This window comes from Acanthochromis polyacanthus, chromosome 12, assembly GCF_021347895.1.
Source record: "Acanthochromis polyacanthus isolate Apoly-LR-REF ecotype Palm Island chromosome 12, KAUST_Apoly_ChrSc, whole genome shotgun sequence".
Taxonomy (NCBI): Eukaryota; Metazoa; Chordata; class Actinopteri; family Pomacentridae; genus Acanthochromis; species Acanthochromis polyacanthus.
The window spans coordinates 18,004,470-18,292,827 of record NC_067124.1 but is presented as its reverse complement, the minus strand read 5'-3'; the positions used below and the strand labels follow the sequence as shown (position 1 = coordinate 18,292,827).

General features: G+C 40.7%; 14 protein-coding genes and 1 long non-coding RNA gene across 22 annotated transcripts in view; 8 read left to right on the top strand and 7 right to left on the bottom strand.

Annotated features, from left to right (window-relative positions):
* Positions 1 to 11,200, top strand: part of LOC110968427 (gamma-glutamylcyclotransferase-like) — a 22,276-nt gene extending 11,076 nt beyond the window's left edge. For 2 of the 5 annotated variants that reach the window (XM_051957113.1, XM_051957112.1), the window contains exon 6: positions 1 to 1,688. This exon is cut by the window's left edge and continues 7,832 nt beyond it. In XM_051957113.1, the coding sequence (XP_051813073.1) occupies positions 367 to 1,281 (915 nt within the window). In that variant the 5' untranslated portion in view covers positions 1 to 366 and the 3' untranslated portion in view covers positions 1,282 to 1,688. Of the gene's footprint in view, positions 1,695 to 3,231; positions 4,062 to 4,145; positions 4,292 to 4,398; positions 4,532 to 7,997 lie in introns of those variants that run through there. The other 3 variants (XM_051957114.1, XM_022218314.2, XR_007945530.1) reach the window with 3 other exon arrangements.
* Positions 11,201 to 20,197: 8,997 nt separating this feature from the next.
* Positions 20,198 to 39,085, top strand: LOC110968428 (sodium- and chloride-dependent transporter XTRP3). The gene is made up of 11 exons (XM_022218315.2): positions 20,198 to 20,575; positions 21,986 to 22,126; positions 23,114 to 23,205; positions 23,344 to 23,571; positions 24,816 to 24,926; positions 25,053 to 25,294; positions 25,443 to 25,605; positions 30,177 to 30,378; positions 31,505 to 31,664; positions 31,821 to 31,986; positions 34,080 to 39,085. The coding sequence occupies exons 1-11, from the start codon at positions 20,452 to 20,454 to the stop codon at positions 34,248 to 34,250; spliced, it is 1,800 nt and encodes a 599-aa protein (XP_022074007.1). The 5' UTR covers positions 20,198 to 20,451; the 3' UTR covers positions 34,251 to 39,085.
* A 12,293-nt stretch (positions 39,086 to 51,378) lies between these two features.
* LOC110968422 (phosphatidylinositol-3-phosphatase SAC1-B) lies at positions 51,379 to 75,465 on the bottom strand. The gene is made up of 20 exons (XM_022218305.2): positions 75,353 to 75,465; positions 74,934 to 75,031; positions 70,215 to 70,289; positions 69,954 to 70,081; positions 64,668 to 64,817; positions 64,072 to 64,131; positions 62,646 to 62,679; positions 62,066 to 62,167; positions 61,264 to 61,349; positions 60,664 to 60,750; positions 60,512 to 60,580; positions 60,323 to 60,402; positions 60,107 to 60,205; positions 59,890 to 60,028; positions 58,705 to 58,774; positions 58,221 to 58,293; positions 55,084 to 55,177; positions 54,242 to 54,334; positions 54,094 to 54,151; positions 51,379 to 53,930 (listed from the first exon to the last, which is right to left on the bottom strand). The coding sequence occupies exons 1-20, from the start codon at positions 75,379 to 75,381 to the stop codon at positions 53,794 to 53,796; spliced, it is 1,761 nt and encodes a 586-aa protein (XP_022073997.1). The 5' UTR covers positions 75,382 to 75,465; the 3' UTR covers positions 51,379 to 53,793.
* A 1,432-nt stretch (positions 75,466 to 76,897) lies between these two features.
* LOC110963947 (uncharacterized) lies at positions 76,898 to 79,266 on the top strand. The gene is made up of 2 exons (XM_022212481.2): positions 76,898 to 78,884; positions 78,969 to 79,266. Exons 1-2 carry the CDS (start codon positions 76,942 to 76,944, stop codon positions 79,021 to 79,023), a joined length of 1,998 nt encoding a protein of 665 aa, XP_022068173.2. The 5' UTR covers positions 76,898 to 76,941; the 3' UTR covers positions 79,024 to 79,266.
* Positions 79,267 to 80,356: 1,090 nt separating this feature from the next.
* Positions 80,357 to 89,881, bottom strand: LOC127536537 (uncharacterized). Its single transcript, XR_007945560.1, has 7 exons — positions 89,789 to 89,881; positions 84,353 to 86,524; positions 84,129 to 84,199; positions 83,912 to 84,018; positions 83,740 to 83,816; positions 83,489 to 83,615; positions 80,357 to 83,008 (listed from the first exon to the last, which is right to left on the bottom strand). It is a non-coding gene; the product is annotated as an uncharacterized LOC127536537 (long non-coding RNA).
* A 4,907-nt stretch (positions 89,882 to 94,788) lies between these two features.
* On the bottom strand, positions 94,789 to 164,782 carry dyrk1b (dual-specificity tyrosine-(Y)-phosphorylation regulated kinase 1B). The gene is made up of 13 exons (XM_022212324.2): positions 163,936 to 164,782; positions 115,143 to 115,309; positions 113,478 to 113,597; positions 111,976 to 112,164; positions 109,135 to 109,282; positions 107,880 to 108,029; positions 106,221 to 106,357; positions 104,056 to 104,202; positions 102,613 to 102,753; positions 101,892 to 102,012; positions 100,943 to 101,125; positions 98,554 to 98,657; positions 94,789 to 96,694 (listed from the first exon to the last, which is right to left on the bottom strand). Exons 2-13 carry the CDS (start codon positions 115,209 to 115,211, stop codon positions 96,179 to 96,181), a joined length of 2,025 nt encoding a protein of 674 aa, XP_022068016.1. The 5' UTR covers positions 115,212 to 115,309; positions 163,936 to 164,782; the 3' UTR covers positions 94,789 to 96,178.
* Positions 164,783 to 165,266: 484 nt separating this feature from the next.
* On the bottom strand, positions 165,267 to 179,622 carry fbl (fibrillarin). Its single transcript, XM_022212317.2, has 9 exons — positions 179,458 to 179,622; positions 175,699 to 175,824; positions 173,560 to 173,715; positions 173,289 to 173,383; positions 171,769 to 171,939; positions 171,353 to 171,485; positions 170,079 to 170,191; positions 167,081 to 167,226; positions 165,267 to 166,211 (listed from the first exon to the last, which is right to left on the bottom strand). Exons 1-9 carry the CDS (start codon positions 179,465 to 179,467, stop codon positions 166,187 to 166,189), a joined length of 975 nt encoding a protein of 324 aa, XP_022068009.1. The 5' UTR covers positions 179,468 to 179,622; the 3' UTR covers positions 165,267 to 166,186.
* A 3,270-nt stretch (positions 179,623 to 182,892) lies between these two features.
* Positions 182,893 to 196,024, top strand: ppox (protoporphyrinogen oxidase). Its single transcript, XM_022212313.2, has 14 exons — positions 182,893 to 183,026; positions 184,369 to 184,459; positions 187,130 to 187,264; positions 189,137 to 189,252; positions 190,038 to 190,170; positions 191,110 to 191,254; positions 191,472 to 191,665; positions 192,593 to 192,653; positions 192,783 to 192,901; positions 193,192 to 193,305; positions 193,728 to 193,877; positions 195,180 to 195,222; positions 195,312 to 195,479; positions 195,581 to 196,024. The coding sequence occupies exons 1-13, from the start codon at positions 183,004 to 183,006 to the stop codon at positions 195,446 to 195,448; spliced, it is 1,461 nt and encodes a 486-aa protein (XP_022068005.2). The 5' UTR covers positions 182,893 to 183,003; the 3' UTR covers positions 195,449 to 195,479; positions 195,581 to 196,024.
* A 424-nt stretch (positions 196,025 to 196,448) lies between these two features.
* On the bottom strand, positions 196,449 to 211,766 carry rbm42 (RNA binding motif protein 42). The gene is made up of 12 exons (XM_022212314.2): positions 211,560 to 211,766; positions 210,045 to 210,101; positions 208,982 to 209,117; positions 208,800 to 208,869; positions 208,235 to 208,306; positions 207,072 to 207,226; positions 205,806 to 205,976; positions 203,319 to 203,453; positions 201,288 to 201,405; positions 198,615 to 198,712; positions 196,932 to 197,028; positions 196,449 to 196,710 (listed from the first exon to the last, which is right to left on the bottom strand). The coding sequence occupies exons 2-12, from the start codon at positions 210,098 to 210,100 to the stop codon at positions 196,598 to 196,600; spliced, it is 1,221 nt and encodes a 406-aa protein (XP_022068006.1). The 5' UTR covers position 210,101; positions 211,560 to 211,766; the 3' UTR covers positions 196,449 to 196,597.
* Positions 211,767 to 211,882: 116 nt separating this feature from the next.
* On the top strand, positions 211,883 to 229,481 carry LOC110963813 (GON-4-like protein). The gene is made up of 30 exons (XM_051957349.1): positions 211,883 to 212,026; positions 212,842 to 213,016; positions 213,148 to 213,275; positions 213,381 to 213,455; positions 213,641 to 213,691; positions 213,787 to 213,825; positions 213,991 to 214,086; positions 214,280 to 214,381; positions 214,535 to 214,684; positions 214,782 to 215,025; positions 215,778 to 215,879; positions 215,963 to 216,003; positions 216,294 to 216,394; positions 217,594 to 217,834; positions 218,220 to 218,306; positions 221,059 to 221,254; positions 221,350 to 221,500; positions 221,873 to 222,023; positions 223,431 to 223,547; positions 224,010 to 225,101; positions 225,185 to 225,428; positions 225,500 to 225,657; positions 226,368 to 226,565; positions 226,770 to 226,913; positions 227,066 to 227,374; positions 227,573 to 227,671; positions 228,159 to 228,285; positions 228,369 to 228,882; positions 228,969 to 229,071; positions 229,145 to 229,481. The coding sequence occupies exons 1-30, from the start codon at positions 212,003 to 212,005 to the stop codon at positions 229,259 to 229,261; spliced, it is 5,376 nt and encodes a 1,791-aa protein (XP_051813309.1). The 5' UTR covers positions 211,883 to 212,002; the 3' UTR covers positions 229,262 to 229,481.
* Positions 229,482 to 234,785: 5,304 nt separating this feature from the next.
* tmem79b (transmembrane protein 79b) lies at positions 234,786 to 238,796 on the bottom strand. The gene is made up of 5 exons (XM_022212315.2): positions 238,616 to 238,796; positions 236,420 to 236,913; positions 235,975 to 236,169; positions 235,651 to 235,882; positions 234,786 to 235,556 (listed from the first exon to the last, which is right to left on the bottom strand). Exons 2-5 carry the CDS (start codon positions 236,901 to 236,903, stop codon positions 235,358 to 235,360), a joined length of 1,110 nt encoding a protein of 369 aa, XP_022068007.1. The 5' UTR covers positions 236,904 to 236,913; positions 238,616 to 238,796; the 3' UTR covers positions 234,786 to 235,357.
* A 1,296-nt stretch (positions 238,797 to 240,092) lies between these two features.
* Positions 240,093 to 265,730, top strand: arhgef2 (rho/rac guanine nucleotide exchange factor (GEF) 2). 3 transcript variants are annotated; one of them, XM_022212312.2, is made up of 22 exons: positions 240,093 to 240,300; positions 251,138 to 251,300; positions 252,935 to 253,002; positions 253,089 to 253,152; positions 253,368 to 253,500; positions 254,893 to 254,996; positions 255,127 to 255,270; positions 255,471 to 255,718; positions 257,607 to 257,732; positions 258,168 to 258,285; positions 258,407 to 258,655; positions 258,741 to 258,817; positions 259,054 to 259,223; positions 259,500 to 259,567; positions 259,724 to 259,933; positions 260,010 to 260,087; positions 260,547 to 260,602; positions 261,246 to 261,287; positions 261,676 to 261,726; positions 261,952 to 262,239; positions 263,262 to 263,421; positions 263,578 to 265,730. In XM_022212312.2, exons 1-22 carry the CDS (start codon positions 240,244 to 240,246, stop codon positions 263,610 to 263,612), a joined length of 2,709 nt encoding a protein of 902 aa, XP_022068004.2. In that variant the 5' UTR covers positions 240,093 to 240,243; the 3' UTR covers positions 263,613 to 265,730. The 3 variants fall into 3 exon arrangements, with proteins under 3 accessions (XP_022068004.2, XP_022068002.2, XP_022068003.2); XM_022212310.2 differs by having other exon boundaries at positions 253,365 to 253,500; XM_022212311.2 differs by having other exon boundaries at positions 240,094 to 240,300; positions 253,365 to 253,500; positions 263,265 to 263,421.
* A 1,703-nt stretch (positions 265,731 to 267,433) lies between these two features.
* On the top strand, positions 267,434 to 275,724 carry LOC110963815 (tropomyosin alpha-4 chain-like). Of its 2 annotated transcripts, none has more exons than XM_022212309.2 (9): positions 267,434 to 267,746; positions 269,988 to 270,140; positions 272,000 to 272,133; positions 272,366 to 272,483; positions 272,667 to 272,737; positions 273,486 to 273,561; positions 274,532 to 274,594; positions 274,683 to 274,752; positions 274,949 to 275,724. In XM_022212309.2, exons 2-9 carry the CDS (start codon positions 270,006 to 270,008, stop codon positions 275,029 to 275,031), a joined length of 750 nt encoding a protein of 249 aa, XP_022068001.1. In that variant the 5' UTR covers positions 267,434 to 267,746; positions 269,988 to 270,005; the 3' UTR covers positions 275,032 to 275,724. The 2 variants fall into 2 exon arrangements, with proteins under 2 accessions (XP_022068001.1, XP_022068000.1); XM_022212308.2 differs by lacking the exon at positions 273,486 to 273,561 and adding an exon at positions 273,173 to 273,248.
* Positions 275,719 to 280,132, bottom strand: pmvk (phosphomevalonate kinase). The gene is made up of 5 exons (XM_022212322.2): positions 279,947 to 280,132; positions 279,772 to 279,835; positions 278,347 to 278,499; positions 278,055 to 278,184; positions 275,719 to 277,950 (listed from the first exon to the last, which is right to left on the bottom strand). Exons 1-5 carry the CDS (start codon positions 280,045 to 280,047, stop codon positions 277,796 to 277,798), a joined length of 603 nt encoding a protein of 200 aa, XP_022068014.1. The 5' UTR covers positions 280,048 to 280,132; the 3' UTR covers positions 275,719 to 277,795.
* Positions 280,133 to 280,618: 486 nt separating this feature from the next.
* On the top strand, positions 280,619 to 284,816 carry decr1 (2,4-dienoyl CoA reductase 1, mitochondrial). Its single transcript, XM_022212321.2, has 10 exons — positions 280,619 to 280,743; positions 282,262 to 282,461; positions 282,835 to 282,892; positions 282,967 to 283,053; positions 283,297 to 283,444; positions 283,575 to 283,674; positions 283,770 to 283,842; positions 283,928 to 284,074; positions 284,163 to 284,225; positions 284,375 to 284,816. Exons 1-10 carry the CDS (start codon positions 280,678 to 280,680, stop codon positions 284,432 to 284,434), a joined length of 1,002 nt encoding a protein of 333 aa, XP_022068013.1. The 5' UTR covers positions 280,619 to 280,677; the 3' UTR covers positions 284,435 to 284,816.
* Positions 284,817 to 288,358: the final 3,542 nt, after the last annotated feature.

Below are 288,358 nucleotides of genomic sequence, written 5' to 3'. Positions count from 1 at the left end.
ATTCAAGAATGAAAGACTCAACTTACCAGATAATAAGATATGTGCCATCCATCGTCTCAAGTGCCTAGAAAAAAGCTGAAAAGAAACGAGCAATACTTCAAAGACTACAAGGCTTTCATGGAGGAGACCATAAGTCGTGGGGATGCAGAAAGAGTCCCAGATGAAGTCCTCAGGAAAACTCCAGTGTGGTACATCCCACATCATGGGGTGTATCATCCACAAAAGCCGGGCAAGATCTGAGTCGTGTTCGATTGCTCTGCAAAGTTTCAAGGGACATCCTTGAATGGTCATCTCCTAACTGGCCCGGAGCTGACGAACACCTTGGTTGGCGTCTTGTGTCGTTTCCGCAGAGGTCCGGTGACAATTATGTGTGATATAGAACGCATGTTCCACCAATTTCATGTATGTGTGGATGACCAAGACTACCTACGTTTCCTTTGGTGGGAGAATGGAAACCTTGAAGCCCAGCCTTCCATCTATCGTATGAAGGTCCATTTGTTCGGCGCAGCTTCCTCACCTGGTTGCGCCAACTATGGACTAAAGCACCTTGCTGCTGAAGGACAAGGACGCTTCAGTGAAGACACTATCAAGTTCATTCAGACCAACTTCTATGTTGATGATGGCTTGTCAAGTGTGGCAACCCAAAGCCAAGCAATACAGCTGGTCAAGGAGGCAAGAGAGCTTTGTGGTATGGGCAAACTTCGACTTCACAAGTTCATTTCCAACAGCAAGGAAGTTCTTGCCACTATTCCCAATGAAGAATGTGCTGTAGCTCCCAAAGACCTAGATATGGCACTCAGTGAGCTACACATAGAGAGAGCACTTGGCGTGCAGTGGTGTGTGGCATCAGGTAAGTTCCAGTTCAGAGTGGTCATTAAGAAGGGTCCACTCACCCGAAGAGGAGTATTGTCTACAGTAGCTTCAGTGTTCGATCCACTGGGATTTGTGGCACCCTTCATCCTGTTGGGAAAGCAGATACTACAACAAATGTGTCGTGACAAGCTCAGTTGGGATGATACCTTACCTGATGACCTTCGACCTCTGTGGGAGTCTTGGCTTCATGACTTGCCAAACTTGGCTGATATAGGGATCCAGAGATGCTACATACCATTAAACTTCAAGATACAACACTATGAGCTCCATCATTTCTCTGATGCCAGTGTGAAGGATCCCCATGATGAAGGAGCAGTGGACTTCACCGGATGTGCTGACAGCCCTGAGGTAGGAGCACTCTCCATAGCTGGTCTCACCATCAAAGTTTGTAAACTATTTATCTCTTAATATTTTTGTAACTTAAGGAGACATTTTGCTCAATTTTAAGCAAATTTTATTCATTTAATCTGGAGAACCGATTCAGAACCAGCTTTTATTTTTCTTAATTTTGACAGTTTTTCATCAAACATCCGTTTTTCTTGGTTAAGACTGAGAGCCATCTTTTTTTTTTTAAATCAAGCAGCATTAAACCCGGCGCCATTCAGCTGTGACCTCCGTAGACCTGTTGGACCAGGTCCATTTGGGCGGAACCGATCTCTTTATGCAGGACGACTACCACATTGCCCTCGGGACACACAGCAGCTGAGAAGTCAGGCCTTCCCAAATCGTTGTGAGATCTACCAAGGCATCCTCTGGGTCCCAGCATCAGACGGTTCCACTTCAGTGACTCCAGCTGAGCTTGCTCTGATTCCATTCTATGGGTGATGTACTAACCACTTGGTCAATTAATTCATTTAATCAATTTATTCTTTTACAAATCATTGATTTTAATCCAAATTACCGGTTACCTCGTCAGGTTAGCTCTGGCTAATCCTCACCATATTTCCTTCTCTCTCTCACACACTTCCACATCTCTCACACACGCACACACACCCACATCTCTCACACACACGCACGCACAGACACACACACATAGACGAACACACACACTATATCTACATTGTATATAGTTCACTTGTCATTATTTTCATAGAATAGTTAATAAATACATTCATTTTAGACCAAACTACCGCTTTGAGTGTTTCTTGTGTAAGAATGTGGTCCTTTTAATGAGAATTCTCGACTTTTTGATATGAGATTGATTAAAATTTTTATTAATATTAATAATTTATTAATGTTAATTAATAAATGTCCTAGCAATTAGAACGCTAGGTGGTGCCCCAATTATTGATAACGAGAGCTATAAATCATAACGTAGTATCCCCTACATATTGGTGCCCCGTGTGAGGCGTTAAAAACAACATTTTTTGCACAAGAAACACTATTATTTAATCACCGGGAGCTGAAGCCTCCCTCTGCCATTCATTCACATACACTGGTTCTTTACTGCTTGAAATGCCGTTTTGTTTTTATATCATGTCGGATTGATAACATTTGTGGACGCACTTGTGTTTTATTAATCTGTTTGCCGTAAGCGCTGTTTGATCCGTTATGTCAGCTGAAGCTGCAGTCAGTCCGTGTGTGGCTAACTAGCCTAGCCTGAGCTCTTTGAACTGTTTCGAAAGGTTTTGTCCATCTTGATACCGTTTATTTGTCGACTAAAACAATTAAAAATAAGGCCTGAAATTCATGAACAGTGCTATGCCTTACCGATGAAGCGTCCGGAACGCATAGAATGTTCAAAAGCCTCCCAGTTAGCATTTTGAGTAGCTAACCGAACTTGCTAACTCTGCTTCGGCAGCTTGAGGTAATTTAGCATTTGTGTGTCTCGTGCCAAACACACATTCATTGCTTGGTTAAATATAACCTTCGTGTGCTGTTTGCTAAGATCCACAGCGACCTAATTTTATTAGATAAGGCACAATTAGCCGCCGAGCTAACTAATGTTAGCAGCTAAAGCTAACTAGCATTAGCCATCCTGGCCCTAAGCCTGCCACATTAACAACAAGGCAAGTGGCACCATCGTGTGGCTGTTTCGAAGTATTACACTTAAAGCAAAATATCTCTGCAAAACATGCATGCATGTAATTCCAGTCTTTGAAACGCCTCTTGATCGGAAAGCATGACTTATTTTTGAATGTAAAACTGAACTATTGTAGTTAACACCTGTTATTAAACATTTAATGCACTTATTCAATTGATTTTAACCCACTATTGAATTTTTTTAAATTCACTTTTTGATTTTCAGTTCAGATTCTGAACCTAAACAATTTTCACAGATTCTGACTTATCACTTAAACACAAGTTAAGTGAGTTGTTTTTCTGCATCAAGGGAAGATGCACACAAAACAATTATAGCCAAATCTTTAATTAGATGGCAAAAGATTAACTTAAACTAACAATGTAATGAGTCTTCAGTAAAATCAGTAGTGTAGGTGAGTGCATGAGTGGAAAGATGGTGTATGCAGTGTTGAACGGTGCAAGAAAGCAAATCATACCAATGCAAAGCAAGTGGCCATCTCAGGAGAGAACCAGAATGATCACCAGGCAGGCTTTATAAAGGCCCTGACACACACCGGGCCCAGGTGTGGCCAATGGCTGATTATCAGGCACACCTACACCTCCACTACCTGCAGGGAGAGGACCACACACACAACTACAGGCAGGATAGGGGAAGGGTCGTCACAGTCATCCATTCAGGATTATCTCTTCTGAAAGGTTGTGTATCTTAGGTTTCATTTGTGTTTATGCAGGTGTGTGTGTTACAATCTACATCTATGGCTCTGTGCTGTTGGCTCAACACACGGGGCAAACTGTGTATTGTGAGTGTGAATAGGGCTCAGTGGCGGTGTAAGGGGATTAACATGAGAATGGTGTGTGGGTGCTGGAAGGCCAGTTCTTCATTTCTGTCACTCTGCAGCTCATGCTCTCTCCCCTCCGCCCTCTGCTCCTCCAAACACTCAGCTGGGGCTCAACTCAGCTCTCCACCTTTTCATCGTTGCCTTACTCCGCTCACAATCTGTCTCACATCAGCCTTTGTTGTTCTCCTCTTCCTCCAGACAGGGACTGATGACAACATGGAGAACAACCACACCTTCCTGTACTTTGCTTATGGTAGTAACCTGCTGAAGGAGCGGCTCCAGCTCAAGAATCCCTCTGCCACAGTTCACTGTGTGGCCAGGCTCAAGGTACAGCCTGAAATTAACCAATCAATCTGTGCTATATAAACTATACACTCTTTAAAAAGTAATATTTCTTTTCCTCTGTTTCAGGACTATAAACTAGTTTTTGGGAACCATAAAGGCCTTTCCAGTGACCGGTGGCATGGAGGTGTGGCGACCATAGAGCACAGCCCAGGAGACGAGGTCTGGGGTGTGGTGTGGAGGATGAACATGTCTGATCTGGAGTCTCTAGACAGGTATCGGTTCCTTTTACCAGTTTTTTTAATGGCTTCTCATGGATTTCTTCTAATGTTTTCCTGTGAAGCTGACATCTACTTTGTGTGTGTGTTTTTTGTGCGCACAGTCAAGAGAATGTGACGTTAGGTGCGTACAGCCCTGTGGAGCTGTCAGTGAAGACAAAAGGTCAGGAGCTCAACTGTCGTACTTACATAATGAACAGCTGTGTGTATGCCCCACCATCGCCTCAGTACCTACAGGTAAGACTGATTCAGCTACATGCCTGGTTGTGAGCGCTTTAACGTAACGCTAGAGGAGGGATTCCCTGTAGGCACTTGAGAGTGGCAAAAAAAATGTTTAAGTCACAGTAAATAATTAGTTTTGGCTGTAATTTTACATAAAAATATATGCAATCAAGCCTGAAATTATTCATACCCCTAGCAAATCTTACCTTAAAGTTACTTTTAAATGCAAATAAAAGCTGAGAAATGTTTTTTTTCCCACATCATGCCTCTTGTCTTGTACATCATCTTATTATCTTCTGGGAAAACCCTGCGTCATTTCCAATAAAAAAAAACTTGCTGGTTGAATAAAAGCAACTTTAAGTCCAAATTTGCTAAGGGTATGAATAATTTCGGGCTTAACTGTGTGAAATAACTGTGTACTAGTGGATCTGTCAAACAAATGGATCAGGATAAATATTATTGTCTTTCCTTCATCAATAGAGAGGAAGAGTGCTGCTCCTATACTGCTGTTAGACTGTATTGTCTTATTATATCACTAGAAGGCTGAACAGAAAGACTTTGCTGCATAATGTCATACAGCACGTTCAATCAACATGTCTCTAAAATGTTTCATGATAAACTGTACAGATTTATTGGTATTAGAATACATTAGTCAGACACACATACTTAATAAACTAGCAGCACATCACTAGATTTATACTTTAAATATTTCTATGAATAACGTAGTGAAGAAGTCATCGGAAAATATTGGGGAAAACCTATAATGTCAAATTCTTTCTTGGATGGATTATTTTAGTTTGCTAGGAGCTCTAACAGCCTGTCAACCAACTAGCCAGCCAGTTTGTAATAAATAAAACTCAGCAGGTACAAACAAAAATTAACTCTATAACACTTTAATAATAAGGTAAACTTCTAGTCCACAAAGGTACTGCAGGAACTAGTATCCAATAAACAAGAAATTTTAATCTCAATTAGTGATGACAGGAGAGGCTGAGCATTAAAGGCATTATGGAGGATGTTTTTTTGTTTGTTTAATTTGTCTGATTCAAATGAAATGAATATACTGACCTTTAGTGGACTTGTATGTATGGTCTCTAAAAGAATAAAAAAAATAAATAAATAACTGTGGACATGGCAGGACCTGAAAAACATCAGCCAATCAAAGCGCTCGGACCGAGGCGTTTGCTTTGCTCCCTTTCCTGTCAATCAAAAATCTTCCGGCTCAGGCCCAGTTACGTAGATTACGTACGCCTTGGACTTACGTGTTTTCTGTATGTGTTGCTTTGGTATAGCTTCGTAGTTAGCTGGAGACTTGTTTTGCTCATCTTTTTTTACATAATGGCAGATAAAGATCCAGGGGGACCCAGCCGTAAAAGACAACTTCACGTGTGCTACGCAAGTTTCTGGAGGGGGGCGTTTCTTTGTAAATGTTAAGAGGGGGGAGGTTAGAGGGGGGTGAAGGAGAGGTTGTATGTGCGCATGCGCATGCTACGTTCAAAGTCGTAGGAAATTAAATCTCCTCTAATGCCTTTAAGGAATTTGAAAAAGAATTTCAGATTTCGTTCCAATCAATGTTAAATCTGCTCAGTAACTATGGGGTAAGGTTTAGTTTGAGATCATAACAATGAAGCACTGATTTCAAATTCTAAATGGCATCTTGTACAACGACAAACAGACTGTAATAAGCTGATATCAATGGGTTACATCGGTGTAGTTTCATTTATTTTTCTACAATATCTGGTCTTGACAGCTAAGACACAGTTAATGTCTTAATGCTGTTCAAGCAATGCAGAACTGTCTGTTAACCTAAGGGAAATGTTGTCTAAATATTAAAGTAGTAAACACTGATTTTAAGGACAAAATAGTGTTCAGATTTCAGACTTGTGGCATTTAATCAAAAATTAAAGATGAACCAAAGTGTTTTAAAAACTTGAAACTAGCCGTATGAGAAACTTTCATATTTTACTGGCAATCATTTGCAGACCTCCAAAATGTTTGTAGAACATAAAGTTAATTTTTAAAAGACTGACTTAACTAAAGTAGGTTCTGAACAAGACAGCTACATTCTACAGTAGGGTACACTGAGAAATATAACTGACAAGAACATATAACACTATATATATGTTGTTTTCTATACAGACATAATTTATAAACTGGACATTAAAACTAATTACCCTTAAAAATTAAAGGTACTTAGTAATTCTTGAAAATGGTAATTTGGTATTGACAGTAAAAATAGCATTTCTTAATTACGTGCTAAAGGATAGTAATGCAGTTGTTGTTTGACTCAACAAGCCACTAATGGACAACACAATAAATTCTGTTTTTAATGTGATGTCACACATGGTTGTTAAATGTTGTTGTTTTGATTGAGAATGACAATAAAATGAGCTCATGAATCAGGTCAGGTACATCATTATCTGTTCACTCCTGTCCGTTTCTCTGTGTGAAGCATCTAGAAAAGGGATTAGTCTGCTCACACCCCTAGTCACCTGACTGTGTGGTAAACAGGTCAAAACAGTCAGGATGCCACGCTACGTTTTACAGTTCTCACAGCGCACGAGCTTGAATACCAGATTGTTCTTTTGCTCATGTGTGAGCTCCAAACATACCTAGTGCTGTGCCTTTGTGCTAACACCTTTGTCATCTATAGTGTGTCAACTATACTGTTCCCAGTGTTGTGCTGCTTTGTGTGTGAGCTGCTGGGTGTTCTCAATTTAACTGTGATCTTGGGATTCTGACGCACTGGAAATCACATGACTGTAACACTACGAAGCAAGAAAAGCACTCAGAGAGCAGTACTCCTCCAAGGCTGCTCAGTCATTGTATGGTTTCTGACAGATGAAATCCTTAAATTTGTGGTCCGCAGCGGTCAATGTGGAGTAGAATCACAATCATGTGATCGTCAGCAGGCAGCTGATGTAGCGTTCACTTGCTGTCATAGTTACAGTCACACCATGCTGCTATCTGGCAATGATACAAAAATCTATGACAAATCTGTGGATCCAGACTGCAAGTCGCATCACTGCCAAAATCTATTTAATTAATCCGTGTTTCATTTCTGACCTTCCCTGAAAATTTCATTGAAATCTGTCAGTCATTTTTTGAGTAATGTTTCTAACAGACAAACCAACGCAGATCGTCACATAACCCATTGCGTTTCTTGGCAGAGAAACAATACAGTATCCAGTAAAGTGCAAGTCCCCACAACAGTGTAAGGTACAGAAGTCAGTTAAATTTAATAGCACTTGAAATTGTCTCAAGGAGGTTTACATGGCCCAGAGCTGTGGTTTCATGTTTGTGAACGTGTAGAAATGTAATGTAAAAAGATCTATAAAGACCACAGATACCTTGCAGCTGTCCTAGACATTAATTGACAGGGTTACAGACATATGATTTGTGCAACAGTGAAATATGTGGATTTGTATTTGCTGTTATGAGAGAAAAAGAGACAATCATATATTGTTATCAATGAATGCAGGTGATTGTGATGGGAGCAGAACAGAACGGCTTGCCGAAGGACTACCAGGAGAAACTGCGAGCAGTCAAGACCAACATGTATGAAGGTCCCCTACCCATGATGGCCGAACTGGAGCGAATCAGAAGAAGAGCCAAAGAGAGGGCCAAGCATCGTTCTGATGCCTAACCATCCAGCAGAGTCCTGGTCCACTATTTACTACAGGAACATCTTTGTGACACTGTATCGACCCTCATGCCGTAGCTTAACAACTTCACCTTAGCTAGCTGGTTTGTCTTAGAGACAATCTCACTTTCAGCTGCAGGGTCTATGAGTAAAAATGTGACCCATGTCAATGATAGAACACAGCAGTGATGGGTCTGTGGTCCAACTTCAGTTGCCTATAGAGGTGAACATAATAGATGCCTTTAGACAGAGATGTGACAGGGACAAATTAAAGGAAAAACCACTTTGCATCAATTCAGCTCCTCTCTGGAACTCTACTGGAGGGCTGAAACACAATTCTTCCAAAATTAATTTCCAGTTTTTGTTTTAATGGCAATAGTGGTTCATCGTCAAACATGTCGGTCCAAAACCTCACATATGTGTTCAGTTGGATTAAAGGAAGAAAAAAAAAAGTGTTTTTTCATACAGTAGGTGAACAATCAGAACAGCTTTGTATTGATGGTCACCTTTCCCTCTAAGTGGACAAGTGAATGGTTTTTCTTTGAATTTGTCACTGTTTATATTTCAGTGCTTCCAGTAACAGTCAAACCAGAGCAATTCTGAGAACATCAAAACAATGAAGTAATAGATGTGGAATTATGTAGTGGGTAAAAAGAGGTAAACGGAATAATTTCTTTGTCTTTTATATTCTTTAAAGTAGCCATCCTTTGCATTGATAACAGCTTTGCACACTGTTCATTCTCTAAACCATGTCCATGAGTTTGTCACCTGGAGCTTTTGCAGTTCCCACATACTGTACAGAGAGCACTTAAGGGCTGCTTTTCTATGTCTCTACAGTCCAGCTCATCCCAAAGTATTTCAGCTGACTCACTGAGGAGGAACGGTTATCTGATGTTCTACTTTCTGACCTTTTAACAAAGCCTGGCATTGGTGAAGAACAAATGAGGACAACTAGATGGTTGCTGCAGAATATTGTGGTAGCTAGGGTGGTTAAAGCTTTTAGGTGTTATCACATTGAACCAATCTGAAGGTGTGAAGGGATCATTCTCAAGGAGAAAAACTTCTAAATAAGTCATTTGATGAACAAAGATGAGTTTGCAGGGACTTAACCCTCATGGTGTCCTGCGGGTCAAAATTGACCCGTTTTAAAGTTTGAAAATGTGGGGAAAAAAATATTTTCACAGTGAAACTTCTGATGTCCACATTTTCAACATTTTTGGGAAATCTTTGAACATTTTTTGGTGGAAAAAAGAAATGTTAAAAATGTTTCTTAAGAACATTCACAAAAAAATCAACCAAAGTCCAGCAAATTTTGTTGGACTTTGGTTCTGGTTCTGATAAGTCTGGTTCTGATAAGTCTCAGACTTGGACTTATCAGACTAAAGTCCAGATTTCCAATGATCTATTGTCCAGTTATTGTGTTTCTCAGTCCACTAGTTCTCTTTCTGTTCTTGGTCTTTGTAGGTGGCACAAGGCACGCCACAGAAGAATCTGTTTGTATTCGTGATTCATTCAACATTGACACTGCTCATCCAGTCACTTCCTGTGTCCTGATCACATGGACTGCTCCCTCACAACAGGTCAACAAAACTGCTGCTCAGTTTTTGTCTCTAATCTTATGCTCCTATAACTAGGACCTCCTGCTCTCTTCATTTGCGCTTTGACTTCTGGGCAGACGTCTCCCCCTCCTGCAGATGCACCAAAATCTTCTCCGTGGCAGTAATGCAAGAGTCTGTCTGAAGATACCTTGTTAGTCAGGTATGCACCACTAACTCAGTGTAAAGTAGTTTAATTCAAGCTAGTAGCTACAAAAGTCTGCAAGCTAACTCTGTAAGCAACAGGAGCAACAAAACAAACCAGTGTCAGTCTGATTACTCTGTACGGAGTAACCACATTGAACAGAGCTGCACGTGTTCGATTCATGGACTGTATTAACTGCCCATGTCAATGACGGGCATACCAAGCTAGCACTGAAACAGTGTACATGGCTTAGCACAGGAGAGCTTAATGTTGTTAATGCACCTTTACAGATTAGATTAAATTTAAGGAGTTTACTGTTGTGATCTCTTTTTGTGGTGAGGTTATTGGGTAGTTGCTCTACTCTCTGCCACCCTGTCAAATTTATTTATTCATTTATTCACACATATGTAGCGCCTTGATGCAAACTAACTTTCTTTTTTCTACACAGATTGCCTACATATACTATAATCTGACTGTAAACATTGACACATAAACAGAGGACACATTTAAAAGTCCTGATTTACATACTGCATGTGGTACATAAGAAAGCAAAGAATTATTTCTGCCGTGCACACGACAAGCACACTGACACACACCACACACGCTCTTTTTAGTTCTGTAATAAGAACAAATAGTTACTAATAGATCACATTGTATATAATGTTTTGTTTTTGCTTTTTAAATAAACCTGTGTAAATATACATGCTGCTCTATTTAATGTTGCATCATTGTGAATGCTGCCAACAAAACTTTAAAATCCATCTATTTAGCCATTCATACTGAAAATTTGGTTGTAGTTAATAATTCAAACATTATTTATCTTCCACATTTATCTAAACTTATGATTTGCTTTCTATTCCTTTAACTGAAGGTGGTGTCCTGATTTTAGATTAGACTGAATTGTGGAGACTGGTTTAATAACCCAGTTGCACCTTTATTCTCCCTCATTACTGGTTTCTTTCCAGCAACTGGAACATGAAGGCCTGATTCATAAATGATCATCTCAGATTATGCTTTAAGAAAGGAAGTTCTACCACTTAACCTTTGACAAAGCTCAGCTGTTCATTTAAAAACATTCCAGGTGACCTCATGAAGCTGGTTTAACATCGTGTGCAAAACAGTTTTTGAGGAGAGGCTGCTGTGAGGAATCTAAAAGATGATCGACATTTTTCTTGGTTTACACCTTTTTGGCTTAATGCCTGGCTCCCTATATGTTATTTCATAGTTCTGATGTCTTCAGTGTTGTTCAGCAATGTAATATAATTACAAAAATACAAAAAATAAAATAAAAACTTGAAAGACCGAGAAAGTTTTTGTGTGTTTTACTTACTTTGTCCGTATGTACACGAGAAAATGTCTTGACTGCGGGAACCGTTCCCACTCTCTGTACTTGCTTGGAAATGTTCTTCCTCAAAATACAATTACACTATGAAAAATGGGAGATAATAATACATAACCTTACTCCCTGCAAAACTGCAGTCCAAAGTCAAATACAGACACGTCTAAAGCTTTGCAATTTTATAAGCTATAATTAATGACATACAAATGTCTCTCTTTGTTTGCCAAGTAATGAGTTCTTTGCTGAACAATGGTGGAGAGATTCCTTCTATATACAGCGGTGTAAAAAAAAGTATTTGCACCCTGACAGATATCTTTTATTTTTGTATATTTGTCAAATGTAAATGTTTTAGATCAATCATTAACGTGATATTAATATAAGACAAACATAACCCAAGAAAATGCAGTTTTCAAATGAAGATTTCATTCATTAAAGGAAAAATTTGTCCATTTTGCCCTGTGCAAAAATGTATTTTCCCTGAAGGGGCAATTACTTTTCACCAGTCTACCAAAGGACCAAATTCATGTGGGGGTTGGGTTCAGCTTCACCATCCACACCCTCATATGATCACTGCCAGGCTTGTGAAGGAGCTAAAGGGTCTCAAAAAGCAGCATTTGATGCCATGTTCTAAAGAGATTCAAGGACAGATGAGAAACAAAATCACTCACATTTATCAGTCTGGATCGAGTTACAAAGCCATTGACTCAGACTTAGGGACTACAGTGAACCACAGTTAGAGCCATTATCCACAAATGGATAAAATATGAAACAGTGGTGAGCTGGCCAGGAGTGGACACTTTGCCCTTAAGTTTCTCCAAGGTAGCTTGAACTTGGCACACACAGAGCAGAGCTGGAGGAGGTTTTCAGGAAAAAAACCTGCCACGTTTTGTGAGTGCGTAACTTATTGACATGACTGCAAGTTCCAACTATTTCTTGAGGTTTCTGGGATGTTCAATAAAAAAAAAATCTGCCAAGTCCTATGAAAAATTAAGTAGAGCTGAAGTTATAAAAATTCAACACTGAAGGCCTATTTTCAAGTATTTGCAGTAGAACTGTGGGATTTTGTAAGATTCCATGGTTTAGGTAGACATTTTTGCATGATTTTTTCAAGAAAATCCATGACTTCAACTGGTTGACCTTAGGTGAGTTGGCATGGAATAATTCAATATCTACTCTAACAAATGCCAGGGGACAACTTGCTCTCTGCTTCCAGCAGCACGGTCCAATGTCCTGTCAGTTACACACAAAGGAAAAATAGGAGATTTAACATGCTAAACCTGACTGCAAAAACACGATCTCTGTGCATATATCTGAAATCAGACTCCAAACCAAATCAAACTTGGTTTTAAAAGAGCTGCACAGGGTAAGAGGCATGGGCCATGGGAGCTGATCACTCTTGGATAGGAATCTCTAGGCAGCATTCTGCAGAGTCTCCAACCTCTCTGTCATGTGTGCCAGAAGAAGCATGTTATAGTTCTAAAATTTAAAAAGAAACGACATTAACTTTCCTTTTCAATATAACAAAACAAGCAGCATACCATTGTCGTATCTGTACAGCAGCTGTTGCTCTCAACTTACAGCAGAACCGAAGCTTCCAAACAAATACTTCTTCCAAATATTATCTACATTTTATGATGTCTATACACTGTAAAAGCGAAGCTGTTCCATGTCATTGCGGTGTTACACTGGCTCCAGCTGTCCCTCCTCTTTGGGATTCATTGTTTGAGAGGCCAGTGAGGAACTGCTCTGGTTTATGGAAACACGGCATAGTGCTGGCCTAACCAAGACTCTTGTAAAATTCCATGTCTGTTGACAAAACATGTCCCCTCAGCCCCCCTCTGTCAGCCTGGCCGCTCTACAGCATCCCTACCCACAAAACATCTCTATACTTCACATATTTAGTTTTTCAGGCCTCTCAACCACCCAAGCAGAGTTGTGACAAAATCCCAAGTAAACACAGCGTCTGAGACAGAGGGCTGTATCTAGGACAGAAAGCTGTTCGGTCCGTGGGGTACAGGCAAAACAGATTCTTCTCTGCTGTGCAGCTGCAGCTTGTGTTCATAGAATCACATGGTTTCCAACAGAGCAGAGAAGAGTCTCCACACAGACGAGCATCTCGTGTGCAGTCAGGTGCTTGTTTAAAGAGAGGAAAATAAGTTTGCTGTCATTTGATTACACTTACTCAAGTCATTTGAGTACGTGCATAAATAATCATGTTTATACTGTACAAGATCATTAGTTCTTAAGTATAGTATTGTCACTCAGTTCAATTAAATTTTGTTTATGTAGCGCCAATTACAGGTCAAATTGTCTCAAGACGCTTTACAGAACCCATGTGCTCATATTGGCCATTCACTGCAGCAGTAAATATGCTGACAAATATACACCAATCTGCCACAGGATTCAAACCACCAGCCTGATATTATGTTGGTCCACTGTGCTAAGAAGACTGCTCTGACCTTCACGGTATGGTAACAGTACCACTGAGGGTCTCGTGTGGTGCTTGGCTCTGGGATGTCGGCAGCCAATCGTGGGTTGTGGGGTTGTTTCTCTGTGGATCATTCTGTAGATGCTAATTCAGATTGGGTAAAAAAAAAAAAGACTTCCAAAATTCTGGTAAATGATTTGTGGAAACACATATAATCACGTAACTCACTCTAATGTTAAAGTGTTTTAAATATAAGTGAACTAGCTGAATACATAAACCAACACCCTCATACAGGGTGGGGAAGCAAAAATGTCCTGTCAGGTAAAAACAACTATAAATGGGTATAACTTTTTTATTCTTTGGAATTTTGAACTGATTTCTTGAAGAACACAAATTTAAAGCTTTCAGAACATGTTTATTCAATATGTCCTCCATCAGCCATGATGAAGGCCTCGATACAGCCTCTGAAAGAGGCACAGGCCCTCCTGATATCCTCCTTGGGGTAGGCCTCCCATTCCCTGGAGAATGCAGCCTTAAGTAAATCCATATTGGCATGAGGGGTGGCATTAGTCCTCAACTCAATGGTGCCCCATCAGAAGAAATCCAGGGGGTTTAGATCAGGTGAGCTCGGGGTCCAAATGCCTTTGGGCCAGAAGTTTGACACATTCTACTCAAAGAACTTTTGGACCTTGATTGATGTGTGAGCAGGAGCCCCATCTTGCTGCCACACATAGTTGTTGTCAGGGTAGGTGGCCTTCAGCCGGGGCAAAACGGTGTATCTCAGAACTTTGTAGTACACATCAGCCCCGATTTTCTGATCTGGCTTGAAAAAGTAGGGAGGCATCTTATTGCCATCTGAGCTCAAGACTCCCAGGACCATCTGGAGCTCTCTTGGTGCCCAAACTGGATTGTCTGGCATGCTGGATGCGGCGAATGGTCCTCTCACTGATGCCAGCAATCTTGGCAATGTCCTTCTGAGGGATTTGGGCATCCAGGAGATCACAAACCCTATTCCATTTTGCTTGTTGCTTGCTCACTTCACAATGCACCAAGGTCTGACAAATATTAAAAAGATTGGTTAAAGGTAAGGAACTTTGATTTTAATTATTGTTTTATTACCCTTACCGTTTGGGCAGGACATTCAGATTTGTCAATAGGACATTTTTGTCTCCCCACCCTACAGCATTTACCATGTGCAGACCTGTTGGTGTGTTTCTGTAAAAGTTCCTGCCAAATCTCTGCTTACAGTTATGAGTACTTCCTCCATCCAGTCGTAATTAGACAGCGTTTGAATGTCAAGACATGTTTGTCCTATGTGGAATCACACAGCAGGAGCAGCCGTTATTCTGCATGATGTCTGTCAAGAGAGATTACTGGAACCCAGACTAATTGGATTCTTTTAGGGCTAGCGTCTTGCTAGAATTCAGGGACACAATGCAGAGTTTAACCTCTTAAACCCAGATTCCAATGTTTATCATAGCTATAGTTATGTAATACATAGTGTTCTTATTCACTGAGGTCGTTCCTCTTCAAGAAACAAGTGATCTGTCATGTTTCACAGCACTTAATGTTTAGCATATTTGCCGCCCACAGGCCCTGACAAACACAATGTCTCATGTGGGGCGGACTCAGCAACAGCTAAGTGGGACACAGCAAGAAACCACACATGGGCCAAAACACAATCGGCTGCATCACCATCTACCACAACAGAGGTTTTAATCGAGAGAACTTTCAAAGAAAGCAGTTCAAAGAAGTCTTTGGATTGTCACAAGCAAACTGGACGCAGTTTCCAGAAAGACAGGTTGCAGCCGTAGTGGAGGGAGTGTTTATTGATCCATCCATTATCTATGCAGAACTAGTGCTAATTCTACACTGTAAAAATATTTAATTACAAGGGAAAGCTCTGCACTAAAATGTTACTAAAGTAAATGTAAGGAAGTATAACCTGCAATCTGTCTGATAAGTATTAAAGGTACTCAGTGAGATATTATCATTGTCATAGTTTATGCCAGGACTCCTCCATTTTCAGCCCTGGGTATTTGTTTTCCCCTTTTCCTTCATGTCATGGGTATGACACCTCCTCTAGATAGTGAGCTGTTGGTAAAATAGCATAACAGTATTAGCTTTGGTTACTCGTGCATTAAAGTGAAAGAATGGTTGAACTGTTGCAGTTGGTTAAGCTTTTTTCTTTTTAACTATTTCAGGTGGTTGCAACTAATGCTCATACAGCTAATCTGTTGATGGACGGATGGATGGACGGATGGACGGATGGATGGACGGATGGACGGACGCATGGACGGACGGAAGGACGGATGGATGGACGGATGGATGGACGGATGAATAGATGGACGGATGGATGGACGGATGGATGGACGGACGGATGGACGGACGGATGGACGGATGGATGGATGAATGGATGGATGGCTGGACGGAGGGATGGATGGATGGATAGACTATTCCACACAGGAAGGGTACTTTTCTCTTTCATAGATTGTATCCATTTGTACCTCTGGAAGGAAAGATCACCTCAGTGGTCTTTAGTCACAAACAGACAACAGATTTTACCCCAATATAGAGTCTGATACTTATGTTTACATACTAGCAAAAAAAAATGCAATGTTTATTAAATGTGTACCTAGAACATAAAAATAACTACGACTAAGCTGCTGCTGTAGCCTTGACTCCTTGAACTAATTCTAGCTGTTCCTAGCCTTGTAGTACTTGGATTTCCTCTTAGATTGCTCTGAGCATAAAGCCGGTACTCGATTAGTAGAGTTTGTATGGCTTTGTTTTCCGTAGCTTTTACTTCATTCCAGGATTTAGTTCTTGGCTAGTTATTTTTCTGCTAATCCCCAGAGGTCGCTAGTGCTTCCCTTATGCCCCTAACGTTACTTTGTTTGTTTTCCCCTGTCAGTTTCCCTGTTCGCTTTCCTATTTTCTCAAAACCTTCCTGGGCTGTTGTGTTTTCTCTCTGCACTTGGTTCTTTGACTCCCAGTGACAAATTCAGATTCTGTCACTTTGTGCAACACATCAGTGTTATTAAGAAAAAACACTTAAGTGCTGAATCCATCACGCTGCTGCTGTTTTTAAAAATAAGACATTACATTCACCTGCTACATTCACACACTGGGTATATCAATTTACCAGCGCAGTGATATGTTAAATACATTTCCTTTTCACATCTTTATTTTGCTTGCTGCAATCAGTTAAAACCGCTGTAGTTTTTCCTAACCCAATGATGCTCAACTGAAGTGAAACATAAAAGCAGCAAATCTTTGCATTTCCAAATTCAAACCGATTTATGTGTCGAATGCGAATTTTATGAATGAGTTCAGATTTATGCTTGTCAATTTTCAGTTTATTGAATAATTATTTCGTGAAGTTTTTTTGCTAAGTATTCTTTTATTCTTTCTTTTTTACACAATTGCATATACAGTAGAGAAAAAGCTTATATACACTTTTAAAGACCATGTATATCATGGTAGTCTTGAGTTTCCAGTGATTCCTAGAACTCTCAGATTACTATGATGGAATAATCAAAGCACAAGCACATTTGTCACAAACACTGCATTCTAGTTCTCTCAAAAATTTATGATAGGTTTTCTAGAAATATGACAAAAATTGATAGGTCAAAATATACATACAGCAATGCTAAAATTTGCTAAATGTGCCTTATCTCTTTTCATCTCAGTTTTTGTTCACCATTCATAAGCTTCTGGTGTGTCTTCACAGAGATGGTACAGTTCAACTAAATTTGGCTTGAAAAGAGCCTTGTTTCATCAGCTCAGTCCACATGTTCTCAACTGGGCTTAAGCCAGGACTAAAATCTGAATTCTAAATAGCTTAATTTTTGTTTCCTCTAACCATAGAACCTTCCTCCAGAACGCCTTTTCTTTTCCAAGTAGAAAGCTTTCATCGAGCTCTAAGGAGCTGTTTCTAGGGGCAGGTCTTCCTTCTTGCAGAGCAGCCTCTCAGCCCATGACGATGTAAAAATATTTGACCATGGACACTGACGTCTGTGCTCCAGCAGCTTCTAATTCGTTGCAGAGTTGCTCTGTGGTGAGTCATAATAGACCCCTGACCTTCCTGACCAACTGTCTCTTCGCTCCAGGTGATGTCTTGTGTTTCCTTTGCTGATCACTGCAGTGACACAACTGTGGCAGTCATTTTAGACTTACAGTGGTGTGCACGGTTGATTTGGGGGTCTGTAGCTGTTTAAAGTGGTTCGAAGTGACTTTCCAGACTTGTTGAAGGAATTAATTTGCTGCTTCAGATGTGTGTAAAGCCCCCTAAACTTTTCTGCTGCAGCATTTGTGTATAAAACAGATCTTATTTACAATGGCTCAGAGAAATCAGCAGCTGTCACTGCTCGTATTCTTTCAAAACAAGTTAAGAGGTCAAAACAATAACTAAGTTTGATTAACACAGCTTTCTCCATTAACAAAAATGATAAATCAAGTTATGTATGTATATTTTTTAACCAGCTCATATTTCTTGAAGACCTAAAATAAATCTATGAAAGAACCAAAATGCATGATAGTTCTTTTGTTTATTTTTTTGTGACAACGACGCATCTGCTTCATTCCTTCCATTATAGAGAACTGAGTTGTAGGAATCACTGGAAAAAGTATTTGGCTCACATGGTCTTCACAAGTGTCTACAAACTGTTGTTCATAACTATGTGAGACTGTGCATAGCCCACATCATGCGAGAGAAGATAAGTATGAATGTAAGGACCTCTCAACCCTGATAAGATGTCAACATAATACTTTGTTTACATCTGCTGTCACACAAGTGTTGTAAGTTTTAAAAGTTAAGCCTTATCAACCTATGATTAATTGATTATGTAAATGAATGACAGTGATCATTTGTCCTGTGCTGATATTGCTATCAAAAGACATATGATATGGGACACGAAAGTGTTTCAGTTACATATGCCACTGGGATACAGAAATGTTATCCTACCGGAGTCCAGATTGACACACACATGCACATTGGCCAGTCAGTTCACATCACAGAAGAACTGTGTTGGTATGCTTCACTAGCTAAACCCTCATTGTTCTCCTGCCTCCTCTGGTTGCTACTGTCAGAATACCCTCTCCCTCCTTTCCTTTTCCCTTTCCTGTGGGTGTGTGTGGATGTATGTGCACTGATCCAACAGTGCAATCAGCTGAGTGAGGACACCTGCAGCAGAGTGTGACTTACCTGTTGCCAATCAGCGCCCATGCTGCATAAAACACTGGCTCAGCTCCCATTTAACCTCTGCTCTTGTCTGCAAAGTGCTCAGACCTGCTGCCTGCCTGGTGTCTCATGCTGAACCTGAGACACATGCCACAAATCTGGACTCTGTTCCACCTCTGGACCCCCTTCCCTGGATCTCCTGCCTGCTGCTGTTACAGACCTGTGTCAAAACCCACCACAGATTACAATCCTGCATTCCTCTCTGGTTTGAGCTTTGCCACAGTCATTTCCTGGTTCCTTGTAGTTAACATGTCAGTCAGACTGTTCCTAATGGGTGCAAAAATGTGTGCATGTCTCCATGCTGTGAAATTGATGTGGGTTAAAGCTTGCATGAGTACTCATGGTTTTCTGTGTTGTGATGGCAGGTAGGTAAAGAGTGATTGCTGCTGCAGGCAGGCAGGCCTTAAACTTACTACTCAGTGATAACTTACACAGTCTGATGAATGATAAATCAGTTCCTGAGTCAGTTAGTGGAGCAGGTCAGAGACAGCAGCCTGGAGGAACAAGATCTGCTTGTAACTGTGGTTTCTGAACAGGGTCAAGTACTCTGTGTTAAAAGCAGAGGAGGTAACAAATGGCCAGCTTGTTCTCAATATTTGGCACACTTTAGCTATAATCACTGAAGTGGCACTAGAGGCCAATCTGTTGGCATAACCAGCTGGAATATAATGAATTGTGCTTCACAATTTCATCCAGACATGCTGGAGTAGGTCCACAAAATTCACCACTGTAAGTTAGTCAATCCTTGTTTAAATGCAGGATAGTCAAATATAATTATTGTCACACAGTTATTACTTCACATGTTTTATGAAACTCGAATACAACTCTGCAATCTAGAATTCCTTTCACAGTGACTATAATTAACTGCTTGATTATAATTTTATATTGTAAAGGTTTGGCCTAATTGTTCCAGTGGTAGACTCAGACATAACTATTGTGTTGCATCAAAGCTGCAGAGATAACGGTTAGTTAATGAAAACGATCCTTTTCTGTCAGATCAGGTTCTTTTAGACAAGCCGAGGCTCGGACTTTCCTCAGAAGACAGAGGTTAAAGAGCCTGTATGATCAAACATTCACCTGCTTATCTTCCATGTCCCGCCCACCTCATGCTTAGTTTACCTGAAGGCTGACACCTAATGTAGATCATTTGTGAGGTTAATTACATAAATATAAAACTGCTGACTCTGGGTTTACTGAAGTTCCTCACTGGTGTACTTGTAATAAACACTGGGATGAGTGCTGCATGTGTGAACAGAACGGTCATAGAAACAGCTACAAATACTTAGTCCCTCCAGAACTACACATCCGTAGACGCTCCAGCAGCACCCTTTTGCCAGAGGTGCGTGGTAAATGTAGTCATTTCATAATAAAAACACCATCATTTTCCCGCAAGAAGACCCTCCTCCTGAGAGTAACCACAGAATAATCACAGGGAGCCTATAAACCGCTGGCAGCCCTTAAGGTGACACACAGCCCCATTCACATAAACCGCTGCTGTCTGGATCCTCGAGGACAAACCTAGAGACGTTCACAGGACGCAGACATGGAGAAAGATGCGAGACCCAACTGGGACAACCCCATGCAGTTTGTGCTGGCGTGTGTGTCTTATGCAGTCGGACTTGGAAACGTATGGCGATTTCCTTACCTTTGTCAAATGCACGGTGGAGGTAAGTTACTGATTCCAAACTAGGAACCACTTGTTGACCACAAAAACAAGTGCCTCAAATGGCATAGGTATGAAATGTTCATGCGTAAAAAGTCTTATAGAGGCTCTCTATCACATTAAACAGCAGATTGTTGTTTCTGACTTACCGTTTTGTATTTTTTTAAATACTTTTATACTTATTTTTAATCGCATTCATTGATGTTATCCAGCAAGCACTCCGACGGTCTGCATGCAAATATGTCTGGATATATTACTTAATTATTTAGAAATACGTATTTACTATAGCTTGTACTGCATGTAAACACATGTATAAGGTGTAGTCTGCTTCTTGATTCCAAATACATTTATTTCACTGCAACTGAGATTAAATTGTTGCTTTTTTTGTTTTTCCCAATTCTTCCCAGTGGATCTGTAAAGATAAATCAGTTCAGAATCGGTAGAAAAAATGAACAAGGCAGGCTCAGAAACTGTTTGGTAACATGTCCTTAAAGTGTCCAGAGTAGCATAATGTAGTTAGAAGAGGGAATTGTTATGCCTTTATAACTCCAGTAGGGTTCATTAAATAATGAGTAATCTACTGTAATTGCCCTCCTGATGTAAAACTTCAAAGCAGTAAACCGGTGGACATGTGCTAAATGTTGGAAGGAAATCAAATGTAATCTTGGTTCAGTTAATTAACTGACTGTGAACAGAAGTGGCAAGTAAAAGATATACTGCAATATTTAGTAATTCTGATGGGTCCAATGAGGCTTTCATAGTGTGCCACTGGTCCACATTCTAGCCGAAGTCTTTGTATTTTAATTAAAAATGTAAGAATATATGGTATGATAAAATACACAGGTTAAACATACAGATCTGGCAGCAGATTACCAAGACACTAGCTGGAAAGCCTTTATCTACCCTGTAAGCGTTGGATGCAGGGGTTTCATAAGGGTAGCAGTAGTTTAGCTGCTCCATGCGGTGCTGGGATGATGGAGGGAAACTTCACAGGCCACTGCTGATCTAATATTAAGCTTAATCAGTCTCAGCGTCATTTATTTATAATTTTTTGCTTGTTATCATTTCATGCTAATGACATGAGCACTTTTTGTCTTATAATGCAAGTAAAATAAATAAATGTGGAGTATTATAATTTACTTTGCTTCAGGTTACAGGTATCTGTGGTGTACGTACAATTCTAGACACAATATTCAACTATTTGTAAGTCAGTTCACATCACTCTGTGTGGTACTGACATTTGGATCGTAATCTGCTCCATATTTGCCCCCTAAAAGAACCTGCGTCACACATTCATTACTTTGTACTACGTCTTTCAAAAAATGAGTGACTACAGTAACAAAGAAAAAATGTGTTAAAATTTATTTCTTTGTTTTTCAGCAGTGGTTAAGTAAAACTATCTTTCCTGTTTCAGGGGGCTTCTTGATTCCATATTTTATCATGCTGCTTGTGGAGGGAGTGCCCTTGTTCTACTTGGAGCTTGCCATTGGTCAGAAGATGCGTTTAGGTAGCATTGGGGCATGGACTGCCATCAGCCCTTATTTAGGAGGAGTGGGTAAGTGCTGACTTAACTGGTAATATTAACATTACTGTATAGCTACGGACTCCTCGCTGCATTCAGATGAGTAATAATTAAGCAACACGTATGCTTTTCTTTTGGAAAACAACAGAACAACATGTCGGGCTGTATGAGGTTGAAGAATAGTGTGTGTTTTCTGTTGTTACCCAGAACAACAGAAAACGTGGTGGAAAGATACTACCACTGTACTGGTGCTTTGTCTGACTCACCAGATGTAAATTGTGGGTATAAACCTGCTATTTCCGCAGCACTTTTCTTTTGTGTTTGTCTTCCCCTTATCTGTGTGATAAGGTTGTCAAAGTACCTTTTGCTACAGGAAATAGCAACAACCTCCAAGTCAGCCTACTACATGCTAAAAATTGCCAATTTGCAGAAGATTTGGTCTGACTGCAACGAGGCTGGCTTGTTTTTTCCAATGTTTTTAATGAGAGTGCTAACCTCCCTGCATGAAAATGCTCCACCAAAACAACTCCCCCGTCATTGTTTTGAAGAAACATTTTTGCTGCATCCTGGACTTGGCACAGCCCAAGAGAACTGCAATTAGTTTGGAGAAATATACACACAACAGAAGGTTTTTTCCTCTGTAGCAGAACGATGGCGACATGCAGTCAGACCTGTATTCAGTGATGAAACAGTATTTCTGAGATAGATCTGGCTATTTGAGACTACAGTACTGTCAGTGGTTTTGCGTGGTCGTGGGTTCTGCCTGAACACCATTTCTGTGGAATACAAAGTTAGCTAGAATTTTTCAACATTGAGATATGACCCACAACTCTTGCACTACTTTTTGGGGGCTAGCTTGTGTGGCTTGGCTTCTGCAGCTCAGAGCTTTGATCCACATACATATTGTGAATAAATCCAGAGGCACTATGGGTTAAAAAGTGGCTGAAGAATATGTAAAATCAGATACAATTTGTCATTTGTTTGGGATTTTTAAAATTTATTTAAATTTTCTCATTTTAGGTCTTGCTAGTGTTGTGACGTCCCTGTATCTGTGTCTCTATTACAACGTCATCAATGCATGGAGTTTCTGGTATCTCTTTAATTCATTTCAAGTGAGTTGCTAATCAACAAGCTGCTGTATTTTTTCAGTAGCAGAAACTGCTGCTGTATACACTCAGTATTTGTATATGTTGAATATTTGAACTGTACGGTAACATGTCCATACTGCTCTGCCTTCATTCCCACCCTAGTCCGTCCTGCCCTGGGCAGTTTGCCCCATAAACGCCAACCGTACAGCACCTATAGAAGAATGTGAGGTGGCCTCACCCACCCAGTACTTCTTCTACAGGGAAACACTGAACATCTCTTCCACTATTGAAGAGAATGGAGGCATTCATACAGGCCAGGCTTTGTGCTTCCTCCTGACTTGGGTGATTACCTACCTGTGCATCGTCCGAGGAGTACAGTCTACTGGAAAGGTATGTCAGATATGTGGTGCTTGCACCCTTACAGATCTTTGTCATCATACATGGGTGGGTGTAGTCTGGCAGTTTCAACTCTTATGAGATATTTTATGAAACAAGGTCTTGTAATATAAAAACAATATGTGTATTCTTTTTAAAAAGAGCATATTCATTTTGTGTATCAAATTAAACCAAACTCATGCATTCACATTTGGCAATAAAGAGACAGCAAACCCATCATCCTGATATGATGAGTGATTAATTTATCAATCAGTCAATCAAAGTTTATTTCTATAGCCCTTTACAGCAGCCCAAAGGGTGACTAAAGGGCTTCACAGTGAAAAATGAGAAAAACTTACAAACAATACATTAACTTGAAACAGGAAAAACAATCACACTCACATTCACACCTACAGTCAAATTTAGAATAATCAATTAACCTCAGCATGTTTTTGGACTGTGGGAGAAAACTGGAGTACCCGGAGGAAACTCACACATGCGCAGGGAGAACATGCTAACTCCATGAAAGATCCCTGGAAGGAAAAGATGCGAACCAGTGATCTTCTAGCTACAAAGCGACAGTGCTAACCGCCACTCCACTGTGCAGCCCGTAAAATAAACACAATAAAATAAAGAGCAATAAAACGCACTAAAATATACATATAAATAAAAAATAAAATGTCACCATGCTGCCAGGCATTAAAAGCCATTTTAAACAGGAAGGTTTTGATTTAAACAGACTCAGGTCAGTGGTGTGTATGTCGGGGGGAGCTGGGTGCAGCGACAGAGAACACATGGTCACCCCAGTGTTTATATTTAGACCCCTAGTTTACTTGCTCTCAAGTATTTGTCATGAAATTGAATTTATAGTAGGATATGCATGATAAGGTTTATTCATGTTAGTAGAATCAGTGCGGTGAACCACAGTCAACAATTAGTTTAGTCCACAGCACCAGTGTGGCCATAACTGTGGCTGCCTCAGCATTAACACACAGAAATGTGTAACTTGAAAGACGAAGACTTTGAAATCCACATGCAATCACAAGAAGTTATATTTTACAAATTTTGTGGAGAACTTCTCCCAACCGACTCGGCTTCATTGTTCATCAAAAACTGTGCAGCCTGCATGTATTTTTATTTTAGCTAGACTAGAGGCATGATTGTAGGGATATGATGAAGTCGTCGGCATCCCACCCCTCCATACAAACTTACTTCTACATCTGAACTCTGACTTTTATTATGCTGTTTGGCTTTTGTAGGTGGTGTACTTCACAGCCACGTTTCCATATGTGGTCCTCTTTATCTACCTGATCCGGGGCTTCACTCTTCATGGCGCCGTCAATGGTGTCAAATACATGTTCACGCCCAAGGCAAGGTTGCACTGTGAATTTGGCAACACTCATGTAGACAAGCGCTTGTTGAGGTTCTCAGTTGGCTTGTGGTGTTCATACAGCGGGGCTCGTTGACATTGCTATGTGCATGTTTTCTGCTTTCAGATGGATCAACTTGCGAACCCGGCTACGTGGATCAATGCAGCCACTCAGATCTTTTTCTCTCTGGGTTTGGGTTTTGGGTCCCTCATAGCTTTTTCCAGCTACAACCAGTACAACAACAACTTTGAGCGCCAGGCCATCACCGTCTCTCTCATCAATAGTGGGACCTCCATCTTTGCCAGCATTGTCACTTTTGCCATCTACGGGTTCAAGGCCACTGTCAACTATGAGAACTGCTTGGAGAGGTGTGTGTTTCATCATTTATACGTCCAATTCAAAAGGACACATTATTTGTAAATATTAGAACTGCCATGGTTAAATATTCTGGGAGAATGTCATGGTTAAGGTATTGTATTTCTTCATGTAATACTCTTTTTTTTCTTTCTTTTCCAGGACACGGATTCTGCTATTGAATACATTTAATCTAGCAGAAGACACCATCACTTTGGATAATGTCTTGGAGTGGATTAAGAAGCTGAATGCAACATACCCAGAGCAGTTTAACGAAATTGCTAACGACACTGGAAACTGCAGCCTGGAGCAAGAACTCGCGACCGTACGTTCCTCATCATTTCACCTCTCTTACAGTGATACACACATGAAGATGAAACTAGTATTTTCAATAAAGTTTGGCACAGGCTGTGAAAGGAAAACATTCAAATTATATCAGTACTGACAGAGCAAAAACACCACCTGTTGCAGAGATAGCCTCACACTTATGTGAAGAAATTTTTAGGTTATGGTATTAAAGAGAGTTGCAAACACATATGATCCCTCTGATAAATCTAGAGAAACTAGAGAGAATGGAAATAAACAAGGACTGAGGTAGACAAGACTGCCTTCTCCCATTTTTGCCATAACCCTCAAGTCACTATTTATACATTTTTGTAATAATCTGCCAAAAAGAAACAATTAGAGGTGATAGAGTTTCATTTTTGACTTGTTTATGCTGGAGTCTAAATGTACAGTGGGTATGGAAAGTATTCAGACCCCTTGAAATTTTTCACTCTCTGTGTCATTGCAGCCATTTGCCAAAATCAAAAAAGTTCATTTTATTTCTCATTAATGTACACTCAGCACCCCATCTTGACAGAAAAAACAGAAATGTAGAAATTTTTGCAAATTTATTAAAAGAGAAAAACTGAAATATCACATGGTCATAAGTATTCAGACCCTTTGCAGCGACATTCATATTTAACTCACATGCTGTCCATTTCTTCTGATCCTCCTCGAGATGGTTCCGCTTCTTTATTGGAGTCCAGCTGTGTTTAATTAAACCGATTGGACTTGATTAGGAAAGGCACACACCTGTCCAGACCATGTGATATTTCAGTTTTTCTCTCTTAATAAATTTGCAAAAATTTCTACATTTCTGGTTTTTTTCTGTCAAGATGGGGTGCTGAGTGTACATTAATGAGAAACAAAATGAACTTTTTTGATTTTGGCAAATGGCTGCAATGACACGGAGAGTGAAAAATTTCAAGGGGGTCTGAATACTTTCCGTACCCACTGTATACCCCAGTTCCTTTTTAAGCAGGATTTCTCCTTGGTACATAAAAACGACAACCACTGTTAATTTACAGTTTCACTGATTTTTGTAAAATCATTGAAAGTATCTATAAAGTGTACACTGACACATTTGCACTTTTAGTGCTCCAGTTGTCATCGGATGGAATAAAGGGAGAGAAATGAGGCAAAACATTCAGCAAAAGATCCAGCTGACTCAGAAACACCTTACTTTGTGGCCATTGCAGGCCACCAGGGCACTCTATGCAACTAGCACTAATGAAACTACAGATTAGAGTAATTAGTCCAATTAAGCTTTGATCAAACACTCAGGACACGGTGAGCAACAAAGAGCTAAGTCAGTTGTGAAAACAAACAGTGGTTCCAGCAGGCATCCCTGTTGTACACGTTAAGCTTTTTAGATACAAGACATTGTACAGCAGCAAGAACCTCCTTAAGACTACTTATCTTTCGAACATGTGACTATAATGCTGTTTCCATAACAAACACACAATCTAAATTATTATGATTTATTCAATGAGTGATAAGTCTTATCATAGAAACAGAACAAATGGCCTTCACTGTGTAATAACAGCAGTATTTCACGCATTACTTCCCGAAGTTGAATCTACTCCGACCTTTGCTTTAAGCTCAGATAACACAGACAGTGACTCTACAGTTCTTGAATGTTCATTTTATTTTATGGTTGCCATATTGCTAGGACTTTTCAACTCATCTGTCCCCTGATTCATAAAGACTGTGCCTCCACATACTTTTATGAATGAGAGAACAAACACCTGCTGAGTTCCTCGTTGTTTTTGTCTGGGGACTTCTCTTGTATGATCATTTCAACTCAGATTTATTTCCAAATGCTTACATAACTATTTATCTAGAAAACACTTTGTGGGTCAATGCCAGTTACAAATGGCCTCTTTGGCATTTAGGCATGAGAGTGAGTCACTAAATCCCACTTCTCGTCATTTTGAATGTGCTTATTTAAGATGGAGTGCATGCGGCCGACAGTTGCAGCAGCTTTGAGCTGTTTTAAGGCTCAGTTTTTAACTTCTCATTGGCATTTGTTTGTTTTCCTCCAGTGATGGACAAGTATGGACTTTCTACAGTCTTTCTGGTCCATACACTTGTGTGTGGACTTTGTTGTGAGTGCATCAGGAGACACACAGCCACATAGTAGCTGCTCCATCGTTGCTCCATTGTTTACATGCTGGAGAAGGCATTGGCACAATGAAGCACTGGGCTAATTCAAAGGAGATGTGTGTATTATTATTATTATTATTATTATTATGAGTTTATTTAAGAAGGGACAGTGTACAATATTAAAAATAAATGTTTCCATTTGATGCATTGTACCAGAGATAGCTTTAAGCTAATTTTCATCTGCAGTCCCCCAGCAAGTCACAATAAAAACATCACAACATTACGTTATAAAAAAGTACATGACCAGTGAAACAAAATATTACACACACACACACACACACACACACACACACACACACTTAAAAGCACAGACACTCACACAAAAATGCCAATTAAAAGAACATTGCTAGACTAAAATACATGACAGTGAATCAAAACATTATACACACACACACTCTTAAAAGTCGACATGTACACACAGTCACACATAAATGACAATTAAAAAGACATTAATGGTTGCAGTTCTGAGTGCTCTTAAGCAGGTTTATCAGTTTGTTTTTAAAACTGCTGATAGAACTACAGGTCTTAAGGTCATCAGGCAGGGCATTCCACTGAGCCGTAGCTTTTACAGAAAAAGCTGACTGTCCAAAGGTGGTGCGTCGAAAAGGTATTGCACAGTCAGTAGTGGAAGATATCCTTGTGGATTTAATAGATTGTGCCGAGCGATACTGAACGAGCTGTTGCAGCGGAGGAGGGGCCAAACCATTTAAAATTTTAAAAACAAGACACATATTTGAAAATAACTTAAAATTTTAAAAACTCAGTGTATCATTATCCCTGCTCCTCCTGCCTTCCCCATCTCCATCTGGTCAGTCAGTCCTTCCTCTCCCACCTGTCCCTATCAGTAGCATAGGTGAGGAGAGACCTGCAGAGGATCAGGGGAGGAAGGCACCTTTATCTGGTGGCCCAGTTAGTCCTCAGCCTAATCCTGAGTCTTGAGAAAGTACAGATTCTGTGAAAGACATCCTGTATTGCACCAGTTGCAAAGACTGCACACAGTAGAGGATCTCATGACTGCACACCGTGGCTTTAACACCCCATCCAGTGTTGAGACTTATTCCTACCCATTTATGTAGCGTCAATTATTGATCCGCTGCAGTTTGCCAATTAGCCACACAATTGAGTGCTCCAACAAAGATTGCTCCCTTGAGAGGGATCTATTGTCTCCAGAAAGCTGGAAGACATTTTTTCCCAATATTCTCAGCAATGCATAATTGGCACAGCTCAGGAATAAAGAACAAGCAAGAAAGGACTGTAGTCTATTGTCCTGGACTACTGACTAGCTCAACAACATGTCAAACATTGGCGTCTGTAGTAAAGAGGCTCTGCAGGGGCTGTTCTCGCTCCATCTGTTTTCATATATCAGACTTAATATGGTCTTCTGGGACAGAAGTGTCACAACTGGACACACTGCTGAACAAAGCAAAAATCTGTTTTAAATGTTAGATTATTCAAAGTAGACACTTTTCTGATAAAAATCAACTGTTGCTTTGTGGAGTTTCTTGCCTTTTTAATATGTTTGAGAGTGTCAGTGTTTTGTAGAGGTGCTGCTGGTATACAGCAAATCGACCTAAATCGGTCTTGGAGGAGGCTGTGTTAAGAAGGCCATCATAGTTGAATTGCTATAAAGAAACCACTATTGAGGGAGACCACAGAGTAGAGAAATGTTTGTGCCAAGAAATGCAAAGCCTGGACCGAAGATCAGACAGAATATTAACTTTGGTCTGATGAAATTTGAGACTTCTTGTTCCAACTGTTGTGTCTTTGAGACTCAAATGAAGGTGAATATATGTGTACGCATGTCTGGTTTCTAAGTAGAAGTATGGAGAATTAAGTGTGCTTTGTTAGCGACACACTTGTTTTATGTAGGATTTAAAGAACTCTTAATCACAAAAATTTGCAGTAACAGACCATCTCAGGACAATACGTCAAACGTACGTCCAGGCTCTGTAAGAGCTGTTTGAGGAAGCAGAGTAACGTAATGCTGCATCCGATGATCTAGCTTTTACAGTCAGCAAACCTGAACCAAAAATGAGATTGTTTGGGATGAGTTAGACATCAGAGTGAAGGAAAAACAGCCAACAAGGGCTCAGCTTATGTGAGAACTCCTTTAAGACTTTTGGAAAAGTCCTCATGAAGTTGTAAAAGAAGCTGTCATCAAAGCAGATAGAGGCTACTTTATGTCTAAAATAGAAATCCTACACATTTTTACCACATAATGTCATACATGTTATTCCACATTTTGATATTTTTGTTACATTTAAAGTGTGCTTACTTTCTTTCACTAATATTTCATGGAACAAAGGCCACCTGAAACCAGTAAATCCTTCCTTTTTTGCAGTTCAAGTCAAAATTGGTCAAAGCCCAGTGCAGTTTGCCTTAAATTCTCTCTTCGATCTCTTTCAGGCTGTAGAGGGACCAGGTCTGGCGTTCATCGTGTACAGTGAAGCCATTACGAACATGCCATTGTCTCAGCTGTGGTCAGTGTTGTACTTCATCATGCTCCTGCTGTTAGGAGTTGGCAGCATGCTGGGTAACATCACAGCCATCATCACCCCACTACGAGACTTCAGGGTCGTGTCCCGCATAAGCAGCGAGTTATTTAACGGTAAGATCCAGCCTGAGGTTAACAGTAAGTGCTTAGCATCCCTGTGGGCATCAGACTGGGATGGAGGTTCATCTAGTCTTAGTAAACTACTGCCAGGCAAATGGGCTTGGATTACAAACAAAGTCAAACTATGCTGTCTACACATTTAGTAAGTAACATAATACGTAAATAACGTTTTTGAAATAAAAAAGGTAAACATCTTATTTTTATTGGTATAAAAATGAATTAAGAAACAAGATTGCGCTAAGAAATTGATAAGGTTCTAAAGGAAATCAGTTGTTTGTGCGCATTGTAATAAACTGGTTAGTGTAAAGGTTTTTGGTATCAGAGGGTTTACAGCTCTTACAAGCTGCAGCTTTTCCTACCAGTGCAAATGTATGAAGGTGAATTTGTTTCTTTATTCTTCAATCGAAAAAAAAGTTGCTCCAATCGCAAAACATGTTCTCAATCAGAAAAGCTTTCCTTCAATCAAAAAAAAACGTTTTCAATCAAAGAAAAAACTTGTTCAAACGCAAAAAAAATATTTGAGACCCAAAAAATTGCAAATAAACACGTTTTTTCTTTGATAGAAATTTTTTTTGTTGTTGAAAATACATTTTTTGATTGAAGTCATATTTTTGGATTTGAGCCATATTATGGGTAGGACATTTGTTTCTTTATTACTCAATGAAAACAAAAGCAGCCCCAAAGAAAAAATGTGTTTATATACAATTTTTTGGGTCTCAAATATTTTTTTTGCATTTGAACAAGTTTTTTCTTTGATTGAAAACGTTTTTTTTGATTGAAGTGAAGTTTTTTTCTGATTGAGAACATGTTTTGCGATTGGAGCAACTTTTTTTTCGATTGAAGAATAAAGAAAAAAATTTACCTTCATACAAATGCATCTGATTTTAAAATGCTGCAATGGAGAAGCGACTACACACACAGTTGTATGTTTCCTTTTCAAATATGCTTATTTACACACACACATATATATGACTGTGTTTTTGTTTGTTTTCTATGACAAAGATGTATGTTTCAGTGATTCCATCTTAGTTATAGAAGTCATTGTATGGTACTATGCAGTGAATGATAAAAGTATTTTCAGTGATGCCATCAGTGACTGAGGGCTGAGTTTTTCTTGCAGGTTTAGTGTGTTTGTTCTGTCTGCTGCTTGGCCTTGGCTTCACCACCACATCAGGGAATTACTGGTTCACCATGTTCAATGACTACGGAGCCACTTTCTCCCTGCTGTTCATCGTCCTCATCGAGGTCATAACTGTCAGTTACATCTATGGAATTAAAAGGTTTGTGCTGTTCCCACATCTGTTGGTTTTCACCTCTGCTTTTGTTTTGGCTCAACTTATCAGTAGTGCCACATATGTGCAATAAAATCATACAGAGTGCTATCAAACTGTAGAGTGCCGTATTTCATTTGAATTATATGCATCTACTCATTTTAGGTTTGAAAAAGACATAGAAGACATGCTTGGTCATCGCCCTAACTGGTACTGGAAGATCATGTGGGTAGTAATCAGTCCCCTTCTCCTTATCGTCCTCTTTGTCTTCTACATTGTCAACTACATCATGGGAGGAACGCCTACATACCAAGCATGGGACAAAGAGCAGGTCAGTTTTAGTTTCTTTTCTTAAAATACTGCGTGTTGTGTGCTTTTCAATTTCCAAGCTGGTGAAAACATGCATGTGTCGTAGCTAACCTGTGTCACAACAAGTCAGATCTGAGTTCGGGCTCCTGAATTTTGTCTTCCTTACATGTCATATTAGGAGTTCCCACCTGTGTCACCCTAAGTATGAGTATGAGGCTTCTATTTCATGTCATGTATTCCAAATAAAATAAAGCCACTACAAAACCATTTACAAGACAAAATAATCAAACTACATGATGATAAAATAGGTAAACAAGAAAAGCACTCACAGAGCGCAGTACTCCACTAAAGCTCCTCAGTTGTATGATTTCTTATGAATGAGTTCCATAAAGTCCGCGGCGGTGGATTTGTAGTGGGATCACAATCATGTGATCATCAGCAGGCAGCTGATGTAGCGTTCACTTGTTGTCATAGTTACATTGGCGCTGTATCTCGCAATGCTACAGAGATCTTTAACAAATCCATGAATCCAGACTATAAGCTGCATCACTGCTAAAATCTAATCACTTGGTCCTTGTTTCATTTCTGACCTTCCCTGAAAATTTCATCCAAATTCGTTTGTCCGTTTTTGAGTAATGTTGCTAATAGACGGACAAATGTATGGCAATTGTCACATAACTCCACCGTGTTCCTTGGCAGAGTGAAAATAGAAATAGAATAAAAATGATCCAGGTTTCTGTATATGAAAGCAGTACAAAAGTGACTCTGGTAGCGTGCATGTAAATTTACTAACTGACATGATATAACCATTATAAAATATAATCAAAAGGTCAATACGCTCAGACCACAACAAGGTCACCAAAATTTAACTAAACTGTCCTACGTACATCTGACTATTGGTTTACAACAATTCCACAAAAAAAACTAAATAATAGTATACTATTTATTCTGGCATTTCCAAATAGCAAGACATAATTACAGAGAAAAGTAAAACAGAAGCTGTTTTAATCTTAATATATGCTACTGGAATAGTGATAATATGTTACCTGTTTGGAATTTGTGGTGAATGTAGACCCACTCTTCTGTTTTGGAAGTACAGTGTAAAGAAACTTACTTCTCTATTTATTATACAGCTTTGAATCTGCTTTATATAAAATTGTGTCCAACGCTATCGCTCTGTATTAATCATTGCTGGAGTGGAAGCTGATTATCTGAAGCCAAAATTATATCATGAAACATTGTACCTTGGAGCAGAAGTAGAAAGATAGCCAGAGGCAGCTTAGTATAGAGAAGACTTCAGTGAGCTTTATGCCAGTCATGGGCATGTCCTGCCCTTTTTAGAACCACGTGGATCAGAGGTGACCCTTGAACTATCATTACATCCTGACTGACCCTCTTGCTGTCACGAGACTTTATTAAATTACACATTTACTGCTGCTGTATCATCCATGTGGACAATTAGTTTAATCACAACTCGTCTCTCAAACCAAAGATACCATAATAATTAACTTACGGCCACCTGGCACATCCACCTGTTGATTAAGACTGGGGATGTTTTTGTTTGTTTATAGGATAAATGTCCAATAATATCAATTAACTGCTACTTAATTTTAACAATAATTACAAAGAAAAATTAATTATGGACTTTTTATTGTGTAATTATTTCATCTGATGAATATTAACATTTATTTATTGAATGGTTCCTGGGCAAAGCAAGTCTGCCCCTCTGTAGATGAAACTGGCATTTAATTCATGGTGCTGTGTAATGACTAAACATGTTTCATATGCTGTGTTGTGGGAATTTCATCAAACAGTACATCAGTGCTGACTCTTCTTGGTGTTGTGCTTCTGTTGATGATTTAATTGGATAAAACAGAAATTGCATTTTGAGGCATGCACAGTCAGGTCCATAAATTTTTGAACGTTGATACGGCCAACTGAAAAAGGAAAAACTTAAAAAAAAACTAGATCAAAGGAGTTGTGGACGTCTATGAGTGATCTGAGCAGAACTCAAACATGCTTCTATAGCGTCAGCGTTTGATCTTCTGCTAAAATGACCGACTGATGAACCAATAGGTACCAACAGGTGTTAACTGTATGTCTCGTTTCCCTCAGGGTAAATCAGTGCTGACAGAGTATCCTGCCTTTGGTCAAGTCTTCATTGTGCTGCTGCTGGTGTCTTCAGTCAGCTGTGTTCCCCTCACAGCTCTGTACGTCTTCTGCAGAAAGAGAAAACATGGAAAACCTCTCAAGCAGCAGCATGCTCTGAGTACAGTATCTGCTTAGTGACCAGACTGTGACACGGACCTCCATCAAGAGACTGTCATCCATCGCCTCTTACAAGGAAGGACGGTGACATGTGATAATCAATTTTTAATTTCATCACATTTTATACGAGCAAGAGCATTTTTGAGCTGCTCTGCCCTCAAGAAAAGGTATTTAAATCCTCCTTCTTCTTTCGCTTTTGTAAACGGCACAGTCTTGAAAGAGAAGCTCAATTGGAGACATGGGCAGATAAAACCCAGATTTAATTTGTATTGCTTTTAAAAATCTATTTTTGTACAATTTCTCTCAGGATTAAAGTCGGACTTCTGAGCCAGATTCCAACCAATAATCAATGCACTCAAAGAGCTTTACCTTCATCTCATACCACACTGGAGCAGAAAATAATCTTCACTTGGTTTCAGGTGATAATTTCCACCACTTAACTATGTAATATGTTATTAGTCATATTGTTAGTGCAGATATAGTTTGTGTAATTGTCAGACATCTAATCATATATGTTTGAAATTCAGAATTTCAAATGACTTTAGTTTACTGAATGGTAGTATGGTAACATGATGACTATAAGTAGCACTGCAGTTTACTCAATGGATCCTAAAATTTAGTGTCTGAATATGTCACCCTTCATCTCTCATATGCTGGCAGATGTTTAAGTATGCTAGTTCATATTTAGCCTTAGGTTTTAATTCCTCTTAGTAAGGGCTGAACCAATTCAGGCTCAAGTTAAGTCAACTTTATTTGTAGAAATACAAAAACCCCCAATGGAACTATAGTTTAGCACTGATCATAGAGAGGGGCTGCACAGTGGTTAGAACTGTGGCCTTGCAGCTAGAAGACCCCTGGTTCGCATCCTGGCCTTCCTGGGATCTTCCTGCATGGAGTTTGCATGTTCTCCCTGTGCATGGTGTTTTTTTTCCAGGTTCTCCAGCTTCCTCCCACAGTCCAAAAATATGCTGAGGTTAACTGGAAATTCTGAAATGTCCATAAGCGTGAGTGTGATTATTTGTGTCTATATGTAGTCTTGTGATAGACCGGTGTCCTGTCCAGAGTGTCCCCTGCCTTCACCATAATGGTGCTTTTCCGTTAGCACCTACTTGGCTCAACTGTACTCAACTTGACTGAGTTTACATCGTTTTTCATTACAATGGGGTACCACCCATAGACTGTGGTACCACCTCATCAGGGTGCAGTCGTCATAGCACGGCGGCCTGGCCACAGAGTTAGCGTTGATGGCTAACTAGCTAGCTTATTGTCTGCATACAAACGACAATAACGTTACTTTCAAAATACACTTGTTTGCTTACAGTGAGCTTGCCACTAATAGGATATGTAATGGAAAAGTTTCTTGAAGTCACAAAACACACCAGTTTTCTGTGAAGGAGTCGCTCTCGTGTGTCGTCTCTCCCTGTCCAATCAGTGGCCAGCACTCTGTAGACATCACATTATCGGCTCGACTCAGTTCACTTGGAACCCCGGCGGAGTAGGTACTAAAATGGTAACAGGTAACAGGTACTAGTCCTAATGGAAAACCTCACAAACCGAGTAGAGTTGAGCCGAGAAGGTGCTAATGGAAAAGCGCCGTAAGTCAGCTGGGATAGACTCCAGCCCAACTGACCCTAATGAGGATAAAGTGTTGTATAGATGATGGATTGATGGTTATAGAGGGTCTGATGTGTCACACCAGCTGCTGCCGTTTTTATTGATTCTATAATTGAGTGTTAGTATTTAAAACATGAGCAAAGGGGACATTTAACAAAAATATGCTGGATTGTAGGAAATTTACATCACAACTATTGTAGCTTCTGATTTAGTCCTGGAAATTGCTGACTAAACATAAGACATAACATTGACTGATTTGAGTTGTGGTCTGATAAGGGTGTTGATTATTCAGTAGTATAAGTGTACCTGCTTACCAGATACCTTCATTGTATTGGGGCACCTGGTAAGCAGATTAGTTTACGTGCTCTTGGTAAGAAGGTGTATAAATGTTCCATTTCTCCAAGGTATAAAGTATTTTCTGACAACAAGTGTAGTATCTGTTTTAAATGGCTGGCTTCTGCTATCATGCCATCATTTGCTTTGTACACCCAAAAATATGTAAAATGTGTATATATTGTAGATATGTGTCATACAGTGGTCTAATAATTGGAATGCTCAAAAAATGGAATGTCTTTACTTTGATGTGTCAGTAACCAAATAAGATTTTAGTAAATAGTGAATGAATTTCCATTAAAACAAGCTTAATTTCCATTCATATTAACCTGTAATATCTCATGAGTTTGTAAACTTTCACATTTATGGGGACCAGCTTTTTATTAAACAAATGTGATGTGATGTTGGTAAAAAAATAAGTGTTTGTGTGTTAAATATTTCTCTGTCTGTCTCTGAGATGTCTGCAAAATACAACCTTTATCACTTCATTACATTTTCTGTGAACATGAACACCTTTTTGGAGGAATGAATCCAGCAGGATATCTACAACTTTGACTTCAAAAAGAGCAACCTGACCAAAGTAATTCACAACCCGGGGCTTAACAGACTTGTTGCTGCCAAAGGGATCAAGCACACCTCATGTCATTAGTCATCATGGAGATGGATACTTGCTGTAAACTGTAGTCAGATGATGAAAAATGGTTGTATGTAGAGGGAGGTGGTAGCCTGTCTTTGTTTAGAGGTGGCATTAGAGTTGGTCTCTGTGATCTTGTCTACCAAATGTAGTAGTAAAAGGAAGTGGGTCTAAAGTTGCACTGAACACTGCTTTAGGAGTTGAATATTGCTGGTTAACATGGTGTAGAGCCAGATGTGTCCTAAGCATATGCTTTAAAGTAGATGACAAACATTTGCACTGGTGGTTTAACTTTGCTAGCATCGATTTAGTGGGCAGTGTTAAACTGTGTAAGCCCATACCTGCTGCTTGAAGTGGAACAGTATACTTGTTCTAAAAGTGCATCCTACACATAATTAGGGAGAACAGTAACAACAGAGGAAATGCCGGGTTGGTGATATATAAATGAATGTCATCAGCAAAAAAATGACATTTCGTATATCCTATCACCTATGGACCTCTCCTCTAAGGACCAGCACTTCCTTCAGGACACAGCGAATGGTTCAGTTGACATATTAAAAAGGAATGGGGACTGGACACCCAGGCCTCCCTTCCATGTACAGAGGAAAATTATCTGCTTGTACCCCCAACTGTTTGAAAAGATGACAAGGAGGGCTTTATAATAATTACACCGAGGAAAAACAGATGCCTCCAAATCTAATTGTGATTATCAATGTTTATGACTACCAACAACTTGAGGCAGATTTTACAGGGTTATGTGATAAATCAAGACGTCAGTGGGTGGTAGAGTAGGAGTGCTTTCCTTCAACAAATTCTATTTGATCAGGTGATATTATGACTGAACAAAATTGTCAACCAATTGGCTCACAGTTTCATACATTTTTTATTTGCCTCAGTGTTTCTCATCCAAGAAATCCGTCCAAGAAAGGAATCATTACATATTTTCAGGCACATTCATTTCAGGATTTCTTAGCTGTTACTACATTTGGGACCATCTTCTCTGGAGTCTCTCAGCAGCACCAGTGGAGGTGGTGGTGGTGAAATCACAGCCCACTGAACAAAAATATAAACACACCACAGATTTTCTTATCTAACTTCTCACTGCATTTCTATAGTTGGTTCTCCTTGGAAAAGGGTTCAATTTAGGCTACTGTGCTCATAATGTACTGAGCTGTTCAGCTGGTGGCAATTTCTTGGCATTGAGTTAATCCATACCCTAGTCAGGTGCAGCTTTTAGAACAATGATCAGACAGCGTGACCAGTATACAGACCTTTGATCAGTGACGATAAAAGTCCGCCTTTAAAATTCAGCTTGCCAAGAGAAACACAAGAACAGGCTGGCACGCTGAATGCTGCAAGCTTTTGTGGTCTAAAAAAATCATTCCTGACAGCATCTACCACGTGCTGCTGTGGATAGGCGTGGTTAAATGTGACATTTGATAGAAGGTTAATCAATTTTGCTAAGGGTGGGATAATATTCCATGAACCAGTATCAACAAAACAAAAAATAGTTGTAGGTCTTTTCTTTGATTTTTAAATACCTGCACCACCTGAACTGTTATCAGATCGGATTTTCAATGCCCAACCTGTAAAATATATACTAAACAACCACCTGATCCTGACTGGCAACATCTGTTGGACAGTACTTTATCATTAACAGCAACTGTTTTTCCCTCTTTATCATCAGTAAGAAATTTGCTAAACCGAGAATGTGAAAGCTGTCATGTAATTAATGGAATGATTATCTTGTTGCCTTGTTTCTAAAAACTTGTTCATTTCTAAAAATCACCAAAGCTGTATTTTTTTTGTTTTGTTTTGTTTCTGGTGCTTCATTAAGCTTTGGAATTGAGATACGACTGAAACTTGGAGTGCAAAGTCTGTTGGTATTACTGTAAAGTGAATATGATTTGCAGTAGAAGAGGTCAGAGAGATATACATTGATTCAAGGAATGATTCATAATGTGTGCAGAAAGAGATGGAACACCATTAAACTTTATGACTCCAATGTTTCCACACAAATAAACTGATACTATTGTGACAGTGATAGCAAAATCTATAGTGAGACGCCCAAAGGTGGTATTTACAACTAGACTGCCAGAAACACACTGCAGTGTCACCTAAGTGTTTCCGAATGAGAGGAACATAAGAATGAAATGTGTCTAGCCTGGAATTATTTCTCTATTTGTTTCCACAGCTGTCCAAGATAATGTACAATTATTTAAAATATGTCTTCACCTCTTTGTAAAATGAAATAAATTCTGCTCCAGTTATATTTTCCAGTGAGTCATTGTTGATGTCTATTTCAGGTTTGCTTTATCAGCTTTGATTAGATATACACACGTGGACAAAACTGTTGGTACCCCTCAGTTAAAGAAGGAAAAACCCACAATTCTCACTGAAATCACTTGAAACTCACAAAAGTAACAATAAATAAAAATTTATTGAAAATTAAATAATCAAAATCAGCCATCACTTTTGAATTGTTGATTAACATAATTATTTAAAAAAACAAACTAATGAAATAGGGCTGGACAAAAATGATGGTACCCATAACTTAATATTTTGTTGCACAACCTTTTGAGGCAATCACTGCAATTAAACGATTTCTGTATTTGTCAATGAGCGTTCTGCAGCTGTCAACAGGTATTTTGGCCCACTCCTCATGAGCAAACAGCTCCAGTTGTCTCAGGTTTGATGGGTGTCTTCTCCAAATGGCATGTTTCAGCTCCTTCCACATATGTTCAATGGGATTCAGATCTGGGCTCATAGAAGGCCACTTTAGAATAGTCCAACGCTTTTCTCTCAGCCATTCTTGGGTGTTTTTGGCTGTGCGTTTTGGATCGTTGTCCTGTTGGAAGACCCATGACCTGCGACTGAGACCAAGCTTTCTGACACTAGGCAGCACATTTCTCTCCAGAATGCCTTGATAGTCTTCAGATTTCATCGTACCTTGCACACTTTCAAGACACCCTGTGCCAGATGCAGCAAAGCAGCCCCAAAACATTACTGAGCCTCCTCCATGTTTCACCGTAGGGACAGTGTTCTTTTCTTCGTATGCTTGGTTTTTGAGTCTATGAACATAGAGTTGATGTGCCTTACCAAAAAGCTCCAGTTTGGTCTCATCTGTCCAAAGGACATTCTCCCAGAAGCTTTGTGGCTTGTCAACATGCATTTTTGCAAATTCCAGTCTCGCTTTTTTATGAGTTTTTTTTCAGCAGTGGTGTCCTCCTTGGTCGTCTCCCATGAAGTCCACTTTGGCTCAAACAACGACGAATGGTGCGATCTGACACTGATGTACCTTGGCCTTGGAGTTCACCTTTAATTTCTTTGGATGTTGCTCTGGGCTCTTTGGATACAATTCCAACGATCCGTCTCTTCAATTTGTCATCAATTTTCCTCTTGCGGCCACGTCCAGGGAGGTTGGCTACTGTCCCGTGGGTCTTGAACTTCTGAATAATATGAGCCACTGTTGTCACAGGAACTTCAAGCTGTTTAGAGATGGTCTTATAGCCTTTACCTTTAAGATGTTTGTCTATCATTTTTTTTCGGATGTCCTGGGACAATTCTCTCCTTCGCTTTCTGTTGTCCATGTTCAGTGTGGTACACACCTTTTCACCAAACAGCAGGGTGACTACTTGTCTCCTTTTAAATAGGCAGACTGACTGATTATGAGTTTGGAAACACCTGTGATGTCAATTAAATGACACACCTGAGTTAATCATGTCACTCTGGTCAAATAGTTTTCAATCTTTTATAGAGGTACCATCATTTTTGTCCAGGCCTGTTTCATTAGTTTGTTTTTTTAAATAATTATGTGAATCAACAATTCAAAAGTAATGGCTGTTTTTGATTATTTAATTTTCAATAAATTTTTATTTATTGTTACTTTTGTGAGTTTCAAGTGATTTCAGTGAGAATTGTGGGTTTTTCCTTCTTTAACTGAGGGGTACCAACAATTTTGTCCACGTGTGCATGATGCTTATAATTATGGTATTTATCAGAGCGGGTACAGTAATGACAGTAGTACTTTGAACAGCCTTGATCCTTCAGTATAGTTTTGTTTCCACATTTATTGTTTTATTGTATGCTTGTTGCTTGTCTGTTTTTACTACTGTAATACGACTGGGTGTTTTATTGACTGTTTTTATGAGCTCTTGCAATTAAATTTTCTTTGTATTTTGTGATAATGCTAAGAAGATATTCACCGAACCAGAAAGACACAGAGACTGTAACTTTTACTTGCAAGGGTAACACAGCACAGTGTAACAAGACACATTAGTGCGAGCTACAAAGACTGCTCCCATACAAGGTTTATTTTATACACGAGCAGAAATGAAGACATGGCATAAGATAAGAAATAGCTCGAGTTACACAAGGGGGTGTGCTAAGCTGAAAGAGTGGAAATATACTGGGATGTGGAGACTAGGGAGAGAGAGAGAGAGAGAGAGAGATATGTGCAGGTAGAAGTGAGTGAGTGGTATTCTATAAAAATAGTCATGTAAAACACTATGCACACACAGTTAATGCTCTAAGGCTCGATTATGATAAATGTATTTACAAATTCAACTCTAACATTCCCTCCTGTTTATCATGATCAAAAAGTGTGAAGATCAGTTAACAACATCTTGTAAAACATTTTCTGCTGTCACGTCATTAAACTACACTTCAACATCACCATTCTCATCATTAGAGTCATATTGTGGTTCTTCCATTTCGAGTGCAGCATAAGCAACAACAGAAGTAGTTATTATTTTAGAAATCATGGATCTCAAACATGGTAAAATGCAGGTAGCAAAAATGCAAAATAGTAACAAAATACATACACTTATAATTACAAATTTCTTAATAGTCTGAAAAATACCACCAGATGTAAACCAAGAGGTAAAATCCCAGCCTGAAAGAATACCTTTGTCTTGGTTGCTTAAAATGTCTATTTTAATCTCATCCAATTTCTCTCTGATTAAGGTGTAATTGCCTTTGTGATCAGGGATGTATGTATAACAATGGTCATTAACAACTTCACAAACTCCTCCTTGTGCCGCTAAAAGAAGGTCTAAAGCTATTCTGTTCTGGAGTGTCATTTGCTTGATAGCCTCAAGTTCAGGATCATTTTCCAGTTATGTCAATTAGTGAGTTAGTAACTTTATACTGTCGTGCTGTAAAATTCATAGCTTTATACCAGAGGTTCTGTTCCCAAGTCGCTGCCATGGAGTGTTCATTGGTTCTTTTAGTCCTGTGAGTTCCTGTAGAGGAGCGAGAGATGAAGAGGAGCCACAGAAGTGACAAAGTCACCCCTGTGACTAGCAGAAGTCGCCAGAGAGCCATTCTAGAGTTGGGCGCGGATCAGTAGGGTTCTTCACCGGGTTGAGACGTCAGCACCCTATTGTGCAAATTCAACTCTAACAAATTGAGTCTTCAATTGTCTCTTAAAAGTAGAATGAACCCGAAGCAATACGCTTCGGGTTCATAAGCCCTCACACTAGGTGGGATCCCTGCTGAGCACAGACTTCCTGGTCAGCTAAGCAGCAGGTGAGGGACCTTTCCTCCACCTGTGTCGGCATCTCTCTGCTGATGCCCAATTGCCCCTGAAGCAGACTTACCACTGAGAGCTAACACTCAGTAATGGTAGTCTGTGTTTAGCGCAGATTTTCGTCAGCAGCAGTAAGTATACTTTGCAAATCCACCCTCAAACTAAAGAGAGGCATTCACTGTCATGTCACTGTCGCACATGGTATGCTTGGTGGGATCCCTGCTGAGCTAAGAAGCATATTTTCATCTGACCATGTTGGCATCTATGAAAGAGTGAGCTGTTGCTGCTGTATGCCAACATACTGGTCCATGAGCAATACGCTGGCTATGAAAAACTATCATTGAAAAATAATACACACAGCAGCAGCCGGTAAAGTTGAGCGAGAAGAGTGTCTTTGAGCTGTCAGTATCACCCCTTACTACTCTCCGGATCTGCCCTCCTTTCCAAATATGGCCTCCTCTGGTTCCAAAAAATCTGAGGGTGCAACAGGAAGTAGCAAACTCTTTCACTTTTCAATCCAGAAAGCAACAGGTGATGCCACGGTAGGTATGTCCATCTTTCTTATAGCTATGTGTGCAACCTAATTACAGGAGTAAAGATAGCTGCACAGGAGTCTGGACCACATGACACTGATTAGGGCCTCCTGCAATTAAAGACCCAATTCAAGCCCACACTCTCCACCAGAATGTAGCTTCACCAACCAGTCAGTGATTCAGGTTCATTTAAACATTTTGCCAGCTCATCTTTGACCTGCTTCTGATTATTGTTTGTTCCAATGCCAGTTCCATGACATGCCTCCTCATCTTACTTCTACCTCCATGTCAACCAACAGAAGCTAACCTTAGTTCCCACAGCCTTGGACTCTACTATCCTGATCTGTTTTTCATCCACCAGCCTCCTGCCAGATTCAGATTGTTCCGTCAGTTTATTCTGTGAGCAGCTCCTACCTACTGTAAGTTGTGAAGCTAAGGTAATTCTCTGATTCTGTTTTGTTGCAAAGGTTTCCGATATTTACGTTCTTCCTAGGACAGTCCTTGGTCTTAACCCTGTGAGACCTATTCCAGTTTGGTCTGTCCTTGTTTTCTGTTCCACTTAGTTTTTAGTCTGTGGTTTTATGCCAGATTTTGTTTCATAGGGAAGGCCAAGAAAGGTTAGAGCCTCCAGCAGACTACTACAGAAGAGGTTGGACTTTGGCCTCCTCCCTGTGCTGCACTGATCCTGGGCTTAGCTTACAGTATTGTTTCCAGTACTTTATGTATTGCTAATTAAGCCTGTTTTGCTTGTCACTCTGCCTACTTCATATCTGCTTTTCAGCTCTTTTGCAGTAAAGTCATGTATGATTTTCAGCATATTTGGTATCCATTGTCTGTATGAGGACATCATGTGCAAAAACAACTAAATAAATTGCCTTTTTTCTAAATTTCAGTTTGTGAAATCATATGAATTGCTTCCATTCTGTATAATGTGAAATCCTATCTTTAATAAATTCATCTCATTATTATATTTAATCAAATAAATATCATAACACCTCTAAAAATCTGTTACTTTTTTTGCCCCAATTCCTGAACATTTTGGATGGTGGCTAAGCTTTGTGGGGATAAGGAATTTCCTTTACCATCATTTCATACCACAAAGACTTCACTTCCTATTTGACAAATGTGATACAATAAGATTTTTAAAAGTCTAGCGGAACGAGAGGCAGAACCTAATGTTGGCCAGATTGTACCATTTTCTCACATAGGGGGCTGACATACAGGGCTCTGTATGAATACTGACAAGAACTAGAAAATGAGATCATTCTCTCCCATTCAACCTAAATGACATGTTCTATATTGGCATCCATTAAGATTCAGAATACAATTTAAAATCCCTCTAACTCTTCATACTGGTGACCCTGAACCATCCTTTACTTATGCAGCTACAAGCCCAGGCTACTAGGAAACCTCTCATGATGTACTGAGCATTTATCTACTCCTTTCTGTCATGCCTCACATTTATATTCCACCAATGGATGTCATTAAGTTTGTGTCTTCTCTTTCCAGTAGTTTGTGCGTTATCCTCTCTGTTTTTTCTCTCCATGGACCCGACTGCAGGTATTTTGAATCCAGAGCTATATGTTTCTATTCTATGGTTACTGGCCCCGCTGACATGATGAGTGTTTTGTGTTGTCGGTTCAGTTGTCATTGTTATTATTACTCCGCCAAGGAACACGTCGGAGTTACGTGACGATTGGCGTACTTTTGTCTGTATATATTACTTAAAAACAGGCGAATGGATTATAATGGAAATTTCAGGGAAGGTCAGAAATGACACAAGGACCAAGTGATTCGATTTTGGCAGTGATGCGGCTTTTAGTCCGGATCCATGGGTTTGTTAAAGATTTACATATCAGATAGATAGCAGCACAGCGTCACTGTAACTATGACAACAAGGGAATGCTACAGCCACCTGCTGAAGATCACATGATTGCGATCCTACTACAAATCCACCTCTGCAAATTTATCAGGACTTATCCATTGGAAGTGATACAAGAATCAATTGATTAAATTGTGGGGGTGTTTTTGAGTCCCATCAATTCCTGCCACCTGCTACATATTTAGGTCACATGATTCAGTATCCATACATAATGTACACATGCATAAAACGTGCTTGTGCATTTGTTGTCATTGCTTGTGTCATTTGTTTGTGGGTACATCTGTATTAAATGGCAATATTCTATGTTGCAGTGATTTCTGATCATCAATAACTAATAAAATATGGGGAATGAACAGCCTTGGAGGAGTACTGACTCTCAGAGTTTTTCTTGACCTCCGCCAAGGAGGTCATGCGATCGGGTCCGTTTATTTATTTGTCTGTCTCTGTGTGTGTCTGTGGACAGGATTTCTCGGAAACTACTTGTCAGATCTTCATGAAATTTTCACTAGAGGTGGATCTTGGCCCAGGGAAGACTCCATTCAAATTTTGTGTTGATCCGGATAAGGATCTGGATTCTGGATCCGGATTTTATCTTTTCCCTTGTTGCAAAAAAAGATCTTGCTTTACCATCCACATCTTCCCTTGGCGGAGGTCAGAAATCTCGGATTGCTCTTGTTTGTAATTGTTGTGATAACAACAACCAGTTTGCTGAGAGCTGAAAACAACATTAAAGTCTGAGTCTGGTTCTGTCAGGGGATTCATACTGTTAAAAGAGTTTCCCCCTCAAATGCTCATATAAGTAATAGATTTAGTTGGTTTTTCACTACTATATACAGAGCCCTCCATAACTATTGGCACCCCTGGTTAAGATGTTGTCACGGCCCCTCCCTCTCCTGTGATCTGTCTCACCTGATTACGAGCGGCTGTGGAGGAGCCCAGCTGCTCGTAATCAGTAATCAGCAGCACATAAAGCCCGACTCTCCCCCCAGCTCTCTGCTGGGTCATTGCCTGCAGTTCTCTGTTGGAAGCACATTGATCTGCTCAAGCTCAGTCTCCCCACCGGTCCTCGATTCCCTCGTCTGCCCCAGTCTCCCCACCGGTCCTGGATTCCCTCGTCTGCCCCAGTCTCCCCACCTGCCTTGGACTCCCCCGTCTGCTCTGGTTCTCCCTACCCCACTGTCCCTGCCACAACCCCACCACCAGTTCCTATCAGCTCCGTCCCTGCCTCGTCTCCTGTCCCCCGGACTAAACGCGAGTCACCTCCCTCTTGGTTTTAGTTAGTCCCCCACCACGGCCGTCTGGTCCATCGCCCTTGATTTAGTTGTACCCCGTTCTGTTATTTCCCTGTGCCTCCCATGTGGAGTGATTTTGTGTTTGTTAGTAAATCCCTGTTAATTTACCCGCCTGCCAGAGTGCCTGCTTTTTGGATTCAAACGCCGCCCACACGTAACAGATGTGTTGAAAACCTTAAAATAAATTCAACTTTTATTGCAGAAGCATACTCACACACTGAAAATTGTTGAAAAATGTATTGTAGGAGAAGACTGGGTGCTGTTTTGTTGGCAAAACTGGGTTGTACAAAGTATTAATATCAGTTGTGCTAATAATGGTGCCCCCCCACTGAATAAATGCACTTGAATTAAAGGTTGGATTTTCCTCTTTTTTTTTTTCATTGGTCCTATATTATTTAGAAAAAAACTGAATTTATTAGAAGCTAAAGAACACATCTTAACCAGGGGTACCAATAATTATGGAGGGCGCTGTGCATTATACATTATAGTCTTGATCTTGTTTTGTGAATTTTCATTAGATGACATTAAGTTGATGCTTTAATATTAATAATGGATTTAATTGAATGGAATGCTACTTTGTTTATCATGGAAAGGATCGCTCCATTGCACATTTGGCCTATGACTGTTAACCATTCCTCAAAACTGGTACTTTGACCAATGACGTGGTACATTTCACTGTATAAATACTCCCACAGAGATCCATTTACATAAAGGTTTGAGGTTATTTACATAAAGGTTAATTCTTCTGCTTGTGGAAAGGATTTTAGTACGTGTTTTACTACTGGCAATGTCAAAATGTTTTAGGGGCTTACTTTCCGGGATGGGGGCCAGATGACGAAGAAACAAGCTTAAAATGCCAATTCAGATTAGTGTTGGTGAGCAGGAGGAGAGAGACTGGCTGAGTGAGCTGCCACAGATCAAACCTGCAAGATACCAAGTAATTAAACACTTTTCAATAAAATACAGCATCAAAACGATAAAATAATTATGTTTTCATTTTATCTATTTATGTTTGGGTTTTTTTGCCAGTTGGGAAATTTTAAAAGGTAACCGTAACATTAATTTTATTTGTAAGGCTTTTTCGTAGGAGCACAAAGGGCATTCCACTGAGGGCAGAAAGTAGAAAAGCACTGAGAGGGCGCAGTACTCCACCAGGGCTGTTCATTCCCCCATACAGCATTGTCATAAATGCTGCATTTTTTTTTTAAATGCAGCATTTGTTTATTAGTTATTGATGATCAGAAATCACAGCAACATCGAATGTGACCATTTAATATAGATGTCCCAAATGTAGATGTAACAAAATGACCTTGGCCTGAGCACAGGCGTGTGTTATGCATGTGCACGTTATGTACAGATACTGAATCACATGACCTAAATATGTAGTGGGCCAGCGGGAATTGATGGGACTCAAACACCCCCACAATTTAATTAATTGTTCCTTGTATCATTTCCGATGGATAGGTCCAGATAAGTCTGCAGCGGTCGAATGAATACCACAAGCCTGTTCAGAGACAAGGGGAAGCCCTGATGGAGCTCCACTGCAGCTGTTTTAGTACTCTTGTTTGATATTTTGCTGGTGGAGGCTGTTGTACTTAGAATCCTTGTATATTACTCAGTATTGTGCATACATCTCACTTCTTTGGGCCTGTGCAGCCCATACTGTGTTTTGTTGATGGTTGTGCCATAGTGCATATTCTGTCTATGTCACTGTGGGCACATATTAATTATCTTGTTAACTCTCCATCCCTGACCTCTTTACTTGTGAGCTGTGTCTGTCTGTCTGCACTGTGGTCTGTATTTACTGTGACTTTAAAATCATCATGAAAGAACACAGAACCCAATAAAATAGTAAAAAAAAAAGTACCCTTGAAAAATTATTAAAAGCTGCAGTTGCTTTTCAATGATGCAGCAAGTTCTTTGGAGTCAAACTCAAATTTGCATCTAACCAGTAATGGATGTGTTCATCCCAAGTAGTGATTTTGAGCTTCACTGTTCATGAGATGTCAGAAACTGAAGAGCTTAATTTGAATTCATTTCTTAAACTTAAAAATCCAACTGTTTAACATTTGCAAGGATCATAGATCTAAACCCCAACATGAACATGTGATTAAAATATTTTTTAACATGATATGTTTAGTGTAAACATGCACACAATTTGTGGTACTTCAGGATACATCACTCTAAACGTCAGATTTAACTAATACAAGCATATACATTTAACAGTAAGAGAATAAGACTTAGAAGATTTTGCCCCCCCCCCCAAAAAAAAATTTTTCGTTGGAAATTTCCATTACTGAAATTCCAATTTCCGACGCTCCTGAACTCAACTTCGTTGTCCGACTGCACCTGAATGCACCAATGACGTTAGTTTGATCTTTTGATTGTGTTATGTTTGAATTTGAAGAAACTTTGAAGACGTTTCCTGGTGCCGGAGGAATAGACGAGCAGCTTTGTACCTTTACGGTAAGAAGACTATGGCCGTTTCTCAGTACGGAACTGTCTGTACTTGGTTCTCACATACTCGTGTTACGTCATAATCGAGACTGCATCGGACCAGACTAGTGTGCATAGATATGAATCAGTAGATATATATATATATATCTGTGGATGCAGCTTCCATATGAGAGGAAGTCAGACACAGTCACAGAGAGAAACATTAGACCTCACACTGAAACGAAGCTACAGCTCAGTGTCTTGGACAGGATTTATTTTAAGAGCTACATGTGTGACAGTAATAATCCGAGCCAGAGCAGACCTCATTAGCACTTCCGCTAGGTCGGCTAACTTCCGGTCACTCCATGGACACTGTTGTCGATAATGTAGCTAGAAGATGAATTAATTTTTAGCTTGACAAAGACGAGAACAAAAATATTCAGAGCAAGTGGAGCAGCTAGCTAACACTTATTTCAGTTTGATTTACATTTTAAAGTCAGGTTTTTGAAATCGTAATTTTTCCTTAAAACAAATCACGGCTTTTATTTTGTCATTTTATATTAATGGTCATTCTGTAGTAAACAACATTTTTTTTTGGATGTGCTGTCTTTGTAGATGATCTCCTACATATCTCCTACCATTTCTGCATGTTGTTTTGGAACGCAGCCAGCAATAAACCTTTGTTCTGCTCCTCAGTGCACTTCAAGTCTTCTTCCAGATACGTAGCTTGCTCTGCCACAGTCATGAAAAGTGAACATGCAGTGAGAAATGCTGACATTTTTTACCCCTTGGTCTCCTCTAATTTGGGATCTATTATGTCTATAAGACAGAGCAAAACATTCGAAAACACAGGAAATGACAGCTCAACTGTTTTTTCAGAGGAAGAACCTCTTCCTTTCTTGTAACTGGTTTGAATTACTGTAGGTGTGGTTGGATATTTTTTAGGTAGTAAGTGTTTCTACCCAATTTTCTGATAGACAGCAGAATTTACGGCTCCATCAATTATGACAAGTCATCCAGGTCCTCAAACATCACACTCCCACCACCATGTTTCACTGTTGGCATCATGTTCTTCATGTGGAATCTGGTGTTAGCAGTAAGTTCATCTGGTGTTAGCAGTAAGTTCAACCTTTGACTCACCAGTACACAGGATTTTATCCCAAAAGTCATGGGCCTCATCCAGATATTTATGTTCTTTTGGGTTAGGAGTGGGTTACGCCTTGCAAATCTCCCATGGATTCCGTTTTTGCCCAGTATCTTGTTTAATATGGAATCATGTAGACTGACCTTAACTGAGTGAACTGTGGTCTGCATTTCTTTTGATGTTTGTCTATGTTCTTTTGTGACTTCCTGGATGAGATGTCGAGGTGCTCCTGGAAACTTTTGGTCGGCTGGTCACTCCTGGGAAGGTTCACCACTGTTCATATTGTCTCCATTTGTAGATAATTTATACTGTGGTTCACTGGAGTGCCAGAGCCTCAGCAATGGCTTTGTGACCCTTTCCAGACAGATAAATGTAAATTATTTCGTTTAACGTGTTCTTGAACACTGTGGAACGTGGCATCAAGTGATTCTTTTTGAGACTCTTTGGTCTGCTTAACAACAGCAGGAAGGGTCTGTTTAGGTGATGTTCAGATTTAACAAGCCTGGCAGTAATCAGATGTGACTGTGGCTGGTGAAACTGGAAAAATTGAAATTGAAAAACCAAACTGCCAAATGAATTTGATCATTTGGTAAGTTGGTAGTGTAATGGAAAGATTTCTTTGTGTTGTTGGTGTAACCTCTGTCCCAGTTAACCCCAGTATAACCTCTCAGTGTCACCTTTGCTCCAGTTAACTTTTGAACTTACAAGTCTTACTTCAAGCCATATAGCTTCTGCTTTCTGTCAGGTGAAGATAGGGTCATCATGCCCCCAGATGTAACAGTTCCACATCGACCGCCACGAAAGCAGGAACTTCACCAAACATGTAAAACCACAAATTCAGACTTGATACCAAGAACTGACAAAACAACAATATATTAAGTGTAACCTGCCCAGCAACAGCAGCAGTTAGACATCAGTCACATTTTAGTAGAAGAGAACTTCTGTATTCTGTGAGAACCTCACCAGCAGCCTGCTTGGGCCCTTTGACACACTGATTGGACTCTGCCTCAAATGCTACAATGGGAGAGTTGAAGGAACCTACCACAGATCTGGAAAAGCAAATCATTGACTTCAACAAGTCAGAAAAGTCACTTGAAACGGCTACAGAAAAAAAAAATCATTTGTGCAAACAAGTGGAAGTATAAAGTGCATGGCACACCTGAGTCTCTGCCCTGATCAATAAGAAAATGCAAACTTTCACCTGCTGCTGAGAGACGATTGGGCAGGAAGTTCAAGAGTCAATGAAGAAGAACAAAAAACAGGTCTGCAAAGACTTACAAACTGCTGGAACACAGGTGTCAGTGTCCAGTCAAGCATGTTTTGCAGTGCAATGGGCTGAGAGTCTGCCTTATATGAGGGAAGTTTTTACTCCAGCAGCAACTTAAGGCTAGACTGAAGTTTGCTGCTGATCACATGGACAAAGAAAAGGCCTTCTGGAGGAAAGTTCTGTGGTTAGATGAAGCAAAAATGCAGCTATTTGGCCACTATGACCAAAAACATATTTTGGAGGAGAGAAGGTAAACACTTTAACCCCCAGAAAACCATACCTACCATCCAGCATGATGATTTTCATTTTCTGCTCTGAGGCTGACAATGGAACTGGTGCTTTTCACAAGTAACTGAAGTAAAGAAGAGGGCCAGCAAAAGTGGTAAAGAAATAACTTAATCAGTTTAAAATATAGCTTTAGACTGGCCTTCCCAAAGTCCTGACTTAAACTCAATCAAGAAATGGTGGAATGAGAAACAAGTCTGTCAGAAAGCCAACAAATTTAATTGAAATGCATCAATTCTGTCAAGAGGAGTGTCAAAAATACAACCAGCAGCTTGTGGAAGACTCCCAAAAGCACTTAGCTGAGGTGAAAATGGCCAAGCGGCATTTAACCAAATATTAGCCATGCTAAAGTCAATTCCATTTGGTCTGCTGTGGTAAAAAGCTATGTCTTCCATCCAGACCACAGTTTTATAATTATTGTGATCTAGTTTACAGTTTGAATTATGATGTAATGATGAAGTTGCTGCAGCAGCCACACATGTAGAATCAAGATGTTTCAGGCCTATTTCACCTTTCACTAAGTTTAATCAGGAAGAGAATTGCATAACACGATATATACAAACATTTCTGATGACTGTAAAACATACATCAGGAATCCACACAAATGCTGCAGCACTCAAACAATAAAAGCCTGGACCCACCTGTCTGTCTGTAACCACATATTAGCATTGTAGCTTGTATATTTCTGATCCAGCAGATTTGGTAATATTTCCTGAAAACTCATAATAAATCTAAGAACCTAAATGTATGACTGTTTATTGTGACAAAGAGGCATGTATCTAGATAATCCCATCACAGAAAATCACCGGAAACTCAAGACGTCCATGATATACAGCGCTGCTTGAAAGTTTGTGAACCCCTTGAGTAGTTTAGATTTTTCTGTTATTTCACCATGATGTTCTTATTACAGCATCACCAGTTTTTACACATGAAACATCAGGTTTCTGTTTATCAAATCCATGTACTTGTTTTGAGGGAACTGTGTCAATAACCAGCAGATTACATGAAACATGGAATCAGACTTTGTGCAAACGTAAGTGATCGCTAGCTGCACTGGTAAAGTTGAGCCGGTAACAGATTCACTTGAAACACGTGTGGGTGCTCAAGAGATCAATTAAACAGGACAATCAAATGAGACATCCTGAGGAAAGGTTTTCAGCAGGACTGATCAAAAAAGAGAGGAAACTAACCAAAGCACTGTCAGCTGCATCCATCCACTGTAAGACAAATCATTTACAAACAAGTTCACTAACCATGACCGCAACTCTGCTGAATAGTGGACAGTTATTAAAACTTTCCCCAAAAGGCACCATAAAAATAATACAGCAGGTAAAGCAGTAGTTACAGATCTTGTTGGCAGCATCTGGGGTAAATGTATATGCATCTACAATCAGGCCAAAATGTACAGACAAGGCATTTATGGGAGAGCTGCAAGAAGGAAGAACAAAGTTACCAGTTCAAACTTTGAAAGACAGAACTTGGACAAACCAGAGGCCTTCTAGAAGTCCATTCTCTAGACATATGAGCCAAAGTTGATATTTTTGGCTACAATCACAGGATCAGTGTGTTTGGAGAAAAGTCAATACTGTATATCAAGAAAAGAACCTCCTACCGACAGTGAAGCATGATGGTTTAAATGTGAAGGTCTGAGCCTGCTTCTCTGTGTCCAGACCTGGATGACTTTATACTATCCATGAATTCTCAGGCCTACCAACAAATTCTTGACCAGAATCTCCCACCATCATTCAAAGAGCTGAAGCTGGGACAGAAATGGATTATGCATCAAGACAATAACCCAAAGTATTCCAGCAAAGTTACCAAGGAATGGCTTAAGAGAAAGAAGATTTGCTCTCTGGACTGGCCCAGTCCAAGTCCAGACCTCTTTTCAAACTGGGATTTGGATGTTCATTAGATAAGGGTATTTACTTTTTTTTTTTCTTTTTACCAAAAACAATGACCATATTTGGCGGGTTCATAGACTTTCAAGCAGCACTGTACATGGTCCTTGCAAGTGTATGTACATTTATATTCACAACTGTAGTTTCAGACCATAAGAAGTGATGATTTCTTTCAAGCATTGGAACAGGACAGCCTTATCTACCTATTATTGCCCTTGAAGTGCAGACAGCATTTAACCTAAGACAGAACTCATGTAAATGGATACATATTTTAACTGCAAAAATGAAAAGGCAAATGATGGGTACATATAATAATGCATTTACAGCTGTGACATCACTCCAGCTGTTTGGAATCTGATCCCAAAGCATCCATTAGGGAATTATGTGGGTAAAACATGAAATTTTACATAGCATTCCTCTAAAACCAGGAAAAATGAAATATAGCCGGAACAAACTCCAAAGGTTTGGTGTCCAGTAAAACCTGTAGAGATACAGTCATGTCTACTTCACTGGCTGCAGTGTGGACAGCAGCAGGCCCGTGCATTAACAGTCTCTGTCTTTCGACCGCTGTCTACACCAGACCAGCCCTGCGGCTCACCACCCTCGTCCAGCCTGTGTCAGTAAAGACTCCAGGCCTGCTGATGCTGGGGGTACAGTGATGATGAGGAGGTGATGAGTTCGCTTGGGCCCAGCTGCTTTCCACACACACACATTCAGTCCAGTTTTTCCTTCTGGACCAGCTTGGGAGCATCTACAAAGTCCCGTCCATTAAAGAGGATAAGGCCACCCGTCACAACACTGGCTGTCCCCCAGAACAGGACATAAGCCAGAGTCTCCGTCCACACGTCACCTGACAGGAGACAACAGGACAAACTGAGTGGAGGAAACATTTCAATATAATGAGGACACTTGAATTAAGGAAAACATTTTTAAACCTAACATAAATTCATTTTTAAATAAACCTTTAATGTCATCTTTGTCTGTTAGTTGGGGTTTAGTGCTGTTTGTCTTACCAGCCATCACCAGGCAGATGATACACATGGAGAATGCTACAACCATGATGATAGGCAGCTGGAAAAGCAAATGAAGACTTTAGTCAAATTAACAACATCAAAAACCCCCAAAACAACTTATCAGTACATCTCCTGGGGTCTTTCTTACCGTCAGAAACTTCCAGTCTTTGGTGTCACAGAGTGGGGTGGTCCAATCAGCTTCATCCACAGCATAGTTCCCCAGGAATAAATCGATTGAGTCCTGCGGTAAAACAGACCCTCTGAGTCGTTACACTTTGCTGCATTGTCCTGTAATTACTCACACTGCTGATCATCATACTAACTTGCTTGCATTGAGGCTCTTCTTTTGTGAAAAGCTTCATATGTAAGAATAACATTTCACCGATATCATTAAGCAGCAACGCTTCAATACACAAATTCTAGACCATAAGTATGTGGACAGCATATCTTGTATTTCAGGCTCTATGCATGATAATGGAGATTAGGCTGAAGCTTGAGGTCTCAGTTTTAGTTTGAGCAGGTTTACATCAGAGGAGAAAGAACCATGTGGGAGATCGAATTCATTTAACACATACTGTCCAAACCTTAGTGGTTCAAAAATAACTGTATTTAAGTAATTACAGCTTAAACAAATCCTTTCTATGTTTCAGTCATAAGGTCTTCTCTTGATCGTTCACAAAAAACTGATTTATTTACATCAGGGTCAGGGCTGTTTGGGCAGCAAAATCGACCAACACAATATTAAGCAGGGGGTCATAATGTTATACCTGATCGGTGTATGTCAGATGAAAAGTCTACTGTGTGGGAATATACATATACATAGTTTACAAACGTATTTAAACTTTCATTCACAATTGTGGTTCCAGACCATAAGGAGTAAACAGGACTGCTCAAATGCATCATTCAATATCACTTGGCAATAGATCATTTAATAAAGACGAAGAAAGTTAAACCTTCAGCAAAAAAAGACGCTGGAAAGACAGAACCCACCTGTCTAAACCCATCAGAGAAGTTGTTCTTGTAGTATCGGATCATGGAGTTCCAGCCATCCATCAGCAGTCCCCACTGAGTTCTTTTCCCTGTCCTGGAAGATCAATCAACAACTTAAGTCTACTGCCTTTTTTGGTGAAATGTGTTGTTACGATATGTTCTTTGGATTCAAATATTAAGTTTATACAATGTTCAGCATAAATTGTGAATAGTGTACTATGGTAGGCTAATGTTTCTATCTTTGTATCTTTCTACTTATGCAAGATAAATAGAGAACGCAATGTGGTTTTAGAACACACTTATTGTTGACATGGAATGAATCTGAACCATTTCAGCATTCATTTCAACATTTTAAAGATTGTTAAACTATACAACTGTAAAGTGTGTTCATCAAATACACTGAGAAGATTCATGTTCCCGGTGTTTCCATCCATCTCTAGTTTTCCTTTTGCATGTAAACTTTATCCTCTAAATATGGTGGCGTGCTAAAGTTAAAATCTTTGTAATTCTGAACAGCAAAGTGAGCAGGGAACGATGACCTGCATCAAGAACAACAAAAAACATCAAGTTAGAAAATGTCTTTACTCTTCCTTTTTATTTCCATCTTGTACAGTGTCAAAATAACCAAAAAGAAAAAGTGTCTAAAGCAAAGGTTTGGTCACAACTTAGTACTGCCCCCCTTTAGCAGTGATCAAAGCTTGGAAATGCTTTCTGCAGCCAGATAAAGGTCAGTTTGTGGTTTTGCAACCCATGCATGGACTGATTCACACTTTGAACATGGACAGCGATGCACACACACTTCCGTTTGTTCTACAACATACATACTATAAGCAGCGCATGTCCCTCACATCAAACACAGAAGAAAAAAAAAAAACACAGGACACTCTGAATGTTTGTGAAGGAGCTGCTGTGAATTGGCTCTTATTACAGGGTTAGGACAGACTGGCCAACAGCTCCCTGTCAATAATTATTCCTGAGGTGTGTTGAGCACAATAACAGCCTGCTGATGGAGTTTGTTTCCTTCCGTTCCAAGAAGAACATATCACAGGATGTCTTACAGCATGTTTGGCCACCATTGATGGAAAGCATCTACAAATCAAAGTACTTCCAACATCTGGCAGCAACTACTTCAAACACAACTATTTTACAGATGAAGGTGTGGATAATGGAGAATCTCCATCGATTTCTATGAATTTCCTGATGTTTGTCCACAGACATTTAGCTCAGTGAACTGTGAGGACAAAACCTTCAGCTTGTGCATCTTCAGATAGTCCATCATTCACAGAGTATTGTGCAAGTTATAAAGTTATAAAGCTTTGAAATTAGCCTCACCTGGCCTTTGCTGACAATAATTGTGATAAATCCACAGTCATAACAAACTAATTAAGGTAACAGGTATCTGAGAGCTGAAATCTCTTAGTGTGCCCAAACTTTTGCAGGCTCCCCCTTTCCTATATTGTTATTTTCACAAAAGATAACACACTAATCTTGCTAAGATGTCAAAAAAGAATGTTTCATCTTTACTTTCATGCCATTTGAATATCAGGTCATGTAACTATTCAATCACAAATTCTGCCTAACCTTTTGCATGTCACTGTAAAAATATAATCATGTGATACTTTTCCCAGAACCCCAAAACCCACTGAGTGGTTTGAAAGGCTTTTTTTTCCCCAGTGGACAAAATAACATCATCTATCATGGCAAGAAATTGAATAAACAGAAAATACATCCAATTATCAACTTTCCAATGATCTTTGAACTCATCATGTGTGTATCTTTAGTAACCAAATCTTGCCTAAAAATTTGGATATTTCATCAAAATCACTATTTTCTACATGTGTCAATTACCAAATTCTTTAACAAAAACTGCACTCCTCAGAACAAACAAAAAGCCTTTAGTGAAGCTGTGAGCAAAATTCAGTTTGAGCTGAGCTGGGCTAAAGAGTAGGCTGCGCTTACACACATAGGACAATAATGGAAACTAATTAAAAATGTAGGTATTAAACATTTACGGTGTGTACAACCATCATTCTGTGTGCTGTTAACACTGGTGGCCATGTGACAAAATATTTTTTAGTTTTATTAATTTTTTATAAATAGAATTTTCAAAGAAATTCAATGTTTGCTTTGTCATATTTTTTTATCATTTATGGGATTATAACCTTGTTATGTTGTACACAAGAGATTATTACACCGTCTCGACTTCAGATCATGGATGTGCTGTTTCCATTAAAGGCATTAGAGGAGAGTTAATTTCCTACGACTTTGAACGTAGCGTGCGCATGCGCACATACAACCTCTCCCTCACCCCCCTCTAACCTCCCCCCTCTTAACATTTACGAAGAAACGCCCCCCTCCAGAAACTTGCGTAGCACTCGTGAAGTTGTCTTTTACGGCTGGGTCCCCCTGGATCTTTAGCTGCCATTATGTAAAAAAAGATGAGCAAAACAAGTCGCCAGCTAACTACGAAGCTATACCAAAGCAACACATACAGAAAACACGTAAGTCCAAGGCGTACGTAATCTACGTAACTAGGCCGGAGCCGGAAGGTTTTTGATTGACAGGAAAGGGAGCAAACCAAACGCCTCGGTCTGAGCGCGTTGACTGGCTGATGTTTTTCAGGTCCTGCCGTGTCCACAGTTTTTTTTTTTTTTAATTCCTTTAGAAACCATACATACAAGTCGACTAAAGGTCAGTATATTCATTTTATGTGAATCAGACAAATTAAACAAAAAAAAACATCCTCCATAATGCCTTTAATGTGCAGGGCTGAATATTGCAGTAAAAAAAAAAAGAAAAACAGGCCACAGTGAGGAAAAATGCGACAAAAGACAAAAAACTGCTTAGGATTCCTCTGAGTTTAACATGCCTATATTACTATGGGTCCAAGTGACTGGAGAGATAAGTCCATAGTTATGGGGAATAAATAGCTGACAAGATGGCAGCAAAACTGTCAGGCAGGAAAGTGGATTTCTAACAAAACAACTGGGATGGAATAAATTTCCATTAGATTTTAGAATTTCTTTAGCATTTTCTCTTGGCAGGTCAGGATAACCAGAAAAAGTGGTTGAAAGACTAGACAGACTAGCTAGCATGTGTTTAGCTGGATATTAGCTGTTCGCTGTGTGAAAACTGACCTGGTGAAGTCAGTCTTCAGTGCACCAGTACCAGCATACTGCTTGGCACAAGCATCAGCATTGTCTGCCCAGGCTGCATGGAAACAGAACACAAAACAAAATACAAAAGGAGGAAACAGAAAATATTGAACAACACTGAAGAGATTTAATATCATGACCTCTGACAGATGACGTTGCATGCAGGACTGAGTAAATCATAAAGCAGAGCTGAGTAAATGTAAATTCTTATGGAAATATAACTAGGTTGGATTAACTGGACAGAGTGCTGGATGATTTGCTGGAACAAGCCTGATTCAACTCCTCCTCACAACTTGGACTGCTAAAATGTTGGTACGAGACACCACAGCATCCCAGACACCTTGTAAAATACAGGTTGTAACTGTTTGAACAGATAGTGAAGGATCAGCAGCATATGAGGCAGATGTGCAAGCTGATTAGTTTGAAGGAAATTGCTGAAGCCACTGTTATGTGAGGGAAGGCCTACCATTCTTGTAAGTCTTCTCAAAGTCTGTCTGCTCCTCAATCTCCTGCCCCACGTGGAGGACTCCCATTTTCTGCAGGCATACACACAAACATTCAAGTGGAAAATTAATTTCAGAACTTTAATAAAGTCATTTTTTAAAGTCAGATAAGGCAGAAAGCTATACTTATGACAGACAGACAGACAGAACTGGACTTTTTGGAAGGAGGGGCTTGAAGAGATAGGTGTTAAAATGGAGCATTTCAGACAGAGGGTGAGAAGAGGTGCTGTAAAACAAGAAAAATAACGTGTTTTTTTAATATTATACTGTGTAAATATTCTAGCAGACTCCTCTAGATGAGCCGAATATGAGTCCTTTGATTCAAGTTCACACAGCGTTGTTAATTTATTATTTACAAAACACTGACAATTCTGTCCATGTGGGACAATATTGGAACTACTGCTTAGCTAACTGAAACAGTGTGTAGATACTGATCAATCCTGTCCCCATCAACATAAGTGGGTGCAATTCAGACTTGTGCTATGCTGAAAATGATTCAGAAATGTCACTAGGTCCAACCTAGCAAGATCTTTACTGGAACTTTTTGTAAAAGTGAACAGGAGTGCCTTAACCCTCCTGTTGTCTTCATTTATGGGCACCAAAAATACTATTTCTTTGTCTGAAACACATCCAAAATTCAGCAAAAAATATTCCCCAAAATTTTTAAAAATTTGCAAAACATTCAGGAAGAAAATTCCAATAATTCCTTAAAATTTTCCCTTAAAGTTTTTTTTTGTTTATTTTTAAATCCCCCAAATGTGGCAAGAAAAGTCTTGGAAATATTTTTCAAAAAATGAGCAAAAATGTTCCCAAAAAAATTCTAAAACTATCTGAAGAGATTACATATATATCAGTAAAACTTCAAATATTTTCTTTAAGAACACTTTTAGCATTTTTTTTTTATTTCCACCAAAAAATGTTGAAAGATTTCCCAAAAATGTTGAAAATGTGGACATCAGAACTTTCACTGTGAAAATATATTTTTTCCCACATTTTCAAACTTTAAAACGGGTCAATTTTGACCCGCAGGACCACACGAGGGTTAAGACATGAAGCTGACATGTTCAGTTACCATCAGAATAAGGAAAGGTTTACATGTGTGAAAGGGATTTATTGTGTCCATCGCCTGTATGACCATTTGGTCCCACCTGCAGCTGTGAATGAAGTGAGCGTCGAGCCAGCAGGTTCTGGATGACGTTGGTACGGTCCAGACAGTCCATGCAGTTGCTCCGAAAAGTCCCTTCCTGGGTCAACAGCACCTTCCCTTCTGCATCCACTAGGAAATACCTGAATCCACATGCACACCGTTACTCGCTACAGAACGTCATGGCGTCTGCGTGGAGAGTTTGTGAAAACCAAACTCACCCAAAGTCATCCTGCATGTCAGTGACCATGTCCAGTAAGATCTGCAGACGGTGCCACCTCATCCGACTGCACTCCTTATGGAAATCAAACGCTATGTACCTGCAGAAAAGCAGGCATTTACCAAACATTACACTACCTTACGTAGTGTCAAAGTTGAGCGTATACTAGGCACTAAAACAAATCCTGCCGCACATAAAGGCTGAAGGGTAATCTTACTTGATCATGCCGTTACCCAAACTGGCCACCAGCTTGTCAAATGCCTGCTCCAGTGGCTCTTCTGAGCCCTTCTGGTTGATCTGTGAAAGTAGACCAGAAATCAATATCTAGTGAACACACTGATCACACAAATTGTCAGTACTTCACCTGACAGAATCAACAGATATTAGTTGTATTATTTTATCTTACCAAGTTCAAAACGACTTGTCTTCCATAGAGAATAATCTGGGAGTCAAAGTGTCTCTGGAGTCCGTCCAACTGCACGACAAAATGAACTTGAATAAAATTACAAATGCAAAGAAGGTCTTCCTCATTGTGATGTGAATGTAATGAAAACTTACATGATTGACTGTTTTGCTGATTTGTGGCTTTGGCTTGTACTTGAGATTGGGCCTCTGGGACCAGTAGAAGGGGATAGACCCTCGTGTCTACAAAGACAATGACCATATTGCATAGAAACACCATGATGCACAGTAATCCACTCATTCCTCCTTCAGTCACAGTCAGTTTGAGGCATTTAGCAAAGTTACATTGCAGCTGTCCACTTCTTAATATGGATCTTAAGACAGAGACAACAACAGGCTGGTGTCTAATCTATGCAGCACTGTGGTGGGTTATAAATCACAAAATAAACCAAATTCAGGTGGAATATAGAAGCACAAAAACTAGAACAAACTGAACACACACTAAGACTGCTTGTATTTTGATGTATGGTTTTGATTTTGTTGATGCCTGGTGGTGCTCCTCATGACAAATTTTGACATCTTTCATCCCTCGTCATGTCAGCTACAATATTTACTGACAAAATTTCAACATCCAAAACTTTGGATTTCTGTTACTTTCGCTCAATTCTGACTTGAGAAGCCACATTTCTTTCCTACTGACAGTTTAAATGGCAGACTTTATTTAATCTCTTCTGAAGCTTTGTGTCTTTGGCTCACCTGAACAAAGGAAGCCTTGGCACTGTTGTACTGCACTATCTGCTCTGTTTCCACATAGTTTGCTGCGTGTCCTTCTGAATCAATGCCTGCAGATAAAAACAAAAACAACTTTGAGAGAAGTCTGACATCTAATTCCTTCAGTATCAGTATACAGACAATTAGCTAGTCAGTCACTTTATATCTGGTCAATTGTCCCAATACAGTATATTTTTGTAAAATTCACTTAAATATAAATTACTGCTCATATTTATCGACAACTGATAAAATTACAGATATCTGAAAAATAAATAAAAGGTGAAATGATTACAGTGCCAGCACAATGTTGAGTTCTGAATGACTTGTGAATAATAAACCTGTGATAAATGTACGTGTTTTCTGTCTTGCTAATCCACATGGGTATCAGTATTTCCTACCAGCACCAATGAACTGAATGTCTTGTTTTTTCATTTGGTTGACTTGATTTATTCAGTTTCACTCCAACAGTGAACTTGGCCGCTAGAAGCCAAACAGTAGCGTGCCGGCTATTTGTGGTCATCAGACGCCTCTATCGGTTTCATTTCATGCCACTAAATGAGTTTAGAATCTAAAACACACAAATGATGTAGTAGTTATTTGTGGCCTTTGCATAAGTTTAACTTTACTGCTGGAAAGTCGTGTTTTCAATGTGTAAAAACATTTGGTAAACTAAAGAACAATGGGACTGTAACTGCAGGGGGCATTTCACCTAGAAAATATGTAAGAGCACAACCACAACGTATTGTAACAATGGAAATAAGAGGACAGCAGAGTGGACAGCACTGACCTCGGACATAGTAGCGGACACCAGCTCTGAAGCAGCTCCTCCGTGAGATAATACTCCACTCAAACACTTTTCCATTGATGCAGCTTGACTTTATCGTGATGACTAGTGGACAGCTGTGTTAAGAAACCAACAGCACTGGCATGGAACAGTAAGAACTCAGTGCTACATTATAGCAAAAATAACATTATATATAGAAAGATATCTGATGCCTACTGGCTTAAAGTGGACAAAACCTTTTTCTTGTTGGATCACTAACAAAACATTGTTACTCGAGCACATTTTTAATCACTGCACTTTTGCTATTCAACATCTGATAGGCACAAGTTCTTCTGGTTCAAGCTTAAAAACCCCAAAACAAAACACTATTAACACAATCAACGGAATAAAGCCCTTTGAACGTATTCCATTCCAGTAGTCTTAAATCCAGAAGTAAAAGTTTATACACTCCAATAAAGTGGATACACATTATTTAATACTTCACTCCGATAATATGCTACCTGACATGACAGGACCCATTCACTCAGTCTCTAAATTAATTTAAGGAGAGAAAATGAAGTCAGACAACAACTGAAAAGGATACAGCCATGGATGACCAGATAGACAAAGTTGTGTAACTGTAAAAATGCAGCAGAGTTACAGAAGGAAATTTTATTATTACAAGTCTTTTGAAATGAAACTTTATGTTACCTACAGTCCTATAGAGTACTTTCATGAACATCACTGACTGTCCAAACAAAGAGCTTATGTCCAATCAGGACAACCTGGCAGTAGGAATAGCTATATGTTGTCCTGTGTCCACCAGGTGGCGCCAAAACCACACTATAAACATCAATAATGGGAAAGCACACTCAACAAAAATATAAACACAACACTTTTGTTTTTGCTCCCATTTTTTATGAGATGAACTCAAAGATCTAAAACTTTTTCCACATACACAATATCACCATTTCTCTCAAATATTGTTCACAAATCTGTCTAAATCTGTGATAGTGAGCACTTCTCCTTTGCTGAGATAATCCATCCCACCTCACAGGTGTGCCATATCAAGATGCTGATTAGACACCATGATTAGTGCACAGGTGTGCCTTAGACTGCCCACAATAAAAGGACACTCTGAAAGGTGCAGTTTTGTTTTATTGGGGGGGTCCACTCCTCTTCAATGGCTGTGTGAAGTTGCTGGATATAGGCGGGAACTGGTACACGCTGTCGTATACGCCGACACGTGGTCTGCGGCTGTGAGGCTGGTTCGATGTACTGCCAAATTCTCTGAAACGCCTTTGGAGACGGCTTATGGTAGAGAAATGAACATTCAATACACCAGCAACAGCTCTGGTTGACATTCCTGCTGTCAGCATGACAATTGCACACTCCCTCAAATCTTGCCACATCTGTGGCATTGTGCTGTGTGATAAAACTGCACCTTTCAGAGTGGCCTTTTATTGTGTCAGTCTAAGGCACACCTGTGCACTAATCATGGTGTCTAATCAGCATCTTGATATGGCACACCTGTGAGGTGGGATGGATTATCTCAGCAAAGGAGAAGTGCTCACTATCACAGATTTAGACAGATTTGTGAACAATATTGGAGAGAAATGGTGATATCGTGTATGTGGAAAAAGTTTTAGATCTTTGAGTTCATCTCATAAAAAATGGGAGCAAAAACAAAAGTGTTGTGTTTATATTTTTGTTGAGTGTATATTTTGTGGAGAACACATACTGGAATTCAACTTAAAAGACCAAGACCCATAAAAATGTCCATTTTCACCACTCTTGACACGTGCACAGTTTCGTGAGTCTCCATGCACATTTAGCCCTTTAATTGTGTGATTCAGTGTGGGGCAACAATAATAAAAATGATGATAAACGGAGCAGGTTTAAGAACACTTTGTGGTTCACAGGCTTCAATAAAAACACGACTTGATGTGCAGGTCAAAATAATAAACAGAGCTGGAGTTCTCACACCAGTTGGTGCTCAGGCCTAAACAAAAACAATAGTTTGCTCTTACCTCTGGCTGTGTCATGAATTCCCTCAACAGGTGGCTATTCCAAACAAAACGCTGATCTGCCTGTAATGAGGACAGGTACCACATGATAAGACACAGCTACATAAATTAGCAGACATGAGTGTAAGATGCCTGAAAAAAATACTTTAAAAATGTTTCCAAACATAAATGTCCATTAAGACACAAGATAATTTACTAATAAAAACAAAACTACTCTGATGTTTGGTTCCAACTGGCTACCGCTAACCAACCAATCCACAGAAAGACTGACTATTTGTTACACTGTCCAGTCCCAGCATTAGAGCCACTGACGAGTGAAGTGAATAGCATTGATCATCTCGTTACAAAATGATGTTCTGCTGGTAAAACTGAGGTCTTGCATTCTATTCTGATACACACCACTCACCTAAACTTTGCTGCATACTATGCTAAGAAACTACCTCACCCTACAATCCTGCCTGCAAATGTCTTAGTCCCAGACACCACATGGACGGTCCCCCATCCATGTCAATGTGGATCAGAGCTGTTTTGGCAGCACAAGACAGATCCAATATTACATAGATGGTTTTAACGTTGTGGCTGAAGCCTGTAGATCTCACCCTCTCTACAAGGCTCATCTCCTGAAACTCAGGGCTGGTGTTTGCCAGACGCTGCAGAGTGTGGGTCAGGTCATAGTCTGTTGCAAAGTAGAGGCCGTCTGTTTGAAGAACACTGTTGATCATAGACAGGAAGGTCTTGTTGTCTTGCATCTGAAACAAAACACAGTACCAGAGGGGAGAGAGAAAAATAGTGGATAAAATGATCTACATGTGTTCATTTTTCACATTTAACTCATATGTTTAATTATACATAGTTTCATTCACAATTTCCATATTTTGTTTGCATTCACTTTCCATAAAAGTTAAGAGTCAGAGCAGTTACGGTAGAGATATTAATTTCTGCTGTTTTAGTTGTAATGTGTCTTCTCACTGATTCTGAACTCTCATCTCGTTACCAGATTAAATGTTCCAGTCGTACAAAACAAACTCTAGTTAGACTATTGCCAGAAAATAAAGTCTCCTTTCTTTTCACTGCTCTCACCACAGGCTGACCTCACAACATTCCATCTTTTGCAGTGGTAAACAACATCTGGTTTCTAACAGAAAACCTCTTATCTCTAACACAAATACTAGTAGATACTTCATCATCTACTATTAATAATCCCAGATAGAGGATTCTAACTGGTAGAAAGAGATCGAGGGAAAGGATGCTGGAGACAGAAGTGAGACTGTCAGTCTGTCAGAAATGTAGTTAGTTTTTTTTCTGCAGATATGACTAACTGAACTTTTTTCATGAAGCAAAAGATCTTAATAATGTCCTATCTGTCAATATGAGTATTCTATATGTTGAGTTTTTATACTTTTGCGACATGCAGCTCCATCTAGTTTACTTCTGCATTATCAATTTTTTAATAATGTGCACTCAAAGACAGAATTTCTTAGGAACAGTCATAACGATTGCTGAACACAAAATGGAAGCCAAAGCATTAAAGCCTCCATTTAAAAATACCTCCAGAATCATGGACTGTGTCGGCTGCAAACGTAGACTGTAGGGGAAACTACCAAGAGTCTGGGTACAGCTTTGAAGGTCCTATTCTCTGAGGTGATCAAGAACCTTCCTGAGCACAGCCCATCAAAAAAAAGGCTTCCAGCTAACTCAACAGGAGGTTGTGTAACTACTGAAAGGCTCTGGCAGGTCGTCTGCCAGTGTACATCAGCAGATTCAGAATTAAAGGTCTTAAGAGAAGTAACAGTGAAAAATAGGTTATTTTTTCTTTATAAGTTCCTGAGATATTGTCAATCAAACAAACCCACAAATTTTACTGTGCAAATAAAACCGTGCTCAAAGTGGGTTGAAGACAGTTTTAGTAAAAAAACGATCTCACGAAAGAAATGATGTACTAACTTGAAATTTCACGGAAAACATTTTAAATGCAAATAATTTCTGATTTTTAAAAAAAAGTTTCCAGCAAATCAGAGATGATTGAGCATAAAACATTCTGAGCTGTGTATAGCCCTAAAAATTGTCAACTAAAATAATTTTTAAGTGTGAAAACATCTGCTGAACAAAAATGTGTGTGTTGTCCCAATATTTGGTAGAGTACATCGACCAAAAATGTATCAAAGAAAGCAAGAGAACACGATAGACGTAAGAGCTCAAATAGGAACATCGTGAGTTTTTTGAACAGTGAAAAAAGAATCAGGTAACATTTAAAGTGTAATATAATGTAAAGGTTGAAAAAGTTGCAAAATTTACTATTCCAGCTGTTGAGACACTTCATCCTGGCTAGGGTTGTGGGGACTGGAGCCTCGCCCAGCTGATTTACAGCAAAAGAAAAGCACAGTCTTATATTTACTCTATTTATTTGCTGTTAGTAAAACTGCAGAGGTGTTGTATTTTTCTGTTTGTAATGTAGTAACTAGATTATCACCTCAACTGGACAGGATTTACAGTGTTTAGGAAATCATAAATGAACTTTAGTTATCTGAATAGTTCAATAAGACGGCTATTAGTTCAGATTTAGTCTTTTACTTGCTGGTGAATTGTTACATATTATATTTTTATATGTACTGTTCTGTCTTGTATGTAGCACAAATACCTACACAATGGTTCTCTCCAGCATTGTTGTGAATTTGTCTGAACAAAGAGGAACATTAATGTAAAGTGATTCTGTCTAATGGACAGAATGTTGTCACTCTAATAGATTGATTGATGAAGGCAGCAATGTTATGCATCCCAGGGTTTACAATAGTTATATGATCTATTTTTTATTTGTTTGCCGTGGCTAAACTGTGCTAGTGGGCTCACAGACAAGAAGACGAAACCCCCGTAGGTCACAGCAGTTGTGAGAAAATACAAAAAAAAAAGATGAAGAGGGCCACGCCAGTTAACTGGGATGGCATCAAATCAACAGGAATGTGCAAAAACAAATTAGATACAAAAACCAAGAACAGGCTGGCGGTGCTGATCCAGTTACTGGAAGGACGATGAACTCAAACCCTTAAAGATTCTTCATGAGGTGGAGAAATCTGCCGTTTCCTTTATGCTGCTCCTTCTTCAAATCATTCAGAACAATACCCGTATACAGAAACTGTACACCCTGAGGAAACCTTTCGGAGGAAGCACTCAAAGAAGCAACCGTTCAAACGGAATGGTCCAAGCTTGTATTAGAGTTCAACCAGACAGCAAACAGTACAGCTCTGATGCCACCTAGAGGGAAATACAGGCACAAACAGCGCAAACAACTGCATCTCTTATGATTAGAATAAAGTGAGTAAAAAATAATAAATATTTTTGATGTTATATGTTGTCAAGAGGAAAATGAGACGAACCAGACCAAACAATAAAGAGCTGAAGGCCGCCGTGAAGCCAACCTGAGCATCCATTACAACTCAGCAGTGCTGCAGGCTGATGGCCTCCATACCACTGCTGCAGAAATTTGAGCAAAAGAAGCCTTTACCAATTAATAACAGAAAATACATGAAAGTATTGTTTGTTTTGTTTGTTTTACGTTTGGATATGTCTCCATTATAAGTACTTGTTTTAGGCAGTCTTATATTTTGAGACAGATTTTGGGAGGGTTCATGAGCTGTAAGCTTTTAGCATGATAGTTAAAACAAATTAAGGCTAGAAATATTTCAGTTTATCTGTACCGAGTCCAGAATACATAAATTTTGCTTTGCGCAATGTCTGATTTATTTATTTTTTTTAACCTTTTCTGCCATATTCTAATTATATGAGATGCCCTTGTACAAAATCTCAGTTGCACAAATGAAAGCCCATATGCAAATTATTGAGAGAATTCTGAAAAAAAAGTCATCAGCAGCGGTCAAGGCTCTTCACAGAAACTGGATTGGGACACTACGATACATACAATGTGAAGTGAATAGGTACTACTAAAACGTTTCCTGCAGCAACATGTTCAGTTTTCTTAGAAATAAATCAATAATCTATGCAGGACTGACGAGACCCAGATCAGTTACACTGATCAAGCATAACAGTGTGACCACTGACAGGTGAAGTGAATAACACTGATTATCTGGGTTGGATATAAGACAGGAAGTGAACATTTTGTCCTCAAAGTTTATGTGGTCAAAGCAGGAAAAATGGGCAAGGTTAAGGATTTGAGCGTGGTGACAAGGGTAAATGACTCGGTCTGAGCATCTCCAAAATTGCGGCTCTTTTGAGGTCTTCCTGGTCTGCAGTGGTCAGTATCTATCAAAAATGATCCAAGGAAGGAACAGTGGTGAACCAGCAACAGGGTCATGGGGAGCCAAGACTCACTGATGCATGTGGGGAGTGAAGGCTGATCCGTGTGGTCCGATCCAACAGACTGGCTGATGTTGCTCAAATGACTGAAGAAGTTAATGCTGGTTCTGATAGAAAGGTGTCAGAACACACAGAGCATCACAGTTTATTGTGTATGGAGCTGAATAGCTGCAGGATAGTCAGGGTACCAATGTTGACCCCTGTGCACCATCAAAAGAACCAACAATGCAAGCATCAGAACCAGACCACGGATCAATGAAAGAAGGTGTCCTGGTCTAATGAAACACATTTTCTTTTACATGCCCAAATGTGCCGCTTACTTGGGGAACACATGGAACCAGGATGCACTATGGGAAGAAGGCAAGCTGGTGAAGGCAGTATGATGCTCTGGGCAATGTTCTGCTGAGAAACTTTGGGTCCTGCCATCCATGTAGATATTACTTTGACATGTACCTCCTATCTAAGGATTGTTGCAGAACATTTACACCCTTTCACGAAAACAGTATTCCCTGATGGCTGTGGATTCATTCAGCACCACAATGCACTGTGCCACAAAGCAAAAATGGTTCAGGAATGGTTTGATGATCACAACGAGTTTGAGGTGTTGACTTGACCTCCAAATTTCCCAGATGTCAATCCAAACAAGTATCTGTGGGATGTGTTTTCTGATAGACAGCAAAATTCATGGCTTCATCAATTATGACAAGTCATCCAGGTCCTGCAGAAGCAAGGCAGCCCCAAACATCAGACTACCACCACCATGTTTTAATGATGGTATCATGTTCTTCTTGTGGAATGCAGTATTACAGCAATAGTAGTACGTTATTGTACACCAGATGTAATGGATTCATGTCTTCCAAAAAGTTCCATCTTTGACTCATCAGTCCACGGGATGTTATTCCAAAGTCTGGGAGCTCATTCAGATGATTTTTTTTTTAAATGCCAGATGAGCCTTTGTGTTCTTTTTGGTCAGTAGTGGTTTGCGCCTTGCAACTCTCCATGGATGCAAGTTTTGCAGAGGGTCTTCCTTAATGTCGTAACTGAGGCGAATGAGGTCTGTAGTTCTTCAGTGCTGCTCGTCTGGGTTCTTTTGTGACCTCCTGGATGTGATGCCAATGCACTTTGGGGGAAATGTCGGTCGGCCACTCCTGGAAAAGTTCACCACTGTTCCATGTTTCTACATGTGTGGATTATGGCTCTCACTGAGGTTGACTGGAGTCCCAGAGCCTTAGCAATGGCTTTGTGACCCTCCAGACTGATAAATGTCAATGATTTTATTTTGCATCTGTTGTTAAATCTCTTCAGAACTTCAGCCTACTGCACAATACCAGACAGGCTCTATTTAAGTAATGTTTAGATTCAAGAAGCCTGGAAGTAATCACACTTGGGTGTGGCTGGTGAAATTCAACCCAACTGCTAAATGAATTTCGTCATTTGGTAGATCGGTAACTATCTGTAGGGAAACAAACATTTTTTCACAGCACTATATGTGATCTTCAACAACATCTAAAAGGAAGATCTAAAACAGCAAAATGCAAAAAGTTGAAGCCATGCCATTAAAGGATGCAAGATCCTACCTGACTATCTGTCAGGTGTAGTATTGTCTTCTTATAGGAGATGATGTCAAAGTCCACAGCCTTCCATACCGCATGACCCAGCAAATCTCCGACCTTCTTTTTCTTCGTGATGACAACTAGGTACATGCCTAAAACAGCCAGGTGGTTACACAGCAGAGCACAACAAACTGTTGGAATTGCTCACTTCTTTGGTAGATTATGGTTGCTATATTTCCTAATGTTCGCAGTAACATGATTTCCTGCATTATAAACGGTACTTACCTGCCACCAAATGTATAGTTCCCATGAGTCCACAGATTGGCCTGAACTCAGCTGATGCAGGGATGTCCCTTTTCACTAAGGACAACAACAGGAACACAACAAAGGTGAGTAACTCTTCAGTAGACCTCCATGATATGAGGACGTCTGTGATGTGACACAACATTGTTCAACAATTCAATAACAACATGACATGAAATAAAAAATAAATATTGAATAGAATTCATTTTATTGTCATTGTATCATCTTCAATGAAATGAAGCAGCAATCCTGTCAGTGGATTCACAAAATCAGACATTTTTAAAAAAAATACAATGAGAAATGTGCAAACATAAAATACAACATCTAGTAGGAAAAAAATATATACTATATGCAAGTTTAGATATGAAAATAGCTTATTCTTTTAGAGAAAGCTGATTTGGTTTTTAGAAATGATAAAAACAGTGCCGCAATTGATGTTGCATTTCTTGATATTACTGAACATGTCCAAAAAGTATGGCTTAAGTAGTGCAAAAATTACAAACATTTGAATTAAAAAAACAAACAAACATATATTTAACATTACACGATGCTGAAACTGATAAGTGCAAAACTATTAACAAAAGTAAGATTTGGAAATGTGTCTCAGTGGTCCTTCTGTAGAATTGCGGGGCGGAAACAGTTTTTATTTATATATTTTTCCATAATGTTGATCCCACAAGAGGTCATAGCGTAGGGTCAGCCACACTAAGGCACCCCTGGTTCAGTGCCTTGGTCAGGAGCCGAGCAGTGTCAGTTTGGTCCTTTCAAATTAAAACAGAAGTGTCTAGAGTAGCTTCACTAATCATAGGAAATTTAACTGCCAGTACAGTAAGGCAATTTATTTGATATTCTAAAATAAGACTGTCTGTCATTTTAGTTCATAAAATCTTGAAATAAGGTCAAACAGACTCATTTAAAGCAATCCAGTAAAGCCAAGTTTATGCAATCACATTTTTTGTAGATTAACATGTTCCTTGTATGAATGTAAAAAATAACATAAACTAAGTTGCCTATCAAGACAGGGTAAGTGACAATAACTTGAATTAAGTCAAAGCCTTAAAAATCATTAGATAATCCATTTATACTAGGAACACAATCAAACCATAAGAATATAACAGTGGATAAATACGCAGCATTTGAAATGTGTAACATAAACTGCTTAATCCTCTGTAGGGCTGTGGGGGGCTGGAGTCGATCCCAGCTGACTTCGGAAGGAAAGCAATAATTAAAATTATTTATTATTTGAACTTTGTGCTTGAGTTATCATTATTCTGGATATAAGTCAGCAAGAGAAACCAAGCAAAATGTGTGTGAACAGCACTGGCTCTTAATTTTCTTTCTACCAAGACCAAAAATACACGTCATACACTGGTGCATCTCAAAAAATTAGAACATCATGATGAAGTTATTTTTGGAATTTTAATTTTTAAAAGTAAATATTCATAAATTCTATATTAATTTCACATGCAGTGAAATGTTTTAAGCCATTTTTGTTTTTATTTTTGATGATTGTGTTTTACAGCTCAAGATCTTTGTTACAACGTTTCCTCAGATCGATCCAGAAAGCATTTACAATACAGAAATGCCAAACTTCTGAAAAGTATGCTCATTTGAACAGTCAATACTGAGTTTGGGTTTTGCACCACATTTTCTGCAACAATGCAGTGTGGTAGGGAGGCAATCATCGTCTGTGGCGCTGCTGAGATGTCATTGAAGGACAGGTTGCTTTGATAGTGCCTCGTCCTTCTGCTCGTCTGTATTTTTAGGTCATGTGTTTCTCATCTTCCTCTTGACAACATCCTATGTGGGAGTTTTTGTATTGGGTTCAGGTCTGGCGAGTTGGCTGGGAAATTAAACAGTAATATCATTGTTAGCAAACCATTTGGCATTAGTTTAATGCAGGCAGGTGCAAAGTCCTACTAGAAAAGGAGGTCGGCATCTCCATAAAGCTTGTCAGGAGATGAAAGCATGAAGTGCTCTTCACTCTCCACATAGATAGCTGCTTGACTTTGGACCTGATAAAATACAATAGAACATTGGCAGCAGATAACACTGCATCCCAAATCATCACAGACTGCAGAAACTTTCCCTTGGAGTATAAACAATGAGACTCCACTTAGCCCAAGTAGGACATTTCTGACATTGTCTCTGGTTCAGGAGAAGCTTGACTGGGACAGTTGAAACCCGTTTCCCGAAGACGTCTGTGTTTAGTGGCTCTTGATGCACGGACACCATCCTCAATCCACTACTTCTGAAGCTCCCTCAAGTTCTTGAATCTACTTTTCTTGACAACCCTCTCATGACTGCAGTCGTCCCTGTTGCTTGTGCACCTTCTTCTACCACCCGTTTCTCTTCCAGTCAACTTTCCATTAATAGGCTTCAACAGAGCACTCCCACTCCATGACCTTTAGTGGCCTACGCTGCTCATGGAGGGTGACAACGACCGTCTTCTGGGCAGCTTTCAAGTCAGCAGTCTTTCTTGTGGTTGAGTGTACGGAATCAGACCAACGTACTAAAAGTCTAAATGAAATATTCTGCTATTTATATATTTATTTGAGATACTTAATGAATATTTGAATCAGAAAATGCAGTAATTGTATCGCCAGTTCTTTCCCTGAGGTTGTCTGATGTCACTTCTTTAAACTCAGCACAGGTTCAGCACTTGCTTTACTTGCTGAACATCTGTGTATAGTTATATTTTATTCACTTAACACCACACATTGTAGGATGCGGTAGATCCTGCAGCTCACTTAGACAGGTGTGTAACCACAAATTACTCTCAAAACAATGAAATGGGGAGTTTTAATGTCAGATTTACGCTATGTGAAAACAAGTTATTTTATCTGCAGTGGGCTGTTATGTTACAGGCAGATTATTCTATGAGCAAAGCGCATTTTAAATGTTAATACCGTAGTTGATCATGTTCACATAATAGTAGGATGTCAAAATAATGAAGTAATAATAATAATAATAATGGATGAGATTTATATAGCACTTTTCCATTAAGGCATACTCAAAGCGTGTACAATGAATCCATTATTCATTCACTCACACAGCAGACCAATGGAAGCGTGGCAGCCAATCAGCACCTACAGCCCCTCCGACCACCACCAACATTCACACACATTCATACTCCAGTGTGAGAGCAGCACCGGAGGCAAGGCGGGTAAAGTGTCTTGCCCAAGGACACAACAGCACATGAACCAAACCGCCGACCCGCTCTACCACCTGAGCCACAGCCGGCCGGTGATAAATATTTATTTCGTTTTGCAGACCTACTGCTGCATTAGGCTACCTCTACCTCTTCACCGACCCTTTCCTTTCTCTCCTAATTTTGTTTAAGAAAAATCAGACACACGCTGCTTTATCTTTCGAATGCGCCACACAACAGCTTGTTTCACATCAGGTGGAGACAAACTGACAGAGCAAGTCATGAAGAAAAAGTATGAATTTGTTTGAATGTGACAGCGTGAAACTATGACACACACACTTTTAAAAAATTGTCGCAGCCTGAAACCCTGACAAAAAAATAAAATAAATACACCTTTTTGTTTTTTTTTTTTAGCGGGTATTGTATTTTAAATGAAGGAATCTCAAACATTTTTGCAGACCCCCACTTAAAAATGGGGGTACAGAAATGGGAAGTGGTTCAGAAAGTCAGTGGGAGGGGCTGAAAAGTCATTAAATCTAGCAAGAAAGTCAACAGCGGCAACACTGTGTGTGAGTGAGCTGGGTTATTAATTTACCACGAATGAGTCAAGGGTTGTATGCACTTGTAATTTATATCCAAGGTATTTCCTGAAGTAGAACAAAAAACAAATACCCATAGAAATAGACTTCCACTTGAAACCCTGTTGCAGAGATGTTATTTTTGAAGTCTTACACAGAAGTTAGCTTCCCAGTTAAACTATTTTATTTTTAGTTAAAGAATCTCAGCGGTGAAACTATTAGAATACATTTTATGTCACAGCTATTAAATACACACACACACACACACACACACACACACACACACATATATATATATATATATAGATAGATAGATAGATAGATAGATAGATAGATAGATAGATAGATAGATAGATAGATATATTTAACCAGACATATTTGCATTATTGAAACAATATATAAAGGTGTAATTTTTTTAAAACTTTTTTTTAGTGCACGAACAAAGAAAAAATGAAAAATCGGAATACTCAGTAATTCTTCATTTTTGTGTCAGATTTCAATGATGCAACAACCAAAATTTGAACAATAAAAAGTCAAGTGGGAGACAATTATCTGTTTGTGAAACAACTTCAGCAAAAAAATTATCATATTAGTTTCAAGTCCAATTGTCATTTGATACATTTTAATGGTGCAAACTTGTAAAAAATTGCTAAGATAAAGATAAAGAAACTTTATTGTCATTGTGCAGAAGTACAACAAAATTTGTTAGGAAGAACATGACAATTAGCAGGAGTGCAAATAAGAATAAAAACAGACAAAAATACTCTTAAAAAAAAAGAAAAAGAATCAAACAAAGTACTACATACAAAGTAAAGTGGTCAAGTGTTGCAAGATTGAGAATATAAAATAGTGTAATTAGTGGAAGTACAGTACTATGGAAAGATAAGCTCGGTCTTACTGCTACAGCCTAAGTTATTTGCATACCAGTCTCTTCATACCACTGTGCTCTCATCCATCTCTGTGTTTTCTTACCTGTGAGAGTCATCTCAGTGGACACCCTGTCAATAGCCAAGACATCCAGGCAGCCATCATCAGCAGCCTCTATGTAAAACTTCTCTGGTGTGGTGCGTCTGGAGCAACACAGGCAAGAACGGGTTTCAGCACTCACAACAACAAACATCTAACAACTGTCAGCTGTCGACAGGCTGATAGAAACACAAGCACTTACGGACTAACGCCACTGCAACAAAATAATGCGGACATGAACAACTGTAAGGCAACGTTAATGCAAGAACATTAACACGAACATAGTGCTTTATAAGTAAAACTGACATGTTTGCGGTTAGCTATGTCAGTAAGTCAAATCCTCACAGAGACTCGCACGCCTCTTCATTCACCGTGAACATAAAATAAGGTTATGAGATGTTAAAATGTTATACTACAGCACTTACAAAATAAAACTCTCATAGGGCCCCGCCATCTTTCCTCGTTCACAACTGTGACGTGTCTTCTTCTTCTTCTTCTTCTCTGACGTTTATTGGCGGTTGACAAACAGAAAGCTGGTGGACCGCCACCAACTGGTCAGAAATGTGGTTTTTAAAATCTTGTTTTTACAGCTTTCACCAAAGGAATTTTAAAAACTCAGACTACGGTTTCATTGACCGTGTTCAACCCTCATTTAGAGTACGTACCGTGGTGAAACTCAACTGCAGATTTTGTTGTTTAATGTTAGGATATTTTTTAAAGGCACTGCTTGACACGGAAGTTGATACCATATATATAAGTAGTGTAACACTGAGGATAATAATATCATTTATTGTGTAATTAATGCATGAGTTATGTTGACCTGAACAGAGGACGAGCATCAGTCCCAGGCTGTGAAGGACTGAATACATGAGGGACACAACCAGGACAGGTCAAGCTGGAAAGTTGTCACACATACACACTCCCAAAAGATAGGAGATTTGGCTTTGCTTCACAGTATATTCTTATTTCTTCATAAGATAACAACTAATTGGACTGAAACTGCTAACTCAAGGTTTTTTAAGGGTGGAAATTTTAATAATCCTCCCTGTGAGATACTACCAGTAGCTGCATCACAGCTAACAAAGGAATAGATTGACAGGTACACTGCAAAAACTCAAAATCTTACCAAGTCTGTTTGTCTTATTTGTAGTCAAAATGTCTCATACCACTCGATTTAAGATAAATTCACTAAACAAGTGACATTTCAGCAAGATGGAGGGACTTGTTTTAAGACAATGCATCTTAAATATCTTATTAAGTCAAACAATCTTGAAATTAGCTTGTTTTGAGTTAAATTTTACAAGAAAATTCAAAATCCGTTTAACCCTCCTGTCGTCCTGCAGGTTAAATTGACCCGTTTTAAAGTTTAAAAATGTGGGAAAAAATATATATATATTCACAGTGAAACTTCAGATGTCCACATTTTCAACATTTTTGGTAAATCTTCTAACATTTTTTGGTGGAAAAAAGAAATGTTAAAAACGTTTCTTAAGAACTTTCACAACATTCACAATAGTTATTGTGAATGTTGTGAAAGAAAATATTAGAAATTTTACTGTTACATACATAATCACTTTAGATATTTTTAGGATGATTTTGAATCCATCCATCCATTCTCTACACACTGTTTTATCCTCACTAGGGTCGCGGGGGGTGCTGGAGCCTGGACTGTGGGAGGAAGCTGGGGTACCCGGAGAAAACCCACGCATGCACAGGGAGAACATGTGAACTTAGGGTGACCAGACGTCCCTGAAAATCCGGGACAGTCCCTAAATTCAGCCGCTTGTCCCGGATCCCGAATTTTGCTCTAATTGTCCCGAAATTAGCCATACACCTGTTATCACGGTCCAAAAACATGACTGCCGGGCCGCTGCCTGGCCGTCTCGTCTCAGGCCTTCATGTCTCAGGCCTTCTGCAGCCTGCGCAGTGGTCACTCGCGCATGAATTATGACGTTTGTATTATATTTTTATAGGCGCGAAATGTATGCTATGCTAACACACATTCATTGTTAAAATGGAGGTGAACAATGCTCCGGAAAAATCTGATGAACCCCCAGCAAAGAAAAAACGTCTGTGCAAATACCGAGAGGAATGGACGAGGAAATATACATGGGTAACGGCTGCATTTGGGGATGTAAATAAGGCGTTCTGTAAAGTGTGCCGAAAAGACTTTAGTATTTCTCACGGGGGAGAGTCAGACCTCAAGTCTCACGCTAGCGGCAAGCAGCATGTAAATAACACTAACGCTGTACAGACCAACACTTTGCTATCATCATTCTTCAAGCCACAGGATGACTCAGTGTACAGTAAGGTTGCTGCTGCAGAGTTAACTTCTGTATTTCACTGCGTTTCTCATCAGCAGTCATACCGGTCCCTTGACTGCGCAATGAAACTGACACCAAAACTGTACCAAGATTCAGCCATTGCCAAACTCATAAGCTGTGGTCGCACCAAAGCAGAGGCCCTTGTCACCAATGTACTGGCTCCTCTTGCATCTGACTTCACCCATAGCCTTGGCACAGAGCAGCTCTTTTTTTCTATCGCTACTGATGCTTCAAATAAAGGCAATGTGAAAACATTTCCTCTCTCAGTGAGATTTTGGACCCCAGAGCAAGGCATTCAGAACAGAGTGCTGGATTTCTATGAACAGGCAGAGGAAAGTGCGGATGCAATCACTGACATGTTGTTAAAAAAGTTAAAGGAAAACAACCTCCTCATCCACAACGTATCAGCTTTCTCCGCTGATAATGCGCCAGTAAATTATGGCAAGCGACACTCAGTTTACCAAAATCTAAAGCAGAAAAACAGCAAGATCATCCCAGCAAACTGCCCAGCTCACATCATCCACAATGCAGTTAAAAGGGCCTGCAATGTGCTACAAGTCGATGTTGAAAACATAGTTCTTAAATCATTCAACCATTTCAGCTGCTCCGCAAAAAGAGTTGCCAGTTTAAAAGAAATGTTTGAATTTGTTGATATGGAGTATCTTACCTTGTTACGCCACGTCCCCACACGCTGGTTGAGCTTGCTCCCTGCAATAAATCGACTGGTGAGCATCTGGCCTGCTGTGAAAAGTTATTTTTTGTCGCTGGGCCAGGAGGAATGCCCCCGTGCCATTTGGGATGCGCTCAAGGGGCACGAGCATGGCGAACAAGATGATCCAAATGAGCTTGAAATCACGTTCTTCTTCCTTCAGAATGTTCTCAAAATATTCTCCACAGCTGTCCTCAGTCTTGAAAGCAACAGTCTCACTTCAGTTGAGGTATATGGAGTGATGAACGACCTCCGAGTCAAACTGCAGCAGCGCAAAAACGACGCTTTCTTTGGCACAAAAGTGGATGATATTATGGCTTCCTCTCCCAGCAATAAAGTTGACCGGCTACGCCAAGAGTTTAGCTCTTTCTTACAAGTTGCTGTGGATTACTTGGAGAAGTGGTTCGACTTTTCACAAACTGGATATCTCTACAATGTACAGTGTTTAAATATCAAGGAACAAAGAGAGATCAGATACAGTAAACTTAAAGACGCAGTGTGCGCTCTTAACATGGAAGAGCATCTGGACTTGGATGAGCTCTATAACGAAAACTGCGCTCTGAAGAATGTATTGGCCCATCTGGACACGAGCAGCAACTCAGTTGGCGATCTTTGGGCCCAAGTACTGAAGACCCCGTCCACGTTTCCGCAGTTTACAAAATTATTGTCCTTCGTCCTCAGCGTTCCTGTGAGCAATGCTTACTCAGAGCGGGTCTTCTCCATCATGAAAGGCGCTTGGACTGACGTGCGAAACAGGTGTTCAATGGAGCTTGTCCGTGCAGAGATAAAAATTAAAATGAATCTGGCTATGACCTGTGCAGAGTTCTACAAATTCATCCTGGAGAACAAGAAGGCCCTCTTTGCTGTGAAATCATCCGCGAAATACAGCAACAGCACCGAGTCGTCACAAAAGCCTCCTTCGAGGTAGAAGCCAGACTATGAAAGATGCGTTTTACCCTTTACCTTGTTATAATAACAGTCACTGATTCCCGTTTTTTTGTCTCATAGGCAAACAAATGAAGACAACACCCGTGGCAGCAGAGATATGGGAGAAACGTCATAATCTAATAAAAACCGTTGCCAAGAGATTTTAGTTTATGAATTAATTAGGCCTATGCTAAGAGTTTAAATGAATTAAAATTACCTTTTTTTTGTTCTGTTTTTAAGCAGGCCTACAATGAACTGTTTTCAGTTGGGCAACTTGTCAAAATACAATGCTTGTTGTTAAATAAAACTATAACTTCTAAAGAAATAAATGTGTAAATGTCTTCGAAATTAATAATAATAATAATAATAATAAAATTAAAAAAAAGAAAAACAGTGTACCCCCCCCCGGCACAGCGTCCCGGATTTTAGTCATTGCCATCTGGTCACCCTATGTGAACTCCATGCAGAAAGATCCCAGGCCCAGGCCGGGATTTGAACCAGGGATCTTTTTGCTGCAAGGCGAAAGTACTAACCAGTACGCCACTGTGCAGCCCAGATTTTGAATCATCTTTTGAAAATATTTGCAAGAAGTTTCTTGCCAAATTTGGGGGATTTTTTTTAAATAAAACTTTGATGCAAAACTTTTAAGGAATTATTGGAATTTTCTTCCTGAAGGTTTTGCAAATTTTCCAAAATTTGGGGAATTTTTTTGCTGATTTTTGGATGTTTTTCGGATACGGAAACAATATTTTTGGTGCCCATAAATGTGGACAACAGCAGGGTTGAAACATCTCAAATTAGGAGGTTACATGACAGCGGAAATCTATTTTTGAGTGAAAAATTGCTATTATTTTAAGACACCTAAGTTTGACAATCCTGATAAAATATAGATTAAAACAAGTTTTCCCAGACAATTGTGAGATCTCAATATTCTAAGCATCATATCTTATTTCAAGAAATCTTACCAAACCATTTTTCGCTTGTTCTATTGCCAGATTTTTTCACTTATTTCAAGGTAAAAATTCCTTGAAATAAGTTTTTTTTTCTTGTTCTGAGAGGAGCATTTTTTTTCCCCAATTCAACAGCCACCTCTTGTTTGGGCCTATAGTATTTGTACTATATGTTACTATCAGCTACCTGCCACAGAAAAATAATGTTGAAGCCATTGCACTCTTGTTTTGGTATATTCATTCTGATGTATAGAACACTGAACATTAAAAATGATTACCAGTAAAACTCAAAAACCTTCACAGCTGCCAGTGTTTCTGCGCCACCTTTAAAATGATTCACTTCAATATCAGATTTGTTCCATCAGTGACATTTTTCAGTTACTGTAGTCAAGATCTTCAAACAAAATACTGCATGAATTGAAAACAGAGCTTGTTTTTCTGGTGCAAACTCCATTTTTAAATGTTTGTAAATACATATTTGCTCATGAGCAAGGTGGAGGTTGTATAAAGGCGGCGTAATTATTAATCAAATCAACTTTATTTATATGGCATTTTTCATACAGTACAGTAACACAAAGTGCCTCACAGAGGATAAAAACAAGAACAACACAATATAAAACACTATGAAAAACCCGAAACCTCCCACCCCCACAAATATACACACAGATACACAATCACATATACATTCACACACATACGTAGACATACGAACAGACATACATACCCACACACACAAACATACCAACATACACACACCCACATAGACCATCTGTTGGTAAGGAGATATAAAGGCGATATGGCTGGGCACCGAAATCCGAGGTGAGGAAGAAGCTATCTTTGGGGGCCACGCACACCGAGAGGAGTCATGGACCATGACTACAGGGGCGCGAACACAAGGACCACCCCAGCACAGGCAGACAAGAGACTTCACACGAAGGTGTAAAGCTCTCCAGCCACCCGGGCCAGGGCCATCCACGGGCCAGCACCCCCATCAGTGGACCAGAATCAACTCCAGGTGTGGAAGGCCCCCAGGAGGAAACACTGGAAAATCGAGGGACTAAAACAGTAAAACAAAATAAAAGGTAAGGAAGCTAAAACTGAGGATAAAAGAATAGAATGTATAAAGTAAAAATTTATATATAAAAGAGTAATAAAAACTATAAGAATAGAGGTCAGCTTAAGAAATTATAGAGTTAAAATGAGTCAGTTAAAAGCCTGATTAAAAAGATGGGTCTTGAGCCTCTTTTTAAAAACATCAACATTCCCTGCGGCCCTGAGGTTCTCTGGGAGGGTGTTCCACAATCGAGGGCCATAATAACTGAATGCCGCCTCCCCGTGTGTTCTAGTTCTAACTTGTGGTATCGTTAAAAAGCCAGCACCAGAGGACCTCAGGGTCCACGAGGGTTGATAAAATAAAAGTAGTGCAGACAAATAAGAAGGCCCAAGACCTTTAAGACACTTATCAACTAATAAAAGAACCTTAAAATCGATCCTGAAGTGCACGGGGAGCCAATGCAGCGATTTTAAAATAGGTGTAATATGCTCCCGCCCTCTGGTCCTCAACAGCACTCGTGCGGCTGAATTTTGTAATAATTGTAAGTTATGCATTCTCTTTTAAGGAAGACCAGAGAGCAGGGCATTACAGTAATCTAAACGACAGGAAATAAAAGCATGCATCAGCACCTCCGTACTGGCCTGAGAGAGGAACGGGCGGACTCTAGCTATATTCTTGAGTTGGTAAAAACCTATCTTTGTTATGTTTTTGATGTGTGGAATAAAAGTGAGCTCAGAGTCAAAAATCACGCCCAGATTTTTTACTGATCTTGAGGGTTTAAAATCCTGTAACTTTGGTAAAATTTTCTCTCTCTGGCCTTCAGGACCAATAACTAAAACCTCTGTTTTATCTCGGTTGAGCTGCAGGAAGTTTGCTGCCATCCATGAGTTGATGTCTAAAATACAGTGAAAAAGGGCATCAATTGGCCCTGTGTCATCAGGAGACACGGCGATGTACAGTTGGGTATCATCAGCATAACTGTGGAAGCTGACGCCGTGCCTCCTGATAACGTCCCCAAGGGGCAGCATGTAAAGATTAAAAAGAGCTGGACCTAAAATTGACGCTTGGGGAACCCCACACTTTATCTTATGGGTTCCTGAGGAACATGTATCCATACTTACAAAGAAACTTCGGTCAGTGAGGTAGGACGTGAACCAGTTAAAAACAGTACCAGAGGGTACTATTATTAGGCTAATTTCAGTCAGTTACTTCAATTTAAATTTAGTTTTCCATCAATTAAAGCATGAATCTGACTTTAAATTAGACACAGAATCAAACTGGTGGATACACAATTCTGTCAGTCCAGTCTATTGAAATATCAACATGTCAGCCACATAAACGGTTATCTAATTATTGTTCATTAATTATTATTTCAGACAAAAAATTCACCTGAATAAATATCCCTCAGACTTGTTTTAAGTTGTGAAGGCCATTGTGAGAAATATGTAAAAGTACTCTAATAGAAACCCTACAGAATTTGTAGTGTAGTTTTAAATTAGTACAATCTGTTAATACCACTGTAAGCAGCATTTGTGCATTTAGCAAATTTACTACCTCGTGTATTAACCCCAAGTAATCACACAACCAGCAGTATGTTCCAATGCTGTGCAGTTTTAAGATGGAGTCCAGGCGTTTTTGAGAAACCAGTGGCTTGAAACCACGTTTTTCAGACTTTTACTGTCTGTTGTTGCCAGGCACCGAGTCAAATTCCCTGTGTGGACTCACTTGGCAATAAAGGCTTTCTGATTCAGACTAACATTGTTTTGTAGCCATAAAATATGTTCTCCAAAAACAAATATTAAATGAAGGGTCCGTCATGTTACACTTTTAAACAGATGCAGTTCTGTTGTGTTGTTTTGTTTTTTATTTGAGGCTCTCTCTTTTTGTAGTGTGATCAAATCAAGCCCATCTGGAGGAAAAAAACTTCCTGTTGCCAGAAAGTTGAAAAAAACCTCCAGTTGGGGTAAGGAAAAAAAACTTCCCTCTGGGAAAAAAAATAAAAGCAAAACTCTGGTTGGTTTGAGGGTAAAGAGGAGGGAGAGAAGTTGAAGGCTTTGGAGGTCACTGAGGCCATAAACAGCGGATCAGACACATGGAGCTCCAAGATTCAGAGAAACCTGCAGAAGACAAAACCTAGTCAATGACATAGAAAGGTGTGGAGAGGTGCTCAGAGCATCTTGGGAAATCCTCCAATGGTCTAACAGTCAACTAAATACAGTCGAAGCTGTCATTCACATAATCTACATGGATGTTTAAGTCTCCTGTTATAATGACTCTGTCTGTACTGAGACTAGATCAGTGAAGAACTCTGAAAATTCAGACAGAACCTCTAAGAAAGAGGCAGGTGGGAGACAAACAACTAACAGAACTTAGAGACACTACAAAGGTTAACTGCACCAACAGACTCAGAAATGGTGCGTTTTAGTGTTCAAAGTCACCTTTTCATTTGGAGTAATAAGAAAAATGTCATTTTATCATAGAGTTTGCCTGAAATTAGAGCTGTGCTGCTTGACACACATTATCTGGAGCCCTCACTGCAACATGACAACGTCTCCTCAATGACTGGATCTGTAGAGGCAATGAATTTGGGTGTTTACCTTTGGTGATATCTGGAGGAGTTCATCTTCTTTGTTTGGACTGGTCTTTATCTTCTTCATCTTCCCGTCCTGGTTCTTCTGTCGCTGATCCGTCATCTTGGGGCTCCTCCAACTCTTTCTTTGTCTTCTTCAGTTTTGAAGTCACAGTGATGGAAGAAAAGAATCACAGGCGTGTGTGTGAGGTTCACATTCAGCAGTAGCACGGAACGATTCACTACCTCAAAGCACATTGAATTTACATCGGTACCAACCTGCTGCTCAGTTCATTCTTTCTGTTCATGATCTCTCTGGGACTGCATGGTTTTTCTCTGGGTGTTCTGACTTCCTCCTGCAATCCAAACACAGGGACGGTTAACCAGTGATTCCAAACTCACTACACACAAAATAAAAACACAATAAAATTAGATTTAGTCTTTGTCTCACCTTCTGTGTCACTATAATAATCATCCCCTCTTCCACATCATGGGCTGGTCCTGGTCTTGTTTCTTGATTTGATCTTTTATTAGTCTGGTGGTCTTGGAGAGAGAGCTCTAAAGACAGCAAAAAGAGAGAAAACCTTTATTTACATTTGAGCTAAATAACTGCATATGCTCATATTAACATAAAGTATCTAATTAGCCATTTTATTTCATGAGCTTACCTTGTGTTAATTGAATGGTGTCATGAGTCATGCACTGGTCCTGGATCTGCCTCCCATCATCTCTGAAGCACCTATTTAAAAAAACAACATATACAGATGCATTTTTCAATTGATTCTGACATAAATAACTACACTTTGTCACACTGTGACATGCTACATGCTAAATCCCCGTGTAAACATGCAGTGTCTGTAGGGTCACTCTTTCTCAAACACATCTAAATTACCAGCGCATCCAGTAAAGTCTCAGTAAAGTCGTTGTTCCTTCTCCTCACTGGCCGGTCGTCGTCTCTGGCTTCTTCTCTGTCGGGGTTCGGTCGCTCGTCTTCACTGGTCTTCGCTGTCTCGTCTTTTGTCGTCTCCTGGGGTCGTCCTCGTCTCTGCCTTGGGTCCCGGGGTCGTCCGCCTGAAAGAAACCAAAAAGAAAAACGCGGCAGAATCTCGTCGAGGCGTTGTCATTGTTGAGATGTCAAAATATGAGATGCATGGATGAAAAATACAAATCCCAAACTCACCTTCTCATGCAGCAGCATTCACAGGATCCTGACTGACTTCTTACCTTTTTTTCTGGAGACTTCCCTCAGGCGGCGAGACCTTCACCCTGATTTTAAATAACACATTTAACCCCCCACCCCTTATATCCCAGTGTGACTCCCTGAACTCTGATCTTTGTGTATCAGGACCTCTGTCTCCACCTGATCCTTTCTCTCTCCCACTCGCTCTCCCTCTCCGTGTTGCTCACAGGACCGCCCTCACCAGCTGCAACTAATTACCAATCTCCCTCCCACTGAATCATGAGCAGCCGAAAGACATCTGAACTGATTACACCTCCACCATAAAAGACCAGTCCTCTCACTCTTTCTCTGCCAGACCGTAGACTCTGCTCTGGCAGCTAGTTGACTTCTTGCCACTGTTGTATTTGTAGAGACTGATTCTAATCAATATTCTCCTGTGCCTAGTTCGACGCTGTTGCTGCCCAGATCTCTCCTGCTCTGCCTCCTTTTTGGTCCTCGTGGAACCCCCTCTGCTGTGGAGATCTCCGTGTGTACACTGGCCCCCTGGAACGATTGGCAAACCCACCCGCCAAAGGATCTAACCCTTCTGCCCACTCTCTGCCGCCTCACCGCCCCACTCCACCTGTCTGCTCAGCCGCTGGTCTCCAGTCTCCGTCTCTCCCTTCCCAGTTTCCCTCCATTTCCTCCATCAACAGATCCCTGCCTTTGACACATTAAAACTCTCAATTTAGCTTCAGTCTTGTCTTCCCGTGTGCTCTTTGCTCGGGTTCATCCAGCCGCACTAACATTGTGGCTGTAGACTCCAGTGAGGGTCCAGGGTGGGATACAGACACATGTTCCTCCTCCGTGACATGATGTCTGCATCCTGTTCACCTTTCAGTGGAGCTTCACTGTAAGGGGGGGACCGCTGGATGTTTCACACCATCCCCCTCAGATCCACTCACACCTCCTACAGGCACCCTGACCAGAGTCCCACTGACAAGAACCGAGCTCAAAGAATCACACAAAACCCACTCTAAGACAATTAATTCAAATAAATCTGGAGTAGATCTGATCAGACATAATCACAACAGACTCATTTCAATAAAATCTGATCGATCACATCCAGGAAATCACACATTGCTAAAAGGTTTCAAATTAAACTAGTATTAAATTTAACTAAAATGAAAGTTAATGAGACTACCTGGGGGTTGGCTGGCAGAAGGTCCAGCAGGGCTCTTACCTTGGGGGGCGGCGTTGCCCGTTCCTCAACTTTAGGAGGGCCCGAAGGTTCCTGACCCACTTTGGAACCGGACCCACTGCCTTTGCACGAGGCTTGGCAGCCGGCTGCTGGGGCTGCGGAGGTAGGGCAGAGGGGTTATTAACATTCACTGGAGCGGCTCCTGCCGGTTGGTCAGGAGCCCACTCCACAGAAAAAGTGTTGGAGGGAGAGAGTGGAGGAAGCCTCCGAAGGACGAAGAGTTTGTCCTCGTGCTCTGAAATCCGGAGACTCCAGCGGCCGGTCAGTGGGGAGGAGGAGAAGGAGGAAGAGGAGAGACAGGGGGAGGGAGGGGAGAAAAAGATGAGCGAGAGGACGAAGAGGAGGGGGAGAAGAGAGGAAAGAGCGAGGGAGGAATGGGAGATAAAGGAGAGTGAGAGGGGGAGTAGGAGCGTAAGGAGATAGGAGAGAATGGAGGAAGAGGAGAAACAGGAGGAGGAGAGGGAGGGAAAGAAGGGTTCAGCAAGGGGGGGAGAGGAAGAGGAGGAGAAGGAGGAGGAGAGGGAGGGAAAGAAGGGAGAGCGAGTGGGAGAGGTAGAGGAGAGAGGAGAGAGGGGGGAGGAGCAGCGAGGAAGCTTGGAGGGTGGAGGTGTGGAGGTGCTGTACCTGATGCAGTCCGATGTCCTCTGGAAACAGAAACAAAAACAACATTTCAAAATTACAGCCATAATACTAGTTATTGTTCTGTGTTTTATATTTTCTGTAAAACTACAACTACTCCTCCTAGATCACAAATAACAATTATTATTATTATTATTATATTTCTAATTATTTTTACAACATAAATACAGATATTTGCTGTTATTTTTCACTTGGACAATACAGTATTCCGCTGTTTTTAACAATAATAATAATACAGTAAACCACTGTGAATACAGGTTAAAAATGGTGGAAATAACAAGTAATATCTGAAATATTTAAATTAAAATAATATTAAAATATAGCCATAATAATTATTACTGTACTATGTTTTATATTTTCTGTAATACTACTACTACTCGATAACAAATAACAATTGTTATTGTTATTATAATTGTTATTAGTATTATTACTGTGGCAGCCTTTAACCCAGTTTAAAGGCCGCTGTGGAGCGGACGGGATATTACTTCTGGACAAACAAATCCAACAAAAATGTCCTCTACACAATTCTTCTTTGGGTATATCAATTCGTTTAACCATTATCCATTAGGTAAACCATTTCCTTTAACTTTGTAAAACGAACAAACAAACCAATTATCTATCACGCTGGCACGGTCAAAAACTATTTGCTCTCCATCCGACACACCTGGCCTAATTACCTGGAGCTTTTAAAACCCAGGACCCTAGCGCCCCCTACAGATCAATACAAAACTTAATAGATGGCCAGTCCATAGTACAAATAAAGAAACAAAATAAACATAAATAATGGCTCCAACTATGACTATTATTATTATTATTATTATTACTACTGTATTTCTAATTAAGTTTAAAAATAGAAAAACAGATATTTGCTGTTATTTTTACTTGAACAATGCAATGTTCCACTATTTTTAACAATAACAAAACAGTCAAATACTGAAATAACAAGAAAAATACAGTCTACTGATTTAGGCATCAGTTAGTTTTTTTTTCTTTTCTTTTACAGTCAATATGTACATGAATATTATTTCACTAGATGCTTTCTGTAATTGAAGAAAACAGGAGAAATCTGTAAAATAACCTTTTTGAAATAAGTTACCATTTGATTTCAATCTCAGTGCATGCATTTTTTTCTTGTAGATAACAGCAAATATTTGTAAATGAACTACATTTTGCTGGTTTAAATACAGTGAAAATAGCATACATTTAGTGTCAGTTGTTGTAAAATAACAATAATAATAATTACTGTTTGTAAAAATAAAAATATTTTGATGTCGACATGATTTACAGTTTTTTAAGACAAGCTGCTCCCTTTACACCTGCACGTTCTGACGTCATCACGCTCCTGCTAATGCTTCCATCGTCTCCATGGTTACCAAAGATACATATTTGGAGCATTTTATGAAAACGGCCCGTCCCCGTATTGTTTTTTTAAACTTTTGATGCCAAATTATACAGAAATTATTTATAATTTCTCACTCAATATACACTACAAAAGTTTATTTTTTAAAAAAAAAGAAAAAGTCTAATTTTACAGTCAAACATTGTAAAAGAACAAATAACCATTAACAAAATAGAGATCTTTGACGTTCTCTCGGTTAGCTAACACACAGATAATTCATTTTACTGCTCTCAGCACATTTAAATAAATATCCACAATAAAATAAACAGAATTTTGCTTCAGAAAGTTTAAAAAGAGGCTCTGATGCAGCATTATTTTTTGTATGTCTGCATAAGGAAGAAAATAAAGAAAATGAGATTTTTGCATAACATCCTACTGTTGGGGATTTTCTTTAATCTTTATTTCGTATCATGAGTATTTCGTATTTCCTATCATTTCGTGAGTTGACCATTTCGTTACACCCCAAGTAAAAATGTTTCTGAAAATTTGCAAAACCTGAGGAAGAAAATTCCAATAATTCCTTAAAAGTTTTCCTTCAAAGTTTTATTTTAAAAAGTCACTCAAATTTGGCTAGAAAATTCTTGTAAATATTTTTTTTAAAAATGAGTTAAAATCTTCCAAAAAATATCCAAAAAGTAATAATAATTTTCTTTAAGAACATTTACATAAAAATCAAACAAAATCCAGTAAAATTTGCTGGCTTTTGGTTGATTTTTATGTGAATGTTCTTAAAGGCATTAGAGGAGAGTTAATTTCCTACGACGTTGAACGTAGCATGCGCATGCGCACATACAACCTCTCCCTCACCCCCCTCTAACCTCCCCGTCTTAACATGTACGAAGAAACGCCCCCCTCCAGAAACTTGTGTAGGACTTGTCAAGTTTTACCTGTCCAGAAGGAATTTAGCAACCAAGGCATCTGTCTTTTGGTCCATTTGTTGCTTGAGCTGACGCCATCGCCCAAGTGACTCGCCAATAATCACTTTTGTTTTTGCATTCTCGCGATCCAGTTATCTTTTATTTTCTCTGACATCAAAAAATGCCTTTCTTTTACGGCTGGATCCCCCTGGATCTTTATCTGCCATCATGTAAAAAAAGATGAGCAAAACAAGTTGCCAGCTAACTACATAGGGAGACGCCAGTGTTTACAAACAGTGACGTCACGAAGTCACGTGATTACCGCGCTGGTTGGCAAAAGGAACCAGAGGAACAATGGCTGATGCGAACTATCCTTCCGTGAAATTGTCCGATTATGCTCAATCCTTATCACCTGAGGCCCAACAAAGATACGCGAGTAAGCTGAGATATCAGGGAAACAGTAAAACCTTGCCAGATCCCTACAATTTGAAGACTGGGTGGGTTGATGATCCTTCATTCTGGCCGGACATTTCCTTCACCGACATTTATTTTTACTTGATTGACACTGCTGGGCAGTTCACCCACCCAAAAATATATAATTATGAATTAAAAATAATATATCTTCTGTTAATCCTCAACAAGATGTCAAAGAAACGTCAAGAAGTTGCTGTATTTTTTGTCTGCAGTATGGCTTCTATGTAACAGTAACAGACCCACAGCATTGGTGATCGAAAATAGGACAATTCTAAAAAAAGGATCGCAAGACGCATACAGAAACACATATGGTTACAAATAGGAGGCTGCTGGCTTAAGGAGATGTTATTGAATATACTTCATTCGACTTTAGTATACTTTCATCGCCTAAAAAGCGATCGGTAACACATGATAACACTGAACCAAACCGAAAGTGTAGAGATCGCTTCACGCGAAGGATGCGACACTAAATCAATATGTTTTGGTAAATAAGCTCAAAGTTGGACATACTAAACATGTTAAACTGTTGAATAGTTTACCTGAAGAAAAGTGGGAGCCACAAACACGATCTCTGCTGCTTACTGGGTACAATTTTTCCTGTTGATGGCTGAAGCCACTGCCATCTTCTCTCTCCTGAAATCGGTATTTGGTGAAATTCCAAGCTTGATCCCTTCTCAAAACGCTTCGTACAACCAACAACTACACATGCTATTACCATTGTGGTAAATACATGTGCAATTTCATTCATGAAAAGCGATAACTTTACGTATTTGTTTCAAACCCGATACCGCTCTCGTAGCAAGCCGTTATGTTACTGCTGGTTCTTGCCAACCAGTAGCAGTCTTGTACCACGTGACCATAACAAATGACGACACGCTGGCAACACATACACAAAACACGTAAGTCCAAGGCGTACGTAATCTACGTAACTGGGCCTGAGCATAGACTGTATATGGGCCTGAGCCGGAAGATTTTTGATTGACAGGAAAGGGAGCAAACCAAACGCCTCGGACCGAGCGCAATGATTGGCTGATGTTTTTCAGGTCCTGCCATGTCCACAGTTATTTTTTTTAATTTTAATTTTTTTTAGAAACCATACATACAAGTCCAGTAAAGGTCAGTATATTCATTTTATGTGAATCAGACAAATTAAACAAAAAAAATAAAACATCCTCCATAATGCCTTTAAGAAACATTTTTAACTTTTCTTTTTTCCACCAAGAAATGTTCAGAGATTTTCCAAAATTGTTGAAAATGTGGACATCAAAAGCTTCACTGTGAAAATATTTTGTTTTTTTCCACATTTTTAAACGGTCAGTTTTGACCCACAGGACGGCACGAGGGTTACATTTATTTTGAGTTTTCTTGTTCTTGTTCTTTGATGTTAATCGCCCATTAGCCCAGCCGGCTATGAATGGTGGAGCTAGCAGGTCTGTTCCAGTCTTGGACGCTGCCGTTGCACAGGAGCGCCAGCAGATTTCTCACCCACTCCCCAAGTGGTTAGCTTTTTGGTTTTAGCATGTGAAGGGCTCTGTTTAAACGAGGCTGCCCTGCCCTTCACAGTGAATGACACCATTCACAGCCCTTGGGTGTAAACCCCACGCTGTCTTTATGATGGCCAGTAATGTGAATAATGGTGTGCCACTATCAACATAATTTCTGTCAGTGTTCTGCTTCTTCTGAGATATTCTTCCTGAAGGATCTGCTAGAACGTGGTACCGCATTTTCCCCAATTAAAGTGTATTTGGTGGCCATTTTGGTGTGCCATGTGGGCTCGGTCAGGCCTCCTGTTGGTCAGCATTCCCTGATTAGGAAGTTCATAAAGAGAACCCAGTGGCTCCGCCCTGCTTCTTAAAGCTTAGGTTCCCTCGTGTGATTTGCCCACCATATTAGAGGCACTCTTTTGAGACCTTAGACTGCTCTGATTTTTAAAAAAAAACACTTTCACTAAAACAGATTCTGGTGTTGGCTTTGATGTCAGCAAAGAGGAAAAGTGAATTACATGCTGTGTCTGTTCATGCACTGCAAAAACTCAAAATCTTACCAAGTTTATAAGTCTTATTTTTAGTCACAATGTCTCATACCATTTGATTTAAGATAAATTCACTGAACAAGTGACATTTCAGCAAGATGGAGGGACTTGTTTTAAGACAACGCATCTTAAATGTCTTGTTAAGTCAAACAATCTTGAAATTAGCTTGTTTTGAGTTAAATTTTACAAGAAAATTCAAAATCACTTTAACCCTCCTGTCACCCTGCAGGTTAAATTGACCCGTTTTAAAGTTTGAAAATGTGGAAAAAAATATATTTTCACAGTGAAACTTCTAATGTCAATATTTTCAACATTTTGGGGAAATCTTTGAACATTTTTCATGTCAAAAAAGAAAGTTTAAAAATGTTTAAGAACATTTACATAAAAATCAACCAAAATCCAGCAAAATTCAATGGATTTTGGTTGATTTTTTTGTGAATGTTCTTAAAGAAAATATTAGTTTTTACTGATATATATGTAATCACTTTAGATATTTTTAGGATTTTTTTGGAAGATTTTTCCTCATTTTTTGAAAATGTTTACAAGAATTTTCTTGCCAATTTGGGGGATTATTTTAAAATAAACCTTTTAAGGGAAATGTTTAATTTTTAGATGATTTTTTGGATTTTTTTTTCAGACAAGGAAACAATATTTTTTGGTGCCCGTAAATGAAGACAACAGGAGGGTTAAAACATCTCAAATTAGGAGGTTACATGAAATCTATTTTTAAGTGAATTTTTATCGCATGTCTGGCTTATTTTAAGACACCTAAGCTTCACAATCCTGGTAAAATATAGCTTAAAATAGGTTCCCCCAGCTAACTTTAAGATCTCAATATTCTAAATATATTTTATTTCAACAGATCTTACCAAGACGTTTTTCCACTTATTTCAAGGTAAAAAATAACTTTTTTTTTCTTGTTTTAAGAGGAGCATTTTTTCCAGTGTGAATCATCTTCAGTTTTTCCCAACACAATAAGAAGCAGATATTCCACCCTGATGCTGCCACTGAGCCTAAGGTTACTGAGTCTTCTCATCATTTGCCCTACTGGAGCTGCTGCTGATGTCACTCTGTCCTGTGGAGGGTTCATGCATCTACACACGTGGACAAAATTGTTGGTACCCCTCAGTTAAAGAAGGAAAAACCCACAATTCTCACTGAAATCACTTGAAACTCACAAAAGTAACAATAAATAAAAATGTATTGAAAATTAAATAATCAAAAACAGCCATTACTTTTGAATTGTTGATTAACATAATTATTTAAAAAAACAAACTAATGAAACAGGCCTGGACAAAAATGATGGTACCTCTATAAAAGATTGAAAACTATTTGACCAGAGTGACATGATTAACTCAGGTGTGTCATTTAATTGACATCACAGGTGTTTCCAAACTCATAATCAGTCAGTCTGCCTATTTAAAGGGAGACAAGTAGTCACCCTGCTGTTTGGTGAAAAGGTGTGTACCACACTGAACATGGACAACAGAAAGCGAAGGAGAGAATTGTCCCAGGACATCCGAAAAAAAATGATAGACAAACATCTTAAAGGTAAAGGCTATAAGACCATCTCTAAACAGCTTGAAGTTCCTGTGACAACAGTGGCTCATATTATTCAGAAGTTCAAGACCCACGGGACAGTAGCCAACCTCCCTGGACGTGGCCGCAAGAGGAAAATTGATGACAAATTGAAGAGACGGATCGTTGGAATTGTATCCAAAGAGCCCAGAGCAACCTCCAAAGAAATTAAAGGTGAACTCCAAGGCCAAGGTACATCAGTGTCAGATCGCACCATTCGTCGTTGTTTGAGCCAAAGTGGACTTCATGGGAGACGACCAAGGAGGACACCACTGCTGAAAAAAACTCATAAAAAAGCCAGACTGGAATTTGCAAAAATGCATGTTGACAAGCCACAAAGCTTCTGGGAGAATGTCCTTTGGACAGATGAGACCAAACTGGAGCTTTTTGGTAAGGCACATCAACTCTATGTTCATAGACTCAAAAACCAAGCATACGAAGAAAAGAACACTGTCCCTACGGTGAAACATGGAGGAGGCTCAGTAATGTTTTGGGGCTGCTTTGCTGCATCTGGCACAGGGTGTCTTGAAAGTGTGCAAGGTACGATGAAATCTGAAGACTATCAAGGCATTCTGGAGAGAAATGTGCTGCCTAGTGTCAGAAAGCTTGGTCTCAGTCGCAGGTCATGGGTCTTCCAACAGGACAACCATCCAAAACACACAGCCAAAAACACCCAAGAATGGCTGAGAGAAAAGCGTTGGACTATTCTAAAGTGGCCTTCTATGAGCCCAGATCTGAATCCCATTGAACATATGTGGAAGGAGCTGAAACATGCCATTTGGAGAAGACACCCATCAAACTTGAGACAACTGGAGCTGTTTGCTCATGAGGAGTGGGCCAAAATACCTGTTGACAGCTGCAGAACGCTCATTGACAAATACAGAAATCGTTTAATTGCAGTGATTGCCTCAAAAGGTTGTGCAACAAAATATTAAGTTATGGGTACCATCATTTTTGTCCAGCCCTATTTCATTAGTTTGTTTTTTTAAATAATTATGTTAATCAACAATTCAAAAGTGATGGCTGATTTTGATTATTTATTTTTCAATAAATTTTTATTTATTGTTACTTTTGTGAGTTTCAAGTGATTTCAGTGAGAATTGTGGGTTTTTCCTTCTTTAACTGAGGGGTACCAACAATTTTGTCCACGTGTGTATATGGGCAGCGCTAAGGAATTTAGGAGCAGTAAAAAGCCCTTTGTGCCATAGAGGGAAGCCATGGTCCTGTCAGTGGCTTCACACTGGGAGGACATGGCAGAATATGAGGGCCAGAGACTGCAGCCTTCGGCACACCTGCAAGCACATGTCAGAGATTTCATGACTTCATGGGCTCTGTTTCAGATGCTTCTATCTGCCCAGCTGCTAGTTGGGCTTCCCCTCTCCTGTCTGAATGTGACCACGCCTTCACTGGTGCAGTCCGTCCTTCAGAGGGGCTCTGGGTGGATCTCCTGTCCTCAGGTAGACCAGCCGGAGACGTCTTTGAGCATCGGAGCATGTGATCCAGAAGTGGGCTATACCTCCAATTTAAGGCACCGACGAAGGTTGGAGAGAGAGCTTGGTTACTACGGTAACCTGGGCTGTCTGAAAAGCTGAGTTATCTCCCTGCACCACACCACTAGCCCACTTCAGGTGATCGGTCTGGTCTGCGGAAAGATGTAGTGGAGCTTCTGTGACTGGGAAGCAACCTCTGAGAACACCCGACTCATTTTGGAACGTTTTCAAGCTATTCTGAAAACATGCATTTATTTACTTTTTGAATATCCACACTTCAGACAGCCCGTTTTGATCCCCCATAATACGAATTGTGACTCCTACAGGAAGTAAAAAGGCACAAAAAATAAGAATCAGATCAATAATCGGGATGAGCGTCACCGTAACATGGCATGAAGTGGCGGATCAGATTGATAGGAAGAAAAGCGGAGATCTGATGTTTATTTGACTTTGGTGTGCAAAAGTATACTCTTTATTCTTATTATATATCCAACTTTATTTTTGCCCCAACCCTTCCCTCCACCCAGCCCCCACAACCGGTGGCATTCCCATGTCACCAGTTACTGTCACTGTTACAATAGCCAATCAGAGCTCACCTGCAGAAAGAAGGCAACCAAACAAAGAAGAGCAGAAAAAAGGGTTACTTTCAGTTTGTTTTTTTCTTGTTAAATAGTAATAAATACATTGAGATGCAGTGGTTCTTACTTTATCCTTTTCTCTTAAGCAGAAGGGTTAAAAAGTTTTTTTTTTTAAATTTCTGTTTCTATTTCTTTTTATTTCTTTATTGATCTGTGTTGGATCTTTAGCAGCAATCCGGACCAGTTGTCATGGTGATTAGCAGCACAGAGAGGAGGAGCTGTCTGGAGGAGAAACACAACAGGAGCAGGAGGAGAGGAAGAAGAGAGCAGAGACGAAGGGAGGATGATGATGATGATGATATGGAGGAGATCCCTAAGGGTGTCAGCAAGGCATCAATGTCCTGTCACCTTCTCCTCCTCCCCCCACCTCCCTCTCGCTCTCCATACTCAGTCACGACCAGGCAGCAGAGAGCAGCGATGGGAGGACGCAAACTCAACGAGAAAGTGACTTTAACAGACAGGAAGTAGAATCCATGGTTCCTGAATCACACGTATGTTGGTGTTTTCTCCCTGTCAAACCGGCTTCTGTCTTCTCGATGCAGCGGAATGCATGCACGTGCACGCACACGCACACAAGTGATCTACGTCTGAGTAATGGCTAGCAATGGCTTCTGATTTATATATGTATGTATATGTATGCATATATACACATTTATACATATAGATACATACATATATAAAGTGTGTGTGTGTATATCTATATATAGATACACACACACACACATACACACACACATATATATATTTATAAAGAGAGAGAAACGCAGAGAGAGAAAGAGAGAGAGAAAGGTGTGTGTTTACAGCCACTATAGGGAGTAAAATGGGAAATATACCTCCTCTCTCTTTCCTCTTCATCCTCCTCCTCCTCATCAGACTTAAACAACAACCAAATAGAACACGCAACTCCTCAAACCCGAGAAAAATCAAATAATATTAATCAACAATAATATTAATAAAAACAAACTTGTCACAATCATTCCTTTCCAATTACAGTCGCAACAAAGACAACAAACTATAACTGGATAAAAGGAGTTTTCCCAGCATCCTCCTTCCTCCTCCTCCTCTCATGCAGTACAAACTGTCCCCTTCAGCACAAAGTTCACCTCTTTGTCTCTGAACTCTGGCTGTATGTGTGTAGTTGTAGTAGTTGTAGTTAAAATTGTATGGCTTTAGGGCATGGTTCAGGTTTTATCAAGAGTTGGCTGGCCCCTCGTCTGAGTCCGGCCTCCCTCTGCCCCCTGCAGTGGGGTTATTGTTGTTGGAGGAAGGGTAGTAGTCCTCAGGGGGTGGGGCTTGTGGCCCGGGGGCGGTCGGGGCCGTCCGAGTCCGGAAAGCAGACAGTCCAATTGGCAGAGCGAGAGGCAGAGATGCAGAGCCAAACTGAGAGGCCTCCATGGAAGACACCGCCCCCAGGTGATGCAGCCCGAGGGACACGCCCACATCCATGCTGTCACTCATCTGGGGTGAGGATCCTTGCTGGCCCCCCCCTCCACCGATGCCTGTCTGTCCCCCCTGTCTCAGACCACGCCCACCGTTCCCATGGTGAGAGTAGGTCGGGTGGGGGTGATGGGGCGGGTCCAAGAAGTGGCGCTGGTGTTGTTGGGAGGCAGCCGGCTTGTGGAGCAGCAACTGGGTGTACGCTGGGTCCTGACCCCCACCTCCACCATCACTGCCTGGCCACATCCTCATCTGCTGCTGGGAGGGAGCCTGCTGGGGACAACAGCAAGGAGGTGAGACACACGTGGGGCAAACAGATCTGCTTTTATTTCCACTTTCCTTGCAAAAAAAGTCACAGGGACTAAGTTTAGAGGAGGGCCCCGGGGTTGATACTGACTCTGACAACAAATACACAATCAAATAGTGCAGAGGGACTTTACAAAGCTCAAGAAAGATGGTAGAAAAAGTGATTTGACCTGTTGGATGCTGTTCCTAGCTTGTGTGTGACATAGGGAGTGATTTGAGAGTAGATCATGGCTATAACAATGGGTATTTTGCTAACCAAGTAGAGGTGTAATGGAGGTAGTTCTCTTTAACTTGGCTAGAGCACCGTAGTAACTTATACTGCAGAGATAACGTGACCCAGAGAAGGTTACGTTCAGGGTTTAGGATTTAAATCAGCTGCAAGAAGCGTCTCTATTCAACCAGAGTGTGTCCTGACGATTCTCTCTGAGTGATACAGACTGAGGGGTTCTGTTAGCGAGCTGTGTTACTAAAACCACTGATGGAAACTATGGGAACCTGACATGTATTCAGCGTTTCACACAGAAATTACATAATTTCACTTTGATTTGGCCAAAAATTGTAATTTTACCCTGCAATAATGGACAATGAGATCACTCTAGTACAAGATTATGTTTAAATATATGAAGTTTTTAGGTTAAACTGCTCTAATTTGCAGCTGTCTGTCAGAAATAATCGGCTGCACTGATCAGCAATATAAATATATACACATTTTAGCAGCTGATAACTAACTAACCTCACACCACGAGACTTCTTTTTGTGGGGATACCTAAAAGACAAAGTCTATGCAATGAGACCTGCAACAGTCACTGAATTGAGAGCAACCATTGAACGTGAATGCACGCAAATACCAAGGGAACTGTTTCGTTATGTGTGCTCTTCCATCGCTTCATGTTGTCGGCGGTGTCTGGACCAGAACAGACATCGGTTTGAGAACAGGCGGTGACAAAACAATATGAGATTTGTAAATTCTTTCACATCTTGAAAATTAAACGAATTATAATAAACACCTAGTTTACACTTATTTAAAGTGTGTATACATTTTTTTGGGACACCCTGTATTAACACACCATCAGCTGTTTTCTACCAGTATTCCAGTCTTGCATCATTTGCAGTAGCAGCACTCTTTACGACTACTTTCATAATCCTTGTTATTGTCCGTTATAACTACCTGTTGACTGAGGTAGGTGACACACAATCGCTCAATTTTGTGCAGAAAAGAGTCAAATGATGCCCTATTTTATGTGAATGCACACAGAATAAAGTTGCTAACCACCTCTGTGATACCTGAGGGCTGTACTACAAAGCAACTTTGACATAAGCGTATTTTCTTTGTGTGAGTTGGCGCAACAAAAACTAAAGCCCCAGTGAGAGATTCCAGGTATCACAATAGTAATAGAGCCAGGTTAAAAGAGAGATACTGAAAACTCTGGATTTAAGCTCAGCATACGTTCATAACCCACTGATCTGACGTCATAGTACAGCTCTCTGTTATCTCTGACTGGGGCTTTAGTGTAGTTCGGGCCGACTTACACTAAACAAAGCCTGGTTATGTCAAACTTGCTATTTACTACAGCCCTCTAGTCTTCGTCAGGAAGGGCTCACATAGTTAGCTTACCTGTCTGAGACACTGCAAAGTAACTCACGCCACCTATAGTGCATGTGGCTCTTCACATTCACAGGAAAAAAACAGCATGAAGCATAAAGTATACAGACACAGATGCAGAGGTGGAACTGCAGCTCATCCAGTTTGTAGAACACAACATGATTCCTAACGGTCATATAAGAGTGTACGGAGAGTTAGGCAGTAAGGTAGCGCTGTGTACCTGAGGGCTGGTCATCTCATAGTCTGAATGTGTAACAGCAGAGTTGTAGTAGCGGTTACTGTAGCGGTAGTTGCGGTTGTCATTGGAAGAACCACTGGAGCCACCTGGGGATAAAGCAGACCAACTTTTAAGTCACACTCCTGCTGGTTGCAAACGCGTGCACTGCAAAAACTCTAAATCTTACCAAGTCTGTTTGTCTTATTTTCAGTTAAAGTGTCTCATCCCACTTGGTTTAAGATAAATTCACTTAATAAGTGTCATTTCAGCAACATGGAGGGACTTGTTTTAAGACAACGCATCTTAAATATCTTGTTAAGTCAAACAATCTTGAAATTATTTTGTTTTAACCCTCGTGTCGTCCTGCGGGTCAAATTGAGCCGTTTAAAAGTTTAAAATGTGGAAGAAATCTATATTTTTTTCACAGTGAAAACTTCCACATTTTCAAAACTCTTTGGGAAACATTTTTTTTGTGGAAAAAAGAAATGTATAAAAAAAAAAAACGCTCGGGAAAAAGTATCAACCAAACTCCAGCGAATCCCGAATGTTCTTAAATAAAATATTAGAACTTTTACTGACATATATGTAATCACTTTAGATATTTTTAGGATTTATTTTTTCCTGGAAGACTTTTACTCATTTTTGGAAAATATTTACTTTTTTTTTTATTTAGATTTTTTAAAATTTTTATTTCTTGCCAAATTTGAGTATTTTATTTTTGAATTGAATTTTAAGGAAAAATTTTCAGGAATTTTCTTCCTGAAGATTTTGCTAATTGTTTTTCATAAATTTGGAGAATTTTTTTGATAATTTTTTGGGATTTTTGTCAGACAAGGAAACAATATTTTTTGGTGCCTTAAATGAAGATAACAGGAGGGTGAAGACACCTAAGCTTGACAATCCCAGTGAAATAGAGCTTAAAATATGTTTTCCCAGCTAATTTTAGGATCTCAATATTCTAAACATCATATCTTATTTCAAGAAATCTCACCAAGGCATTTTCACTTGTTCTATTGGCAGATTTTTTATTTCAAGGTAAAATTTCTTTGAAATAAGTTATTTTTCCTTGTTTTTTAGAGGGGCATTTTTTCCACTGTGTAATTTTGAATGATTTGTTTTTTAAAAATACTTGTAAAAAAAATCATCACATGTAAAGAGTTCAGGGTTCCTGTTTGTTCATGTGTCACTGCTGCTTTTAATAGGATTCCCCTTATGGAGCTGTCACTCAGAAAGCTTGGTTTATTTTGTACAGACCAAAGAAAAGGCGTTATCATTACTTAGGTCTGCTCCATTTTTTGTTAGAATTGACCAAAAGAAAAATATTCGTGTGAGACATCATCCTGCAATGTTGCAGTATGTGGACCAGCCAGAGAAAGTCTCAACAAGGATATTTCCAGTTACTGTCAGCAAATCCTGCTTCACCTCAGCATAGTTTTACTTCTCCTGTTTGACGTCACCCTGAGAACAGTAAGTAATAAGTAAGTCCTCCACAGACATGAAGAAATTCAGGTCCTAAGAAACAGGAAAGAAGCAACACAACTTGCATCACAGGGCGATGAAAGAAGTCTGTTTTCCTGTCTTCTTGAGGAATTTAACTCCTGTCAGAGCTGGTTATGACACAAACAGCATTAACCCTCCTGTTGTCCTCATTTATGGGCAGCAAAAAATAGTGTTCCTTCGTCTGAAAAAAAAATCCAAAAATTTGTACAAATTTGCAAAATCTATAGGAAGAAAATTCTTAACTTTTTTTTAAAAAAAGTTTCCCTTAAAGCGTTTTATTAAATCCCTAAATTTGGCAAGATATAAAAATTTTAAAAATAAAAATTGTAAATATTTTGTAAAAATTGCATAAAAATCTTCCAAAAAAATTGTACAAATATCTAAAGTGATTACATATATTTCAGCAAAACGTTTGTTTTGCTGAAAAAAAATGTTTTCTTCAAGAACATTCGGAAAAAATCAACCAAAATCCAGCGAAATTCACTGGATTTTGTTTGATTTTTCCCTGAATGCATCTCTTTTTTTCCCCAAGAAAAAAAATGTCAAAAAAATTTCCCAAAAATGTTGAAAATGTAGAAATTTTCACTGTGAAAATATACATATTTTTTCCCACATCTAGTCCCTGTTTGGTTTAAAGCAGATCTACTGATGTTCAGTTCTATATTTGTTTTTTGTTTTTTTTACAAATTGTAGTTTCATGGCAGCTGTGACAATCAGCCTCACTTGTTTTTGATGTAAAATCAATCATTTTAAAATCCACAACAACTTCTTTTTGAGAATGAATAATTTTTATGGAAATGCAAAACCGATTTTGTGGCGCGCTGTGGATGAACAGCGCAGAGGGACGAGTCAGAGAAGGTCGAGGGTGCGGAGGACAGTGTGTCTACTTTACCAGAGCTAGAAACAGAGCTAGTAGTGGAGGTTGAATGAGAGTGGTCCATGGCAGGAGAGGTGGATGTAGATGAACTGGTGTTGGTTCCTTCATCTGTTGTTTTCTTGAAGAAATTGTGCTGCAGGGCGTAGAATGGTGTAATACGGCTTTTTGGGTCATAGTCCAGCATGCGCAGGATCAGGTCTGGAACAGGACAAACATTAAAATTATAATAGTTATGTAGCCAGCTAGCATACTGCTGGTGTTTGCTGGTTTGAGTTCTGCCTCACCTCAAGCAGATGGCACTATTTACCATCTCCTCCATGTTATCACCCATACTTTGTTTTTAGGTCATTGCTTGATATGCTTTTATTCTGTTTTTAGTGTTGTGAAAAAAGAAATTAAAAACACTGAACTACTTTTTTCTTTTTTTAAACACTCATTTAATGAAAAGACTATGGCTATGTCGTTTCCTAAAAAAAAGTGTAAAACTGTTGCAAACTACTAATAAAGTAAAATATGGAAAATCACATCACAATAAATATTCTACCAAATAAAACTAATATCTGGAAATGTGCTTCAAGTACTGTCCTGGTCTGGTATTCACATTATCAGCTTTCAGCTTCACCCAAGGCCTGAGCAACACAAATATTTTCTTAAAATAGATAGTTAGGAGGTGCTCAAATGCCACGGGATGCCGGGTCTGCACTGCACTAAACTTTGTCTTGGACCAGCGATTCACAGTCAGATGATGCCATCTCAAAATTAGACACACAACCGGCTACACATCTGATCATAGCCGAATGAAGCCGGCACATCGCGTGTGTCAAATCCATCTTCCTTTGTCAGTCATCACTGTACTGAACTGAAATCGGCATAAATAAAGTGCTGGACTGGTACATGAACTGAAAAGCTCAGTATGTGTACGGTTACGTCTACTTTTGCATATGAATACAAACCGATGGCTCACCTTTAAACTTCAGGTAGTCACAGGGGGCGTGTCCTGGCTCTCCTGCTCTCCGGCCCCCTGGACCTCCAGTCTCCACACCCAGAATCTCATGAAGACGCCGTGTGGCCGGGGGCTTGTATTCCTAGAAAATATACAGACAGTCATAAATAACTGTGTAAAGAAAAACACGAGTTCAGAAAAATAACTGAACACAAACAGTAAAGAAACAGTGACGGACTTTGCACTTCAGAATTCTCATAGAGTCACACAGTTCTGAACATTGTGTTTTTATAACACACTGCTGAGGATTCAAACTGCTGGACACCCACATATGAGGAGGAGAATTAAAATCCACAGCCACTAATGATGTCCAGATATTCAACAATATTAGTTGTAGACAACTCTCTTACAGTTTTCTTTTAACAGAAAAAAATTTACCAATTTTGTCAATAAGTTGCAAAAGGGGAAAGAATATTTTGATTCCCATTCATAGTATTTTATAAACTTTTTTGTCCTGTATCACGCATTTTCAGTTAGAGTTTTCATTTTCAGTTAAGTCGTCCTAACAGCAGCAGTCTTAGGTATTAACTGAGTATTTCAGTCATTCTGTGTTTTGCTTACTTGTGCGTCTCTTCTGCATATTGTTTAGATTTACTGGACTCTTTGCATCACGTCACTATCAGGACATATTAACATATTAAACTCAAGGTGCGAGATAACTTTCAATGGAAGTAAAATGTACCTTCTTGACATCCTTGTTCTTCTTTACCGTCCACAGACCATCCGAGAGCTTGTCAAAATACTTCCTGGCTTTAGGAGCTGCGTCTAGCATGTGGCTGGGAGGAATCCCCAGAACCTCCACGATCTTATTCATCTGATCGACCTGTTTACGAACACAAACATAACCATCGCTGTATTCTGCACATAAACTTTATTACAGGTCTTCTAAAATATGACAAAAGCTACAGGGTCAAAATACACAAACAGCAATGCTAGGATTTAGTTAACTGTCGTTTGGCCATTTTTACCTGAATGAGCAGCTTTAAACAGCCATCCACAAGCTTCTGGTTGTACTTTTGACAACTCAGTTAAACTAAATTTGTTGGCTTTCTGACGCAGACTTGTTTAATCATCACACTCCACAGGTTCCCGATGAATAAGAACTTTGGGGAGACCAGTTTAAGTCCTAATTCTAGCCTGATTTAGCCATTGCTTGATCATTTTTGATGTGCGTTTGAGACCATTGTCTTGTTGGAACGCCCATCTACATCCAAGACCCAACCTTTTAGCTGATTATTTTAAGTTTTCCTGAAGAATATAGAGATAATCCTCCTTGTGTTTACTCTGTGTAAGCATCAGCACCACTGGAACCAAAACAGTGCCAGAGCATAACACTACCACCATCATGCTTGATGGTAGGTACGGTGTTCTTGGGGTTAAAGGCCTCACCTTCTCTTTTTCAAACATATCTCTAGTCATTGTGGCTAAAAAGCTAATTTTTAGTGTCATCTACCCACACAACGTTCCTCCAAAAGGCCTTCTCTTTGTCCATGTGATCACCAGCAAACCTTAGTTGAGCCTTAAGGTGTCGCTTTTAGAGGAAGGGCTTTCTTCTTACATGGAAGTCTTTCAACACACTTGACTGAGGACAGACACTTGTGTTCTATCAGCTTCTAATTCATTGCGATCTGCTTTTTGGTGATTTTTGGTTGTGTGCAGCTTGTGTGAAAATGAAATTGTACAATTCTTCTTTATCATGGCAGTGACACAACTGTATCATGCAATTATGCTCAAAGCAAATGATTAAAAAGTCAAGAATGGCATGATACACGTGACCTTTAAAAGCACGTGTAAACTTTAGTTCCAGACTGTATATATGACTTAAAGCTGCAAAGTACCACATACCACACTACTGCACACACATTCAGTTAAGTGTGTATGTTTATTAGTCTATAATTTTTAACAACTCTACATTAATTTGTGGAATACTCACGCAGCTGAATTGTTGACTGCAGTATAAAAGCATCCTCCAACTCATGTCTGTGCTATTCTCCAGGAACACACAACCCAGCTGGTTTCTTCCAGCACTGATACAAAGCAGACTACCTACGATACTGTAAATGTGACATCTGAATCATCTCCCAGCCTTACTCAACAAATCTGTTCACGCGAGAGTTGTCTTTACCTCATTGGAGCCACTGAAGAGAGGCTCTCCTGTGTGCATCTCCACCAGGATGCATCCCAGAGACCACATGTCAATAGCCAGGTCATACGGCATTCCCAGCAGAACCTCCGGAGAGCGGTAAAACCTGCTCTGGATGTACTGATAAATCTGAGGAGAGAACGACAAAGAAGTTCAGCTCAGAGACTCAAGACTGACGTGAAGAAAAAGTTCAGTTTATTTTATTGTATCTTGAAGACGGGGTGGGTGATCACGGTCTGAATCAAACTCAACTCCAAATCAAATTCCCAACCCATAAACCTCTGCATCTTATTTTGGCCCTGATTTTACTCTGAAAGTTTTCACCAGAATTGGTGATTCGTATCTCTGCTGCTTCAATGCTTCTGTCAACATCACAGTCTGCGAGCAACTGTTCTTCCACAAAGCCTTTCTATAAATCTAATCACGTCTAATCAATTAATCTATGGTGTATACAGTATGGAAAGCACATTTCATTAACAAACAGAATTAAGATAAAGCTAAATAACAGACTATGTTAGCTGCTGTCCAGTGTGAGCGGCACTTTTGTTCTTATACAACAGGAATATTGTCAGTCCAATCAGGAAACTACACATTCTTTAGAATTTTCCCTGAAACATGAAGCATCTAAAGACAGGTGTAAATGCAGAATGCTTTATAACATTTTGTAAAATGAAATCATACAAAAGCATGCAGGCAAAGAGTGCAGAAATATAATACAATCAATAAACATTTGGTTTGGCTCGTAAAAGCCGCAGTAGGCTGAAATCTGGAGAAAAGGCAAAGACATGCAAATTTTTCAAACACTGAAAAACTGTCAAGCTAAAAGTCCACATTTGTTCTGTGTGTCTGATGAGACTCAAACCCCACCCTGCTCACTGAATATCATCTGTTTAACCCATTTAGCAGCCATATTATTGTAATATTATTTATTATCCCCATATTATTCTCCTGATCTGGACTTAATTGGTCTTTATACTATCAAACCTGATCTGAACTGAACTGTGATCACTGCAAAAACTCAAAATCTTACCAAGTCTGTTTGTCTTGTTTTTAATCAAAATGTCTCATCTCTTTTGATTTTAGATAAATTCACTTAACAAGCGACATTTCAGCAAGATGGAGGGACTTGTTTTAAGACGATGCATTTAAAATATCTTATTAAGTCAAACTATCTTGAAATTATCTTGTTTTGAGTTGAATTCTACAAGAAAACTCAAAATAAGTTTAACCCTCATGTCGTCCTGTGGGACAAATTGACCTGTAAAGTTTGAAAATGTGGAAAAAACCCCCCAAAATATTTTCACAGTGAAACTTCTGATGTCCACATTTTGAACATTTTTGGTAGAAAAAAAGAAATGTTAAAAATGTTTCTTGAGAGCATTCACATAAAAATCAACCAAAATTCAGCGAAATTCGCTGAATATGGTTGATTTTTATGTGAATGCTCTTAAAGAAAATATTAGAAGTTTTACTGATAAGTATGCAAGCACTTTAGATATTTTTCAGATTTTTTTGGAAGATTTTTATTCATTTTTAAAAAAAATATTTACATGAATTTTCCTGTCAAATTTGGGGGATTTTTAAAAAAAAAACTTTAAAGGGAAACTTTTAAATTTCTTGAAGGTTTTGCAAATTTTCCAAAATTTTTTTGGTGACCATAAATGAGGACAACAGCAGGGCTAATACATCTCAAATTAGGAGGTTACATAAAAGCAAGAATCTATTTTTGAGTGAAAAACTGCTTTTTTTTTTTTTTAGCATATCTGGCTTATTTTAATACACCTAAGCTTGACAATCCTGGTAAAAAAGAGCTTAAATAAGTTTTTCCAGCTAATTTTAAGATCTCAGTATTCTAAATATATTTTATTTCAAGAGATCTTACCGAGCCATTTTTAATTGTTCTATTGGCAGATTTTTTTCACTTATTTTAAGGTAAAAGTTCCTTGAAATAAGTTTTTTTTTTCTTATTTTGAGAGGGGCATTTTTTCCAGTGATTTGCAACATGCTAAAACTGTAACTGGGACACTTGTATTAGCAACCCTAATGATGAGGGGTAGGTGAGGATCAATTATAATCGACTATTTTAGATGTATTTATCTATATTTTGACAGGCACAACTGGGAAATGTGCGTGGGGATACTGCTCACCCTCTGTCCGAGCTGGCAGGAGGAACCAAAGTCGACTATCTTGATGGCAGATCTCTTGGGGTTACACAGTAGGATGTTCTCTGGTTTCAGGTCGCAGTGGATGATTGACAGCTCCGGAGTGGCCAGGAATAACAATGCTACAGACAAAACAGGCATAAATGTTGCACCAACTCAATAAATTTCATGTTCAAGACGACCTGCTGAAGTTGAAACCGAGCAGAATGAGGAAAGAAAGTGATTTAGAATATGGTATTGGTTGATAGTGGTGGCTGGTTTGACTATTTCAGAAACTGCAGATTTACTGGGATTTTCACACACAAGGGTTTACAAAGAATGATCTGAAAAAGAGAAAATATCCAGCGAGCGGCAGTTGTGTGGACAAAAATGTCTTGTTGATGCCAGAGCTCAAAGGAGAATGGGCAGACTGGTTGGAGACGATAGAAAGGCAGCAGTAACTCAAATAACCACTTGTTACAACCAAAGTGTACAAGACCATCTCTGAACGTACAACACTTCAATCCTTGAAGAAGACGGATGCCACTCCTGTCAGCTAAGAACAGAAAACTCAGGCTACAATTTGCATGGGTTTTTCTGTGATGAAATCATTGCAACCCAAGTATCTTTGTCACAAAATAAACAGAACAAACCCTGCCATGTGTTTTGGTTCTTTCATAGGTTTATTACAGGTCTTCTGGAAATATGACAAAGTTTGATCAGTTCTGGTGATGTGGAAAGTTGTGTTTAAGAAAATTAGCAATAGACTGCCACAAAAACAACAGTGGTGAAGTCTGAGGAGCTCAAAAAAGATCTGAAAAAGCAAATCACTGACTTGCACAAGTCAGGAAAGTCATTTGGAGCCACTTCAAAGCGGCTACAGATCCAAAAATCACCTGTGTAAATAACTGTAAGTGTAGCAGACATAGTCCAGTTTTGTCACTATGAGGAAAAAAACAAAAGCTGTCCTTTACTGCTGAGAGACAATTAGTCAGGATGGTCAAAAGTCAGCTGAGATTCACCAAAAAGCAGGTCTGCAATGGATGACAAGCTGTTGGACCAGTCAGTGGTCAATATCTTGTTTTACAGGGCATGTATACAAGAAGAGGTCATTCTTCCAGAAGCAGCACTTAAGGCTTGCCTGAATCTTGTCATTATTCACATGGACAAAGAAAAGGCCTTCTGGAAACAGTTCTGAGCTCAGAACAAAAATTGAGCTATTTGGCAATAATGACCAGTAAGGAGGAAAGTGTACGTAAAGATTTGAAAGTACCAGAGTTTGAAACAACAACTGGAACTGCTGTGGAAGGTAAAGGACAAGGAAGTCCCAGTGCTGATGGGAGCAGTAGGGGTTGTGACCCCCAGATTGGAAGAGTGGCTTCAGGAGATTCCAGCTACAACATCTGAGATCTCTGTCCAAAAGAGTGCAGTGCTAGGAACAATTAAGAAACACCCCCCCCCCACTGAGTGGGCGTTTAAATGGTCAGACATTCCACCGTGATCCTGATAAACATTTCTATGATTGTAAAATGATGTCCTGTGTCTTACTGACACCTAGTGTATTAGGTTATTATGACAAAATAAAACCAAGGTGGCCATTTGAGAGCACAACTTCATAATAAGCTAAAACTCATAAGAGACTTGCTACTCTTTGCATCCACCCACCTGTACAAAGCTGCTGTGCGAATTTCCTGGTGAGGTTAAGGGAAACTCCTCTGAAGTTGGTGTTCCTCAGCAGATCGTATAGGTTGTAGCTTAACAACTCAAACACCAAACACAGATGGTTCCTAAACATAAAGTGACGCTTCAGGTGGACTGCACAGAGACAGATTGAAAGACAGACAGACACAGAGATAGATGGGAGACAAGCCAGAAGGTTAAGAGGTACACTGGAGCAAAAATCAGGTCAGACAATTCTAATGGACAACATTATAATAGTTTCTGAGAAGATTTTCTTTGATAATTAATCTCTTAAACGGAATCCACACCAAAGGTGAATAAATGTACTGTTGATCCACCCAAACATTCTATCAAAGATTCAAATCAACTCAAACTTTATAATGTACTGTTGCATTGCCATGGTATGTGTTAGCCTGATAGTGTACAATTTTACAGAAAAAATGAGCTACATTTCTTTTATTTTGTCAAAACTGCTCAAGGGGCTTGACTTTTTGCTGTGCTTTTAATAGCATCTGAAAGACTTGATCAGTGGAGAAAAACTTCAAAAAACTCAAGTGGTGTCCATCTGTGGCAAATTCAATTGACAGGAGGAGCATACGTACAGAAGGTCGTATAATTCCCATGATTTATTAGGACAAAAATCAAGCCATGAAGCCCAAAGAACTTTCTGAACCTGCAGTACTTTATTCTTTTGCCTAGAAGCCTTGAACGGAAACAAGTTTTAAACAATATCACTTCCTATTTATTGTTGACAAATTGGATTTAATAAATGGCTGTTTGGAGTTTTGTATTTACCTTTATTTATCTCGCTATCTATAGGAAATATGGAGTGTGTTTTGAATGTGTATATGTGGACTTAAATGTTCAATAGCTGCACAAGCAGAAGAAAAAAAGACTTGAGTCTTTAACCTAAGTTGCTGATGCTCAATAACAGTCACATAGACGGATACATTTATAGAAACAGAAGTGCATCTCTGACAGACAACCAATTACACTACAAAACCCATCTTTTCTACAGTATAAAAGAATGAAACTTCACAATAATTTCAGATCTAACACTATGAATACTGGCTAATTTTCTTTGAATTTAAATAATCCTATCCCCAATTTCACACTAACAAACCTGTGTATATGTTTCACAACAATCAGTGTAGCAGAGTCGTGTCTGCAGGTTGTGCACGTGTTGTATTTGACCCCTGTACTGTTCCAGCCCACTGTAATGTATGTATGCTGATCTTACCTATGTAATATTTCATCTCAGTGTCATGCTTGTTCATGAGCTCCAGCAGGCGTAGTTCAATCTGTGCCTGGTTTAAAAATGCCTTTTTGTTCTTAATGATCTTAATGGCAACCCACTCCTGCTCATGGTGGTCGTAGGCCTTCACCACCTGTAGGAAGACATGAAGAGACGCTGTCATTACATCACGATGGTTTTTCTTTTCCTTCATTAGACAGAGAACGACTTACAGCCTGATGTTCCAAACTATCAGAATGTTGGCTTCATTTCGTTATGTCAAGTATACAGTATGTGTTGTCTGACACCCAAAAAGAACTGTCTAGATTAAATCAAATGGACAAAATATTTAAATTTAGGCCTAGTGAAACAAAGTGGTAAAGAGTGCACATTTTGAGGTCAAACAAAATAGCAGATTTAAACAGACGGCTGCATTCATTGCAATGGAAGATTAAAATGAAAACTTTAATGTAAAACAACTTTTTGCAAAAACATGCAAGTTCATACTGAAATCCATTCACACAACGGACACACATGCACACACTTATCTCTCTGAAATGGGGAAATTACATTAATATAGTGCATTTCATAACCCTGTACTACAATTTGAGCAACACAACCGCACAATTTGCACATAAATGATTTGTCTGAAGAGTTTCTGTCAGGATTTAGAAAGCATCATAGTACAGAGACAACACCAGTGAAAGTCTCCAATGATCTTCTAATATCTTAAGTCTATACTTGTTCTGCTGGATCTCATGCTGCATTTGATACAGTTGATTACAGCATCTTATTACAGAGACTGGAGCATGTCACTGGGAATAAAGGAACCACACGAAACTTGTTTAAAACATTTATCAGACCGATAGGAGTTTGTTCATATTATTGAGGATTCTGCCACCTTTATCAGTTAGTTATGGAGTTCCACAGGGTTCTGTGTTAGGATCAATATTACTTACTTTATACATGCTCCCCTTCAGCAATATTAATAGGAAACACTACACAAATCCCCATTGTTATGCAGATGACACCCAGTTATGTTGTAACTTTCCCCTTGTGGGACTAAAAAGTATTTTCTATTCTATATCGTAAACATGAGGAACATCTTGGTTCAGAGTGATGTCGAAAAACTAGTTCATGCAATTCAAACTTCTAGGCTGGACTATTGTAATTCCTTATTATCAGGATGTCCCAATAATTCTCTTAAAAACCTCCAGCTGCTACAAAGTGCTGCAGCCAGAGTTCTGACAGGAACCAGCAAGAGAGATTATATTCCTCTCGTATTGACTTTTCTTCATTGGCTCCCTGTAAAATCCAGGTTATAATTTAAAATTCTGCTTCTCACATGTAAAACACTTCAAGAACAAGCTCCATCTCGTCTTAAAGACCTTATTTTACTATATCACCCTAACAGAGCACTTTGGTCTCAGACTGTTGGTTTACTTTAAGTTCCCACAGTTTACAGAAGTAGAAACCTTCAGTTATCAGCTCCCAGTTTGGGAGGTAAACACCCTCTCTACTTTTAAGATTAGGCTTACAACCTTCCTCTTTCATAAAGCTACAGTTAGGGCGCCCCATAGTTATGCTAGTATAGGTTTAGACAGTTGGAGGATTCCCATGATGCACTGGGCTTCTGTCCTCTTCTCTCTCTTTCTTCCATACTGTGATATATAACCATTACATATCACTATCTCTATGTTTCCCCCGATGTCCTGTGTTGATTCTCTCCATGAATGTCTCAGGATCTGAAGCTACAAGTCACTGATCTACAGTCGATGGACTCACTGACCTCCAGAATCTTCATTATTCTGTTTGTACAGTTTGTCTGTTCTCCACCTGCTATTCTCCTATCCCCACCACAACCCATTCTGCTGTCCCCCAGCCCTCTAATCGTCACTCTCACCGCAACGGGTCGAAGCAGATGGCCGCCTTTCCTATCTGAGTTTTTTTTCCCTCTTCCCATTTTATATATATATATATATATATATATATATATATATATATATATATATATATACACACACACACACACACACACACACACACACACACACACACACACACACACACACACACACACACACACACACACACACACACACACACACACACACACACACACACACACACACACACACACACACACACACACACACACACACACACACACACACACACACATATATATTCCAGTTCATTCTTACTGTCGCCAGCTGCTTACTAATACAGAATTCAAAGGCAACTCTGGATGTTTGGTTCTCCGTTTCCTGTTTAAAATTAGTAAGGTCTTTTCCTTACTATGTGAAATGCAATGTGATGTTCTGAATTATATTAAAAAAAAAAAATAAAATAAAATAAAAAAAATAATAAAAATATATATATATATAAAACTGAAATGAAATTGAAGAATTGAATGCTTAGCCCTAGCCCTCACTTTAAGCCTAACCCTAACCTAATTATAACCTTTACCCTAAAAAAAGTCTTAACCATCACAAAGCACTCTGGACCTCATTTTGGTCCCTTCAGTCACCATGGGTTGGTGTGTGAATCCACACTGGTGTATAAAAACAAAAAAGACACATTCATACAAACAGAGACTGTTCCCCTTGTAGTTAGAAGTAGAGATTTAAAAACAAACGAGGAAAAACACTTTAATCTTTAAGAGGGCTGGTTCTAGCAGTGATATAAACTCAAAGTGACACCCTCCATAAAGAACCATGATCATCAGTGAACTACTAATGAATGTAGATTTAGTTCTTTATTTTAAAGTTGCCAGTGAGTGATTTTATAAAATACCAATAAACATGAATTCAGTTTTCATATTAAAGTCGCCTGTGTCAACCTCACCTGTCCAAAGGAGCCCTTTCCAATCAGTGAGTCTATTTCATAGCGGTCCAGCCACTTTTCTCCATTTTTGACAATGTAGTCGTAGTTATCATCATCATAGCCATCATTGTAGACTTTTCTCTCCTTCTTCGTGCTGCTGTCCTCAGGAGGGACCTGCTGGGCCCTCCGCTTTTTCTTAGTGTAGTATACCTGAGGATGAAAACACAGCTTTTTTCTCCCAGTCCTGCCTTATGTTACATCTAAAAACACAAACCCTGAATAATCTGTTTACTATGTTGCTTGCAGCTATATTTAAAAAATTAATTTATGATGGTCTTGAGTCCTCCTCTGATTCAGTGATAAAGCAGCGGCTTAGCAGGGGCCAGTTGCCATGGCAACTTCATCTGATCATGTTAAAAGCGTGGCTGCAAGCACTGACACCAAGCTTTGTCAATTGGTCAAAGACTGACTTTAAGTTGTATATGAGGTCACATCCTGATTTGGACATGATGTATGTATGTAGGGCTTGGGAGGTCAAAGGACTGCAGATGAAGATGTATCTGTAGCAGCACATTAAAAAACAAACTAAAAATAAAAATAAGCAAAGTTGCAGCTATGTGAACTAAGATGTCACAGAATAACTGATGTCTCATCCTTGGTCTCTACTAAACACTTCATCACTTACAAGGCAGTCCTGGATATCCTGAAGATGGCCTCCCGAGTCCATTAGAAAAGTCTGGTGTCAACAATTCTAAGTGTTGCCTAGACATGTGCTAACTTTTTGTCTGGCTGCTTTGATAGGTTTTAACTTAAAAAAAAAAAAAAAAAAAAATCTGACAATTATTGTCAGGATTTGTCACAAGATAAAGAAGTAGCTATGCTTAGATCGAGTTTGGCGTCAATCAATAGAACAGCTGTTGTGACATAACTTCAGATGTGACCTCTAATCCTGTTGGAAGATTTTCGGCTGATTTTAATGGAAAATTGCTTTGAAAACCCAAACTCCACCTGGATGCTTCTGTGAGGCTTGGTCTGAAGATTATCTGTACCCATTTTGGGAAATAGTGGACCAAATTTGCGTGCTGTGAAAATGTCGTAAACCTTTCGATAAGATACAGTAAGGTGGTTGTAGATAGATCCTCCACAATGTTGAATCTTGTTAATTAATTGGTTGTTCAAAACCCAGTACTCCTAGTAACGCTTTACATTCCAAATAATTCAGGACACAAAATTAAAATACACCAAAACAGACCAGAAAACAGGCTATAGACAGAAGTCTGTGTGTTTACGTGTACTACTTGTGTTGTGGAAAGAATAATCAGCTCACGATCATATTGTGGGGTCTTGACAAGTCACTGTGAAATAAACCATTGAATTTTACAGTGAGGACTTGCTTCAGGGTTCATTTAGATTAGGTCTCCAGAAAATAAATATTAATCAATCAATGCAATATCTCCTCCAGTAATTGGACTGCGACTACAATTTGCATGGATATCTGATAAAGCTAATCTCCAGTGTCATACCTCATTGATGTGCTTGTAAGTTTTGATGAGGTCAACAGAGAGTTTCCTCAATGGGGCGCAGGCAGGGTCTCTGAAACTAGGGGGGATCCTCCGCTGGAGTATGGTCATATCAGACAGCACCTACAGAGAGCAAAACATTTCATACAATTGTCTCAAGTTTGAAGCTACCCTCTGAAAATGTAGAAAGAAGATGCGTTCCTGCTGAGCACATCAGTCCTACTTTATGGCTATTTGGTTTATTTTTTGACTAAAACACAATCGGTATTGTGTGTATGCAGTTTACCTTTGCACCACAAATATTCTGTGGCAAATTTTAACTCATCAAAATGAATACCCACTTACAGGAATGAAGCTCATTTAGAGCATTTACTGTATTTTGTCTTTCTTTAAACTTTTTCTGCAGACCAAGTAAAGAAGAAAGATGCCCGAGTGTCATAGTGAAGATGCTCACATGGATTATCAACTCTTTATAGTCGACTTTACAGAGTGAACATGAAGATTCACAATATTTACTAAGTTAAGCAGCAGGTTTGTAAGATCTGATCCAGACCTCACTTACTCATCTGGCCACATGTCAAAAACACAGGAGGTGACAAGGTACATTTTCCATTGAGATAATTACATATTGTGTATTACTATACTATGCTATTCTTGATTCAACAGTAAAGCTATAGACATATTCAGAATGTATGGGAACACTACCCACTTTTGCAGCACCTCCTACAGAACAGCAGGGGTAATGCTGGTATTCGTCTTTGCCAGACATGCAGATCACACGTTAATGGAGTCAGGACATTCCCATGGCATTTACATTTTCTTTAAGAGGATAAAAAGTTGCACTGCAGGTACTGTGCATCTAGAAGAAAACTGCCCTTCTTCGTCTTGAATCTGATGATCTGCTCATTTTTTTCATGGCACAAGCTTTCCCACAGGGATTCATAGATGAGGCACATCTCAGAACAAATTCAGAGTGGGGCTTTGTGTTCATGTTACCACTGATCTGAGTAAGTCCTCTCCATAAGGATAGTAACTTCTACAGTGAAAGGACAAAGTGGTCATCTTGTTACAGTCGGCGTTTCTCACCACAGCAGCTTAAAACGAGTTGCTGTTTACGGGTTGGGGTTTAATGAATGCAGCTGCAGAGTCTACAGTGTGACTATAATTTGGAAGCATAACAAAACTTTAACTGAGTTTTCACTTTTTCCTTGACTTTTCTAAGCACTGTAAGTATCCTTAAACTTCACTGCACTTTTTTTCCACTGAGATAAGACATTTTTGAGACTCACACTTTGACTTTGTAAAAAGGTCCCACAGTCAAACATCTAGCCTATAAACCTTCAGAAATGATTTAATGCACGCTACAGTCACATGTAAAGAACAGTGGCTACAGAGACAGCAGGCAGGAATAGATTAGAACTGAAGCGGTCTCTTATATGAGACGTGAAACTTAAGGTGCCTTTTACTAAAGCTGTCTTTAGCACAATGCAATACTGTAAACATATTTAAGAATTTTTTAATGAGTTAAAGGCACTATTGTCATCTTCAGTGGCTACACAAAGCAAATCTCATTTTAATTTATATAAAGAATGAATGAAAACTGATGACCTATAAACCAGTGACCGTTCCACAGGCATGTGTGGCGGGGCTGCTGTAGTACTGCGTTACCTGCTGCTGTTCGGCCATGGAGTGGATGGAGCTGAAGGAGGGGTGTGTATGTGTGTGCTGGCTGGTCATGGCTGGCTCAGCGAGGGAGAAGCCCTGGGCAGTGGAGGAGGAGGAGGAGGAGGAGGAGGAGGAGGAGGAGGTGGGCGGGCATCCTGAGCTGCTTACACCTGAGGAGAGAGAAAAAGTATTAGAGGGGAAACCCAGAAGTTCTAATCTACTTCTTTGCTTTCGTCTTTGGTAGATCACAACAATTCAGAAACCACATGTTCAATACAACACCATAATTATTACGTTCTACATTGGCTGTAAACAGTTTTATCCACGACACGTTCTATTGGAGAAACAGGACAATTTGGATATCTTTCTTTAGTGTCTTGACTTCAAAAAACTCTCTGAGCAGCAGTAGATCCTCAGATTTGTATGTTTGTGAAATTTACATAAAAGTGTCGCCGAGTTCTACACGTCATGTTAGCTACTTCGCCTCGGAAATGAACCACAAAACTGTTTCAAGTTACGGATCGAATAATACTGGACTTTTGATGATGGTATGAATAATAAATTTGTGAATCTGTAACCAAAAAACTGCCAATGAAAAAAAATGATTCATGGGAGATTCTTAGCTCATAATGTCATGCTGAAGTATTGGTTAAGTTCTAATCATAATGGTTAAGAACACTAAAAGACAGTACAGTGCAACTTAACTGTCTGGTGGAAATTTCTCTTTGTATCACAATGTTTTATTCAATCTTTAATTGGGCAGTCTCACTGAGATAAAGATCTCACCAACACTAACAAGAGCACAGTTTGCTGTCAGAAGCACATCACAATGTACAAGTAAGCAATCAAGACAGCTACAAGAATCTGTTTCCCCAAGGTAAGAGAGGGGGAAGTTAAGAGCTGCTTCAAGTGAAGGAATCTACCTATTGCTAAGTTATGGAAAAATGGAGCATGAGATGGACATGTGGCTTGGTGCAGTGTCAGCAGTAAGGTGGGAGTTGTACCGGACTGCCATGCAAAAAGGGATCTGAGCCTGAAGACTAGGTTCCTGATTTACAGGTTGATCTACCTTCCAGCGATCAACTGTGGTCACAAAGTCTGGGTAGTAACTAAAGGGAGGAGGTCATAAATACAAGTGACTGAACTGAGCTTCCTCCATAGGGTGACTGGGCTCTTAGAGATAGGGTGAGGAGCCTGGAGGGAGCTGTGAGCACAGTATCTGCTTGAAAGGAGGTGGTTCGAGTGTCTGATTAGGAAGCCTCATGGAGCCTTGAGGTTTTCCAGGCACGTTCAACTGGAAAGACATCCTGGGTGACCCAAAATTCCCTAGAATGATTATGTATCTCATCTGGCCATTGGGATTCCCAAGGAGGAGCTACATGAAGTTGTTGGGTAAAGGCTTGTGTGGAATGACCTGCTTAACTTGACCCTCGATAAGCAGAAGAAAATGGATGACTAAATGGAGGTCCAATAATCATAAAACAGCAGTTGATAAAAATGTATGATCTCCAAGGGGAGTGCAGGTTTTTAGTTTGACGACACAGTAGCAAGACCACCATCAGTACATACAGTGCTGTGAAACAGTATTTCCTGATGTCTTCTATTTTTGCATATTTCTCACACTTAAATGTTCCAGATCATCAAACTAATATTCATATTTATTGAATATCAGACAGAGAATACCCACAAAATGCCTATATCACTCCTGTGAAAAAGTAACTGCCCACCAAAACCTAATGATTGGCTATGCCACGCTCAGCAGCAGCAACAGCACCTAAATGTTTATGACAGCTTGAGATCAGTCTTAAACCGCCATGGAGGAATTCTGGTCCTCTCTTCTCTGCAGAATAGTTTTAATTGGGCCACATTAGGTAGTTTTCGATCATCAACTGCCCTTTGAAGGGCTCGCCACAAGATCTCAATGGGATTCAAGTCCGGATTTTGACTTGGACACACCAAAACTTTAATGTTGTTCTTTTTGAGTCTTTTAGACATGGACTTGCTTGTGTGCTTTGGGTTATTGTCATGTTGCGTAGCCTATTTGTGCTTGAGCTTTAGGTCATGGACTAATGGTAGATATTCTCCAGGAGGATTTTCTGATAGAGAGCAGAATTCATGTCTCCATCAGTTATGACAAGTCGTCCAGGTCCTCAAACCACCACACCACCATGTTTCACAGTTGGTATCATGTTCTTCTTGTGGAATTCAGTATTAACTTTACACCAGATGTAACAGATCCATGTCTTCCAAAAGTTCCATCTTTGACTCATCAGTCCACAGCATGCTATCCCAGAAGTCTTGGGGCTCATCTAGATATTTTTTGGGCTAATGCCAGACAAACCTTTACGTTCTTTTTGGTCGGTAGTGTTTTGCACCTTGCAGCTCTCCAATGGACGCCATTTTCGCCCAGTGTCTTGTATGTTGTGGAGTCATATACACTGACGTTAACTGATGCCTACAGATCTTTTGATCTTTGTCTAGGTTCTGTTGTGGCCACCTGGATCATGCAGACTTGCTCTTGAAAACATTTGGGTTGGTCGGCCACTCCTGGGAAGATTCACCTACATTCCATATAATAAATGGGGATAATGGTTCTCATTGTAGTTTGCTGGAGTCACAGAGCCTTAGCAATGGAGTTGTAACCCTTTCCAGTCTAATAAATGTCAATTGCTTTGTTTTGCAACCGCCCTTGAATCTCTTTAGAACATGGCATCATAGGATGCTTTTTGAGACCCTTTCCCCTACTTAACAATAAAGACAGGTTCTATTTAGGTGATGTTCGGATTCAACAAGCCTGGCAGAAATCAGATGTGTGTGGCAGGTGAAACTAACTGCACTGTGGACATTTGGTAAATTGGTAGCTCAGGGGAAAATTACTTTTTCACAAAAAGGTGGGTTAGACGGCATTTCTTGGTCAAAAAATAAAATCATCATCCAGTAATGTATTTAGTGTTTTCTTTGATTACCTTTGTCTTATATTAAAGTTAGTTTGATCATCTGAAACATTTCCATGCTACAAATATGCAAAAATAGAAGATTTCTGCAGGGAAACATCTATGGTTCAGGGACATTTTTATTTTTCTTTATAAAATATTCTGGGTCTTTCATTACTGAAAATGAAATATTTACGTGCATTAACTGCTAAAGTTAAAAAAAAAACTGTGAGCAATTTGAAGTATTTTCATCTTTTTAAACTTGGACAAGAAGAAACCAACAGACCAAATTATCGTGTTTTCATGCAGCTATGACCCCAATAAAGCATCTGATATACCTGGAACATAAATTAAGTCTTTGCTGTGACAAACCTGTGGTTGCATGTGCTATAGAAAGGTGAAAATGAAGGAAAATTGGCACCACAAAGCCAGTCAGAGACGTTCCTTACTAATAATTTCTCTGAATGCTATTCTCAGCACGCTCAGTCAGCTGTTGATGTTGGCCAAGAACTACAGCGGGTAGTTGGTACACACACACACACACTCACACACAAAGCATTTCTGAATCATAAACTCCTGTATATGTGAGCAGTTAATAAGATAACCTTATCTTTCACCTGTCATTGCCTCTCCTGTCAGCTCAACTATGCATCTGCACCAACCTCACATGGTAAATGAAATACCTACCAAAACATGGCGTGTGGGTTAGAATACAACTAGTTTTACTGAATAATTAATAATGGTGTGACTTACAACGGACAGGGAGTGACAAAGCTGCTTTTCCTCTGTCACTTGTTGGACTAAAAATGGTGATGAAGGTTGCTGTTGTTACGATTTTCAGAATAGTAAACTTTCTTTAAAATTTGTTGTCTCTGTTCTGCCAGGTAGCAAACATCAAACAAATGGAATCGGAGTAATTAGTAATGTGGTTAAATTAAGGCAGCTCATTATGCAAAGGATAAAAAACACTGTTCATTTTAAATTTGAAACAGTGAGGAGAGACTGTAAAATAAATAAATACACTAATTCAGTCACAATGTTTTAAGTTTGGTTAAATTATTCCAGGAACACTCACTTATTTAAAATATGTGTACAGTATATAACATAAGTAATAAAAACACTCAAATGGAACATGATATAAGTGTGAAATGATTTAAAATTGCACTGCCTCTGAATAATTGCATTACGTCTAAGTTGAATAGGACACTGGTCTTGTGCAAAGTTAAAAACAGTTTTGATTTAATATATTAAAAATATTTTCCCTTTAGTACGAAATGAATGCAATGAAAGTCAGTATGATAATAACTTCTGACAATCAAATCACATATTTGTATGTCTGCCTTTATTTGTGATGACAGACTAATTTCTCCTTAATATTTGGCTGTATAGAAAGTCAGCTTGAGAAATCTGAGTGAAATTTCACCATTATTATTATTTATTTTATAGTTTTCATTGGAACTATTTCTACTAAAAACCAGTCACTATTATTCCCGTCTACAGTCTGCTTCTGGAGCCCTGAGCTCACTAAACTTTGTAAATTACAAATCTCCACTTAACCTCCAATTTCACTGTGTAATTTTGTTATGATGGTTTGAAATTCCATTTTTAAAAAGGCTACCTGGAGAAAATATATTCTTGAGAGCAAATCAGTTTTGAAAACCTAAAAATCATTTAAATGTCGTTGGTTTACAGGATATGACGCATGCATTACAGGCACTAAAAAGTCGGAAATCAGAGCCTAATAGTAGAAAGTGCTGATAAATGCTAAAAGAGCAGTGCCCATTCAAAACATTCAAAAGACAGAAAGAGAGATTTTAGTTTGATTAATTTAATTTTGTTCTGATTTTTCAAATAAGGAAACAACTAATTTATCCTATTAATCATCGTACGATTGATGTTATTAATCTCATCGTCACCATCGTATTGCACATTACTGCCGTGTTATGATGTCAATAATATTAACAGATGCCTTTTCTGAGATGCCTAACGAGAAAAACTTGACCTGAGATTCATGGGACACAGTGATAAATGTAATCACTCTTTGCCGTAACAACCTTTTCACCAAACTCAGAACCAGAAATTTACTGGAGTACCTGTTGAGATAATCACTGGCTAATGCTAGTATGGGCTAAGAAAAATAACTTAAGTGACTTAAAGTATAAAATGTTACTTTAAGCTATATATAAATGCTTTAAGCTTTACATAAATGCTACTTTAAGCTTTATATAAATTTGAAAATGATGCATAGTGTAACGGGGCAGAAATGAACTCGTACCTGGAGCCGATGAAGAAACAATTAGAAAATAAATTTTAAGTGACACTACGAACGGAACTCGCTCTTCATGTTGATAATCCTATCAGCCTATACCCTGCTGGGGACAAAAAAATTAAGCCATTTCAGGTTTGCAGTGCCTACAGAGCACCACATTAATGGCTCTCTAACTAAAGTACTCCCACTCTTCAGATGATTGTGGGCGAGGTTTATTAGCTGCAACATGTTCTCTGGGGAAATCCATGCTTCGGCGCAGCTATCTTTGTGACACGCAATTGTTGTAAACAAACAACTTAAATCAAGGAGTTCAATTTATTTTAGTAAATCATCACATGGTTCAAAAGCTACGTGCATAAAACACCTCCAACTTTGATCAATTGGCAGCATTAGTGTGAAAAGAATCAGCAGACTGTCCTAAACCAGAAAACCAATGTTCATTTTTTACATTTGCAGTCATATGTGTAGCCGTAGACTCCAAAAGCAGAAGAAGAAGAAGAAAGAAGATGCATTAACAAAAGTAGAAACATAATGGGTGCCTATGCAGCTTTGCCCCACAATATGACCTCAACGTATTCAGATGCAAACTACTGAAACACTTACAGCTCACCACAAACACTGAAATACTGTTTTCTCTCTATTCAGCACAGTTAACCAAAAGACACAATTTGGTCAATGAAGGAGTAAAGTCTGCACTGGCATTACTACTTTACACATTTACAAAATTGCTGGTGAGAACAGCTATAAGAGGCTATCCTTTAACCTTAGATTTACATAGGGAGGGAAAACCAAATTGTAAAATCCAAGTAATGTGCTAAAAGAACAACTGCCACCTATATCAGTCAAAAGTAAAAATATTTCACAGATGCAAAATTAGGCTTATTTTTTTTAAGTGTAAAATAGCTCAGATGAAGGATTCTCAGTGATAATGTAAGAACAACTTTTGTTATTACAGGTTCCTAAGCATAATGAACTTTTATACACCGTACAGAGAGCTCTTCCTTTCAGTACTTGACATCTTTCTCCAAATGGCTCTCTGAAAAATGAGCTCTGTGGCTAAATGAGGATCCTTTTGTGGACCTTAAAACAGTTCGGCAGCGTTAAAGCTCTGTGTGAAACAGCATGTGTTTACTTGTGTTCTGCTGTGTGATAAGGTAGAGAAAGTAATCCAATTAATGTCAGTGTGACTGTGGTGGTCGAGGCCCTGGCCTGCTTTCAGATATGACACTGCTAGAGAGACAGAATTTTTGCCTAGTACTGAGAAATCTGCCCCATCTCTTTAAGAGACTGAAAGGCAGTCACAGCACTTCCTCAATCTGGCACCCCCCTGCCTGTGCTGCCATTGGTCGAAGCCCCCTCTTTTTCTGTCAGCTGATTCGCTGTTGGTATCTAAGGGCTGGCTGACCAGCACTCTATAAATAAACCCAGTGCTGTCTCAGCAACCAAGCTACAATACTCATTAGCTTCTTCTCTCTCCTCTTCTGCTTCTCTCCTGCCAAGCAAGTAGCTTCCAATAGAAGGCCTGGCTCTCAGCAACAGTCTGACATACTCTCCCCTAGCAACTAAACCCACCCTACCAGTCACTAGTCACTTTCTCCTCCCCCTTTCCTTTATCATCCTTCCTCTCTCCTTCTGAATTTGTTTTCTGTTCAGCTTATCCATTCATCCCTCTCTCCTATATTTTGTCCTTCCAGTCAATGACTGTTCAGCGTGTTTCAGTAGGAGACATCTTCTCCTTTTCAGCTGTTTCAACTGTTCATCAGCGCTGTCTTGTTACACAACGATTTAACAATACTGAGGACAATAATGAGGAGTCACTCGAGGCAATACAGCAGCACAGTATAGCCAAAAACAAAGGCTTCCTTCTCACAAGTTGCTAATTGAATAAGGCTATGTTTGTAGTTGAGTCCACCGCAGTGAATCAAAAGATGCCTTGAAGAAAGACCTTTTCAAGTTACACACACATCTTAAGTTGAGTCCAAACTGTTTCTGAACAGTTCTGAAATCAAGTGTTGAACAAAACAAGATAGTGCTAACTGAAAGAACAACAACTTGATCTGATAAACTACAGTCTATCCTTCACTAAGATGATGGACTGATTTAAAACAAGAAGTTCCTGTTCAATCATACATTCAAAAGCATTTAACTGTTGCATTATTTTCTAAAATTGTGATTACACCAGGAAAATAATACACCAAATCTCTCATTCACAGAGTTGAAAAATACGAAGTTAAGCTAACTTTTGTGGATTTTGAGCCCAACCCACTAGCATGGTTAATAGTCAACATGATAACGAGGGAACACAGTAACACAAACAAAGGGCATTATTTTAGACAGGTTGCTGGGTTAACCACAGGTTGGGTGCATATTTAAAAGTCACTGCATTAGTTATCTGCTAAGATGAAGAATGTGGGTCTACTACATGTGATAGTGTACTGCCAGAGCATTCAATTACCAGTAATAGTTTACATGCATTCTGACAGACTAAAACTGCTAGCGACGGCTGTTAGAGGTTTATCTTGGTCCTACCCTCGGCACACAGACAGCCAGCACTTTTAAATAACTACCCGAACACTCACTGGGGGAAAAAAAAAAATCTCCATTTTATCCTTGCCACAAAACAAAACAAAAAAAAACAAGCATGGAAAGGGCTCCATGTAAGTCCAATGGAGTCAAGAGCAATCAAAGTAATCTTCCAAGAAAAAACTTAAGTAGGATTTAGTCAGCACCCATTCAGTATTTCTTGGCCAAGCTAACATTGTAGCTGTGCAAAATGTCTGTCTTAATGTGATGCTGAGATGGAAATGTGGCTGATGGTTCAGTGGCATATTAGATAATTGTAGTGGCATGCTGCTGCTCTCGAATGGTACGGCAACCAACACAAACCACTTTCCAATGGCAGGTGCCCCCTGATGGAAAAAAGTGGGTCTATTAAGCCGTAGAAAAGTGTCCATTGCATTTTGTTAGTTTTTAACAACTAGGGCCTGTTCACAGCAGGCTGACTGCTTGACTGTTGCTGCTTGTAGCGATCTTAAAATCAGCGACCACCTGCTTATGCTAACAATGTCACACTCGACACCGACTGCATTGACTCACAAAGACATCAGAATAAAATTTGCTGAGGCCTTGTTAGAGATAACCTAACAACATATGTTTTTATAACTCAATTCATCAGTTTACAAGAAAAAGGTCAAAAACTTGTCTGGATAATATTTGAACAGTTATTTCCACGTCATTATCGTGTCATAATTCATAACAATGCCATCCCCTGTGTGCCACGTCAGACAATACTGGATCTGAAATTTAATAGGATATATACAATACATTATTAATACATGTCACGAATCAGTATTTTGCTTTAGCAGGCTGTTTGAGTTAAAACTTATGACATGGGTTAATTTAATCACCACATGACATGCAAATAAATAATCACAAGTATACATTCTTGCATCATTGTGTGGCATTGAAATAGCTGAAACATTTACAAAATGTGAGTATGAATGCTAGTTTATGCCTTTCTGTCACTCCTATGTGGCTGTATAGGTAAACCGAAAATCTAAAACAGCTGAATAACAACTTTAGATGACCCAGTGTAATGTTTGTCACCATAACAGCAGTGGTGCAGAAACGTTACCTTGTTAATGGTGGCAATGACGAAACAATGTGAAGATGATTTTGAACCGAGTACTAACAAACAGAGCATGTTCTGCGTGGTGATCATGCTAAAAACGTACATCGTGCTTTGGTGGCGACAAAAAGTAAATTGGAATGGTGTTGTTGTCGCTGCAGCGTGGACAGCACGCTTTGGGATAGCAGTACTACTGGTGAGATAATCCACTTCCAGTTTGTTGGGAATGCTCCATATTTAAGATGATCTCTTCATCTTTCCATTCATAACCAGTAAGGTTGAAACATCTAGCCACAGCCAGAACCATAATTAGCGCTGTAAAATAATAATTTAGTGTCCACAGGAAATTCAAAATTAGACTACTCAACTCGCATAGGGAATAGGTAAAGAATCAGAAACTCTTCAAAATTGACCACAACTTAACATAAACCGAACACTGTGTGAAAAATATTGCAAGTTATTAGAAAACCATTTGATAATCACATTCTTCGATGACCAAATCGTATTTCAAAAGCTGACGAAATGCATGCTACTTTGGCTCATCATCTGCACGTTGCTCTACAAAATACGACAACTCACTAAATAAAAATAAACAAGTGACATTTAAAATATGTTGCAGGTTACTGACCATATTTCTGTGCTGAATGTGGTTTTACATCGTGTTAGTTAAGTGGTATAATGTCAGTTTATTCTGAAACGTTCATATGGAACTTTATCTTTAATTTACTAAACCAAAAAAAAGCACCAAAAATGCTTGGACTATATGCCATCTGTCCCACTTTCCACCTTGCTGGTTTACAACATCCAGACATTAGTGTGGTAGGAGGGAGGCGGTCTGACTGCGACTACAGCCCATCCACTGGTAGCCTGCTGCTGCACAACATCTTAAAATAAACAGCTAACCAGTGTTGCACAGTAATAAGATAGTATCAGTTTAACTGAGTAGCATTTCTGGTGCTGACAAGCAAAAACATGCAATCATTGAGTCAACTAATCATGCATATTGTAAGCAGCAGGAAAGTCTGTAGACTTTGTAGATTCTGTCAATGTGAGAGCAACACAACTGTAAAATATACAGAAAGCTTCTCATGTTTTGAAAAATGATAAAACTAATGAATGGGCACATTTTTTATTACTTACTGACTATCATACAACATGTGCTGATGTGATCTACCTGATGGCAGACAACATCAGGACATTCATCAGAACATAAAGTGGACTAGGTTGCCAATTTATCAGATAAGACTTGCTTGAATACACACAGACTAATAAAACTATGTTGTGGAAATGGTGATTTAGTTTTCTAAACATCTATGAGACTGTCTCTTGCATTGCTGAATAAAGACGCTTATTTCTAATGGAAACTGTAACACAAAAAAGTTTCTATAATTCACCAGCACTTTAACTAGTATTTCTAAAATTACCATAAAATGTAATCAATACCGTCTCAAAACAGCTTCAACAAAAACTAAACATTCTCAAAATCATGAAAGTGTCGTTTGTTGCTGTTCTGCCGTATTGTACTGGAATCGTCTTAGATAAGTGTACCTCACAAAAAGGCAACAGAGAAAGAGGAACTTAAAACAGCTACAAGGCACAAGACCACATTTAGATGTTGCAACATTTTCAATGTATAGTTCTCCTTAAAAAGCATCCCAACTCTGAAAGTGAATTCCTTAGAGTTACACAGTGAGGAAATCACTCTGCTTAGTGACGATGGCCCAACAGTTCAGAGATTTTGTTTCTACAAATGATATGACTCAAGGAAAAGCTTTTAATGGGAAATACAACTAGTCCTGAAAGTGATCCTGAAGACACTCCTTACAAAGCAACAAAAAAGAAGAAAATGTGTCAAACACAAGACAGTGTGAAGTTGACTAGGGGTCAATCAATATGTTTTTAGGGCTAGTACCAATTATTAGCAATGAAACAGACTAATAACTGATATTTTGAAGTGTCATGCATTTGCAATAGAAAACTTTTGCATTAAAAAGTTGACAAGACAAACTCCAAGAAGATTATTCCTTCAGTTCTGAGGTTGACTTGTGAGGTGCAACCAGTCAGTCAGTTTTGAGGGCGGTATTTTACTAAAATGACAGAACAGTGAATGTAGATAAAGAAGGCTGCTGCATCAGAGCCAAAATAGCACATTTTTGCATTCCCTAATTTGATCGGGAATCAGTTAAGATAAATAACAACACCATTGATGAGAAGCATGCTAAGAATCCCATCTGATAATCAACCAGACTAATTATCAGAGCAACAATTTGTCCTCCCTACTGCAGACTGCACTAGTGCAAATACGACCAGCATCAACAGAAGATCAAAAGGTTACTGCTGAATTCAAGAACTGGACCATAAAGTTGTCAAGCAGCATGTCAATACTGAAACAGTTGGTGGCAACAATCTAAACTGTGACTGTGTGCTCAAGCTCCCCCGTTAGAAGTGAAGAAAAGCACACAGAGTGATCTGCCCTTCCATCCTGACTCAGACTGAACCTGTCTCCATGTTGGGGAAAATTTATAAATCCAAGTTATAAATGAAGTTAATTGTGCTGTTGTTCCATGTGCACAAATGCACAAGAGGGGCTCAAGTGGATTCTACTGCTGTCTGATGCTGTAGGCTTCAAGTAAACTCACAGAAAAAATGCTCTGTGATGAATATCAGTGCTGAAATGTGGGAGAAGGCTGTCCTTAATCACTTTGCACAACTTTAAGTACTTCTATGTGTCTTTCTGTTATTGTTACCGGGTGCAGTTCAGACTTTTCTTTGTAATTTTTACTAAGTGTCACCTACTAAGATTGTTGATAAGACTTACGAAAAAATGAAGCCAACATGTTTCAGTCACAATTAAAGAAAGAGAGTGTATGTCTGAAATAGACTTAAGTGAGAACGACTAACTTGGACTGAAGAGGTCCATATAGATGACAAGTATCTGTGAGTTCCATAGGCAACAAGCAAAATCCAGCGCAAAGAAACAAATAAATTATAAAATTCCAGTCTGACAAAACACCATCAGAACCTGTCAACAATTCCAGAATTAGAACTTCAGAGGATAAAAAGTGTTGAAATGAACTATGTCTTGTACTTTTTTCCCACTAAATATGATTTGCAGTCAGCAAACCCAACACGCTGATTGAATAACTGATCAAAATATTATATAAATGCTAAAAAGTACTTTTCAAAAAAGATAATACAATCACTTATATGCCAGGCTTGTTAAACACACTGGTCAGGGAAACACTGTTATTAAATCATACACGTTATACTGTTTACATTACATTCAAATCTAATTACATAAACATGGGAAACACCGTCTGCTAATGAAGATAACATGATACGATGCATCTACAATGCAACGTACATTACTCTGAAACAGCTACTAAATCACTTTGTTTCATCAAGACTAGATATCTCAAGTCAGACAATCTGTCAGTTTCTTACTAAATGCCCTCTTTCCAATGCAGTGGTGCAGATGGACAAAATACACGGGCATCACCTAACCTGTTACCAAATCTGCAACATAAAGCAGCTATGGTGAAAAAGGACTGAAACACACTGTGTTTGTAAGCAATGTTGACAGTGAGACAATAAATACCTCTACTGCTCTGGTCTGCATTAGTTGGTCTACTAAAGGTGGTGTAGTGGATATTTTTGAAGGTAGAAAAGCCACCACTGCACAATCTATGTGAACACAACAACGAAGTAAAGTGATGATTACAACTAAAACATATCACAGGTAACACCATTCAGATATCAGATCAAGTAAGGTGATAACTCACTTACAAGCTCTTTCTGACATGTTCTAATTCACTGTTGAAAAGCAAAATCCAACCTCAGTGTCAAAAGAAAACCACATTAATTTTCAGTTTACCTGCTGTGAAGCTTCACTCATTTCAGATACAATTTCAACACAACCCAATCCAGGGGCAGGCATGCCTCTATATCAAGCATGTCTAATAACTGATAATTGGCACATTTGCTCATGTAGGACTGCAAGTGCACACCCTGAGTGCAGTTACATGTATGGAAAGTTGTGCTGTGCATGTAGATCTAACATGAAAATCGACATACATTGCAGACAAAGTATACGAGGGTGTCAAAGATCTCTCATTTTGTTAGAGCTTTACAGGCCATAAAACAAGCAACACATAGTTGTAGCAGAAGCACGCTGTTGAGAATCACTAAATCAGACTTCAATTAATTTCATCAGACAAACACAGACCACTAGAGGCAGTCTTACATTAACAACAGCCAAAGCACCAGTTCCAATGGGGAAAATAAGGACAAGGGCAAGCTTTGGTTAATTTAATGTAAACCCAGATTCAGCATGCCATTTCCTCATTCTTTCTCTCACAGAGAAAACACAGATCATTAAAAAAAAACACTTCAAATTATATGAACATCTGCTACTGTATCATTACAAACTATGTAGATTTTGTTAGACAAGATAAACTAAAATAAACGACTTGCACTTGTCACTAAAGAAAATCTTACAAACTTGGTGTCTCCAACTGGATTTCTTTAGCTAAATTGTACATGTAAATAAATACAAAATAAATAAAAAAGCATTACAATACCGCAGTACCGACAACAACAACTGACACCTTCAACAAAGTTATGTCAAATCTAAATGAATATGCACTACCTCACCCCACCCTCTGTTGGGCCACTGGTCTAGCCTGAGGTTCTCCATGTTCTCTTGACTATCAGGTAACAGTCCACACACTCTGAAGCTAATTGAAAAATTCTCTATTATTTGAATCCATTCACTTTGCCTGTCTGTGGATTTGCACTTCAAGAGAGTGCAAATAAAGCTTAAAAGCTACACTAAAAGATTTGCAAAAGCAGCTACAACTAAATTTGGATTAGGCAGACTTTTAGAACAATATCAAAACATATAAATAGTCAAAAGTTTAACTAAAAATTATGCAGAACAGTTCTTTTCAAGCTGGGCTTACTGTCAGGCCAGTACTTGTTTCTGCTGAACACACTGATTAGTTTTAATAAGTCCATATATTAGCACAACAAAGATGATTGGTCAGAAAACACTGAAAGAGAATTTGGTGCACTACCATGTGGACCACTTTAAGACCATTCTTGGATCAATTGAGGTGTGGCGCATAAGCCACAATTTGAAGCTAACGTGCGCTGACACACACAGCAACATGCTACCTTACTAACACAGTCAATACACAAGCTGCCCCTGTGACATACTAACCACAAAGTGTCTCTGTTTTGGTTGATGGAAAATATAATCTATGACAACAAATTACAAATAGCTACGGTAACATATCGCCAGACACACAACATGGAGATCAACACAGCATGACAATGGACCACATAAAGTTATTGTCGCAGGAATATAGAAGTTAAAATGGTTATATAAGTGGGATCGTGTGTGTTTTGTGTGTTCTACTAACTCTTGTCTTGCGAAGCAGTGCTGAGGTGCATCCAAGTTCTGACTGGACCATCCTGCATGGGGGCACAGTCTTGTCATCCAGGATGAAGATGTGACAACCATGGAAAAGCTTGGCAAATGTTCAATCAGCAGAGAAATACTGTCAATCGAAACGCACTGACAGATAAGTGGAGCTTGTGAGGGGGTACGGGCAGTCAGGTCACTGTCATCAGGGTGCTTCAAATCAACAGAGTTCACTCCAACAGTTTACATCCAATTTAAAAAAAAAAACGATGAATCTTGAAATGGTGGGAAACCGACCAACCAATCAAAGGCACCGTCCTCTCTGGGTATTTTTTTTTAATTCTTTTGTGACTGTGGTTTCTAAGGCAACCAACTGGTGTACAGCAGCTTGTCTCTTTGAAGTAAAAATATAAAGGATGCAAACTCTATCTTCTGTGGAGTTGCACTATAGATATAGATCTCTCATTCTACATATATATTCTGGGGAGTAGAGGGAAATAGAATATTTGGTTAGTCAGGTTAGTTTTTTGTTACGTTGGTTTCGGCAGTTTCATGCATTCTTTCAGTGCGCAAGAGGTCTGTACCACTCCAGTTCGCTGGTGACTGATCTTGTAGGTAGTCAAAAACAGGCCTTTCTTCAGATATAGTGTCTACTCTGGTTAAGAGTTTGAGCTAAATGTCTCAGGGCCACAGGCATAGACACCACTTGCTTTTGACAGGTTCACTTAGTCCTGGGCAGGTTTAACCAAAAGTACACAGCTAGTTCTTTAGCCATCTTCTTAGTAGTAATCCAGAACAGTGTTTATGTACAGTGCAACCTTAACTAGTGGGATCAGGACTGCTAGTATTTCGAGATTACAAGACTACATGGTCAGTATGCATTCAAAAGAGTTCCTATCATGCAGCAGAATATGTCTGTCCAATTCTGGTTAGTCCTCCAGACTGCTTGTAAAACACATTACCTTGAAGTAAGTCAAGTCTGTGCTAACCAGGCTCGCCCAGCATACTGCCAGGTGGGCTGAGCGAGGCAGTGTGATAGATGGGGTGGAAAAGAAGGAGGTGGAGGGGAGGTTGGGTTTCCAGCTGCCTGCTTTTACCCCATCCCTTAAACTAAAATAGCTCCAATTACTGGCGCTTTCTGGGGACTCGTCACAGGACAGAGTAGGGCAGTGAAGAGTGATGTTATCACTCAGATTAATCCAGTGGCACAAACTGCCCTGAACTGGCACGGTCACAGGGGCTGTTGAGCCAGAGCTCCACAGAGCCCGTGTGTCGGTCACTGAGCCTCCCTTCACACGCCTACAGGAGAATGTGGCCGGCCTCTGTCGGGGTGAAAACGAGCCCTTTTATGAACCAGGCAATGATATAATTCCCTAATACTGTATAGGATGTCGCTGTAACAAGAAGTAGTTGCATAAGCGCATCTAAGGAAAGCAATCCAATGCAACTTGTTGATTTCACAGAGAGACGGAGCTCCAGAGAAAGTTCCTCTACCTGGATTTCCACAGTCACGAGCCAACAGGACGGTTTGCAGCAACAAAGTACCATTACAAGCACGGAACTCGCACTTCAATTACACACCCCCTTTCCCTTGGGGTAAATCTGGGGCAGAAACGGGGAGAAAAAAAGTTTATATCCAGTGTATGGGGGTCGGATACCAAATGTTTCTCCTTCTTGAAGAAATGCACAAAACAATCCTCCGAGGCCCGCGTTGTACTCCCGTCACTTTGATACTGTCCTCGGTTCACAAAAGCAAAACGCGATCCACGATCTTCTGAGGTAATTGCACTCACGTAAAATCACAAGTAGCGTCTAAACTGCAACCAACCGAAAATTCAGAGTCCCCTGTAAATAAACAAAAGAAATCAAATCCGGAGTTCCTGAGCTTGCTGTCAGACGCCTTTGATTGCCTCTTGACGGAGCTCTTCTTTCCGTCTGCTTCCGCTCTCTTTTCTGACACTTAAAGCACTCCTACACTTATCCTTCTCACATATGGGGGAGTTTTTTATTCCTTCGAGGTGGAAACCTTCACAGGGGCGAATTCGAGTCATGTTTCTTGCCCGTTTCCCTTTCCGTGCTCAGACTGAATCTATGCCCCTCTCCCACACAACTCCCCCACCCTGCGATAGGGACTATACCACATGCCGGTGGCAGGGGTCGGAGATGGTCTGTCTGGTGCAGCCGAACACCGCACCGGTGAATATACGTTAAACACACGTACAGGGCGACAAATTAATATTAGCGACATTTCAGTGGGGGGTTCACATCTACCGCCGTTCAAACGCCGCCCGACTTCACGGACTGTTTTCAACAACCGAAGTGAGTTAGCGGGACAGTAACCTTCCCTCTGACCGCAATAGTATGTTCCAAGCAAACCTCTCCCGTCCTGTCCATTTATAGTAACAGCGGGATATATATACTGGAACTTTATATACAGGCATACATGGACAACCTTTACTTACGCCCGTAAAGCAATTGTATAGGCACATCTGTGACAAAATACTGTTTGATACATAGACTATTTGTAACCACTTTCAGAGGTCAATAAGGTTTTCTAGACAGAGTTAAAGTGTAAAACTTGAAAGTCTCTCAATACTATTATGAGTGGAAATATTTTCTAAACCTTGAAAATACACTTAGTACTTCTAACACTAAATCGAGTTTAGCTTCGGGCCTGGAAAAAAAATAGCGAGGTCTGTGCACACCAGCCTCTTTGACTAGTGTTTCTGGAGGGGAAGAAACAGGAAAAGGGATGAGGAGACAGAGGCCTATGTTTCCCCTTAAAAGGTAAACGTGCCCTTAAAATGCGCCTTCCACTTGTAATATAAAAAAACAGTTGTCCTCTCACTGACTAATGATCATATATAACTGCAACATTAGTGGCTAAAACACACTTTCAGAGGACAGTGATTAACACAGCGTACAAGCCTTTGTCAACAGCTTTGGCTGTTTTGTTTTTCATGTGCTTAACAAAAACGAAATTAGTAAACCAATATGAAAAATAAGCAAGCAACTACGCTTTATTATTGCTTCCGATAATACACAAAGGCTCTTTTTTATTGATTCTGTCTTTTAAAATGTCTCAACTTCTCTGTACTTTGGTAGACGCAGTCTCTACCCTCTCTCAGCACGCACCCTCCAAAGGCTCTGTTGCTACCCGACGCCTCGGCAGCTGCAGCGCCATTGGCTACATAAAGTCCCGTCCCCGGCTGCGATTGGCTAGTGGACGGATCTGTGGGAGGGGCGGTCGGCTCATGTTCCCTGTGTCTCTTCAAACGGCGCGAGGCAGGAGTGACGCGGAAATAGTTTGAAGATGTCAGGTAGAAATGGAAAGAAGGACGGGGAGACCGAGAGGGTGGGGGTGGAAATACAGCCAGTGAGTAGGGGGGAAAGAACGGGGCAAAAGGCTTCCATAAGCACATGGCCACAGTGATTCTCTACAGCTGAGATGCTTGCCTTCCTTCTCACAGGCCAGCCGAAGCTAAAAGTTGTTACTGTTGCTATCTGAGCATTCCGGCTAAATCAGGCACAATGCTGCCTGGGAACAGCTCAGCACTGTGTCATAAACCAGCTGACAGATCCTTAAAGGAAAATTAACCCTCAGTCACAACTCACCCTGCACCAAGAAATGTATGTCATGGCTGATCAGTTTCTGTATGTTTTTCTTTTAAATGTGACAGCCGAGCAGCTTTTGTAAGTCCGTTTTCTTTTAAATGTGATGTTAATCTTTAACCTGCTCCAGTCAGTGATATGTACTCCAACTATTGATTGTAAAGTTCCCCCAATAATCCTCCACATCGCTGAAAAAATAATACACGTTTAAAAAGACGGCTTCCTCTATTTTCTATTGTTTATCGCTGTACTCCACTGCACAGAATTGAACTATGCTTTGAAGTAGTCAATAGTGTTTTGGTTATTTCGAGGTGTTAATACTGTACAAACAGCCCTATAATGGCAAACAGCAAGGACAATAAATCTGGTTAAAACTGAACTGAATTTTTGTAAGTGTGGATAAGAAAACATATTACTACTTTCAGTATTTAGGATGTCCACCTAACTCCAGCCAGGTCCAAAACACTCAGGTTCCAAATAACTGCATGCCGACACGCTGGAAAAAAACAAGAGACCAGTTACAGCTAAAATAAGTTACCATGGCCTAATAACACACTATAATTATAGAGCTTGTATTAAAATAGTCTTTCACAGAGATACGTCATAAACAAGCAGGAGATAACATTACCGAGTGATACATCACTGCAATTTACCCTAATGTGATAATCACATGTACATGTATCACTACAGGTGGTCTTCAAAAATGCCTCATGCCCAGTTTAGAGGTCTGTCTGATCTGAGTAGGAGCCAAGATAATGTAGAGCATTTCACAAAAGAGAAGTGCATACCCCACACAAGATTCCACAGTTTGACAATATTGTGTCAGGTGTTGTGTTTTTTAAGCGCATTCAGTTTAATTGAAACTCTAGGGTATCCACTATGAGCTCAACAAAACTGAAGTTGTGATGTATTCGAAGGTTTGAATAAAGTGCTCTGTGAAAATGTACGAGCAGCCATCGGATCTAGAGGTCTCGAGAAATAAATCTTAACATTACAAAGGTAACACGAGCGATAAATTCAAGTAAGTTACAGGTAAAACAGGAGGCAGACCGTGGCTTTAAAAAAAAATCTGATGCCATTTCTATTGTGGAGAAAATATTTCAGACCTTAGACCAAGCATGACAACAGGATATAATTCTTTCATCAATATATGATAAGGAATGTACATAAAACAACTATGTAACAAACAAATCTGAAACTGAGTTTGTGTGTTGAATTTTTGGGGGGACATTGTCTAAGTGAAAAACAGGCCATTTCGATTATGAATGCATATTAATTTTTATTTTATGTCAATTATATTTTAGCATTGATAGACATACCATCAGATTGACAACCCACCGGACACACACCACTGGCTTTGGACACATAAAGAAAAACAGGGCTCTTCACTGACCTATAGGACAGCTGTATTTAAAGAGGAGCATGTTGATGCATTTAATAAATCAGCACTTTAAGTTAATGAAACTTTGTGTGCTCTAAGTTGTCAACAGAAATCCTTAATATTTTATACATTTGTCCTTTAAGAGTTTTTTTTCCTTGAAATTTTGGTGCTCAATTTTTACACCTGTTCAAAAACTAATAGTAGCTTTGTTAAATAGATTTTCCTAATTTATTATGTCTCCATAGATTTTTACTCAGTTTGACATAAAACCCTAAAGAATAGTCTGATAGCTTTAAAGTCTCATTGCAAACTCACACCCTGCCTCAGTACATTAAAATCAAGTACATCCCTTTCTTGTTGCCTGATTTTCTTTTCTATTGTTCAATCTTCTGTAACATACTGCAATGGCTATATTACCGACTATAGTTCAGTATTTCCTTCCACGGACTTACTGACTGGCTTCCACTAAAACACGTTCAGCTATACAAACGACCAGACAGCACAGATTACAACAGCAGTGCAAGGAGGCAAGCAGACTCTGAGACTCACGTGCCTTGCAGCAAAATTCCACCCGGCAACTATACACTGTACCATGGCAACAGCCCTGCCATTGGTCCCCGGTGCGTTTTCAAATGACCAATGGGATGGCCAGCCGCGGGTGATGCTTGTTGCTAGGTAAACATGATGCAGAGGAAAGATAGAGGAGCAGAATTACCATGCTGCTACTGCAGGGTGCTTTCAGCAAGGAGTGGAGGAGCACTTCACACTTGGAGATACCCTTCTCTTTCTCAGCACTTGGCGGTGCCATAGAGACAAACATAAGACTAAGCAGTAATGACACAGGCAAAAAGGAGTAAAGTATGAGACTGGCTAAATGCTGGTGAAAATAGTACTGCCAGTGGGGAAAGTTAGGCTCAAAACTAAATGAATAACCGATTTTAAAATGCTTTTTCAAACAAGACATTGTGGATTTACTACTAATTTAAGTTAATTTCAATCAAAACAAAAAAAAAAATCCTCTAAATTTCAACTGAGTGAACACAGTTGAGACATAATAAACCTCCTAATGGTAATAAATAAATTAAAAAAATATCAACAGATGTAGGGAAAAGAGTTCAAATAATGTAATACAAAAGGAATATGTAAATTATTCCTCAAACTAGTAGTATCTGTCCATTTGGTTGCACAATAAGCCTGCCAGACATCATGATGCACAGTATACTGACTTCTGCCATGCACATGACTCTCCTTTGTAGCAGTGTCTATAACAGGTTTAGTTACTTAAACATCGTGTTCATCAACTTTTCCTAATGAAAGTTTACATAAGATAATGATTCCAGACAGTCTCTTATTGTGACCAAAATCTATTTATTATTCTGTTTATAATGTAGGTCATAGTTTCTCAACCTAAACTGCCCATGACCTCATTATTTTTCTACCAAATATTCAACCCATCTACATATCAGGTCACCTCACATGGGGTTCCACCTACCTCAGTGTTGAGAAGCTGCTGCAGGACATGCCCTCTAACAGCATCTTGATTACATTTTAAGTGAAAATGAGTTAATAATAAAAAAAACTATACAATGACTGCAAAGAACTGCACTTGAATTTAACCATCACAATGTGACTCTAATAGTATTTGTTTCTTGTATAGTCATTGATTGGGAATCGAAATAAAGCAGCTGTGACATGAAACTCAGTAAAATCTATGTAATTTCAAGTTAATTTGAATATTATGTCTTCTGGACAACAGCAAGCCAACACTTTTATTTAGACAAAGATGGAATATCAAAATGACAATTTCTGCCTCTGTCATTCCTTTGGTCTGAGATCTGTCAGGACTGTGTCAGCTCACTGACATCCTTGCATTACACAAAATGCACTGTGTGTATACATAGTTACAGTACACAACAGAAGTGAGTACACCCCAGGCCAAAATCATTCAAAGGTCAGCACTTGCACAGCAATTGCATTACTTTTAAGTTCGGAAATTGACAGTAACTTTAATGAAAATTAAAAATAACCAGTTTAGACTTTCTATATTGAAAATACAGGCCTGCGTTCTATTGGCTTCAAGGCAAGTGAAACACAAAAATTTGGGGATTCTTCTGCCAGGATTTAACAGACTGGCAGTCATCTTTTCAGTGGGTATTATGGTATTTCCACAGGCTGTCATGGTGTCATATATACATGTTATCTCTCCAACACCTTTTGCATTCATACAGTCATGCTACCACCTCCGTGCTTCACTGTTGGGACTATGCACACCAAACATGTCAGATCCCATCTAAGTAAAGAAAAAAAAGTTTTCTTTGTCTCATTGGACCAAAGAATGTGCTCCGAGTATTCATCGAGGTTATTTTCATGTTCTTTAGCAGAGTTAAATCGGGCATATCTGTCCCACTAAAGAACACACAAGATTTTTTCTTGGATGCCTTCCATGGAGTTTGATGTTATGTAGAGTCCCTCACACTATCTGATATGTCACAGAAACTCTGATTTCCACTGACAACCCCTGTGCCAAGTGTGAAGCACTCGCCTGTCAGTTTTCCAAAGGTAGATTTGTCATGGTTCCACTCCAGCTCCTGCCCTGTTTTTCCTTCCTGTCTCTCTCTCTCCCGGCCGCTGGCCCTCTGGCTGTCAGCTGAGTGCTGCATGGGCTTCAGCTGGGATTAATCAGCCAACTTCATTGACCTGCTTCCCTCTTCTGCCATAAAAGCCCTCTGCTCCCCTCAGTTGTCGCTGGAGCATTGTTGGACATACCCACATGCTGTTCACCACAAACCCACTCCTTTCTGGACTGCTTCAACTTTGGACTCAACTGCTTCCCCTCTGTTCGGACTCGCAATCTTGGACTCTGCCTTTTGAAGTATTCTCAGCCTGTTCGCTCGTTTGGTTGTTTGATTCTCTCATTAAGTGAGTACCTTTTAGGACCTCTGGGTTTTTGCGTCTAAGTGCTAGAGCAGTTTGGTTTTTGCGCTGTCCCCAAAGTTCCATCCTTAGTTGTAGTAATTCCTGACTTTTGATTTAATAAAACCTTTTTCCTTCTAACAGCTGTTGCCTGTCTGTCAAGTCTGCGCTTGGGTTCTACCATCCCCAAAATCTTAACAAGTGAAAAGAGATTCACAATTCATGACATCATTTAAGGACAACACTAGGGTGGCTCTAATTAAAGGTAGTATGGTTTGTTCTACACCTCCTGCATACTGCTACAACTGGGTTTTGACTGAGTTATAGTTGGTCACAGATGTTTCCCTATCCTTCTCCATCTTTGTGAAGTCTCACAGTCAGATTTATTAATTCCTATGGCAAGTCCTTTACATGGGGAACCATGCAGAGAGATGCAACCTACAAGTCCAAAACTGACAAATGGGGTCTTTACAATATTAAAATTTGTCAGAAATGAACAACTTATATTTTACGCATACTCAATACAGCAACTGGCCAGCTGTGCTATGGTGAGAAGGTAGGCAGGACCAGAACCTCTCCCTTTATTGTCTTTTTCCATTTCATTTCACTTTTCAGGTCCACAACCAAGTGCAAGACCGTGAATGCCTTTCAAAAGAAACTGTGAAAATAAGTACTGATATGACTATGTTGACATTCTAAACAGTTATTGATGCTTTTACATCTGATGTAGTTGGATGATTCATTGCAGCAGTTGCCATTCAACATAAAAAAAACATGAAAGGCCCTTTGTAGAGTCAGAGTTTGGTTTGTTCTTTTTGGGCTACTTTAAAAAAATAGCACAGATTTCCATGAAAAAGCCTCCACTCCTTTTGTATAAAGGGTTAATTATAGGCTAACAAAGACAAGAATTCATAGCTACAGGTGATTATACAACAATGAATATTATATTCAATTTCTGCTAATAGATCTCTCTAAATCCTACAGAATGGTCCTTTAAGTAAAGTTCTGAATACTTTCCTTGCTCGTGTCATTTTTAACTTAAAAAAAATTAAACTTTATCTCTCCACACAGCATTATAGTATGGTGCCATGGATAAGCAGGCTATTTGAATGTTACTGCTGATATGTAATATGTGTCAAGCAATACAAGACACAAACATGCGCACATTCAGAAATTGAAGAGCACTATGTTTTTATATCACCTTAGTTTTACTTTTTTAGTTTTATCCATAATTACCGTAAGTATTAAAGCAATATATGTTCTTCTATATACGACAATTAGCCAAAAAATAAAAAAAACATCTGCCTAATGTTGTGTAGGTCCACCTTGTACCACCAAAACAGTTGTGACCCGTCAAGGCACGAGTAGATCCTCTAAGTATTGTAATTTGGGGGGCATTGTCAACACCTTTAGCTCCTTGTGATGTCCTCAATCCATACATGACCATTTTTTTGCAGTGTGGCATTATCGTGCTGAAAGAGGTCACTGTCATCGAGATTACCCTTGTCTGGAAGGGGCGTGCATGTTTAGGTAGGTGGATAATGTCAAAGTAAAATCACATGTATGCCAAGACGCAAGGTTTCATCCACAGACTTGCCTTTTTTCCAGAGCGCATCCACTACCATCATTTCCCCAGGTAAACAGTACATGCTGCATGCATACCCAACTGTTCACATTATGTAACAGAAAACAAGACTGACCAGACTAGACCACCATTTCACAATGCTTCAAGAAACACATTTAGCGCAAGGTGCCATGCACTGTGTGCTCAGACACCCTTCTCTCATAGCCAGCATTACGGTTTGCAGCAGTTTGTGGATTATTAGCTTCACAGCGCCTTAAGCCAGTGGTTCTCAACCCTGCTCGTCATCAGGCTTCAGCAGAGGCTTGATGACGAGCTGATCATTTGAATCAGATGTGTTGGAGCAGGGAAGCATCTAAAACATGCAGGACATGGGGTCCTGAGGAACAGGGTTGAGAACCACTGCCTTAAGCCACGATCCTGTTGCCAGTTTACCAAATATTCTTCATTCGACCACATTTGATAGGCACTAACTGGTCAAATAAGATGGTGTTTTAACACATCTCGGTTTTATCTGACTGCACTAAATTGAAAAAACAATGGGTGTCCTTAAGCTAACCGTCTCTCTCTTCATTTTGGACACTGTTTTGTCCGTTTCTGAAGTTTTGCAATCAAGAGTATTACCAAGAGTGCTACTTTGGAACTCAGGTATAGGAGTTGTGGATCCAATATTGCGGTTCCCTACAGAGATTATTTGGCACAGTTCTTCCATCGAAACAGGAGCAGGGCACCCAGTGTCGCATACAAGAGAACACAGGGCAGATGCAGCTGAGTGCTCCAAAAGTTGGAAAGAAAAGGCCATTAGTGGATGCCACTTCCTTCAGGTTCAAGTGAGTTCCTATCAGAATATGGAAGTATCTGTTTTATTGCCTTGACTAAGCCATGACTCAAGGCAGGGTACACTCTGGACATGTGGCCAGTCCATCACAAGGCCTATATAGAGAGATGTGCACACACTCACACCTACAGCAAATTTAAAGTCATTAATTGACCTAACAAGCATGTCTTTGAAATGTGGGAGGAAGCCAGAGGTTCTGGACGTACACCTGCACAGACACTGACCCCGATATTCAAACCAGGGACCTTCTAACTGTGAGATAACAGTGCTCACCACCGCAGGGAAGAAGGAATTGAAAGATACAATATTATGCAAAATGTCCCACAACACATGAGAAAAGACCATCCCCTATTTTTTGTTCTTTATTTAATTATCAGGAAGTGTGTCTCTAAATGGTGCCGTTCAGTTTTGTAGCCCATTATGATGTCACAACAGTATAAGCATCACCACTGGCTGGATCCTCCTAACCCTCTACGCTCCTCTCTGCTACTCAATGAACAGAGTAGCTGCATAGAGAGGTGTGTTGACCTTCTACAGGTAATGGGTGTGGGCAGCAGCTATTCTATTGGATTTGAAGGTACAGACACAGAAACAACCAGATGTGAACAGGATTTAAACCAGGAGTATTCTAAACATAGTAGATAACAGTCTGTGCAATATTTTGAGGTTAAACTTGAAAGACACATTCTGGGGACATGTGAGTCTTGTGCAAACTTGCTTGAAAGGGCTACAATATTGGACCTTTCAACTTGTCTTGCATACACTGGTGACTTATCCAGAGTGTATCCCACCTTCTCCCCTAAATCAGCTGGAATAAGCTGCAGTTTTCCTTCATCTTCATCAAGTCACTTCGACTACATAGAGTTCATGCTGTCTGAAAGGATTTAGTGATTGGACCTGTGCCCAAGTTTAAAGCACCCTAAATGGTCACTGACTATAAGCCTGTGCCACTTACTTCTCTAGCTGTGAAAACCTTTGAGAATAATATTAAAGGGGGAGATTTTGGGGGAATGTCAGACAAAGTTGGGCCCACTCCAGTTTCCTTACGATGTAGTGAAGGGTGTTGAAGATGCCACAAGTATCTTACCTAACATGGCCCAGCATTACCTGGATGGTGCAAAGACTTTTGCATGATTGTATTTTATTGACTTTTCTTCAGTATTCAACCTAACATTTAGCAGATGAAAGCGCCAGCAACCACAACAATGACCAGATTATCATGTTGACTGGTTGAATTTTTGACTGACAGGTCTCTAAAAGTGAAAGTCAATGTTGTTTTATCTGATGTCATTTTGTCTTTCATAGTAGCCTCCAGTGTTGTATGTCTTTGCCAATTTTGTTTTATGTAGAAATGACGACCATATCACGATCCTGTCACTGTATCCCTGCTCAGTAATGACAAAACTACCTATAGTCTAGTGGTGGTTGATTTAAATGACTGGAGTAAACACTCATTCTTGGATATAAATGTGTCAAGAACAAAGGAAATTCTAATTGACAGATATTGTGACTGTAATCAGATTTGCTGTATATTTTTTTTAAAATCAAGCTTCAGTTCAGAATTTACTGTGTTGTAGATTTAATCTATGTAGCAGATCATTACTATATGGCACACGATGACAATGACTGTTGCAAGGAGGATGACACGAATTTGTAAAACCACTGGTATAACACTTTAAACCCTGAGTCAGATGCTGTGCACAACTTAAATTCCAGTCCTTAAGATTTACTTATTGTGTCATTCCATCCCAAATCACCAGAAGCCTTCTGTTCATCCATCTGATTTGCTAGGTTTTTTTTTTTTTACCATAAACTATGAATATTTAAAGGTAGGTACTTTATTGATCCCAAGGGAAATTCAAGAAACCAGCAGCATATTATTTAAAATGATATCTGTGAAATTTCCACTTTCTGGAAGGGTTTTTTGCACATTGTAATTTTAGACCATATTTGTACCACAATATCTCAGGAAATTTTCAGTTATTTCTCATTGTGTCGTTGATTTAAAATCTGCAAAATAGGACAAATAGATCAAAGGTTGAGTAAAAAATTTGAAAAAATTAAGCCATCATGAAAGTTCCATCTTTGAACGCAGATTATCAAACACATTGATCATGCAGAAATCAACTAGTGAAATTTTCTACATCCTATGTTACAATGTTACATGTTACAATACTATAAAACAAAACATTTAGAATACTTTTTAATATGAATTACTTGATTAAAAAAAACAACTAAAGTCAGGCTTGAAGTTTTAAATTGGCCCTCGCAAGGTCTTGACCTAAACCTCATTGAGAACCTGTGGACAGCATTAAAGAAACAAGTATGAGAAAGCCCACACATTTAGTTGACCTGCACCAATTCGGTAAAGCAGAGTGGTCAAACATACAACCAAAAACTTGCCAAAAGTTTGTGGATGGCTAACAAAAGCACCTAGTTGAGGTGAAAATGGCCAAGGGACATTAAACCAAATATCTTACATTGTTGTTCTTTCATAGATTTATTTTGGTCTTCTGTAAATATGACAAAATTTGCTGCGTTAAAATATGCATACAGCAACTTGAATGATCAGCTTTGTATGTATGTACGTGTGTGTATGTAAAAAGTTTCTTAGTATTTTTATTAGTTGCAGGATCAGAAGCTTGTGGGTGGTTACCAATTGCACCCAGTTATGGGGACATTTAAGCAAACAATATAATTGCTGGTTGTGTATTTTTTGATCTAGCAGATTTTGTCATCTTTCCAGAAGACCTAGATTAAATCTTTGAAAGAATCAAAATGCATGATTTTTTTTTGACAATGAAAACGATCTAATCAGGTGGCCCTTCCATCAGCACAGGTAGCTACTGCGATGGCTACTGTGGTTGAAAATAGTCCTATTTCTTTCACCTTGACCCAGTCTTTGTCTGCCTGGTGTGTAAAACTGTCAATGTAACCAGGTCAATGGCACTGTTACCAAATACAGTTTTGATTGTATAAACATGATTGACTGTGCTATCAACATTTAAAATGCAAGTCTACTTATAGAAAAGTCTGCTAAAAGGAAACACAGTCGATACAAATCCTTCGGTTTCAACTTGGGTAAATCTGTGTAGGACATTCTTTTCACTGTTTTCAAACACATTTTTGATCGCACATCTTTCAGCATTGACTGTAGCCAGCATGTGAGGCTTTTAGGGAGCATCTGTAAAATGTAGTATTTACCGCTAAGCAGATGTTCAGCAAGTGTTTAGCCTTTGTCCATTTTATGAGTGATGTCAAGAGAGGACTGGTGGCAAAAAAATATATTTTCAGATAAAAATTTTAGACTTTTACAAGTATAAAATTTTGTATCACTGAAATTCAATGTAACAAAACTAGGTTTTGCAAAAACAGCTATTTATCAACATGCATGATGGATAAATAGTTGTGGCAATGCACAACGAAAATAAAGGGGTTGGGTGGGGCATGGAAATCAAGAAAAGCTGGTAGCACCAGTGCTACTAGTGGAAAAGTTAGATTGGAGGCCTGGTTATAGGAGTTATTGGATACGTCAGACTACAGTTATATGTATGGTCTGTTTTTCAAGTGTATGTAAACTTTTGTTCACAACTGTACCCAAACATTGGTGCAGAGTAAGTGAACCCCTCCATGGCAATGACTCTCCCATATGGCAGCAGCCTGTTCCAGCAGGGCAATGCGCTACGCTGCAAATGTTAATCAGAGATAACTTGAGGAACAACTTTGCAAGAATTAGCTTGATCTTTAGAGGCCATACCAAGCTCCCACAGGACTCAAAGGATCCGTGGCCAACATCCCAGTAAACATAATAATTTAAAAATTGTATTGCCTGATGTTAGTAGCCAGCTACTTTCAAATGTGCAGGCCCAACTGACACTACCCACTGCAACAATGATAGCTTTAGCAAGAAGAACTGCATAAATTGCACTACATCAGTTATCGAGTCAATCAATGTATGAAGCGAAAACAAAACACTAATACACTGGAAGTAAAGATGTCTTTCCATAACTATATTGTGGAGAATGCATTAAATCATGCGATATCAAACCATGAGGGCAGGGTACCATATGAATAAATGATATTTTATTCTCTAAGTAAGCACATACAGCAGTGTCATGCCCTCCACCTCCATCTCTGGTTCGCTGGCAGCTCTGCCTCCCATTTCCCTTTCCTTCATGGGGGTGAGAGTGAGGTGTGTGCATGAGTATATGTGTGATTCTCTCCAATTGGATAATCAGCCTAGTGAGGACACCTGTGGAAGGAAGTGGTTCATCTGCTCCCAATCATCACCACCTGCCATGAAAGATGGGCCTGATTCACCATCCGACACTGAACTGTTGAACAACCAACAGCTATTCAACTCACGCCAAGTTACTGTGCTCCAGTGTGTATATATATATATATATATATATACACACACACACATATAAATATATGTATGTATGTATGTATGAATGCATTTGCAAGGAATACTTCCCCAGTGCAGTGTTCCTTGATTCTTGATGCAGACTTGCAGTGACAAGATGCAAGATAGTTGTGTATTCACATGACCCAGACATGTTAAAAGCAGCTGTCGTGGTAGTATTTGTCTTTTTTTCTTTTTAAAGAGATCTAATTAATAACCCAAAAGCTTTGATACAATATCAACGACGAGTTTTGTGATCCGTTGTGCGCCTACCGGAAATTGATTTAGATTCCAAAGTAATCACATCTTAAGTGGGACACAAACTGGATCGCAACACCAATACAGGGTTTGGTTCAGACTTTACCTACCAATTTCCCAGATAATATAGAACCGTAAGCTCGCTCATTTTTTTTTACTTTTAAGTGAATTATTTTCAGCCACACTACTGTCTCACATTCAGTGTTGGTCTGCCTGCCACAGTCAAGACTAAAATATCTCAACAATCATAGGACAGATTGGCATGAAATTGTGGTCACCGTGATAGCCATCATTTTAATGACAAAACTACATTGGTTTCACTCTAGCATGAACCAAACAGAACCATTTAGCTCCTTGACAAATGGTGCTGTTATTGGTATTTATGACAAAGTGTGCAGCGTTATTTCAAGCTAACATAGACTGCAACTGTATGCTAATGATGATGAACCTGCTGGGGTCAGATGAAGACGTATGATGTCGTGTCACTCTCTGCTGTGGACTGATGACGGACAGAACAAAGTGATCGAAAGTTTCAGCTCACTTTTCTAGATTTATGAACAGTGCAGCTACATGTAACTTGTGCATACTGGTGGTTGTGTGTAAAGAAGGTAACACCAAAAACCTCATGAAACCCTCACAAGTGAAACATAAATATTGAACAGTGCAGCATGTTAGGTAGCTTTAGAAAAGCAGCTCATGTTAGTACAGTAGTGGAGGTGTTGAGCTCTACTGGCTCTGATGGAGATGCTATGAGGAGTAACAAAACTTCAAGTTCAGATAACAACACTAGCTAATTCTACACAAGTAAACCAATGCAATTAGTTATTTGCTATGTCACACTTGTCATCAATTTAAGCACTTCTATAATGTAACATTATGTTCCAATTTAGCAATCTCTGTTTTGCTTATCGTACTGACAGCAAAACAGAGACTGCTAAATGGACAGCTAAACGGAAATCAAACATCCAAGTAAAAACCATGTACCACCGCCAAATAAGTGAGAATGACACAGGAAATAACAGCAGAATGTCACAGGTCTGTGTTTAGCCAAGTTTACAGTTGAAGTCTTACTCTGTAGTGGAGTCAAAATGGTTTAGGTATGCTAAAATAACTCTATATAAGAATGTTAAGTAAATTCTAAAGTTGTGTTGAGGCCTCCTCAACACCATCAGAAAGAGTGTTCTCCACAGCAGGATGGGCTAAATAATACAGGAGAAAAAGTCTTAAGTTTTTCTCTTGATTGTTCTGGTTATATTTTCTTTGTTAACCATTTCTGGTAGCTTAAAATAAGCTCTATGATAAGGACCTTTGTTTTGTGAAAGTTTATATATTTTACTTAGTTTGTGAAAGTAGTCTGAGAAGTAACTAGAAGAGAGAGAGAAAAATCTTACAGGTTCTGTCAGTTTGTGGAAATAGTTTGCCAAAGGAAATCTGAGAGATCAGTATGAGTGAGAAGTCATACAAGACAAGAGAAGCAAATATAAAATAACTTCAAGCTTTCCTTGTCATGTCCTTATTTTCTTATTTTCTAGTATCGATAAACGTACTGATAAGTGCTGGCATCAATAAGCAGGACTGGTGTTGATAAAACCCAAACGATACCCATCCCTAATGATGAACTGAGGATCATAAACTATTTCTATAGTTACTGGTTGTACATACATGACATTTAGTATAAACATTTGTTATCTTTAAAATGATCTGTAATAATATCAGTGATTCTATAACTTTTATACAATGACAACATCTGGTCAAAATTTGACTCTTTACTTTCATACCATAACTTTACTCATGTCCTTATCAACACAGCAGACCAAAACCTTTGACAATCAAATCCTATTAATCACAAAACATAATCTCAAGTAAAAAAAAAAACCAGCACAAACTTTTATTATATTCGCTTCACTGATACTTGATATTGTGGCTTTCATAGGTTGTCTACAGTATGTCCATTATTTAGAAGTGAGTGCTAACATTCACATTAAACCCATTAAGTACAGTCTCACCAACGAAAAAAATAAAGATGTAGCAAGATGTAAGTATTTCCTTGAGCCACAAAACCTAAAACTAAACAATGCCCCAAAGCCAAGTAACAACTAACAATTTTTATATATATTTAATAATGAGTTGTTGTGTCAATGCTGTTACCCAGCTCTCAAATTGGTAGAAAATGTTTGCATCTGGAAAGAATGACATCATCAATAATATACAATATGTTTAATAAAATATGTAGGAGTGAATGCAATACATGTAAATTGTCTGTTTCAAACATGACATCATTATTGGACAGCTCTATTTACAAATTCTTACTGTAAAAGGCTGCATGTGAGCAGAACATTTTGTCCTTCAGCTAAAAATCTAAAAAGTCTCACATTAGCCTAAATACCACAGCTACCACTGACAAATTGGATCCAGAATCTCAAAATTAAATGTACCCAAAAATCAAGTTCTTCAGAAAGGTTTCTTTATGTAACTCCCATACAGTTTTGGACCAATGGGCCTTGCCTATCTGCATGTCTGCATTATGTCTTCACTACCAAAGAAACCAACAGGTAACAGACTAAAAATCAGCTGAAACACATTTTTAACAATAATCAGACGTTGTAGTGGCCAGACAGCGCACTACGAACTCTAAAAACAGGCAGGCGAATGTTTCAAACTTGACACAGATGTTATCAACATAAATCAAAGTTTCTGTGACATTTGTTCTCTACGTGCTCATAGGAACAACACTCAATGTGTGTTTACTAAATTAATCCCCCACGCTTACAAAATGAAAAAACTACATATATTTCTCTTTTTTATGTGATTAAATGTTCTTTAAATATTTTGGAGGGTATATAGCATGAACAGACTACGTATGTGATTTTGTTATACAATCTCTGATGCATAAAGGCAACAAATAGAATCAAGAACAAGAAACCTACAGCTAGGCCACTTACAAACAATTGTAATTACACTCAGATTTACTTGTGCCTTAATGATGGAGCAGTGATACTGACATGAACATTAAGTTACACATTCACACAGTTGGGGCGGGGCGAGGACTAGTGTGAGTCAGATCCACTTTTTAGGATGAAATAAGAACCATTCATGAATACGTCAGGAAGATGGCCCCCTGGAATGAACTGCTAAGAGAGCGCCTCAGGCAGCAGAAGACAGTCGGGATGAAGCGGAAATACTGTAGAAGACCAAAGCCCGTAGATGGAGGAGGCAGCTGACATCAGATCCTACCAGTGGCTGAAAAAGCTTGGTCTGAAGGACAGCACAGAGGTTCTGATCATGTCAACACAATAACATGCTTCAAACATCAGAGCTGCGGAGGGAGGAGTCCATCAAAGTGCACGATGTGGAAACAGTCCAGCACATAGTAGCTGAGTCTAAGACGCGAGCTGGGACAGTAGTGTACAGTAACTACGTCTGTAAGATACTAGAAAAAGTGACACTGCGATATTGTTTCTCTGCGATATATATAATAGAATATGAAACATACAGAAATATTCACCACATGACCTGAATAACTATTTAGAAAGAGTTCATCATTCGAGAATGATTAGCAGGATTTTGTAGGGAGTACATCTCTAGATAAAAAATCTAGGGCTGGCCCAAACAGCAGTTTCTGGGCTCCGGATATTCGGCCCTAATAAATGACGAATGTCTGAATATTCAGTTCGCTTCAGAACATCCAACCACCCGTTGGATTTTCTGAAGCGAACTGAATATTTGGCGGGATGTGGGCGGACGGACGGAGGAACGAGTTGGATATTCAGTTCGGTCCATAACGTCCGATGGGGGGAGGGAGGAGGAACCAAATAATCGGATCTCAAAATAAACATTCGGATACCACCATCAGGTCCAGCTCTAAAAAAATCTAAAAGATTTAAAAAAAAAAAAAAAAAAAAAGCTGAAAAATGACTTCTTACTGTCAGGAGTGTTTATGAGTGACAGTTATTTGGAACCTTTCTCGTATGGTGAAACACTGGAAAATAGAAATTATTTTTTTCCTTTGGATGGGATTCAGATCTGGATTTGCATTCATGATACAGCGCTTTTTGGTGCTGATTTTCTATTTTTTCTTTATTTTAAATACTCAGTATCAGTGAGAAGTCATTGAGTTTTCCATTTTGTAGTAAATGTAAAATAACTTGTTTTTTCCAAAGCTTTTCTTGTCATTTATTTTCTGGGTCCAGCGTTGAGCTCAGAGCTGCTGGCATGATGGCGATCTTGGTGCTGGTTTTGCTGCTCAGGCTGCCTCTGGCCTCCATCCCTTCAACCACGCTGACAAACACCATGTTTCCTTTCCGTCCAGCCATGCAGTTTTCTCTGTGCACAATTTGTCACAATAAGAATATGCATTTTGATTATTTTACACATTTTTTTACAGGTCTTTTGGAATCTGCTGGGACAAAAATAGATCAGTTCTATTATTTGGTGACTTTTGGCCATTTTCACCTCACTTAGGTGCTTTTGGGAGCCTTCCACAAGCTTCTGGTTGCATCTTTAACACTCCTCTTGACAGAATTGGTGCACTGAATTTGTTGGCTTTCTGACACCTTCCACCAGGCATTTTCAAAGTCAAACTCCAAACATATTACTGGTAACTGTGGCGAAATTGCTCATTTTTGACCATTTCTGATCATTTTGACCACAGAAATTTCCTCCAGAAGGCCTTTTCTATGTCTGTGTGATCAGCAGCAAACTTTAGCCAAGCCTTAAGGTGCCGTTTTTGGAAAAAGGTTTTCCTCTCAACCCATGGTGATGCAAAACACGCTTGACTCTGGACACTGGCATCTGTGTTCTAGTAGCTTCTAATTCATTGCAGATTTGCTTTTTGGTGATTCTTGGTTGCCTCCTGACCATTCGGACCAGTTGTTTCTCATTTCTTGCTGATCGTGGCAGTGATCCCATCAAGCAATAGTTGATTTGAGGATCAGAAGTATCTTTGAAATGGCTCCAAGTGACTTTCCTGACTCGTTCAAGTCAATGACTCGCTTCTTCAGATCTGTATGTAGCTCCAAAGACTTTCTCATTGTAATGTTTATGGTAGGGCCTAATGAGTTTATTAAATTAACCGTATTTATGTCACCAGTCAACTGTAATCAGTTGGGTAAGAGGTCGTGCCACTATGGAAATTTGATCAACACAACTTTCTACATCACAAAAACTGACCATTTAAGTTGCTGTATGTATATTTTCAACCCAGCAGATTTTGTCGTATTTCCAGAAGTCCTGTACTAAATCAATGCAAGAATCAAAATATACGATTGGTTTCTGTGACACATGTGTTCAGTCTGTCCTAGAAAATTAAGATTTGTAGTAGTCATTGTAAACTCAATGCTGCCATTATATACATCTTTACAAGTGTACATAAACTTTAGTGGACAGACAGACAGATAGATGTCTCTGTGTCTTGCCTGTTGCCAAGGGAGCCACAGTCAGGTTTAATGTGAGACCCAGAAATAGAGTCCCAGTAAGGACAGGTGGATGGAGCACATGCAACAGCCCCCAACCTAAATTACCACCACATACGCAAGGAGAGAGACAGATTGACAGGCCTGAAGTGAGGCAAATAAAGAAAGCAACACAACCTGAAAGATTCAACCAGAAAACGGGTGGAAAGAATGCCATGTGTGTTCTGTGTAACGAGCTTGACTGTAAAAGTAGTTTGCCTTTGAGCTACAGGCTAAATCTGACATATGTTTATGACCAAAAAGAAGTCAAACTGGTGTACCAGAGCAAGAATCGCTTCTTAAAGTAAAAGAACCCGTGCTAGTGGGTGCATACTGGGCTATGTCGGTGGTCACATTCACAACCTAATAATTAACTTGCTCTCAATTCATTTTCATCACACCGGCCTTAATAATTATGTAAAAAGTTATCTAAGATCCATAGTTTTCAAATCACTGGTCACAACTAGTGTTGCAACTGGGGTCCCTGAAGGATCGCAGAGGGATGTGTGCTAAAATAAGTTAGTATGAAATAAAATCTTGTAGACACGGTGCAGACCTAAGTGGACAGAAGCGGTCTCTCCGCTCAGCCATTCACTCTGCATTTTATGCTGAGCTGCTCCCAAAGGCGCACATGCACTCACAGGACAGAGGACACAAAACAAAACTGAAAGTAAGTAATTATTACATACTAGATGAACAACAGTAGTTGATTTTTTTGCAGCAATTCTGATTTAAAAAACAAATATATTTATCTGTAAGGGGTGTGCCTGTTGTTCTGGAATGGCACCATGCTGGGCAGCCCGTTGCAGTAGCTCTGTGTGTTAAACGTTACATTGGCTATTGCTTTGCAAGCTTATTTAGACGACTTATCCTTTTTACAGCACATCTGGCTAAGATGGTGGTATATAAAATGTACACAGAATTTTGTGAGGTGAAGTCCTGACAAAAATGCTGTGCTTGTTTTTTGTTGTTTTCCAAAGTTTTTATGCTGTGTTTGTAACATAAAAAGTTGTGCAGTCTATTGTGTGATCTTGAGTCAAAGCCTTTGTGTTACTTTGCAAGAAAAAGTAACATCACTTTGCACAACCAGATGAAATTCAACAGAAATGCCAGGAAGCCTTCAGAGGAAAATCCCTTTAAAGAAGAAGGTGGTATTAGGTGCCTTTTCACTGCAGGTACTTGGGGCAGGTGCATAGCATTGTCAACATTTACAGGAACGACCCCGTAATCTGCCCTTTAAACCTTTCTGTTTTCCATTGCAGTGAAGGATCTTAAGCCTGTAACCCAAAGCAGGATTTGAGGTTACCAAGGTAACTTTAGGTTTAACTCTGGGTGTTCAGTACTACAGTGGTGATTCACCTCTTACTTGGATACATCATCATGATAGCTTATGCTGAACGCCTAGCCTGCACTGGAGCAGGATACGTTCAAGATAACAGGTCAGCGTATATTAAAGCACCGCCTACTAGCGATTCAGTTCTCTGAGGCATCATTCCTGGAAGATTCTATGAAGTTCAGGCAACAGAAAGTGAGAGGAGAAGATAGCAATTAGATAATAAATAGATGTTAGTTTTTAGAGCTGTAACTGGTTTCAATTTTAGAGTTCTACCTGCCCTTGTAGAGGGATATAATCCTGAAACAAAAAACTGATTAAAACTAGGGCTGGCCCGAATAGTGGTTTCTGGCCTCCGAATATTCGGGCCCTATTAAAGACAAATATCCGGATATTCGTTCCGCCCCGTCCGACCGGGGTGGGGGGTGGGGTTGCGCGCGGCGGCGGCGGAGACTGCCCGAATATTCGGATCTGTTCGTGTGGTTCGTGTGGCGGCGCGGCAGCGGAGACGGCCCGAATAGTCGGATCCGTTCGTCTGGTCTCCCGGGTCCACATTTTGCCCTCGTTTAGCCTTTAGTTAAACTGAAGAATTCCCAAACACCAGTCTTCAGCATCTTGTCTTGTGTTTATGCAACAAAGTGAAGCGTGACTTCAGAGTCGGCAGCCACCCGGCCATTCGGGTGGTGTTTACAAACACAAATGGAGGAGCCGAAATGAGCCAAAAAACACGGCGGGATGAGCCGAAATGGGCCGAAGGCGCAGGGAAGAGACGAGCTCCGAATATTTTTGTCTGGGGGGAGGAAGGGGTGATCACATCGACATATGTGTATATATTATAGACATATGTGTATATGTTTATGTGATCACAGGACGAGATGAGCCGATGTGTGCAGAAAGCGGAGGGAAGACAGTAACGCTGCATATTCTTTCCGCCCGGTGACGTCCGACGGCGGGGGGTGGGGTGGGGCCGAATATTCGGATGCCAAATTAATATCCGGATACTGCCGTAGCGAACGAATATTCGGATATTCGGGTCCAGCCCTAATTAAAACATTTAAGCTTATGACTTGAGGACCTGATAAGATTTGCAGTAAGCCTACTTAGGCTGTATATGATGTTTTTGTATTTGTTCTTTACTTTCTCCCAAAACTGCCAAGCAGGTAAAGGAATAAAGCAAAAACTGTCGCGATGAGCCAGAGGAATCATCATCGTGGAAATAGTTTGATTTGTATGACTGGATTATGTCTTCGTTAAATAATGTCTTTTTCTTGAATAGCATAAAGGGACTACATTTGTAAATTAGTTACATAATCTTTTAATTCATGATGTTAAATCAACTGAATCTTAAATAAGAAACCTACCAACTAAGCAACTTACAGACAGATGTGTAGGTGATATTGATAAACCTATTAATTATACATTAACGCAGTCTGTACTTTCTTCAATTTTCCTTCCTGACTTTGGTCGCAGCAGTTTTTAACGTGTACTGTGTTTTAAGTTAGTTAGTTCTTCTTGTAAAAAACATAAAATTGTAAACACTTACTTGTCGCCTTCTTCACAATACTGAACGAGTTTGCTTAGCGATTTGAATAATTTTTCACAATAAGCCTATACGGTCTTTGGCTACATGGCAGCAGAACACATCTACACCTCGCTTCACAGTAAAAGCCCCAGGACAGAGTGTTACAGCGGTGGCATGCTGATGCGAGTGTCGTCACTAAGGTAGCAGGGAACAACTAAAAGAAGTTTTAAAAAGTTTCACACTATTTTTGGTTACGTAACTAATAAAACAAATGCATTCTGTCTGTACTTTAAGTTTGTACTTTATCAACTTGCAGCCTAGGTATCCTGGCATGTACACGTTGGGCAATACAATCAGTAATTCAATACACTGTCAAAGAAATTCACAACTTCAAATTAGATTTAATTCACGTTACAAAGTCATAGCTGTTTTCAGAGAAAGTACTGATTATAACATTTTTTGTCCATAGCTGGAATCATTCATTTTGTCAACTTTATTTTGTTGACTTGTGTTGTTGTGACGTAACTTGCAAAGCTATCTATCAAAATAAATAGGAAAACTGCAGATAAGCTCAAATGTATAAACTAATTGCAATGAGTATCGTATGTCGTCTGTCCTTTTCATGGGACTGTCTGTCTCGCATCTGTCCCCTTAACTCTGATGTCCTCTCTTTCCTCCCATATCTGTGGGCAGAGACTGAAGTGGACTTTTAAGGCACACAGCAGGAGAAAGGTAGCCTAGCCGCGCTAGACAACCCACGGCAACGAATTTAATTCTCTGCCAGGGTGGGTCTAGTTACCCTCGGTAAGCCTCGAGGTTGGATGCTCCTAAAACTGGCCGACGAATCACCATGAAGTGTAGAGTCAGAAGGCGGGCGTAACTAAATGACGACAGAGGCGCGACGATTCTGACAGAAACAACCGTAAACAACCATAGAAACAAGGATAGACAAGAAGATGGCAAAAACGACAACAGCCGCTGAGCTCCATTAGCACCGACTCTGAATAATCTTTCTGTTAACATGTCTGTAATATACTTGAGCTTCACCCATTGACTGTATAAATAAGGCTTCACCGAACTCTCGCATCCTCTGATTTCCGGCACTCTAGGAACTACGTCAGCCTATTCGTTGGGCTGATTGGTTGTATACCTACCCAATTGCTGCAGAGTGATTTGATAGACAACCTTTTAGCCCGCCTCCCTCTCTGTCGAGAGTTCCTAGACCCTTGTGTCTTCAGACCTGGGTCTAGCACGGCTAGGCTAGGAGAAAGGTTTTTCAAAAAGTTCACCCTGGGATCAACCGATTATCATGATAACTGATTATTGACATTTTTAGATTATTGGTATTGTTATTTTTATTCACCAATTATCATAAAATAAATTCAGTGTGCTACTACTGCAGTCACTCTGTGGTCAGTCTTCCACTAGCATTCATAGTGTGCCTCTTACCTGGAAAAGACTGCAATAATTCCTTTGTAGGTGCTAACAGGTGACAGTGGTAGGCTAAGGCTATCACTAAGAGGCTGGCTGTGCCTCTTAAGCTGCAGCTAACACTACCTGGAGTACCATAACATCATTCTAAAGTAAAATAACTTTAACAGTATGTTCTAACTGACAGATACGTCCCTCTAGCAAAGACGCAACCTGCAAACACTGAACAAGAGACACATCTATCTCCACAACTCTGGACAGTAGCTACTTTCACAGTGGCTAAGGCTATGCTAACGTCCAAGTTACTGAAACAGAGCGTGGAAAGCAAAAAGGAGGAATACTTTCAGATCTGGACCTTATTGGGAAAAGCAAACAAACCTGCAGGAGACAAACTGTTATTGATCTCATCAATAATCAGTAATAGTAATCTTAAATGAATGAAGCAGTCTAGTTATGAATGATATGTTCCTGCTGTTAATACATGCAGTTGTACTCATAAGTTTACATACCCTGGCAAAATTTGAAAAATATTGCCCTTTTTTTTTCCAGAAAATATGTCTGATCATGGAAATTTTTTTCTTTCAGTTATTTATTATCACGCAGTTGTATTTGCACCTTTTAAATCATAATGACAATTTGAATCACCCAAGCAATCCTGATCAAAAGTATACATACCCTTGAAGTTTTGGCCTGGAAAAAAGATAACCAAACATTTGAGAATGCCAATTAGTAGTATTCAAATGTTGATAAAGACATGAAAAATAAAGGGTTCTATTGATACCAACCACCAGTCAAGGTAGACCAACAAAAATTTCAACCACAACTACTACGAAAATTGTTCAGGATGTAAAGAAAACCCCACAAATAACTTCAGCTGAGCTACAGTGGAACAGGGAATCTGGTCAAAAGTGATGGCAAGACGAATGCAACAGGTCATCAGAAAATACTGGAGGACAATTTGCACTCACCAGTCCAGAAGCTGCGCATGGGACACACTTGGATTTTCCAACATGACAATGATCCAAAACACAAGGCCAAGTTGATCATTGGCTCCAGCAGAATAAAGTGAAGGTTCTGGAGTGGCCATCTCAGTCTACTGACCTCAGTATCATTGAGCCACTTTGGGAAGATCTCAAACTTGCAGTTCATGCAAGACAGCCCAAGAATTCACCAGAACTGGAAGCTTTTTGCCAATTGTTTTCTATTATTATCCTTTATTTAATGATTGTGCTTTTTAGTTTGAATCCCATTTTAAATACAACAAATCTATTTTGTCTGATCATTCATGTTTTCATTAAAGAATGGTACAAATTTTACAAATTCTGTCAGGGCACAACTGAGCACCACTTTACCATTTAATTTCATTTAATGTAATTCAAGACAGGCTGTTGATAAATGACTTAAAGCTCGTGTCCAGAGTTTGAATCGCAGCGTCTCCCAAAACACTGCTGGTCCCACCCTCCCTCTGATTTCGCCCCTTTATTTGTGCACATGCGCAGTACCTGAGAGGAGTGCCCTGAGTGCTGCAGCATCTTGCCTGTTTTGCTGTTTTCCACTCTTCTATTTAGTACATTTAGTAAATAATAAAGGAATTACGTTAGAATTCTGTATTGAGTCTAACTTGTCCTAATACCAAAATAACATGAATCTGCTAGGACGAACGAGTAAAGTTTCAATATGTGATTACACTCGTGTATCCCTCTCGATGACGTTGTTTATCAAACTTAGTGCATTTACGCGTGTATATGTGTTACATTGTTTATTTATGTCTATCTAGAGTTCAGAATTGCATGACTCCTCTGACGAAGAGTATGTCCCAGATGCCCCAACATCTTCCTCCAGAGGTCGGGCATCTAAACGAAGCCGTCAGGCGGGCTATAGAGGCCGTGGTCGGGGAGCGACGTGAGCACCCCGAGCCAAAAAAACGTCCTGCAGTCTCTTGGCCTGACAAGCCGTGGGATTGGTAATTTTTCTGGAAGTTGCTGATCCCTGATGCTCTCTCCTCCACAACCAAAACAAATGTGCGCGCAGTTGCGTAGTGCATAGCTCGCCCACCTCTGCATGGGCTTGCTTGCTGTGCGCGTAACCGTTGATTGACAGCATGACAAAGCTGAAGCTCGAACTTGATTGGTCAGCAGCGACCGGCGCTTTTTGGAATAACATGGGGGTCTATGAGAGGAAGGCGGAGCTCATGAATAAATGTTCATATCGCGTTATACTAACTTTATATTATAGTATCGAACTAGACTAACACATTTAAGCTTTGTTAAACAATGATACATAAATTGAAAACACACGGAAACTCCGGACACGAGCTTTAATGTATATACTGATATTGTGCCTAAAAAAAAACATATTGGTCGATCCCTAGTTCTTGGCTTCACCCAGAAACAAGAGGCATAAAGAGTGTTTTACACAAAACATGGCAACTGCACCAAGCTCTGAAACCAATGATGGTTTGTTGCTGTGACAAGCAAAGCCAAGATTCCAAGGTTAAATGCGTGGCTTGCATGCATCTACGCATACATAGATTCAGTTTCAGAATCTGAATCTACGTAGGTAACAGCACAGTGCCTGCTGCATCCTGCGTGAAGGGCCTTTGACTCCTATTCTGGCGCATAACTGTTTACTATAAAATCTTTTATCACTGTCCACAAAAACTGTAATGTTTGAAGCAATCTGAGAGCTTCAAACTGCCATGCTGTTGCTCCAGGACAATGCACCGATCCACACAGCACAGGTGGCAGTGGCAGAAGCAGCCAAATATGGCTTTGAACCATTTTGAAGTAATTTCAGAGTGACAAGTCATCATTGCTGTTGAGTATCTGGAGGCTCAAGATGGGAATCCCCCCACCACCACCACCACCACCACCACCAAGGAATTGCAAAGCTTTAGCATTAGTGGACCAGGTGTACTGAATTAATAACATTGTGTTATTGTTTGTTTTTTATTCAAGCTGAGAACTTCTGAAGTACCTTTGTAAAGTCAAGCATCAAACTAGGCTTTTGCCATTTGGAGCTCAGATCAACTATTGATGACTGAAAATATAGGGTGATGACAGATGCTGTGCTATAAGCTCAACCACACCCATCGGCCACTTCAGGCACACCTTGCTAGTACGGGCTCTCCCTTTCACCTTCAGAAGATTCCATCCATGATGCTAGTCTCCCATTCCACTGCATCCCGAAGGTGCTCTAGTGGATTGAGATCTGGTGACCGCTCCAGCAGCCGCCTCTTCTCTCTCATTTTGTTTCTGTTGTTTTTTTAAAGAGCTATACATTTGTTTTATCACTGGGACTTGGTAATAGCAAAACTGAAAGAAAGAGTACTACATTCAGCCACAACGGTTAGTGCAGCAGCTACCCGTGGTGGTCAGAGGAGCACCAAAGCATCCTGATGATCATCATTCACTTGCACCAATGCGACCAGTTGGAATTTTAACACATGCTCTTGAAAAGGGTCACATATGCAACCATTTTGGTCGCAGTCTGGAGCCCTAGAGGTACGGCAGGAAAATGCCTAACAAAAACCATGACAGCAAGAAATAACTAGAAAATAGAAAAAATAAGTGACACTAGAACTCCTGATACAGTTTTGGCAATGAACATATGGGCAAACACAAGGCATTTCAGAATAATGTGCTCTGGAAAAAAGAATCAAAGATGGAGTTGTCTGGCCATACTAAGAGTTGACAAGTTTGGCACAGACCAAAGACTGCTTCTCAGGAGAAGAATCTCATACCAGCTGTGACACACGGTGGTGGACATGTTGTGGTTTAGGGCTGCCTCAGGGACAAGGCAGCTTGCAGCCAATGATTCAGCTACGGATTCTAAATCATATCAAAGAGTACTAAAAGTAATGGGAGGCCATCTGTCCAAAACTTGAAGTTGAACTGGAGATGGATCTTTCAAAAGGATAATGATACTAAGCACACAAGCAAATCCACCAAAGACTGGCTCAAAAGAAGAAATGGGGGGTTAAGAAATTGCCTAGTCAAAGCGCATCCTACTGAAATGCTGTAGGTGGATTTGAAAGACGTAGTACATGCAAGGAAATCCTCAAACATCTTGCAACTAAAGGAACTTTGCATGAAGAACAGTCAAAAATGTTTGCACCGATTCATGAATCTCATGGACAACTGGGCAAAACACTGGCAAGAAGTTATTTATGCTTAAGAGGGGAGGAATGCTAGCCTCTGTGACCAAGTGTGTACTTCATTTTTCCACATAAGAATACTTAACTGTATCGGTTAAGATTTTTGTTGAATGCAGCGCTCGATTTAGACGGTCGCCATTTGCGACTAAAAACCAATTTTGGCGACCAAAAATGACAAAAAACACGCTGGTCATGGGCCCAAATATTTTGATTTGGGCTACTGACCTCCAAATCCAAGTTTCAGGGATGGCAATTTTCCGCTGATCTGCGGATTTCCGCTGATTTAATTTCAAATTTGAACACTTTATTGTTGCTGATGTTAACGTCGTTAACATCTCGCCAGAGTCCGCGAGACTCCGTCGGATCCAGAACCAGCCCAAAATGTGGTGGTGGCATCCGGAGGACAGCACCAACTGAGCTTGAGCACCGCGAACGGAAAGCACCAAGCCACCGGAGCTGTCATTTTTAACTCGGCGGGTCCGCCGGCTGCTCTCCCCGGTTGCAGACTGCTCAGACTCCCCGGCTGGCTAGCTATCCCCCGCTAGCTGCTCGGCTAACACCTGCCGCTCATCTGCCCGGGACAAACCGCACCTGTTCCGGCTGTCAACGTCCCAGTCGCCCGCTAGGAGCTCCGGACAATGCGCTGCTCATTCGTGGGTGACTTTTCACGGCCGTGGGGGGTTTTAAGGCACACTTTGCCCAGCGACCAGTGATAGCTCGGCGGCTCCAGCTAACAAGTAGGATTAATTTTTTTGGCCACTAAAAGTTGATTTTGGCTCCTAAAAATGTCTAAATTGACGTATGTTGGTGGCCCAAAAAATGTCATTTGGGCGACCGGACCTCTCGGCCTTAAATCGAGCGCTGGAATGATGAAAGTAATTGAAAAGGTGAATTTTCCTTGTTGTGCACAGTTTGTATAAATATGTTCAAAAACTAAATAATTTCCATGGGATGTATTTTTTGGGCACACAGTCCAGATTAAATGTTATGAATGCTGTCATTTATTACACAGAACAAAAAATATTTGAATGCATTTTTCCAAGTATTGTCATTTTTATCAACTGATCATTTTTTGCTAGATGAACTGAATGCTCTACTTTGGCTCTGATGCAGCCGGTGCTACCTGTCTCTCTCATCACTATGTGATCTTTAGCCACGTCCTGCCCACCGCGCTACCTGATTGGTTACACAGCTATTACAAGTAAAAACCAGTCACTAAAAGCTACTGTTTACACTGAGGGACAGACAAGCACATTAGCAGAACGGAGCAGCTCTGTGAATTATAACATAAGAAATAATGCTTTAAGATATCGGCCTTGGTGGGCAATAAAAGTGACAGTACAGTGAAAGAAAAAAAACAGCAGACCTGACTGCTGGAGTAGAGAAGACAAACTGATCGATCCCAATCAATCGATCTCACACTAAACAGAGGGAGAGCACCCTAGCATCATCCCTATTTCTATCTTATTCAGCTATAATAAGCTCCTTATTAATGATGTAACCCAGTTTTATAGGACAGCTTTTCTGCTATCACAAGCTGTTAATATGCAACATTTAATCTAAATATGAATACATTCACTAAAAGTATTTTTTTATTTATAAAGTAACAGCTATAAATGACTGGATATCTGCTATCACTCACGGCTGATAAATAATCAATATATATCGGTTCTAACCATTGGTTGAATGCCTTTCTGGAGTACCAATAATCAATATCTGCCCTTGAAAAAAAAAAAAAAACCCATTGATCAATCATTACAAAAAACAGATACAATTACACAGAGGGTTGGAACACACTGCAAACACACTGATGTTTCAACAGTACTGGGTCTTCATCAGATTCAAAGTGGAAAAAGACATCAACCACAGCAGAGGCACACATGCTAAAATGTCCCTATGGATTGGTGTACGTTTGACAAATAAAAATATCTTGTATATCTGAACAGACAGGAATACATACACAAAGCATAGGTTACGCTGTTGCCATACATTATGCATAGACTAACTGAAGCATCACTTAAGTTCTGGAGTATAGAAAAATAAATACAATGGATCACAATCTTTTTAAAACATCTGAAGGCCCAGGTTGGTATCCTGATCACTGCAATAAAACAGTTAGCCTCCTACTTGGTGCTTCAGGTCTTTCTCAAAGTTTATCACATGGAGAGAACCTTAACCAGGGCTCCAAACTAACTTTTTCACTGCCCCACTGAGGCACAGGCAAAAACCCCTCACATGCTGAACATCTGCTTATCCATAGACACTACATTTAGCCAGGTTCCCTACACACCTCGCAGTGCAGGCTGCGGTAGACGCTGCTAGGTGATTGCAGTGCTCTCAGACAGGTGTGTGAGCAAAAATTACTTTGAAAAGAGTGAAACAGGATGTTCTCATGTCAGATTTGTCCAAGACGAAAGTGATTTTTTTTTGTTTATCCACAAGAGCGCATTTTTCAATGTAAATACTGAGTTTAATGATCATTATGCACTCGCACGGATGCGACCACCACAACTTTTAACTTGCCCACTCTCAAGAAAAGGTTGCATATGCAACTATTTTGGTAAAAATTTGCGTTTTTTCCAACCAAGGAACATTGCTAAGTGGAATTCCATCCTATGTCAAAAAGACACAGAGGCTACATTCATCTCCTCATGGCTAGACTTCTGTAACTCACTGCACCTTTGAATCAGACAAAAATGATGCATGCTCCTCAGAGCATCATTTAAGCTGTGAGGAATTGACACTCCCTTCTCCTACAGGTGGTAATGATACAAACTCACTGCTCTGCACAGAGGTGTGTCGGGTGCACACTTTAGACACAGGGGAGCCCTCTGGCATAAATGAAGAACTGATTTTTTCCCTCTAAGTTGTCAAACTGAACAGATATTTAAGTGCTTTGGTACCATTATCCTTGGAAGTCTAAGAGAAGTTTGTGTATCTGACATCTTAGCCCAGACAGACATGATTTGCTTGGTTTGTTCTTCCTTGTCACCTTTGAGAAACACTTGTTTTGATTTTTTTTTTTGTACATTGTCTGTAACTTTATGAGGAGTCCATGCTCCTGTGTTTCTGACATGGTGTTAGGATGTGGCATTGACACATTAACTCCCACACTTGGATTTATCAAGAGATAGATTTATTCAACAGATGTCAAACTGTTTTCAATCAATTAAGCACTAATAATTGTAAACTTGGCTTAGGTAGAATAAATAGGTTTGCTTTATGCGTTTGCTCACTTTGAGTTGAAACATTAAGCCATTTGAAAAATAAAAGGATATGAGCTGAACACTGTGCTCCAGCCTCTTTTTGTACTTCAGAAATTTGCTGTCCTCGAGCTGAGGAGTAGCTGTTTCAGCTCCATTTTGCTGGATGATGCACAGAGAACCCTACTAGATACACTTGGTACCTGCAGCTGAAGCAAACACTCATTCCACTCAAAAGTATAAAGTGTCATCTTGAGTAACGAGGCTTCTATGCCATGTAGGTACAGGCACGAGGAGGTAAAGAGGAACAAGGCCACAAGAATAAGCAGAACACAATTCCTGATACATTCTTGAATCAGTCTATCACCATCTACAACAGGGGTGTCAAACTCAGTTCCTGGAGGGCCACTATCCTGCATGTTTAAGATGTTTCCCTCTTCCAACACACCTGATTCAAATGATCAGCTCATCATCAAGCTCAGCAGAAGCCTGATAACGAGCCTGATCATTTGAATCAGCTGTGTTGGAAGAGGGAAACATCTAAAACATGCAGGATAGTGGCCCTCCAGGAACTGAGTTTGACACCCCTAGTCTACAAGGTTGTAAAACCCAAAGACTCTGAACTTGTTGTCACAGCTGTGGTGTTAGTAGGAGAACAAGTCAACTGGCTGTTTGTGGCCAAAAGACAGACTACAAAACCACTCCAGTGGACAAAGTCATCAAAAAAAATGTACTTAGCATTGCATGACTGAGAGAAGGTGTTGCCTTTGAGTGAGTGAGAACACTGAAGTTACAGCACAGACAAAAGCTACTTTTAAATGTTCCCCTGCCCAGCCTGCAATCCAGTTAAGAACATTTTATTATATCAATGCCATTGTTTAAGCTTGGTGATGCTCCACTGATGCTTTACAGTATTGCAAAGTCTTATTCTACATTATTACAAAATAATTTTTTATCAATATCTGTGTCAAAGCATCTTTTAACATTAATCAGCAATAATTTTACAAAATTAAAGTCTATGGATACTGTAATAGCTATATTTTTAATTTATTTAAAGTGAAGCAATGTTCAACTGTAAACGGATCGCTACAGAACAAACTATAATCCTAAATTTCCAATCAACCAGATATTTTAACCTCAAGTCTTCGTGGTGTTTTTGACATTTCTCTGGCCACATATAGAATAAAAAGTAACACATTAAACATCACTGAAAACCTATGTAGAGCTGGAACTGCAACTCCCCAGATTACAGATTCCCCTTGAATCTCACACACCCAGGAAGCACATCCTCGCTGTTCTGGGAGAGACACTGATATGATTTGAGAAATGAATGAATGAAAACATTTTAGTAAATCAGCTATTGCCCACTTTAAGACGCCAGTGTGTTAACAGTAACCCTTAACTTGAGGAAGGCGGAGGGAGTAGATGGGTGGGGAGTGTGTCTGGAAGGGGATCAGCATCTGTGACAAACCTTATTTTAACAGAGAACTGTTTCAGACCACATCTTCTGTTCAGTAACGACATAAAAACGACCACAAAACCCATAAACGTGAAGATGCTAAGTCATAATTTTCCCAGATATTAATACCACTGCACCTTCGTCGTCCCATTCCTTGACTAGGAATAGCCATCGCCAAGCAACTGGGGGCCTGTGTCGCTCTACTCCAGGGCATGGTGAGGGCTGGGGTGATGCGGTAGCGAAGCTAGCAGCTAGTGCTAGCTGCCATAACAAATAAAATGCTGCATGTCCACTGAGAACAGTCCAGGTTGCTGGCTGGATGCTGTGACAACTAAAGCCGTCGCAATCTGCACGGCACACCACACCACACATATATGATACTGAAGAGCACATCAGCGCGTCTCGATCATGTAACAGCACATACATCCATCTCCGACGGCATCCTATCCCTTTCTACTGGGTGCTGTGCGTTAACTTAGGGCAGGTCGCAATACCACTCCTACTTCAACTTGCCTAGATGAGCACACATTGATCAAAACACCCATCAGCTCATTCATGATCAGCTCAACCCTGGTCAACTAGCTTTTAGTTAGCCGCCAGTAACGGCTCAGTGACAAGGTAAAGCAGAAGGGCACAGGGTTAGTAATGCTACACTTAGACGACGGTGCACAGGACTAAAACGGGATGAGTCCATCATCATAATTTACGTCTCAGATACCAAGACAGGCCAGGAAAGCCTTAATGGTTAAAAAAATAATTCATTTTCCAACCCGCCTATTTTATCGAAGTCTGCCTCCTACCCTATTAGCCATCTGACCAGTAGCGGCAGAGGAATGATGACACGAGGCCGGGTAGCTGGGCTGAAAAGCGTGGGGAATGGGCAACATTTTGCTTCTAAGCACTGTAAACCCTGGTCAACTGTCCAGCCTGTAACACGCATTGGAGACAACCACCAGCTCTCCCCAAAAAAGCACACACGCAGACCGGCTATTTCTTACCTCAGGCGGTGTGTCGAACCAAGTTCCGCGTCGCAGCCATATTCGGAACCACTGTCACCCTTCGTCCACACGAACCGAGCTTCCTCAGTCGTTCCTCTTCCACAGCAGAAATCCAGATGATTTAATATAGAGTTATTGGCCAATAAAATCCCGGTGATATCAGTTCCCAGTAAAATTGCGGTATTCTGTATTCTCTGGTGTTCAGGGAGCGGGTTGATTGCCGGCGCAGCACAGCTAGCCCTGCCGAAGGGGAGGTGGGCAGCCCGCCGCCTCAACCACCTTGAGCTTAGTCTTCTTTCAATTCAGCAAGCGTAATTTACTTGATCACTATGTATTCTCAGAGATCGCCTTACAGCTACAGCTCGAGAGAGTTGAATAAGCGATCCTTTCGGCTTTTACATGGATTTAAAATCAAGAAGCTAACATGAACGAGCTAGCTAGCTAGCAAGCTAGCAGCTAGCATGCTAGCTGACTAATAAAACACTGCCATTGGAATTTGAAGGAAGACAATCCGCTAACTGCAGGTTGCTTGGCGTCTACGGCCAGCCTATGGCCAGAACCTGCAGACGCGATGAAAAATCTATGTATTTTAGCAGGTACAGCTACAGCTAGCTCTATGATGGCCAGCCCCTCTGTGATGTTAATATCGGTCAAAGGAGAGGGGCTGCATTGAGAGCGCACTCCCGACACCAGGCAAGTACGGCCCAGCGCGTTCCAGAAAAAAATCCCACAAAATGGCTGCCAAAACAAATCCACCGTGTATGGCTGCACAAACTTCCCAAAATCTTAAATGAAGAAATTGCGCAATAATTTCAAATGCAACGAAAGTCTCAACGAACCCCGGCTCCGAGAGATTGTGTGTGCAGGCTTCGACGAAAAAGAACGGTTTGGCGCAACTTGTCACGAGTTAACACTGTAGAGAACCTGTTTGATTTGTCTGCATATGGGTACATTTAACAAATACATGGCAGACAAAAACGGTTAGTTGCATAAATCGTATCTCACAAAAAACGACTGCTGCTGCCATGAAGTTGATGTATAAATCTCGGGTTCAGGGATTACAGCAGAGACCATTTGGCCATCGACTCTGATGGGGATGAAGCCCTGCTAAGGGGCTGCTACAGAGAACAATGGACCACTGCACCACCAAGGACCCGAACAGTGATCAGTTCAGGAGTCTAATAAGACAGCACAGTGCCGTTATAAGTATTACAAAAAATACTGACACTGTTATGCGTTTGCATAGGGTAAAAAGAACAAAACAAGAACTGTTTGAATGAGTTTGGTTGTCATGTGAAGGTACAGTCCTATATTCATAGCTATACAATAACTAGTCAAAAACAATCATTTTATTAAACCAAAGTTGCCAGTTGTATCAAAATACATTTGAACCGGTTCAAGCATAAATTGAAGAAACCTATCTACAACCATTCTACCATATACTAATTTGACAAAGTTTACTAGTATCAAACATTTTTTTTTAAAAAAAGAATATTTTACTGGATGTAATTTCTGCCAGATAACATACAATAAAATACAAACAGTGTGGGCTCTTTGACCCCATATTTAGGATATCCCTAAGAATACAGGTTGTACTATGTGTAATCAGAAGCATCCAGATAAAGGAAACAAGGACAAATACATTATTTCACTCAAGTTAAAAAGGGAAGAAAATCAACAGAAGCTGAGAGAAACAAAAACAAAACAAGTGACCACACAAAAACACTTGCTGGAGATGTCATTTGGCAAAAATGTTTAAATAGTTAACATCTGGGGATATTAAGTGGATTCAAAAGTTTCATGAGAGCTTATCTAAGGTAGATTTTACTCTACAGTTAACATCTGACCAATTTCTTTATAACCTGATCATCTTTACATATGTATCACATATCTACATAAGACATATGAAATACAGGTGGATCATATTACAGAGTACTAGTTTGTATATTACAGACTACTAACATGACGCTCCAGTGTGGCCACCAATTCCGAAGGCAATCTATGGTGTTAACAGACCCAGTAATAAAGGGACCGTCCAAAGGTTGGATGTTTGGTGCAACTCATTAAAATGACTCAAAGAATAGAACCTCAGCTAAATTTTAGCCTGATAGGTAGCCTTCAGTTCACACTGTGAAGGAAACCTAATAACAGGCAGGAGGAGGTGAAAACAGAGCAACACACAACATAGACAGTGCCAAAGGTAGATGGTGGTTGAAAATGGTAATTGTCAGCCAGAGCTCTCTTCCACACTTTACTTCTTCTGTTTAGGTGGCGGTCTGAGGAAAGAAACAAAGAAACTGGTTTAAACATTTTTTTTCCTTCAGCAGCAGACATTGCTCAAAGGAAAAATTCTGTGTTATGGAACATTATTGTGTTTTGAACACTATTGTGTTTTGTAAGCATTCCTCTCCTTTTTTTCTGATTGCTTCAAACATTTGAGTTCTTCTGGACAGGATAGAGTCTACGGTGATGCCTTAAAAATCGGAGTTGCACTCCTTATTACTAGATGAGGCTGTGAACTTTTTGAAGTACCCTTGTAGATTTTATAAATTCATCTGAAAGGATTCCTGTCCACAACTGAAACTGGCTCTTAAACAGTATTTGAAAGTTTAATAAACTGATTTTTTTGTCTTTGTGAATAAGAAACAAATAATTTTACTGTAGAAGGCAGCCCATGATGTAAACATTACTTTTACTTTAAGTACATAACTGACCTCGAGCTGCAATAGACTTCATATTAATTTAACAACATTCAAATGTGAAAATAACACCATTTCTGACCTTGCAAGCTTGACATGTTTACAATGTATCTACTCATCTTGGCCAGTTATATATATATATGGCAAATTGATATTATACAGGCATTTGTGACTTTACAAATCACCTATTCTCAACTGATCACAGATCAGTGTCTTGGTGTGGCTTCCTAAAGCTTCAGTCAATTGATTAAAAACTACTAGCAATGTAGAACTTAAGAGACGTCATGTGACAGAGGCTGATATTGATGAAATAATGCAATTTTAGATTTGTACATACTTAATAGAATGAATTTAGAATCGAGTGTAAATCTACTATCAATAAAAGATTCTCATTGTGAAGCACCATATTTAATCTGGTCATGTAGAGCAAGTTAATGTTAGTGTACCTGTAGGTGCCCACCACCACAGCATGGTCTCTTTCATACGGCTCCAATGTGAGTTGTTCTTGTGGTTTCATGTTCTCAACACTCATCTTCTTCACTTCTGATGCAAACACTGCCTCTGGAGCCGCTGTCGAGTCTATACAGTTGGCCTGAAGAAAAAAAACAAAATCCAGACCTATTGACAAACTTATCAAGAACAAACATCAAATGATCAAAACTGGAACTATGACCTTGTGGTTGTATGCCTTGGGGAAAAAAAAAAAAAAAATAGGAAAGAGACTGTTCAGACACGTCGTTCAGACTCAATGTACGCCAATCAGCCACAATGTTAAGACCACTTATGTGAAGCGAATATCACTAATTACACTAATTACAGCACCCATCAAGGGATAGTATCTGTACTCTTTGTGGATGTTCCAAGCCAGTGTCACAGCCTGGGTTAGGGGCATTTTTAAATTGATTTGTATCTGCACCAATCTAAGTCCAATCCTCCAGTTGCGTTTACTCTTCCACAGGTGTCAGACAGGGTGAGCACACGTGGTAATAAGCCGTCTGGTACAGGTCAGCTCTGGCTGGAGGACATTAAGCATCATAGAAGTCTGTCACGGTGCCCATTGGAAGCTCAACTTCCATGACGCTTTCTGAGTGCCAACACAGCGTTGACCTTGTCCAAGGGACCGCCTCCTTGAGTCACTACAGTATTCAACAGTATGAGGCTACACCTGGTGGCACAACCAGGTACTGCAGTCAATATACAATATATGTTCTGACATGCATGTAGAAAGTACAGGTTTATGCAATCTTTGAATCTGAGGAACCACAACACACCCTGCTCTCTCAACTGTACACTTCAGACACTGTCCAATCAGAACTTGTCAACAAGGCTTGTGACCACCCTGAATGCAGTAATTCATTTTTCTTCTTTATGCATTAGAGCTATTTAGCCATCAAGGACATACACTGATTTAGTTTTAAAAAAAATAAATTGAATAAATTTGTAGCATGTATCCTGTATGGAAATTGTATCGTATTGGGACTCAGTATTGATCAGGACATTAATGATGCATTTTCCGACTAGTTGATCAACACAGGTGTCTATAATTCAGCTAGATGGGCAGAAAACCTTCCAATGTAGCTTAATGAAAAACAGTAATCCCTCAATGCAGGAAGAACCCATCATGTGGACGGCAGTAGGATGCACTCTGGGAAGAAGGCGAGCCGATGTGCTGTCTTATTTATGTGGGTTAATTTGTACCATCTACCTAAATATTGATACAGACCATTTACAAACCGTCATGGCAATGGTTTTCCCTGATGGCAGTAGCTTCTTTAAAGTAGAATATGTGTCCCATCATATTGCAAAAATTGTACACAAATGGTTTAAGAAGCGTGACAAAGAGTGTAAGGTGTTGCCTTGGCCATCAGTTTCCCCATGAATCAGTCCAATAGAGCACCAGCAGAATGGGTTGGAAAGTCCTATATGTTTAGGCGCCATCTTGCAACGTACAGGACTTGAATTATAAACTGCTGGCATCTATATGCCTGACACACTGGACACCCTCTGAGGACTTGTGGCTGCTTTGGGTGCACAAGGTGAACCAACACAAGACTGGATAAGTGGTTTTAATAGTGTGGCTGAATGGTCTATGTCGTGATGATTTTGAGTCCATTGAGAGAAACAAAACTAAATCAAATTACTTTTAGATGCTCAGCCAATAAAGCTCATTCATATAGATCACAAAGTTGTTACCAGGGCAGTAGAAAATGATTCACACATGGAGGTTGCTGCAAGTGAACAAATTCTAAAATGTGGATACTTAACGCATCTTCAACCTGGCAGCAAAGAACACCGATACCGTTCAATGGTCTCCACTCAAGATCACTGTCACTAAGTCAGTATCTGACCAAATGTCAAATGGTTTTGATTAATGTCCAAAAAATTGTTTTCACAGAACACCATAACGTCACAGTGAAATTGACTGTTGACTTTATGGATACAGAAAGTGATGACATCACTTAATCCTACCAGACATATGAAGTGTTAAGTTCTGGCCAAAAATGTGTTTTCTAAGGTCAGAGTGACCTTATCACCAATATCTAACCCTTGAGTCAAAGTGGATGTTGTGCCACAAGTAATGCAGTTCCCTTTAGGTGTTACTAACGTATGGCTTTAACAAGAATGGGATGAAAGTAAAGTCACAGTGACTTTGTCCACCAAAACCTGAGCTCATCCATCAGTCCAAGTAAACAATTACATTAAATTTGAAGCGTTTGAGATATCTCAAGACAATGGGACAGAAAAAATTACGGACAACCCAAGGACAAAATGCCTCAGAGGCAAAAATTATTTATACTGCAAGCAGCAACATCATTATCTGTATTTTGGCCCCTAATCACATTCAGTCTATTGAGAATCTGTCCATAAGAAGTTCTGTCTGACAATCTAACTGTATCTAGAATCCCCTAAACCCACACTTCTACAATGCCAGCAATTGAGGACACATTTCTGTACCTTTCTGCACTACATGTAGTGACTGGTCAGCTGTGACGGTAAAAAAAAGTGGGAAAGGCTCAAAGTTCAACCTTAAAGTTGAAAAAGAAAAATTATGCACAACTGCCAATTGATAGGTTTTATTTTGACAACTAATATTTGATGTCAACTTGGTAAACTATTTCACTTTATCCAACAGATCAATCGAAACAGTTCTTTCATAAGTCCAATCTATCCCTGTCAGTCTCAAGACTGAAACCTCATCTTATGATCATCTCTGGACTTTACGGTCACATAATTAGTTTGTATCTAATTATGTGACATTTATTAATGACACATAATTAGTTACTAATTATGTGTAATCTAGTAGCTTGGTGTTTGTGTAGTCATTGTGTTGCTAAACTAGTCGGGTGTCAGTGAAGTCCAGTCATTGGTTTTAAAAATCAAGTTTCAGTCTCAACATCCAGCCTACAGTTTACAGAACTACTGTTGAGATATTCATCAACGTACCTTTATCGAGATAACAAAGTGTCCGCCATTCTTCAGGAAGTTATGAGCGTTTAAAGCAACAATCCTTGTTTGGTCAGGCTGGGCAACATCAGCAAAAATCACATCCACCATTCCTACAGAGGGACAGACCATAAACAGCATCTGTTTACACATTTGCACTGCAGGTTATTCAGTCTTACTACTCAAACTCAGACACTGGACAGCCTGATGACTCCAGTATGCTACTTTGCAGTGTCCATCGCCATTTTCTGAAATAAGCAGATCAATCCATTAAACTACGTAACGATTTCAGGTGTGGTGAAATTCTGTAGTAGTTTAATAATAAGCAGAGTCCATTTACACCGCTGGTGTTGTAGCTAACAAAAGACAGATCAGAAAATTGATTATTCTATTGGTATTTATGACAGATATCACATTCATTTCACTCTGATTTGGCTAAAATATTATCCTATCAGACCTAAACGCATTTCAGTACAATATGTTTAAATGAAGACATTTAACAGCTCTAAAATGCAGCTGTCACATTAGAAATAGGAGTTGTTGTACTGGTTGTTAAAATAACTATATTAACACATAAGGAACCGTTTTCTAGCAGCATTCGTTTCGTTTGCAGTGCCTGCATTTTACCAGTAATAACTTTCTATAATACCTGATGAGGCTGCAATAAAACAACCTGTTGACTGGATTAAAAGACACTCATGCAGAAGAAATGACACGTTAAACATCCAGTTTTTACGTGAACGCACACGTCTAGAAAAGAAAACTAGGGATAAAGAAAGTTGATGGTCACTGCTCTAACACTGGTCATAGATTTTATCGAGCCGTCTTGTCATTTTCTACTAAAAATGTGTCCTAATCACCTTTCCATATCTGGAGACTGCAATTTTACACCATTCTTTTTTGCAAAACTGCTCAAGCTGTGTCAGGTTGCACAGGAATCGTGAAACTGGACTGAGGTCTGGGTTCAGATTCAGCCACTACAGAATATTCAACCTGCTGCCTTTAAACCATTTCTGTATAGTTCTCGCTGTACGTTTCATTCTTAATACAATGTTAAAAAGCAGCAGGAAAACTTCAAATGGAGTTGAACACATTTTTATAGGTTCTGTAGGTAGCAAATTGTTCTGCATCAGAAAGTTTATTAAAGTCAACATGAATAGTATAAACAGACCCGAGCTTAAATGTGGTTCATTTGGCGTCAGAACGGACCGATACTGGAACTGTGAAGACTCTAAAACAGTGTTCTTTTACTGTTGTGGTCGTGGACTACCTACCAACCAGCATGCGGTATTTGTGTGGGTGCCGAGCGTCTTCAATGATTGGAATAATGTTGGTGCGTTTCTTTGCCACATTGAGAAGATCACGACCTGATCGATGGGAAAACTCCACAGCGTAGACCAGTCCTTCCTGAAAACACAAGAGCTACAGGTTAGAATTCAATGTAATGTAGAAAACGTCACTTAGATCAAATAATAAAGGTTTATTATAGTTACTGACTCACCAAAACATCACTAAATTCATGTGAGACTGAACTCAATATTACAGCTTGGTTCAAACTGGGCCTGCTTAGGCTTTATTGTGTTAAACTCGTAAAAAGGAGCTTAGTATTTATACACCACAGATTTCTTCAGTGCATCTGTATTGTATGTGGTACTCTGTAACTGAAGTAAAAACTTTGTGCAGTACTCACCGGTCCAACAATGTCAGAAACATGGGACACTGTGGTACCAGAGGCAGCTCCCAGGTACATGACTTTAGCTCCTGGCTTGATATGGATTTGGTCAACGCCTCCTAAGATGGCCGCTGCCAGCTTGGAGCGGAATGGATTCCAGGCTCTGTATTCAGTCTTAGTCTCTCCTTCCTAATAAAGAGAAACAAATCATTGGAATTTGACAAAGTCTGCCCATAACATCACAGATCCTAAGGTGCATTTAGAGTCTCCTCAAGCAGGAATGCTGTACTCTTATTATGAATGTCACAGGAATTTTGTGGCCGGGATAATCGAACGTTTCTTATAAGCACCAACATGCATTTTGCACGTGTCCACTGGTATTTTGGATGACTTCACTTTCTCCATCATCACCAGGTCTCTGAGGGGAGGAGCCTCAGAGATGAAAGACCAGAAGTTCAAAAAAAATGTTAGATTTGACATGGAATGACCCCAAGTAGGGCAATAAAACTAAAAGGTCTATCCAAATAATAAAAAAATTAAACTACCCATTTTTAATAAAGGCTAGAGGAAAACAGTGTTATATTTTAGTGGTAGCACATCCTCAACAATGCAGCATTACTGGGTGGGCCATGTCTGTGTTGTTTGGATGTTTTGTCAGATGGTATTGTCGCTGAGAAGCCCTCCATGGTGGACTACATGTGGGTCGTGTGTGGCAGCATGCTGTATAGTTAAGGTGATAGAAGAAGTCACACTAGAGATGGGTATTGTCAAGACAGTATTAGTACTCTTACCAGTACTGCTTATCAAAGAGTTATTAGGAGAAAAACCAAAAATAAATTAGCAACAGAATTAGGATTGCTAAGCATTAAAACTGCATTCCTTCACCTTTATGTGTATGAAACCTCTGCAGGAAGTTTACACAGATAACACACATCTCCAATGGCTTGTTACTTAAAGCTGATGCAGACAATGTTTGTTGGCATAAGTGTAACCACACTTCTGAACATTTACTTCTCTCCTCAGTCGTCACTAACAGCAGAGTTCTGTGTGCTGCATCGAACTCTCTTCTGAACATGGAAAATGAATCATAAATGTCTTACAGTGGTGAGATAGAATGTGCAACATAACGCTCGACTTAATTTATAAAAAAGTGCCAACAGCAGAACCGTTAATGTCGCAGGTTATTAATCTTCATGTATCCATCCTTAACTTCCACCCCTGGTTGGGGCAAGATTTCATGCAACATTTCCAAACATCAAAGTGCATCGAAGTGAAACTAGTGACATTCCATCAAACGTTTATCTTATATCAATTAGGACATTGTCTATAAATAGACACATATCATTTAATTACCTTAGCCTAGAAGGACTCGTATCGGAAAAGAAATTTAACATTGTATATTTATTGTTTTTGTAACGTTTGTCATTGCCAGCAAGAAGGAACCTGTTGGCTAAAAAATAAAAAAACTGGCATGAAAATGAATAAGTTCGGCCTCAGCCATCCCCTGTGTAGTCTCTGTGAAGCTGATCACCACTCACCTCCACACTGATCCTTTTCTCTCCATACACAGACTCTCCTACCACCATGTTCTTAGTGACCAGGGCATCTTCTTTGCCTCTGCAAATGAACACTCCTGACCGACAGACAGAAAGACACACCATGAGTCAAACAAATAAACTACTAGAATGAATTCAAAGTTAAAATAAGTGCAACAAACGTAGCTAGAAATATGCAACAACTCATGCAACACTTCCTTTTCATAACATTATACATTCACAAGTATAAATCCCAGATAGAAGTCATAAAAACCTTCATGTCTGTGTGGCTCAATTAAGACCTTCTTCCCTCCTCCAAAGCCTCCTCTGCCACCTCCTCTCCCCCCTCTGCCTCCTCTTCCTCTCGGGGTGCCTCTGCCGCCTCCTCTGCCCCGGAATCCTCCACCTTCTGGGGACCTGAAACTTCCACCTAAAAAGAAACAGGAAAACTGACATTTTAATCAAGTTCCTAAACAGCAAATAGCAGGTTACTAGCGCCTTGTCTCATTTTTCTAACTGCACATCCTCAGTTCCTCTCTCTGAGGGTCGAGTTAACAGGCATTTAACAAAAATCAGACATCCTTGCTGCGAAGCTCTCAGTTTAAAACGTCAAGATTTACTTTGGCGCATAACAAATATATATATTAAATATTACCTTGTAATTGAAGTCACAACACGCAAAATGCAACAAGAATGTACAGATGTCATCCATTTTTAACTTTTACAAAACATACAAGTGTATAAAGTGTATGAAAGAGTTGTGGCAGAAAATAGTAATAAAAGAAAAAGAGATGCTTGTCTTTCAAGTGATATGTATCATATAAGGGGCTGCACAGTGGATCGGTGGTTAGCATTGTCGCTTTGTAGCTACAAGATCCTTGGTTTGTGTCCATGTCTGGGATCTTTCTAGCCTAGCCGCGCTAGACCCATGTTCTGAAGGCACAAGGGTCACGGGCCGCTCGACAGGGAGGGAGGCGGGCTAAAAGGTTGTCTTTCAAATCACTCTGCAACAATTGGGTAGGTATACAACCAATCAACGCAACGAATAGGCTGACGTAGTTCCTAGAGCACCGGCGGATTGTGGCTAAGTCCCATTAGCTTCCCAACCAGCGGAGCCAACTGGTATATTAAGGATTTGCCATATCCCGTCGGCATAAGTCCAAATACGTCTTTCTTCTCAATGAAACACTTCAGTGCCGTCCTTTGTTTATCTTTCAAGTTGAATTTTAGCTTCAAATCTTTAAGGGCTGTGGCCAAAGCCGAGTCGAAAGATAACTGTTTATTGTGCGCCGGTTGTTTCTGTCAGAATCGTCGCGCCTCTGTCGTCACTTAGTTACGCCCGCCTTCTGACTCTACACTTCATGGTGATCGTCCGGCCAGTTTTAGGAGCATCCAACCTCGAGCCTTATGGAGGGTAACTGGACCCACCCTGGCAGAGAATTAAATTTGTTGCCGTGGGTTGTCTAGCACGGCTAGGCTAGGATCTTTCTGCATGTTCACCCTGTGCAGAGGTACTCCAACTTCCTCCCACAGTCCAAAAACATGCTGAGGTTAATTGGTGATTCTAAATTGTCTGTAGGTGTGAATGTTTGTCTCTATATGTAGCCCTCTGATAGCCTGGTGACCTGTCCAGGTGTCCCGTCTTCATCCTAAGACATCCGGGACAGATTCCAGCCCCCCTGCAACCCTAATGTGGATTAAGCGGTGTATTGATGATGGATGGATGGATGATACACACACTTCTGCCAGTCCTGCTCTTGGTTTGTACAGGGTAGACCATAAGTTTCTATACATAAGAAAATTTACACTGTATATTTTTTTATGATTCAGATACCCTAGAAGATGCATTTTAAGCTATCTTTGGGGGCAGTTGAATCAGGTGAAGATATGAGGCATAAATCATCTCAAGGAACGCATCACCAACATCATTACAAGCAGAACAGTGGAAAACACGTATTAAGTGTTTTCGACGCAACGGTAATCGTATAGAGCACATTATATAAATAAAAATGGTTGTCCAACATATAATGCTTATTTGTCCTATGTATGGAAACTTAAAGCCCATCCTGTATGTTTCAGCTGGATGCCACGCCTCTTTCATGTCAAGACTGCTACTATACTCAGCAGAATGGTAACGCTACCTCCTCAAGCACTAAAAAATATTCTTCACAGGTCATCTGCTGATCAAATTTTGTTACTCAACGTTTGTTCATGATGATAAATCCACTTTCTGGTCAGTATTTCAGTTTAACACTTTAACTAATGCACAGTAAACATTATTTAGACTTCATCATGAATAACTTGTTCCACAATTCCCTCCAAAAGTTCTTCTCATGACACACTGAATACCTACAATAATCTGCATCACATGACAATACAAATGACAATGATGTTTACAAGACAAGTGTCTCACCTCCTCGTCCTCCTCTGAATCCTCCACGTCCTCCTCGGTCACCAAATCCTCCTCGGTCACCAAATCCTCCTCTGAAACCTCCTCGTCCTCCACCTCTCCCTCCTCTGTCACCACGAGGGCTAAAACCTGCAACAAACAAAGGACAATATGTGTAAATTATACATGAACATTTCAATGTTCTGTTACACCAGCAGAACTAGGGGGCCAAGTTAGCGTTTATTTAAAAATACCGTGTTAAACATGTTCAACAGTTTTCTACAAGCATTCCTTTCTTGCATCACTTTCAATCGCAGCGCTTTCTACAGTCATAAATTTTTACATTCCTCCATTAAAAGATCCTGTTAGTGATTGGTTCATTTTGTTCAGAAAACACGTCAAATGAAGCTTTAAAAGCTCCTGTTTGTGTGGACGAGTTTGAAGCAGAAAGTCTGAGTTAACCCGTTAAACTTCAGTGTCCCGCTGGCGGTACACTTACTAATTTGCATAGGAATTTAAAGAATGTCCGAAGGCTGCAAACGCGATTATACAAATACTATACGCCGACGGAAAGCTTAGATTCTCATGAATCCGCCGGTATAAACCACTTTCAGATGTGATTACCACAGCGGGTAATATAAACACATTTGTCCGACAAACAACGAATATCCATCCATCCTTTCTCTGTACACGGCTTTAACGTACACAGCGCGACTCACATTTCCGGGTTCATTATTACACACAGATGAAAATATTCCACAAAAAACGGCCATAATCCAACCTTGGTCATCCAGACGACACAAGCCAGTAAACTATTTTGTCCAAAACATGTCCTGAAGTCGGTATATAATCCACGAATCGGTCGTTTTCCAGGAAATGCACCTCGCGATGCGCGTCCAATATTCCCTGTACTTCTCATCATTTTTTTTTATTTACAAATAGAATATTAAGATTTTTTTGTACTGAAAATGGCTGGAATTGACTGCAGCTTAAAGGAGAAAGTTGATGAACAACTTCCTACCCGTTAACTCTGAGGTTTTAGTTGAGTCGACTCACACAAAGAAAGTCTGACTGTCAAACTGGTAGGGCTGGACCCGAATATCCGAATATTCGTTCGCTACGGCGGTATCCGGATATTAATTTTGGTATCCGAATATACCCGACAAACTGGCTTCATAGTTCAACCTCTGATCTGCTAAACCAAAGACGTAAACACTAGAAAAGCTGCACCAGTTAAGGTCAAATTTAAATACCCCATATAATTTATTGATTACAGGTCTGAGTCCGGACTCAGTCTGCCGGCTAGTGACCTGGGGTCTAGAATGTTGTGGATTAAATGAAGCCTCGATTAAGAGAATTTTGCTTTGAGGAATTTTAGTGATCGAATAACTCAGGGAATTGTTTCAGCCCTATTCTGCATCTTGTGAGTGAGACTGCTATGTAACTAAAGTTAAAAATGTGACAGAATTACCATCTGACACCGTCAAAAGCAAGACAGTCACACAAGGAGAGCATACATTTTTAAAAGTTTTGATACCACAGTTTATACCGTCACACATGCACTGCAAATCGTCCTCAGTGTGGCAACAAGACTGAGCTCAGGTCAGCTGAAAGCTGTTAAAGGTTTTTTGTTCTCACATAGATGAGCATGTTTTAAAAACAATTAAGTACATTTACCACATTAATATTGGATTATTTTAAATAACTAGATCAATGCCATTGTGTTGTTAAAGTTTTTACAAGGTATGCTGTTATTTACTGTCCCCTATATATAATTATTTTAAAAACCAACCAGACATCACATATTAAACAGCATTGACTGAATACACCTTCTCGGTTTGCAATCTGCTGAGCATATTTTGTAGTAGGTGAAATAAATATTGACATAAGTCTCCATGCAACGTAGACTCCATCAGTACATGACCAGTACTGAGGGAGTATAAATTGACTTTTATAACTGGTGTTGATACAAACACTGTAAAAACCTGACTTTTACAATAAAGTTATAACAATATTAATGTTACCAGTGTGTTTGCAAATAGACATGTTGCTGACATTGATGTGTTTGCTAAAAAGATAAAGCAAAGTTAACTATTACTTCAGTAAATTTTACTTTTCTGACGTCAGCACACCATTCAACACGAGACTGAGCTACACAACTTTACTTTAAATGGGTAAGATTAGCTCCACCACAGCTGATCAAAAATGTCTGCAAAGGATGGAAGTTAGCAGAAAACTGTCCATAACTGAAGTTGTTGTAGAGGAATCCTGTTTAAAGACAGTTGACACATCATGTCCCGTCACTTTGTTTGGTTTTGTTCAGCATGAACTCTGCTCATTGCTGCTGGCAGGTTTAATTAAAGGTGCCTGAAGCTGCTTCCATCTGCTGAGTGCAAAAAAAAAGTATGAACCAACAAAATGCAGCTTGTGGCTATGTTTACTATTAGTTATTCTCAGACATGATAGTTTCTCAACTCTCATCTAGTGTTAGCGGTGTAGTACACATGTAAATATGCTAATTTTGTCTGTCATAAGAACAAAAGGTACGGATTTGTGAAACTTCAGCAGCTATAACCTAATAACTATGAGCAAAAGAATGGTGCAAATTACAGCATAATCAGGTCTGACATTTATGACTACAGGCAAAACTATAGTATGTTTTCAGATGTTTAAAAAGAAAATGCAGTGACAGAAATTTCTATTATCCATGAAGTGACTTATGGTTTTCATCAACCTCTTCAGAGTCATTTGGAGTGATCTCTTGTGTTTATGGTTTAGCTACAGCAAGGAACATTCTTCAATCTCCATTTTACAAATTGTGTGATTTCTGGTAATAACTGTGCTAAATTAGGTGAGTAACTTTGAAGGGTGTAATCACGTATGAAATCACTGTTTTACATTTTCTATTTTGAATTCATTGACATTGTTTCTACTTTGACATGAAAAAAGTATTTATCTGTAACTTGCCAAATAAAAAATAAAAAATTCAATTGACCAATGTCAAAAAGCAAGGAAAATGCCATGAAACAAATGTACAAATTGCATGAAAATTCAACAACTGCTACAATAGCTTATTTTTTCCATTTTGACTAATGTTAGAGCAACTTACATGCTAACAAAACACACTGTTAAGACTACCAACCTTAGCATATTGTCCAATTATAGTCTAGTCGTTTTTTCAACGGTGTCGTCAGCCTTATTTTACCCCCCATAAGACAGTATGATAAAGTTAGATCACAATAATTACCAGACAAAGTTTGTCTGATTAATGAATTCAGTCAGGAGCTCCAGTAAATACAGACACACGTGGTTCTCATACATGCTAACGTTAGCTGAAGTTAAAGGGCTTTACCCTCGTGATACAAACAAAAAATAAAACGGACTTACAAACATATTTGACTCTTGGGGAACTATATAAGCAATTTTGTGCTTATATCTGTTCAGTTTTGAGGATTCGTTGTGTTTTCGTGACTATTGTGAGGCTCAGTGAACAACCAACACGTGTGCTGACCAGAACACTGCTGCTGGTCGAGGAATTATTCACATAATTCATTTAACGCTGATATTTCACGTGACTTACGAGCTACATGTGTTAATGGAAAAAGTGTTCATACAGCTGGCAGCATATATTTTTAAGTAAAATTAGAGATAACTGGAACGCTAACGTAGTTTCATAGCAGTGTAGGCCAAGCACACGTCTCTAAGTCCATTAGCTTAGCTGAGTAAACAAGCTAACCTCGCTTTAAATACAAAGAACAGTAACCGGATGTAACAACACCGTACCTGGCTTCATGATCACCGGAATAAAGCAGCAAATTCACGGAGACTGGAGGGTTATTTTCTGTCTGGTCTGCGCTGGTCTTCACTGTCTGCACACGGTGGAGCACATGTAGGACTGTTGGGGTTCTGCTTCCGCTCCTTCTCAGTTTTACTTCTTCTTGTAGTTCAATCAGCGGCAGGAGAGCCACTCTGCAGCCGCGTTATCGCCCCCTGCCGGACTCACAGTGTGTAACAGTCAATTGGAAAATGACAGGAATAAAATGTTCAACTAATGGTGTGTTCCAATATTGCTTCTGTTGAGGAAACAAAAATTTTTGGTGCCGCAAATGAGGACAACAGGAGGGTTAAAACACCTAAGCTTGACAATCATGGCAAAATATAGCTTAAAATAAGTTTTCACAGCTAACTTTAAGATTTCAATATTCTAAATGTCATATCTTATTTCAAGAAATCTTTCTTCTTCCTCCCACAGCCCAAAAATATGCTAAGGTTAATTGATCACTCTAAATTGCCCGTAGGTATGAATGTGAGTGTGATTGTCTGTATATGTAGCCCTGCGACAGACCGGCGACCTGTCCAGGGTGTCCCCTGCCTTTGCCCGAGTCAGCTGGGATAGGCTCCAGCACCCCCCACGACCCTAGTGAGGATAAAGCGGTATATAGAGAATGGATGGATCTCCATGTGATTTATATCTGCACAACGGCCTTTGGAGACCTGGTGCCTTTCATGGTCCTCCCTTTGCAAACAGTCCCTCCACCGGTCAACAGAGCATCCACTGTATCCACTGTAAAGCTGCTTCTTATGAACATCTCTCCCACTGGGACGCTGGCAGTGAACACTTTTAGTTCTCTCCAGTGACAGAGACTGGGGAAATCCTCACCACACGGCTGAGATGATGTCGCACATTGAGCTACATGGAAGACATCTGACACTACAAATCATCCTCAGCTGCCCCTGAGGAACAACAGAAATTACTAAGGCCACCAGCCCACCAGGCTCAAGCAAGCTCTTAACCCTCCTGTTGTCTTCATTAATGGGCAGTAAAAAAAATTTTCCCTTGTGTGAAAAAAGTCCAAAAACTCAGCAAAATATTCCCCAAATTTATCAAAAATTTGAAAAGAATTAAACCAACCTGTCATGCGTCCCACACTTTGTGAATGTCTGGGTTTTTTGCTATTCAGAAGGCAGAAAGACTATTAAATCAGTGGACACCACTCATTTTAATTACATCACACACGTTGTAGCTGTTGTCTTTACTAAAGTAGAGGTTAATCATCACTATTATTACTGCTTAAGGTACTGCATGGGCGTAAACATTATTTGAAGCAAGAGATAGTACTTGGAAGCAGCAGAAATGTGCAGAAAGTAGCTTGAAATGAAGGGAAGCAACAGTGTACTGTAGAATGGAACGGAAAACTACAAAACTCAGCTACAAACATTTGTCTTCTGACGTCTTTTAAATCATTGCTGCCACCCACAAGGTGCAAAACCTACAACAACAATAAGAATTTCACTTTAGGAAAAGTCACTGAATTTCAGATTGAACAGAGGTCATTTAGGAGGATTTCTGCGCTATTAGACATCGTGGCCAGGTCATTTTAGACCCGAAGACAACGTGAGGATTAAAGGCAACTGGCCCTGGAGAGGTAAGAGTCACTGTAAATCAGTCCAAAGTTGTTCTGAAGGTTCACTTTTATTATATGATGGAAACATGGTGGGGCCCAAAGCCCACTGGTGGGTGTGAAGGTGAAGGCTGGCCCCTGTGGTGTGATCCTACAGAAGATGCAGTGTAGTGCAATTTTCTGAAAACCTTAATCTAATCTTGTACTATGATAGAGTAATTAACCTTTTTATAGAGTGATAACTGAAGCAATGTTATAAATGAAGCTTGCTAGCATCATGTGGTCCAGTGTTCAGAGGCCAGAGAGCATGTCAGGTTGTGCTGCTGGAAGGGAAACCTAAACTAACCACCAGGGACAGGACGATAACAAATGAAACCAACTAGGGAAACACACAAAGAGGTCAACAGCTACAGAAGCCAAGCAGGGACAAAAAACAGACATACGCTACAACTCCTTGTTTGAGTTTGGCATGCAGGGTGGAAGAGGACAGAGGAGAACCAGACAGGTATGGAGAGATCTGTGGTTGTAGCAGGAGGTACAGGGAGGGGGTAACTGTGGAGAAGAGAATCAAGTTAGATAAGGCAAGGTAACAAGACCGGAGCAGGTTATTCAATGCTGTTCAATGTTCTGGCATTGAGTAGTGAAAAAGGAAATGATCGTGTGCAGGTGAACCACTCCCTGGCACAGGCGTTCAGGTGATTATCCAATGGCTGTAAGACACACATGCCCAGATGCAGTAGAAGGAAAAAGGAGGGAAAAGGTGATGGAGGAAGTAGAGGACATGACACAAGTAAAGGCAGTGAATTAACTACATTTTGTGAGCAGATCTTCAATCTACAGGCACCACTAGCAGACAGAAAGCTGTAGCTGTTTATTTTGATTAACTGAGCCAAATAATGTGATTAGTGGATACTCTAAAATTGTAATAATCTGGAGGAGTGGTTAAGTCACTGAAATGTTAAATGTTCAACGTGTGGTGTCAAACTCATCTTAGTTCAGGGGCCACATGCAGCCCAATTTGACATCAAATGGACCAGTAAAAAATCACAGCATAATAACCTATAAATACAACTCTGAATATTTCCATTTGTTTTAGTGCAAAAAAGTGCATTCTGAAAATGTTCATATTTATGAAACCTGAATCATCTTTAGAATAAGTGCAATTTTAACACCTTTACACATTAAAACTTACAGATCGCAGGGTATCTACAAAGGCAGAAAACATTCAGTCACAGCTCTCTGGAACTGAACAATCAAGTATTTAACTACTTTATGATCAAAACAACTTGTCAAGATCTAGAAATTATTTTAAATTCACATAAATTTCCACAGTTGTGTTGTAATCCTGACCACCACATCACACAAACTAAAGTGAGAACTATGAAGGAAGAAGGTTAAGTTATTTCCCCGATTTGAAAATGTATAAAATTTATGCATAAAAATACATAAAAGAAGGGAAAAAACAGCAGAGTTCACCAAACCAAACAGTGTCTGACTGAAGCTGCTGACTGACATTATGTTGCACAATGTTTAATGTCTTCAAAGATTTCCTAAGCTCCTAAAAAAGATGCTCCTGGAACTTGGTGTCTTTTTTACACTTTGCAAAGTCATCCCACGGGCCGGATTGGACCCTCTGGTGAGCCGGTTTTGGTCCATTAGCCATATGTTTGACACAACACTAACATATTCTACAGTTTATGTATGTTTGTGTGTGTTTTTTAGAGATTAGAAAACTACTCATTATTGTTGATGATGCACTAACCCGTTGTGAAATGCTATGAAACATCAAGGAACAGCTAAATAGAAAAAACGTTGATATGAGGCTTTTATTTTGAAGGACGCTGGTCGGGACTCGGAAGTGTTTGTGTTTCTGGTTTAGACCATCTAGTGACTAACAAACCACACAGACGTGACACCGAGTCTACACATGGTACTGCCTCTCATAACAAGGTTAGTCGGAACTCTTTCTGTTAATGTTGTTCCTTATATTTAATAAAGAGTTGTGTTGATGTGAACGTGATGCTAACACTGTAGCTGCTGTAGAGACTCTACTGTCAGTCTGTCCTAAAATCAAGTTTAACCAGCTGGAATAGTTTTTATTCAATTTAATCTTTGGTTGTGGTTATTGGCGGGTGAAAGCTGACTATATGTGATTCAGAATCCTTTACTTCGTGGGTTTATAACCAGCTAATGTGACCGTGTAGTGTGACTGTGGTTGTTAGTCTGAGTGAAGCCAGATAACAATTTTTATTTTCTATTTGAGGATAGTGCATCCTCCTAGAGACTCTACTTCAGCTTTCAGTATTTCTGCAGTTTTCTGCAGTGTAACTGATTGTATAAGAACAATTCTTGACCGTCTAAAGCCTTTTTGTTTGTTGTAGAGCTGGACAGACAGAACGAAACAGCTGATAAACCAACAGTTATTCATATCATTATCAACAGACCTCATTTACCAGGCACACCCTGCCACAGAATGCACAGTGGGCAGTGGTTAGCAGTGTCGTCTCGCAGCTAGGAGATCCCTGGTTCGCATCCCGGCCTGGGATCTTTCTGCGTGGAGTTTGCATGTTCTCTCTGTACATGTATGGGTTTTCTCCGGCTTCCAAAGTCCAAAAACATGCTGAGGTTAATTGGTAACTCTAAATTGTCTGTAGGTGTGATGGTTTGTCTCTATATGTAGCCTGGTGATACACTGGTGACCTGTCCAGGGTGTCCCCTGCCTTCATCTGAAGCTGGGATAGACTCCAGCCCCCCATGGCCCTACAGAGGATTAAGCGATCAATATATAACTGAGGGACTTTTGAAGTCAATGGGATATATCTTGCATACATTTTTATTAAAAGTTAAAAAAAGTATGTTTTTTATGTTCATTATGATCATGTGTTTAACACAGTAGTGCAAAACAATAATTGCTAGAGTGATAATACAGTGCAAAAAGTAATGTACATATATACTGGTATATGGTACAGGTGTGGAGGAATGGTTCAGCTGTTTATCAGGGTGATGGTAGTGGGGGAGAACCTGTTCTCGTCTCTGGTAGTTTTAGTGTTCAGGGCTCTGTAGTTCCTGCCAGAGGGGAGGTGAATCTCTGAGATGTTCCGTCTTCCTGTTCTAGTGGAGAACAGTTCTTGGATGGAGGGTATGAGGGCTCCAGTGATGTTCTCTGTAGTCTGTTTCTGTCTGCGTGGCTGCTCCAAACCACACAATGACAGATTTGATGACTGCAGTGTAGAACTGGATCAACAGCTCCTGGCAGGCTGTGTCTCTGATTTGATATGATTTATTTTTGCAGTCAGCCAATGAGAACAATTGCGGTCCTCGGAGGAGGGATTGGGGGTTTGGCTACTTCTTACTACCTCTGCAAAAATCCCCAGGTTACCAAGGTAAAACACACACACACACACACACACACACACACACACACACACACACACACATTAATGTACAGTCGGGTTTCCTCACCTCAAAGGACATTATACTTTTTTGACACAAGTACATTTCTGTAACTCTAATTTTAATCACCACTTGTTTAACCTTAAGACTTGTAAAAAAAATAATTCAGAGCAAAACTTCTATCTCCAGATGACAGCTTTCAAAACTATGATCATTCAAGATCTCCTGAGGTGTTACACTATGAGAATGGAGGTCCTTTAATTGTTGTAAATTATTTTAACATAAATTGATTCATGTGCACCAATTCCAACGTTGGTAATGACCAAGACCCACCCAGAATCAACAGGACAAGGATATTTGACGTGTATTGGCCTGTTAATCTTATCAGAAAGTGAAGGGTGGTTAAACAACAGCAATATGTACAAGCGTAAGACACTCGTCAATCAGCATATGAAAAAAAATTGATATTTAATAGTTTTGTTTAAATTCATCAGATGCAGTACGTTACAAAAATACAAAATGTGGTTGCATGAACAAACTCGGCTCCCTCTCAGCTCATAAAACCTCCCACAACTATGGACCCTTGTCGGTCACCAGAGCTGGTCTAGTTTACTCCTGTAGGACTTGCAGTCTAACAGAACCCACAACCCTGTCCTCCACTACCTCCACCTCTCAGTGATGAGCTCTGAGAACCAACAGACTTGAAGTAAAAGTTATACCAAGACAGTCAGAACCTTAAATCTCTCCCTGGTAACCCGTCATACATCTCTGGGTTTCACTTGCTTTCTTTATTTAATGTACATGAAGGTTAGATCATTCCTTTCTCCTTATATATTTTTACGTGTGTGTGTAAATTTATCTATTTGTGTGTTTTTCATTGTTTTCTTTGTCTCGGTTTGTGTTAATATTAAAAATTCTTCCCTTTCTTCCTTGATGTGTTCCTTGATAAACAGGCTAAGGTGGTTAAACTCAAAATATGGGGGCTTCATTTCACACTAAACCCTTTAATGTTGATTTTTGATTTAAAAAAACAAAGCAGGTCATTTAAATGAGCTATAGTTATCCATATTGCCTGAAATAAAACATATTGTGATGAATATTTCAGCTGTTTTGCCCAACACCAGAGCAGTATATAAGTTATGTGTGTGTGATAATTTTTAAATGACCTCATTTTAATAAAGGCCAGAAGAACTTTTTTCCACCACCTGACCAAATTTAACTGCTTTAACCTATTTAATCAAGGTACCTGGAATAATTTGACACATAAAATAATATGTGCATAAAAATGGACAAAGGAATGATCTCACTTTTCTACATATTCAGTAAAGAAAACAAGGAACACCTAGTGGTGACCAGGACAAAGCCTCTGCATGATTGAAGCTAGGACTGTCTGTCACCGGCCTCTGTGCACATCCCAACATAACATCTGTAAGCCTCTGGAGCACACCGCCGGCTGTACATTACAGATGATGGGCGATACAGACAAGGGGAGGCTATGTGACTTTTAAAACATGTTGGATGTCAGAAAGTACAGCTGTAAATCTCACTGTCATCTTGTTAAGTTGTTCCTGAGAAAGTCTCAGACAGTAAAGTTTTTAGGTCAGCTGTATATGCTGTGTCCTTGAATCTAAAGTCTGTCCTGCTGCACACACACACAGATGTGCTTCTAAATATATCACAACCACCACTGGAAACTTCCTCAGGAAATGTTCAGGGGAACCTTGAAGAAAAGGTAAAGCAGAGGAGCTACAGTAAGGTTTGGCTGACACAGGATCAGTCATTTCACTGTGCAGCACCGATATACAAACAGAGTCTACAGGAAAGAGTAAATAAAGGGAACGTTACTCGCTACCTCATCAACAAAGTCAGTGTATGTGAAGCAGCATCTGTATAAGCCTGAGCGGTTTGAAAGCAATTGCTGTGTACAAGTTAGACTCCAGCTCTTTGGCCACAATCACCACATTTATGTTGGCTGAGAAAAACAGGTAGAAAATGCCTCGCTGATGCAGAGTCTAATTCAAAATCCACCATGAAGAAATACAAGCTGAAGCTTCTGGGGTGGCTCTCTGACTATTATTGCTCTGTCACGGTACGCAACGGAGTTATATGACGATCGGCATACGTTTGTCTGTCTGTCCGTGTACAACATTACTCAAAAACAGATTTAGATGAAATTTTCAGTCTGGATCCACGGATTTGTTAAAGATTTCTGTATCATTGCCAGATAGCGGCATGGCATCGCTGTAACCATGACAACAATTGAACACAGGAAAGCAGGAACAGAATCAGAAAAAATTAAAAGATCGTATCTCAGTTGTACAGACAGCAGTACTGACTGTTATTACAGGTGGTTCTTAAATATAGACTTGTAATTCTGGTGTAAATAGTCAAACAGCCTTTCATTCAAAATAATTAGCTTCACGCTTCTTTGGTTAAGAACTACATTAAATGGAACTGATTTGTAGTTATTTCAGATTTTAGTGATACTAAGTAGGCGTGTGCTTTGTTCTGGACATTAAAATCCAAATGCAGCAGCAGGATCATCCTGTCACACCAGCTGCAAATATTTAACCCAACGACAGCCACTGAAAATAAATTAAATGTATGAAATATTATATTTAACAGCATGTGTCTTTTATCTGTTGATTATGTCAAACCAGGTAATTGTGTTGGAGTCCAGCAGTCGTTTTGGAGGTTGGCTGTGGTCTACCAGGAGGTCGGATGGAGCCGTGTTTGAACATGGACCCAGAGGAATTCGACCTGCTGGGGCAGTGGGACGCAACACACTCAATATGGTGAGCTCACCTTTCATTAACATGTTCTAAAACCATATAAGAGGGACAAGATACAAGCAGACAAAGATGCTATAATGAGTCCTTTCAGTGAATTAGTGATGGTCAGAGATAACAGATATCTTTTGCTATGCTTTTGTAAATGCAGGCTTTCTGCTTTGAACTGAAGAGAAAAAGGCTTTTTCTTGTCATGACATTCTTCTTCTGCACAGACTGCACCTACGTCAGTCAGATGGTTGTTTTAATGGAGAGCTACAAGGAATAGAAAGATTTATGACAGTAAAATGTGCTGCTGCTGCAAATTATGTTGGTAGAAAACTGTCAAATGTCTGTTTGTATATTTATTTTACCCATCAATGCAGCTGATTAATTTCTAATGTGACAGCTGCACATTAAAGTTAAACGTCATTTATTTAAACATGATATTGTACTGAAGTGCATTTAGGTCTGACACTGTCCCAAAATGCATTATATCCCTTTAATTTTTAGCTAAATCATAGTGAAGTTAATGTTATTGATTGAATATTTTAATCCAGCATAAAACATATCTATGTGATTGCTGCATCACCATCTCTACATGTTCCTATGGCAACACGATACACACACTTTGCAGTACTGCACCTGCTTCAGTCAGCGGTATTAGTAATGTGGAGATCAACAGGATTGCAAATGGAACATTTTCCCTCAGCAGAAAATCTGTGTTGCTCATAGAGTCATCATGAAATGATTAAAGGAGATGCTTCTTACATCTGATTTAAATCCAAAACTCTGAACAAACTTAGTTCCTCAGGATAAGTTACCATGGTGATCTAACCAGGTTAAAATGGAGACTGACTTTAAACTCAACACACCTAATTAACTCACTAATCTTGCATTGTAGTTATGAAGACCCTGCCATTTAACATGTACTCTTAATGAGCTTCCTTTTTAGTCACTGTTTCAGACTCGCTCTGTTGTCTGACAACAGAAACGGGAAGTTATGCCAAAGACAACAGCTTTATCAGGAAGTCGAATGTAATAAAACGAGGTGTCTGAGCACACTGAGGGCAGGAGAGAAGTAAACAGATGTGAACACCAGTCACATTTAAGCTGCCCTGAAGCACAACGGTGCTGTGAAAACACATAACCCACTCAGTTTTAGTTTATTTGTGTTAAATTAAAGTTCTTACCATCTCTTTATGTCCTTGAGCTTTACAGTTTTCTCAGTTCTGACCTGTTGACATAAAATCAAGGTTAATGCTAACCTTGACCACATTAGCAATTCAGCGTGCTTACTCTAAAGATTGTCCAATGGTGCTGACCTTATCATCAAAACACAATCTAACATAAATCTATTTGGCCTTTAGTTTCTCAGATGCTAGAAGTGCATGAATGTTCTTGTGTTCACTCTTGCAGCCAACAGCAGAACATTTGCTGTGTTTTGCTCTTGGCTGAGACATTTTAGAGTCAGCAGAAGCAGGTCTAAAAAGTTAAGAAACAACCAAACGGCTATTATTGTTTGGTGTTAGCTAAGACTTGGGTCAAATTCTTCCTGCCTGAAAAAGCTGAGATTCTTTCTAGCTGTTGTGTTGTTAGCTGTGTGGCTTTATGAGTGGCAGAGATATACATCTTCATATTGTAACAGCTTTTAATTTACATATCTAAGTTTATAACAACCGCATATCACAATAAAATTGGATTTTCAACATGTGGAACCTTTTAAAATCAACAGGTTTAGGAAAAGTGGCTTCTGAATAGAGCAAAAATGAAGTAAATATCAGAAACTGAAAGCAGACCAAAGCTTAGAGCTTTACATTAGATCCAACAGTGAACTAGTACTTTTGGAAAAGATTCAAAAATTAACTGACCATTAACAGGGTGTGTTTGTGTGTGTAGGTGGAGGATTTGGGTCTTGAGGGGGAGATTCTGCCAGTCACCTACAGTCACATCGCCTCCAAGAACAGATACCTGTACGTCAATGGACAGCTTCACAAGATGCCTTCAAAAATAAGGTAAGAGTTGCTTGAAGAGAAAGCTGCTGGTGCTAGGCTAGTTAGTTGTGGCTAAATCAGCAACACAATAAAATCTTCAAAAACTAAAGGGAATGTGTCTCCATACTTTTAAAGTTTTAGTTTAATTGTTCATGTAGATAGTGTCTATATTTAAGATGCTCTGGACTGTTTCATTTGATTAGCATTAGATTGTCCATGTGTACCCATTAGGGTTATTACTTTTTGAACTTTTTTTTTTTCCAAAATCAAAGTCCTGCATCATGATTGGATGAACTTTTAGGTATAATTGAAGAAACCGAACTCCATTTTCAACACTCTTTAAAAAGTCCCCCCGAAAAAAAAAAAGTACTAAGTACACATTACAGCCAATGATATGAAATGTGAAACCGTGCTAAGTTATCACAAGGGCCATTACAAGTTAATATGACTGATAATGGATCAATGATAAGTTGTACTGCCATCATAATATACTGGAGTATCAGTTTCTATTCTTGCTTTCACTTTATAAGCCCTGTCATTGGCTGTAATGTGTATTTAATACTGTTTTGTTTTGGGGGGACGTTTTTAAAAGAGAGGGAAGAAGCCAGAGTGCCCAGAGAAAACCCACGCATGCACAGGGAGAACATGCAAACTCCATGCAGATCTATCTATCGATCTGTCTGTCTGTCTGTCTATCTATCTATCATTACAGAGTCAAACTAGCTAAATTGAATATTTCCAGTGTGATTAAATATTTTTCATTGTAGGTGTATATCTATGCCTCACCTGTCCTTCATCTTTTTTAGTGAACTTTTGAGGACAGTCCCGCCCTTCTCTCGCCCCCTCCTGTTGAGTGTTGCTTCTGAGCTACTGGTGGCTAAAAGCAAGGAGGAAGACGAATCCATCCACTCGTTTGTTTCTAGGAGGCTTGGAAAAGAGGTGGAGAACTTTTAGATCTTTGTCAGAACATCAGCTTTCAGATTTTTCTGTGATGGTTCTGTAGGAACCAAAGCATTACCCCAATATACATATATATATATATATATATATATATATATATATATATATATATATATATATATATATATATATATATATACACACACACACACACACACACACACAGGGATGGGAATTTTCCGCGGATCCGCGGATTTCCGCCGATTTAATTTCAAGTTTGAACACCATTGTCGCTGATACTCCCGCGAGATGGTACCGACGTTAACGATAGCTTGTTCACGACGATTGTAAACGGCCCAGCGATTGGAAGTCGCAACGCCGCCGCACACATATTACCTACCCCCCCCCCCCCCCCCCCCCCCCCCCCCCCGTCAACAACTTTCCGCTGAAGTCAGAACTTGCCGATCCCATCCCTGTATACATACATATATAATACGTTTATATTAAACAACATTTATAGTCATTAGGTTGTCAGCTTTAAAATTTTATTTCACATAGAAAACCTTATCATGAATTCATCTGTTGAAAGGCTTAAAACAATACTTGAGTTGCAGTTTTATTCTTAATACTTTCAGTTGAGCTTAAGCTTTAGGATACATTTTTTCACGGAAAAACTTTGGATTTTATTCACGTCATTTATTGGAGGCAAGTTTGGAAAGAATTTACAGAGCTGGTCTTCAAAAGAACTCTTGTCTTTTGTATGTGAATAAAATGAGTTCTTGTCATTGGGTTCTTCCTTCCTCTGTCACCATTGGAAGGCATCTTTTATTTACAGCATTGAAGAGGACATACAACAGCCTCTTCAATGTTTACATGGCACCACAATATTAGATTAAGATGAATAGATTCACTTTGCTGTCCATAATCCCTGTATTGATGGCTGTTATATGTATATTTTCTGTCTCTGTTTGTGTGTAGTTGGCAGATATTGCTGTGGACAGTTTGTGTCGTGGTGTGTTTGCAGGGGATTGCAGAAAGTTGAGCGTACGATCCTGCTTTCCTCCTTTCTACAACGCAGAGCAGCGCAGAGGTTCTCTGATACTAGGAATGCTGCTGGGCTCAGGTACAGTCCTCACTTTGAACATCTGTGATATTATTAGTACTTCTGTGATCAACTTTTTGTTGTGGACGTCAATTTTCTGTGCCAGAGATCGGAAAAGTGACATAATAATAGCTATTAATCAGCCAATCAGTTTGGTTGAACCAGAGGGCTGAACTATGAAGCAGGTTTGACTTTCTTTGTGTAAGTCGGCTAAAGTTGTACGTTTGAAAACTTGCAGGTCCAACTCCTGTGATCTCTCCTGGCTCTCTGGCTCAGAGATCCATCAAAGAGAACTGGGCCCAGTGGTCTCTGAGACGAGGAGTTGAATCCCTCCCAGAAAGTCTCACTGAGTACCTGCAGCAGAGCGGGAAAGTGGAGCTTCACAGAGAGGCGACTGTTAAACAGATTCATCCTTCAGCCTCTGGTTGGAAGGTTGGTGACGAGGTTATAGACGACATTTAGTCAAACTTGGCAACACTAATGTGACATGAAGATTTAGCTGTTTCTTAATTTGTCCACAGAACTTCATTACAGAAGTTATATATTTTAATAAGTCATCTTTCTGAAATGTTGTTTTTAGTAACTGTAGTGCCAGGGACTGAGGATGGGTCAGGAGTATCTCATTAGTTGCTAATGACCTTGTACAAAGTCTTACACTTCCTAAAAGATACTGTATGTTGTCTTTGAACCCCTGAGGTTTCCTCAAGCACCATCTACAGGTCAAAATGTCCTTCATACATACATTTACATATATACAGTATACAGGAAGTGGTTGGGAAATCATTTGTTGTGAGATCTAGAGCTGCAGCCACAAACCTGACAGTCATTAATGGTCAAATTATTTGCTGAGTTTTGTTTCTTTTTTTATCTACTGGTTTCCTCTGCTCTCTTTTGTGTTCATATTTGGACTTGTCTTTCTGACAGTTTGGAAGCAGACAAAAGGAAACTTTGCAGTGTGACTGAAGTGAAATTTGCTTATTGGACATAAAGTTTTGTTCAGACATTTTTTTTCATAGTTCCTTGACAATGAATTTTAAGTACTTAAAAAGTCTCAACAGCTTTTGGATGGATTCCCATAAACACTGCTGCACATACATGAAGCCATCAAAATGAAGTGATACATTTAATTTTTTAAATATTTTGGTTTATTAAGAAGTACCTTAGGGTATTTGCTAAGCCTCAGCTGTAGTTAGTGTGTAGCACTACATGGTAACTTTTAGCAGGCCTGCATGGTGAACTAATGTGGTAAACATTACACCTGCTGACCAAAAACATTTCCAGCAAAGCGTCCAGTCTGTGAAATATAAACCGTGTTGGACAGTTCACTCATGTTTCGTTATTTTGTGTAACTGTTTGTAGATTCATTTGGAGGATGGAGTCGTATCAGCTGACCACATCATATCTGCACTGCCTGCTAAAGGTAAAGTGTGATTACTGGAATGCTTTATCTTAAATAAAGGCCTTCAGGATTTCTGATGTGCTCTGATGAACAGAAGCTGAAATACCAATTATTTTAGATCATTTTAATACCATGTCTTTTGTCTTCCAGCCCTTTCTTCAGTCCTGCCCTCCTCCTGTCAGCCTCTCATCCAGCAGCTGCAGGACGTTTCCTCAGTAACCGTTGCTGTGATAAATCTGGAGTATGAAGGCTCCATCCTGCCTGTAACGGTGAGAACTACTAAAGAACACACATAAAGAAAAGCTGGTTTGTGACTTCTGAATGCAGTTTGTGCATTTCACTCACGTGAGGCACAGATTCATAACATATATGTCAGATAATATGCAGAAGGAATAAACACTGAAGTTTTTAAATTCATTTGAACTATTTACTCAACAATGATAGTGTTTTGTCTCTGATGAAGAAGCTGTGTTCATATTTTCAGTGTTGGCTGCTGTTGAGCTCTACCAGTGACAAAACTGACAAAAACAAACAAGCACCTGTCTCTCTGTGTCGTCAGGGTTTTGGCCACCTTGTTCCTTCATCAGAGGATCGGGGTTTACTAGGAGTGGTCTATGACTCCGTCCCCTTCCCTCAACACAACAGACCTGACGGACAAACAACCAGACTGACGGTACACACCCACTGCTGCTCTCTCTGTCTCAGAAGATTATAGGTGCTGCTGTAGTTCATCCATTTGGAAAAAAGTATTTTGTATTTTACCATTTAGTGGATTCTCAATGCAGCTGCTAGTTATACTAAAGAAGTGCGTTTAGTTCCACACTGTACCATGATGAAGAATATCCTTTGGTTTTTGGCCAAATCAAAGTGAAATTGATCATTAAATGCTCTGTGATAAATACCCAAAGACTGTTCGCTTTTATAATTTGTGCTCTGTAAACTTCAGTACTATCAGTGTAAGGACAAATCGTGAAAACATGTTTATACCTTTTCTGCATTACCAACTAAATACATGTAGGTTTCCATTTCAGTGCAACACATACAGTGTGTGATGCCGTAACTGCATGACTTCACTAAAACGACCACGTCTTCTAGGTCATGATGGGCGGGGCCTGGTTCCAGGAAGTGTTTGGGCCCCCAGAGGCAGTAACAGAGGAGCATCTTATAGCGAGAGCCACTGAGGCAGTGCAGAGCCACCTAGGAGTCACAACGTCACCCGTCTGGAGCCGAGTGGCTTTACAAAGGGTACAGCAAGATAGTCTGTGGATAAATCCACCTCTCTCTCTCTCTCTCTCTCTCTCTCTCTCTCTCTCTCTCTCTCTCTCTCTCTCTATATATATATATATATATATATATATATATATATATATACACAGGGTGTCCCAGAAAATCTGACGTCATTTCGCAGGCCAATAGTTTTGGCAATTCTTGCTGAAATAACCTCAAAGTTTCACAGAATGTATAGAAACAGGTCAAGATTTTATATTTAATGTTTTATTTTTGTTCTGTTTTCAGGTTGAGCCATGAGAAGTCATTTTGCGTCTTGGAATTTGCTGATGTTGATGATGGTCTACCAGATCCTTAAGCCCTGCATAAGCAGCCTTTCTTCTTAAATCTTTGGTACCAAGTCCAAAATTGTTTGCCAGTTGGTAAAGTTCTTCTAAATTTTGCATTGAAGGCACACTGCCCAGTCTTGGGTGACTGTGTGCGAGCATATTCCAAGACACAAAATGACTTCTCTTTGGGAGTGAACGGCACGGCTCAACCTGAAAACAGAACAAAAATAAAACATTAAATATAAAATCTTGATCTGTTTCTATACATTCTGTGAAAATTTGAGGTTATTTCAACAAGAATTGTCAAAATTATTGGCCTGCGAAATGATGTCATCTTTTTTGGGACACCCTGTCCCTCTCTCTCGCTCTCTCTCTCTCTCTCTCTCTCTCTCTCTCTCTCTCTCTCTCTCTATATATATATATATATATATATATATATATATATATATAGACAGAGAGAGAGAGAGAGAGAGAGAGAAAAGTTTTTGGACACCCTTAAAATTTTACACAATCTCAAATATTATCATGAAATGTTTTTGAAAAATCTTTTTTGTGTTTCAACAGGTGTGGCTGCATTAGACACAAACACATACAAATTATATTTTTGTGTTTATTGTTCACAAGAAAAACTAACAAAACTAAATTCTACCAAAATGACCCAATACTCAAAACTTCTTATTTTTATGGAATCAATCAATTTCCAGTTTTTAATGGCATTTTTAGCATCTGTTTAGTGTTTTGGCTGTGACTGTACTAAAAGAAAATGCACTTGAAGACCGAAGAGAGATTCTTAATACGATATTTCACTAATGTATGTGGTGTCCAGAAACTTTTTTCCACCACTGTATGCATATATTTATATATTTTAACTTCATTTTTAATTATTAGAAACTGTGACTTTACATATTTCTTACCTATTAAATACTGACAGTCATTCATGCAGCCACAAAGATTTTGTAAAAGTGATAGAAGTCTTTGTTCTCCTCATCAGGACTGTATTCCTCAGTATTATCTGGGACACTTTTCAAAAGTGGGTGAGTATTGTTCATAGATAACATCTGAAAGTTCAACATTCACAGGGTGTAGGAAAACACTGTCTTAAGGTGTCTTTCAACCTCTCCAGCGTCCATGCGTGGCTTCATCAGGGAGAATAATCTACCGCTGTCTCTGACTGGCTCCTCCTACGATGGCGTGTCGGTGAATGATGTCATCTTTAGTGGACGGACAGCTGTACAGGAGCTGTTGGGAACTGGAGTTTGAAGGAGTTTGTCAATATTCAGACATGACAACTGTAAGTTAATGAGTTATGGAAATATATACTTTGAAAGATTTGATACTTATGAACCACTAATCCAATTACTTATGTACTTACAAGGTTGTTTTTCCCTCCAGTCCAGCCGCCTGTGTACCAGTAATTCCAATAGTCTGCTGTGCACAGAGCATACATGAATATCCAGCTTCAGTGAGAGACCACGGCCTGTGGACATGAACATCTGCAACTTCTCCTGAAATGCCTCCTACTTACAAACAAGAACACATCCCAGGTTGTTGCCTGTATGAGCCTGTGAGGAAAAGTCACTGATATCAGCTGCAGTGGTTTAAACAACTCTACATGTTCATAGAAAATGTAAGACTGAATGTCTCATGGCTGAGCTGCTCCAAACTGTGAATGCAGCAGCTTGTCTGTTTGTACTGTGATGTCAGGCCCCAGTAATAAGCTGCATTAATTTATTTCATAGCAGAGGATTACACATTTTGTGGTTCTGAGGCTAACAATATTGTTTTCTAATAAATAATTGCCTACTGATTTTAAATAAAGCCTTATTGTACTCATGAGCTGTTGTGTTCTTTTCATCACTTGTTGATGTTTATTACTCGTTATGCAGTTTTTTTGCTGACAAGTTTCAGTATATGGTGTGAGTTTCTGAACATCAGCAGTAGCAGATCTTCTGTTACTGCCACACTGAAGTGGTGTTTGTTGTATATCAGAGGCAAATTTGTGACTTCATTTCAGTCAAATCAGCGGTGAATGGTCACGGGTTTTGTGAGGAGTCCAGGACATATTTTATCAAATAACTCCAGATTTAATAATTCACTCTGAGAAGTTGTATCCACAAAGAGGCCCGAACCTGTAAATGATCACAAGCAAATTAACTAAAACAAAGGTGTTCAGTTTCATTAGGCACTGATCGCAGAATTAGGTCTGACTTCCCTGTAAAAAAAAAACAAACAAACAAAAAAAAACAACAGTCACATCAGCAACTTATAAATGGTGGTTTTATTTGGGGACGAAAAAAGAAAATGTAACACCTGTTCAACCTCAGAGACCGTACAGGTCAAAATAAGAATAAAACTCTCTCAACATCGTCTGTCTCCTGGTGAGCACAACACATGAAACCCCACAGAACATTATCTGAGGCCCAGTTTCTTCTTCTCTTTCTGTTTCTTGCGAACAACTTCAATGTTGCGGTCCTTCCACATGCTCTTCCTCAGCTTGATGGGCCGACTCCCGACGTACTTCCCTGGACAAACGGAAAACAAAGTGAGGAGGACACAGGGAGGCGGCTGTCAGTCAGATTTACATTCTGGCAAAAGTTTTAAAAAGGGAATGCAATGGAAGCAAAGAGGGCGATCAGTTAAAGATGTAGGTCACCAACTCAGTGACATAAATGACCGTCCAGGTATAAAACGTGTTTAGAAACATCACACTATAAATCTTGTTCACGTCTGTGAACACACTGACCGTTCATCTCTCTCATGGCTCTGACGTAGTCGTTCGGATCTTTGAAGCTCACAAACCCGTAGCCTTTGGTTTTTCCCGTCCGTTTATCTCTGACCACCTGAAGATGACAAATGATTTCATTGAGACACACATGCACAACTGTGAGACAAGACACATCTACTGCTCTGTCTATTAACTGAATGAAAACTTGGATAGAAGCTACTAAACGGTCCTTTAACACAATTTTCCTGTATAATCTCCATGCCATGTACAGCAGGAAATGTTTCTAACATACTGTGCACAGAGGGGACGTGTTTTGAAGCCAGAAATAGTTTCATCTGTTCCAGAATATTTTTAAACCAATCTCACATGCACACCCTCAAACGTAGCATCATCTAAACAGAACTGTCTGCACATTGTTATTAATATTTTGTCTTATTTTTTAATGATTCGTAGAGGATACTAGTGTTGGACAGATGAAATGTTGGTCGTTCTTTTTCAGTCACTCGCTCTACCTTCCTGTTTCCCTAAAATTATACTGTTCAGAGTCACTTCATGCAGCGTGCATGGCCAGATCAAATCTTGAGTTTCTTTAAAAAATAAAAAAACCTGTATACTGCATATTAAATGTTTTTGCTCGCATTACTCACTTTTATGTGTGTACTGTAAAGGAATTTAACTCAATTATACTCATGATTGTGTCATATTATTAATAGATAATATAGTGAAGCAGAAGCAGAGCATCTTGTATTTGAAAACTGAAAATATACTGCCGTGTATATAAAGGACATCTCATGTAAACTGTTGGCTTTTTTCACATATTTGAACAAACAAATATTTGATCCTCTTTGAAACAGTTTCTACAGATAAAAGAGAAAGACTTAAAGCAGGTCTGCAAAAAAAAAGAAAAAAAAGGCATTTTGATTCATTTTAACAATTCAAATAGTACAAAAACACAAACCAGAGGAGTCACGAGGGAAAGGTCTGAACACCTTTAGATCCATAAAAAAGGCATCATTCCAAATTAAAACCTCATTAAATCACTGCTGTAATTTATCTTATTTGTTTAGATTCAACAAGTTCTACAGTAACCATCTGTGAAATTAAACTCCAGTCTTTGGTTAGAGTGGTAGAAGAGGGGGCAGTTACTTTTTCCACATAGTCCAGGGTTGGGCTTGACAGCATTTTTCCTTCAATAAATGAAATCACCACTTAAAAACTGCATTTTGTGGGTTTTTGTGTTGTCTTTGTCTTATAATAAAATGAGTTTGATGATCTGAATTTATGAGTGATAAATCTGTTGGGGGACAAATACTTCTTCACAAAACGGGAGTCGACACGAACCTCTAAGTCACATCATGTACAAGGGCATTCCCAAACATAACATTACATCTATTGATATCATTGTCGAATAAATGATTTAAAAGGTGGCTTTTCCTTGTGGTCAAGTGCACAACCTGTATATGTAAATACCATCATTTGACAAAAGAATCCAATGTTTTCTTGTCCAAACATGTTTAAAAAAGGCAGCAATTTCTGTAGGATACATTTGTTTTTCACACAACTGTACGTCATCATAGATTTATCATTTACTTACAATATCTTATAAATAAAATGTTCTTTGAATTGGCAGGAATTATGTCAAAACCTACAAAGAGCAAGATTCAGAAGAATCAGACGAGCAGAAAAACCGAACAAGCCAACCTTAGCTTTGAGGAAAGACGGGTATCTGCTGAAGGCTCTGGCCAGTATGTCGTCATTGACCTCATTACCGAGATCCCCACAGAATATACGGAAATCATCTGCAACGAGGAGAAAAAACAGAATTCACACTGAAATAACACTGTCAGAGAGACAATGTTGAATTCATCAGAAGGTAATCAACACAAAAAGCATTAAAATCATCATCAATATCATTAAAAACATGCCTTTCTGAATTTTCTATGTTTTTTGTTCTAATTTTAATTTAGTAAATATTCAGCATTCTGAATGTTTGGCTCTGACACTAAAAGATGCAGCTAAGTGACATCAAACATGAAGGAATTTAAAACCCAGCTTAATGAACCAAAATAAAGCCTCTCCGGCAAAATCAACCAACAGTAAAGAAGTAAAGAAAAAAAGTGGTTAGAAAACAGAGCTGTAGCCCTTAACACATTTATCAACACTATGAATCGTCTGTGTGAGGATATGTTTAGTGGATGGGTATGAGGAAGTAAATGAGTATAAATGAGTCTAAAAAATTAGAACATCATGAAAAAGGTTCATATTTTCCATTAGTTATTTAGGAAAGTGAACATTTCATACACTCAACTTATTACATGTAAAATTAAATATTTCAAGCCTTTTTTGTTTACATTTTGATGACTGCAGCTCATCAAAATCAAAAATCCAGTATCCTAAATTAATAAAATAGTTCATTTTGAATATATTCAAACGGTATAAATGCCATGTATCTTTCAGTAAACGCTACCACAATCACAGGGAAGGTTGCTGACATGTAAGACGATGTTCAACACCTTCATAAGGAGAGCAGATCACAGAAGGTCACTGCTGAAGAGGCTGGTTGTTTTCAGAGTGCTGCATCAAAGCATATTAAATGAAAGGTCACTGGAAGGGAAAAGTGTTGTAGTAAAGGATGGACAACCAACAGGGATGACCGGGGCCTTGAAAGGATTGTCAAGAAAAGTGGATTCAAGAATTTGGGAGAGCTTCACATGGAGTGGACTGAGGCTGGTGTCTGAGCATCAAGAGCCACAAAATACAGACGTCTTCAGGAAATAGAATATTTAACATTTTCAATATCAGGCTAGCTAGAAAGCTCATGGACCAGAGACAATGTCAGAAAGGTCTTACCTGAGTTAAGGAAAAAAAAGAACTAGACTGCTGTTCAGTGGACTAAAGTCCTCATTGAGGAAGAAAGTAAATTTTGACATTTTACTTAGAAATCAAGGTCCTGGAGTTTAGAAGAAGAATAGAGGCACAGAATTCAAGGTGTTTGAAGGTTTTACCACCTGTGATAACCTGGGGTACCATGTCCACTGGGTTTTATCAGGTCAATACAGTCCTCTACCAGGAGACTTCAGAGCACTTCATGTTTTCATTTTTTGACAAGCTTTCCAGCAGGCCTTAGCACCTCCCACAGGGCCAAAGCTACGACCAAATGGTTTGATGACTATGATGTTAATGTACTTAATCAGCCACAACTTACTGGACCTGAACCCCATAAGAGGGCTTCTGATATTGATGATCTATAGGCCATAGTCATCACATGTAAAACTAGAAAAGCACCAAGGCTGCTCATTCTTCGTATCATTTCCGATAAGTCCTGATAAGTCCACAAAGGTCGATTTGTACTAGGACCACAATCATCTGATCGTCAGCAGACAGCTGACGTAGCGTTCACTTGTTGTCACAGTTACAGTGATGTCATGCTGTTATCAATGACACAGAAATCTTTAACAAATCCATGGATCCAGACTATAAGCTGGTTGACTGCCAAAATCTAATCACTTGGTCCTTGTGTCATTTCTGAGCTTCCCTGAAAATTTCATCCAAATCCGTTTGTCTGTTTTTGCGTAATGGTAAATGGTCTGTATTTATATAGCGTTTTACTATACCTGCAAGGTACCCAAAGCGCTTTACATGATACATTACATTCACCCATTCACACACTGATGGCGGAAGCTGCAATGCAAGGCGCTAACCGCGACCCATCAGGAGCAATTAAGGGTTAGGTGTCTTGCTCAGGGACACCTCGACATGAGCACGACGGGGCGAGGATCGAACCGGCAACCCTTCGGTTGCAAGACGGCCACTCTACCCACTGATCCATGTTGTACACGGACGGACAGACAGACAAACCAACACAGATCATCACATAACTTCACTGCATCCCTTGGCAGAGCAATAAAAAAAGCTTGAAATATTTCACTTGGCATGTCCACAATATATAAAACTGTCATTTCGCAAATAACTGATGAAAAAATTTAACTTTTTTTTTTAAACAATGTTCTAGTTCTTACACTTGTATATTCTCCTTCAGCATACACCTCTAAACATGACCTCATTTATTTATTACCGCCCGGCAAAACTGCGTTTGCCGGAAGGTATTGTTTTCACCTGCATGGTCTTGCTTGCTTGCGTGTTTGTCTGCAACAATTTGGTTTCCGTGCAATAACTCCATAAAATATTGATGTAGCCTCACCATATTTGGTACACGGGTGTACCATAATAAGACACAGGTCAAGTTCACATTTGGTGACCTTGACCTCATTATCAAGGTCACAGGGGTCATCTTGGTTGCCGGGCGGTCCAAGTTTGGCAAAACTTCTAGTTTTTTTTTTTCTTTAATTGCTTTGTCCCTGGAGCATTGTGTACCTGAATCCCACTCCAACAGACTCTGGTCTTCCCAGCTGGTTCCTGCTGCAGTTCGGATACATTTTTTCACCTTCTCAACCTTTGCTTTCTTTTTGTCTTCTGTAGCACTTTCCACGGGCTGGAACACACACAGAGAGAAAGATGTTATACATAGTATGATATGTTTATCCTCATTATTTAGTATTGGAGGTGAACAATATAACTGGATGTCTCTGTGAAGTAAAAAGCATGTAGTAAAGTTTGTGTTCTACTCCAAGCTTTGTATGCCATTGCAGTATTCTATTAGCCTAGCCATGCTAGACCCATGTTCTGAAGGCACAAGGGTCTAGGGCCGCTCGACAGGGAGGGAGGCGGGCTAAAAGGTTGTCTATCAAATCCCTCTGCAGCAATTGGGTAGGTATACAACCAATCAGCGCAACGAATAGGCTGACGTAGTTCCTAGAGTGCCGGCGGATTGTGGCTAAGTCCCATTAGCTTCCCAACCAGCGGAGCCAACTGGTATATTAAGGATTTGCCATATCCCGTCGGCATAAAGTCCAAATACGTCTTTCTTCTCAATGAAACACTTCAGTGCCGTCCTTTGTTTATCTTTCAAGTTGAATTTTAGCTTCAAATCTTTAAGGGCTGTGGCCAAAGCCGAGTCGAAAGATAACTGTTTATTGTGCGCTGGTTGTTTCTGTCAGAATCGTCACGCCTCTGTCGTCACTTACTTACACCCGCCTTCTGACTCTACACTTCATGGTGATTGGTCCGGCCAGTTTTAGGAGAATCCAGCCTCGAGCCTTATGGAGGGTAACTAGACCCACCCTGGCAGAGAATTAAATTTGTTGCCGTGGGTTGTCTAGCGCGGCTAGGCGAGTATTCTATTATATAACCCTACATCTACATGAAAAGTACTTTATGGTCCATCCACCATTTATTGATCAATAATCTTTTGAAACACGTGACAAAATTCAACCTCCGACTCTGAGTGAAGCTGCTCAGCCTGGCTGCACTAGCTATGAATAATATGTTTGTTATTATAACTATGGTTTCGTTCATGGCTTAAGCAATAAGGATATGTCAAAATTACAAACACTGAACACTTTTGCTACTTCTAATAACCATTAGCCAAAAAAAAAAAAAGCAGTAAATCTCCACTGGATTGGAACTCAACATGCTTCTATCAGATACAACAGATGAGTTAAGACTGCAGGAGTTCATAGTTTCTTCAACACTCAGCTAGCACAATCATTTCTACTCACTTCAAGCTATTTGTTGTCTATTTGTGTGATATGTCGTCTATTTGTGTGGTCTCTCTACTCTGAGACCAACACTTTGTTTGTCCCATTCCTGTTCCAAAATTACAATGCCCTCATAAAAATGTTTTTTACACTGCAGTTCAAAGGTTTGAGGTCAATTAGAAATGTCTTTAGCTTTGAAAGAAAAGCTTTTTTTCAATGAAGATAACATTAAATTAATCACAAATCCAGTCTAGACATTGTTAATGTGGTAAATGACTATTCTAGCTGGAAACAGCTGATTTTTAATGAAATATCTACATAGGGGTACAGAGGAACATTTCCAGCAACCATCACTGTGATCTAATGCTACATTACGTTAGCTAATTGGTGATTAGAAAACCCTTATGCAGTTATGTTAGCACATGAATAAAAGTGTGAGTTTTCATGAAAACATGAAAATGTCTGGGTGACCCCAAACTTTTGAATGGTAGTGTATAAAGGAATACGTTCCCAGTTTGGTGACGTTTGGTTTCCCTGACCTCCACTTCATTCATGATCTTTGCCTCTAATTTCAGAAAAGTGTTTGTTGTTGAATTCCAACTAATTCCTGCTGTTTAAAATCTGTAACAACAGCTTTCCAGGAAGCTGGAGGTCGTTACAGCAGCATATTCAGATGACTTGCTAAACTATCACATATGACCATAATATTCATGGTGAACATGTTATTGGTGCATTCTGAATTCTTAGTGAATCCTTCCTGAAGCCTCAATGTTAAAGAAAACTGTAAAAGAAACAACTTTAGATTCACCTCAGGGTGGACGGGCTCAGGTTCAGGCATACTTGGCCCAATGATGGCGCCGCTGTCTTCGCTCTCCTTCTTGTCCAGCAGACCTGCTGCCATCACTGCTGCCTGCTGCTCTGCAACTCGTGCTGCCAGTTCTTCCTGAAACACCCAAAACAGACACACTGAAACAGGCTAGTATATGAAACCTAATGCTGCAAGAGGCCTTAAATTGTGTCACAACGAGTTTCAGAATTAGTAATACACAAAAACATGCATGTCTGACATCATTAATACATTACATAACATTATCATGAAGACCTGTTTTACAGATTAGCGCAAGGTTCTTCTATTGTGACTGCTCTGTGAATTATTAGGCCCATCATCTACACGAATCAACTCCTAAACCCAGAAGTACAGGCAGAGGAGAAGGAGTGGCAGCAATCTTCCACTCAAACTTATTAATCAACTAAACTTTGTTCTTAGTTTGAAAGTCTCAGTCTGAGTCTCACACACTTGAATGGGAAAACACACACAAGTTCTGTTAGTTGTTGTACATCGACCACCTGCTCCTTATTCTTCAATGGCTGTGCGAAGTTGCTGGATACTGGCGGGAACTGGTACACGCTGTCGTATACGCTGATCCAGAGCATCCCAAACATGCTCAATGGGGGACATGTCCGGTGAGTATGCTGGCCATGCAAGAACTGGGACATTTTCCTGCTGTCAGCATGCCAATTGCACGCTCCCTCAAATCTTTCCACATCTGTGGCATTGTGCTGTGTGATAAAACTGCACCTTTCAGAGTGGCCTTTTATTGTGGGCAGTCTAAGGCACACCTGTGCACTAATCATGGTGTCTAATCAGCATCTTGATATGGCACACCTGTGAGGCGGGATGGATTATCTCAGCAAAGGAGAAGTGCTCACTATCACAGATTTAGACAGATTTGTGAACAGTATTTGAGAGAAATGGTGATATTGTGTATGTGGAAAAAGTTTTAGATCTTTGAGTTCATCTCATAAAAAATGGGAGCAAAAACAAAAGTGTTGCGTTTATATTTTTGCTGAGTGTAAAATAATGGACTACAGGGCTTTTACCAAGACGTTCCGCTACAGCAGATGTTTATCTGATAATGCAATCACTAAATTTAAAGAAATGATTCAATGCCATATGCCCTCACAAGAGAGAGCAGCTCCTCTAATGTTAGCCCCACAGAGCTGGATAATCTCATTGACAGGACTGCAGCTTTACTGCCCCAATACTGAGACGTTTGAGAAGAGCCTGAAAAAATCTACATGCCAGTATTAAGTTACAGTCCCAGCACCACTTACAGCGCTTTTCCATTAGCACCTACTCAGCTCAACTCTACTCGTTTTGTGAGGTTTTCCATTAGGACTAGTACCTGGTACTATTTTAGCACCTGCTCAACTGAAGTTCCAAGTGAATTGAGTCGAGCCGATAATGTTTTCTACAGAGTGCTGGCCACTGATTGGACAGGGAGCGACTCCTTCACGAAAACTAGTGTGTTTTGTGACTTCAAGAAACTTTTACATTATTTATCCTGTTGGTGGGAGGCTCACTGTAAACAAACAAGTATATTTTGAAACTAACGTCATTGTCGTCTGTATGCAAACAATAAGCTAGCTAGTTAGCGCCATTACTGGGAACACAAGTTACATGTTCTATACTGTGGTATACGCCTCCTAGTGGCTAGCGGACGTCCACCTTAACCATGATCAGAAAACCTACAGGATTTTGATTAAACGTAACTGTAAGTTTTCATGGACAGTGTGGTGAATTTCCATGTTTGACAATGAAAGGTGAAGTTGCTGCTGAGGGACTAGACATGTTTGAAAACTTCCTAAAATCTGGCACGTCCGTTAGAAATGTCAGACTGATATTGGCTATGTGTCTCAGTATCGGCTTGATAGCACCAGTTACAAATTTTCAACAAATACACATATGCAACATCACAAGACTTCCATAAACTTGCAATGTTGGAGTTTTTTTAACAGCCATTTACAGTTGTACTTGAACAATCCTACATAAAGAGTCAATCAGATCAACATCATAATTGGTCTATCTAACCTAACATAGTGACTACAACAAATTCAACATTGTGAATTTTGATATTTCACCTTCAAAGAGGACTCTGTCGTAACCCCCACGTCAACATTCACTTACTGTTAAAACACAACCTATGAGCAAACAGGAAGTCATCCAGTTAACATGAAACTTACATAGCAATGAGAAATAAATTCAGTGGGTGTTCTGAAATCCCACATAGCGGAAACCTGGAGTGATGTCCAACTCCTTCTTGCATCATCTAGTAACAGTCCAGGCCCGAGGACATTGGCATACCCTCAACAAAACCAATCCACTGTGTTGCACCCTAATGGACTCAAAGCCTAATCACCAATCTAATCTTTCCTTCTAAAGTGGATTGCCTAAGAAGCACTCAAACACAGAAGTACCTTTTGTGTGGGCATATACTGCTAAAAATGTAAATACCATTCTGGCTTGTCTCTGAGCCCGAACATCATTTCTTTTATGTCCACTGGGGGCAGGAGGAGCAGAGTAAACGGTTGGCGCTGCCTGGATGATGGACGGTGTTGTTTTGACAGGAGGCAGGGGTCCATGTCTTACAGGTGGAGCAGAGACCATAGAGACCATATCACCAACCTAAGGAAGACACACAGAGAGAGATACACAAACCTAAGACAAGCAGGTCACAAGACAAGTCATGTGGAAGATACCTACCGACCGTGTTGACACAGAAGAGAAATTAAAAGTCGAGTACGCTATTCCTAAGATTCTTAAGTTTGTTTATATCTTAACTCAACAGCCAAACAAACAACTTTTTCTTCAGTGCTTCTTCTGAAGACTCACCCCCCAAATTCATGGATACAAACTGTCATGGCAGTTTACAGCCTTTCCTGTAAAAGTGGATGTCTCTCTCTAATAGCTTAGGCAAAGCAAACTAACCCATGAACACAGGATCACAATCCTAACGGAGTTCAAATGAGCGAGTTAGTCTTTGTAGATTTATTTTTCACCAGCTGCCGACACCATGCTTTCCCAGGTGAAGCTTAATTTACCACTTGTGGCTACTTGCTGCTGCTGCTAACAACCAGCAGAGATGGGAGTCTTGATCTGTGCCTCTGATCAAAGAAGAAGCTGGCACCGAAAGCAGCTTCTCATTCTGCATGTTCTCCTGGAAACAGGAAGAGTTGTTCTCTCACACCTGTTCTACAAGCTGTAGCTGCACAAAAACATTCACTGTAGAAGAGAAGAGGGAGTGACGTCTGAAAAATCATCTGAATCCAATGGGCACGGGGCGGCATGGTGGCTCGGTGAATAGCTGCGTCGCCTCACAGCTAAAAGATTCCTGGCTCTGTGCGGGGTTTGCATGTTCATCGTGTGCCTCCTTGTGTTCTCAAGTGGTGCTCCAGCTTCCTCCCACATTCCAAAAACATGCTGAGGTGATTAGCAGCATATAGACTGGTGACTTGTCCAAGGTGTCCCCCTAACCTAAGTCTGCTAGGATGGGCTCCAACCCCTCATGATTATGCAGTCTATAGATAATGGACAGATGGATGTCCTGTGTGCATAGGCTTTGCCCTCTGTTGTTGGCTGGCTGGACTAGTGTTGCTCACTCAACCTTTCAGTTTGCCTGGTATCACCTCCCATTACAGGAACAGTAAGCACTGACATCAGAACAGTTAGGCATGAAGCATTGTTGTTCACACAGACTGATGTGCTGCTTTCAGTTCTGACCTGAGGTGCAGCAACTATGTGTTGGATGGGATGAGGAGCACCCTGAGGTATCTGGCCCTGCAGGGCAGACGGCAGCACCATAGGAGGTGGTGGAGGAGGCCGGGGCAGAGGAGGGGCCATGGGAGGACCACGCATCACCTGCAGCCTCTGACCACCTGACAACACAGTGATAGAAGATTAGCATACACCAGTCAGTCACAAAGAGGGTTAAATTCAGTCATATGGCAGATCTAAAAGGGAAGTGGGCAAATCCAGTGAAAATAGAACCGACGTAGGGCTGGGACTCACTGACTTTAATAAATCAACTTAATATCACCTCAATACTGACATGAACACAAGACATTAATGACACAGCCGTATCATCTTTGCAAAGGAAAGCTGGTAATACTTACTATATTTTGAGATTTAATCACAATATATGTTGATTATCTTGACAACATTTGTGGGGAAAAATGTCTGTAAATGAGTAAAACTGGAGTTGCTGGCTGGGGTTTGTGTTTATTTCATTTGCTAGCACAACTAGCCTGTTACACAGCAATAAGCTCAGTTAAGATGAACTGCACCTCGCCTGGTGAGCAGACAAGAGCAGGACGAGAGCACAAGGAGTGGAATCAAAAGTCAGCAGTCAAAATGAGAAGTTTTAATCAGCCTTCATTCTGCAGGAACAACGATTTAACAAAATGCCCTCTGACACACACGAGCTGAAGACTGAAATATCTGTACAGATGTTATTTTAACAGTCTTCACATCCTGTTTACCAGAAGTTTTAGTGTACCTCCTTAATACAAGATTTAAATCAGCATTAGTATTAATATATAATAGACCAGAACGATGCATCTTTATCTATTCAGTCTATCTGACTGACACACAAGTAGAATAAACATTCACAATAAAGGGCTTCTTGTTTGATATAAATTTCCTGAAGAACAAACCTGCACAGATCACCTCATAGAAATTTTTAATTTTCTTAAATAACTGATGAAAAACACAATACACAATATTTTAACAGTTAAAGATGCACTAGTATTATGGTGCAGTCATATCCAGGGACTGACAAACATGCAGCCTTCAGTCACATCTAAGTGGGAAATATACTGGAATCAGAAAAAGCTACAATTATTCTTAATTAAACCCCTAAACTCTTAGTGGAGTGGTGATCTTACCAGGTCTCTGCAGGATATGTGGGACAAAGGCTGGTCTCATCATGGGAGGCGGTGGTTGACGTACTGGAGGAACTGGGACAGATAGAAGCCAAATAGAGAGTGTAAATAATACTCAAATAGCATCGTATGACAACAGCATGAGTCACAAATCTCATCTTAAGCACGTCTTAAACATTCTAAACTTCATTTAATCCACACATAAATTACTCTGTCCGTCTTCTAAAAATGATGTGGCACACCTCAGTATTTGTATGACTCAATTTGACACATCTTTACTTTCTCTCTGAATGTCATAAAACTATCTGAAAGATATCATAACAGACAGCGACTCAATGTATTCAAATAAATATTTAGAGTGCAGCCTAGACACACGACAAACCATCTGATTATTCTGTTTGCTTCCATGTGAGTGCAGTAAGTCTTTATACATTATTGTGTAGAAAACCATGAATGGACAGTAAATTAACATACCTAACTGCGAATGATTGGGAATGTCTAAAGATACGAACTAACTGGTAAAGCACTATTTAGCTTACGAATGTGTGTAATATAAGCATATTTTCACCTGGTCCCACGAAGGCTGGTGGTGGAGGACCAACAAAACTAGCAGCTCTGGCTTCTAATGTCTGCTGGACCTGTGACAGAAAGAGAGAGGCAGACGGAGAGTGAGAGATTGTATTTGTCAAATTACCTTGACATGTCATATAAATACAGTCATTAAGATGAACTCATCCGTAACATACAAACCTGTCTGTAGGTGTTGGTGCCAATAATAGGTCGCACTACTGGAACCGCTGTGACAGCCAGAGCTACAGGTACTGCTTCCATGACAGGTGGGCTTCCCGATACCGGTACTGGACCCCCAAGAACCTCCTGCTCAAAACTACAGAGAGAGAGGCATGATCACAATCAGCAGGTTTCAGGTACTTCAGGACAAGAAAATGGCTTTGTTCAATGTCAGTGCAGACAAGTCATGGAGGAACAGACGCAGATGACATCAACATCTGTAATATTAATTTACCAGGAGTTAGAGGCCTTGAAGAACAAAAAGGAGAAAGAGAAGAGAGGAATAAGATGCATCAAAGACATGCAAAAACAAACCACTCCAACTAGCAACAGAGAGACAGACAGGGAGGTAACAGCAGCAGCAGGTGAAGATGAGATGGTGTTGATACATTAGATTTACAGCAATGAGGTAAAAGCAGTAAAACTTACAGGAGTTTAGTTAAAGTCTAGTGACATTGCACTTGTTTGTATAGCAAACTGAAGTTTATCACAACACAATCAGCTTCTTTACCACATTCACATCACCATCATTTAATCTTCACTGGTATTTTTATTCTAATTTTTGTACAAATATTATAATTTAAGTACATGCACATCACATTTAAACATAAATAGCTACAGTCTGACCCACAGCGACCTCTCCTGCAATATTCTTGTAATATTGCAATAATTTAATCTAGTCATGGTTTCCCCTAAAAGAAAGAATTTCTTTTAATTAATAGACCTGATCTGAGATGAAGTGTGTCGTTTGTGCATCCTCAGATCAACATCAACAATCTGAGACATTGTCTTGTAATGTGTTTAGCAGAGTTTAGTAGTCGCCGTGGGGCTCAATCGAACTACCATTGTGATTTAACAACTGGAGTTATGGTAATACTTGCACATTATTACAAGAAAAATGTAATCAGGAGTCTCTGCATTGGTCCAACTGAATTGCTCTGGGTATGGTACTGCTGCCAGATACATTTATGATGAGTTAAAACTTTGCATTTTTACGATTTCATGAAACAGATGATGTACTCACAGAGCCATTTCCGCCTCCATCTCTTTCAGGCGCTCCTCTCCTGACTTCAGTGCCATCCTATGAGACAAAAACATCGAACAAAGGTCAGTCAGATCATTTCTAAAATTAGCACCACACAATTTGACAACAGAAAAAAATAGTACAACTGCAAAACGATCTATTACAACAGCATTATTTACCTAAATTTAGACTGACATTATTAATATTAGTAGCTGACAGTAAAGCACAGTTAATCTGTTAATCAACGATGCTTAAATTAGCTTGTGAAGTCCAGTGTAGTGTGGATGTAAAAAAGCTGTGAAACTCCCCATTCCTTAAAAACAATGTAAATTTTTCACAAATATGACACTGTGTGTTAAAAGGCTGTAGCATCCTTGAATACAGAAAAAGTTAACCATACTACAACACAAGGTTTCTGAACCCGGGCCTGTACTTTTCATTATCTGGAATCACTGAATCGAACAACCATAACTGAGTGTTATGAAACTGGATACCACTTCAGTACGTCACCTCAAGTTTTAACTGTTTTTTTAAAAATGTTGTTCAGAGTGTTGAATGAAAGCAGCGGAGTTGGCAAAAGATGACCAATAACAAACATGGATTAGTCTACTGGCCCCAGAATGGCATATTTTACACAGGAAGACCAAAGAATACAAAGATCCTTAACACATAATACAGCCTAAAAGCGACACATGGTAGCAAGAAAAGATCAGTAAAAACATAACTGAAATGTTTAATTAATCGTAATGAACAGGGTATAAGGTCAACCAGCTGGCTATACAGCAGTAGTGTTTTGATCAGTTTCTATTAATTCTAGCTGCCAACCCGGACACGTTGGTTAAATACTATTGCAATTATATGAACATTATCAGTATTTACGACACTATCCTGCATCCTAAGCCTCCACAGTTTTGTTTCAGATCGTTATTTCTGCGACAAGTCAAGCTTTTCAGCTCAGCCACAGTTAGCAACTGGAAGCTAAGCTAAGCTAGCCCAGATACTCAGCCATCCATAAAGCAGCTATTAGCCACTAAGCTAGTCGCTAACAACAATAACACACGCCTACTGATTTCTACACTACAGCTAATTATTATATCTACCTCCCATGAATGTCTACATATTTAAAATAAAAACTACTTGGCAAGTAAATAACCACTGGTGTGTTTACTGGATGGCATCGTTCATCCATCCAGGTTTAAAGGAGCAGCCAGTGCATCTTAGTGTTTAGCTTCATGGTATTAGATCATCTCACTACTAATTCAAATAAATACAGATAGTCTATTTATATCCCTGTATGTATTATAAAGCCTAACAAACCCTGACAATTGCAACTAAGTCCAGTCCTGTGCTCAGAAGGCCTGGTCCTGAGCTCATCCTATGTTTGTGTCCTTGTGTGGCTGTATTTATAATAACACATGAATAAATGATTACAGACACAGACAAATTACACTTTATACACATTATTAATAACGTGGAATCGATAGCTGCATGCCAAAATCTAAAACGTGGAGTTACCTTTCTGTATGGTGAGGATTTCTTCTTCTTCTGTACTTCGGTGCTAGTAAACTGAATCAGGTCATAACTCTAAACTCTGTCGGTAAAGATGCTTCGGTTATGTTGAGCAGTAGGAGTGTTTCTTGTTCGTTTTTCCCTCTATGGTTCTTGTCGTTTCTTTTTATTTTTTCTGCGCTTTTTCCTTTTCTTTTTTCTTTTTTAAAGCGGTTAGCAAACCAGTCTAAAGGCTCATTACCGCCACCTACCGATGATAATAAAAAATCTTGAATCAGATTCCCGCTGTCAGACCTCCAGGACAGCAGGTGGCGCCAAACACTTGTTGCGTGGCTCCGCATTTAAACCAACGGCGCCTTGTCGGAAACCACTTCCGGGTCAAGAAAGTGTTGTAGTTGTTGACAGAGCAGAAGCTAACGGAGCTACCTGGTGAACATGACAGAGAACAGATGGCGGCAGATTTCAGTGTGACGGTGAGTCCTCCTCTGGACCAGGGTCGGTTCGTTTACTGCTCTTAAAGCTGCGCCTGCTCAGTACGGCCGCCTGCTGGGTGTTAGCTTAGCCACGTTAGCTGCCGGTGTTGCGACGGTTTGTGCTTACCTGTTGTTTACCTGTACAGCTGAGCACAAGCCTGCACAAACCCACCTGAAGACTCGTCTGCCATATAACGATATTAATATAATAGTTTCTTACTCATATAGCACCTTAAAAGCAACGTTTTCCAGAGTGTTTTGACAAAGACGAACTGATGGACAGGTGTTGGATTTGTTCCGAATCAATTAAAAATTTGATAACTCTGGTTTTATCTCTTCCGGGGATCTTCCTGTATGGAGTTTACATGTTCTCCCTCTACATGCGTGGGTTTCCTCAGGTTTCTCCAGCTTCCTCCCACAGTCCAAAAACATGCTGAGGTCAATTGGTAACTCTAAATTGTCCGTAAGTGTGAGTATGATTTTTTGTATTTGTAGTCCTGTGATAGACTGGTGACCTGTCCAGTTTGTCCCCAGGTTTCAGCTGGGACAGACTCCAGCCCCGCATGGGTTTAAGGGTTGTATAGATGATGGATGGACAGTTTTCCTGACAAAGAAGCTGCTCAGAGACGCTTTGAAATACTGACACATTGATCACAGATTAATTATTCTAATGACACTGATGTATTGATCACTGGTGTATCGGTTATAGATGTATTGATAGCTAATATAGATTACTGATGTATCAGTTGCTGATGATGTATTAATTGCTAATGTTTCGATCACTGGTCTTATTGATCATCCTCTGTGTGTTCCAGTGGACGGAGAGGCGGCGTCCAGCTGAAGAAGACATTTGTCCTCTGGAGGTCAAATCATTTAGGACGGATGGAGGGACAGATGTTTTCCGAACAGGACAGAGGTCAGAGACAACGTCCACACCTGGAACAGAACGTCCCACTGATGAAAGACAGCAGGTCACAACATCTGTCTCAGGTGACTCATACATATTAGATTGTATTTCATGTGTAATTTGGTGAACTTCACCTGTGAACAGGCGTACACAGAGAGGTGTGCACCTGATGGAGACAGAGCCACATGTACAAGTGTTTCTGTCTCCTGCTCAGGTGAGGGGACTGTCGCCACAGAGACCTGCGAACTAAGTGATGATGAAATGGGTCGACTGGACATTGACCTGGACAGGAAGTCCAGAGAGCTCAACCTGACATCCAGCAACGTGCGCGCCATCCTACATGTGAGCAGCATGGACGTGGATTGTGTTTCTGTCCTCAGAATGTGACTTGTCATTGTCCTCAGTGTTTCGTGTCTCTGTGCGCTAACTTCCTGTGTGTCCCATCAGGAGGTGATTACCCATGAGCACGTGGTGGCGATGATGAAGGCAGCAATCAGAGACACTCAGGACCAGCCCATGTTTGTGAGTGTCATCTCAGTCTGTGTCTTCAGATGGACTTTATTGTGTCTCTGCAGTGTCTTTTCATGTTTATTGTCCTTCATGCGTTCATTTTGCTTTATCATAATGAAGGTCTTGCCTCTCTCCTTGTCTCTTTCTTACTCTCTATGTCTTTATCATAACAGTAATGTCTGTCTGTCTTCCATCAGGAGGCGAAAATGACTCGGTCCAGACTGAAACAAGCCATCCAGCAGGGACAGGTAGACTCAACCTCCTACAAATCTGTCTGACACTTTCTCTACAGTTTAAGACAAGCCTGTCTAACCTGTTTGTATGTCTTTATGTCTGGTTCCAGCCACTAAACTGGAGTTTTTCAGCACTGAACCCAGTCAAGGTAAAATCATTCTCTTTGTCTCTCTCACTAACAGTCTGTTTATTTTACTGCCTGTCTTTCTCTCTCTCTGTCTGTTCTCTACACTCTGTCTGCCTCTCTCTTTAAAGTCTACAGTAGTCACTTTTTCTGACTGTCTGCCTCTCGAACCGCCTGTCTGTCCTGCAGCCTCCTCAGTTTGTTGACATTGATCTTGAGGAGGATGAAGATTCATCTGATGAGGAGTATTGTCCTGATGAAGACGAGGAGGAGGAAGACACAGAGGTGAGTGGCTTCCCGACCGTCCAACCATGTCCAACAGTGTAACAATTTATTTTACGTAACACTGGAACGTTAATACATGCAGACTGCTGGTCCTCTTGAACACTTTATGACTTATTTCTGTGTAAAAGGAGCCAACACACCTTGTTTAAAAAAATAGAAGACTAGTCTTTACCAATCAATACTCTGTGTGCAGAGCTTCCTCAGTGATGGAGACAGCCTGGCTTCCCCTCCCAGAATGCTGCTGGGCTCACAAACCAAACCTTCAGAAGACCAGAGGTCCCAAGAATCCCTACAGGTACCCTAACCCCTGACCCTCTCAAGTTCCAATTTGGTAAATCCTGTTGCCTCGACTCCTCATGTCTCCTCCTCGAACCTCTGGTGGGCCGGACTAAGATGGGAGGAGGGGAGTCGATTGTGTTCGATAAGTGAAATGAGATCTGTTTTTCAGAGATGTCCAGCACACCTGAGGGAACACATGAGGACGTCCACCTGCTGTCCTCAGCAGCTCTTTTCTGCTCCAGTTGAATCTTCCTTCATGGAGAGACTAAACGCTGTGGAGGAGGAGCTGGACTGCAGCCCCGCCTACACCTATGGACAGGTACACCTGACTGTCCCTCTCTCTCATGTGTCTGCTTCTCTCTTTCACCCGTCTTCCTGTCTCACTTTTCTGTGTCTCTCGCCTGTCTGTGTCTCAGTCTCTGGACAGAAAACCTGATGGTGATAATGACAACAATGATGGTGGTGATGAAGGTTTTAGCTGTTTGGCATACCGCACACGCTCCAAGCTTCCTCTAGTTAACATCCCTCTGGGTCAGCTGGAGGCGGAGCTTCTTGCCCCTGACATCACAGCAGACATGTATGATCAGAGCCACGCCCAGCGGGAGGAGGACCGTCATTGGACGAGATGGCTGCAGAGTCTCATGGCGCCTGATTGTGAAGGTTAGACTGACAGCAGTGTCACCAGTATCAAACTCTGACTCGGTTTGTCTTTTGGAAAGTTTGTCTTCCTATCGCTTTGAGAATTTCTTCTTCTTTTTCACTTTCACTGACATCAGAAAAACTTTCAGCAACATCTGACTGATTTCAACATCAGCTTTCTTTTAGTTTGACCAACAGCACAGTGCTCAGACTGCACTCTGAGGGCTTTTATAGTTTGATCAACAACCAGGATTTGTTCCTCTTGAGGAGTAAAATGTGCAGAGATTTTTTTTTTTACATTGTAAGTCATATCAGTTTTTCTTAAAGTGTTTGGTGCAGATTAAGATTTAAGTGTAGTACTGACAAATGCGTTGTTTCTATAAAGCTGAAGTTTAAGAACTGAAAACTTCACCACCTCATTGATAAATCTAATTTCAAAACAGGAGTCCATGAAAATTTTAGGAATCAATTTCTGTGTGAAGACAAAATAGCAAATTCAGTTCAGAGTAATCGGAGTGAACCAGAGGTGTGAGTCTGCTTGTTGTTGTTTACTGCTGTGCCAGCTGTTGTTTCAGGGCTGCAGGCTGCGAACACTTTTCAAGAGTGTGCGAGTTCAAATGTAGCGTTTTTGTTCAACTCTGACTGTTTTCAGGCCAATTTAGAGGTTTGGAGTCATGCTGGTGCGACCAACTGAAAGCCCTGTTGTTTTGTTGTTTATCTCTGACAGCTGACTCTACCTGTTTTTTGTTGTTGTTTACCTGTTGTTTTCTCAGATGAAGCCGATGACGACGACGATCCCGAGTACAACTTTGTGGAAGATCTGGATGAACCGGACATGGAGGACTATCGGACGGACCGGGCCGTGCAGATCACCAGTAAGTTACGTGGACGTCAGAACTCTCTGGTTTTGTTGTTTCACTTGTTGTTCTCGCTATGAACTGTTCTGTGTCTTTTTCAGAGAAGGAAGTAAATGAGCTGCTGGAGGAACTCTTTGACACAGTGAGTTTAAATGTTTGGTTACTGAAATGTGATTTGGTTTGTATTTCACTGCTGACTTCATTCCTTATTATGACTTTGTTGTAGAGTTATACTTCACGTCAGACTGCTGTGAACGACAATAAATAAAGATTTTTCTTCTTCTTTACATCATCACTGGACAAAACATCTGATTTATCCTGTACCGTTTAAAACTCTTTAAAACAAGAACTCTGGGCTTTGCTTCACATTTCTGGGTCTATGGACTGTGTAGTGAAAAAGAGCTTCTGAAGTGATGCTGTTTTCTGTTGCAGCTGAAGGACGAGGATGTGGCCGCTGAGGAGGAGGAGCAGGAAGAAGAGGAGGAGGCTCCATCACAGACTGGACCAAAATTCAATGTCCCCCAGGCTTTACGGTAACGCGGAGTGATGCATGATGGGAGGTCAGAGTGTCGAGCACATATCTGTACAAACATATGTTGGATATTTATTTAAATATAGACACTTTTAAAAATGTTTAGACCTTCACTGTGTAGCAGATTAAATTTTTTTCTGTGGCTCCAAACTGTGGTCATGTTTAGCCTGTTTGATTTGATAATCTCATGTTTTCAGAACCTGATTAGGTAGAGAAAACTGAATCTAAATACACAAACTTATGTCACATATTTGTCTAAAGCAAGTTTTCACTTCATCATTCTTGGTTACTCAGTGTAGATTGATTGAAAATCATTGATGTTATTGCTTTAAAATTAGTTCTTGAACACAAAGTAACGGTTTGAATACATTCAAAAGTGACTGTACGGCTTTACAAAGACATCCATACAGAACATCTGGATTACAGACGTCGCAACCTCTGATACTTTGATTCTAAACTGATTTAAACTCCTGACAATGAGTGGGTCCTTGTGTTTCTGTGGTCCTGAACGCAGCACAGACGCTGCATGTTCTGGACAATAAGAGCATTCAACTGCAGCAACAAAAACATGCAGGGCGATATTTAGTGTTTGTTATTGACGACCAGAGTCATAATGCTAGCTGATTTAGGCTAATGCAGAGAAAGCTCATAACATTAGAAGCCTCTGTTGTAATTATCAGTCTGTCAGATGTAACACTCTGTTTGTCCAAACATTCTTTGTGCAGCAGCTTTTAAAACTAATTTAATGATGTGAAACATGAATTTCGATGGTTTTACAGCTGTGATGTTTGCGTTTGTAGAGCTTTTTATCCACAACTATGGAAACACTAAAACATTTACATGCATACAAACAAACGAAGACGCTCGTGTCTATAACATACGGTCAGTCCTCCTGTTGGGACGGTGCAGCAGAGAAGTGCTGTAACTGTTTGGGTTGGGAGGAACAGAAACATCCTCTGCTGCTTCTTCACACAAAGAACATGAAGAAGAATCCAATTAGAGGAAACATCTGGTTTCAAACTATGTCCCATTTAAACACTGCCAGGTCAAACTGGTTCCTGTCTCAGTGTGTCCCTCATCTAAGACAACTTTAACATTTAGTTTACTTAATTTGTACATAACTTAGACCATGCCAGTGTTGAGTCAGAGAAGGAAACGGACACCTGAAAAACCTGTCTTCTACCTGTTTGCTGTCCACAGTTTTGAGGCACCGTTAGCTAGCATGTTGACGGAGCGACGGCAGACGATCAGGAAACGATATGAAGCCCTGCAGCAGAGGAGAGCACTGCAAGACACAACTAATCAGCTCCGGAACAACACAAACGCCAAGGACACACCATCCAACAACATCGCCTCCGTCTTAGTGCTGCCGAGCTGGACCTGCCCTTCGCTCCACCTGGACTACACCCAGAGGCTGCAGCTACAGCAGCAAGTACAGCAGGTGTGTAAGACTGTTACAGCTGTCTGGAGTTCAAGTCTGCAGCTGCCCTTGTGTGTGACACTCAGGAGAAATTAGGAGCACATCTGAAGGAGTCCTTGGTGGTTTTCAAGTCTGATGATGCAGTCAATGTGGAGAGGCTTCAGGACCAAACTGCTGCTCCTTGCAAATGATTTGGTTCTGCAGGCTTCATTAGACTGTGGAGGTTTACTGGATTCAGCTGAGGTCCCGGTTTCTGGTTAGAAACTGAAGAAATGAGATGTCTTAGACTGCTGCCATGCTGGACCTGGACCAGCTGCAGAAGATAGTGGATGTGTTTCATAGTGTGTCCTTTATATTTGTATTGGTGTATCTGTAATTACCTGCTCTGTGTTGCTTTCTCTTTCAGCATGTGCAGCTGTTGACTCAGGTACACCTGCTGAGTCGCCGTATTGATGCCCTGAACCACGAAGCCTGCATCACCAAGCACTACCTGGTCAGTAAACGACACAAACATTACCTGAAGGCTGTACGATGAAGCGAGTTTGAAGCAGAGCTTTCTTTGTGTCAGTCGGCTCAACAACTAAGCAAAATCCCAGTCAGCGGTATCACACAGCTGGTTGTTCACTGTCTTTGTGGACTCAGACTTTCTGCCTTCTAATCAAAGGAGGTGTTTAACGCGTCGTGTGACTTTTCATCTGTACAAAATCAAACAGTCAACAGGCTGTTTTAATGTAGAACAGTGAGGAATATAAAAATTTAGGTCTGACACTGTCCCATAATGCAGGAAATCACTTTTATTTTTGGCTGAATCAAAGTGACATTAATGTTACTGAATATTCTCTGTAGTAAATACACTCAACAAAAATATAAACACAACACTTTTGTTTTTGCTCCCATTTTTTATGAGATGAACTCAAAGATCTAAAACTTTTTCCACACACACATCACCATTTCTCTCAAATATTGTTCACAAATCTGTCTAAATCTGTGATAGTGAGCACTTCTCCTTCCCTGAGATAATCCATCCCACCTCACAGGTGTGCCATATCAAGATGCTGATTAGACACCATGATTAGTGCACAGGTGTGCCTTAGACTGCCCACAATAAAAGGCCACTCTGAAAGGTGCAGTTTTATCACACAGCACAATGCCACAGATGTGGCAAGATTTGAGGGAGCGTGCAATTGGCATGCTGACAGCAGGAATATCAACCAGAGCTGTTGCTGGTGTATTGAATGTTCATTTCTCTACCATAAGCCGTCTCCAAAGGCGTTTCAGAGAATTTGGCAGTACATCCAACCAGCCTCACAGCCACAGACCACGTGTAACCACACCAGCCCAGGACCTCCACATCCAGCATGTTCACCTCCAAGATGGTCTGAGACCAGCCACTCGGACAGCTGCTGAAACAATCAGTTTGGGTAATCAAAGAATTTCTGCACAAACTGTCAGAAACGGTCTCAGGGAAGTTCATCTGCATGCTCGTCATCCTCATCGGGGTCTCGACCTGACTCCAGTTCGTCGTGGTAACCGACTTGAGTGGGTAAATGCTCACATTGGATGGCATCTCTCACGTTGGAGAGGTGTTCTCTTCACAGATGAATCCCGGTTTACACTGTTCAGGGCAGATGGCAGACAGCGTGTGTGGCATCGTGTGGGTGAGCAGTTTTCTGATGTCAGTGTTGTGGATGGAGTGGCCCATGGTGGCGGTGGGGTTATGGTATGGGCAGGCGTCTGTTATGGACGAAGAACACAGGTGCATTTTATTGATGGCATTTTGAATGCACAGAGATATCGTGACGAGATCCTGAGGCCCATTGTTGTGCCATACATCCAAGAACATCACCTCATGTTGCAGCAGGATAATGCACGGCCCCATGTTGCAAGGATCTGTACACAATTGTTGGAAGCTGAAAACATCCCAGTTCTTGCATGGCCAGCATACTCACCAGACATGTCACCCATTGAGCATGTTTGGGATGCTCTGGATCGGCGTATACGACAGCGTATACGACAGCGTATACCATCCATCCATCCATTCTCTATACACCACTTAATCCTCACTAGGGACGCGGGGGGTGCTGGAGCCTATCCCAGCTGACTCGGGCGAAGGCAGGGGACACCCTGGAAAGGTCGCCAGTCTGTCGCAGGGCTACATTTTCAGACAAACAGTCACATTCACACCTATGGGCAATTTAGAGTTATCAATTAACCTCAGCATATTTTTGGACTGTGGGAGGAAGCCGGAGTACCCGGAGAAAACCCACGCATGCACAGGGAGAACATGTGAACTCCATGCAGAAAGATCCCAGGCCCACCCCGGGATTTGAACCGGGGATCTTCTTGGTGCAAGGCCAAAGTGCTAACCACTACCTACTGTGCAGCCCCAGCGTGTACCAGTTCCCGCCAATATCCAGCAACTTCGCACAGCCATTAAAGAGGAGTTGAAACCCCCACCAATAAAACCAAACTGCACCTTTCAGAGTGGCCTTTTATTGTGAGCAGTCTAAGGCACACCTGTGCACTAATCATGGTGTCTAATCAGCATCTTGATTTGGCACACCTGTGAGGTGGGATGGATTATCTCAGCAAAGGAGAAGTGCTCACTATCACAGATTTAGACAGATTTGTCAACAATATTTGAGAGAAATGGTGATATTGTGTATGTGGAAAAAGTTTTAGATCTTTGAGTTCATCTCATAAAAAATGGGAGCAAAAACAAAAATGTTGTGTTTATATTTTTGTCGAGTGTAAGATTAGGTAATCAATATATTTAAATGTTTTAATGAGTGTTATACCAGCTGCAGCACCAAGCATGTCAACAGACCAAACATTAAAACATATCTATACGATTTCTGCATCACCAGCTGATTACATGTAGGTTTCCATGGCAACACAATGCATCCAGTGTGTGATACTGTAACTGCTTCATTCAGCGGTTTTAGTAACATACAGGTCAACAGATTTACAGATAAAGCATTTTACCTCAATTTCGAAACAGAATCTCTCAGAGAGAATCATCAGGAAACCATTTGGCTGAAGGTAGATGAACAGAACCTGGACCAGGTTAGCTCCACAGCATCAGTTACCATGGAGATCTAGCAGGTTAAGGGTTAGGGTTAGACACCTTCATCTCAACATGCATGCTGACCAACTAACCTCCCTTTGTTGTGTAGCGTATTGGTCAGTAAACAGCAACACTTTAATCAGTAAACAACACAACAAATCTCTCTTCTTCCCCTCAGGAGGAGCTTCAACACTTTGCTCGTCGCCGGGAGGACGTACGTCTCCGCAGCAGTTTCAGAGTGTGCAACCTGCAGGGGGCGCTGGATCTCCTGCAGGAAGAGGAGCAGAGGGAGGAGCCTCCACCTGCTCCTCCTGCTGCTCCTGTTCCTGCAGTCTCCAGACGCTGGCTACCGAGAATGACTCCTGCAACCAACAGTAAGGAGAAGATCTAAGCCTTTGCTCTGACTGAAGGTTAAATGCCTGTTTGGTGTTCTGTCAGCTGCTTATGTTTCTGGTCCTGGTTCTGTTAGGCCACGCCTTCCCTCTGCTGCCTGCTGACACCGCCTGGTTGTTCGCCACCCGATCCGTCTTTCTCTACCCAGAACTGCTTCCTGTCTGCAGCCTGGACCCCGCCCTCCACAGCAGACACCACAGGAGTGTTTACACTGCAGGAGAGGACGGGTACAAATGTCTATATCTCACCATAGTTTGATCACAGAGGTCTGCATAGAGGTTTTGGGCTTCTGCTTGTGTCCTGACTTGCAGTATGATGTAGTATGTTGGTCTTATAGACACAAACATGGGTCTGAAAAGATAAATATTGGCTTCGTTTGAATCCGTAGCAAAGCATCAGAAGACTTTTTGTAAATTACAGATTTAAATTTTTCACATTTTTATTTGTATTTATTTAAACTTTAGTCTACATCACAGTAAAGTTAAAGGTTAATGATATAACATAGTACATAACCATAGACATCTGCAGAAAGGACAGAGAGGAAGTGGTCCAAAGAATATACTGTCTGACATAGTGTTTCCCATGGTGCCTCTGTGCAGGCTGATTGTTCTGGGCCTGAAGCACTTCGAGGGCACGGTACATTCAGATCAGCTGATCAGCTCGTACCTGCTCTGCAAGAGTCGATGGAACTTCAGGAAACACGTCAGAGAGATGAGCAGTTCAAGAGCGCCACGCAACAACGTCATCAAGGTGACATCACTGTGACATCACCATACACTGTGTCATATGGTTGGCAAATACTATAACAGCTGTAACAGTGTCCTGTGAGTATGTCTGTGGGTTTGGACCAGTAGTTTGTGTCTGCAGACCCAGAGGCTGCACCGATAGAACTGCACGTTTACAGGCTTTTATAGCATCACCTGCTGCAGTGGACGATCACTAAAGTGTGCAATTTAAGGTTTTAAAGCAGGATTTCACTCAAGGTTTATTACATCCAAAATACTTTTTGTAATTTAACTCGGTTAATAAGACTTGCATTTGGACAAATTGTGTAATTATTAATTATTCTTTAAAAATTAATTAATAAACTGATGTCATTATCGGGTAAAAAGATAACAGAATCATATGCTGATATCTGTGTGGTCTTTAGCTCTCAAACAGGATGGTTTGAAAAGTGGAAAGAGGCAAAACACAAGGACAACTCTAGAGCCAAATACATATTTATTTAATATAATAGTAGTCAAAAAATCACACCATCACCCACAAAGAAGCAAAAGTAAACTATTGTTGTGACTGCCACCACTGAGGACTTCATTAACTTCTGCGAGACACATAGAATGACATAAACATGCAAAAGTAGACAGAGCATTAATATATCATGATGGTACATGGTTCACTATGTTTTTGCTTTGGCTATATATATATATATATATATATATATATATATATATTAAATTTCATGCTAAAGTATCCCTCTTGAAGTGAGCATTGTTGATCAACAGAATTCTCTCTCTTCTTTCCTCAGTTCTTTTTCTATCCATCAGCAAAATTCTTCCAATTTACTGAAATGGTAGACAAACAACATTATTCCTGCTGGATTGTCAGAAGTATTTTAAACACTACAGTCATAACTGGTACTTCAGTATAAAACACTGAATGTTAAACATTCACACTGAAGGTTGTTGCTGCTTAATGGAGTGACAAAGATCTGTTCACCAGACTTCTAGTATCGGATGAAGGATTAATTAATATGTTGGCTGTAGTTAATTATCTTCATCTAGAGCCAAAACCTCACCCTGACTCAGTGAAACAAATCAAACAGCTCAGAGTTGGTTTCACAGCAGCTTTCTTTATGTAAAACTGGTCATTTGCAGGTTTAATAATGTTTAAACAGTTTATTTCTCACACTTTAGCAGGTTGATACGAGCTTTACTGTGCAAATGAAGACATCGGCCCTGTTTTTATGGTTAAACTAGTAAAACTTTACTCACACTCATTACTCAGACTGTGACTGTTGTTCATCATAACCAGAAATGCTGCCGCTTCCTTTAACATCCACTTAGCCGGTGAACAAACTCCAGGGTCCTGAAAGTTCTGCAGACACACAATACTCAGGTAGATAGATGCAGATGAACTGTCTTCTTGTCGTATTTTCAGACCTTCCTGACTCAGGGAGTCATTCCTCCGCTGCCACTTGCCTGCAGCAGAGTTCTGCCAGAAGACCAGCGCCCCCCAGTGGACAGAAGCACCTCCAACATCCCAAACTGGCTCAAGGTCTGAGAAACAAAACCTGATCTTGTTTTCACTGACAGGTGTCATTTCTCATCTGTTTCAATCCATTCACGTTATTACATGGGACAGGAAACAACACTTGATATCACATCAGCTGTTTTTTATATCAGCTGTAACTAATTCTATATGTAATTCCATGGCTAGAGAGACAAACATGTAAAAACCAACATGTTTCCAAGTGTCCACAGATGTTACCAACACTGGATAAATGGAGGCTCTGCATACTATAGATTATAGATACAGTCATGCACACCTGCCAGTGGATTGTTGGGTTCAGAAGGTTAACTAAACTGTAACTAACAGCCTTGATTAACATGTAGTGAACAGATGGACTAACCCCATACTGACAGATTAGCTAACCCCTCACTGACAGAAGAACGATCCTTTCAGTAAAAGAGTAACTATCCCATCACTGACAGGATGTTGGTTGCTTCTCACCTGCAGAACAGTCAGCAGATCATCCAGAAGACCCGGCTGGACTCCACCTGTTACCCGCCCACCCTCCCTCCAGGTTGTGCCCTCAGGCTCCACCCCTACTGGCTCAACAAGTCCTCCCGCCCACCTCCCCGTCCCCACAGACGCCTTTTCACCCTGGCCCACAATGCATCTCTGTTGCCCCTCGCTAAAGCCCTGACAGACCGACGGGTGGACATGCAGCCAGTTAGTTACTTGTCTCTTCCTTCTCCGGATGTTTCGTCACTCTCTGACCCTCCGGCTGTGTCAGCAAGCCTACCATTGGCTCCAGCTCCTGTCAGTGGGGCCATCCAATTAACTACTGTTCATCCAGTCTCCTCCCACCCTGATGTCATCCAGTCCTGCCGTCCTATTGGCCAAAATCTGCAGCAAAATGTTTCTGAGCAGGAACGCCTCACCTCCATCCCATTCCTCGTCCCACTGCCCCCGCTGTCCAACCATAAAGCTACGAATCCCATAATGCCTTGCTCAGATACAGTTGTGAAGCCCAGCTACTTCCTCCTCCAGATGATGTGGCCGCCACCGCCTCCCCCCACCACCACCTCCCAGCATGCTCTTGGGCACCAGCAGCCTCATGTTCAAATCATAAAAGAGCACAATGAGGAGAATACCACAAAGCCAAGCCCCACACCTCCACAGGTGAGACAGCGGCAGGAGAGGGAGGAGAAGTCGACTGTTCATCATGTCAGTTTGGATGGAGGAGAAAGCAGTGGAGGGGAGGAGCAGAGGAGTGAGGGGATGGATGGAAGAGGAGACCAGGAGGAGGAGGGTGGGGAAGATGGGGAGGAGGGAGAAGAAGACAGGGAGGAAGGAGGAGGGGAGAGGGAGGACGGAGGAGGAGAAAGGGAGAATGGAGGAGGAGAAGATGAGGAGGACGGAGGGGGAGAGAGGGAGGACGGGGGAGGAGAGAGGGAGGATGATGGAGACAAAGACAGGGACGAAGATCAGGACCGGCAGGGCGAGGAGGAGGAGGATTTTGATGACCTCACACAGGATGAAGATGAGGAGGAAGTGATGTCATCAGCATCAGAGGAGTCAGTGCTGTCTGTTCCAGAGCTACAGGTAACCAGGAGGTTTCTGACATCATCAGTGAGGCTGACCTTCGACCTTTGCTGCGAGGCTGATCTCTTACCTCTGACCTTTAGGAAACCATGAAGCAGCTGACGTGGCTTGCAGCAGAGCGGAGGCTCTGTGCAGACGGAGACTCAGAGGAGGACCACTCTCCAACATCTCCTGGTTCTCAGGAGGAGGAGGAGGAGGAAGAAGAGGAGGGACCGAAGGGAGAGGAGTCTGCGGCGGGGCGGAGCAGTAAGGTGGACTTAGACGAGGAGACGCCGTCAGGAGAGAGGACGCCCAGAGGAGGAGGGAGATGTCCCGGACGAGGACGAGGTCAGATCTGTCTCTGGTAGCATTTGTTTTTCATCTTTACATCATAACCAAGTGTCTCCTGTCGTCTGCAGGTCGAAGCCGACCTCATCGCAGTTTGAAGAGGAGCCGTCAGGAGCGTCACAGCAAAGACGCCGCTAAGTTGTTGCTGCTTTACGATGAAAATATCCTGGACAACGACCCACACAGAGAGAGCAAAGACGTGGCGTTTGCCCAGAGCTACCTCAACAGGGTAAGACTGTAGGATGTGTCCTACCAGAGAGCCACAGACTAGAGACTGTCCTCAACGAGAACCCCCAAGGAGGAGCTCACTTCAGACTGAAATTGTTTCCACATGTAAACTCGGCAGCAGACTCTGGTTGTTGTTTTCTGTTCCTTGGTCACCTTGGAATTCATGGTTCTATCTGACATTTTTAACAGAGTCGAGTTGTTCACATACATGATCTTATTTTGTGTCAACTTGTTAACATTACGTGAGCTGTTTGTATTTTTTGACTTTCTAATTTGTAAACTGAAAGGTTCTACTTGCACATTATATTGATAGTGTTTTACAATGTGATGTGCAGTATTTCATAGTTGGGTTAAGACTACCATTACAATGTAAAACTAAGCTGTCTCACACCAGTCTAAACCCAGTTCATGTTCTCTATTACTGGGTGAACAATGCAACACTTGGTGAATTTTGCTTCACAATGATGGGAAGAGCCAACGCCCAAGGATCAAAAAGCGATGTCGCTATGTACACTTGGCTGCCACAAGCCAGTAGTTGCAGATGTTTCTCCAGCAATCAAACGAGAGCCCATTATGATGGTTCTGGAGGTGAATGTGACAACTGTTGGGTTTCACTGGGATCCTGTGGCCTTGACCTTAAACTATCATGTGAGGACGTGTTGGGATTTGCCACCACAGGAATCAAACTGAAATAACTGTTCTGGTCCACAGGTGCGTGATGCGCTGCAGGACGTACCTGAGCAGATGGAGGAGTTTGTGTCTCTGCTCAATGAGTTTGAGCAGGTAGGAGAAGGAGAAGAACTGTTGCTGTTGTACCGGAAGCTGCGCTGCATCCTAGGAAACCGGGTGGACCTTCTTCGAGACTTTGCTGCATTCCTGCATCCAGAGCAGGCCCTGCAATGTGGACTGGTGAGTTGCACAGGTGTCCATCCACCCATCCACGCAACCTACATCAATCTGCTGCTTCCTGTCAGTGTTTAGAATGTCACTGATCACAGGTCAGTGTACAGTTCAGGTGTGAAACAGGCACTGAGTGATTTATGTTACCTGAAGGCAGCTTGACATTTTCATAATGAACTTCAGTAATTGTCTAAATCATGCCCTTCTCCACAGTTGGAGGAACAGCAGGCGTTTGAACGCAGCCGTCGTTTCCTGCGACAGTTAGAGATCAGTTTTGGAGATAATCCGTCACATTACCAGAAGATTATCAAAGCTCTGCAGACCGGCCCAGACCTGACTTCAACCACTATCCACGAGGTATGATTGGTGTAGACACCAGTTTAACCAGCATTGACAACTGCACAGAAACCTGTTGAACCATTATCAATAAATTTACAGAAACCAGTTTAACCAGTGGATGTTATTGATCAGTCTATCAAAGCTGACACCAGCTGTTTACTGGTTTTCAGCTGAAAGCTCAGATGGCCACGCTGCTAAAAGGCCACACCCATCTACAAGCTGAATTCTGGGTATTTTTTGATGAGCTCCGCCCACCTCCAGCCCGCCCTGGACAGTTTGAAGAAGCCCATTGGCCAGAGGAAGGAGGGGGCGGGTCAGACGGTGGAGAAGGGGTCGGCCAGGTGTCAGGAGGCGGGACCTGTGGCGGCTTTGAGGAAGTGACACTGCCAGAGCTTGAAGAGGAAGAAGAGGGTCTTAAGAGTCAACCAATGACAAACCGGCGCCAAAGGAGGAAGATGGACGGCCACAGAAACTACAAGGTCTGCAGGGCACCAATGGCTTTCTAAGAGTTTGGATCCGATTAAAGTCTGGATCCTATCAAATTTTAGTTCCTTTAGAGATCTGGATCATATTAAAGTCTTTATCCTACGAAGATCATGATCCTATAAAGATCTGAATTGTCTCAGTGGTCAGTTTCTTGGTTGATTTGTTGTTTAGAGTGTGTGTTGTGCTTCCAGGACCGTGACTGGTCAGATAAACACTGGTCCTGCCTTTGTCCTGATGCAAAGATCCGCCATCACAGGAGGAAAGAATGCTCCCACTGCCATGGCAACAAGGTGTGTCCTCATGTTTGCTTTAGGACCTGCACCAGCGAGCAGGACTGTAGTTATCGAGGTAACTTCAGGGTTAGCTCTTGGTTTCCTGTAGTGTGACGGTAATTGTAATAATAGTCATATCTTTTTTTTTTTTTTTTTTGAACATATGTTTTATTGATTTTTAATTCAAGGTGTACATGTACACAAAAAACACAAACTATAATAGTCATATCTACTCGTGTCCTAATAATCGGTAGTGATATTAATAAGCCTCAATCTGCAGTTTTCAATCCTGCTTTAGTTACTGCAGCTGTCTAACTTGTCGTCTGTTTTACGTCTTTAAAAAAATGTCCATTCAAGGTTTAAAGAGAGCCACCCTCGCGACAGTAAAAACCCTGAGTTTAGGTTCAACATACCTCGCTAACCCGCTAATCTGGCTTCATAGTTCAGCCCTCTGATGTGACAGATGTTTGCAAATACCTGACTAACCTGTTGATCCCTGCTACAGACCTCTGGCGGCGTGTCCAGGGCCATGAAGAGTCTGGACCCTCTCTACTCTCAGATAAGCTCTGCACATGACGAACCAGGTGACAAAGACCTGGACCTGAAGGGAGGCGATGACAGTCCACAGCCAGGTGTGTCACTGAACCACATGTTCATTTCCAACTGACCAGCAGGTGTGTGTTTGTTCTGAATGACAGCTTGTTTCTGCTGACAGATCGAAGTGGGGCATCATGGGAAGGCCCATTCCCTCTGACTGATGAGAAGGAGGAGGAGGAGGAGCTGGACGATGAAGAGGGCGATGAAGAAGAGGAGGAGAGGAAGACCACTGAGAAGGAGCAGGGTCTGATGGGGAAGAGGATCAGGAGAGAGGAAGTGCAACAACCTCCATCCATCACCTCCTCCATAGCATCCACCTGCTCCTCTGTCTTCACTTCTACATCAGTTAGCTCCTCCTGTTCCTCTGCCTGCACCTCCTCCACTACCTCCTCCATCACCTTCTCCACTTCCTCCTCCTCCATTTCTTCTGTTTCTCCCTCTGTCAGCACCTTCTCCATCACCTCTTTTATCAGCTCCATCACCTCCTCCATTTCTCCCTCTGTCTGCACCTCCCCCAACCTCGGTTCTTCCTCCTCTGCTCCTCCTCGACCCAGTCCTCCTCCTGACCTCCCTGTCTGCGCCAAGAACATTTCTCTGACGGCGAGTGGAGAGAAAGTGATCCTGTGGACCAGGTATACCTGAGTTTGAGCTACCGTCTGTGCTCCTCCTCTGTAGGGAGCAGCAGGAGTTACTGACTGTTGTTTTCTTGTTTATCCAGAGAAGCTGATCGTGTCATATTGACAACGTGTCAGCAGGATGGGGCCAATCAGGACACTTTTCAGGCCATCTCCAGTCTGCTTGGCAACAAGACTCCTGCTGAGGTGATTGTTTCTTCTGTTGGCCTGGGATGGGTCAGTTTTTAAGCTCTGTTCTTACTTGTGCTCGTGTCTCCAGGTGTCTCACAGGTTTCGAGATTTGATGCGTTTGTTTCGGACAGCAGCTCGTCAGACCAGCTCTGAGGATGAAGCCCCTCCCACTGAGACAGCAACAGCCAATGAGGTAGAAGACTGATATTCACCAATGACAACAGACTTCTGTTACCCAATGAGAAGAACTGCTGATTAGCAGCAGAAAGTATTGTTGGATGTTTTGAGTATTTTTATTGTAAAAGACGTATGAAGTCACAGGTGTGTTTACTGTTCATAACATAAATGTACATATGAGCTTTCACGTTATTTAATGTCTTTGTAAAAATGTTCCATTTTTTAAATATTAAATCAGTTTTTCATCACTCAGTCTGCTGACATGTTTCTTGAAGTTTATTTTGACTCCTCAACACTGAAAAATGGTAATGTTCCAATGGACCCTCAGTCATATTTCTAAACCATGTTCAGTCTTGGTTTTGTCAAGCTGTTTTATACTTTTACATCATTTAAAACCTGTTACTGTTCTGCTCACACCTTTAACCAGAGACATGTTTATTGAAAACTAGTTGAAAGGTGCCGTAACTGTCACTGTTCAATGTTTTTATCTGTTAAACTACCCTGAAAGCTCCAATTTTGTCTCCTCAGACCAAAGATCCTCCTTCCAGTTAACTTCAGAGTCTCCACGTGTCTTCTGGTGAACTCTAATCCAGATATGAGCTTTTTTCAGCAGAGTCTTCCTCTTTGTCTCCCATAAAGCTTTGACTGGTGAAGAACAGACAACAGTTGTATAAATAGTCTCCCAGATCTCAGCTGCTGAAGCTTGTAGCTCCTGCAGAAGAATAAAAGGTGTTCTGATGGCCTCCTTCACTAGTCTCTTTCTTGCTTGGTCACTCAGTTTTTGAGGACGTCCTGCTCTAGTCAGATTCATATATTCCTTCCTTTTTCTTGATGGTTTCAGCTGGACTCCAAGAGATATTCAGTAACTTGGAAATGTTCTTGAATCACCCTGACTGATGCTTTTCAACAACCTTTTCTCAGTTTCTTGGAGTGTTCTTTAGTCTTCATGGTGTGGCTCTATCCAGGAGAACTAATCCACCAGTGACTGGACCTTGCAGATACAGGAGTCTTTATACTACCATCACTGAGACACATTTACTGACCTCAGATGATCAACTAATTTTAGAATTACTTTACTTTGTGAAAGGAATACTCTTAAAAGTACTGTATCTCACTTTACAGTATAATTTTGGAGTCCGGTTTGGGAATTCTGGTTACCCTCTAAAACTGTAAATCCTCCCTTCTTGAACCAAACCACATTAAGGAGCAGAGCAGTCCATGCTTCCACTTGAAACACAGTGCTGAGGCTTCTGGAGGACTGAAGAGGTGTTTCTGTTGTCTGAAAGGAGAACAGCAGCAGACAGAGAAACATCATCTGTCTCTGTTGTGCTACATAACTTGTTGAGGTGTTTGAAACAGTGTTTTAACTGCAAGCTGTTTCAGACATGTAACACCTGATTATCACTTTTGCCTTTAACATGCGACACCTTTTAGCAGCACGGTGGTCAAGTGGCTAACACCGTGTCCTTACAGCTAGAAGGTTCTGGTTCTGGAGTCTTTCTGAGTGGTGTTTCCATGTTCTCTCTGCTGGATTCTCACCAGTTTCTCCAGCTTCCTCCCACAATCCAGAGAAATGCTGAGGTTAATCAGTGCTTCTAAATTGTTTGCAGGTGTGAATGTGAGTGTATTCGTCTCTGTGTGTGGCCCTGTGATGGACTGTTACCTGTCCAGGTTAATCTTCATCCTCAGTCAGCTGGAAGAGACTCCACCTACTCCAATACCCTACAGACGATTTGGCGGCAACTGGTCCAGATGTTAGATGTATAATGATAGACTTTTTTCTGCCTGAAATCACATCAAGCTGAGCCACAGTGTTGCTGTATATTAAGAAATGACACAGGTTACCAAATAACATTTATTTTTTACTCAGATGAACTTTATCACAAGACAATAAGAATATCAGCTGAAAACACATCCAACATTAAAACTCACAAGTTCATCTGTGCCCTCAGAGCATCAAACCTGGAGGACTTTCTCATTCCACCTGATTATCAATAGTTTAGAAATCAATAATGCATTGACAACTGATAACTGTTTATAGGAGAACATCAGACCTGAAATTCATTCTGTCAGAAGGCAAACATTTAAACTGGAGGTTGACTGCTTTAGATAAAAAAACATATTCAAGTCTGAAGGGAACTTCAGAGTCAGATACCTGCTGCAGGTGATTCAGGTGACAGCAGGGAAAAAGTTAAATCTCTCAGCTTTCAAGTTCCTTGTTTTCACGGTAAAACACAGAGACAAAGTGTTCATACAGGTGTATCTGTATGGGGGCGGGGCGGCAGTGACTGACAGGTAGGGGCGGGGTCATCCTTGTGCTCGCTCTCCAGTTTCAGGGTCAACATCATCGAGTTCTGAAACAAGGAGGAGCAAAAACACATTAGTGGGAGGTAGATTGGGAGAGTGTTGCTGCTGGGACCACTGGGACAAACACTGTGTTAATGTTTTCACAGAGAACTGGAACCGACTCACCCATACAATCTTCATCTCTGTTGTCTGGATTGTGCTGTTGGTTCTGCTGAGTCTGCTGCCGGTTCTGCTGATTTTCTACAGGTGGAGGACTTTCTTCCATGTGAATGACGGCCTCTGATTCGTCTGGAGAGTAGATTGTGCTGATTGGCTGGTTAGTAGTGGGCAGCCTGATGTTATTCCAGTTTGGAGCAGTGGGAGAGGAAGCTGCTGCTGACACATCTGTTTAACAGGAAACAAGACGTGAAGGTCAGAAGTCAGGTCATTTAGTCCACAGACAATTTATTGATAATCAATGATCACACTGATTAATGATTACTATCAGAGATTCATAAACAAGAACAAGACCAAAAACACCTGCATGAAAGAGAGGAGGAGAACCCTGTTCAAAGCAGCAGGAGGAGAAGGAGAACATTTGAAATAGAAGAAAGAACAGACAGCTGGAGAACGTCTGAGACAAAAGAGAGAACAAACAATCTGTATGACCCGAATCAGTTTGTTTTAAACAGGGTCACTCCACCCATACTGCACTCCTATCAGTGTCAGAATCACTGTGTTCTGCTAGAGCTGCTGGACAGTCTTCAGTGCTACTGCTGTCAGATCTTACAGCTGCTTTTACACGGTAAACCACCAAATCTTCCTCTCCACACTCACTGAGTTCAGCATCTCAGGATCAGCCCTCCACTGGTTCATGTCCTACCTCTCAGGAAGACACTTCAGAGTATCTTGGAGGGGAGAAGTGTCTGAACTGCACAGCCTAAGGGTCAGTGCTCGGTCCCTTACTCTTCTCAATATACACAACCTCATTTAGTGCAATAATCCACTCCCATGGTTTCTCATATCATTACTATGCTGATGATACCCAGCTCTTCCTGTCGTTCCCTCCTGATGACCACACGGTCTCTGTCCAGATCTCATCATGCCTTGCAGATATCTTGGCATGGATGAAAAAAACACCACCTTCAACTCAACCTCTTCAAGACTGAGCTACCTGTCATGCCAGCCAGTCCCTTTATACAACACAAAACCAATGTCCAACTCAAACCCACAAATCTGCCAGAAACTTGTGTGTCATGATCAATGACCAACTTTCAAGGCTCATGTGTCTCTGCTGTTCAGTAGTGTTGATTCTCTCTGTACAACAACAGGAAGATCAGATCCTTTCTGTCTGAACATGCAGTACAACTCTTCTTCGTGCTATCACAGATCAACTACTGCAACTCCTTACTGGAAGTCTTCCCTCATGCACAGTCAAACCTCTGCAGATGGTCCAGAATGCAGCAGCACGTCTGATTTCCAACCAGCCAAAAACACCACATGTCACCCCACTGTTCACATCGCTTCACTGGCTTCCAGTTGTTGTCTGCATAAAATTCAAAACTCTGACACTTGCATTCCAAACTACAATGAAAACAGCTCCCTCCTACCTGAACTCTCTCATTCAGGTCTACACTTCCCCCTTCTCACTACACTCAGCCAAGGTTCCCGATAGAACCACCACAACGGGGCTGGTCAATAGTTAGACTCTTCTCCTCTGTGGTTTCCTGGTGGTGGAACGAGTTACCAAACTCTGTTCAATCTGCAGAAGCCCTCTCCGTCTTTCCGAAAAGACTAAAAACCAGCTCTTCACTGAACACCTTTGCACTTGACAAACTGCAAAAAAAAAAAAAAATCCTATTACCTCCTGCACTGTCTGTAGACACCACAGTCTTATTACCACACTTGAATTTGTTTTATGGTTCTTATCCAGGTTGTTTTCTCCAGACTAGATCCTTGCTTGTGTTTTATCTACTCTCAGATGTACGTTGTTTTTGATAAAAGCATCTGCTAATGAAATTGTAGAATTGTAGACAGGTGGAGAACATCTGAGACAGAAAAGAGGACAGGCAGATGGAGAACTGGGACGATGCAATAAATAAACTTTATTCAAAGTGCCAAACTTTATCTACACTTGTATAAACAAACTTCATTTAAAGTTGAGTGATGTGAAATAAAAGTCCTTTGAATTCAATAATACAAACTTTATGTAGGTTGCAATTAATTATTCTTCAGAGTTCCATAAATAATCCGTATTTACACCGAAATAACTACACTCCATTTAAACTAACATTTTAATAACCTGAACGTGAACATTTACACGTTAAGATAAACTCTATGTACATATAATATCTAACTACGCTTTTTATTTTACACTTGAACAAGCAGAACTTCATGTAAAGCTAAATAGTGAAGCTATAGTTAACTGGAACAGTGTAATAACCCCCCAGTTTAATACTGAGAACACAGAGCTCATTAAAGTTACATTAGATGTTCTCTGGACGGTGACTGACCGTAAATTCTCCTGCGGAGGTTCCTGAAGGGACAGTTCTCTCTGAGCCGCAGCAGACAGGACCTCCTCCTCACCGGCACAGACTCCATCAAGTAAACCTTCGAGTTTAGCAGCAGAACTCCGACGGAACGTTGAGGTTCTCCAACAGTTCAGAAGCTCCTCAGACAACAAAAAACCCTATCTGCACAGTCCTACATCTTCAAAATAAAAGCCTGTCTGCCGTCAAATCAGGGAAACACGGAAGAATCTTAAACGGAACAAATAAAATGCGAACATCCTTCCAAAATAATCCTGTTTATTGACCCCTGATGAGAACACTGTTGAAAGGAAGTTACTGATCTTTGACTGGAGCCTTAGTATGAGTAAGTCTAAACTGTTTTCACCTCAATTATTTTTTATTTAAAGATATCAAATGAAATGCTCCCACAGGACACCTGAATAACTCACCTGTCAGCTGTGTTCACTACATCCTGTGTCATTATTTTTTTTTTTTATCAAAGCTGTCACTCACGTTTCACAAACAATTACTTTACAGATGACTTTCAGAATATTTGCATTAATACGATTAAATGGTGCCTTTATTTTTGAGACAGAGTATTGTACTTCCTGTGTGTAGGTGAACTTGTTCACCTGGAAAAACTGGTTTACGGTACCTGGAAAACTGGTTCACCTGACTGTAGCACAGACGATCAATTACCATTAGAGAATTAATATATACACACATATAGACACACTGACACAGCTTCACCTTAAATTCATATAAAGATTTAAGCTTTAATGTTGTTTCAGATATTTGCAATCAATTAATCAATTATGTTGATTTATAGTGTTTATACAGAGAAAAGTTGTGAAAGAATACTTTTCAGCACACCTTTCTCATTCACATTGATGTACAATTTCACATCCGTTGCAAAACAAAATGCTGTTTAAAAATCAGGTTTTCCTGCAGTGAAGACAGAGTGAGTAACAGATCAGATTACTGAGGAATGTGATGCAGGTTTACCTGAGCAGGTAAACTATTAGATGCATTAGGTCTTCATCATTCTGTCCAATCTGTTGGACTAAAATGAAGCTGAGGAACATTAAAGTGTCAGAAAAGAACTGATTTGTTTGATGAATTACAGAAGCAGACACAAAGTTTTTTTTATTTTTTTTTATTGATTATAAATAGCATTGATTATAAAATTGAATTTACAAAATAAAATGAACAGAAGGTCAATCAAAAACTAAACTGTAAGAAAGTCTGTGATCAAATGTTACAAAGTTACTGAACACTAATCAGTTTTCATCCTTTACGATCCCAGGTCATTGATTACTGATGAGCCGTCATCCCCAGAACCTCTGTTTGGCGGGGGGCGGAGCCTGCAGCTCTCCAGGTGGCTCGCTGAAGATGGACGACGACGCTTCCACCGTGAAGATGAAGTAGAAGTTTGCTGCCATCATGGCGATGCTCGGCAGGAAGGAGAGTCCGAACCCAAAACCACGAATGCTGCTGCCAAACGCTGCTGCAGCCCAGTAAACCAGCCTGTAGGGAGAGATCAAGCCTTCTGATTATTGATCATTCTGTTTACTGACTGTTCTGTTTATCGATCTGTCCTACAGTTTGCTGTAAACCTCACCGTCCAAAGGCAAAGATGATAGTCAGCAGCGGGACAAGCTTCAGCTGCTCCTGGCTCAGGTACATCGCCATGACAACCAGCTGCAGGAAGTAGATCAGGAACAGGGAGGCAGAGTCAGACACAAACCGCCGATGGACAGCGACCTGTTGAAGCTCCGCCTCCTTCACCTCATCATCAAACAGAGGCCGAATCACACCTGTCCTGACCCGACTAAAACCTAGGACCAGCCAGCCTGAAAGACAAGTGAGACACAGACAGGTGAGACGCTCAGGGACAGTTAAAGTGTGAGCTGCTGCGTCTCTTCTTCGGTGGTGTTGGACTCACCGAGGACGATGGGGGCAGTGGCGAACACGGAGCAGCGCAGCGTGTAGACGAGTCTGAGGGCGGCGCCGTCCATCAAGGGAGCGTCAAACGGCAGGAAGACAAAACCCCCCCACACCAGGAATGGGAAGAAGAGCGCTGATGTCATCAAGGACACGCCCATTTTTAAGACGTCCCTGTTTGGACAGCCCTGTCCACCTGAGACAGACCGGTGAGAAAGAAACAGGTTAAAACCTCATCCAGCTGAGAGAAACAGGTGACAGTCAGACAGTTGAGAGAGACAGACGGACAAGTTAAAACCCCACCCAATGGGGACAGATGGACAGGTAAGACAGACAATAAAACAAATAGACGGGTAGAAAGCTGGCAATCTGAGAAAGACAGGTTGACTTTGTAGGTATTTATTTAGGAATGTGTTTGAGGTAATTATTTAATCACAGGTATTTACATTTGGCAGGCGGTGTGTCCTCGGCCCACTCATACTGGTAGCCGTGTTGATTGTAGTCCTGGGGCACATGGGGACCGAGGAAGGGACTGTTCTCTGACTCCATTTCCCAGAATGCGTCATTTTCTCTTGGTGAGGATGGGGACGGGAGGACAGTTACTGCAGGACTAAACACCTGAGCTGCTTTCTCTGGCAGGTGGTTCTCTTCAGGCTCCTCCTCCAGGTGTGTCTTCAGCCCCGCCTCTTCATCTCCCACCCTGCTCTCTGCCTTCAGCTGTCTCTCACTTTCTGTCCAACTGGACGCCTCACGGAGAGACATGTCTGACCTCACACTCATCCTGTCCACATTCCCTGACTGTTTGCCTGTCCTTCTACCTGTCTGACGACCTGTCTCTCTGTATGCGGGCCATTGCAAGGTGCTGGGCTCTGTCATGGCGGTCGTCACCACCTCATCCTCTTCCTGTTTCATCCCCCCACTGTCCTCCATCTGGTGCTTCCTGTCGGGGGAACAGAGAACATCTGTCAGGTGAACCAGGTAAAGACAAGCTGCAGGAGTTGACATTACTGTGACATCAATCCATGAATGATGTCAGACTTCTTAGTCTGACAGACAGTTGGTCCATCAGAGAGTCTCACACCTGAAATCACACAGAGTACCCTACTACAAGGATCATCCAGCACCACAGAGTACTCTGTTAAAGTACTAGTATCCTACAGCTCTAAAGAACTCTGATGGTGCAGAGTTTCACAGGTTGTGCCTCACCTTCATTCTGCTGCAGGGTGAAATGCTCTAGTTTGTATTTCTTAGTTTAAACCAATCACAGTTGTTGTGGGTAGAGCTAAGCGAAGGATGCGACGGTGTAACTGTTCCGGTGAAACATTTGCAGCAGAACTTAGATTAAAATGGAGAATGTTTTACTGCACGATGCTGATCCCGGCTGTCATTTTCTGTCAGCTGTTACCTGCATCTTACATCAGACTACAGCAGGTGATTTCTCAGGTTGTGCTTGTAGAAGACAACTGACAATCAGATCAGCTTCACTGGTTAGCTCAGTTTAGCGATCAATCACTGATCACTGCAGAGTGACCTGCTTCCAGTTCATGACACTTTGTATGACAGGAGCAGCTCACCTGTTTCACCTGGCACTGTCTACACATAAACATAAACAGCTGTCCAAATGACACACAGACTGGTGAGGTGATTTCAGGATGAAACTGATGGCTCACTTTAGACCGAACGGAACTCTGTCAGTGGGTATGTTGAGCCTAAAGTCACTAAAGTCAGAGTTTCATTATCATGAAGGTGGCTCACTTTTAACGTGTTAGATTTCCATGGTAACTGATGCTACACAGCTAGGTCTCTATGGTAACTGATGCTACACAGCTAGGTCTCTATGGTAACTGATGCTGTGGAGTGGGCTCTTCATGGTAACTCATGTTGCAGAGCTAGATCACTATAGTAACTGATGCAAACTTAAATTTAAATTTCCTGTAAGAAGTGTCTCCCTGTAACCAAATTGTGATGCATAGATCACTTGAATATGTGTTTATGTTTGGTCTATTTGCACTGCTGGTACTGCAGCTGATAGAACACAGATTAGAACATTGATAAATTATTACTATTTATTATGGAGAATATTCAATAACATTAATTTAATTTTGATTAAAGTGATTTCCTGCATTATGGGGCTGTGTCAGACCCAAATACACTTAAATACAATGCCATGTTTAAATATATAAAGTCTAAAGTTTAACAGCTCTAATGTACAGCTGTTAGTTATCAATGAACAACTTGAACAATTGAAATATATTAACACGTGATTAATGGTTTTCTACCTGTTGATCCAGTTTAAGCAAGTCTGGATATGTTGAACCTGCTTCTGAAGCGGTTTGTTTCTGTCACCTGTTGCCACTTTTCACCTGTACGTTAAATTAACAGCAGCGTAGTGTTGGCCCCGCCCACTACATGACATTGTCCTGGTTGTAACATACTGCAGCAAAAGACTAGTGAATGTAAAAGCAACAGTACGTTCCACCTGCGTCTGCTTTACCTGCAGAGAGTTTCTGATCAATACTCTAAAACATTCTGATCGATATTTAGACTGAGTCGGATCAATGTTCTCCGGTAGGGAACGAAACACCTCCGAGCTAACATGCTAACAGAGCTAAAGGTCCGGGTTAAAGTGCAGAAACACTCACAGATCCCGGTCAGATCCCGGTTCTGGCCCTGGTTTTGGTTCTGGTCTTTCTTCTGGTTCTTCTTCTGGTTCTCCTTTTGGTTCTCTGGTTCTTTTCCTGGTTCTCTGTTCAGCTGTTGTTGTTCTTCCTCTTCTTCTGTTGTGGTGAAACTCTCCGGAAGTTCAGCTCAGGTGTGGCACGTCAGGTGAGTTAAAGGGAAAGTGGAGCTAGAAAATCTGCCGACAAATATTCACATACAAGCAGCTAATACAGTAGCTACTCATACAGAGTACTACATTACATTTTCTAGTAGGCCTATTATACAGTACTCATACAGAGTACTATACTACATGGTCTAGTATTATACAGTACTCATACAGAGTACTACGTTACATGTTCTCGCATCATACAGTACTTATAGAGCGTACTACATTGCATGTACCAGTATTACACAGAATTCAAACAGAATACTATGTTACATGCTCTAGTATTATACAGTACTTATACAGAATACTACATTGCATACTCTTGTATCATACAGTACTCATACAGAGTACTCTGTTACAGGTACTAGTACCATTCAGTACTCTACAGGCAGGTGTGTGTTGTGCTGTCAGCTGACTGGTTGGTTCTGAGCTTAGCAGGATGACATGACTGCCTCCCTCCCTGTGTGATGTGTTGCAACTGATTGTCATGGTAACAGTGTCAGTTAGTACCAGATGTGAACAGATGTTTCATTCAGAGGCTGCAGTCTTCACATAGTCTCTGTGTTGTACTGTAGTAGTGACACACTGTACTGTAGTACTGACACACTGTACGGTAGTACTGAAATACTGTACTGTATAACTGACAATGCACCATAGTACTGACACACTGTAAAGTACTACTGACATACTGTACTGTATAACTGACAATGCATCATAGTACACTGTAAAGTACTACTGACATACTGCACCATAATACTGACATACTATATTGTAGTACTGACACATTGTACTGACACAGTACAAACACACATCAGTCATGGATTTCCGTATGTGCCTGTGTACTGATCGTTGTATTGTTCATGTATTGATCATTGTATTGTTTGTGTATTGATTAGTATTGGTCTCCGCTGTCTTTGTGTGTCCGTTGCAGGGGGAGGTTTGTTCGTCTCTGTTACCATCACACACCGTCTATATATAAGGGGTGCGGGGTGATTTATCTGGGGTTCCACGTCACACAGCAGCTGTTGTTCACTCCTCTTTAGTGGGCGGGGATTGTCCATCGCCCGCGTGTGCCACTCATGTGACCTCCAGCAGCTCCTTCATTGACTGCTTTGAATCACGTGACGTTGACACGTTGTCATAGAGACTGACTCCGTCCATCATTGCCACGTCATTGCGCTGGTGATCAAAAGAAGCGCTCCCTGATACTGATAGGCGAGGCTTAGAGCGCGAGCGACGATGGGATTTGCTGCACGCGGCAGCAGCGGGCCGAGATATGATTAGTCAGAAGTACGAGGGGAGCTGTCACTCAGAGCAAAGCCCCGCCCTCCAGGCTCAGACTGCGGACTGCTCCGGGACCAGAACCAACACCGTGTTACCGGATCGTTACTCAGGCTGGGAGCTGATCGGTTATTGATCAGGATCGATTAGCGGATTGGTGGGATGTCTCGGCTGCTGGAGAGCCGAAGACAGGACAGGATGAAGGAAATAAACCTAAAGGTGAGCTCACCGTAAAACTTAACAAACACACTCACGGCGCGTGCACCTCACTTTACTGATCGATCGGGATATCAGGGATCGATCTGGAGCTGATCAGACGGACTTATTGATCAGACGAAGAGCTCAAGGCTCGGCGTCACTTTGTTCCGCTTTGTCCCCTCACATCTGGAAAACACCGCCAGTTCCGTTACAGAGGACCGAAGCTTCTCCAGAATCGATCATTGATTAGTGATCAGTGATCAGTGTGTACCTGTCAGTGTATGTGTGTGTGTGTGGATTGATGGTCAAAGTTTCAGCTCTGAGAAAAAACGGGAAACTCTTTTCTTTCCGTTCCGACGAACAGGAGTGTGTGTGTTACAGGGTGTGTGTTACAGTGCGTGTGTGTGTTACAGTGTGCGCGTTACAATGCGCGTGTTACTGTGTGTGTCCGTTTTTGTGGTCAGAGTGTGCAGATTGAGTTACGGTGTGTTTTGGTTTGTTCGGTGTGTTTTGGTTTGTTCGGTGTGTGTCCGTTAGCAGCAGCGTGGCCGCTTTGTCCTGCAGGAGGAAACGAGGCGGGGGGAGGGGAGTGTGTGTGTGCGCGCGCGCGTGTGTGCGTGTATGTGTGTTTGTGTCATACAGGAAGTGTTGTCAGGAGTGAAGGTGGATGTCTGACCTCTGAACTAAAACACTGTAAACCATTTTACAGACAGACATATGTGATAAAATGAGGATTTGTTATTTTATTCAAAATATGTGGAAAAACATTTGCTGCTGTTTGAAACTCTGATTCATGAAATTAAGTCTCATTGGCACATCCTTGTAATTTTCATAAAATAAATTAAATCAGATGGAATCAGAATTATTGCTCCAGATTATTTAGTTGTTGTTTGTCTGATTGTTGGAGCTCCTGAGAGAGGACAGGTAGAATCTGATTTCAGATCACAGCTCCTTTCAGACAGCTGATCCGTAACATTTCCTTCCATTCATTTTCATATGTTTACCTGGCGTCCTGTCTCGGTAGCATCAGGTGAAGCAGGTCATTCCAGACAACATCCTCCGAGCTATACCTTAAACTTCTTCTAGGGGGATCCAAAGGTGTTCCCAGGCCAGATGAAATTTGTAATTGTAACTTGTAAAATAATAGCTGAGGCCCCTCTTCACCTCAAAGGGGCAGTTAAATGCCCTCATCATTGCTGATGCTGCACTGACCTGTATGTCCACCCCATGTTTCATTTTCCTGTCACTCATGAACAGGATTCTGAGAAACTTAAGCACCTTCAACTGGGGCCGCTGTTCACCCCCAACCAAGATGGAGCAATCCACCGGTTACTAGCAGAAAATCACAGCCTCAGTCTGGGAGATGTTGACTCTGATACTGGTTGCTTCACACTTGGACCCAAATGGCTCTAGTGCTACTGAAGTCATGTTCTGATTAAGCCAACAGAACCACACCATTTGCAATAGGCAGAGCTGCATCTTGAAGTTTTCAAACTGGACACCCTCCTCACTCCAGTTACACCTTAAGATCCCATAAATGAATGTCACCAACAGGTTCAGAGACAAGGCACAGCCCTATCAGAGTCCAGCACCCACTGAAAACCTGTTTGACTGTGCACCAAGAATACACAGAGAGCTCTTCCTTAGGATGTACAAGGACAAGATTGTTTGAACAAGCGTGCCAGTAACTTATAGTCCTGCGGAATCTCCTAACACATATTGAATTGCTACTTCTGAATCTAAGGTTCAACATTTGGTCGAATCCTCCCTTCAACCACCCTGGAATAAACTTTCCCAGGGAGGCTGAGTAGTGTGATACCCTGATAATCGGTGCACACCCTCCAGTCCCTCTTTTATGCTAAGTGGAACCACCACTCTGGTCGACCACTCCACAGACACCGTCTCCGATGACCACACAGGGTTTCAGAGCGAATCTTGGCCACACCTGGCGTCTTGCCACCGAGGACCTCCAAATACCTCGGTGGCCTCTGCCATGGATATGGATGAGATTTCTCCTGAGTGTTCAGACTCTGCCTTATCCACCGAGGACATGGTAACCCTCTGTGGATAAGGAGCTCCTCAAAGTGCTCTTCCCACAATATGTCCAGTCAAAGTCAACAGTTCTAACCCCAAGCTGATCACATCCTGTTCTAAGCCCTGCCTTCGTTTTCTTTGGCATCAAATGGTTTGCCAGAACATCCTTAACCCGTTGCGCTTCAGTGTTCCACCCGTGGAACACTTTGAGATCTGCATAAGCATTTCTTTAAATGTCTGAAGTTGCAAACGCGATTATACAAACACTATACACCGATGGAAAGCTTAGATTCTCATGAATCCGCCGGTATAAACCACTTTCAGATGTGATTACCACAGCGGGTAATATAAACACATTTGTCCGACAAAAACAAATATTCATCCATCCGTTCTCTATACACGGCTTTAACGTACACAGCGCGACTCACATTTGCGGGTTCATTATTTAACACAGATGAAAATATTCCACAAAAAACGGCCATAATCCAACTATGGACATCCAGATGAAACAAGCCAGTAAAATAATTTGTCCAAAACATGTCTTGAAGTCGGTATAAAATCCACGAATAGGTCGTTTTCGAGGAAATGCACCTCGCGATGCGCGTCCAAAATTCCCTGTATTTCTCATCATATTTTTATTTACAAGTAAAATATTAGCGATTTTTCGTACTGAAAATGGCTGGAATTGACTGCAGCTTATAGGGCTATGGTCAACTGAAAGTCCTTCTTCAAACCTTCCCCAAAGTTCACCCACACTCAAGTTTTTGCTAATGGACTGCTGCAGCTATTTTGGCCCATCGGTACCTGGCCCACAAAAGCCTCCCTCTTCAGCTTGATGGCTTACTTTGCTACCACTGTCCACCAGCAGGTTTTCAGATTGCCACCACAACTGGCACAGTGACTTTCTGGCCACAGCTTCTAACAACTGCTTCTGCAATACAGGCTTTGGGCATGTCAGATTCCATGTCCCCAATCTCCCCTAGTATGCACGAGAACCTCTTCCAGAGATGAAAGTTGAAGAACTCAGAGACAGCGGCCTCCACCAGACGTTCTTATTTCACCCTCCCTACATGTCTGGGTTTATCAGGTCTGTCTGACATCTTTCCTCTCTATCTGGTCCAGCTCACCACCAGGTGGCGATCAGCTGATAGCTGAAAGATGTTTCATGTCCTCACAACCTTTCTGTGTCACCATGGGTCAGCACCAGTCAGCCAGTTTACATAACCCCAATCCCCAGTGCCTGTTCCTGTGGGTGATGGTCCCATTGGGTGGCTGCCCCATATGAATCAGGATGTGGTTCAGGCTGTGGCACCATGGGCCAAGGCTCAGCCACGACATGGCCAGACGCAAGCAACTCTTCAGGGCATGGGTCCAGTGTCAGCCCTGGTCTCCCTTTTCAAGGTGAGGTAGCACTATCTCTTGTCATTGGGGTTCTTTGAATCGCTTTTAGTCTGGTTCCTCCCCCTAGAACAATTTCTCCTGCTATGGAGAACCTAGCAGGGGATGCTATGATGTAGCTCTAAGGATCTCAGAGACACTACAGCTTTACCATTGTGATGAGGTGATGATTCTGTGTGGTCAATGATCCATTCTTTTCAGACAGGTGATATGTAACATAGTGGACATGGCTCAAGTGGGAGAGTAGGTTAGCCACTAATCGAAAGGTTTTTGGCTCAGTCTTCACCTCCCCCAATGTGTTGAAGTGTCCTTAAGCAAGACACTGAACTGTAAGTTGCTCCTGATGGCAAACGAGCACCTTGATATGACATCGTTGACCCTTTCTCACTGCTGGTGTGTATAAATGAATGAGAAACACTTTTGAAAGCACTTTGTAGAAGCTAGCTAAGGAAATATAATAATATTAATGACAAAGGAACTTACATTTTACCAGTGTGTGAAAGTGATACATTCTGTCTTTGATACATTTTCCGTTGATCAGACTGTTTAATACCAAACAGTTTATTTCTGATTTCAGTGAGAATTTTTCCATGTGATGTTAATCTAATACTGTACACTCGCTGCTGCTGTGTTTTAGTGCGTACTTTGATGGTTAGGTCATGCTCTATATTTAATTATGGGAAGTACTGATGGTCACAGTAATGTCACTGCTGCACATATCCTGCTGTGAGACTGTGAAAAGAAACATATCTGAACGAAACACTTAAAATATTTAGACTTTAGTAAACAAATCAGATGTTTATAGTAAAATACAAGTGCTACGATGAAGCTCGGACTGTATTTGTAATAGATGTAACATTGTAAAGCAATGAAAAAAGTGTTTGTGACTTTAGTTCTCTGATGTTTCTCGACTAATATTGGAGGTGTAATGTGGAAAAACCCTTCAACTTGCTTCTGTGTGTGTTAACGCGACTGTTCAGAGTGAACTGATTCAGACTAAGAGTTTGTATTAAAGTGAGCTCATTTAGACATGAAGCTAATGTTCAGATAATGTCAGATTAACGTGACAGAGAGCAGCTCTGAAAGGGTTTGAGTTAATCAGCTCTGAGACCTTCAGAATAGAAGTTGTGGATGTCCAACATCATGTGATCAGATGACTTTAGGAGGAGTCGTGTCTCATGATGCAGGTGCAGGTAAACCAATTGGCTTGTTAAGGAGCTGTTCCTGCAGTGTGATCAAACCTGATCAGATCAGACTGCAGGTAAGAGACGGACAGTTTCATTCAGTCTGAACAGAAGCTCAGCGGTTTGTGATCTGAGCTTGTGGCTAAACCTCCATCAGATCAAATGTCATACTACAGGAATGAACTAAAAATAGTGACAAACAGCCAAATAGTGTAGAAAGAAATACAGGAAAGCAGCTTTATTACTGATGCATCAGATATTCAGACTGTCAGTTGTTTTAACACCAGCTGTTGTTTAATGAGCCCAGAGTTCATATTTAACAGAATCAAATCTTAAGATAAGATAAACTTTATTGATACCACAGTGGGGAAAGTTCACTGTTACAGCAGCTCCAAAAGCAAAGATAGGGATCGTAGCTGCTGGAACTGGCTGCCACTCAGTCAGCGCCATCTTTTTGTATTCAGTTTATGACCTGACTCATAAACAATATCAGACAAACAAAATCTCTGGAAACTCAAATGAAAAGTTTAATTGTTGAGTCAATGTCTAAACCAATCAGCTGTTTGATCAGGTGAGTCAGGTGTTTCCCATCATGCCTTAAAGACACCTGGCTCTGAAAGCTGCAGCCATCGTGACCGCACCGTGTCATCTATGACATCACAGTGAGTCGGAGTGAAATCTAACTGGCTGCTGATTAACTCTGATACAGTCTGACTCCTTTCCTACATGACTATTAATTTGTGATCAGCTCCTCTTGAGTCAATGAAGCTGAACACCGATAGAGGATCTGATTGGTAAGTTTGACGTCACTTCCCTCTGTGATGTCAGACGTACAGCGATGATTTCACTACCAACATGTTGCAGTGCATCATGTGCTTAAGGCAGACAGCAGAGCTTATCTGCAAAATGCATTTTTTTCACCATAAATCATGTTTTTATTGTGATTTCAGGTAAAATCAGTCAAACTGCTAAATACAGTTGACTCCTCAGTATTCAGGATGGATGATTCATCTTCATGTACCCTTCAGACCCTGATTCACTAAATGAGTTTAGCAGATTTGGACTAATAACCACATTCTGCTATGAAATAGGAACTTGAAGTGATAACAGATAGTGAAACAGCTGCTTTGTGTTCTTCATGTGTGAACTAAATCAGCTCAGACAGTAAAAGACTCCTGAAACCTGCTGAGTTTTTACATGTTTACATTACTGAAGCATACAGTATGTCCTGTTGCCGTGGTTACCTGCAGCTTAATTTCTTTTTACTTAATACTTTATTACTTTATAGCATGTTTACTACAAACATGCTTCAGGTTCAGTGTAACAGGTTTAAATCATCCAATGTTAAGTGAGACACTCTGATTATAGAACAGGTACATGAATATGAACTATAATAAATATTTACCTGCTGCCTTACAGCATTTCATGTGCAAACACAGTTTATTAAAATCATCACTGCTTAATTAAAGCCACAGTTTGAACAGTCTGATCTGTCAGTCTGATATTTAATCTGAACTATAGTCAACAGCTGCCACATTTAAAGAGGCAGACACACTCACAATACTGAGCTGCTTTATATCAGTCAGTAGCCACAGCCACACTGTTGGGTTGTTCAGCTGTAGTGAGACTCTGGTTGGTCTGATTGGTTAATGAAACTCACCAAAACCAGATCACAGGAGGTGTTCCGATGTCAAGCAGGTGGGGCTCCACCTGGATGAGCTGATCTGGACTTGCTTCTGACCAATGAGAGGAGAGAACCTGAGCAGCAGTTTACTGAAAAGCTATCACAGAAAGATGAATCATTTTCAACATTTCACACTGAAACAAAAATCAGCCAATCAGCTTCCTCAGATCAGACAAATCTGGAATCAGTTTTAAATTTTGGAATCGGTTTCTGTCATCGTTCGGTTAATGCTGACTGAGTCTCACACAGGAAGCCCCACACACTTCCTTCAGTTCAGCTGTCTATGTCGTTTGACGTTTTCAGGCTTTATGTGCAGAAACACATCGAACATGTCAACAAACATTCAATGACATACGCAGACGTGTCAGTTACCGACAATAAACACAACAACATCCTTCCAGTCAGACGTTTCTGCTGCTGTTCAACAGCTTTCAGAACAGAGGGTTGATTCAACAGCTTTCAGAACAGAGGGTTGAACATCCTGCTGATTAGTGTCAACAGGTATGTAGAGAATAACAGAGTTTTCAGTGACATGAAGGTGGCTCAGTTTAACCTGTTAGATCTCCATGGTAACTGATGATGTGGTGCTAGATCTCCATGGTAACTGATGCTGTGGTGCTAGACCTCCATGGTAACTGATGATTTGGCTGTGGATCAGGTGGTAGAGCGGGTCATCCAATGATCGAAGGGTCGGCGGCTCTCGCCAAGTCATGTGCTGCATGCCGAAGTTTCCTTGGGCAAGATTCTGAACCCCGAATTGCCTACCAGTGACTGTTCCACTGGTGTATGAATGTATACTGACTGATGTTGCAGGTTGATTGCAGGTTGTAAAAGTGCTTTGAGTACTCTGATGAGTAGAAAAGCGCTATATAAGAGCAAGTCCATTTACCATTTACCATGTGGTGCAAGATCTCCATGGTAACTGATGATGTGGTGCAAGATCTCCATGGTAACTGATGATGTCGTGCTAGATCTCCATGGTAACTGATGATGTGGTGCTAGATCTCCATGGTAACTGATGCTGTGGGGATAATCTTGTCCAGTTGCGTTCACAGTTTAGATAAATCAGATGGTTTTCTGATGAATCTCTGAGTGATTCAGATTTCTCTAAGCGAAAATGTTTTTTCTGTACGCCTGCTGATCTGTACGTCACTAAAACCACCGAATGCTTCACAAACTTGATGCATCGTGTTGCCATGGAAACCTCCATGTATTCAGCTGCTGATGCATTTATCACGTAAGTATATTTTTTTTGTTTGGTTTGTTTGGTCTGTTGGGATTTATTACAAAGAATATTTAATCAGTGACATTAGTTTCACTTTTATTTTTTTCAAAAATTAAAGTGATTTCCTGCATTATGGGACAGTGTCAGACCTAAATACAGTGCAATACTAGCCTAGCCGCGCTAGACCCAGCTCTTAAGACACAAGGGTCTAGGAATGCTCGACAGGGAGGGAGGCGGGCTAAAAGGTTGTCTTTCAAATCACTTTGCAGCAGTTGGGTAGGTATACAACCAATCAGCGCAACGAATAGGCTGACGTAGTTCCTAGAGCGCCGGATTGTGGCTAAGTCCCATTAGCTTCCCAACCAGCGGAGCCAACTGGTATATTAAGGATTTGCCATATCCCGTCGGCATAAGTCCAAATACGTCTTTCTTCTCAATGAAACACTTCAGTGCCGTCCTTTGTTTATCTTTCAAGTTGAATTTTAGCTTCAAATCTTTAAGGGCTGTGGCCAAAGCCAAGTCGAAAGATAACTGTTTATTGTGCGCCGGTTGTTTCTGTCAGAATCGTCGCGCCTCTGTCGTCACTTACGCCCGCCTTCTGACTCTACACTTCATGGTGATTGGTCCGGCCAGTTTTAGGAGAATCCAGCCTCGAGCCTTATGGAGGGTAACTGGACCCACCCTGGCAGAGAATTAAATTTGTTGCCGTGGGTTGTCTAGCGCGGCTAGGCTAGTGCAATACAATATCATGTTTAAATATATGAAGTTTAAACTTTCACAGCTGTAATGTGCAGCTGTTAGTTATGAATAGTCAGCTGCATTGATAAAATAAAAATAAAAAATATATTAACACATGGTTAACAATTTCTACCAGCATTTCTGTCCTGCATCATTTACAGCAGTAGCTCTTTAAAGTCATAATTTTTATATTCCTCATTGTTCTCCATTAGAACAACCTGTTAACTGAAGAACAATCTGATCAGCTTCAGACTGAACGGCTACGTGTTTAACTTTCAAAGAGTAAATGAGATAGTCCTGTTCTTTGTGTTTCCTGAAACTTAGCAAACTGTCCCACAGATCCAGGTCACAAATCTCCCAGGTGAATGCAGAACTGGGATCAGTTACCTGAGTTTTCCTCTCAGACTGCAGCTTCTCTCTGCTTAAACCTCAGCTCTGTCTCATGACGCCCAGTAGACAGAGGCCTCTTTATTCTCCTCATCACTGAGCTCTTTATCTATTGATCAGCTGATCGCTGACTGTCACCATTTTCTGAAACAGTTTCAGCCATTTACACTGAATATGTGTTAGTTGGCAGATCACTAGATATATTTTATGCATATTATCAATGATCAATGTTGGATTGACTGTTAAATTATCAATTACTGTGCTTAAAACATGTCAATACCCCCAATGTCTTCCAACGGAGCTTTGATTCATTGAGACAGAAGGAAAAAGAGAAAATGTTTGATGGAGTATTTTTAACACTTGTAGGATCGGCACAGTGTGGAACTGTATGATTGGCAAGCTGTTAGTGAAACTGCATTGTGGGAGTTGCAGTTGAGTCTTTCAGTTTTTAGTTGTTGGAGTGTCGATCAGAGAAATAGCTGAAAGTTAAAATCGTTCAGAAACACGAGGAGCAACAAACTACCAAACAGAAACATAAAATCAAAGCGTGAAAACACAAGAAAACCTGTTTTTGTGTGAAAGTTTATCATCATCATGTGCCAAGTAGCAGGTTGGAGGTCCAGATAAATGTCAATGTTTATAATTCAAACCATTCTGAAGAGGAAATGATTCAATGGAGGAATTTTTGATTGATCAATTCTTGTATCAACATGATGAATCAGTTCTCTCACAGGGCAGTCTGCCTACCCATAATGCACTGCAGCTGCTTTAACTCCCTTCAAATAACAGTTCTTTGTTTACAGTGTATGTTGGGCTGAAGAGACATGACACAACATGAACACAGCAACTCTAGCCCTTTAGTTTATCAGGGTTTAATATGAAGAAACAAAAAATGACTCAATAAGATTCTCACATGTACTCTAAAGCAGTTAAACCTGTTTTTCTGCTCAATGTTCAATTATTATTGAATAAATGAAAAAGCTGCTGTGTTTAAATATTCACTAAATGAATCAATCTGAGGTTCATGTGGCAACGGATCGTGTTATTGATTATAGGTCAGTTTCTTCATCTAAGAGAACAGTTAGAAGGATTGATCAAAGCTCTTCAGAAACTGAAACAGAACCTGACACAGGCTTCACTCTAAGAATTGGTGTTTTCCTGTCAGTTTGTTCTGCAACTGTGTCATGTGTTATTTCCTCATCATTTAACATGAACTCAGACCGTCGCAGTGTGAAATCAGTCGTCATCAGACTTGTGTCTACCCGCAGAGACGCTGTGACGGATGTGATGTAACTGCTGCAAGGGATTGTGGGTCAGAATGACCATAAAAAAACTTTTTAAAAATGTTAAACCTTTGAAGAATAAATGAGAAAGTCATTGGCTGCAAATTGTAGGACGAGACCAGATGTTGTAGGACATGTGGTATGTTTGAAGTACTGGTTGCACTGAGTGTTTTAGTAGTTTTTAGCACAGTGTGGTGTTATGGGAACACACCCCGAGACTGGTCCTCACAGAAACACACAAACACACACACACTTCCTCTTCCTGTTCCGCCCAGTTCAGGGAAGACAAACAAAACAGAAAGAAGAAGTTCAGAGAGACTGACACACTGAATGACACACAGATTTGTCTACAGTGTGCAAAATGTTTGGATGTTCTGACATTCTGTTTAACATTAGTTTTGTTGTTGTGTTGTGGTTGTGTTTTTGTTGTACAGGTTGTGTGTCAGGTTTCAGCAGGTGACATGTAGAGCTGATGAAAGAATGTGTTGTGGTGATGCTGACCTTCCTCTAGCGCCACCATCAGGTCAACAGAAGTTTTGTAAACAATTGTTCCTTTGTTAGTTTTGGTTGTTAAACAGATCGTCAACTGGTTTCGGTCACTGACTTCACATGTTGGCATCCATACACCTGTGACACATCAACAACTTTGTGCCTCCAAGCAGCTGAATGCAGCTGAGGCTCCATGATTTATCCTCCCCCTCAGCAGACAGCAGGTCTCCAGGTATTAGACTGCCCCCTCCCCCCTCTGCCCACTTCTTTGTTCTGTAGCACAAAGTCAGAAACTGGAAACCTGCTCTGCTAACACACAGAGCTGAATCCATTCATCCATTCAGGACGGCTGCTTTTCAGTGAGCTCACCTGTGGTCACATGGGTTGAAAGCGGATGATCAGTAACTGTATTTATCGTCTGATTCTGTGTGTTCAGAATAAACAGAAGGAGCGTCTGAAGGAGAGGGAGAAGGAGGCGAGAGAGAGGGAGGCCCGGTCCAGCAATGGTCATCTGTTCACCTCACTGACGGTGTCGTCCACCACACTGTGCTCCTCCTGCAACCGCAGCATCACGGCCAAGGAGGCGCTAAGCTGCCCAGGTAACGTCAGCACAACACTTACGCAACGTATGTGTAACATACACACTTCCAGTATTATGGTTTGTCCTCAGACATTCATGGTGCATCTAGAAATGTCATCAACAGCCTTTGTGCTCATGCAGCCCCATATCATCACACTCCCACTTCTGTGCTTCAGTGTCAGGACTTTGCATTCACTGTGGTATTCCTGGTCAGGTTCACACCAAACATGCTGGACTCCATCTTAGCCCAATAATTTATCTTCATCTGACTAAAGAATGCTCTCCAACATTCATCAGGCTTCTTTTCATGTTCTTCAGCAAACTTTAATCTGGAAGTTTAGTTCTGAGCAGCAACCAGGTTTTGTTCTTGTCCTCTATCCATAGAGGTTGATGTTCTGAAGTGTCCTTCACACTGTCTGAGCTTCACACAAACTCTCCAGTGATAGCCCCTGTGCCAAGTCTGAAGCAGCTGCCGTCTGTTTTTCACAGCTAGATTGTGAAAGTAGTTCACTGTCCATGGAGTCATTTTAGGAGCTCTGATTAGTGGAACTATGGCTCCTTCTATACCTCCTGATTACTGCTGACACTGTGCTTCACTGATTTTTAGTTGGTCACTGATCTTCCTGGATCCTTTTGCAGCTTCGAGAAATCTCACAGTCATTTTTTTCACTTCCTCTGTTCATTTCTTTTCTATGTGGAACCATGATACAGACATAGATAGACACAATCCATATAATAGGTCCAGAGCTGAGACAGCTCTGCTGTTTTCAGCTCATTTTAGAACCATGTTCATCAGTTAGACTGAGTGGAAATCACGGCTGGACTCAGTTTGGTTCCAGTGATCACAGATTTTTTAAATTTGTGTCAGAGTTTGTCTCCCTGTGGCTCCTCATGAAAGGCTTTTATTGTGAAACAGCAGCAGACACAATTGGAGGTTATTGATCAGGTGACTGATTGGTTTTGTTTTCTAAAACACACTGAAAACAAGCAACACGAAGTCTTTGTCTGCGGAGTGTGACAGACGGTGTGGTAATCCTGCTTTACAATGAACAGATGTACCCTCAGATTAACACACACACACACACACACACTGAGACACATGTGCCCCTCGACCCAGTTCTCAGGGTTCATCTGCAGCAGCCAATCACAATGTAGGGCACACACACACACACACACACACACACACACACACACACACACACACACACACACACACACACACACACACACACACTCTCTCTCTCAGAGTCAATCTGAACTGATTCGGCTGACTTTGCATTATTGTGTGTGTTAATATGGAAATCAGCTGATCTCACTGCTGCCCTCTGTCGGACCACACTGCCTCAATGTCACACACACGCGCACACACACGCACACATTGGTATTTATAACTGTGTGTGTGTTTTGGTTCAGTGATGAAATCATCTGTGGAAAAAGTGAAGTCACATTTTTTTTATAGGAAGTGAATGTGGCTGTGGGTGTTTGTGTGTGTGTGTATGTGCATGCTTTACTGTGTGTGTATGGTTTTTTTGTGTGTGCGTGTAAATTTTTGGAGGTTTCAATGTTTTTTGATGCAGTTCCAGTTCAAAGGTGAGGATGAATCGATGCTTTTTCTAACCTGTCTGTCTCTCTGTCCACCCGTCTGTCTCACAGCCTGTAATGTCACCATCCACAACCGCTGCAGAGACAGTCTGGCCAGCTGTGCCAAGATGAAGCAGAGGGTAAGACTGTCTTTATTTTCAACATTTTACCTTCATTAGGCCTTCAAAGCAGACACAGACTGACGACCTGTCTGTGTCTCCAACAGCAACAGAAGCTGGCATTGGTGAGAAACAGCTCAGCTCTGCAGAACGTTGCCCTGCGGACGAAGAGTAAGTCCACCTGTCTGTCTCTACCTGTCTGTCTCTACCACAGTCACTGTCAAGAGGCATTCTGAGAAATGGAATGAGGATTTTGTAGTCAGGATGTCATCTGTCATAATATTCAATTAGTTTGTTCTCAAATGTGATGGCAAACCTTTCTTCTTCTGTGTTTCTTTGTTGGGTAGTTTCATCCTGACAAGAGTTTTGTTTCTTCTTCTCAGCAGCTCCAATGATGAAGGAGCGTCCAAGCTCGGCCATCTATCCCTCAGACAGCCTTCGCCAGTCGCTGCTCGGGTCCAGACGGGTTCGATCCGGCCTCTCACTAGCCAAGAGCGTCTCCACCAATAATATTGCAGGGTGAGACTGAGCAGAGAGCTGATAGGCTGTAGATTGTGGCGACGGTATTATTCAGAGAACAGATTCAACATTTCTCACTGTTAAATGCAGATTCCTGAGGGAATCAATTGATTTTCATACACAAGCAGAAATCTGAGCATCAGGCTGGATAATGCTGGCATTAAACATCATATTTACAGCAGCTCTACTGGCCTTATCTCATGTCAACCTGGTTCTGTTCGCTGCATCTCTCTATTGATCCATGATTCACCTGCAACCAACCGTGATGTTAGTGACTCTGAACTCACCTTCACCTGGGAAGAGCTGCTCCTCTTCAAACTTCCCCCAACACCCAACTGAGGAGAAGATTCTCCTCCATCATCACATCACCATCTCCAGAGAAAAGTGATGTCTCTGACTAAGATCGAAACCAGTCTGTCTGTCTCAGTGGGGGATGGAAGGCTGCCCAGTGTTCTGATTTCCACCATCAGAACGAGGAGTCGCGTTAATAGAGGATCAGTGTCAGCAGTAAAACCCCTGCAGTGAACTGATGCTGACTGTAGACGCCTCACTGGCTGTTAGCAGAAGCAGCTAACGTTACGTTTTGTCCTCCATCGCTTCATTTATGTATGATCTCACGGATGTATGAAAGAGAGCTGGACTCCAAGATGGCGTCTGCACATTAAAGGTTTCTGGGACCGTGCAACCTCCTGCATATGCTCAAGTGTTTTCCCTGCTGGCCCCGCCCACTTAGCCTGTGGCCACAATCAATCCATCCATCCATCCATCCATCCATCCATCCATTCATTATCTACACACTGCTTCATCCTCATTAGGGTCACAGGGGCACTGGAGTCTGTCCCAGCTGACTTGGGGTGAAGGCAGGGAACAACCTGGACAGGTAACAGACTATCACAGGGCTACAGAGAGAGACAAACATTCAAACTCGCATTCACACCTACAGCCAATTTAGAATTGCCAATTAACCTCAGCATGTTTTTGGACTGAGGGAAGACGCCAGAATACCTGGAGAAAACCCACACATGCATAGGAAGAACATGCAAACTCCATGCAGAAAGATCCTGGGATGTGAACCAGAGATCTTCTAGCTGCAAGGCTAGGTGCTAACCACCAATCTACTGTGCAGTCTGTGGCCACAATCATGAAATTAATATATACAACAGACAGAGAAAGAACTGTGTGCAGTCCTAATGGGAAAACATGTCAGTGGTTGCAGGACTCAGGGAGCATTAACATGCAACAGACCGGTTCCATAAAACAGAGTCACAGCCAGGATTCATGTTACATACAAAAAATATCTCAACAGCAAACTGAAACACAAAAATCAGCCCAGTAAAATCAGTGTGATGCTCACCTGTCTTTCTGATTCTCACCTGTCTGTCTGTCTTGCAGTGGGACGGAGGACGCTGTGGGTCTCAGAAGGATTCTGTCTCAGTCTACAGAGTCTCTAAACTTCAGGAGCAGAACTTTGTCCATGGAGTCTCTCACTGATGATGGTATGTCAGTCATGTTTTATTGATCAGATTATCAGCTGATGTATCAATATCTGCTGCTCAGCCTTCAGTAACCATATTTTCTGAGATGGTATTTTCTGTAGCTCCTCATGAAGCTTTGATATCTGTGCAGGTGAGTGGTGGTGGAGCCCCCTGCTGGAGGAGCTGCAGGCGGAGGGAAGCTGTGTTCAGGCCGACAGCTGGAGTCTCGCTGTGGAGCCGACCTTCCTGCAGACGCTGCACAAAGACCTGATCAAGCAGCAGGACGTCATCTATGGTATGGAAACATGCACACAACATGCACACAACTATACACAACATATACAGAGATCTCCATTTGACAGTTTTTGTCACAGAGACATATTTGTGTATGTCTTACTACGACACCTGAGAAAGAGCAAAGATGTTTCTCAAAAACTAACAGAGGTGGCTCTCTGTGTCCATCTGTCTGTCTGTCTGCCTGTCTCTCTGCCTTAGAGCTGATCCAGACAGAGTTCCACCATGTCCGGACGCTGCGGATCATGGAGGGGGTGTACCGGCGGGGCATGCTGGAGGAGGTGATGCTGGAGGCAGGCGTGGTGCACACCATCTTCCCCTGTCTGGACCAGATGGTGGAGCTCCACTCCAGCTTTCTGTCAGAGCTGCTGAGCAAGAGGAAGGAGGGACTGGTGGAGGGCACCACCAACTTCACGGTCCGCCAGTTGGGAGACCTGCTGCTCCGTCAGGTACAGCAGCACATGTGACGTCTAGGTGTCCTGTCCCTGCACAGGTGTGACATCTGAGGAGCTTTACATTCAGCCACGAGTGAAAAGTGTCTTTGGTGAAACTATGTCAACATGTAACAAAGAACTGAGTCTCAGCTGTACACCTGAGCAGGTAGATATTTCTGCCTGCTGGACACTTTCAGTCACTGCTGAGGACTGATGCTACTCCTCCATCATGATCACTTAGTGTAATACAGCAGGTTGTCATTAATAGGGCCAACAGAACAGCATCTAGAATGTTGTCTGTGGACAGACAGGTGTTAAAAAGTATAGAATACATATCAGAATAACCAGACAAAGTTATATAATATAATGTGTATATATGCACATTATATTATATATAACTTTGTCAGGTAGGTCAGGTTTATGTATGTATGTATGTATGTATGTATGTATGTATGTATGTATGTATGTATGTATGTATGTGTATGTATGTATGTATAATATTATTGTATATTTTCCACACTCCAGATCATGAAACTAATATATACATATATTTTTAAAATTACACAGAGATAACCCACAAAATACAAAATGCTCTTTTTAAGTAATGATTTATTAAAGATTTATTGAAAATGTATACTGCCCCTGTGAAAAATCATTGCCCCAAAAGCTCATAACTGGTTGGTCCACCCTAGGAAGCAACAACTTCAGTTAATGTGACAGCTTGTGATCAGTCTTTTCCATCACCATTGAGGAATTTTGGTCCTTCTCTGCAGAATAGTTTTAATTTGGCCACATTAAATGGTTTTCCAGCATGAACTGCCCTTTGAAGGTCTTGCCACAGCATCTCAAGTAGATTCCATCCAGACCGTGACTTGGCCTCTCCAAAACCTTAATTTAGATTTTTGAGCCTTTCAGAGGTGGACTTTCTTGAGTGTTTTGGATCATTTTTATGCTTTTGTGCTTGAGCTTTAGGTCATGAACTGATGAGTAGTGTGAGGCCAGTGAGGCTTGCAGATCTTTTGACATTCATCTGGGTTCTTTTGTGACCTCCTGGATTAGATATTGATGTGTTCTAGGAGAAATGTTGCTAGTTGTGCCACTCCTGGGAAAGTTCACCACTGTTTGATGTTTTCTCCATTTGTAGATAATGTCTCCCACTCTGCTTTACTGGAGTCCCAGAGTCTTAGCAATGGCTTTGGAACTCTTTCCATTCTGATGAATGCCAATGACCTTTCTCATCTGTTCTTCAATCTCCTTTAAATGTGGCATCATGTGCTGCTTTTTGAGACCCTTTAGCTACTTTGCAATGCCAGATTATTAGTGGTGGCAGTAATCAAATGTGAGTGTGACTGGTAAAGTTGAGCCCAGTTGCTGAATGATTTTGGTCATTTGGTCGATTGGTAGCTAAGGGGGCAATTAGTTTTTGCACAGGGTAAGACGGGTCTGGACAGTATTTTTCCTTCACTGAATGAAATAATGACCTCAAAACTGCGTTTGTTGTTTTCCTGGGTTATTTTCATCTTACCTCAAAATGAGTTTGATGATCTGAAACATTTTAGTGTCACAAATACACAAAACAGACATCACAGAGCTGTATATCATGGTAGTCTTTTTTTCTGATGACTCCTGTAGCTCTGAATTTTCAGTGATGGAATTACTGAAACAAATTTAATATTTATCTTCATCATGAACTTTCATTTTCATTCTCTGTTCTGCTGGATCAAAAATATACATACAGCCCCTGGAAGTTTTAGTTATATAGAAAGTATACATGTTTATAAGTGTATGTACACTTTGTTCACAGCTGTACATATATATATATATATATATATATATATATACATATACATGTGTGTATATCTGACTACATATACTGCATGTACTCATATGTGTCTCTGTGTAGTTTTCAGGCCAGTTTGCAGACGATATGAAGAAACTTTACTCCGAGTTCTGCAGTCGACATCCCAAAGCTGTGAAACTCTACAAAGAAGTTTTAACTCGAGACCGAAGGCTCCAGCAGTTCATCAGAGTAAGATCCACCTCTAGTCTACAGTGGTTTGGAATCAGTTTAAACCTCATTCAGACTAGTCTACCCTGGTTCAGATCCAGCCTAAGCTTGGTTTGATTTATTTAGCTTGCTGTGGGATTCTGGTTTTGTTCTGAATAGGGCTCAGATCTAGTCTAGACCTTCTTAGTCTGCTGTACACCTTCTGAATCTTGTTTGGAATAGGTGTACCCTTCCCCTCTGAGTTAGAGTTCGTTAAGACTCGGTTTATTTTAGATTGCCCAGATGTACTGTAGACCCAGATTTATCCCAGTGTAGCCATAGTTCTGACCTGGTTTAACTGGAATCTCACCTTGTTTAAAGCAGTCTAAATTGGTTAACATGCAGTTTGAACTGGTTTGAGCTGGTATTTCTGTACTGACATTGACCACCTGTTTCTGTCTATCCCACAATGCTCAGCGTGTCTGTCGTGGTCCTCTTCTGCGTCGTCATGGCATCCAGGAGTGCATCCTGTTGGTAACACAGCGAATCACAAAGTACCCCGTCCTTATCCAGCGGATCCTCGACAACACCAAAGGTAACCTCAGACCTCTGATTTTTAATGACCTCTGATCTTTAGTAATCTTTGACCTTTAGTGACCTCTGACTTTTAATGATCTCTGACCTTTAGTGACCTCTGATTAATGACCCCCCTGCAGGAAACGAGGAGGAGGCGCAAGCTCTAAGCCGGGCCTTGTGCCTCTTGAAGGAGCTGATCAGCTCGGTGGACCAGGAGGTTCTAGAGCTGGATCGGGCCAGGAGGCTGCAGGAGATCCAGGCCCGGCTGGATCCACGAGCACAGGCGGAGGTCCGGGGAGGAGGAGTGTTCAGAGGAGGAGAGCTGCTGAGAAGAAAACTCCTGTATGAGGGGACGCTGCAGTGGAAGGTCCAGGGCTCCAGAATGAAGGGTGAGGAGGAGGAAGAGGAGTCACATGTATGTGGGTGGAACTTACACCTGCTAACACTTGGCATCTATGCTGTTTTTGTCTCCAGATGTGCAGGTGTTGCTGATGTCAGACATCCTGGTTTTCCTTCAGGAGAAAGACCAGAAGTTCACCTTTGCATCACTGGTGAGTCACACCGGGTACACCTGGCACAATTTGTCTCACCTGATCACAGTCCCACATGACCTCAGTGAACTCCTGCTACACCTGAGTGTCAGATCAGATCCTTCATCTGATCACCTGTGTTCAGGTGTTTCTGTTGTTGTTAACTATTAAAGTCCTCCAGAACAATGGGACATATAGACAATACTACCTGTCTCTCTGCTAGTCTGTCTGTCTGACTGTCTCATCTGTCTGTCCAGGACAAGTCTCCAGTGGTGTCGCTGAATAAACTGATCGTCAGAGACATAGCCAATCAGGAGCGAGGCATGTACCTGATCAGTGACACCCCTCCAGAGATGTATGAGCTGCATGTGTCATCCAAAGGTGATCGCCGCACCTGGATGAGCCGCATCCAGCAGGCTGTGCTCAGGTGAGTACTGCAGTAGTCTCTACTCAGCATACACTGCTATACAGTATGTACTCCTAGTACTTACAGTCGAGTACAATATGTGGTACTCTTTACATACAACGTAGTAGATTTAGCAGTTCAAAGTACACACAGTGTAGCACAGTTGGGAATCTTCAGTACATACAGTGTAGTACAGTATGTCGTTCTCAGTATGTACATTGTGGTACAGTTGGTAGTCTTTAATACGTACGGTGTAATTCAGTATTAAATACTCAGTATCACATGTTATTTTTTCAGTTGTCCATCCAGAGACGAGTTTCCTCTCATTGAAACTGAAGACAAGGCTTTACTGCGCAGACTCAGAGGTACTGCTCACCCTACTACTACATCTACTACTGCATCTACTATTACATCTATTACTACATCCACCACTACATCTTCTACTACATCTGCTATTTCCCCTCCCACTCCACCTGGTTTCTGATCCACATGATGTTTGCATGTCTCGTTCGTCCTCCCAGCGGACATCCAACAGAAGGACCGGGAGGTGCTGGAGCTCCTGCAGGAACGCGTCACTCTGTTTTCTGACCTGGTGGAGGCGACAGGCAGAGGAGGAGCAGAAGAAGACGGAGGTGTGGAGGTCAAAACGTCCTCATCCAGGAACCTGTTTAGAGCTGACCCTTCTCACGCTCCTCAGGGCGAGCCGCTGCTCCTCGCCGCCATCGGTGAAGGTAAGGAGGCGTTCAGGGCCGAGCTCCAGATTCAATCTAAGTCACAGTCACTTGAATGTCCTGTGTTTTGTTTCAGTTGACAAGCTGACTGAGCTGCTGTCAGAGTGCAGCATCAACAAGTCCTCCGTAACCAACGGCAACCAGGACTTGAGCAGTAAGTTACCTGCAATCTGCCACCTGCCACCTGTTCTGTCTGTATCTTCACCCTCTCTCCTAAATACTATATGAGGGTTGATCAAAAAGTTCAGAGACTGTGCTAATGAACATCAACCTTTTTTTAAAATTCCCTCCATCCCTGTTGAAATGTTTCCTTGTGCAGTGATGCTTTGCTCCCAGAGCTCCTGCAACACTTGTAATTAAATCCTGTTCTGTAAACTGTGATGAGTTCAGTCTGCTAAGCTGAGTCCAATCAGAGGCAGAGGAGCATTACCTGGTCTGCTCCTGTTACTGCTGCACGGGCTGAACACTGTGATGCCCTCCACGTGAACAGACTCTGAAATTTTTTTATCACTTTCTGTACATTTATGTTAACCTGACAGAGATTGTTTACATCTAAGAGACATGTTGGAGTCACCTGTCTGTCTTTACCTGCCTGTCTCTCTTCCTCTCTCAGATGGAGACTCAAGTTCTCTGAATGGTTCCTTTGAGGTGAACAGCAGCTCTTCTAAGGTGAGTCCAAAAAAACCAAGGACTTTTCTTGACACTGGACAGACCTCAGGGTGACACTAAGTGTGTTTAGTATTTTACTCACAAGGTCGAACGTGCTTTTATCTTGAAGTGAGGTCTGATCAAACATCTCTCTGACTTTCAAACTGAGTTTCTGCAACAGATTCAAAGGACATGGTCCACCTCAGGATCCTTGTAGTTTAGGTGTTAATGACTGACCTGATGTCCAGAAATGTGCTTAACAAAGTGTGTGTCCGTCATGAAACCCGCTAGGAGAATGTTTGTCTGCAGCTCCACAGGTGTTGAACTGATCTACAGTTGTAGTTTCAGAGCAGCTGTTCACACATCACATTAATGGAATCAAATAATGAAAAGGTCTACATGTACAGAAGAAAGAATGCAGCTGAACAGCCTTTTATGTTTACATATAAAGTATAGATGACGAACATGTGCAGTAAATATAACTATATATAAGTGAATCTAAATTCAGACAACAGCTCTGCCATAAGTTCTGCTTTTACACAGTTTCAGTTCCTATGTACTCTGTGGTGAACTCGACTCTTCATGTTAAATAACATAACTAGACTGCTGCATGTTTGTCCAGCAGAACGTCTGTTTGAATCTTTTCTGATGTTTTGTGTTTCAGGACAGAAATGGTAACCAGCTGCAGGAACAAACCCTGAATGAGGTGATGAATCCTTTCTTCTTTCTGACCACAGTTGGTTTATTTCTGTTCTTTGACTGACCCTCATCCTCCTCTGACCCACAACTGAACCTACAACTCAACCTACAGCTCAGCATACAACTAAAACTGGAACTCTACCTAGCTTCCTGTCGTGAAAATGTGTTCCTTTAGATAGTCAATATGCAGCTGATATGTATCAGTCAGTAATACAAAGCAGCAGCTCTGCAGGAATAAATTAAAAAATCTAATCCAACCTCCCAGCATTCAGAAAGCAGAGAGGAGGCTGGGTTATACTCCAGTTTTGATCCAACAGTTGTAAACTGAACTGAGATGTTCCTGTTTTCCGTCCAATGACATTGTCTTTAACAGCTGTCGTGTGTCTTCTCCACAGGAAGTCTGTCAGCGACTGGTCAACCTGAGCACACAGCTTCATGCCCTGCAGGTCTGATACCAATCTACAGTTTGCCCACTGCACTGACTCATTGATTTGTTCAGAATAAAGCAGTAACTGATGAGATCAGTAGAACTTTGTGTGAAGTTTGGCTGCTAGAAAATGAAACTACATAAATACAGTCGAAAACAGAGAATAAGAAAGTGTAGAAGCAGAATAATGCACAGTAACAACACAGATAAACAGTGTGAAAACTCTCCCTGACTCCGCAACCAGGCTGCTGTGATTCGTCAGGATTCGATACTGGAGCTGTCATTAAGCACAGGCCATACCCCCTCCACCGCCCCCGGGTCCGGTTCCGTCCCTCGCCTCAGCCGGTCGGTGTCGCGGGACACTGGACTGGATGCCAGTGGGGAGGCGGTGTTGCTACGGCGACAGGTGGAGCTGCTGCAGGAGGAGGTCACACGGCTGCGTCTTAGGGGGGAGGAGCCAATCCGGGAAGGGGCGGGGTCAAGGAGAAGGAGCAGCAATGGAGAGATCAGTGACGTCATCAAGGGAGAACCAGTGAGTACTGAGTTCTGGTTTATAGAAACTGAGCCAGATAAACTGAACCAGATTAAAATAAACCAGGTTAAAATAAGCCGGGACAAACTGAACCAGATAAGTCAGGATAAGCAGAACCACAGAACCTGGTTAAATGTGTCATTTGACGCTTCTTCTGCACCAAATGAACCTGTTGTTTGCAGCTGCTTCAGTCAACAGGTTGTTTAATGTAGAGCAATGAGGAATAAAAAATATGTAACGGTGAAAAACTGCTGCTGGTAATGATGCAAGACAGGAATATTGGTAGAAAACTGTTAAATGTGTTGTATTTAGGTGCATTTAGGTCTGACACTGTCCCATAATGCAGGAAATCATTTTAATTTGTGGCCATAGCAAAGTGAAACTAATGTTACTGACATAATATTCTCTGTAATAAAACCAGTGGAATAATCAGTTTTCTAATCTGTGTTCTATCATCTGAGGTACCAGCAGTGAAATGGACTTGGTTGCAAATCAAGAGCAAACTTAACATATTTATACAATTTCTGTATCATCAACTAAATACATGTAGGGTCCCATGGCAACATAATGCATCCAGTGTGTGATACTGTAACGGCTTCAATCAGTGGTCTTAGTAACGTACAGCTCAAGGTGTTTACAGATGAGATAGTTTTTCCTTCAGCTGAGAATCTGTGTTGCTCATAAATAGTCATCATGAAGCACTTTATTTAAACGGAGACGCTTCTTATGACTGATTTAAATCTAAACTCTAACCATAACCTGGTCTCTACCAGGTTAGCTCCACAGCATCAGTTACCATGGAGATCTAGCCAGGTTAAAAGAGATCCACCTTTGTGACACTGAAAACTCTGACTTGGGCTCACATACCTGCTGATCTAATCTCACTTCATAGTACATCCCTCTGAACCACATAAACTCAAACAAATAAAATGAACTAGAATCAGGTCGACAGGGTAAACTGAACACAGGTGGTGTAATCTAACAATACTTAATTGAAGTTAAGCTACCATAATATCTGTCAGCAGGTTAACAGGAGGCGTGGCAGCAGGGACCTGGAACTCCGCCCCCTCGCCCCATTGGCTACTCAGGATCCGACTGATCAATTAGATGGCGTCCACGAAGGAAACGAGGAGGAAGAGGAGGAAGTGATGAAGATCTCTCCTCGCTCTGACAGCCCCAGAGGTCAGCACAAATAACTGATCAATAACCGTTGTTGATTATACCTAAATGACTGGAATATGTATTGTTTACTGTGTCATTATGACCAAACATACCATTTGTTTTAATATTCAGTTTGTGACTGGTCACCATGATAACCTTTGACCTCTGACCCCACAGACCTGCAGGACATCCCGGAGGAGAGTGAGAGTTAACCTCACACCTGCACCTGATGACCTCAGGGAACTCTGCTGATGTCACTGTTATCGCCGTGATGTTACAGATGGACATTGTAAAAGGAGCTGGAGATGACGTCATTTACTGTCTTGGAGTTTTTACCAAATCAGATCTCAGCTGTCTGACTTTTGTTCCTCAAACGTTTTCTGAGCGTTGCTGTTAGGTTAGAAACAGGAAGTATAACCATGTGACCTGTTTACATCATCATGTCTGCTGGAGCTCCGCCCACAAGTGCTGGAATGGGTGGAGTTTAAAGGGAGGGCTTTTATTGGGTATAAAGGGTATCATTGGGTTTGTTGAAAATTGGAAGGTTGTTTGATACTAATGGTTAAAGTTTAACATTTCTGCCTCAAAGCTCACTTTAAAGTCTCCGTCTGCTTCAAACAAACCTGGTCAGGTTTTCATTCAAGAGTCTGTCCAAGTCCTCGCTGTTTAAGGGTCCTCGCTGAGTTGCCTCAGCTTTAAAGTCTTTGAGAGTCTAATGTAGTATTTGTTTATTTGTTTGTTTGTTTGTAAAGACCAATGTGAGAAGCACCAGCAGTAAACAGCAGTTCAAATGTTGGACAGAATGCAGGACGAGAGGACATTTGGATTTATGCTGTACAGATAGTGGATCTGGTGCTGTTCTGATCCGGATCAGTTTGTTTGATGCAGACGGATTTATTCAGCCTAATGAGACACATTAACGACCACCACACTACATTACCCAGGATGCCTTTAGATCTACCGTCACAGCCTGCTGTCAGTGGAGACTCAGAGATTATAATGTGTTATTTATAAAAAGCATAAAATGCCAGTGTAGTCATAGAAAAATTTGATTCTGTCCATGGAACTTTAGCTTCAGAATATTTAGTAAACAAAAAGAATCTGTTTTTATGTTTCTTTATACATGAAACCAAAAATCTGTTGAACATGAGGACAAAGTGAAAACAAATGTTTACATTTGAATCACAGCATAAAAACAAAAATCTCAGTTTGTTCAGACTGAATGTGCAGCTTTTACTCCACAGGTAAACTCACCTGACTATGTGCACTGAGTTCACCTGGCGTTTTAACAAACTTATAACTCAGAGCTACATGAGTCGTGAGGACTGGGAGAACTAGGAGAACTGGGAAGTGTAGTTACTACAGAAAGGGGGGGGGGGGGGGTTGGGTCGGGTTACTTTGAGCTGAATCGTAGATCAGGTGTGTTTATTAAAGTGCAGGTGTTCTTCCTGTCTGTTAGCATGGTAGCATGGCTGTGTCTTTTATACTTGTGTAGGACGATGGTTTAATTGACCAATCAGCTGGTTTGTGTTGACGCCTGGGAGGTGATGAGGTCAGCTCCTCCTGATGATGATGATGCTGTCGCCTGATGAAGGACCTTTTATTGATGTAGAAAACACGAGGACATGTTTAGAGCCACAAAATTGAACTTTCAACTTCTGCAAAATGTCCAAATGTTTCATTTTACACTCAGACTGATGCAGACTGTTGCCATGGACACCGTCACAATGGACACTGTAACCATGGACACTACTGAGTCTGCTCTCTGTGAGACGGCGATGGAGTATTTGATGGAAACGTGACCTACAGTGCGAAGAAAACATGATATGAAACATGTGACCAAACAGTTTGTATTCAGCTCTGATTAATGTGTTTCAGTATAAACACTATTAATGTTTGTCAATGACATGTTTATTCTTCATGTTAACAAGAAGTGTTTTCCATTTATGGAGGAAATGAGCTCCCGTTTTATGACTGAACTGCTATCTTCCTAACGTGAATCATCCTGATATCTTAAACTTGACCAAGAGAAAAAATAAGTTTATCAGCATGAAGTCTGAAGACTTTACTCATTTTTAAAAGTTGCCTTTTGTGTTGTTATTCTAAAATGTGTCAAACATCAGGGTCCAAATAATTTCTAAGTGATTATACCTTAACTCTGGAGGCTTAAATTCACCAATGGACAGATGTGACACTGTGATGTCCAGATGTGATGCTGTAATGTTTCATTTGAGCTCAGTTTAACAGCTGTAAAGTTGACTGAAATGCTTGTATCTCATCAGTGTATTCTTGCTGTATGTCTCTGACTCTTTATAAATCTAATCAGCTAATCTTTGTGTTTTATTTCAAATCTTCAGCTCTGTTTTCACAATTGTTATTGTTTTATTTATTATGAATTAACGGAATATGAGAACATGGTCAAACACTGAGCTTTTTTTTCTTTTCTTTTTTACAGAGACCTGTTCTTACTGTCTAATAGACTGACTGTTGTAGGATGTAAGATAATAGAGCTTCTGGTTACAGACAGACTAACGTTCTGTAGAAACAGAGATGCTCTGTCACTTTCAGAATGAATGCAGGACAATCCACTGTGAACTCCAGGGTTTGACTTTAACATCAGCAGTGAGTAAATACTCAACGCTGAATAAAGATGATGGTGGAAGGAGGGTTTAGTGATGAAACTGTACGAAGTAGAAGGTTTAACTTGACCAAGAATATTCTTAAACATGGTACGATCTGAATAAGAGCAGACAGGCTGCATCTGGCGAAGAACGAGTGACTAAAGGGACCCCTCAGGAAAGAATAATGGTCCTCTTTGTTTTGTGATATATGATACTATAAAATGAGTGATATAAATTTAAACTATGTGAACCTGCAGCTGCAGTAGCGTCTGATAAGGTTCAGATAGGAGCAGCGGAATGAGGTTCTAAAATCCCCCAAAGTCAAAATATGTGCTGTTTTTAATAGAAGGCATCACAGCAGAATCTCCAGCTGAATAATCACCCTGTTTAAGAGTTTAAACATTCAGATTTATGGGCATCTGCTTTGAGAAGAGAACTACTTGAAGGGTACCTGTAGAGAACCCTACATGTAGGGAACCAAAGTATGAAACAGATTAAGAGCCAGCTGGGGAGCAGACAAACAGAAGCCTCCTGCTACAGAGCAAAATAATCAATAATCGGCATGAAACAAATCTGCAGCTGAGTTTCTCCTCTGGGCTGAATGTTTCTTTCAATGTTTCACTCACAGATGCTTCTTTCCTCCATGACTATAATCCTGGTTTTAGTTCTGAACTGTTTCAGTGTCAAAATGAGACCTTTTATCTTCTTACTTTTAACTCATATATTTGTTGTGAGATGATGCCCCTGACCCTTCTACTGAGTTTCACTGTTTCATCCTCGTTCTGCTGTCTGATAACAGAAACATCTGGAAATGAGAACAGTTTTACTATGGTTCAACTTCATCTCTGAATGTCTTTAAGTGTTATATTTACAAAGATATCTGACCATTAAAGTTAATATTAGCCACATTAGCTGCAGAATGAGCTAACAATGATTTTTCTATTATTTTGGCAAATGCTAACGTTAGGTACATTAGTCACACAACAGGCTAACACTGATTTGCCTTCTATAGTTGTCAGGATCATCAATACACCTAATTAGAGACAATTTAGAGTTTAGCAGAAGCAGCTGTAGAAAGTAAATAAACCTGGTGGTGTGTGAGGCCACTACTCATTCTGACCATGACTGTATATTGTCTATGATTCTGACTAGTTCACCTAGAAGCAGTGAGGGGGCAGAGTTATACACACTGGACCATGATTAGTTAATTAACTGTGAAGTAGCACCTGTTGAATTCTGTTTGTGAAGCAGGGGGTCTGTTACATTTATGTTAACAACATTAACACAGCTTATATTTTACACCGTTCAGCTTACAACAATCACAAAGCAAAATGAAATGGACTACTAACAGCCTGTAGAGGGGGCAACGCGTCTCTGCAGAAGAAGAAGAAGAAGAAGAAAACTGTGACGTCAGTCCGTGTGGAGGGAATTTAACCCGGAAGAGGGAGGAGTCCTGGAGAACAGGGAGTTGGCTGATGAGGAAGCAGAACCAGAGAACTCCGAGTAAAACCCAGCGAACGCCGAGACCCAGAGAGCAGAACTCCGAGCAGAACTTTCTGAGCCGGATATAACGAAGCGTAGAATCCGCGCCGCCGCAGAAACACCGCAGGTCGCCGTTTGTGAACTCCTTTAGCCGCTAACAGCTAGCTGCTGCTAACTGGGAAGTGACGCTGTCAGGCGAACAGGGCTCGAGCCGCGGTTGTTATCTTGTGAAGACTCGTACAGGTGAGACGGATCACACAGGTACACCTCACCTGACTGTGCACGCTGAGCTAACAGGCTAATAGGGCGGGGATCTCTGCTAGCATCATAACGGATCAATAAGTATCAAACACAACAGGGCGAAAAGTCAAGAACTTTTTTTCATGTGAATATTCCAAATTGAATTTCAGAAACGTCATCAGGAATAACTAACACCTGTACAGGTGTTTCTGACGGAGCTCAGCTGGTTTGTGGGTTTCGAGATTTTTCTGGAAGTCAATTTTCAATAATAATATCTTAAATTCTCCAGTGCAGCTGCCCCATTGTGAATATATTCTCTTTTGTTTCTTCTTCTGTGACCGTAAACTGAAGATCTTTGGACAAAGATCTTTTTCTCCATTTTCTGACATATTGTAGACAAACAGCTGATACGTTTATTCAGAAAATAAACGAACTGTCAGGGAAAACGTTGTATGTAGCTATGGACGAATGAGTAATGATTACCGTGTTGCGCCTTTGAGGTTCTTTGTAGATTCAAAGTGAATTTTCATCTTCAGATGTTTTAGTTCTTTGCTGTCTTCTCATCACCACACAGTTCTCTTCTTTGAGGCACAACTGAGTTCTACTTTAGTTTGGTTTATCTGTTAAATTTAAACTAAGAACTAAGGCACAAAACACCTTAGAGCATAACATTTTACAGCTTAAATCTGTCTTTAGTTCTACTGTGCAGGTGTGTAAAGAGGAAGCAGCTGGTTCTGATCTGAGTGACTTTACAGTTGGATCTGTGTTGGAGCTTCAGCTGCTGATTTAATTGTTTCAGATCTTCAGTGATTTAGTGACCCTGATGTTAATGAGTCAGTACAGAGATTTCCATTGCTACTTTATTTACTTTTGATTATAACTAAATATTTCCGATGAACGAGCCGTGATTCAGTGATTACACCTTTGTGTGTTTTAACCCACAGTCTGTATTCAGCTGTTAATATTGAAACTACACATATTCATGACTCATCACAGCGTCTTAGTATTCCTGAAGCGACTGAGAGACGACTTAAGAGTCTAATATCAGATAAATAATTGATGTCGGACACAATAAAAACTGCACGGAGAAAAAGTCCACTGAAACAAACAATGTGCTGAATAAATGATGGTGATCCCGTTGTGTCACATGTTTTATTTTGGGGTTAAGTTTATTTTATCAATGATTGGATGCAAGTCTGATACATGGATCATAAGACTTCTGATTAGAAACCTGTCCCTCCTAAAAATAACTTTATTTTTACTGAATTAGATCCTCCTAAACCTGAAACTGAAGATGCCAATAAATAATTGCAAATAATGCATAAATGTCAGAAACATCATTACAGAGGAATAAAAGCTTTAGAGGCCTTACTGACTACAAGCTTACAGTCAGAAAACTCCAGGGTAATAATGTGTTTTATCATCAGATAAGTTTATTGTGTGCCGGTTGTTTCTGTCAGAATCGTCGCGCCTCTGTCGTCACTTCGTTACGCCCGCCTTCCGACTCTACACTTCATGGTGATTGGTCCGGCCAGTTTTAGGAGAATCCAGCCTCGAGCCTCATGGAGGGTAACTAGACCCACCCTGGCAGAGAATTAAATTTGTTGCCGCGGGTTGTCTAGCGTGGCTAGGCTAAGCATTAAGTTCACTTTAAAAGGAATTCTAAACATTTTGAGAACATCTGTCTTCCTGATCCACAAACCTGATTAGTGCAGAATGAACTGACTTAATGTTTCTGAACATCGCAGACAGAAATTGTGCTGATGTCCTCCATCTACTGATCCTGAAGGTATTGTCACTGCATATTCATTTACTATAAGTGAGTCTATAATGATCAATACTTGTGACCAAGCTGGTGCAACGCTCAGGGGAGAATTCATTATTGATTAATAGACATTATTTTACCCTCAAGTGTGTCCGATTCAGTGGATCAGAAGCTGCAGGTGCTGATAATCAATTAATATACCACTTTTTTCTGAACTGTCCAAATGATGATTTTGAAATGGAAACTGAAGATGTGATTTATACTAAAGGGTTTGAAGACAAAGTAGCTGACAACAGACCGATCAATAATGAAGCCAACATCATCAGATGTCCACAGTCTGAACCAGAAGCAGATCTGTGCATCCAAAACCCTCAGAACCAGATGTTTGGATTCACTGAAACACACCTGGTGAAGTCTGTTTTGATGTGTGCTGCATTGCTCTTTGATTGATCGATCCTGAGCAGCTGCTGTGTCTGCAGGACAAGAAGACGAAGAAGATGAGTGGAGGTGTGAACAGCATCGATGCCGTGAAGAAGAAGATCAAGGTTCTGCAGGATCAGGCGGAGAAGGCTGAGGAGCGAGCAGAGACGCTGCAGAAGGAGGTGGAGAAGGAGAAGAGGAGCCGAGAGGAGGTGAGCTCATCTGAACACTGCACCTGTACAGGTAGACAGGAGGGTCTGTCTGCAGCCAGCAGGTCGGTCCAGATTCCACAGATACCTGCCTGAACAATGTGGGCTGTGAGGTCGCTCAGACTGTCGTACTATACAGTACTCTCTAGTACTCTTTACTGAAGTACTGTGGAAAACTTTAGTCATGAATTCATTAATTAGTGGTGTTGTTTACTTCCTGCCAACTGACCTGTGTGGTACTGCAATGCAGTGTGGTATTACAGTACTGTGTGTGCCTATCAGTGTGTAACAGGCCGTGAGATAAGCTGCAGCAGCAGCCCGTGATAACACACACACATATTTGTCCCTGTATATTTGTGAGGACCCTCTCTGACAAACAGTGACGATGAACTCCTCCTTCTATTGATCGAAGATGTCCCGATCAGCTTTTGTGTGTGGATATTGATCAGAGCCCTGTAATACTGATGGTCAGATCTGATGCACACAGTGTAGACACTCCTGTCAGCTGATCACTACTGTTGTTGGGCTGAACTACAAAACAAGTTCAACATATCCAGACTCTTTTTTTTTTTTTTTTTTTTTTTTTTTGTATAAATAGGCTTCACAAAAACTAAAACCTAAGTCAGTGTCAGCAGGTTGTTTTAATGGAGAACAATGAGGAATATAAAAATGTATGATGGTAAAAAGCTGCTACTGTAAATGATGCAGGACAGGAATGCTGGTAGAAAACTGAATCACGTGTTAATATATTTATTTTACTGACCAGTGCATCTGATTATTTCTAACACAGCTGCACAATAAAACTGTTCAACTTTATGTATTTAAACATGATATTGTATTGAAATGCATTTAGATCTGACACTGTCCCATAATGCTGGAAGTCACTTTAATTTGTGGACAAATCAAGTGAAATTAATGTTACTGATATAATATTCTCTGTAATTAATAAGGGGCTGCACAGTGTCGTAGTGGTTAGCACTTTTGCCTTGCAGCAAAAAAATCCCTGGGATCTTTCTGCATGGAGTTTGCATGTTCTCCCTGTGCATGCGTGGGTTTTCTCCAGGTACTCCGGCTTCCTCCCACAGTCCAAAAACATGCTGAAGTTAATTGGTAACTCTAAATTGCCCGTAGGTGTGAATGTGAGTGTGATTGTTCGTCTGTATATGTAGCCCTGCAACAGACTGGCAACCTGTCCAAGGTGTCCCCTGCCTTCGCCCGAGTTGGCTGGGATAGGCTCCAGCCCCCCCGCGACCCTAGTGAGGATAAAGCGGTGTATAGAGAATGTCGGTCTATCAGTCTTATATCAGCTGTAGTACCAGCATTTAACATACAAACAAATTTGTCATTTATGCTTCAGCAGCTAGATTAAATGTAGGTTTCCGTGGCAATGCGATGCATCCAGTGTGTGATGCTGTAACTGCTTCATTCAGGTGTACAGACAAAAAAACAAAACATTTTCCCCATCTGAGTAATTGTCAGGAAAAGACTTAGTTTAAGGGAGATGTCTGAACATCATGCTGTCGAGATCTGGCTCCACAGCATCAGTTACCATGGAGATGTAGCTCCACAGCATCAGTTACCATGGAGATGTAGCTCCACAGCATCAGTTACCATGGAGATGTAGCTCCACAGCATCAGTTACCATGGAGATGTAGCTCCACAGCATCAGTTACCATGGAGATCTAGCTCCACAGCATCAGTTACCATGGAGATCTAGCAGGTAAAAAAGAGAGCCACCTTTGTGATACTTAAATCTCCCAGTTTCAGCTTCACATTATCTGCTGACACTAATCTGGCTCCATGCTTCAGGTGATCATTGTCGTTTATCTGTGGTGGGTTTCTGCTCCCTGCTCTGTCTGTAGGCGGAGGCTGAGGTCACAGCTCTGAGCCGACGCATGCAGCTCAATGAGGAGAATCTGGACCGAGCTCAGGAGAGACTCGCTACAGCGCTGCACAAACTGGACGAGGTGGAGAAGGCTGCCGACGAGAGCGAGAGGTACCAACACAGTACTGCCTGTACTAATACTGCTAGTACTACTGCTACTACACATCTGACACTGGCAACACATCTGACTCTGGTTTCTCAAAAGAGGCTCATACAGCTGATCATTCAGGTGTTTTAAATACTGTAGCAGCTCTGTGGACCTTCATCTCTCAGCGGTCTGGTCTCAACTGCTTCCCCTCACCTGTCTTACTCATGTCTCTCCTCACCTGTCTCCCCCATTCAGAGGGATGAAGGTGATCGAGAACAGAGCTCTGAAGGACGAAGAGAAGATGGAGCTGCTGGAGGTTCAGCTGAGGGAGGCCAAACAGATCGCTGAGGAGGCCGACCGCAAGTATGAGGAGGTACTGCACCGAGTACTGTGTATTCTTATACACACAGTACAAACACCAGGCACACATGACACACTGAGTACTGCATATAATAACACATTTCCTGCTAGCATGCTTCCTGTTAGCATGCTTCTTATTAGCGTGCTTCCTGTCGGTGATGCTGCAGGTCAAATGACGTTTGTGTTTGTCTGACAGGTGGCTCGTAAACTGGTGATTGTGGAAGGAGAGCTGGAACGAGCTGAAGACAAAGCTGAGCATGCCGAGAGGTTAACGCAACACACACACACACACACGGAGCTGAGCTGCTGATAACAAACATACAGACTTTCTCCTTTTAGTGTCACTTTATTAGGTACAGCTGTTGTTTACTCTGTTTCTATTATTCTTTTTACTGACACACCTGAGCTGGTTGGAATATTTGGAACACCAGTGAACATAAAAGTCAGACATTAACAACAACCGTGAACAGGTGTGGTCAGGGTGAACAGGTGTTCCTAATAAAGTGATACACCTGCATGTGCGCTAGCTGCTACTCTGATGCTGCTGTATAAACTTGGGTAACCAGGATGCTCTGACCATATAGAGATATGTGTCAGACTATCTCAGTATGATGTCACTGCTTGACTAATAGCGCTCTGATGTACCTGTGTTTCCATGGAAACCCGCTGCATGTGCTGCCACCTGTCTCACCTTTCTAACAGTAAGGTTCGGAGGCTGGAGGAGCAGCTGAGGAGCTTCGACCACTCACTGAAGAGCCTGCAGGCGTCTGAGGACAAGGTACACCTGACCTGAGGGTCACCTGACCTTCCACCTGCTGTCAGTCAGAGCCATGGAGCTCCTCCTCCTGACCTCTGACCTTTACCTGCTGCTTCAGCTCCTCCTCCTCCTCCTCTTCCTGCTGCTGCTGCTCTGTGCATGACTTTACCTGCTGCAGGCAACACATAACACCTGAAAACACACCTGGCTGCAGACGGCACCTGTCTGATGCAGTGTGTCCTGTCATGTGACCTGCAGTAAGAGTCGGGAGCTGGAGGAGGAGCTGAAAACTGTCTTCACTAGTTCAAAGTCTCTGGAGGCCCAATCTGAAAAGGTAGGAGGAGAAACTCCTGCTGCAGGTGTGTCACATCTGCAGGTCGATTTATACCTGCTGACACCGCAGCTGGTAATATTAAAACGGAGTTATTTAATATATTTAGCTTAGTGTTCAACCACCGTTGTAAATATCTGCTTGTTGGAGTTTGATTTGTTTGTTTGGTTCATGTGGATCACAGCAGTTTATTCAGATTTACAGCGAAGCCTCATCACAGTTTATAAACCGTCTGAACTCCAGCTGGTTTCGCCTCACTGTGGACTCATTTCTCTTTATTTTACAAAAATGTAAAAACCTGGAATCAACATGTCTCCATGAGTCCACAGCTGTTACCAACACTGGAACAAATGTCTCCTCATACTGTAGATGTTAAACTATCTCCATGTTTCCTCTCTAGACTTTTTCTCTCTGCTCTACTCTGCTCATCAGCTGTAGAAAGATGTTTGACCGTGCTGAATGTATCTTACAACATCTTCCTCCTCTGCTTTATAGGATCTGACGAGAGATGAAGATTTATTATTGTCAAAATTTAATTTACATGTTTCACCATGTAGACTGTGCCTTCAACGACTTGCTCCTCTGTCCACTGTTCGAGACATGCTGAATTTATTTAATTGATCCAGTCGGTTTGATTTTCCTCAACACTGCCTGCATGTCATCTGAAATCTCTCTGAACGTTTCACTGTTGGTCTCAGCTGAGTCAGTCCTGGAGAGTCAGAACCAGGAGGAAGAAGGTTCTGGTTTTAGAGGATCTCATGAGAGATATAGATTTGTTCTCCTTAAAATGACACCTGAACAAATAGTGATGTTGATAGAACCAAACATCAGAAGATCTATGATTCTCTCTGATCGGGGTTTCAGTTGTTGGTTCTTGAACTAACTAGCAGGTTTTCAGGTTAACATGCAAAATAATGAGGACCAGCTGACCTGAGATCAGCTGACTGTCCTTACCTGTGTGTCTCTGTCTCAGTACTGTCAGAAGGAGGACAGGTATGAGGAGGAGATCAGGAGCCTGAGCAACAAGCTGAAGGAGGTGAGTCACTGATCACATAATTCCAAAAACACCTCTCACCTGTGACCTTCTCCTTTGTGACCCTCTCACCTGTCCTGCTGTGTTTCAGGCTGAGAACAGAGCTGAGTTTGCTGAGCGTACTGTGGCAAAACTGGAGAAAACCATCGACGATCTGGAAGGTCAGACAGATCAGTACTGATTGATGCTTATCGGCGATTAATAACTGATCAGTAATCTGCAGCTTGCATGAAATAGTCACCACATTCACTTCCAGAGCAGGAAGTATTGAGTAGAGATCGGGGTTATTGATGACAGGATGTATTGATGTTAAAATGATTATCAGTGACTGACAGACAGACCGATTGTTTGTTTCAGACTCTCTGACTTCAGCCAGAAACGCCAACATGGAGCTTCAGGCGACGCTGAATCAGACGATGGAGGAGCTGAACTCCTGCTGAACGCCCCCTCCCTCCCCTTAAACCTCACCTGTGGCCAAAACCTCCTCCTCACCTTCCTCCCCCTTCCCAGGTGGAGGTGAGCAGGTCAAACATTCCCCCTGAATGATTCCTGATTCACACATTCCTTCTCTGAACTTTTGAGTCACGTTTGGAGTTTTGCTTTATCTTCCTCTCCTCCTCTTCCTCCCCCTTACCTACTCCTCCTCCTCCCCCTTACCTACTCCTCCTCCCCCCAGTATTATTAGTGGGAGGGTCCGGGGGTCCACATGAGGAGCAGCTGGTGTGTTTTTGTCTAAAGGGAGTTTAACAGACTTACAGCCCCCTCTCGTTAAGAACTAATTAACTAATTAAGTGTTTGTCTTAACGGTTTCTTGTTGCTCTCATTAGTTTTTGTTGCCAATAATTGATTGATTAGAGCCAATATATCCTGTTAGCCAATGATTTGTTGTTTTAGTTCCTGGGGGGCATGGCTTAAGGAATGAGCCAATCACAGCGAGGCATTCCACTGCCAAACATGAACCAGGGGCCAATCAGACGTCGGAGACATGCCCCCCCAATTTTCCTGCCTTTGACCTGATGACATAAAGTTGTTACCTGATGATCATGATGATGATGTCATCGCTGTGCTGATGTCACAGCTCATTGTAATAAACCATGACAGGATTTTATAAAATAAAAGCACTGGTATATAGACCCAAACACAAACTGAGGTTTTATTGATCTGTGGATGTTTATTTTTACAGGTGATTTTATTAAAACATTTCCGAACATGAAGTTTGTGTTAAACAGTGAAACGGACTCACTGCTGTTAACCCTCGTGTTTTCCAAGGTCAAATTGACCCATTTTAAAGTTTGAAACTGTGGGGAAAAAATATATTTTTCACAATGAAACTTCCAATGTCCACGTTTTTGGGAAATTACTGAACATTTTTGGTGGAAAGAAAAAGTTTCTTTAAAAGCATTCACAAAAAAATCAACCAAAATCCAGCGAAATTTGCTGGATTTAGTTTTTTTTTTTTTTTTTTTTGGTGAATGTTCTTGAAGAAAATATTAGACATATGTACAGGGTGGGGAAGCAAAAATATCCTATTGACAAATTTGAATGTCCTGCCCAAACGGTGAGGGTAATAAAAACAATAATTAAAATCAAATTTCCTTACCTTTAACCAATCTTTTTAATATTTGTCAGACCTTGGTGCATTGTGAAGTGAGCAAGCAACAAGCAAAACGCAATAGGGTTTGTGATCTCCTGGATGCCCAAATCCCTCAGAAGGACATTGCCAAGATTGCTGGCATCAGTGAGAGGACCATTCGCCGCATCCAGCATGCCAGACAATCCAGTTTGGGCACCAAGAGAACTCCAGATGGTCCTGGGAGTCTTGAGCTCAGATGGCAATAAGATGCCACTCTACTTCTTCAAGCCAGATCAGAAAATTGGGGCTGATGTGTCCTACAAAGTTCTGAGATACACCGTTTTGCCCCGGCTGAAGGCCACCTACCCTGACAACAACTATGTGTGGCAGCAAGATGGGGCTCCTGCTCACACATCAATCAAGGTCCAAAAGTTCTGCGAGTAGAATATGGCGAACTTCTGGCCCAAAGGCATTTGGACCCCGAGCTCACCTGATCTAAACCCCCTGGATTTCTTCTGATGGGGCACCATTGAGTTGAGGACTAATGCCACCCCTCATGCCAATATGGATTTACTTAAGGCTGCATTCTCCAGGGAATGGGAGGCCTACCCCAAGGAGGATATCAGGAGGGCCTGTGCCTCTTTCAGAGGCTGTATCGAGGCCTCCATCATGGCTGATGGAGGACATATTGAATCAATATGCTCTGAAAGCTTTAAATTTGTGTTCTTCAAGAAATCAGTTCAAAATTCCAAAGAATACAAAAGTTATACACATTTATAGTTGTTTTTACCTGACAGGACATTTTTGCTGCCCCACCCTGTAATCACATTAGATATTTTTAGATTTTTTTTTTTTTTGGAAGATTTTTAGTCATTTTTTTGGAAAATATTTACAAGAAATTTCTTGTCAAATTTGGGGGATGTTTTTAATGAAACTTTTTTTCCAAATTTTCAGAAATTTGAAGATTTTTTCAGACAAGGAAACAACATTTTTGGTGTCCATAAAAGACGACAACAAGAGGGTTTAACAGAATTAGCCACTCAAAGGCAGCAAACACACTATTTAAAGGTTCTGGTTCTAAGGACACTTTCTGAGGGAATTACCCAAAGTTCATGATGTTGTGGTGTTCAACATGAAGACACCGACCTGAAGTTTACCTGCTGGTATGAACCACAACACTTAATGAAACATGTTCCAGGTTCTGTTTTTTATTTGATCCTTCACCAGGTGAGTTGGTTCAGTCTGGAGGCGGAGTCTGTTTCTGCTTCATTATTCAGAGCAGTGCCACCTGCTGGTCGACCTGTAGTGATACATCTGAGTGAGCTGTAGTCTTGTACACCTGCTCAGTAGTGAGATTACTTTGTTCTGTATATGCTCAGCCCGAGTCACCTGCAGATCTGACAGATGTGACCTGGTTATTGAGTCAGGAACAACTGATCTGATGTTTGTCGATAAAGATTTGATTTAGATACTTGGCTTTGGATGTTTCACCTGCTCAGGTGAGTCTGACTCACCAACTTGATCAAGCAATACTTATTTATTGATTAGCCTGAAAGAGGACTGAAAGAGTTTTTCATAATTGATCAGCTGATCCTGAGTATCAATGATCAGCAGTTATTAATCAGTGATGATCAGCTGCGACTGATGGATGATGATGCTTCCTCTGCCAGCTTTAGGACTGGCTGCAGCTGTTCGTCTAACGAGGGAGCGTCTCCATCGTTAGTGATGATCCAATCAAACTGTACACCGCTGTCCAACCCGCACTCTGACTCAGCATCATCCACACCTGAGAGACACACAGGTGAGACAGACAGGTGGAGTCAGAGAGACACAGGTAGATACATACAGGTGGAGTCAGAGACACAGGTAGAGACAGACAGGTGGTCTTACCTGCGGTGAAGCTCCACCCCCTCTGTGTCCTGGTCTCTTCTGAACTTTGGACTCTCACACACTGAGTCTGTCGGGGAAACTTGGACTGGAACCACTGCAGATCTGACAACCGCCGAGCATCACTCACCACCTGACCAGTCCCATAGCAGATCAGATCACTGACTGTTTGACCAATGACATCATTGCAGGTAAAGGAGCTGACCAATTAGGTTGCTTCTAAAACTACCACCCTGCAGTTGCTATAGAGCTACTGCTGTGTTGCCAAGCAGCTGCAGTGATGTTGCTAACGTACCCACACAGGTTGCCGGGCCCCTCTGGTTGCCAGGCGACAGAAGAATCCAGGATCCTGGAGGCGCCGAGTCTCTCCCCAGTGGATCATGTCAGCCCGGTAACGCTCCTTGTAAGGACCAGAACCCAGCAGCTGGTCCAGATCCAGACCATGTTCCTGCAGAACCAGCACAATACAGGTGAGGGTGACCATGGCAACAGGTGAGCAAGTACACATCACACTGTACTTACTCACCTGTTGCCATGGCTACAGGTGACAGGTGAGCAAATATGATGTGATGCATAAGCATGGAAATAGGTGCAGTCTGATGGTGTAACCATGGTAGCAGGTGCAGTGTGATTGTGTAAACCTGGCAACAGGTGCAGTGTGAAGACTGCGGTCAAGCCAGCCGCCTCTCGTTTCTCCGTAGTCAAGCCAGCCGCTCCTACATTTTCAGTGCGCTCTTACCGTCAGCTTACGGTAAATGCACGACCGCGCATCAACTATTTCCGGTTTAAAAAATAAAGCGCTGCTTTTTATTCCATTTGGAAACTTAATGAATTTATTATTAATTTTTTACAGTAAGTATTAGCATTTTAGCTCAATAGCTCTCAGGTCATGTGACGTATTGACCCCAAACTAATGCAGAATGATAGTGCTACTAAAGATGGTCAACATATGGCAATTTATATTTGATTTTAGGACATTATTGATTTTTAACAGTTTTTTTTACAGTAAATATTAGCATTTTAGCTCAATAGCTTGCAGGTCATGTGACTTATTGACCCCAAACTAATGCAGAATCACAATCCTACCTTACCTGGTCAGCATACGCCAAAGAAGAAGAAATAGTTTGGCTTAAAAGATTTTAAAGCAAAAAATTAAACATTTTTTAATGTAAATATCAGCATGTCTTCTCATTACGGTCCAGATCATGTGACTTTTCGACTGAGGTTTATTTTATTATCACACTAATAGATCACCGGGATGACACACATCACTTTTTATTTGAATTCACAATTTTTAAGATAGACAGATAGATAGATAAACAAGTTTCCAGCTTCTTATACTTCAAGCTATTTATTTAGTGTAAATATTAGCCGTACAATTTGATAGTTAACAGTTAAGCTGAGTCGGTTACTTAAAACATCGCTGCATAATACATGATCTGCGAATGCAGCGCTTTATTTTTTAAACCGGAAATAGTTGATGCGCGGTCGTGCATTTACCGTAAGCTGACGGTAAGAGCGCACTGAAAATGTAGGAGCGGCTGGCTTGACTACGGAGAAACGAGAGGCGGCTGGCTTGACCGCAGTAGTGTGAAGGTATAATCATGAGAACAGGTGCGGTGTGTCGGTGTAACCATGGCAACAAGCGCAGTGTACTGGTGGGACCATGACAACAGGTGCAGTGTGACTGTGTAGCCATTGTAACCGGTTAGTGGCTTACCTGAGCATACTGCTGCTTCAGTGGTCCCGACAGTCGCAGGATGCAGCAGACCTCAGAGCCCAAACTGCAACAAAAGTAGATCAAACAGGTGAACTGTCTCAGGTGTTACTGTGACGTCAACGGCAGCCACAGGTGGTGTGACATCAGATGGTGGCTGTGAACTTCAGGTATTTACCGCTGCTGAATCCGGTCCGTCACAAAATCCTTCCCCGACTTCCTCTTCCCACTGAACACCAGAACCAGCTGAGGAACCTCAGAACTCTCAGGAAGGTCCATCTGTGATCGATCATCAGGAGCTACTGCTGATTGATCAGTCCCGCTGAATGACCCGCAGCTTCGGCTCTGTCGGACCACTCCGAGCCACACCGAACCACACCGACAAATACCGTAACTTTCCGAAAACACACGAAGTGCTTCAAAATAAGCCTGCCAGAGACCGTTACAGGACTTTAATCACGTCACTGTTCGATCGCAAATTGATTGATTATTAGTCTTGTGACGTGTGGCGTTTGTTTGTGGAGAGACACCGAGGAACCATTGGAAACAAACCCAAACTTTTATTTCCACCAACCATATTTTAGCTAAATTACGGTAACACGTGATTGTCGTCATATCTGGACTGAATCAATGTAGAGGGAGGAGGGGGTGTTCTAAAAATCAGTCATTTTAAAGCTAGTGATTAATTTATTCACCTACTGGATGTTTAACAGAGTTTAAATTGTACTTCTTTTGGTTTATTTTTCATTATGTTCTGGTGTTAATAGAACTTTCAGCTGTAAATTGCATTTCCCACGAGCTCCTCCGTCACACATGCTATTGGTTCCGTTACAGATATTTATATCTGAACCTTCTTTGTAACCCCCCAGTTTCTGCTTCGTGTTGGTATGACCCAGACTGACTAACAAGATGGCAGCAGCGACGTTTTGGAGAAAATCGCAGTTTTTAGCGGCAAAACAGACATCACCTCTGCGCGTGAGAAACAAACTACTTCATTCAATGTCATGCAAAAACGTTTTTCTATATGTAAATGGAATGCAAAACGAAATCAAGTTTAGTTAAGTTTTACCTTTCACCTTGTTGCAGCGTCTCGTACGCATGCGCAGAGAGTGGCAGTTTTTGATCATCGGGTTTAAAGTTTAATTTATCAGTTGTCCGATTAGATAAACAGATAGACATTATTCTGTCATGTCTTAGTGAGAAATGCTCAACCATTTGATCCACATTTTTCACCAGTTTCAGATATTTTAGAACCAAACAGCTGGTTTTATGGTTTTTATGACTTTATGGTTTTGTAGTAACTTAATTGTGTTGTTTTTTGTTATCATGCTGATAGAAAGCACATTGGTCTTCTTTTATGTTGCTGTAAGGTGCTCTATAAATAAATTTTTATTGATTGGAACATTATTGGTCAATAATCATTGGCTGCAGCGTTAAGAACAAGCTGATCTTTGTTTTCTAATTAATGACAGATTTCTTCCTGATCTGAACCCTGCAGAATTATTTTACACTTTATAAACTTCAAGAAGTGAAGTCCCCGAACAGTGTTCTCAGACTGTATAGATTCGGTGGTTGTGAATCTGCTGGAAGTCTCTGGACTAAAATACATGACAACAAGATTGTGGACCGAAGGTGGAAAACTACAAACCTTCAGGTGTAGACGACAGAAGATAAGCAGCTCCCGTGTTTGTTTATGAGCTGCTTTCAGATCCAAATTAAACCATAAATCTATATTACAAATCAGTTGTTTGATCAAAATGATGCATGTTCCTCCAAAAAGCCAAATTGAGCTTTTCATAGAACTTTGTGTTGTTCTGAGAAGCTGTTTGAGATTATGCAATGCAGCAACTATTTACAGCCATGGCCATAAGTTTAGACACAAGTACCATGATGTTTGTGAATCTTAGAAAATACCACAAAATTGTCACTTACAATATAAATACCAGTCATAGCCATCAACCAAAATGAAATATATTACATTTTGGTTGATGGCTATGACTGGTATTTATGTTGTAAGTGACAATTTTGTGGTATTTTCTAAGATTCACAAGCGTCATGGTACTTGTGTCCAAACTTATGGCCATGGCTGTACATATGGAAAAACTGGGGGGGGGATAAACTGGAAAAATGCTAAATAATACATGAAAGAAGGGATTATTGTTATTATTGAAATGAGACATCCAACTTTCTATGCACCAAGTGATAACCTTCAGTCTGGATATTAAACAAATGGACAAGGTGGAGTTTGATCGCAGCTTTGAATTCTCTGTAAATATGCTGAACTTTCTGTATTTGCTGACGAATCCAGTCATCTTTTTTTAAGTCGTGTTTGTTGTAAGATCAGTATTTAAATGATTAACATGTCATTCAGCTGTATTAAAATGCAGTGTAAAGAGCAGCTGTAACTTCCACCAGAACGTTCTCTGCTTTCTGCCCTGAAACTGAATCACTGCAGGTGATATTAATGATTTAAGATGTCTGTGTTCCGTCTAGTCATGGTTCCACCGTTGTGCAGTTCTTCAGTCCGATGAGCCTCCTCAGTTGAAGTTCTTCAAGCCGCTTGAAGATGCCATGCTGCCAGCAGGAAGCTTCAACAACAAAGTGGCGTTCATCACGGGCGGAGGGACGGGTCTGGGCAGGGCCATGACCACCACGCTGTCCGCACTCGGAGCACAGTGTGTCATCGCCAGCAGGTCAGAGGTCACATGACCAGACTAACTAAAGCAATGGTCTCATGACCCCCCAGGCCCCATATTTAAAAGTCACACCTAAATCCTGGCTCCAGGATACTTATTATTAATAGTTGATTGGTTATTTGTTGTTAACGATACAGTTGATTGATAATATTTTAACCAATAAGGCAGCAGGCATTTCAGTGCTAGCTACCTGTGGCTCATGCTAACAATGCTAAGCTCGGTTAACTCAGTCCAGGACCTGACTGTCTGTCGGCAGAGACTTCCTTAACGTTCAGCACCATTTATTGATTATTGATTGATCACACGGCCGACTGCTGGTCAAACAAAATAGTTTGTGTGTGAAATTCTGACTCGGTGTTTGTTTGTTCAGGAAGTTGGACATCCTGCAGCAGACAGCCGAAGAGATCAGCAGCCAGACTGGAAACAAGGTCAGAATCAGAACCAGAACCACCCTGAACTGGATCAATCAAGTCTCACCTGTTCCTGTTCTGTCTGTCCTCAGGTCCACGCAGTGCAGTGTGATGTCAAAGACCCTCAAGCCGTCTCTCGCTGTGTTGACCAGATGGAGGCTCTGACCGGATTACCTGACGTAAGTACACACCTGTCTGTACCTGTGAGGACCTTTACTGACGGACCAGAACCAGAAACTGACCCAGAACCTAACCTAAACGTGACTTCAGTCTGAACCTGACTGTAATCTGAAGCTGATCCATTCATTCAAAGACCTTCCACAGTACGTAAAGGGAGAGTGTTGGATCAGAACCGGGCTGATCAAGTAGTTTCTGTTCCTGTTGCTCTGGTGACACAGTCTGCTGTGTCCTGATTGGTGCAGGTGATCATCAACAACGCAGCAGGAAACTTTGTCTGTCCGTCTGAACGTTTGTCGCCAAACGCTTGGAAGAGCATCACTGATATTGTTCTGAATGGAACCGCATTCGTCACTCTGGAGCTGGGAAAGAGACTGATCCAGAACCAAAAAGGTCAGTGGTCCAGAACCAGACAGGTCCAACTGATCTAAGATCAGAACGGTCTAGAGTTTAGACTTTGTTAAAGTTGTTCTGACAAGTCCAAGGTTCTTTGACCTTCAGGAGGTTTTGTTTGTGCGTTCAGGAGCTTCCTTCCTCGCCATCACCACCATCTACGCCAAGTCTGGTTCTGGATTTGTGGTTCCGAGTGCATCAGCGAAAGCCGGAGTTGAGGCGCTCTACAAGTCAGTCTAACCTTTAACCTGTGACATCACTGAGATGCTCTTCGCTGTGGATGTGTGGTTGCCATAGTAACATTGTCGTTGCTGTTTTGCATCAGGTCTCTGGCTTCAGAGTGGGGGCGCTATGGCCACAGGTTCAACATCATCCAACCTGGGCCAATCAAAACAAAGGTACTGCTCACCCAACCACAGCTGCAGGTGTATCTGTACTGTGTTGTTGTTTACCTGTTTTTTTTGTTTGTTTTTTGGTGTTTAGGGGGCATTCAGCCGTCTGGATCCAACCGGAAGTTTTGAGAAACACATGCTGGATCGCATCCCAGTGGGTCGACTCGGAAAACCAGGAGAAATCGCAAACCTGGCAGCGTACATGAGCAGCGACTACGCCACCTGGATGTCCGGAGCAGTGAGTTAGACTGATCCTGGACCAGAATTTAAACAGAATCAGTCCTGGTTCTGGCTCAGAGTTGATGTTGACCTGTGTTTGTGTTCAGGTGATTCGGTTAGATGGAGGAGAATACGTGTTGATGGCAGGAGAGTTCAACGAGCTGCGCAGGGTGAGTGTCACACTGAGCTGTTTTACTGAGAAACATTGACGACACTGTGTTCTGCTCCGGGTTAACCTGCAGAGCTGGTTCTGATCTCTGTTTGCTGATCCACTTTGCTTCACACCTGTTTAATCTGTTTACTCACCTGTCTGTTCCAGGTGACTCCGGATCAATGGAAAATAATGGAGGCGATGATCAGAAGCACTAAAGGATCTTAAAATCACCCGGACACTCGTCATTGGGTGACAACCAATCAGATCGCGGTGCAGAGAAGCCCCACCCACCTGGTGATGCCATAATGATGAGATACTGTGACGAGTGGTTGCTGGGAGTTTAGGTATTTCACAGTGATTAATCGATCAGCTGTGTGGCTGACAAAATATATTTGATTGTAAAAACTGATGTTGAAACCTCAGATATTTGTTTAATGAAATGTGTTCGAGGTTTCCTCATCATATTGATACTGTAGAAGGTCTCAGATCGGAGCTTTTCTGTGGTCACTGCTTAAACTTCCTCTTTAAAGTTTAGTAATTGACCTAAAAGGGAAGGACTTTAATCCTGCAGCAGTTTCAATAAAACTGACACGAGTTCAAACATTGAGCTGGTTTCTGTTGTTAATGGGATGATTTAGATGAGGTCAGGTTTAATCTGCAGGAGATGCAGGTTCAATATGAACAAGAAAACATCAGCTTCAGTGTAAACGTCCTGGATGTTTTCTCTTTACAGCCCCACAGACAGACTGAAACACTTCTTTTATTTTATTTCTATTGTGTGACTTTAACATGTTAATTCAGAACTTAACTGTCATGATAAAACATGAAAGATGAACGGAGGTGGCAGTAAACCAGAGACTGGTGGCTTCAGAGCCATAAAATGGTTCAGTTCCTGTCAGACAGTTCTGTCTAAAAGCAGGTGAACAACTTCTAAACTAAGCTGACAGATTTTCATGTGACTGTAGCATGTTCAGCTGCTCACTGTTCATCCTCCTGCTGGTTCTTTCCGCTTCTTTAAACTTTGCCTGCTGTAGGTATCATGTTAACCTGCTACAAAAAATCCTTTATCTGTAAATTCTCTCTGCCACAAATGGAAAATACACATGTTCAGTGCAGATGTTGACACAAAGAAGAGGAAGCTCCCTGGTTTTGCCTGAACTCGGGTTCAGCATCTGTTAGGATCCTCCTTCCTTTGGGGGTTTTCAGTAGGAGACCAGAACTGTGCAGGGATCGTACAGGTAAAAGCCAGAAATTAGAATATTTTCATAAACTTGATTTATTTCCGTAATTTGCGAACAAAGGTATAACTTTTACATTATATGTAATCATTGCACGCAGACTGGATGCACTTCAAATGTTTATTTATTTAATTTTGATGATCATAGGTGGCAACAATGAAAATCCGACATTTCCGTGGGTCAAAAAATTAGAATATTACCTGAGGCCAATACAAAAACAGGATTTGTAGAAATGTTGGCCAACTGAAAGTATGAACGTGAAAAATATGAGCATGTACAGTACTCAATACTTGGTTGGAGCTCCTTTTGCCTCAATGACTGCATTAATGCGGCGTGGCATGGAGTCGATCAGTTTCTGGCACTGCTCAGGTGTTATGAGAGCCCAGGTTGCTTTGATAGTGGCCTTCAGCTCTTCTGCATTTTTGGGTCTGGCATTCTGCATCTTCCTCTTAACAATACCCCACAGATTTTGATGGGCTAAGGTCGGGCGCAGTTGGGCTGGCCAATTGAGTACAGGAAATATCATGGTCCTTAACCAGGCACTGGTAGAGTTTGGCACTGTGTGCAGGCGCCAAGTCCTGTTGGAACATAAAATCCCCACCTCCATAAGCAGGTCAGCAGCAGGTAAGCATGAAGTGCTCTAAAACTTGTGGTAGACGGCTTGCGTTGACCTGGATCTCAGGAAAAGTGGACCGACACCAGCAGATGACATGGCACCCCAACCCATCACTGATGGTGGAAAACTTCACACTAGACTTCAGGCAACGTGGATTCCTGTGCCTCTCCTGGTCCTCCTCCAGACTCTGGGACCTCGATTCCAAAGGCAATTGCCAAATTTTGCTTTCATCAGAAAACATAACTTTGGACCACTCAGCTGCAGTCCAGCTCTTTTTTTCCTTAGCCCAGGTGAGACGCTTTGCGCGCTGTTTCTTGTTCAAAAGAGGCTTGACACGAGGTATGCGGCAGTTGAAACCCATGTCTTTCATGCGTCTCTTGGTGGTGGATTTGAAGCACTGACTCCTGCAGCAGTCCAGTCCTTGTGAATCTCCCCCACATTTTTGAATGGGTTTTTTTTCACAATCTTCACCAGGGCGCGGTGATCCTGTCGCTTGTACACTTTTTTCCTACCACAGTTTTTCCTACCTTTGCCTCTCCATTAATGTGTTTGGACACAGAGCTTTGAGAACAGCCAACCTTTTTCAGCAATAACCTTTTGAGTCTTGCCCTCCTTGTGCAATGTGTCAATTGGTTGCCTTTTGGACAGCTGTCAAATCTGAAGTCTCCCCATGTTTTGTGTAAGCTTCAGAACTGGACTGAGAGACCATTTAAAGCCCTTTGCAGGTGTTTTGAGTTAATCAGCTGGTTTAGTGGGTGGCACCAGGTGTCTTCAAACTGGACCCATTTCACAATATTCCTAATTTTCTGACCCACGAATGTCGGATTTTCATTTGTTGCCACCTATGGATCATCAAAATTAAATTAAATAAACATTTGAAGTCATCAGTCTGCGTGCAATGATTACATATAACTGCTAAAAGTTATACCTTGTTCGCAATTACGGAAATAAATCAAGTTTATGAAATATTTCTAATTTTTCTGGCTTTTTACCTGTATATCTCATCTGGCCTGGGATCAGCTCAGGATCAACCCTACAAGAAGAGGAACATCTGGAATGAGCTGCTGAGCTGCTGCTACTGAATGAGGCTGGATAAGAAGAAGATGGATGAGAAAAACTTCTGTCGCTGAGGTCACATGAGATCTGCCATCTTGTCTGCTCCGAGATAAGTAAACTTTTCGTGACATCTCAGTGAAACACTGCAAATACTGAGCAGCTTATAAGTTTTCATTTGTGAGCTGGCAGCTGCAGCTGCAGTTGGTGTGAATGGTCTGACTGAAACCTGTTGTCTTCAAACAGTCCCCATGGAGTTAAAGACAGTTCACTCAGAACAGTCATGACATAATAATTCTGGTGGAATGTTACAGCAGACAGACTAGAACTGTCATCAAAACGATAATTCACTGGAAGAACAAAACAGAAGCTGCAGACCAAACCTCCTCAGAACCTCTCAGTGCTGGTTTCTGCTCAAAGGTTGTAGAGACGTTAAAAAAGCAACTGACAGATGAAAGGAGAGGAAGATCTTATACCTGAACCCTACGTCCAGTGAGCTCTGACAGCTGTGGAAATGTTTTATAAAGGATCAGCAGGCTTCTCATTGGCTGTGGGTCCAGCAGAGCATTTGAACAGAGTTAACAGTGATGTTAGCTGCTGTGATGGAACAGTGTTAGAACCAGAAATGATCTCATCATGAGGAGAACCCAGCGCTTTGTTCTTTGGAGGCTGGAGGTTAAACTTCTTAGAACTTGTTCTCAGCTGCTCGTGACATGGAAGGTAAAACAGCTGCCAGACTGGTAATTACAGAGTATGCATCGTTTTACCGAGTCACAACTCTTGCTTCTGCACATCTGGAACTACATCTGAGGAGGTACAACTCCAACAGCATCATTCTGACCAAGTTCCCTTCAGCTGAGAACCCAATAAGGACAAAGTAATCAAAGAATCTGGAACCTGACAACGAGGAGTCAGAATTTAACTGAAATCACATCCAGTCAGAGTCCAGCTGGTGATATTCATGTTTTTAAAGATGTGAAACAGTTCAAACACTGTGAAAACTCCTTCAGTGATGAAGGTCTGCAGCTGTTTGATTGATCACTGCTTTATTGATAATCATGGTATTGATCACTGTGAGATATTGCATTATCAGGACCAGAGCACTGATGCCACAGCTTTCTGTAGGTGCTGCTTCCTTGCCCAGCAGCGCCCCCCTGTGTCCAACCAGGTGAAGTGTTTAAGTATTTACAGTCTCAGCAGGTTTTGGTTCAGATCTTCCACACGACTTCTTTGATTTCAGAA

What these genes read in the sequence shown, in the direction of transcription:
- LOC110968428 (XM_022218315.2), top strand. Translation starts at nt 20,452, where the DNA reads ATGGAGAAAGATGCGAGACCCAACTGGGACAACCCCATGCAGTTTGTG. An exon ending in GAGTACAGTCTACTGGAAAG is followed by an intron (nt 23,572 to 24,815) that starts GTATGTCAGATA and finishes TGGCTTTTGTAG; the next exon opens with GTGGTGTACTTCACAGCCAC. An exon ending in AATACATGTTCACGCCCAAG is followed by an intron (nt 24,927 to 25,052) that starts GCAAGGTTGCAC and finishes TTCTGCTTTCAG; the next exon opens with ATGGATCAACTTGCGAACCC.
- LOC110968422 (XM_022218305.2), bottom strand. Translation starts at nt 75,381, where the DNA reads ATGGCGGGGCCCTATGAGAGTTTTATTTT. An exon ending in AACTATACATTTGGTGGCAG is followed by an intron (nt 70,082 to 70,214) that starts GTAAGTACCGTT and finishes TGGCTGTTTTAG; the next exon opens with GCATGTACCTAGTTGTCATC. An exon ending in CATCTGCCTGGTGATGGCTG is followed by an intron (nt 53,931 to 54,093) that starts GTAAGACAAACA and finishes GTCTCCTGTCAG; the next exon opens with GTGACGTGTGGACGGAGACT.
- LOC110963947 (XM_022212481.2), top strand. Translation starts at nt 76,942, where the DNA reads ATGGAGGTGAACAATGCTCCGGAAAAATCTGATGAACCCCCAGCAAAG. An exon ending in TCACAAAAGCCTCCTTCGAG is followed by an intron (nt 78,885 to 78,968) that starts GTAGAAGCCAGA and finishes TTTGTCTCATAG; the next exon opens with GCAAACAAATGAAGACAACA.
- dyrk1b (XM_022212324.2), bottom strand. Translation starts at nt 115,211, where the DNA reads ATGACCAGCCAGCACACACATACACACCCCTCCTTCAGCTCCATCCAC. An exon ending in CTTACAAGCACATCAATGAG is followed by an intron (nt 112,165 to 113,477) that starts GTATGACACTGG and finishes TTTCATCCTCAG; the next exon opens with GTATACTACACTAAGAAAAA. An exon ending in TCTTCAGTGGCTCCAATGAG is followed by an intron (nt 102,754 to 104,055) that starts GTAAAGACAACT and finishes GTTCGTAAACAG; the next exon opens with GTCGATCAGATGAATAAGAT.
- fbl (XM_022212317.2), bottom strand. An exon ending in ATTCAGAGGAGGACGAGGAG is followed by an intron (nt 173,716 to 175,698) that starts GTGAGACACTTG and finishes GTTTCTTTTTAG; the next exon opens with GTGGAAGTTTCAGGTCCCCA. An exon ending in TGAGCCACACAGACATGAAG is followed by an intron (nt 173,384 to 173,559) that starts GTTTTTATGACT and finishes TCTGTCGGTCAG; the next exon opens with GAGTGTTCATTTGCAGAGGC.
- ppox (XM_022212313.2), top strand. Translation starts at nt 183,004, where the DNA reads ATGGTACTGCCTCTCATAACAAG. An exon ending in ATCTGCACTGCCTGCTAAAG is followed by an intron (nt 192,654 to 192,782) that starts GTAAAGTGTGAT and finishes TTTGTCTTCCAG; the next exon opens with CCCTTTCTTCAGTCCTGCCC. An exon ending in GACAAACAACCAGACTGACG is followed by an intron (nt 193,306 to 193,727) that starts GTACACACCCAC and finishes CACGTCTTCTAG; the next exon opens with GTCATGATGGGCGGGGCCTG.
- rbm42 (XM_022212314.2), bottom strand. Translation starts at nt 210,100, where the DNA reads ATGGCACTGAAGTCAGGAGAGGAGCGCCTGAAAGAGATGGAGGCGGAA. An exon ending in GCACCAACACCTACAGACAG is followed by an intron (nt 208,870 to 208,981) that starts GTTTGTATGTTA and finishes TTTCTGTCACAG; the next exon opens with GTCCAGCAGACATTAGAAGC. An exon ending in TCTGTTGGAGTGGGATTCAG is followed by an intron (nt 198,713 to 201,287) that starts GTACACAATGCT and finishes TCCTCGTTGCAG; the next exon opens with ATGATTTCCGTATATTCTGT.
- LOC110963813 (XM_051957349.1), top strand. Translation starts at nt 212,003, where the DNA reads ATGGCGGCAGATTTCAGTGTGACG. An exon ending in CCGGGCCGTGCAGATCACCA is followed by an intron (nt 215,880 to 215,962) that starts GTAAGTTACGTG and finishes TGTCTTTTTCAG; the next exon opens with AGAAGGAAGTAAATGAGCTG. An exon ending in GCATCACCAAGCACTACCTG is followed by an intron (nt 218,307 to 221,058) that starts GTCAGTAAACGA and finishes TCTTCCCCTCAG; the next exon opens with GAGGAGCTTCAACACTTTGC.
- tmem79b (XM_022212315.2), bottom strand. Translation starts at nt 236,903, where the DNA reads ATGGAGGACAGTGGGGGGATGAAACAGGAAGAGGATGAGGTGGTGACG. An exon ending in GGACACACCGCCTGCCAAAT is followed by an intron (nt 236,170 to 236,419) that starts GTAAATACCTGT and finishes GGTCTGTCTCAG; the next exon opens with GTGGACAGGGCTGTCCAAAC. An exon ending in ATCATCTTTGCCTTTGGACG is followed by an intron (nt 235,557 to 235,650) that starts GTGAGGTTTACA and finishes CTCTCCCTACAG; the next exon opens with GCTGGTTTACTGGGCTGCAG.
- arhgef2 (XM_022212310.2), top strand. Translation starts at nt 240,244, where the DNA reads ATGTCTCGGCTGCTGGAGAGCCGAAGACAGGACAGGATGAAGGAAATA. An exon ending in GTGCCAAGATGAAGCAGAGG is followed by an intron (nt 253,003 to 253,088) that starts GTAAGACTGTCT and finishes TGTCTCCAACAG; the next exon opens with CAACAGAAGCTGGCATTGGT. An exon ending in GGAGTCTCTCACTGATGATG is followed by an intron (nt 254,997 to 255,126) that starts GTATGTCAGTCA and finishes ATATCTGTGCAG; the next exon opens with GTGAGTGGTGGTGGAGCCCC.
- LOC110963815 (XM_022212309.2), top strand. Translation starts at nt 270,006, where the DNA reads ATGAGTGGAGGTGTGAACAGCATCGATGCCGTGAAGAAGAAGATCAAG. An exon ending in TGGAGGCCCAATCTGAAAAG is followed by an intron (nt 273,562 to 274,531) that starts GTAGGAGGAGAA and finishes TCTCTGTCTCAG; the next exon opens with TACTGTCAGAAGGAGGACAG. An exon ending in TGAGCAACAAGCTGAAGGAG is followed by an intron (nt 274,595 to 274,682) that starts GTGAGTCACTGA and finishes GCTGTGTTTCAG; the next exon opens with GCTGAGAACAGAGCTGAGTT.
- pmvk (XM_022212322.2), bottom strand. Translation starts at nt 280,047, where the DNA reads ATGGACCTTCCTGAGAGTTCTGAGGTTCCTCAGCTGGTTCTGGTGTTC. An exon ending in ACGGACCGGATTCAGCAGCG is followed by an intron (nt 279,836 to 279,946) that starts GTAAATACCTGA and finishes CTTTTGTTGCAG; the next exon opens with TTTGGGCTCTGAGGTCTGCT. An exon ending in TGAAGCAGCAGTATGCTCAG is followed by an intron (nt 278,500 to 279,771) that starts GTAAGCCACTAA and finishes CTGGTTCTGCAG; the next exon opens with GAACATGGTCTGGATCTGGA.
- decr1 (XM_022212321.2), top strand. Translation starts at nt 280,678, where the DNA reads ATGGCAGCAGCGACGTTTTGGAGAAAATCGCAGTTTTTAGCGGCAAAA. An exon ending in AACAGACATCACCTCTGCGC is followed by an intron (nt 280,744 to 282,261) that starts GTGAGAAACAAA and finishes TGTTCCGTCTAG; the next exon opens with TCATGGTTCCACCGTTGTGC. An exon ending in CTCTGACCGGATTACCTGAC is followed by an intron (nt 283,054 to 283,296) that starts GTAAGTACACAC and finishes TGATTGGTGCAG; the next exon opens with GTGATCATCAACAACGCAGC.